The sequence below is a fragment of the Dipodomys spectabilis genome, unplaced genomic scaffold (assembly GCF_019054845.1).
Source record: "Dipodomys spectabilis isolate Male_0828 unplaced genomic scaffold, ASM1905484v1 ptg000071l, whole genome shotgun sequence".
In the NCBI taxonomy this organism is placed as follows: Eukaryota; Metazoa; Chordata; class Mammalia; order Rodentia; family Heteromyidae; genus Dipodomys; species Dipodomys spectabilis.
In genome coordinates this window covers 1829588-2057352 of record NW_024870748.1, presented here as the reverse complement: position 1 = coordinate 2057352, position 227765 = coordinate 1829588, and the positions used below count along the sequence as shown (strand labels likewise).

The 227765-nt window shown below is 40.4% G+C and overlaps 1 protein-coding gene and 2 pseudogenes across 4 annotated transcripts; 2 read left to right on the top strand and 1 right to left on the bottom strand.

Annotated features, from left to right (window-relative positions):
* Window positions 1-58470: 58470 nt before the first annotated feature.
* Window positions 58471-59234, top strand: LOC122109962 (annotated as a pseudogene).
* A 41614-nt stretch (window positions 59235-100848) lies between these two features.
* Thoc2 (THO complex 2) lies at window positions 100849-221753 on the top strand. Of its 4 annotated transcripts, none has more exons than XM_042682466.1 (40): window positions 100849-100943; window positions 119226-119284; window positions 125327-125418; window positions 129178-129229; window positions 134631-134701; window positions 135674-135795; window positions 136214-136347; window positions 148806-148972; window positions 157516-157608; window positions 159826-159981; window positions 161823-161995; window positions 163598-163793; window positions 166305-166346; window positions 166715-166845; window positions 166944-167045; window positions 169994-170078; window positions 171290-171383; window positions 171993-172073; window positions 174325-174421; window positions 177689-177806; window positions 179404-179583; window positions 183603-183767; window positions 186232-186303; window positions 187474-187749; window positions 189531-189672; window positions 190372-190529; window positions 191706-191834; window positions 193062-193193; window positions 193278-193462; window positions 193960-194138; window positions 194370-194472; window positions 195577-196007; window positions 196593-196651; window positions 198145-198180; window positions 207970-208107; window positions 208446-208515; window positions 208598-208755; window positions 212068-212144; window positions 212871-212916; window positions 220112-221753. In XM_042682466.1, the coding sequence occupies exons 1-39, from the start codon at window positions 100873-100875 to the stop codon at window positions 212896-212898; spliced, it is 4854 nt and encodes a 1617-aa protein (XP_042538400.1). In that variant the 5' UTR covers window positions 100849-100872; the 3' UTR covers window positions 212899-212916; window positions 220112-221753. The 4 variants fall into 4 exon arrangements, with proteins under 4 accessions (XP_042538400.1, XP_042538403.1, XP_042538401.1 ...); XM_042682469.1 differs by having other exon boundaries at window positions 100861-100943; window positions 194370-194463; window positions 195574-196007; window positions 212877-212916; XM_042682467.1 differs by having other exon boundaries at window positions 100861-100943; window positions 195580-196007.
* On the bottom strand, window positions 220193-226920 carry LOC122109940 (annotated as a pseudogene).
* Between the last annotated feature and the right edge of the window lie 845 nt (window positions 226921-227765).

Sequence of the window (227765 nt, the reverse complement as noted above, 5' to 3'; positions counted from 1 at the left end):
TAAGGGGGAAAAAACTGTCTTTCAAAAAATGGAAATAGAGTTTGTAATGGGGAGAACCAAGAAGTCTGAAAAACATGGTAGGCTCAGATATAGAGTACAAATTGCATGGGCTCACAAAGAACAATGAGTTCTTTGCCAGGGACTCAAGCTCCTCTCTAAAATAAATTGGAGAGAAAGTCAGCTAGAGAATCAGCAGGAATACAATGTGACAGGAGCTGGGGAGGAGGGATTTCAGGTGTTCATGGCTTACATGAAAGGACTTTGGCTGAGCTTCAGGTTTAAGAGATGACTGAGTAAAAAAGAAAGTTTTGGGCTGGGAATGTGACTTAGTAGTAGAGTGCTTGCCTAGCATGCATGAAGCCCTGGATTCCTCAGTACCACATAAACAGAAAAAGCCTGAAGTGTTACTGTGGCTCATGTGGTAGCAAAAGAAGCTCAGGGACAGTGCCCAGGCTCTGAGTTCAAGCCCCAGGACTGTCTATATGTTTGCGTGTGTGTGTATGTGTGTGTGTGTGCGCGCGTGCATTTTTTTTCTTTTTTCCAGGGCTGAGGACCTAACCCAGGGCCTTGCGCGCACCAGGTGGGCGCCCTTCCACTCGGCTAAATCCCCAGCCCCGTATGTGTGTGTGTGTATTTTTTTTCTCACCTCAGCCTCTTCTCAACTCTCTGTTTAATCCTTTCTCTGGTCTTTTCCTGGATCCACTTGGATTTGGACAGTCTTTTTGGTTTCTTGACCATTTCCAAATTGTGATGCCCAGGCAAACCGTAGATCCCTTCAAATCCCTTCAAATCAGACGTATTCTGTAAGTCATAGAAGCTCTCACCCAGAAGGGGGTCCCATGAAGTTTTTTTTTTTTTTTTTGTCGGTCGTGGGGCTTGAACTCTGGGCCTGAGCGCTGTCCCTCAGCTCTTCAGCTCAAGGCGAGCGCTCTACCACTTGAGCTACAGCGCCACTTCCGGTTTTCTGGTGGTTTATTGGAGATAGGAGTCTCACGGTCTCTCCTGCCCGGGCTGGCTTTGAACCGCGATCCTCAGATCTCAGCCTCCTGAGTAGCTAGGATTACAGGCGGGAGCCACCAGCGCCCGGCTCCATGAAGTTTCTTTACCTATATAGATTACACTAAGACCGGGTGAGGAGTCAGACGGATGAACTTTGCCCCTTTCTGTTATGTTGAAGAGGAGAGACAATTTGGTCACCCTTGCCTAGATGGAGTTTAGCTGGGGGAGACTGCCACCTGGTGGTCAAACTTGAAAGGTACAGAAGCACTCACAATGGCCCCACATCTTTACCATTTCTTACTTATTAGGCTATTGGATTTATATGAAATATCTCATTTAAAGCTCACAATAACCTTATAATGTGGGTATCGTTACCTCAACTTGAAAATTATTTACATTAAATGGTTATGTTGTAATTTAAGCAATAGGATAAGTGACCTTTGACCTTTGTTCCTAGCAGGACAATATTTGGCACATAGTAGGCTCTCAGGGAATATTTGCCAATTTTTTTATTGTTGTTGGTCATGGGGCCTGAACTCTGGGCCTGGGCACTGTTTCTCAGCTCTTCAGCTCAAGGCAAGTGCTCTACCACTTGAGCCACAGCACCACTTCCAAATTTTTGTGCTTATGTGGTGCTGAGGAATTGAACCCAGGGCTTCATGTATACAAGACAAGTACTCTTCCACTGAGCCACCTTCCCAACCCTTGCTAATTTTTTTTGTAGTACTGGGAATGGTGTATGCTAGTCAAGTGTTCTACCACATGAGCCATGTCCCCAGCCCCATTCTCCAAGTTTGCTTGGACTGGCCTCTAACTTTTGATCCCTCTGCCTGCCGCTCATAGGTAGGTGGGATTACTGGCATGTGCCACCAAGGTCAGTTTTTTTTTTGGGTGGGGGGGGGGGTCCGGTCATGGGGCCTGAACTCTGGGCCTGGGCGCTGTCCCTCAGCTCTTCAGCTCAAGGCTAGCACTTTACCACTTGAGACACAGCGCCACTTCCGGCTTTTTTCTTTTTGCTTATGTGGTACAGAGGAATCGAACCCAGGGCCTCATGCATGCAAGGCAAGCACTCTACCACTGAGCCACCTTCCCAGCCCAGGTCAGTTTTTTTTTTTTTTTTTTTTTTGTTGGTCGTGGGGCCTGAACTCTGGGCCTGGGCACTGTCCCTCAGCTCTTCAGCTCAAGGCTAGCGCTCTACCACTTGAGCCACAGCATCACTTCCGGCTTTTTCTGCTTATGTGGTGCTGAGGAATCGAACCCAGGGCCTCATGCATGCAAGGCAAGCACTCTACCACTGAGCTACCTTCCCAGCCCCAACGATCAGTTTTTGAAATAAGTTTTTTTCTGCCGGTCTTGGGGCTTGAAGTCTGGGCCTGGACTCTATCCCTCAGTACTTCAGTTCAAGGCTAGCACTCTACCACTTGAGCCACAGCACTGCTTCTAGCTTTTTGTGTTTATGTGGTACTGAGGAATCAAACACAGAACTTCATGCATGCTAGGCAAGCACTCTACCACTAAGCCTTGTTCCCAGTCCCTAAAATACTTTTTACTTATCAGCATCATGAAACATTGATTGAAAGGGTAGTCACTTGTCCACTTTTTGTAATAGAGCTAATTTGAATATATTGCCACTAACCAGATAAGCCTAGTCTTGGTCTGTTACAAGTCTTGCTTACACCCTAAGCCCCAGAAAACTTTCACACTAAGATACTTGAGGAAATTCAAATGTATTGAAATTCTAGGAAGTGGTGCTGTGGCTCAAGAGGTAGAGCGCTCACCTTGAGCTGAAGAGCACATGGACAGCACCCAAGCCCACAGTTCAAGCTCCACGATGACAAAATAAAAAAGAAATTCTACTCACCTGTGATCACCCTAGACTCTATCCTGACCATCCATCACAAGGCTGGGTCACTTTCTAAATGCAATTGTTTTATATTGAAAATATACTACTATAATATTGGCTAATTTTTAAAAAAGGGGGGCTGGGAATGTGGCTTAGTGGTAGAGTGCTTGCCTAGCATGCATGAAGCCCTGGGTTTGATTCCTCAGTACCACATACACAGAAAAAGCCGGAAGTGGTACTTTGGCTCAAGTGGTAGAGTGCTAGCCTTGAGCAAAAGCAGCTCAGGGACTGTGCCCAGGCCCTGAGTTCAAGCCCCATTAAAAAATAAAAATAGTGGGCTGGGAAGGTGGCTCAGTGGTAGAGCACTTGCCTTGCATGCATGAGGCCCTGGGTTCAATTCTTCAGCACCACATAAGCAGAAAAAGCCGGAAGTGGTGCTAGGCTTGAGATGAAGAGCTGAGGGATAGTGCTCAGGCCCAGAGTTCAGGCCCCATGACTGACAAAAATAAATAAATAAATAAAAATAGAAAGAAGGGAAAATATGCAAATAAACCATATTTAATTTTTTAACATAAGGAAATAAAAGCCACTAGGAAAGTAGAATTTTAAATCAACTAATGCTGTTCAAATGCTGCTGTCTTAAACTACCCCACTTGGATATCAAGCTTCCAGGATGGATGCTTATTGACAACAACACTGAAGTGACCAGATTGATGGGCAATTCATTACCAGATTATGGGATATATGGCAATGTTTTTTTTTTTTTTTTGGGTCCGGTCGTGGGGCCTGAACTCTGGGCCTGGGCGCTGTCCATCAGCTCTACCACTTGAGCCACAGCGCCACTTCCGACTTTTTTCTTTTTGCTTATGTGGTATTGATGAATCAAACCCAGGGCTTCAGGCATGCAAGGCAAGCGCTCTACCACTGAGCCATCTTCCCAGCCCAGCAACATGTTTTTACAGTATGATGTTAGATGAGTAAAATGAAGAAGAACAGCTACATGACATGAACCTCAGAAAACAATTTAGAAAGTGTTATGGCTCAAAACTAATGATGAAGTCATGGGAGAATGTCACCCTTATGGCTGACATGGTCCTAGGATATGAAGAGAATAATGGGTATGTAACACTGGAGGAAGTGGTCCTTTCAGGGAAGAATCATGTTTTCATTTAATGATAGAAATTGGGAGAGTTTCCGTTTAAGGGAAATTTGTCTGTCTTAAGAATGAGAATTCCTTAGGGCACAGTGGAAACATCTAGAGGTAAAAACAAATCTAGATTGCCATTAGGCTATTTTGCTTAACCTGATGATCTCCAGTTCCACACATTTTTGTTCTTTTTTTTTTTTTTCTTTTGACTGTAGGTCTTGAACTCTGGGCCTCGACACTGTCTCTTAACTTTTTTGCTCAAGGCTAGCACTTTAACGCTTTAAGCCACAGGTCCACTTCTGGTTTTCTGGTGGTTAACTGGAGATAAGAGTCTCACAGACTTTCCTTCCTGGGATGGCTTTGAATGATGATCCTCAGATCTCAGTATCCTGAGTAGCTAGTATCCTGAGCGAGCCACTGACACACAGCTTCCATGCACTTTCTTGAATCTGCTAGACTAGCACTTTCCCATTTAAACTACATCCGTAGTCTTGCTCCGAAGAATCTGAATATTTTATTCTTTCTCAGTATAAATGATGTTTGTGGAGGAAATTTAAATGTTCATGTCATGTCATGTCATAAAAGTACTCCCTTGGAATATAGGGAAGGGGAGATGAAGGACAATGATGGAGGAGTTGAGTGTGATCAAAGGGACACTGTGTACATATAAGCACATGTCAAAATGAAACCTTGTACAACACGCTTGTGCTAATAAAAATGAGACAGCCAGGTGCTAGTGGCTCACACCTGTAATCCTAGCTACTCAGGAGGCTGAGATCTGAGGATTGTGGTTCAAAGCCAGCCAGGGCAGGAAAGTCCGTAAGACTCTTATCTCTAATAAACCACCAGAAAACCAGAAGTGGTGCTGTGGCTCAAGTGGTAGAGCGCTCGCCTTGAGCTGAAGAGCGCAGGGACAGCGCCCAGGCCCAGAGTTCAAGCCCCACAACCGACCAAAAAAAAAAAATTGTGAGACAAAAAAAAAAACAGGTGCCAGTGGCTCACACCTGTAATCCTAGCTACTCAGGAGGCTGAGGGTCGAGGTTCAAAGCCAACCCAGGCAGGAAAGTCCATGAAATTCTTTTTTTTTTTTTTTTTTGTTGGTCGTGGGGCCTGAACTCTGGGCCTGGGCACTGTCCCTCAGCTCTTCAGCTCAAGGCCAGTGCTCTACCACTTGAGCCACAGCGCCAGTTCCGTTTTTTTTTTCTGCTTATGTGGTGCTGAAGAATCGAACCCAGGGCCTCATGCATGCAAGGCAAGCGCTCTACCACTGAGCCACCTTCCTGGCCCCCGTGAAATTCTTATCTCCAGTTAACTAACAGAAAACCAGAAGTGGTGTTGTAGCTCTAGTGGTAGAGGGCTTGCCTTGAGCCGAAGAGCTGAGGGACAGCATTCAGGCACAGAGTTCAAGTCCCACAACTGACAAATAATAATAATAATAAATTTCAAACCTATTTTAATTAGGTACTACATGTATAATGTGGTATATTTCTTTTTTTTTGTGGGGGGAGGTCCGGTCGTGGGGCCTGAACTCTGGACCTGGGCGCTGTCCCTCAGCTCTTCAGCTCAAGGCCAGCGCTCTACCACTTGAGTCACAGCGCCACTTCCGGCTTTTTTCTTTTTGCTTATGTGGTGCTGAGGAATCGAACCCAGGGCCTTAGGCATGCAAGGTAAGCACTCTACCACTGAGCCACCTTCCCAGCCCCTTCCTTTTTTTTTTTTTTTTTTTTTTTAACCAGTCCTGGGACTTGAAATCAGGGCCTGGGCACTGTCCCTGAGCTTCTTTTGCTTAAGGCTAGCACTCTACCACATGAGCCACAGCAACACTTCTGGCTTTTTCTGTTTATGTGGTACTGAGGAATTGAATCATGCATGCTAGGCAGGCACTGTACCATTAAGCCACATTCCCAGCCCATGTGGTATATTTCTACAATTACAGTTGCCTCACAGACGTAAACTTTTTGCTACAAATCTCATTGGTTAAGTTATGCTCAGTTGTCCAAAGTATATATTACAGAAATAAAAGAGAAACATTTGTCAGGGCTGGGAATGTGGCTTAGTGGTAGAGTGCTTGCCTAGCACACATGAAGCCCAGGGTTTGATTTCTCAGTATCACATAAACAGAAAAGGCCAGAAGTGGTGCTGTGCTCAAGTAGTAGAGTGCTAGCCTTGAGCCAAAGAATCTAAGGGACAGTGCCTCAGCCCTGAGTTCAAGCCCCAAGACTGGCAAAAAATAAATAAAAATAAAAATAAGAAACCTTTGTCATATAGTCAAAGTCTAGACAAACAGGGAAAATATTGAGATAACCTGTAATACTTTCCTAAGATTGCTGTAACAAATTATCCATAATTAGGATGAAACCAAGGATCTTGCACATGCTAGCCAATTGCTCCTACCACTGACCTACACTCTTAGGGTAGAAAGACCTTGTTGATCAAGAGTGTTAACTATACTTACACTTAGCCTGTCAGGAAACAGCTCTCACTTGGATACAGACCTATATTTATGTGATTATACATATCAAAACTGAAATCTAGCTTGGAGCAGGTGGCTTACGTATAGATTCCCCGTGACTCAGGAGATTGAGATCTGTAGATTGTGGTTTGAAGCTAGCCCAGGCAGAAAAGTCCATGAGGCTATTCACTAAACTACTCAGAAGAAAAAACTAGAATTGGTGCTGTGGCTCAAATGATAAGAATACTAGTCCTGAGCAAAAGAAGCTCAGGGACAGAACCCAGGCCCTGAGTTCAAGCCCCAGGACCAAGTAAGTTGCCAGGACTGGCAAAACACAAACACACATACACACACACACACACACACACACACACACACACACACACAAACCTGTGAAGAACTGAGTCCTTGCACATACTGTACAATACATTGCTAAGAAAGCCACATTTCAGATGGGACCATGTAGCCTTTTGTGGCCCTCTGTAATACAACATCCATCCAAATCAGAGCCTACACCCCTGCTACCCATCAGCACAACTGGAAGATTCAAAGGCCTCCCTGGTAACAGCACACTTTGCAATTACAGCAAGACTGGGCACATACCAGAACAAAGGTGCACATACACCAACATTTAAACTAGGCCATCACTCAGTCTGTGTAGAGAACCTAGTTCTAAGCTGGGTGTGGTGGCACACACCTTTACTCCCATTACTTGGGAGGTGGAGATTTGCTTGAATTACATAGTTAGCTCAAGGCCAGTATAGGCTATAGAATGAGGCCAACTCCGCCCAAAAAGTGGTTTTTGTTTGTTTGTTTTGTTGGTCATGGGGATTGAACTTTGGGCCTGTGTGCTGTCCAGCTAAAGGTGAGCACTCTACTACATTGAGCCACAGTGCCACTTCTGGCAATAAGAGGCTCATGGACTTTCCTGCTTGGGCAGGATTTGAACCATGATCCTCAGATCTCAGCCTTCTGAGTAGCTAGGATTACAGGCATGAGCCACTGGTGCCTGGCCCAGAAAATGTTTTTATAAAGGGGCTGTGGAGGGAATTATTCTCTGTATAGGACTGCTATTGCCCAGAGAGTAAGAGGAAGAATAGTCAAATTAAACTGCATCAAATTAAAATTTCTGCACAGAAAGAAAAAAAAAAAGAACTACCAGATCTAAGATCTACAGAATGGAAGAAAACGTTAACCAGCTATACAACAGATAAAGGATTAATATCCAGAATAGACAAATGAATCAAAAAATTAAACAGCAAGTCAGGTACTGGTGGGTCACACCTGTAATCCTAGTTACTCAGAAGGCTGAAATCTGAGGCCTGAAGTTCACAAAGCCAGGCCAGGCAGGAAGGCCCATGAGACTCTTATCCCCAATTAACCACCAGTAAACTAGATGTGGTACATTGGCTCAAAGTGGTAGAATGCTCACCTTGAGCAAAAAATCTCAGGCCCTGAGTTCAAGCCCTATGACTACAAAAAAATTAAACAGCAAAAGAACAAATAACCCAATTAATAGATGAGAAAAATAAATGATCAGTTCTCAGAAGAACAAATACAAATGGCTGCTAATGTATGAACAAATGTTTGATATTCTTAGCCATAATGAAAATGCACATTAAAATGCGTTAAGCTAGGAGGTCTGTAATCTTAGCTACTTGGAAGGCTGAGGTTGGGGATCATAGTGTGAGGATGGCCTGGACAGAAAAGTTAGTGGGACCTCTTGTCAACCCACAGTTGGGCATAGTGTACCCATCCCAAGCAAAGTGAGACTGAAAAAATCATAGTGCTAGGCAGTGGTATCATGTTGACCTTAACAAGTGGATGGCCCTGCATTCAAACTCAGTATTGCAAAGAACACACAAAAAGAAAATCAAAGAAAAAAAAAACCTGTATTAAGATTTTATCTTATGCTGGGTGCCGGTGGCTCACACCTGTAATTCTAGCTACTCAGGAGGCTGAGATCTGAAGATCACAATTCAAAGCCAGCCCGGGCAGGAAAGTCCATGAAACTCTTATCTCCAATAAACCACCAGGAAACCGGAAGTGGCGCTATAGCTCAAGTGGTAGAGTGCTAGCCTTGAGCTGAAGAGCTGAGGGACAGTGCTCAGGCCCAGAGTTCAAGTCCTAGGACCCACCAAAGAAAAAAAAAAAGATTCTATCTCCCTCCAGTAAGGATGCTCATCATCAAAAACACAAACCAGAATAACAAATGCTGGTGAGGATTGGGAAACATGTACCAGCATACACTGCTGGAATGTAAACCAGTAGAGCCACTATAGAAATCAGTGTGGGGGCTGGGAATGTGGCTTAGTGGTAGAGTGCTTGCCTAGTATACATGAAGCCCCAGGTTCAATTCCTCAATACCACATAAACAGGAAAGGCTAGAAGTGGTGCTGTGGCTCAAATGGTAGAGTGCTAGCCTTGAACAAAAGGAGCTCAGGAACAGGGCCCAGGCTCTTAGTTCAAGCCCCAGGACAAGAAAGAAAGAAAGAAAGAAAGAAAGAAAGAAAGAAAGAAAGAAAGAAAGAAAGAAAGAAAGAAAGAAAGAAAGAAAGAAAGAAAGAAAGAAAGAAAGAAAGAAAGGGACAAGAAAGAAAGAAAGAAAAGGAAGGAAGGAGAAAGAAGGAAGGAAAGAGAGAAAGAATCCATATGGAAACAGGCGCTGGTGGCTCATGTCTATAATCCTAGCTAACAAGGAAACTGCGATCTGAGGATCATGGTTCATGGCCTGGAGAGTCCATTAGACTTAGACTCGGATATGAGAAAACCCACGCCAGTACTTAGCAAAACAGAACAGGGTAATAATTCCAACTTCAGCTAAACACCTCCCTAAACAAGCCCTTTTCCTTTCCCCTTACCCAACAAGGCACAGGAAAATACTTACTTCCTCAAGGATTTCTACACATGCTACCCCTCACACAAACTCTGAGACAGTCAGATGTTTCTCACAAGACCCCAAGGTCTCAGCTGCTTACAATAATGAGCCTTGATTCAACCTACAACGTCTAGGCTTACTACCATACAGATCACATGGACCTAGCCTTTAATCATAATGTTTCTGGGGCTCTGTTCTTCATTCATTCTCCCCTCCACCTTTTTTTTTATTGTGTCCTCCTCCAACATCCCTCCTTTTACTGTCTAAATCTCTTCCATCCTATATGCCCAAGCTAGCCTTTTCTATTATTTTTGTGTGTGCTGGTCTTATGGCTTGAACTCAGGGCCAGGGCTCTGTCTCTGAGCTTTTTTGTTCAAGGCTAGCATGTTACCACCTGACCCACAGCTCCACTTCTGGCTTTTTATTGGTTAATTGGAGATAAGTGTCTTACAAAGCTTGCTGCCTGGGCTGGCTTTAAACCATGAGAGAATGCTTGCCTAGCATGCATGAAGCCCTGGGTTTGATTCTTCAGCACCACATAAACAGAAAAAGCCAGAAGTGACACTGTGGCTTAAGTGGTAGAGCGCTAGCCTTGAGCACAAACAGGCTCAGGACAGTGTCCAGGCCTTCAGTTCAAGCCTCAGCACTAAAAAAGAAAAAATAGAATAGAAGCCAATTCTCATCATACAAAATAATCTTTATCCAAAAGAACTGCAGGAAATAGAAACAATAGTTTTTTCTTTGTTTTCACTTTCTTTTTGTTTTTGTTTATTCATTTATATATCTTTGAGAGGGTAAGGGGAGGCACGGAAATGGAGGGACAAATGGTGAACAAATGCAGCAGTGGTACTCACAAGACACTATGTTGAAAATGAGCAATACAACTTTTGGGTGGGGATGGGAGGGAAACACTGGGAGAGAGCAAGGTAATAGGTGTCATTGTCCAAAAAGAAATGTACTTATTACCTAACTTTGTGACTATAAACTCTCTGTATATCACCATAATAACATTTATTTTTTATTTATTTATTTTTGTTGGTTGAGGGGCATGAACTCTGGGCCTGGGTACTGTCTCTCAGGTGAGTGCTCTATCACTTGAGTCACAGCGCCACTTTCGGTTTTCTGGTGGTTAATTGGAGGTAAGAGTCTCACAGACTTTCTTGCCAGGGCTGGATTTGAACTGTGATCCTAACATCTCGGCCTCCTGAGTAGCTAGGATTACAGGTGTGAGCCACCAGTGCCTGGCTTCAGTTCATTGTTTTGTAAACAACAGAAGCCAAGCAAAGTCTCCTCTAGTCCTGTCCAGCCACATACCAGCCCTGCTCCCCAGAGGAATCATTGGCAGGCCCAGCATCATTATAGAACAGTGGTGGGGCATCGACATGCTAATGAGCCTCAGCTGTCACCAATCATCTAAGAGGAAATCCTCACTCAGAACAGGACCTCTGTAATGCCAACTGTTCAGCACCAGAGGTTGCTTTTCAGCTCTTACCCCCTAGACCTGTTTGAGGATGACACACATGAGTCCTACCTGCTTCAAGGATGCACTGTCCCTTCCTCAGGTCTGCAGAGTGCTTCTGACCCCACCCCCTTTATGAACACTTGCTCAGGCCCTAGAGATCTGGGCTCTCCAAGATAACCTGAAAACCCCATACTCTACACACCTTGCAGTGGGCCAAGCCTCTGCTCAGATGCCCCATCACCAAGAAGGAAAGCCGGTTGATCTCTCCTGCAACATCTCTATCTGCCTCTGTGCCACAAGGAAGCCAGGTGTTCCTACACCCCAATCTCTCCCTATGTAGATTTTAGGTTCTAAGAGACAGGAACCTTTTCTTCTTCACCCTTAGGTTCTCAGGATATACAAAGTTTTGGGCTCTGAACCCTGGCAGTGGGAGGCAGTCCAGTCCTAGACGTGTGTCTCTGGAAGGGCCAGTAGCAGAGGCCACACCACCTGCAAGGCACGAGACCCTAATCCCCAGCCACAGGCTGGACACGCGCTGGTCCACACGTGATCAGCTGAGCACCAGCTGTGGCTCAAGGCAAGAGAGGCTGTCAAATGAGGCCTGCTCTGAGCAAGTGGCAGCCAGGGCCACCTCTAGTCACCCCAGAAGGGCTCAGGAAATATGTGTTGGCTCAGCTCAGCTGCGCGGCTGCACACTTTGCCATCACGAGAGGCTTGTGAAGGGCCCTTCAAGTCCTGCCTGCCATTGCCGAGGTTAATTGCACAGGCAGGAAGAGGAGAGCGAGGTGGCCTATGGTTCCTGGACAGGAGCACGTGGAGGCGGCAGCACTACTGGCACGCATGGCGCTCCAATGTCAGGTCAAGGGGTGGCTCTCACATCCAGGGCAGCCAGGCCCCTGCTGCATGTGGACCCAGAGCCCTCTCCACAAGGGCTGGGGATACCTACTTCGATGTGCACTTGGGTGAGGGGCGATGCCATGTGATCAGTTCCCCCTTCAGCTTTCTTGGGCTGCTGGGTTTTTCAGAGGGCCAGAATTTCCATCTAAAAGTCAGGGTGGTCCCATGTGCATGGGGACGGTTGACCCCTGGAGGCAACATTGGAACAGTGTCAGTTCCAAGCAGGACTTCCTCCCTTCTGTCCTGCTGTAGATCAGAGGCAACTGAGGGGTCAGGAGGTCTTCATGTGAGTCGTAGCCCACCAGGATGTGTCCAGGGGGACAATAGGCCTTACACTGGTGTGAGATGTGGCTGCCTGGAGGTAGCAGGCATTGGGCTTTCACTAAAAGGGGCTTCCTGTCAGCTCCAGTCTGGGTGGGATGCTGAGCAGGTATACTATGTGGGTTAATGTCGGTATCAAATCCCTGGAATTAGGTTTTGAGGAATGACTAAGTTTTCCATTTTTTATTTTTATTTTGCCAGTCCTGGGACTTGAACTCAGGGCCTGGGCACTGTCTCTGAGCTTTTTTTGCTCAAGTCTAGCACTCTACCACTTGAGCCACAGCACCACTTCCAGCTTTATATGGTTTGTATGGTACTGAGGAATCAAACCCTGAACTTCATGCATGCTAGGCAAGCATTCTACCTCTAAGCCCCATTCCAAGCCTTCTCATCTTTCTGTTTTAAAGTGCAGTCTACCACTTGGGCCACACCTCCAGTACCACACAAACTCCTTTTTTTTTGGGGGGGGGTCCGGTTGTGGGGCCTGAACTCTGGGCCTGGGCACTGTCCCTCAGCTCTTCAGCTCAAGGCTAGCGCTCTACCACTTGAGCCACAGTGCCACTTCCGGCTTTTTTTCTTTTTGCTTATGTGGTGCTGAGGAATCAAACCCAGGGCCTCATGCATGCAAGGCAAGCGCTCTACCACTGAGCCAACTTCCCAGCCCCACACACTCCTTTCTTATTGGCTTTGGGCTGGGTTGGACAGTGGCACTGCCATAAGGTTAAAGAGAAGTCAGAGTATTTATCCCTTTTTTCCCAGCCTTACTTGTGGAAGGGGCATGTCTCCTTAATTGCCACATTGGTTCCTAAGTATCTTTCTTCTACAACCCCAACTCCACCAATTTTTACCAGTGCTTTCCTCCCCTTACTTCAGGAGCAATGGTAATGACTTCCTTCCTTCTGTTTCTAATTCCTAAGGACTTTACCATCCCTTGGTTCGCTTCTTCCTCATTTCCTTCATTCTCATTCTCACTTCAGATTGAGCCTTTGTTTGCCATCTACTTCCCAGCCCAGGGCACCTGTTTAAAGGAGGTTTGAATGGACACCTGGAAGAGATGAAAAAGAGAGTATGGTACCTTATTTTTCATGAGTACTGATTTCTCTGCCAAGCCTCAGAAACACATGGTTGAGCTTTATTGAGAGACGGATGGCAAAAGCTGTTGGATTTGGTTCCCAGGAAAAGTGTGGGAGCAGAACATGCCCTGACACCTCAAAATATGCAATGTCAGCACTATAAAATGAATATACTCTAGGCATAGACATTTGTGAAGGCAAAAAAAAGTATTCAATCTTTTTTTTTTTTTTTTGGTCCGGTTATGGGGCCTGAACTCTGGGCTGGGCGCTGTCCCTCAGCTCTTCAGCTCAAGGCTAGTGCTCTACCACTTGAGCCACAGCACCACTTCCGGCTTTTTTCTTTTTGCTTATGTGATGCAGAGGGCCTCAGGCATGCAAGGCAAGCGCTCTACCACTGAGCCACCTTCCCAGCCCCAGTATTCAATCTTATAAAGCAAAAGGATGCTTTCCCCATGCTGGAGTAGAGCATTATCTAACAGGCTTGTGCAAAATTGGTCTAATTCTTGAGGGAAATATCTTTTATTTGACTTACCATCTACTATTGAATAGGACCAAGTGAGTATGAACTTTCATGATACGATGTTGACGTTTTTGTTGGGTGCAAATATTTCTGTTCGGACAAAAGCATGTAACAAGTGTGTTTATTAATCTTCAGAAATTCTTTATTTCATTATCTATACACATTGCATTTTTTGGGGGGTCGTAGGGCTTGAACTCTGAGCATGGGAACTGTCCTTTAGCTCTTCATCTCATGGCAAGCACTCTACCATTTGAGCTACAGCATCACTTCCAGTTTTCTGGTGGTTTGTTGGGAGCCAAAAGTTGAGTCTCTCAAACTTGATAGGCTTAACTATGGCACTGGAACAACCTGAGGCTGAGTTTACAAAAATATTCAATGGCTTAGGCCATACCTAAGGTTGCCCGCCAGCGTGCTTTTGCCTCTTAATGAGATTTTAAAAGGTGATTCTGACCCCTCCTCTCCTCGCGAGCTTACTCCCAATGCACGAAATGCCTTAACCCAAGTTACTGATGCCATTATCCAGCAGTTTGTTACACAGATTTCCTATAATCTTCCTCTGGTCTTAATTATTTTACATACCCCTCATACACCCACAGGATTGTTTTGGCAACGGATTCCCCACTCCAATAATAAGGGCAGCCCCCTGCTTTGGGTCCATTTACCCACCACATCCCCCAAGGTTATTGCTGTTTACCCTGCCCAGGTAGCCTCTATCATTATCAAAGGTCACTTGCTTTCTCGACAATATTTCGGCAAGGACCCTGATACCATTTTAATTCCATACACCAAAGACCAGACTCAATTTTTACTTCAGACTGGGGATGAATGGGGCATCGCCCTGTCAGGACTTTTAGGACTAATTGACAATCATCTCCCCAATGATCCCCTTTTACACTTCGCCCAGCTACATCCATTTGTTTTTCCCAAGGTTACTCAAAAGGCTCCCATTCCTCAAGCCCTCACTGTCTTTACAGATGGCTCAAGCAATGGCCGTGCGGCCTTCGTTGTTAACAACCATACCACCACCTTTGATGCCCCTTACCAATCAGCCCAGCTTGTGGAGTTATTTGCTATAACACAGGTTTTTATGACGTTTTTTGATAAGCCTATTAATATTTATACAGATAGTGCTTACATTGCTCATTCTGTTCCCTTGCTAGAAATTTCACCCGCTATTAAAACTTCTTCCAATGCGGCATTTTTATTTACTCAGCTTCAACAGCTAATTCAGGCCAGGAGACATCCGTTTTTTCTGGGACACATTAGGGCACATTCTGATCTCCCTGGCCCTCTTTACACAAGGTAACGCTCAAGCTGATGCGGCCACTCGTTCCATTTTTCCAGTTTTTGTTGGGTCTGTCCAAAAGGCTACAGAATTACATAATCTCCACCATCTAAATTCCCAGAGTCTTCGGTTGCTTTGTAAAATTACTAGACAGCAAGCACGGGAGATAGTAAAGGCATGCCCTGCCTGTGTTGTCTCCCTTCCTGTACAACATCTGGGTGTTAACCCCCGTGGACTGCTACCCAATCAAATCTGGCAAATGGATGTTACCCATTTTCCTGAATTTGGAAAAACAAGATATATACATGTCTCCATAGACACATTAAGCGGGTTTGTTTTTGCTTCACCACACTCAGGAGAAACTACCAAAGATGTTCTCTCTCACCTTGTTCTAGCCTTTTCTGTAATGGGAAAACCAGCCCACATAAAGACAGACAACGGCCCAGCCTATACCAGTGCCAAGTTTAAACAGTTTTGTGCTATTTTCCAGATTTGTCATACTACTGGGATTCCCTATAACCCCCAAGGTCAGGGCATCATAGAACAGCCCACCACACCCTAAAAACCTGGCTTACTCGCCTCAAAGCCTCTGCCTTTTCATTTTCCACTCCTAGGGATCGCCTTAGTCACACGTTGTTCGCCCTTAATTTTCTAACTCTGGACAATGAAGGCCACTCGGCAGCTGACAGGCATTGGCACCCATCTTCCAGTTCTGCCTGCTCGTCTGTCATGTGGCGAGACCCCCTTACAGGCAAATGGAAGGGCCCAGATCCTGTTCTTATCTGGGGGCGAGGTTCAGCCTGTATTTTAGATCAAGAACAAGCGGCCCCAAGGTGGCTGCCAGAACGCTTGATAAAACAGGTAAATGGCTTACCACTACCCAGGGGAAGCCTTCCCCCCCAGGATGATGCCTTTTCTCTTGCAGATGCAGCTAGAACTCCAGACATGGACCATCCTGCTTGAATTTATTAAATAACAGATTAATCTCTTCGTTTCTAAGCCCATACAGGTTCATCACCATCACCTTGATATGACAGACCGCAGCATTGAGATCTAGGATTTACCCCAGGCTTTTAATTAGTGTTTTTCCATAAGCTTGTTCCAGTGGGAAACACCCCCCCTTTTCTTTTTCTTATTTAGAAAACCCTTCTTATTCATAACTCCTGACCAGTCAACGGGCAAGACCTATTGCCCCTCCTCCTATAGGCCCCTCCGCTTGGGGGAGGATGCACCTATGGGAGGAAGAAAAAATGCTCAAATCAAGGGTGCAGGTAAGACTGCAGGGGGATGGATCCGCGAGATCCCAAAACCCAAGACCCCTGAGTGGCAAGCTCTGGTGCATGACGGTTGGCATGCATACCCACAAGCCGTCTCCTCAAAAAACATGCCAAGGCCTGTAAAACTCCCCTCCCCGAGTGAGGACGCTCGCTCGGGAATGGAAAAAAACCCTGGGCCCTTAGAGGAACAGAGCCTTTGTCACCCCCTTAAAAGAGCAGCCAACAATTGATGGTCAATTTTCTTTTTTTTTTTTGTCGGTCATGGGGCTTGAACTCTGGGCCTGGGCACTGTCCCTCAGCTCTTCAGCTCAAGGCGAGCGCTCTACCACTTGAGCTACAGCGCCACTTCCGGTTTTCTGGTGGTTTATTGGAGATAAACCTGCCCGGGCTGGCTTTGAACCGCGATCCTCAGATCTCAGCCTCCTGAGTAGCTAGGATTACAGGCGTGAGCCACCAGCGCCCGGCTCTGAAGGTCAATTTTCTAAATAAGAAAGGGGGAGATGTTGGGAGCCAAAAGTTGAGTCTCTCAAACTTGATAGGCTTAACTATCGCACTGGAACAACCTGAGGCTGAGTTTACAGAATCCCACCTTTTCACCACGCCCTAAAGTAAACACCCTGCAGCTACTAACGACCACCTTTTCACCCCGCCCTAAATCTACTAACGACTACCTTTGCACCACGCCCTAAGTCCAAGCATATAAATACCCTTGTGTGAAAAATAAAAATTGGCAGCTTGATCAGAATCTTTGTCTTGCTGTCCTTCTTCGTGTCTCTTGTCCCTTCATTCCTTCTCGCTTAGGTTCATTGCCCTGGTTGAAGTCCTGCGGGTGGGGACAGTGGTTAATTGGAGATAAGAGTTTCGGACTTTCCTGCCAGGGCTGGCTTTGAACGGGGATCCTCAGATCTCAGTATCCTGAGCTAGGATTCTAAACCTGAGCCACTGGTGCTAAGCTCATATTGCATTTTTAGAATATTTTTTTTTCTAGTCCTAGAGTTTGAACTCAGCGCCTGGGCTCTGTCTATGAGCCACTCTATGCTTAAGGCCAGCACTCTACTACTTGAGCCACAGCACCACTTCTGGCCTTTTCTGTTTATGTGGTACTGAGAAATCAAACTCAGGACTTCATACATGCTAGGCAAGCACTCTACCACTAAGCCACATTCCCAGCCCTAGAATACTCTTGTACAAGAGAGAGAGACAGAGAGACAGAGACAGAGATGAAGACAGAATCAGAAGAGTCAGACAGACAGGAGAGAGAGAAAGAGGAAGGGAAGCACTGTACTAGAAATGGAATGGTTGTAACCTGATGATTAAGGCAAATAATGCAATCAGGATATGAAAAAAAATACCTTCAAGGGCCTCTTATGGCCCATAGGAGGATAAAGTTCACACTTTTACCTCCTAAGGCAACTTAGACTTGTTCTCAACTCACTTTTTATCCACCACATCTCCAGGCCCTCCCTAACATCCTTTCTCTGAGTTACATTGCAATCCACACAGGGCTCTTTCATGCTTCCCTATCCTTGCACACACTCCTCCCTTTGTCCCAAATGACTTCATCTCTCTTCTCTGACTCCTCTAAGCAAAGTTCACTAGGGTCTCTTTAAAATTTGTTTCCAAGATGCTTTGCTCATCTTAAGCTTAAGCTTGAGTTTAACACACTTTGAAATACCCCTATTACATAGTGATAAGCAAAATAAGCAAAATGAAAAGGAGTATATGTAGTAACTTCCTTTTTCAAGAATGAAGGAAATATAAGGAATCAGTCATGTTTGCTTATCTTCAGAAAAGAAACACTGGGCAAATAAATTGGAAAACAACAAAATTGACCACTATAGAAGGCTGGAGAAAGGACATGATGAGTGACACTTCTGAGTGCTAGTACATGATTTTGACTTTTTTTGTGGTGCTAAAGATGGAACCCAGGACTTTGAACATGACAGGCAAGCATTCTACTACTAAGCTACATCCCCAATCTCTGGGGAAAAGAAATAAAAGGGAAGGGAAGAGAAGGAAAGGGAAAGGGGAAGGGTGGAGGGATAGGGAAAGGGAAAGGGAGGGGAAGGTGAATGGAAAAATAAAAAGAATTGAGGGGCCACCTTAAGGGAGCCTACAGTTGGTTGATTAACAAAATAATTGTGCCAAGTGACAGTGGCTCACACTTTTAACCCTAGCTATTCAGGAAGTTGACATCTGAGGATGGCAGTTCGAAGCTACTTTGGACAGGAAAGTTTCTTTTTTTTTTTTTTTCTTTTTTGCCGGTCGTGGACCTGAACTCTGGGCCTAGGTGCTGTCCCTCAGCTCTTCAGCTCAAGGCTAGCGCTCTACTGCTTGAGCCACAGCGCCACTTCCGGCTTTTTCTGTTTATGTGGTGCTGAGGAATCAAACCCAGGGCCTCATGCATGCAAGGCAAGCACTCTACCACTGAGCCACCTTCCCAGCCCCTGGACAGGAAAGTTTCTAAGACTATTAACTCCAATAAAATGACAAAAAAAAAAAAACAGAAATGGAGTTGTGTCTCAAGTGGTAGAGCACTAGCCTTGAGTAAAAGAAGCTCAGGGACAGTGCTCAGGCTGTGCCCAGGACTGGCACAAAAGAAATAATCAGCTAGGAATTGGCTTAGTGGTAGAGTGCTTGCCTAGCATGCATGAAGCTCTGGGTTCAACTTCTCAGTACCACATGAACAGAAAAAGCCAGAATTGGTGCTGTGGCTCAAGGACTAGCATGCTAGCCTTGAGCAAAAGAAGCTCAGGGACAGTGCTCAGGCCCTGAGTTCAAGCCCCAGGACTGGCACAATAGAAATAATTGGCTAGGTATGTGGCTTGGTGGTAGGGTGCTTGTCTAGCATGCATGAAGCCCTGGGTTCAATTCCTCAGTACCACTTGAACAGAAAAAGCCAGAATTGGTGCTGTGGTTCAAGTACTAGAGTGGTAGCTTTGAGCAAAAGAAACTCAGGGACAGTGCCCAGGCCCTGAGTTCAAGCCCCAGGACTGGCAAAAAAGCAAGAATTGCACTGATAAATACAAAATAATGAAAAATAGTTCATAAGTATATACTGACAATTAGTCAATAGGTGTGGAGGAAGGATTCTTTAAGAAGAAGTATCAAATGACTAATATAGAAAAGCATGGGGCTGGGAAGGTGGCTCAGTGGTCGAGTGCTTGCCTTGCATGCCTGAGGCCCTGGGTTCAATTCCTCAGCACCACATAAGCAAAAAGAAAAAAGCCAGAAGTGGCGCTATGGCTCAAGTGGTAGAGCGTTAGCCTTGAGCTGAGGAGCTGAGGGACAGTGCCCTGGCCCAGAGTTCAGGCCCCATGACCAGAGGCCCCCCCCCCCCCCAAAAAAAGAAAAGCATATGTAGAAAAACTGCCTGAATGAAGATTAGAGTACATAAGAATTATCAAAGGATACTAAATCCATAATGAAGTGGGTTTTTTTGTTTGTTTGTTTTTTGGGTCCGGTCTTGGGGCCTGAACTCTGGGCCTGGGCGCTGTCCCTCAGCTCTTCAGCTCAAGGCTAGCACTCTACCACTTGAGCCACAGCACCATTTCTGGCTTTTTTCTTTTTGCTTATGTGGTGATGAGGAATCGAACCCAGGGCCTCATTCATGCAAGGCAAGTGCTCTACCACTGAGCCACCCTCCCAGCCCCCACAATGAAGTTTTTTAAATGAGGAGATGAATATTTGCATTGTTTCAAGTTGTCTCATCTGTGAGCTTATTACTTTTTTCCCCCAGTCCTAGGGCTTGAACTTAGGGCCTGGACAGCCGTAGGCTTCTTTTGCTCAAGGCTAGTACTCTACCATTTGAGCCACAGTACTACTTCTGATTTTTTCTGTTTATGTGGTACTGAGAAATAGAACCCAAAGCCTCATGAATGTGTGGCAAGCACTCTACACTGAGCCACCTTCCCAGTGACCCCACCCCCACTCTGGCTTATTACTTTCAAGGGAGAGAAGAATAGTAATTTGACCAGGTGATCAATGTTAACGTTGTTAATGAAGGACAGATGAATATCATGCCTCCAACCACATGCTGGTGGCTTACGCCTGCAATATTAGCCAAGATCTGAGGATCAGGGCTCCAAGCAGCCAGACCAAGAAAGTCTGTGAGACTCTTCTCTCCAATTAACCACCAAAAAAAGCTAGAAGTGGTAGAGCACTAACCTTGAGCACAAAAGCTCAGAGACAGAGCACAGTCTCTGAATTCAGGCCCCAGGACCAACACACATACAAAAGTAAAACATACATCTAAAAGTGATTGAAAGCTGGAGGTATAACTTGGTGGTACCACACTTATCTAGTATGTGAAAGGCCCTTGGTTCAATCACCAGCAAGACACACACACACACACACACACACACACACACACACACACACACAGATTAAAATGATAAATTTCATGCTGTACATATTTTATTTTAAAGAATACATAACCTAACCAGGTGCTAGTAGCTCACGCCTGTTATCCTAGCTACTTAGGAGGCTGAGATCTGAGGATTGAAGTTCAAAGCCAGCCCAGGCAGTAAAGTCCGTGAGACTCTTATCTCCAGTTAACCACCAGAAAACCAGATGTGTTGCTGTGGCTCAAGTGGTAAAGCACTAGCCTTGAACTGAAGAGCTGAGGGACAGAGCCCAGGCCCAGAGCTCTAGTCCCACCACCGAAAAAGAAAAAATAAAAAAGAATATATAATCTCTAGAGAGACAAATGCCACTTGTTACACAAAAGTGTAAATTTTCTTTTCTTTCTTTTTTTTTCTTTTTTTGGGGGGGTCAATTAAGAGGCACTGTCCCTCAGCTTTTCAGTTCAAGGCAAACGCTTTACCACTTGAGCCACAGTGCCACTTCCAGTTTTCTGAGTAGTTTATTGGGGTTAGAGTCTCATGGACTTTCCTGACTGGGCTGGATTTGAACCATGATCCTCAGATCTCAGCCTCCTGAGTAGCTAGGATTACAGGCATTGGCCACCAGGGCCTGGATAAGTATCTTTATTGATCATTTAAAATACTATTTATTGAAATGAACTCCAGGAAATGAAAACAGTTTTTTGTTGCTGTTAAAAAATAATACACAACAATCTGCTAGTGAAGAAATCTTAGACAAACACACTATGAGAAAAAAACTCAGACAAGATCTTTCTATATAATGCAGGCTTGCCTGGAATTTATAATCTTCCTGTCTCAGCATTTCGTGCTCTGATTATAGGCCTGTTCCTCTAAGCTCAAGAGAGATTTTTTTTTAAAGGAGGGAAAGTGTTGTTGGTTTTTTTTTTTTTTTTTTTTTTTTTTTTTTTGTCGGTCGTGGGGCTTGAACTCTGGGCCTGGGCGCTGTCCCTCAGCTCTTCAGCTCAAGGCGAGCGCTCTACCACTTGAGCTACAGCGCCACTTCCTTGTTTTGTTTTTTTTTTACAAGTCCTGGGGCTTGACCTCTGGGCCTAGGTGCAGTCCCTGAGCTCCTTTTGCTCAAGGCTAGCATTCTGGTACCAGAGTTACAACTTCACTTCTGGCTTTTTCTGTGATAAATTGGAGATAAGAGCTCAGGGGACTTCCTTGCCTAGAGTGGCTTCAAATGCAATCCTCAGATCTCAGCTTCTTGAGTAGCTAGGATTACCTGTTTGAGCCACAGGCACCCTGCTGAGCAGAAAGTGTCTTTGCAAATGTATCACAGATGATAAAGGAAATCTATAGAAACATTCCAGATTAAAGGAGGATTCATTGAGTTTTAGCTCACTGCTAGAACGTGTGATTAGTAAGCACAAGGCCCTAGGTCCAACACCCAGCACTAAAAACTAAATAGAGGTGCTGGGAATGTGGCTTAGTGGTAGAGTGCTTGCCTAGTAGGCATGAAGCCCTGGGTTCCATTCCTCAGTACCACCGACACAGAAAAAGCCAGAAGTGGTGCTGTGGCTTAAGTGATAGAATGCTAGCCTCTAGCAAAAGAATCCCAGGGACAGTACCCAGGCCCTGAGTTCAAGCCCTGGGACTAGCAAAAACAAACAAAAGACCCCCAAAAATACATAAATAAAGGCATCTCAGTTAGAGTTTGGGCCATAACCCCAGTTATTGAAGTTCAAAAATATCAAATCCCCGGTCTAAAAACTTGAAAAATCAAAATTCCCAAAATATTGTTCTAGGAAAGAAATTCCAGGCATAGCATTTGAAACAATGCATCACTACATACTCTAACATGGCCTAGAACTCAAGATCCTTTTAGTCGGCCACCATACGCTAGGTAGTAAAATCTATTTTTTTTGTTGGTACAGGGGATTGAACCTAAGTACCCACAAACGCTAAGCAAGCACTCTACCACTGAGTTACAACTTCAGCCCAGCAAAATACTTTAATACACATTTATGCTTGTATTTAATTTTACAGAATAGGGGATACAACCCACAGACTAGACAAGTGCTCTACCATTACACTATACTCCCCAGCCCTATTTTAAAAAGGGCTTTATTGGAGTTGGGAAGGTGGCTCAGTGGTAGAGTGCTTACCTTGCATGCATGAAGCCCTTGGTTCGATTCCTCAGCACCACATAAGCAAAAAGAAAAAAGCCAGAAGTGGCACTGTGGCTCAAGTGATAGTGCGCTAGCCTTGAGCTGAAGAGCTGAGGGACAGTGCCCAGACTCAGAGTTCAGGCCCCACAACTGAAAATAAATAAATAAATAAATAAATAATGGGATTTATATAAAGATGTGACAAGCTGGGTGTCTGTATGTAATCCTACCTACTCAGGAGGCTGAGTTCTGAGGATTGAGGGCCAAAGCCAGCCTAGGCAGGAAAGTGCCTGAGACCCTTATCTCTAATAAACCACCAGAAAACCCGGAAGTGGCACTGAGGCTCAAGTGGTAGGGCACGTGCCCTGAGCTGAAGAGCTCAGGGACAGAGCCCAGGCAGAGAGTTCAAGACCCATCACTGACAAAAAAAAATGTGACAGATGAATGAACATTTAATGGGACACTTTACACAACAAAATAAACAATAATATATGTAGTTTTTAAAGTACAAACACTGATGTTCCAGGTAAATTCACATGGATTTAGTAATAATAATAAGCAGAGGGTCTGGCACAGGTAGTGCATGCCTGTATTCCTAGCTACTCAAGAGGCTTAGAGGGCTGGGAATGTGACTTAGTGGTAGAGTGCTTACCTTGCAGGCATAGATTCCATTCCTCAGTACCACATAAACAGAAAAAGCTGGAAGTGGTGCTGTGGATTAAGTGGTACTGCACTAGTCTTGAGCACACAGTGTCTCAGAGCAGAGCCCAGGCCCTGATTTCAAGCCCCAGGACTAGCAAAAATAGAGTCTCAGAGCTGACGAATTTGGTTAGAAGCCATCCCAGGCAAGCGGAGCTGTGGCTAAAGTGGTAGAATACTAGCCTTAAGCAAAAAAAAAAAAAAGCTCAGGGATAGAGCTCAGGCTCAGAGTTCAAGTCACAGGAGCAACGCGCGTACGCACGCATGCACACACAAATAATAATCATAAGCAGAAATCTTTATAAAGAAATAAGTAGGGCTGGGAACATGGCTTAGTGTTAGAGTGCTTGCCTACCATTCATGAAGCCCTGGGTTTGATTCCTCAGTACCACATACACAGAAGTGGTGCTGTGGCTCAAGTGGTAGTGCTAGTCTTGAGCAAAAGAAGCTAAGAGAGGACTGGGAAGGTGGCTCAGTGGTAAAGTGCTTGTTTTGCATGCATGGGGTCCTGGGATCGATTCCTTAGCACCATATAAACAGAAAAAGTCGGAAGTGGCACTGTGGCTCTAGTGGTAGAGTGCTTGCCTTGAGCTGAAGAGCTGAGGGACAGCGCCCAGGCCCAGATTTCAAGCCCCACAATCGACCAATGGAAGGAAGGAAGGAAGGAAGGAAGGAAGGAAGGAAGGAAGGAAGGAAAGAAAGAAAGAAAGAAAGAAAGAAAGAAAGAGAAAAAGGAAGAAGGGAGAGAGGGAGGGAGGGAGGAAGGAAGAAAGAAAGAAGAGAGAGAGGGAAAGAGAGGGAGGGAGGGAGGGATGTTGGGAAGGAGGAAGGAAAGGAAGAAAGGAAAGAAGAAAGAAAAAGAAAGGAAAAAAGAAACTAAGTAAAAATAGTGAAATGCCTAAATGCACATCACTACAAATGTAATCATGTCCCCTGAGCTGTGTAAATGAAGTCATTGGAAATACTATGACAGACAATGTATTCCTTTAGACAGACGGATCCAAAACTACAGTGACTTACAACTGCATATGCAGTGTGGTACATTTGCAACCAGCAAGCCTGGAGTTCTGTTGTCCAAGGAAGTAGAAGATTGTCACCAGTCTCAAAGAGACCAATTTGTCTTCCATATTTCTTTCATACCTCCTGCTGATTGGATGGTTCACCCTCACTGAGAGCAGATTTTTCCCACCTAGTCCTCTTAGACTCTCACCCTAATATCCCCCTGGAAACAAATACTCCACAGATACATCCCAGTAACATTTTACCGGTTTCTAGCAAATCTATTCCCTCTAAAAATGAGCCCTCATACCACCAAAAATGTATGAATCCTTCTACAGAATATGGCTCTCTACCCCTCTTCAATTTCCTTGTCTTTTTCTTGGCCAATCCTGGTACTTGAACTCCGAACCTGGGCACTGTCCTTGAGCTTCTTTTCCTCAAGGCTAGTGTTATGCTCGTTCTGGAGACCTCAAAGACCACCAGAGACCAAAGTTGATGTAATAGCAAAAGAGTCATTTATTGCAAGCTCCAGCCTGGACTCACAACCTTCACCGACGATGCAGCGGCTCAGAGTTGAGAGGCCCGACCTTCAATCTATCAGGGTTTTTATGGTGATTACAACAAGGGTAAGGGGTTTAGCAAGCAAGACTTGTAACAATCTTATTGGCTATGGGCCCGGGCCTAGCTACAACCTATTGTTTTAGGAACAGTTGGGACTTTGGGAACTTTCTACCTGACTTACCCCGGGGTAGAACATTCTGTGGTTTTTCCCGGAACTCACACACAGGGTCACTCTCCGGTCATGACCACAGAATGGTGCCTAAATTTTAAGATGGAGTCCGTTTGGCTCTTCAGCTAGCACTCTACCACTTCCAGTTTTGGTTTATGTGGTACTGATGAATCGAACCTAGGGCTTCATGCATGCCAGGCAAGCACTCTATCACTAACACAAAGCAACATTCACAGCCCTTCCTTGTTTGTTTGTTTTTTTTTTTTTGTCTTTTTAATAGAAATCCTACTTTTCAAAATTTCTATATTTGAGAGTTTTAGATCTTGGGGTATTTTTTTAATCTTTTGGGCCTTTTATCATGCAGGATTATGACATTTGGAATTATGTCTTTCAGGATTTTGATTGGTGCTGCCTAAAGAGACCTCACTAAATAAAATGCCTCACCAGAGACTGGAACCTGTACCTGATATGGAAAAGGCTCTAAAAGGCATTATTACATCAAATACAAAAACTGAGTATAGAATGGAGGATTGATTTAGATGAAAGTATTGTAACCATGTAAATTTCTTAAGCTGATAATTATCATTACCATACTTTGTAAGAAATATGTTGGGGGCTTGGAAGGTGGCTCAGTCATAGAGTGCTTGTCTTGCATGCATGAAGCCCTGGGTTCCATTCCTCAGCACCACAGACGCAGAAAAACCCAGAAGTGGCTCAAGTGGTAGAGCACTACCCTTGAGCTGAAGAGCTGAGGACAGTGCCCAGGCCCGGAGTTCAGGCCCCACGACTGAGTAAAAATAAAAATAATTAAATATGTTGGGGAGTGTTTTAGGAGGAAAGACTGTGATATAGAATACACACAGAATTTAGGGGATGGTGGACAGACATAATATGAATAGCTGGATGAATGGGTAATAGATGACAGATGCTATACAGCTAAGTAGGTAGAGAGGGAAGGTAGGTAGATAGATACATGGACTAAAAAAATCACACAAATGATAAAGCAAAGGGATAAAGATTTACAGAAAGTGTATGCAGGGTCTTACTTTGTCAGTCATGGGGCTTGAACTAAGGACCTGGGCACTGTCCCCCACTCTTCAGCTCTAGGTGAGCGCTCTACCACTTGACCCACAGCGCCACTTCCAATTTTCTGGTGGTCCATTGTAGATAAGAGTCTCATGGATTTTCCTGCCTGGGCTGGCTTTGAACCATGATCCTCAGATCTCAGTCTCCTGAGTAGCTAGGATTACAGGCGTGAGCCACCGGCGCCCAGCTGGTCTTTTCTTATGTGCCACCTTTTTGTAAATTTTAATGTTATTTCCAACTAAAAGAAAGCAAAACAATGTCTTCATTAAAGTATTTATCATATTTTGATTATGATTCCACCCATCTGTCAGCAATTCCAGTCAGACTATTTACTGCCACCATTATCAAGGCCAGGGCAGGAGTAGGGCCCACAGGAGAGGTATGTTAAGAATGTTTGTTATTGGGCCGGAAGCTTAGGAAAATTCATCACTCTTGGAGGTTACTTCAGAGGTTTATTTCCTGAGCCATGAGTTAGATAAGGGCACCAAATTAAGGAACCTCTCTGCTGCTGCTCCAACTAAAGCTGTTTTGGTGTTACAGCTTCTTCCCTTCAGGGCTTCATTTGATATTACAGGCACACCCCTGCAAAGCTTGTCTTGGGGATTCCTCACCTCTGAGTATGTTAAGCCTTTCCTCAAGTCCAATCAATTTTTGCTTGCTGTGTTGAAATTTACCATCTCCTGTTATCTCTGTAATTGAGCAGACACCCTGAAATACCTGACAACACTCCCACAGAGCATTTACAAAACCATGATTGTAAGCCACAAAAAGGTCACAGGATCATCTCAGGAAGATAACCAAATTAAGTGTCTGTCTCTAATGAAGAATGACTCATCAGTAATCCATGACAGTTAATTGTTGTTACTACTGCTTTAACTTTTTTCCACTTAATCATTATGATTAAATGGCATAAATATATATATATATATATATATATATACATGTATAAATACATACTCACATATATGTATATATATTTGAATTTGGGGAACTAGCTGGTAGAACATTTTCTTACTGTGCTTAAGACCCTGTATTCAGTCTCCAGTACTATAGAAAATAAATAAAATGTTGAGCACCTATTGTTAGAGAAACTCCGCTGGTTCCTAAGAATAATACACCAGTAAATAAAGCAGGTAAATCTCATAGTTGGTTATGGTGGTACAAACCTGTAATTCCAGCTACTCTGTAGGTGGAGATCAAGAGTATCAAGATTTGAGCCCAGCACCGTGGCTCTCACCTGTAATCCTAGCTACTCAGGAGGCTGAGATCTAAGGATCCAGATTTAAAGCCAGCCTGGGCAGGAAAACTCATGAGACCTTTTTGTTTTGGTTGGTCAGGGGGCCTGAGCGCTGTCCCTCAGCTCTTCAGCTCAAGGCTAGCGCTCTACCACTTGAGCCACAGCTCCATTTCTGGCTTTTTCTGCTTATGTGGTGCTGAGGAATCGAACCCAGGTCCTCATGCATGCAAGGCAAGCACTCTACCACTGAGACATCTTCCCAGCCCCACTACCCCATCTTTGTTAAAGATAACAGAATTAAATTATTAGGAATTTTCTTAGCAAATACACATAGGAACATTGTATCCATTAATACCCAGCACAAACAGCATATTCAATTGTTTTGAAAGAAACATTTAAAACAACTCTTTACAACGTTTGGATACGATTTAGAGAAGGCTCTGGTCTTTTTGTAGGGCCTGGAGCTAAGAAAGTAGGAGGCTGTCTTGTGTACACATTTTTATAATTTGGGGAGGGGAAGAGACATAACAAAATGCTTAAATAAGAATACAGGTTGACCCACTGTAACAATGAGATGTACAAGACACTGTGTTGAAAATGAACTTTACAGCTTTGGGGGGAGGGAGGAGTTGGGGAGGTGGGGAGGGAAGGAATGGTAGGGGAAAAACAAAGGAGGAAGTAACAATGCTCGACAGGAAATGTACTCATTACCCTACTAACAACTCTGTACAGTATTTTTACAATAAAAATATATATGGAAAAAAGAAAGTAGGGGGCTGTAAATGCCTCTCAACCTAAATCAGCAAAGAAAGAAGTAATTCCTTTTCTTTTTTTTTTCTTTTCTTTTGCAAGTTTGAACTCAGGGCCAGGGTGCTGTCCCTGAGCCTCTGTGCTCAAGGTATGGAGCTCTACCATTTGAGCCACAGCAGCACTTCTGGCTTTTTCTGAGTAGTTTACTGGGGATAAGAGTCCCATTGGGGCTGGAAAGGTGGCTCAGTGGTAGAGTACTTGCCTCGCATGCATGAGGCCCTGGGTTCGATTCCTTAGCACCATATACAGAAAAAGCCAGAAATGGCGCTGTGCCTCAAGTGGTAGAGTGCTAACCTTGAGCTGAAGAGCTGAGGGACAGCGCCCAGGCCCAGAGTTCAAGCCCCATGACTGACAAAAAAAAAAAAAAAAAGAGTCCCACTGATTTTCCTGCCCAGGCTGGCTTGGAACGGCAATCCTTAGATCTCAGCCTCCTGAGTAGCTAGCATTATAGGCATGAGCCACTGGCACCTGGCCCCTGGCTCTTTTTGTTCTCTCTTTTCCCCTCTGCTCCCCTCCCCTCCCCTTTCCATTTTTGTGTGAGTGTGTATGCATGTGTGTGTGTGTGTGTGTGTGTGTGTACATTAGGCCTTGAACTCAGAGCCTGGGTTCTGTCCCTGCGCTTTTTTGCTCAATGCTAGTGCTCTACCGCTTGAGCCAAAGTTCCACTGTGGTCTTTTGGTGGTTGATTGGAGATAAGAGTCTCACAGACTTCCTGCCTAAGCTAGCTTGAAACAATGATCTTCAGATCTTGGCCTAAGTAACTAGGATTACAGGTATGAACCACCAACACCCAGTCATAGGAAGTAGTTTCTGGTACCTGGGCTGGGGGACAGCAAGTACCCCAGAACCTGGGCTGCCTGACAGGAGGAGCTGGGACTTTCAGATAAGGGAAACTGCTAGCCACTGAGAAACCTTTCAGGGAAAAAGGCACACGTGCGTGAGTCACGTGCGCACGCGCGCGCGCGCGCGCGCACACACACACACACACACACACACACACACTCCAGTTGCATGTTGCTAGCTTACAGCTATAATCCTAGCTACTCAGGAGGCTGAGATCTGAGAAGGATCACAGTTCTCACAGTTCAAAGCCAGCCTGGGCAGGGCAGGAAAGTCCATGAGAATCTTATCTCCAATTAACCTCCAGAAATAGGAAAGTGAAGCTGTGGCTCAAAGTAATAAGAGATTTGAGGAAATGACTTGAGGAAATGAGCTCAGGGACAGCACCCAGGCCCAACAAAAACAAGAAAAATAAAAAATCCACCACACTCTGACTTCATTCTCTCCCACCCCCATAAACATAGTCTGTTTTATCCATGGTCAAGCCTGACTGAGAATCTGAGGCTGTGGAGCTCTGGGAAGTGGCATTTGCCTCCCCTGAGTACAGAGCACTCTGGATCTAGAAGGCAAATAAATAAAAGATATGAATTGCAAGCTGAATGAACACCTGTAATCCTAGCTACTCCTATCCCCTGACTTCAAGCCCCAGGACTGGCACACACACAAAAATATATCCTAGGCCAGGCGCCGGTGGTTCATGCCTGTAATCTTAGCTACTCAGGAGGCTGAGATCTGAGGATCGTGGTTCAAAGCCAGCCCGGGCAGGAAAGTCTGTGAAATGCTAATCTCCAATAAACCACTAGAAAACCAGAAGTGGCGCTGTAGTTCAAGTGGTAGAGCACTCACCTTTAGCTGAAGAGCTGAGGGACAGTGCTCAGGCCCAGAGTTCAAGCCCCACGACCGACAAAAAAAAAAAAAGGTCTCATGGATGTTCTTGTGTGCACTGGCTTTGAACATCGATCTTGAGATCTCAGCCTCCTTAGTAACTAGGATTACAGGTGTGAGCCACCAGCGCCCAACCTTCTTAAGCTTCTTTTGCTCAAGGCTAGCACTCTACCATTTGAGACATAGCACTCCTTCTGGCTCTTTTTGTTTATGTGGTACTGAGGAATCGAACCTAGGGCTTCATTCATGCGAGGGAAGCATTCTACCACTAAGCTATATTCTCAGCCTGTAACCTTTCTTCTTTTTCCACATTGGATCAACTCTTGAACTTTTAACTCAATAGGGGATTTTCTCAACAGTTTCTGCCCTTGTCATACCATAACTCCTTAACTAATTTCTATGTAAAACCAAAGATCATCCTTGGAAGCTAATGCTTGTCATTGCTTTTTACTTGTGATCTCTGCCTTCCTTGTTCATCTCCTTGACTAAGATAATTTCCTCTGCTCTGGGTAACCACACCCAGTTCAGTACATACCTGGAACCTGTTATGAACAAAGGACCTCATAACAAATGACCCTGCTATATCTATATTTGCTTTGGTTCTGTGAATGGCAATTGAATGTCATAGAGTGAGGTGGGAAGCAGTTATTTGTGGCAGATTAGACTAATGGCTCACACTTGTTTTTGTGGGTCATAGGGCTTGAACTTTGGGCCTGGGCACTGTCCCTCAGCTTTCAGCTCAAGACTAGTGCTCTACTACTTGAGCCACAGTGCCACTTCCTGTTTTCTGAGTGGTTTATTGGAGATAGGAGTCTCACACTGACTTTCCTGCCTTGTCTGGCTTTTAACCAGGATCTTCAGATCTCAGCCTCCTGAGTAGCTAGGATTACAGGTATGAGCCACCAGCACCCGGGCCATTTTTGTTTTTTTTTTTTTGTCACTTGTGGGGCTTAAATTCAGGGCCTGGGTGCTGTCCCTGAGCCACTTTGTACTCAAGGTTAGTGCTCTACCACTTCAGCCACAGTGCTACTTCTGTTTTGGGTTTTGGGTTTTTTTTTTTTTTTGGTTGGTTGTGGGGCTTGAACTCTGGGCCTGGGCACTATCCCTCAGCTCTTCAGCTCAAGGCTAGTGCTCCAGCGATAGAGCCACAGAACCACTTCAGGTTTTCTGAGTGGATTATTGGAGATAAGAACTCCTGGCCTTTCCTGCCCAGGCTGGCTTTTAATTGGGATCTTCAGATCTTAGCCACCAGGATTACAGGTGTGAGCCACCATGTCTGGCATACTTCTTGTTTTTGAGTGCTTAATTGGAGATAAGACTCTCGTGGGGAATTTTCTGCTCAGAGTGGCTTTGAACCGGATTCTCAGATCTCAGCTTCCTGAGTAGCTAGGATTACAGGTGTGAGCCACCGGCCCTCGGCTTTAATGGCTCCCTTTTTGTTTGCTTCCAGTCTCTTCTCTAGTCTGGCATTCACACTCATGAATAGATTGAGATCATCAAGAATAAAGACACTGGACTTCAAACAACCAGGTTCAAAGCACAGCTCAACAGAAGGATGACAATGATTGGAGAGACTAGGTGAACTTGAAAATCTAGTATTTCTTAACCTTGCTAGATGTTGAAACTTTAAAAAGAAAAATGAAAAGGTAGGCTAGTTGAACTAGTTCTGTCATGCATGGGAAAGACAAATTGCAGTTTCAGAATAATGGTTACCTCTGGAGGGAAGAAAAATGTTCTAAAATCAAGAACAGAGGGAACTGCAACTGAAGCTACATTTTCTTTCTTTTCTTTTTTATCAATCCTGGGGCTTGAACTCAGGACCTGAGCACTGTCCCTGAGCAGCTTTTTTTGCTCAAGGCTAGCACTCTATCACTTGAGCCACAGCACCACTTCTAACTTTTCCTGTTGATGTGGTAGTGAGGAATCCAACCTAGGTCTTCATGCATGCTAGGCAAGCACTCTACCACTAAGCCATATTCACAGCCTGTTTTTTTTAACTTCCTTCCTTCCTTTTCTTTTCCTTCCTTCCTTCCTTTCTTCCTCCCTTGCTCCCTCCTTCCCTCCCTCCCTTCTTTCTTTCTCTCTCTCTCTCTCTTTCTTCCTTCCTTCCTTCCTTTCTTTCTTTCTTCCTGCCACTTGAGCCACAGTACCATTTCTGGTTTTTGTTTTTTTTTGTTTTTGTTGTTGTTTTTTTTTTTTGAGTGGTTAATTGGAGATAAGAGTCTCAAAGCCAGCTTGGGCTGGCTTTGAACCAGATCCTCAGATCTTAGTTTCCTGAGTAGCTAGGATTACAGGCATGAGCCACCAGTGCCTGTGCTCTTTTTTGTGTGTGCTGGTACTGGGGCTTGAATTCAGGCCCCAGATGCTGTCTCTTAGTTTTTCCTGCTCAAGGCTGGAAAATGCTCTACTTTTGGCATTTTGATGATTAATTAGAGATAGGCATCTCATTTTCCTGCTCAAGCTGGCTTTGAACTACAATTCTCAGATATTTGCCTCCTGAGTATCTAAGATTACAGGTGTGAGCCACCATGCCTGGCTCTTCACTGACTGTTATTTCACCTCTCTGGAACTTAATTTCCTCTTGTGGAAAATGTGATGACAATATCAGCCTGTATCAAAGGTATTTTAACACAGAGATTGGCAGACCTTTTCCTACAAAAGATCACATTTGGCCTGGTGCTGGTAGCTCACACCTGTAACCCTAGCTACTCAGGAGGCTGAGATCTGAGGATTGCAGTTCAAAGCCAGCCTGGGGAAGAAAAGTCCCCATGAGACTCTTATCTCCAATTGACTTCTCAAAAACCAAAAGTGATGCTATGGCTCATGTGGTAGAGGGCTACCCTTGAGTACAAAGAGGCTATTCTGGCTTGTTTCTTTAGATTTTTAAATTTCTTTTGGGCTTTCTTCCTTCACCCTTCAATCTTTCTGTATTCAACATAAAGTTGTTGAGTAGATGTTTGTGATAAGAAATGTGCACAGGGGCTGGGAATGTGGCTTAGTGGTAGAATGCTTGCCTAGCATGCATGAAGTCCTGGGTTCAATTCTTCAGTACAACATACACAAAAAAAGCTGGAAGTGGTGCTGTGGCTCAAGTGGTAGAATGCTAGCCTTGAGTACAGAGAGGCTCAGGGACAGAGCCCAGGCCCTGAATCCTGAGTTCAAGCCCCAAGACCAGTAAGAAAGGAAGAAAGGAAAGAAAGAAAGGAAGGAAGAAAGAAAGAAAGAAAGAAAATTAAAAAATAACGAAAACATGCTGCAAACTCAAAGATTTTACTGTGTCAAACATTTTTTCCAGTATTTCAAACTCTTGGATGGTTTGCTTATATTTTAGGATAGTAGAGGCCTAGATTATTTGGAGCAGGCTCCTTACGAAAACACATGTTGTATATCCTTTCAAAAAAGAGAAAATTTGAGTCAGACATGGTGGCATTTGCCTATAATCGTAGCCACTTGGGAGGCAGAATCAGGAGGATGGCTTGAGCCCAAGACTTGAAGGCCAGCCTGGGCTGAAAGCCCTCATCACTAATAAATAAATAAACTAACTAACTAAAAAATAGATTTTTTCCCTTAACACAGCTAGGGACCCCATCTTTACCACTGCTACCCAGCTTAAGCAGAGACCCTCCAGCTGTGTTACCCCAAGAGCTCCTTGTCAAGCTATTGTCTTCAATTTCACCATTACAACTTGACATTTTTCTAACCTTGTTGAGGAAACCTTGGGAACCTCTAACTAGGGCACTTAAACTGTCCAGAACTCAGGATGAACAATCCCCACGAATTCACAGCCATCCAATTAGGGGCCAGACATTCACCACTGCCTAACCTCTGTCTAGAAAGGACAAAATCAGGGCTGGGAATGTGGCTTAGTGGTAGAGTGCTTGCTTAGCATGCATGAAGCCCTGGGTTCGATTCCTCAATACCATATAAACAGAAAAGGCCAGAAGTGGTGCTATGGCTCAAGTGGTAACAGTGCCCAGTCAGCATCATGAGACATGATCTACATATACACATACAGAAAGTACTTCCTAAACCAGCTCATGGTGAGACTAGGACTGCTGAGTAAAGCTCTTTTCTATCAAAGAAAATTAATCTTGTGATAACTGTTTTTCTGAAAAGTTACTGCTTTGGCCAAGTGGGTTGGTCCCTGTTGATTACATTTTAGTTACATACATCCTTTTCCTACTGCACATCTGTTAGAAGCTCCTTGAGTTACACCTTGTTAATTAACTCACATCCTTTTGCAGATTGTGAACCTGAGCTCAGCCAATGTGAGCAGAAGGGTGGGGCCTGCTGTGTTAGGGTTAAAAAGGGAGCTGCCTGACTGCTCTGTGTGCTTGCTTGCCAGATTTTTGGCTGATGGTATGCCCTTTTGCAGAACTAAACTTTGTCTTATTAAGTTCCTTTTGAGTTGGTGTGCTGATTAGTATGTGACACCTCAACATCCTGGGCCATTTCTATCAGGACTTAGAGTCAGGCCTCAGCTGGGCATGTTGAAACACCTGTGCTGGCATGCCTGCACTGCAGTGGCAAGCTGTTCTGAGACTGAGATGTGTATAACACCTTCTTCAACACACCATGACCCTGGCTTGACATAGACCTAACCAGAAACCATCCCTTATTCAGTTCCCTGTTTATAACTATACCAAGATTGGGATAACACCCACACTCCATATCAGGACCACCAAGTTCTCAGCTGAGTCTCAAGCTCCTATGGGAACACCTGCCGAGTATTATCCCCAAACTAGAGCTGACAGGAAGCCCCTTTTAGTGAGGGCCCAATGCCTGCCACCTTCAGGTAGCCCCATCTCACACCAATGTATTGTTCCCCTGGACACATCCTGATGAGCTACAACTCACATGAAGGCCTCCTGACTCCTGAGCTGGCTCTGCTCTATAGCAGGACAGAAGGGAGGAAGTCCTGCTTGGAACTGACACTGTTCCAATGTCACCTCCAGGGGCCAACCGTCCCCATGCACATGGGACCACCCTGACTTTTAGATGGAAATTCTGGCCCTCTGAAAAACCCAGCAGCCCAAGAAAGCTGAAGGGGGAACTGATCACATGGCATCGCCCCTCACCCAAGTGCACATCGAAGTAGGTATCCCCAGCCCTTGTGGAGAGGGCTCTGGGTCCACATGCAGCAGGGGCCTGGCTGCCCTGGATGTGAGAGCCACCCCTTGACCTGACATTGGAGCGCCATGTGTGCCAGTAGTGCTGCCGCCTCCACGTGCTCCTGTCCAGGAACCATAGGCCACCTCGCTCTCCTCTTCCTGCCTGTGCAATTAACCTCGGCAATGGCAGGCAGGACTTGAAGGGCCCTTCACAAGCCTCTCGTGATGGCAAAGTGTGCAGCCGCGCAGCTGAGCTGAGCCAACACATATTTCCTGAGCCCTTCTGGGGTGACTAGAGGTGGCCCTGGCTGCCACTTGCTCAGAGCAGGCCTCATTTGACAGCCTCTCTTGCCTTGAGCCACAGCTGGTGCTCAGCTGATCAGGTGTGGACCAGCGCGTGTCCAGCCTGTGGTTGGGGATTAGGATCTCGTGCCTTGCAGGTGGTGTGGCCTCTGCTACTGGCCCTTCCAGAGACACAAGTCTAGAACTGGACTGCCTCTCATCACTATGTTCCAGGATGTGTGTAAGTGTGTCTATATAAGCTTCTCCCCAAAGTTAGAGTTGTTAAAGTAGATGTGGTGCATGCCTGTTATCTTAACACATGGGAGCCTTTGGTAGAAGGATGACTGGTAGGAGGACAGCAAGTTCAAGTCTAAGTTATACTACAAAATGATTTCTCACAGGGCACAGGTGGCTCACGTGTGTACTCCTAGCTACTCAGGAAGCTGAGATCTGAGGATTACAGTTTGAAGCCAGCCTGGGCTGGAAAGTGCATGAGACCCTTATCCCCAATTAACCAACAGAAAATCAGAAGTGGATCTGTTAAAAGTGGTAGCATGTTAGCCTTGACCAAAAAAGTTCAGGAACATCGCCCAGGCCCTGAGTTCAAGCCCCACAACTGACAAAAAAGGGCGGGGGGGGGGGAGACATTCCTATAGGACACAATCCCCTTTCAGTGTCCAGAAACTATATGCAAACTATAACCCTGTGCATCATTTATCACAAAACAAAGGTTTGGGACAGGATGTATATAACTATCACCACTTAGTCTACCAAAGATGACTGATGGATTTAGGCTGTAACCCATCTCATTGCATCTCTTATTTTAGTGTAAACTATCCATTCATAAAACCAATACTCTATCCATACCATATTTTAGTCAACCATAGCAAGATACAATTCTGGGTTTCTCTATTGAACTATGAAAATCCTAGCTTCACAATATGAGAATGAACTGTCCAGTGAAGCCTTTATTATACCAGTATTTGTGGAGTGAACATAGGTTTTGTTTTTCAAGTATTATCTTCTGCCTTGCCCAATCTTGACATGTTTCTATTTCATAGTATCTTACATCTTTTTGTATTACTATAGTAAAATGCCTGAGTCAGGCAAATTTTTTTTTTGGTCAGTCATGGGGCTTGAACTCAGGACCTGGGCACTGTCCCTCGGCTCTTCAGCTCAAGGCTAGCACTCTACCACTTGAGCTACTGTGCCACTTCCGGTTTTCTGAAGGTTTATTGGAGATAAGAGTCCCAGGGTCTTTCCTGCCCAGGCTGGCTTTGAACTGCAATCCTCAGACCTCAACCTCCTGAGTAGCTAGGATTACAGGCATGAGTCATCGGTGCCCAGCCCATAGCTTTATTTTATTTTATTTTTCGTCAGTTGTGGGACCTTAAATCAGACCCAGGGCCTTGTCCCTGAGCCTCTCTGTGCTCAAGGCTAGTGCTCTACCACTTGTGCCACAGTACCACTTCTGGTTTTTGACTGGTTAATTGTAGATAAGAGTCTCATGGGGACTTTTCTGCCCCAGCTGGCTTTGAACTGTGATCCTCAGATCTCAGCCTCCTGAGTAGCTAGGATTACTGGCTTGAGCCACTGGCGCTCAGATAGCTCTTAGTTTTTGTTTTTGTTGTTGTTGTTGGCTGTGAAGCTTGAACTCTGGGCCTGGGCAATGTCCATCAGTGTCCCGACCCGCCGGACGTCAACAAGGGCAATGAACCTAAGCAAGAAGGAATGAAGGGACAAGAGACACGAAGAATGACAGCAAGACAAGGGTTCTGATCAAGCTGCACATTTTTATTTTTCACACAGGGGTATTTATATGCTTGGAATAAGGAAGCATTTTCATTGGCCATTAAGGAAGCTTTTTCGTTGGCCATAGCAGTGCAGGATGTTTGCTTAGGGCAGGGGGAAAGGGTGGTCCTTAGCAGTTGCAGGATGTTTACTTAGAGCAGGATGAGGGTAGGATTCTGTAAACTCAGCCTCAAGATGTTCCATTGAGATAGTCAAGCCAATTATGTTGAGAGACTCAACTTTTGGCTCCCAACACATCAGCTCTTCAGCTCAAGGTTAGTGCTCTACCACTTGAGCCACAGCACCACTTCTGACTTTTTGGTGCTTAATTGGAGATAAGAGTCTCACATTTTCCTGCCTGGGCTGGCTTTGAACCACCATCCTCAGATCTCACCCTCCTGAGTAGCTAGGATTACAGATGTGAGCCCTGTAATCCTATCCTAACCCAGCTAGTTCATAATTTTAAAAGTCTAACAACATGGCACAAACATCTATGAAACTCCAGCAAGGACCATCTGGTTACATCACTGCATGGCAGGTGGTATCATAGAATAAGTGCAGTCCAGATGCACAAATCACATCATGAGGCAAGAAGCCAGAGAGAGAGCTGAGAAACTTAGTCATTTTTTAATAACCTAATCTCATAAGCACTAAAGTACTTCTGTACGCCAGCATTCATCTCTTTTGAGAGTGCTGCCTCCATTACCTAAGTACCACCTCTTAAAGGTTCTACTACCTCTCATTCCTGGGGTACTGGCACTAGAGATGTGTCTTGAGTGGTAGAGGACTTGGCTATCAAGGGCAAGGCCCTGAGTTCAGACTCCAGTACCTCCAAAAGAATTCTGCCACACTGGGGACCAAGATTATAGCAATGAACATTTAAAGGATACACTCAAATTATATGAGTTATATAGTCTATGACATTCCAATTTCAGAGTTGGGGATATCTGTATGTTCATAATTTGTATGCATACTGTATTTATTTTGAATGAATATAGACTCAGGACCAGGCATATTTGTCTGGACAGACATGGGTATATTCTTGGAGCAGACTGTCTCATATTTGCTGAGCAATGGGAATCACTAACCCAGATGCCTGCAGGTCAATGAATGAATATATAGGCTTGATTTTTTTTTACATTTTTTTTTATTGTAAAGATACTATACAGAGGGTTACAGTTACATGAGTGATATAGGCTTGATTTTTACACATTTAACTTGACACAAATATTAATGATTTCTAGAAAGAAATAAGCTTTCTCATTTTTCTTTTTTCCTTTTTTGCCAGTCCTGGGGCTTGAACTCTGGGCCTGGGTGATTTCCCTGAGCTCCTTTTGCTAAAGGCTAGCACTCTACCACTTGAACCACAGTGCCACTTCCAGCTTTTTCTGTTTATGTGGTACTGAGGACTCAAACTCGGGGCTTCATGTATTCCCAGCCTGTTTTTTGTTGTTTTTTTTTTGTTGTTGTTGTTGTTTGCCAGTCCTGGGGATGGAACTCAGGGCTGGGCACTTTCCCTGAGCTTCTGTTTTTGCTCAAGCCTAGCACTCTACCACGTGAGCCAGCATCACTTCTGGCCTACTTTGTTTATGTGGTATTGAGGAATCAAACCCAGGGCTTCATGCATATAGGCAAGCACTCTACCACTAAGCCACATTCCCAGCCTTCATTTTATTTCAAACACCACTCATAGATTCAGAAAAATGTTTCCTAATGAAAGAAAAAATAGCCATAAGCACAATTACAAAAGGTAGCTAATTCCAGAGCTTTGTTGTGACTGTAAGGGAGTAAAGACAGCTGCAACTCTAATATAGCTGGATAGAACTATACAACTAGTGGGTGATATGGGAGGGAAAAACTGAGAGTGAGCGAAGCATTGACATTGTCCAAGAAGAAATGTACTCAGCCAGGCGCCAGTGGCTCACACCTGTAATCCTAGCTACCCAGGAATCTGAGATCTGAGGTTTGACGTTTGAAGCCAGCTAAGGCAGAAAAGTCTGTGAGACTCTTAACTCCAATAATCTACTCTGAAAAAGCTGAAAGTGGTGCTGTGGTGCAAGTGGTAGAGTCCTTACTTTGAGCAAAAGAAGCTCAGGGACAGTGCCCAGGCCCTGAGTTCAAGCTCTAGCACTGGCAAAAAGAAAAAGAAAAAGAAATGTCCTCTTTACCTGCCTTATGTAACTCTAACCCCTCTGTACATAACCTTTTTTGTTGTTGTTGTTGGTCATGGGGCTTGAACTCTGGGTCTGGGCACTGTCCCTCAGCTCTCCAGCTTAAGGCTAGCACTTTACCTCTTGAGACACAGTGCTACTTCCGGTTTTTCTGGTGGTTTATTGGAGATAAGAATCTCATAGACTTTCCTGCCCAGGCTGGTTTTGAAGTATGGTGCTCAGATATCAGCCTCCTGAGTAGCTAGGATTACAGGAGTGAGCCACTGCCACCTGGCTTGAACAATTCTTGAACTGAGTAGGATTCAGGTTTGGTGTGATGGATTATAATATTAATATGAACTGAATGTTTTATTTTTATTTTTGGTGCTGGTCCTGAGGACTTGAACTCAGGGTTTGGGAGCTGTCCCTGAGATAGTTTGCTTAAGGCTAGCGCTCTACCACTGGAGCCACAGCTCTACTTCTGGCTTTTTTGTTTTTTAAATTGGAGATATGAATCTTATGGACTTACCTTCTTGGGTTGGCTTTGAATCACAGTCCTCAGATCTCAGCCTACTGAACAGCTAGGATTACAGATAAGAGCCACCAGACTCAGAAAGCTGAGTCTTTAATAGAAATCAATCAAGAAAAAAGGATTTTTCAAAAAACTTGATGAAATGTCACTTTACAATATCGCTGCAAAATTCTAGAAAGGTATTGAACATAAAGAATGTAGTAACACGTTAGCTATGGCTAAATGGGATTCATTCAATTAATCTGAGCCCCAGTATAATGAAATATATTACTATTTGTGCTATTTACCTCTATTTTTGGTAACAAAGACTAAACCCAGGGCCTTAGTTTAAAATATATACTCTTTGACTGTACCACACTCCATTCCCTATAATACTAATAAAATTAACAGATGAAAGGTAGAGAATCATGTGATCTTCTTAATAGATGCCTTATAAAGGCATCTAGAAGAATTCAATATTTACTATTTACTTTATAATATTTACTATTTTTTAAAGTCTTAGGAAAACAGGGCCAGAAAGGCATCACCTTAACATGATAAGAATAAATAGGCCGTAAGAAATGTACGCATTATCCTGCCCATGTAATTGTAACCCCTCTGTACAGTATGTTCACAAATAAAATAAAATATTTGAAAAAAAAGAATAAATAGGCCTCAAACAAAAACCTAGCATCATCTTTTGTACTGTTGTTTTTTCTGATCTATTTCTTGTGTGCTCTTATATGGCTTGAGCAGCAAGCAATTGAATAAAACACTAAAGTAAGGTGTTATTATTTAGAAGTGTTTTTTTTAATTTAACAATCTACTGCCATAGAGAAAAGCGTTTCAATGTCTGTCTTTGACCCAAGGCAGGGATGATGCCCTAGGAGACAAATATATTGTGCAAATCTGTGTAAATAAATCTGCTCTGCTAGCCCTTTGGCAAACTGAAGAGGAGCTGGTGTCCCTGAGTAGAACTGGGACAGCTTGCCCAGCAGGAAGGTAAAGGATTTTTGTGTGGGCTGAGAATATGAGAGTGTTGCCATCAGATTACAAAACAGAATCAAGAGGTGTTATGTAATGAATAGCCTGAGCTGAGGACTGAGTGAGGAAGAAATGGAAAGACACAAAGATAAATCCAGCGAAGCAGAGACAGACAGGTCTAACATGAAGCCAGATACATAAAATATTTCAAAGACATCACAAGGGTCAGAGCACAAGAAAGCAAAACTAACAAGGTTAGGTGAAGTGATCTAACTTACACAGTTAAGTCTTAACTCTCATTCCACACTTTACCTAGCTTTCTACAATTTTACTTACCAGTGTTTTGTTTGAAGAGAGAGAGAGATTGTGACTTTTTTTGTGGTGCTGAGGATAAAACTCAGGGCCCTTAGCCAAGCACTGGTAGCTAACACCTATAGTCCTAGCTACTCAGGAGGCTGAGATCTGAGGATTGCAGTTTAAAGCCAGCCTGGGGAAAAGTCATGACATTATTATTTCCAATTAACCACTCAAAAACTGGAAATGGTGCTGTGGCTCAAAATTGTAGAGCGCTAGCCTTGAGCAAAAGAGCTCAGGGTCAGCGCCCAGGCCCTGAGTTCAAACCCCATAACTGCAAAACAAAAATCAAAACAAACAACAAAAAAAACAGAGCCCTGTACGTGTGATCTAGGACTGATGCCTGATCTATGCCCCTCCTTCGCCCTGTTGTTTTATTTGCTAGTTTAAATGCTGCCCTTTGACCTATGCTGCAATCACTGAGCTTATTCTACATGGTTTCTTTGATCCTGTTTTCACCTGTAGTTAAGGTTTATGTTTCCTACATTCTTCAACTCTTACATTTATTTTTCTTTTAAAATAAATACATTATTGTATTTAGATCTACAGTAAAATATATTCACAATTTTTGGATAGCTATTATTTCACCAGGGTTTCCAGTCATCTCTTTGCTGTATGAAAATGGAATTCCAGTAGTATCTTCCTAAAAAGTTATTAAACAAGGAACAGCCAGTTTCTCCTGAGTGGTCATTTTTTCTTTGTTAAATAAACTTTTCTAAGCTGTGAAAAAAAGAGATATTAAATGAAAAATTTCCTAGGTCTTGAAAGAATAAAATGGAAGTTCTGAGCTCACTTTTTCTTTGTAGTTCAGTTTCTTTAAAATGTTTCTCTACTGTTAACTTACTTTCTGTAATTCTACCAAGTAATTTGATGCCATATATTTCTCTTTCTGTGGATCATTTAGGATTTTTTGTGGGATACATATCCAATTTTTTTTCTTTTTTGAGACACAGCCTCAAACTGCTTAGGCAGGCCTCAAACATGTCATCCTCCTACTTCAGTCTCCATAGTAGTTGGAATATTATCATCAGTGTCTGAGTAAGCATGTCTCTGAGCTGATTTGTTAACGTGTTATTGAATCCAAGTACATTACTCACCACTCATAAAGGCTAATGCTTTGTGAACAAATTTGAGGAAGCAAGAAAACAAATCATTTCGAAAACTAGCAAATAAAAAAAGATGCAACACCTTGACAATAAAATTAAATCTAAGTTTTTTTTTTTAAAAAACTCTAAAAAAAAATACAAGGTACAGCCAGGCACTGAAGTCTCATACCTATATTTCTAGCTATCCAGGAGACTGAGATCTGAGGACTGTGGTTCAAAGCTGACCTGGGCAGAAATGTTTGTAAGACTTTTATCTCCAGTTGATCACCAAAAATCTGGAAGTGGCACTGGGAGTCAAAATGGTAGATTACTAGCCTTGAACAAAAGAACTCAGAAGAGTGCCAGGCCCTGAGTTCAAACCTCAGGACTAGTGCACACACACATACACACACACACACACACACACACACACACACACACACACACACACACACACACATTAATGATTCCTAAAGCCAACTAAAAGCAAGTAACTCTAGAGAGCTGTTTACGTTTTCCTCAGTTGCAAATATTCTCAAGTACATCATGGGATCTTTACGTACAATTAGGTGTCCTTTTATTTCCAAAAATGTTTTGCTTCAATTGTAACGTTCAACATTATATTTCACTATTTGACTTAAAAATTTTCAGATGTACTGTACCTACTATATAGTAGTGTCAATCACTATACTATATCATCTATCAGTTTCTTCTCTGTCCCTATATCTTGTTTTGGTTTTTCATTCCCACACTGTGTGTGTATGTGTGTTGCTGGTGACTGATCCTATAGCCATGGGTATGCTAAACAAGTGGTTTTTACCAGTGTGCCCTTTTTATTTATTTATTTGCTGTCATGGGGCTTGAACTCAGGGCCTAGGCACTCTTCCCGAGCTTCTTTTGTTCAAGGCTAGCGCTCTACCACTTAAGCCACAGCACCACTTCCAGCCTTTTCTGTTTAAGTGGTTCGGATGAATCGAAGCCAGAGCTTCATGCATGCTAAGCAAGCACTCTACCACTGAGCTATATTCCCAGCACCCTTTCTAAATTTTTATTCTGAGACAAGTTCTTACTAAGTTGTTAATGCTGGCCTCAGACTTGTGAGCCTCCTGCCTCCGCTTCCCTGAGAAGTTGGTAGTGCTGGTGTGCAACCTTATATCTGGTTTCTTATACTTTTTTCAATCACATCAATCTTATCCCCACTAGGTATCTTGTAATTAGTCTTCTAAGATGACCTTATCTTTTTTATTTCCATTTCTTTCCTGAGCTCAGTCAGCACTCACTTCACATTTTCCTGTTTATTTCTACTGTGAATTTTTGGATTCATGGTCTGCTTTATCCTTTCATACATGTAACTCATTTAATTCTACTTAGAGCTTTGTGTTTTTCTCTGCTACTTGTGGTTCATTTTATTGGAGGGTGATTTTTCTCATGAACTGTATCTTTCCTCGTATCTTATAACAGATGTTGGGGTGTTTTTCTTTTTACTATTATGAAGCATCCTGAATTTTCCTAGTTAACACAGGAACACTTGGTGCTATGGAAGAAAGGGATTTGGATGCGTTATTTGGTTTACTGATTGAAGAGCACCCTCTTCTGTTGATACAATAAAGTACAATTTCTTTAGTAAATGGTGCTTTGGAGAAGGAGGTGTCATATGATCTGATTCTGTCATTTTCCTCTAGGGGATTATATCTCCCTATCTTCTTGACTTCATGAGAAGTCAAGGTTATTGCCTTTTTCCAAATGTTGGTGACTCATGTCTATAATCCTAGCAACTCATGAGGCTGAGATCTGAGGATCACAGTTCAAAGCCAGCACAGGAAAGTTTCTAAGACTTTTATCTCAAATTAACCACCCACTAGCCAGAAACAGAGACGCAGCTCAATTAGTAGAGTGCCCCCCTTGAGCAAAAAAGCTCAAGGACACTGCCCAAGCCCTTAGTTCAAACTCCAGGTCTGGTTAGCCCCTTCAACTGTATTCTTAGTGTTATAATAATCCCCAAGATCTCAAACATGCTCATAACATTTACTTGGTCAGGGAGGGGCTTCTCCTTTCAAGAGTGAAAAATCTTCTCCTCCTCCTCCTCCTCTTCCTCCTCCTCCTCCTCCCCTTTCTCCTCCTCCTCCTCCTCCTGTTCTAATTCTGTAATGTTTTTGCCAGTAGTGGGATTTGAACTCAGGGCCTGGGCACTGTCCCTGAGCTGCTTTTACTCAAGGCTAGTGCTCTACCACTTGAGCCACTTCTGGCTTTTTCTGTTTTTGTGGTACTGAGGAATGGAACCCAGGGCTTCATGCATGCTAGGCAAGCTCTCTACGCCTAAGCCACCACATTCCCAGCCACAAGAGTGAAAATTCTCCTGGCGCTAGTGACTCTAGTTTATAATTATAGCTACTCAAAAGGCTGGAATCTGAGGATCATGGTTCAAAGCCAACCTGGGTAGGAATGCCCATGAGATTCCAGAAAACCTGAAGTAGAGCTTGGCTCAAAGTGAAAAAGCACTAGCCTTGAGCAAAAGGTCAGGGACAGTGGCCAAGCCCAGATTTAAAGCCCAATGACCACAAAAAAAAGGAGTAAAAATCCTAGGAGGTATTACCATGATTTGCCTGTAGCCTGAAGAAGTCCCTTACCTGACAGTAATAGAGGTGGACATTGAGTGGAATACATTGTAAACATGTGTGAGAATGTACTAATGAAATCCTCCCTTAGGTAACTAATGAAAGTTAATAATTATGAAAAAGAAGTCTCTTATCTTCCTCACTCTTCCTGCCTAATATTTCATAGAAGTGGAATTATATATAGTCTTTTGTGACTGTCTTCTCTCACTTAGCATAATTTCTGCAAGGTTTAACCATGGTGCAGTACATATCAACATTTTACTCATTTAAGGCTGAATAAAATTCCAGTAGGAATATATCACATTTTCCTTATGCTTTCATCAGCTGATAGAAATGTGAGTTGTTTCTACTTTGTGTCTATCATGGGGGGGGGGGGGGTTCTTTTGGTGCAAGAGACTGAACCCAAAGCCTTGTGTGTATGAACTGTACCACTGAGCTATACCTGCGGCCTCATTTTTAGATTCTGACTAATGCTGCTGTGAACATTTTAATTTCAGGTTTTTGTGTAAATATGCTTTTTCATTTTTCCTAGCTATAAAGCTGAGAGTGAGACTACTGAGTCATATGAGACCTCTATGTTTAGTATTTTGAGCACTGGTCCAACTGTTTTTCAGAGTAATTGTACCATTTTACTTTCCTGCCATAAATGAATAAGGATAACTGCTTCTTCTCATGGTCAACAACATTTACTACTGATTGTAATTTTTAAAAATAATTATACTTATCGTAGGGGGTATGCAATGGTATTTCATTATGGCTTTCATTTCTCAGTTGCTTAACAATTAGTGATGTTGAACCTCTTCATATCCTTATTTTTTATTCTTGCCAGTCCTGGGGCTTGAACTAGGGGTCTGGGCACCCAGAGCTTCTTTTACTCAAGGCTAGCACTCTACCACTTGAGCTACAGCACCATGTCCGGCTTTTTCTGTGTATGTGGTACTGAGGAATGGAACCCAGGGCTTCATGCATGCTAGGCAAACACTCTACCACTAAACCACTTTCCCAGCCCTCTAGGTTGTTCTTTTTTTTTCTTTTGGTCCGGTCGTGAGGCCTGAACTCTGGGCCTGGGCGCTGTCTCTCAGCTCTACAGCTCAAGGCTAGCGCTCTACCACATAAGCCACAGCACCACTTCTGTTTTTTTTCTTTTTTGCTTATATGGTGCTGAGGAATCGAACTCAGGGCCTCATGTATGCAAGGCAAGCTCTCTCCCACTGAGCCACCTTCCCAGCCCTCTAGGTTGTTCTTACAACTAGATTATAAAGATTGAGTTCTCAAGCCCAAAGTAATAGTTTACTTCAGATTCCAAAAAGGTTTTTTGTTTTTGTTTTTGTTTTTTGCCAGTCCTGGGGCTTGTGTCCCTGAGCTGCTTTTGCTCAAGGTTAGTGCTCTACCACTTGAGTCACAGCACCATTCTGGCTTTTTCTGTTTATGTGGTACTGAGGAATTGAACCCAGGACTTCATGCATGCTAGGTAAGCACTCTACCACTAAGCCACATTCCCAGCCCCCCAAAAAAGGTTTTGTCTTAAATCTTGGTCATCTGCAAGAGTAAGGTTGGCAAAAAGATCTCTTGCCACTAAAAATTATTCACAAGTATGTGTACATGTTCAAGATAAAAACTGTCTGCATGATGTAAGAAGAGAGGGAGTCCAACCAGCTGTGATAAAGAAATGTAAACCAAGAGGAAAGTTAGTAAAAAAAAAAAAAAAGTCCTTGGAAAGGGAAGTTGGGAAAACACCTTTGGATAAGAAAACCCGGGCACCAGTGGCTCACGCCTGTAATCCTAAATTCTCAGGAGACTGAGATCTGAGCATCACAGTACAAAGCAAGCCCACGCAGGAAAGTCTGTGAGACTCTTATCTCTAATAAACCACCAGAAAACTGGAAGTGGAGCTGTGGCTTAAGAGGTAGAGCAGTAGCCTTGAGCTGAAGAGCTGTGTTATAGCACCCAGTCCCAGAGTTCAAGCCCCACGACTGACAAAAAAAGAAAAGAAGGAAGGAAGGAAGGAAGAAAGAAAGAAAGAAAGAACTTGGAAAGTAAGAATTGTCTTAAGCGTTTGTTCCAAAATAGAAAAGGTAGAAATTAAGACAAACTCCAGAAGGTTCAAGTACATGGCAGATGGTATGAGTATGTCATAAATTCTTATAGGATAAACCTTATTAAAATTGGTATGTAATTAAGTTGGCTGTAATTTAAATTCTGATGCAAAATCAGCATGTCATTCTTTTTTTTTTTTTGGTCGGTTGTGGGGCCTGCACTCTGGGCCTGGGCGCTGTCCCTCAGCTCTTCAGCTCAAGGCTAGCGCTCTACCACTTGAGCCACAGCACCATTTCCGACTTTTTCTGCTTATGTGGTGCTGAGGAATCAAACCCAGAGCTTCATGCATGGAAGGCAAGCACTCTACCACTGAGCTACCTTCCCAGCCCCAGCATGTCACTCTTTATGCCCATCTAAAGTCAAGTGTCTTTAACCAGTCTGTGTATAAATTTGTAAGCAACTGAGCAGAAGATCTGACAATCGGACGTAGTCTCGCCCAGATCCTGCCTGGACCATCCTGACTACCTCCACCATGGTAGACTGGACTCCCGCCTGACTCCATCACATGCAGCTGATTCTTGGTGAAAGAACTGCTTTAGATTTACAAAAACTAAGACTCTTGTGGGACACTCTGCAAACCATACCCATCCTGACCTGAAAATGCTGGCTATGATGTTGTGCTATTGAAACAGGTGTAGGCCAGGAGAGACTCTTGTGAACTTTGGTTATCAGGTTTTCCAGGCAGCCAAGCTTTACTATATCTATGCTAAAAGTCTCATTCCATCTGTTGAGTTTTGTCATTGCAGAGTTCTGGCAAGTATTTGTTGGTCAATTCTGGACAGAGTACAGGTAAGTTCAACTTGTTCCCATTGATCTCCTTGTTGCTTTAATTGGAAATAATAAAAAGGTTTTTGTGATGAAGATTGCCATTCAAAACAAGCCCAGGCAGAAAAATCCCCCTGAAATTCCATCTCCCAACTAACTAGCAAAGACCCAGGTGGGAAGCATGGCTCAAGAATTAACCAGCTAAATACTAAAAGTGGCACTGTAACTCAAAGTGGTAGGGTGCTAGCCTCAAACAGAAGTCCTTAGGCACAGGCCTTGAGTTCAAAGTCCATGCCAACTGGGATGAGTTATCCCAGCAATGAGCAAACCCCAGGAAGAGGCTAGTCCTGACAACAAGGAACTGTGGGTAGGAGTAAGAGGAGATGATGTCACAGCAGCCACTTTGTGCCTGCCTTTTCAAATTTAACCAGAGCTCAGAAGTCGATGGAAATAAGTTAAGAAGTTTGTCCATCTAATGTCCATACCTGTCTACCATCTAATATTGGACAGAAATTTACATTCTTGATATTGCTACCTATTTGTATTTATAGTGAGTTTAGACTCAGGGTTGTTCACCTTGGCAGCTTCCTGGGTCTCCCATACATACTCTGTAATACAGACATCTATCAAGGCCTCCTGACCAGTCTAGCATGCACTCCCTATCTAGTCATCAGGAGTCCAAAGTAGCAAAGGACATTTTTCAACAACTGCAGGACTACCTGGTACGCAAGAGATAAGAATTAGCCAATCTAGCCAAGTCATCCAATTTTTAATTTTCTGCCCCAAATCCTTCCTTTTGCTGTTTGTGTGCTCCTTAACATTTTTATTACTGCCCAGCCCCTGCCACATGAGATTTCTTCTAGACTTCATTCAAGGACTCACATTTACCACCAAGGGACAGCTGCTGCTTGCTGCCTTCTCCCGGAGGGGACCACATCTCCTCATCTCCACCTTTACCCCTAATGTCAATGCCCCTTGCCAGCAGAAAGCTGTGTCCTCTTCCATATCAAAGGTCTGGAGATGTTAGATCCACCCGGGAAGGGCCCTGTGCGAGCCCCTGTCTGTAAATGTCCAAGGCTGCCCCTCTACTGGATTCATCTTGGCACATAGAGTGCCGCCAGCCTAACCAGCTTCTTACTCCTAAGTCTACCAGACTGGACAATCTAACTTGGAGCCATCCAGTCACCCTCACATCACAGAAATGCCAGGCACTAAGAATACCAAGGGTAGAAACATCATCAGCCATCCTATCCACCCCAAACAAGTAACATCTAACCCATTTCCTCTTTGGGTGGGTTTAGGAACAGCAGCCCTGCCAGACTGGCCCCTGTCCCATCAGATATTGGAAACCTAAAATATCAATATGGAGAATACTTCTTCTCGGAGTCCTTGCAGGATCACATGCATTATTACATCTGATTTCACCTGTCCCAAACTTTTGTCTGATGCAGGAACTGGAGATGGGACATGTGCTCAGGCCTTGCCTGGTTCTGGTGTGCAAACCTGTGGCAGATATAAATACCATATATGCTGGCTCCTATAATTGGGGAAAGCCTTCACATGAAGGACCAGCTGATGCTTTTGATATGCACCCCTGGGGTTATAATGTCAGAAAATAACACTTGTGCCCAGGTTCAGAATTGCACCTGTGACTGTAAAGATCTAAAGAGGAGCAACTCTTAATTATATCCCTGCTAATCTGCTTCATAACTCCCAAAGCTGCCTTAGCCAGCTAGCTGTTGTACCACCCAACAAGGAGCTCTTCCAGCCTCAACAAGAGGTCTAGTGCTGAATGAGAACTGTACATTGCCCTCACTTTTTCCTTGCTTGGGATACCAAAGCTGGTGGTAGGAGCCTGTAAGTGTGTCATATATTTGGCATCTATAGTGGCAAAAAGTATTAACTACACTGCCATGCCACCTCCTGCAGAGTCTGCGTGAGAGATCGCCCTAGATAAAGAACTTCAAGGAAGCATGCCTGCAGGAAGGGGGTGTTGGTTCAAGGCTTCCCATACACTTGGCAGCACCTTTATAGCCTCTACCTTTATTCTTACTATATTCTTCTTGGCTGTACATTCGTTGCCTTTATTCTCGTTTTGGCTATTTTTCTATTGATCCGTGAACAGAGCATGTTGTTTCTTTCCAGTCCAATAGAGACGGCTTCTCTAAATAATAAAGACTAAGACCAAAGATTAAATGTGGGCAATGCCACAATCGATCTATCATCTGATGTGACGCTGCCTCCAACTCCTACAACTCCAAACTCCTACAACTTCACAAGCAGTTTTACAGCTCATCCATAGCAAATATAGAAACTTAAAATTTCCAGATATGTTACAACAGGCAGAATTAATGAATTAAACTAAGCTAGAAGGAGTTATCCCAGAAGCTCAAAGAGTTCTAGAAAAAGGGACCCTTCATAATAAAAAAAGAGATTCCCCCAACAGTTATGACTAAGTCTAGTCCAGCTTACATTATAGGGAATAGATGGTGGTTTCCCACAAAATATAAAGTTAGTGACATCACATTTCCTGAGCCGACCGATGAACCATTGCCTTATACAGGAGTTTATAAAGATGAAAATAGATGGATTAATGTAAAAGGAAAAGGGGTATTTTGGAATGAAAGACCCTAGTCTCCTAAGATACTTTCGTCAACGGAAGGGCGCCCCAGAAAACTCAGACTCCAAGCCAGGAGATGCAATAAGCAAGAGGAGTTTATTTGACGTTTGCGCAAACGGACTCTCTGTCCCAAGCAGACAGGGAGCCCTGAGCAGCGGTTACAAGCCTTTTTAAAGGCAAAAACCACAAGATTAACGCATAACACAAAGCATCCCATGATTGGTCCATTTAAAGGCCATCATATACGCCAACAATCACTTTGCCACGCGGGAAATTCTGTAACACTCTTTGTAAAATGATTGGCCCATGGTTGGTTTAAGGGGGGTTTACATGGTTACAGGCCCATGATTGGTTGACACTTGGCTCAGCTTGTGGTCTTGCCAGGTGGTCGTTGTCAAGGTTTGTCCCAGGGATTGCTTAATTAATCTGGAACTGAAGAACATGTACTATCTATAACCGCTGTCCTTGTCCTGGGTGGGCTGATATCCGGACATCTGGGCCGGCCAATATCCTTGAGTCACTGCCCAATTTTATTTCCCAGGGAAAAGGGGGTCTGAATGCAAGCATATTTACAGAAGCAAAATCAGCAGTTAGCAAGTTAGTAATCGTAATGGTAAAGTGAGGTTTTTAATTTTTAACCCTTCAGGAACTCATTAGATTTTATGCAAAGATTAGGTAGATCTAGACCATTATGGTGTTTATTATTAAAACAACAATAAGATAGTTTAAAATAACAATTAGAAATGTATGTGAACAAATATTGGGATTAAAATTATAGAAAACGGAGAATGCCTGACATAAGAAAAATGCACCACATAAGAAAAAAGAAAAATGTCGGAAGTGGTGCTGTGTCTCAAGAGGTAGAGCACTAGCCTTAAGCTGAAGAGCTGAGGGACAGCGCCCAGGCCCAGAGGTCAGGCTCCAAGACCGGAACCAAAAAAAAAAGGCTGAATAGATGACGCATTGTTTTTTTTTTTTTTTTTTGGGTCCGGTCGTGGGGCCTGAACTCTGGGCCTGGGCCCTGTCCCTCAGCTCTTCAGCTCAAGGCTAGCGCTCTACCACTTGAGCCACAGCGCCACTTCTGGCCTTTTTTCTTTTTCTTTTTCTTTTTTTTAATTTAAATTTTTTTTTTTTTGTGAACATAGTGTACAGCGGGGTTACAATTACATGGGCAGGATAATGCGTACATTTCTTATCAAGCATTGCAGCCTCCTCCTTTGTTTACCCTTCACATCCCTTCCCAGCCTACCCCCCCCAATTCTCCCCCCCCACCAACGTTGTAAAGCTCGTTTTCGACATGACAACTTGTACTTCTCATTGTTGCAACAGGTCCACCTGTATCCTTAAACGACTTGTTTATAACCCCTGCTTTCACTATATTTGATGTCAGTATAACTTGTGGAGGAGATGGGGAAATACAATCGTTTCCGGCCTTTTTTTTTTCTGCTTATGTGGTGCTGAGGAATCGAACCCAGGGCCTCAGGCAAGCAAGGCAAGCGCTCTACCACTGAGCCACCTCCCCAGCCCCTGCACTGCTATCCTTGACAATCACACTACCTTGGTTACGCTTACTCCATCATCAAGTGAGCAAGGAGATTAAAACATGTGCTGCTGTGACATAACTGATAGCAGCTATGCCATCAAGGAACAAGTCAAACATCTCAGAAAACTTGAGGAAAATATCTAACAGAATGAAGGGGGATGGGACTTATTCCAGTGGCTTATTCCCTGGCTCATGCCTATCTTGGGTCCCTTAATTGCAATTTTTGTCTCATACTAATTGTACCATGCCATTCAAGTGCATGAAGAACATCCTTATGGATGTATGAGAGTTTTCACCAACCAGTCAATCAACCAGATGCCTAGGAGGGTACCCAGTTGAGTGTCCCAGATTGACCATTTCGCCCCTTTCTCAGCAAGAAGCAGCTCCAGAAGAAATGACCTTGGCCCTGCTCCCGTCTAAGTGCCACTCTCATCCAATTATTAAACCAAAAAGTGGGGAATGTTAGCCCAGAAGCCTCCTCCCTTACAGCTTAACATGCTCTTTCCCTAGGCAATACTAGGCCCATGTAGTAAAGGCAATAAATGATTAGCCCCTACCCCCTTTCCCTGAGAGATCACCCCTTTGGGATAGCTATAACCATATATGGCAGCGATATTGCCCAAATCCCAGAGGTATGAAAGGTCACCTGAGACAATACCCAGCACTTCTCACTTCCTCTCACCTGGTGAGAAGGGATCTTGCTGGTCCCTTTACTGTCAATAAACCTTTCCTTTGTTCTTTGTACCTCAATGTCCATGTGGTTTTCTGGCAGTGTCTAATTTACTCTAACACTCCAATTAAGCACCAGAAAACTGGAAGTGGCATTGTGGTTCAAAGTGGTAGAGCACTAGCCTTGAAAAAAAAGAGCTCAGGGACAGAGTCCAGGTCCCTAGTTCAAGCCCTACAACGGACCAAAAAAATTATATTTGCACTAAAAACATGCCCCAAAGAAATCTTAATCTTAGTATACTTGGATATCCAAAGTATAATGGATCATATACTAAAATTTACATGTGAAAAAGTAAAAAGAAAATTGACACTAATCTTTTAAAAGATCTTTCATATTACATGCCATTTCTTTATTGAAAACCTCCCAGTGGCTTTTAAGCCTACTCAGAATAAAATTCAAAATCTCTTCCATGACCCACACTGACTTATATAACCAGGCTCCTAATTACCATTCAGATCTTATCAAACACACATAAGTCACATTGTACCTCAAATGAATCAATCTTGTGTGAGCCTTAGGGCTTTGTACCTATTTAGTAGAATGCTTTATCCTGATAAACGCATGGCTGCTCCATTCACCTCATTTAAGGCTCTGCTCTAGTTTTATCTGTCAGAACAGCCTTCTCTGATTGTCCAATAAAAATACCATTTTTGCCCCTTTTTTAATGCTGATTCTGGAGCTTGATCCTCTTGTTCCCTGCTTAAACATATTAGCACTCTACAACTTGAGCCACACCACCAGTACAGCTTTTTTTGCTATTTAATTGACCACATTTTTACCTTTTACTCTTCATGCTCTTATCTAGTTTATTTGTTTACTCATTGTGCCAGTCCTGAGGCTTGAACTCAGGGCTTAGGTGTTTTCCCTGAGCTTCTTTATGCTCAAGGCTAGTGCTCTACCAGCTCTACCACTTGAGCACCACTTAAGGCTTTTCTAAGTTGTTTATTGGAAATAAGAGTCTCCGAGGGCTGGGCGCCAGTGGCTCATGCCTGTAATCCTAGCTAGTGGCTCATGCCTGTAATCCTAGCTACTCAGGAGACTGCAAATTGAGGATCACAATACAAAGCCAGCCCATCCAGGAAAATCCGTGAGATACTTATCTCCAATAAACCACTAAGAAAACTGGACGTAGCACAGTGGGAGAGCACTAGGCTTGAGCTGAAGAGCTGAGGGATTGTGTTTAGTCCTAGAGTTCAAGCCCCATGCCTGACAAAAAAAAGGGGGGGGGGGGAATGAGTCTCTGGAGGAGGGACTGGGAATGTGTCTTAGTGGTAGAGTGCTTGCCTAGCATTCATGAAGCCTTGGGTTTGATTCCGCATACATAGAAGAAACCAGAAGTAGCACTGTGGCTCAAGTGGTAAAGTGCCAGCCTTGAGCAAAAGAAGCTCAGGGACAGTGCCCATGCCCTGACTTCAAGCCCCAGAACTGGCAAAAAAAAAAAAAAAGATTTAATCAATGACTGTCAAGTATGAGCACAAAAAGACACATCACAGTCAAAATGCTAAACATAAAAGGCAAAAGGATAATTCCCTTCTTGTGCCTACTGGGCGCTGGTGCTTGAATTCAAGTCCTAGATGGTGTGCAGGAGCTTTTGTGCCTCAGGGCTAATGCTCTGCCACTTGAGCCACAGCCCCACTTCCAGCTTTTTCATGGTTAATTGGAGATAACAGTCTCCAGGCTGGCTTGAAACTATGATACTCAGACCTCAGCCTCCTGTGTAGCCAGGATTACAGGTGTAAGCCACTGGTGCTCGGCTCAAGGAGACAATCTTGAAAATAGAAGGAAAAATGGATTTATTCACTACCAGAAATTCAATAAGGCTTTTCACTAGAAATAATAAAGTCCAGAAAGTAGTGAAACTGTCACTGAATGCAGGTGAAGTTTTGTGAAATTTCTCTTTAAAAGTCGGGACTTTACTTAGGATCCTTGACTTCCATCACATAAGAATATCTGGACAAGTCGGTTGGTTAAGAAAACTTGGCAGAGCTTTATTGAGTAAGTAAGGTACAAGCAGACAGAAAAGCAGGTAAACAGGCAAGTAGAAAGGAGAAGGCACACTATAAGAGAGTATGTTCTCTCAAAGGGAGGGAGAGAGACACACAACTCCTTGTATGTTAGGGGTACTTATATGGTAAGTGCAGGGGGTCTGACTTCAAAGTTATGCTAAGATGAGTGTTTTATCTTTACTGTACTTATTCCTGGGGTTAACTTTTTTTGAGTTCATGGATGTTTGGGGCATTTCTTCCAGGTAAGAATGCCATAAAACAGATCCTTATCCTTGAGATAAGGAAGGCAGCCTGTTGTCTGCCCTTCGTGTAGGAGGTTGCTCATGTTTTAGGGCAACATTTCTTTCAGGAAGGCATACATCCTGCCAAACAAATGTTAATTTTGGGGGTTAGCAATGCCTCTCCCAGGAAGGAATGTATCCTGTTGTTGCTTTTCTTTGAAACATAGACAGTGCTTCTATGTTTTTAAATACCATATTTCTGAGTTGCCTTCACCAAGCCTCATTTTCCCCTAAATGACTTTGTTCTCTTAATCTTAAGGGAAGTAGATGAATGAATATCTCCTGTATTTGCTGTAAGCTTAACATATCTCATTTTCCACTAGTCTATCCTGCTTCAGAATCATGTATTCAAAGTGCTAAAAAAAAAAAAAAAAAAAAAAAACTCAACCAAGATTCTTTTTTTTTTTTTGATTGTGAAAATACTGTACAGAGGGGTTACAATTACATGGGCAAGGTAATGAGTACATTTCTTATCAAGCATTGTGGTGCCTCCTCCTTTGTTTCCCCTTCCCATCCCTACCCCCCCTCCCACCAAAGTTGTAAAGTTCGTTTTTCGACATAACGACTTGTACATGTCATTGTTGCAATGGGTCCACCTGTATCCCTATTTAAACGATTTGTTTTTTTCCTTCCCCTCCACAAAGTATACCAACATCAGATACAGTGAAAACAGGGGTTATACTGTGGGGGAGGGACATACAAAGCAACAAAGAAATCATCTTATAAATATGTTAGAAACAATCTCAAAAATGAAAAACCATTTGAATCTTTATCTTGGGGTTCAAAAGACTCCACACAGAGCTCCCCTGTGACCCAGCAATCCCACTTTTGGGCATTTACCCAAATGATCACAAACAAGACCATATTAAAGCTACCAGCACAACTATGTTTATTGCAGCATTATTTACCATAGCTAAGATATGGAACCAACCCAGATGCCCCTCAGTTGATGAATGGATCAAGAAAATGGAATTCTATGCCTCCATCAGAAAGAATGACATTGCCCCATTTGTTAGGAAATGGAAAGACTTGGAAAAAATTATATTAAGTGAAGTAAGCCAGGCCCAAAGAAACATAGGTCCCATGGTTTCCCTTATTTGCAATAACTAATATATGTCTAAGACAAGGAGAAACAGATTAGTTGATGTCAACCAAGATTCTTTTTTTTTTTTTTTTTTTTTTTTTTTTAATTTATTTATTTTTTTATTGTAAAGCTACTATACAGAGGGTCACAGTTACATGAGTGAGGTTATGAGTACACTTCCTCTTGAACATTGTTACCCCCTCCATTGTTTTCCCCCTACCATCCCCTCCCTCCCTCCCTTCCCCGAGGTTCTTTTTTTTTTTTTTTTTTTTTTTTGATTGTGATTAAATGATTACATAATTTCAAAGTCACAAGTTCATTCTAACTTCCCTGGAGCAAATTGTCTACCACAGTCTGTAATATATAACAGTGTTCACATGTTATATACCATATTTGTGATCAGCAGCATGAGGATATTTAGTAGTGGTTCAACCAGATGAGCGGGAGTTCTTTGTTTCTTAAGTCCTGTTAGTTTTGTCGTATCACTAACCTTTTGGATTTAGCATCCACTTATGAGGGAGACCATGTACCGTTTGTCTCTTCGTTCTTGGCTTACCTCGCTCAACATGATTCCTTCTAGCTCCATCCATTTCCCTGCAAATGCCATTATTTTGTCATTTCTAATGGCTGCATAATATTCCATTGTGTATAGATACCACAATTTTTGGATCCATTCATCTGTGGTGGGGCACCTAGGTTGTTTCCATATCCTAGCTATTGCGAACAGTGCTGCAATAAACATGGAGGTGCACGTGTCCTTGTATATTGGTTCCTGTTGTTCAGGGTAGATGCCTAGAAGTGGTATGACTGGGTCGTAAGGGAGGTCAATCTTTAGCTTTCTAAGGACCCTCCAGACTGCTTTCCAAAGTGGTTGTATAAGTGTACATTCCCACCAGCAGTGTAATAGGGTTCCTCTTTCTCCACATCCCCTCCAGCATTTGTCGTTGGCTGATTTGTGGATGTGGGACATTCTGACTGGGGTAAGGTGGTATCTCAGGGTTGTCTTTATTTGCATTTCCTTCACCACCAGGGATGATGAACATTTCCTCATGTGTTTCTTTGCCATTTTTATTTCTTCATTTGAGAAGTCCCTCTTTAGTTCCCTTGCCCATTTAGTAATTGGTTTGTTAGGTTTGGGAGGGATTAGTTTCTTGAGTTCCCTGTATATACAGGATGTTAACCCCTTGTCTGATATATTGCTGGTAAATATTTTTTCCCAATTAGTTGGTTGTCTTTCTAGCTTAGTTGCGATAGATTTAGCTGTGCAGAAGCTTTTTATTTTAAGGTAGTCCCATTTGTCGAGTCTCTCTCCAACTTGTTGTGACCCTGGGACTCTGTTCAGGAAGTTCCTTCCTGTGCCTATTAGTTCAAGTGTCTCTCCTACTCTGTCCTGCAGTAGTTTCAGAGATTCAGGTTTAATGTTAAGGTCTTTAATCCATTTTGAGTTGATGTTGGTGCATGGTGATAGGCTGGGGTCCACTTTTAGTTTTCTGCATGTGGCTGCCCAGTTTTCCCAGCACCAGCGGTTGAAGAGGCTGTGTTTCTTCCATTGTATGTCTTTGGCTCCTTTGTCGAATATCAGCTGGCTGTAGGCCTGTGGACTTATATCTGGATCTTCTATTCTGTTCCATTGGTCTTCGGGTCTGTTTTTGTGCCAGTACCATGCTGTCTTTGTGATTATAGCTCTGTAGTAGAGTTTGAAGTTCGGCATGGATAGCCCTCCCATATTGTCTTTATCCCCTAGAATTGTTTTGGCTATTCTAGGTCTTTTGTTGTTCCATATAAATTTTTGGACTGTTTTCTGTATTTCAGTGATGTACGTCATTGGGATTTTAATAGGAATTGCATTGAATTTGTATATTAATTTTGGAAGTATCACCATCTTTACTATATTAAGTCGGCCTATCCAGGAGCATGGGAGGTCTTTCCATTTCCTAGTGTCTTCTGCAATTTCTTTCTTTAACTTTTTATAGTTCTCATTAAATAGTTCTTTTACATCTTTGGTTAGGTTAATTCCTAAATATTTTATTTTTTGGGAGGTTATTGTGAATGGGGTTGCTCCCTTTATTTCCCTCTCTTCCTGTGCGTTATCAGTGTATAGGAAGGCAACTGATTTTTGTGGGTTTATTTTGTATCCTGCTATTTTGCCGAAGTGACTTATGATTTCTAAAAGTTTGGGGATGGAGTTTTTGGGATCGTGGAGGTATAGTATCATGTCGTCTGCAAAAAGGGATAGTTTCACTTCTTCTTTCCCTATGCGGATCCCTTTAATGTCTTTTTCTTGCCTTATTGCCCTGGCTAAGGGTTCTAGGACTATGTTGAAGAGGAGTGGAGACAGTGGACATCCTTGCCTTGTTCCTGTTTTTAGGAGGATTGGTTGTAGCTTTTCCCCATTAAGTATAATATTGGCTATTGGTCTGTCATAAATGGCTTTTATTGTTTTTAGAAATGTCAACCAAGATTCTTATGTCCAGCAAAACAATCTTTGAACTATGAAGACTTTAAAAAATAAACTCCGGGCTAAACGTGGCAGCAACATGGACGAGGAGGAAACCTATCGGCTGTGGAAGATCCTCAAGACTATCATGCAGCTGTGCCACGATCAAGGCTACCTAGTGACCCAGGATGAACTGGACCAGACACTGGAGGAGTTCAAAGACCAGTTTGGGGACAAACCAAGCGAAGGGCGGCCATAGCTCACTGACCTTACTGTGCTGGTAGCCCACAATGATGACCCTACTGTCCAGATGTTTTTCTTCTTCCCAGAGGAGCCCAAGGTCCGGATCAAGACCATCAAGGTGTACTGCCAGCGCATGCAGGAGGAGAACATCACACGGGTGCTCATCGAGATGCAGCAGGGGATGACGCCCTCTGCCAAGCAGTCTCTGGTGGACATGGCTCCCAAGTACATCTTGGAGCAGTTCTTAACATCAGGAGCTGCTCATCAACATCACGGAGCATGAGCTGGCCCCAGAGCACGTGGTCATGACCAAGGAGGAGGTGACAAAACTTCTGGCTCGATATAAACTTCGAGAAAACCAGTTGCCCAGGATCCAGGCTGGGGACCCTGTGGCCGGCTACTTTGGGATAAAGCGAGGGCATGTGGTAAAGATCATCTGGCCCAGCGAGACAGTACGCGGGCACATCACTTACCGCCTGGTGCAGTAGTGGCGCCCCATCAGCCTCCAAAATGGATGGGACAGATGGATATGCGCTCTGTCTCCTCCAAGATGGATGCCCCCACCTGCTCTGAAGGGATCTGCCTGTACCCCCCTCCCATCGTGGCTACCACCTCCTTTTACGTGTCCTGGGGTAAGGGTGTCTGTGGCCCACTGGGGCTAGAGTCCAGCTGGTGTTCAATAGTAGCCCCAGGACCTTGCACAGGCCAGCGCTGGCTCCACAGGCTGAACCCACAGGGAAGCTCCCTGACCTGGGTGGCCTTGGAGCTCACGGTGAATCAGCCTCCATGTGTGCCTGGGCTGGGAGGTACACCTCACTTGGAGTTCAACCACCAGAGAATGTTTCATGTTTGAAAAATGAAAACTATTTTGTGTAAATAAAAGTTTGACAAGCCAAAAAAAAACAAAACAACTAGGAAGTGGTGTTGTGGCTCAAAGTGGTAAAGTGCTAGCCTTGAGCAAAAGAGCTCAAGGATGTGCCCAAGCCCTGAGTTCAAGCCCCACAACCGACAAAAAAAAAAAAAAAAGCTTGTTAGCCAGGTGCTGGTGGCTCACACCTGTAATATTAACTACTCAGGAGGCTGAGAGAGCTAAGTATCATGGTTCAAAGCCAGCCTGGGCAGGAAAGTCCCTGAGACTTTTTTTGCCAGTCCTGGGGCTTAAATTCAGGGCCTGGGCACTGTCCCTGAGCTTCTTTTGCTCAAGGCTAGCACTCTACCACTTGAACCACAGTGCCACTTCTGACTTTTTCTGTTTATATGGTACTGAGCAATTGAACCCAGGGCTTCATGCATGCTAGGCAAGCACTCTACCACTAAGCCACATTCCCAGAACGCCCCCCCCCCTCCTTTTTTTTTGCTAGTCCTGGGACTTGAACTCAAGGCCTGGGCACTGTCCCTGAGCTTTTTTTGCTCAAGGCTAGCACTCTACCACTTGAGCCACAGTGCCACTTCTGGCTTTTTCGTGGTGTGTGTGTGTGTGTGTGTGTGTGTGTGTGTTTTGTTCTTTGGGTTATTTTTGGTTGGTCATGGGGCTTGAACTCTGGGCCTGGGCACTGTCCCTCAGTTCTTCAGCTCAAGGCAAGTGCTCTATCACTTGAGCCGCAGCGCCACTTCCAGTTTTCTGAGTCGTTTATTGGAGAAAAGAGTCTCAGCCTTTCCTGCCAGGGCTGGCTTTTAACTGGGATCTTCAGATCTCAGCCTCCTGGGTAGCTATGATTACAGGCATGAGCCACCAATGCCCGGCCCTGAGATTCTTATCTGCAATAAACCACTGGGAAATGAGAAGTGGAACTGTGGCTTTAAGTGGTAGAGCACTATCCTTTGAGCAAAACAAGCTCAGAGACAGGGCCTAGGCCCTGAGTTCAACCTCACAACTGACTTTAAAAAAATTGTGGCAAATGGGGCTGGGAAGGTGGCTCAGTGGTAGAGCACTTGCCTTGCATGCATGAGGCCCTGGGTTCAATTCCTCAGCACCACCTAAGCAAAAAGAAAAAAGCCAGAAGTGGTGCTGTGGCTCATGTGGTAGAGAGCTGGACCCCCCAAAAAATTGTGGCAAGTATTAGTCTCACCAGATGGTTTTAATTGTGACATTTCCATATATACATTATACTCCATCACACTCACCCTCATCCCTCCTTCTCACTTTTTAAAACCATTTCAACAATTTTCATTGCTCTATTTTTGTACACAAATTTTTCTTTTTTAACTGAACTTAAAAAAAATTGCACTTCAGCTGTGCACTGGTGGCTCACACCTGTAATCCTAGCTACTCAGGAGGCTGAGTTCTGAGGATCCCAGTTCAAAGCTAGCCGGGGCAGGAAAGTCTATGAGACTCTTATCTCCAATAAACCACCAGAAAACTGGAAGTGGTGCTGTGACTCAAGTGATAGAGCACTGGCCTTGAGCTGGAGAGCTGAGGGACAGTGCCCAGGCCCAGAGTTCAAGCCCCACGACCAAAAACAAAAACAAATAGTACTTCATAAAATACAGGTCATGATTGTATCAGAGATCAGATCCTAGTAGATTAAGTGATGAAATGATGATGACTTGGTTTGACAGATACCTTTTTTTTGATATCGTGACAATATTGTGAAAATAAAGAGTGGTGGTATCATTTCTGCCTTATTGTAATCTTTCTTTGCTGTTTGATGAATGGTTGGTTAGACACACAAAGTGTAAATGTTAGCTGCATGGCTTGGTGATTAAGATGGAGACTCTGGGCCAGGCTGTATTTCACTATTGCAATGTATGTGGGAGCTTAGTAGCTCACTTTCTGGATTTCATCCCAGTCCTCAGCACTCATTTTGTGAATGTTTATGTGCTCATTTCTGGCTCTTTCTTCAAGTACTTACTTGTCTGGCCCTCGTCTTTCAGTTTGCCCCCATTGCCTCAAGGAATTCAGCTTAGTCATTAGGATATTGATCATTTTAAAAGAATCAGAAAATTTTTAATGTAATGCTGCTTCTATTTTCTTGCCCTCTTCAAAATCCTCTCTGTCGCAATATTTCTATATATACCAAGTAAGAAGAAAGAATATATATTATCTTCCAATTTGGGGAAGATGGCAGTTTGGATGAATATCTCTGACACACTCTTTATTCTGGATTTTGTTTTGAGGGAAACACAGTAGCTAGGATAGGTAAGGCAATGGATTTTACACTTGAGGATGGAATCCAGATCTGAACGCTGTCCAGCTATCATTGCACATGGCAGTGATGCCAGCACATGACAATTCCTTCTTAGTGCCAATTAAGACTCGAGGGACTGTATTAAAGGGCAGGGCATATCTCTTGAAATTTGGGACAAAGGTGGTGATTCCTTTGTTCTCAGAGTTAGTTCTCTTTTGTGGAGCTCTTTCTGTGGAGCTTGGGTCCACCCCCGCCATCATATTTCCTGAGGTGCTAGAAAGTTTGTCTGATTCAATAACTACTACAGGCCTTGAGGAAAACTGTTTTGCTGGTCTGTGTTGTTTTCTGCCACTATGATTGGGAGAGATTAACACCTATGATCTGGGAAGATTGGGGCAAAGAAGCTTCCTCCTTGTGCTTCAGCAAAGGTATAATGACTCTTCATGTACTTTGCTTTTGACACATGAAACAAAAACTATGGTCTGGAAATGTGGCTCAATGGTGGAGCACTTGCCTCCACATGTATGAGGCCCTGAGATCGATTCTCAACACCATATGCACAGAAAAAGCCAGAAGTGTCCTTGTGGCTCAAGTGGTACAGTTCTAGCCTTGAGCAAAAGACAGCTCAGGGACAGTGCCCAGGCCCTGAGTTCAAGCCTCAGACCTGGGGGGAAAAAAAAAACTAGTCTTTCGGGGCTGGGAAGTTGGCTCAGTGGTAGAATTCTTGCCTTGCATGCATGAGGCCCTGGGTTCGATTCCTCAGCACCACATAAGCAGAAAAACCCAGAAGTGGCACTGTGGCTGAAGTTGTGGAACGCTAGCCTTGAGCTGAAGAGCTGAGCGACAGTGTCCACAACTGGCCAAAAAAGAAAAAAGAAAAACCTAGTCTTTCACTATTTACTGGTTTAGCACTGCTCTAGACACCCGAAGCATCTCATCTATCTGTTGCAAAGTCAAAATCATGAGCAGGCAAAGGAAATGATGTATTTGTGGAAATTTACTAACTAGAAAAAGGAAGACTAGTTGGGGACTGGTGGCTAATGCTTGTAATCCTGAGGTTGCCAAGATTTGAGGATCACAGTTCAAAGCCAGCAACATGGGAAGGAAAGTATGTGGTCTCTTATCTCCAATTAACCACCAGAAAATTGGAAGTGGTACTGTGGCTCAAAATACTAGAGCTCTAGCCTTGAGCAAAAAGAGTTTAAGGACAGACCCAAGCCCCAAGTTCAAGCTCCATGACCGGCAAAATAAAAAGAAGGGTAACTTATACAACTTGAAAGTTAGCTTCCACTGATGTGTGTAGCTACCAAGAGAATTCTTAAATTATTAAAACAAGTGAATATTTGCAAAATGTTTACAACAGAGCCTGCCACATACTATGTATTTTACACATTTGTCAAATAACATATAACAAAAAATGATAGTTCTCCAGGATATACTATTAGAGCAAAAAAACATTGTAGTACTAGAAAATATGGTTTAGAATTTAAAAATTGAATACAATAATAAACTGAAAAGGGAGATGATCACTAGCTGAGAACCAAATCAATAATCTGAAAGATCAAATGGAAAAGCTATCTTCCAATATACCTTTGAAAATATAAAGAGAAATAATGAGAATTGAGAGACTTAGAGAACAGGTCAGAATAACAAAGTGAACATAAAAAAATAAATTTTTCCTTGGCCAGGAACCTGTAGTTCAAGCCTGTAACCCTAGCTACTCAAAGAGATATCTGAGGATGGTGGAGGTAGGAAGCCAGCCTAGGCAGAAAGTCCCAGTGAGACTCTTATCTCCAATTAACCACTCAAAAACAGGAAGGAGAACTGTGGCTCAAAGTGGCTGTATGCTAGGCTTGTGCACAAAGAGGCTCAAGGACAGCACTCAGGCCCTGAGTTCAAGCCCAACAACCGAGAAAGAAAGAAAGAACAAAAGAAAGAAGGAAAGAAAGAAAATTTGCCTAAATTGAAGAATATAAGATTGAAACTTGAATGTGCTCACTGAAACCTAGGCATGGTGATACACAACTGTAATCTCAACAACGTCGGATTCAGGGCTAGGAGGATAAAGATTCAAGTCTCACAAGGGCAAAGTTAATTGAAAATTTTATCAAAAAACCCCTCCCCCACAGTATAACCCCTGCTTTCACTATATTTGATGTCAGTATAACTTGTGGAGGAGATGGGGAAAAACCAGTTGTTTAAGGATACAGGTGGACCTGTTGCAACAATGAGAAGTACAAGTTGTCATGTCCAAAACGAGCTTTACAACGTTAGTGGGGGGGGGGGGGGGAGGGGAGGGAAGGGAGGGGAAGGAGAAAGATTGGGATTGGGGGGGAGGGGGGAGGCTGGGAAGGAATGTGAAGTGTAAACAAAGGAGGAGGCTGCAATGCTTGGTAAGAAATGTACGCATTATCCTGCCCATGTAACTGTAACTCCTCTGTACAGTATGTTCACAAATAAAATTAAATTAAATTTAAAAAAAATTTTATCAAAAAACAAAAGCACTTGAGACATGGGTCAAATGTTCTGAGTTCAATCCCTAGAAGTGAAACACCAATCAAAAATTCACCAAGCTGGGAAGGTGGCTCAGTGGTAGAGCGCTTGCCTTGCATGCCTGAGGCCCTGGGTTCGATTCCTCAGCACCACATAAGCAAAAGGAAAAAAGCCAGAAGTGACACTGTGGCTTAGGTGGTAGAGCGCTAGCCTTGAGCTGAAGAGCTGAGAGACAGCGCCCAGGCCCAGAGTTCAGGCCCCACGACCGGACCCAAAAATAAAAAAAAATTAAAATATTCATCAAGCCTCATGAATGATAATTGAAAATGATACACACTAAAACCTATTGTGAGATTGTTGAATTGGAAGGAAAAAGAAAAGTTTCTTTTTGTAATCTTTGTTTTTTATTCTTTCATGCTTACATCCACTAATTTTTTAATTTTGTCATCACTTAACATTTTTGGCTTTTTTTTTGGTTGGTTGTAGGACGAACTCTGGGCCTGGACACTGTCCCTGAACTCTTCAGCTCAAGGTGAGCACTCTACCACTTGAGCCACAGTTCCACTTCTGGTTTCTGGAGGTTAATTGAAGATAAGAGTTTCAATGGATATTCATGCTTGGGCTGGTTTTTTTTTTGTTTTTGTTTTTTTTTTGTCGGTTGTGGGGCTTGAACTCGGGGCCTGGGCACTGTCCCTGAGCTATTCAGCTCAAGGTGAGTGCTCTATCACTTGAGCCACAGTGCCACTTCTGCTTTTCTGAGTGGTTTATTGGAGATAGAGTCTCAGCCTTTCCTGCCAGGGCTGGCTTTTAACTGGGATCTTCAGATCTCAGCCTCCTGGGTAGTTAGGATTACAGGCGTGAGCCACTGGGGCCCAGCAGTACTTATTTTTGTTAGTCCTAAGACTTGAACTCAGGGCCTGGAGGTTTTCCCTGAACTCTTTTGCTCAAGTGTTCTACACCTTGAATCACAGCTCCACGTCGAAAGAAAAGTTCTTAAAGGCTTACAGAAAAAAAAGCTTACAGGATGGGAGTGTGACTTAGTGGTAGAGTGCTTGCCTAGCATGCATGAAGTCCTGGGTCCTAGTTCTCACTACCACATAAACTGAAAAAGCCAGACGTGACACTGTGACTCAAGTGGTATAGTGCTAGCTTTGAGCAAAGAGAAGCTCAGAGACAGTGCCCAGGTCTTGAGTTCAAATCCCAGGACTGTCAGAAAAAAAAAGTTCTTAAAGGCTTACAAAAAATATAGCTTACAAGGCTGGGAGTGTGGCTTAGTGGTAGAGTGCTTGCCTAGCATTCATGAAGCCCTGGGTTCAATTCCTCAGTAACACATACACAGAAAAAGCTGGAAGTGGCACTGTGGCTCAAGTGGTAGAGTACTAGACTTAAGCAAAAAGAAACTCCGGGGCAGTGCCCAGGCCCTAAGTTCAAGTCCCAGGACTGGAAAAAAAAAAAAAGCTTACAAACAAGGTGGCCACCAGTGGCTTATACCTATAATCCTAGTTACTCAGGAGACTGAGATCTGAGGATTGAGATTTAAAGCCAACCCAGGCAGGAAAATCCATGAGACACTTATCTACAATTAACTACCCAAAAAGCTGGAAGTGGAGCTGTGGCTCAAGTGGTGGAGCAATAGTGTTGAACAAAAGAGCTGAGGGACAGCCCTGAGTTCAAGCCCCAGCACCAGCACGTGCATGCACGCACATCCACACACAAATAGAAACAATACATTCTATCTTCTAGCTGGCTTTGGTCTGTAGGAGGCACTGTAGAAGGTTGGAGGCAGACAACAGCAAAAAGGGAAGCTATTGGGGCTGGGAAGGTGGCTCAGCGGTAGAGCGCTTGCCTTGCATGCATGAGGTCCTGGGTTCAATTCCTCAGCACCACAAAAGCAAAAAGAAAAAAGCCAGAAGTGGCGCTGTGGCTCAAGTGGTAGAGCGCTAGCCTTGAGCTGAAGAGCTGAGGGACAGCGCCCAGGCCCAGAGTTCAGGCCCCACGACTGGACCCAAAAAAAAAAAAAAAAGGGAAGCTATTTCTCTATCTTCCTCTCTGCCTCAATATCATGAGGTAGCGGTTGCAGTAACCTTGTTTCCTTCCTTCGATCTTCCAGTTTAGGTAGAGTAGTAGCTTCCAGCTAATCATCCATTATTTGTGTAATTGGTTCCTTTGATATTATAGTCTAATATATTATGCCTTTTGTTTTTAAATACAATTTACATGTTATGAAGGTGTTTTACCAAGAGGTTATCATTTCATAAGTCAAGTAATGAGCACAAGTCTTTTTTGGACAATGTCATCTCTTCCTTCACTCTCCCTTTCTTCATCTCTTCCTTCTGTTTCCCTCTCCCATCCCTGACCAACAAGTTGCATAGTTCATTTTCCACATAGTATATACTGAGTACCATGGCTGAATTTGTTCAACCTTTCTCCTTCCATTTCTGTGCCGTTTGTCTATTTTTTGGTTGGTTGTGGGGCCTGAACTCTGGGCCTGGGTGCTGTCCTTCAGCTTTTCAACTCAAGGCTCGCACTCTACCACTTGAGCCACAGAGCCACTTCTAGCTTTTTCTGCTTATGTGGTGCTGAGGAATCAAACCCAGGGCCTCATGCATGTGAGGCAAGCACTCTACGATTGAGCCACCTTCCCAGCCCCCTGCCCCCCCCCTTTTTGGAAATAAAGTCTCCCTGAAATCCATGCTGAGGTGGCACTTTGAATCATCCTATCTCTGAAGTGCTGAGATTATAGTTATTTGCCCCCATACTTGGCCAATTCACTCTGTTTTAAATACACAGAATAGTTTTTACCTTCTGATTACACTGTGACTGAAAACATACGAAGGAAAACAAATTGGGATTCAACTTTTCACCCATAACACGAAAGCTCCAGAATGGTGGGAGAAAATAACTAAAATCCCATACCTAGTAATAGAAAGCTGCTTCTATAGTGAATCCCAATGATTCCCACCTCCTGGTGTTAAATCTGTCCCCTTCTGTGTATGTGCTGATACTAATGACTTGGTGTAACAAATGGACTGTGGGAAAAGTGATAGGATGCCACTTTCATAATTAGATTATGGAAGATGATTGCTTCTGTGTCTTGCTCACATTTTCTCTGTATCTGGCCCTTTCGGTGTGAGTAGTCTGTTATAGGGTACCACCTGGCAAGGAACCAAATCCTGCCAGCAACAATGTAAGTGAGGTTGGAAGTAAAGTACATCTTGTCCCAGCTGAGCCTTGATATGAGGCCGTAGTCCTAGCTAACATTGTGGTTGCAGCTTGAGAAAGTTCCTGAGTGGGGACTTTGGTTGAAATATTAAGAGATTTTAGAAGAACAGAGTTACACTAGTCCATATTTCTGAAATATTGAAGCTATGAGATCATATTTATGTTGCTTAAGTGGAATTCAAGATCAAAACCTCCAATAAGATAAAAAGGAGGTGACATTAATGGTTAAACCCTTGATGAAGAGATGAATTATATATGTTTGTGTACTAAATTATTAGTGTTGCTTAATATTTAAAATAAAACTCTCAGAAATGCAAAAGATTTTCAGTAAGATCACTACCACAGTTGGAGATTCTAGCACACCTCTTTCAGAATGCACGTGATAAATTGACAAAAAATAAGCTAGCAAACATTTTTTGAATACAATAACCAACAATTTTCAATGTATAACCCTACATATACATATATAAACATATTTCAAATATAAATAATTTCCTGATGTTCATCAGTTATATTCTTCATGGAGGAAAACTTCATAAATTGAAAGATGGAGATTTTTTGAGGTGATTCTTTCTCAGTATAATAAAGCAAAATTAGTGGTTAAATTCTAACTGCCTTATACAATATTTGAAGCTGAGGAAAAAAAGTTAATTTAAATAAATAAAAACCAGCTTTAGATAAGAAATGTACTCATTACCTTGCTCATGTAATTGTAACCCCTCTGTACGGTATTTTCACACACACACAAAAAAACAGCTTTACAGACTTATGCTCTACTATTTTTTTCCCTGAGACTTTATCAATTGGCATCAGGTGTTGAAAGCTATGCTATTCCTGGATGGGAAGTACTGTCACCAAAGGGCAATTCAACAAAAATGACCTGTTTCATAATGATAACAATGATATTATTTGCAACTATGAAAATGAAATAAGTAGGGCTGGGAATGTGGTTAGTGGTAGAGTGCTTGCCTAGCACTCATGAAGCCCTGGGTTCGATTCCTCAGTACCACATAAACAGAAAAAATCAGAAGTAGCACTGTGGCTCAAGTGCCTTGAGTAAAAGAAGCTCAGGAACAGTCCCCAGGCCCTGAGTTCAAGCTCCAAGACTGCCAAAAAAAATCAAGAAAAATTAGAAATAATAAAAGTCAAATATCTTTATAAAAGTATGGCAAGGGGGCTGTAAATGTGGCTTAGTGGTACAGTACTTGCCTAGCACGCATGAAGCCCTGGGTTCAATTACTCCATACCACATAAACAGAAAAAGTTGGAAGTGGAACTCTGTCTCCAGTGTTAGAGTGCTAGCCTTGAGCAAAAGAAGCTCAGGAACAGCACACAGACCCTGAGTTCAATCCCTAAAACTGGTAAAAAAAAAAAAAAAAAAAAAAAGTATGTTATGTGTGCAGGATTTAGTTTCATTCAGTAATAAAGAACTAGGTGCCAGTGGCTCACATCTCTAATCCTAGCTACTCAGAAGACTGAAATCTAATGATCATGGTTAAAAGCCAGCATGGTCAAGAAAGTTAGTGACACTCCAATTAACTACCAAAAAAGCCAGAAGTGGAGCTGTAACTGAAGCTCAAGGACAGCATCTAGGCCCTGAGTTCAAGCCCCAGGCCAGTATTTTAAGAAGAAAGAAAGAAATTACATCATTTGCAGAAAAATGGATGGAATTGGATATTATCATGAAATCTGAAATGTCAGACCACAGAAATATTATTTTCTTTTCTTTTGAACCGCTTAAGCCACAGTTTCACTTCCGGTTTTCTAGTGGTTTATTGGAGATAAGAGTCTCACTGACTTTCCTTGCCCTGGCTGGCTTTGAACCGTGATCCTCAGATCTCAGCCTCCTGAGTAGCTAGGATTACAGGCGTAAGACACAGGCGCCCGGCTTGACTATTTTCTTTCTTTGCATAAACCAGACTTTTTTTTTTTTGGGTCGGTCATGGGGCCTGAACTCTGGGCCTGGGCACTGTCCCTAAGCTCTTCAGTTCAAGGCCAGCTCTCTATCACTTGAGCCACAGTGCCATTTCCAGTTTTCTGGTTGTTAACTAGAGATGAGTCTCCAATTAACCACCAGAAAATTGGAAGTGGCGCTGTGGCTCAAAGTGGTAAAGCAGGGGCTGGGAAGGTGGCTCAGTGGTAGAGTGCTTGCCTTGCATGCCTGAGGCCCTGGGTTCCATTCCTTAGCACCACATAAGCAAAAAGAAAAAAGCCGGATGTGGCGCTATAGCTCAAGTGGTAGAGAGCTAGCCTTGAGCTGAAGAGCTGAGGGACAGCGCCCAGGCCCACAGTTCAGGCCCCAGGACCGAACCCCCCCCCCCCAAAAAAAGTGGTAAAGCACCCACCTTCAGCTGAACAGCTTAAGGACAGTGCCCAGGCCCAGAGTTCAAGCCCCATGACCACCACCATCACCACCACCACCAAAACACACACACACACACACACACACACACACACACACACACACACACGACTTACATCAGTGAAAAACTGTGGTGGGGAGTTTTGTGGGGCTGCAGACCTTATAATCTTGGCTAACCCACTGGGGAATTCTGGAGTAAGGATTGTCCATCAAAAGAGCCTTACAGGGGGCTGGGAAGATGGCTCAGTGGTAGAGTGCTTGCCTTGCATGCATGAGGCCCTGGGTTCGATTCCTCAGCACCACATAAGCAGAAAAAGCTGGAAGTATCTTTGTGGCTCAAATGATAGAGTGCTAGCCTTGAGCTGAAGAGCTAAGGGACAGCACCCAGGCCCAGAGTTCAGGCCCCACGACTGACCAGAAAAAAAAAAAAAAGAGCCTTATAGGACTGGGAATGTGGCTTAGTGGTAAAGTGAGTTAAGATTTTAAAAGAACTAATCTTCGGAATACAAGAGGACATTTTATTAGCTTGAAATTTCTTTTTTTGGGTGTGTGGTTTTTTTTTGTCGGTCGTGGGGCCTGAACTCTGGGCCTGGGTGCTGTCCCTCAGCTCTTCAGCTCAAGGCTAGCACTCTACCACTTGAGCCACAGCGCCACTTCTGGCTTTTTTCTTTTTGCTTATGTATTTTTTTGGGGGGGGTCCGGTAGTGGGCCTGAACTCTGGGCCTGGGCACTGTCCTTCAGCTCTTCAGCTCAAGGCTAGTGCTCTACCACCTGAACCACAGCGCCACTTCCGGCTTTTTTCTTTTTGCTTATGTGGTGCTGGGGAATCGAACCCAGGGCCTAAAGCATGCAAGGCAAGTGCTCTACCACTGAGCCACCTTCCCAGCCCTAGCTTGAAATTTCTATGTCTCCTTCCCAAATCAGAAACATTATTGGGTTTCTGTTTGTTTTTGGTGCTGGTCCTGGGGCTTGAACTCATGGCCTGGGCACATGGCAAAAATGCATTTTTGTTGCTTAATTGGAGATAATTCTCACAGACTTTCCTGCCCAGTCTGTCTTTAAACTTGGATCCTCAGATCTTAGCCTCCTGAGTTAGCTAGGATTACAGGTGTGAGCCAGAAACAGTATTTTGGGAAATTGTAGTCTGGCCTGAGCCCATGGACAGAGGAGGAGGATACATTCTTTATACTGAGTGAGTCCCTGAGGACTCAAAACTTCAGTGGGCCAGAAGTGCTCCTGCTATGTACACATTGGACCTTCCTGTCAGGTTCAACAATGGCTTGACTGGGTATTAATGAAACAGGAAAAGCTTGTATCCTTCTATTACTCTGGGGTTCTGTGACAGTATTTAATAACATTCAGTGGGATATATCTTGCATATATCATGGTTTTTCCTGAAAATAATTGCAGAAATATTTGTGGTTCATGTGCTCCCCTGGGCTTTATCTAGATTAGATTCTAATCACTAGATTTATACATCTGGTGTGGAGATCCAGCAGAATAATTCTTCCACCTCAGGACCTCAGTGAGTGAAGAAAACATGATGTTCCAGATAGTAACAATTATTCTGCACTTCAAGTGCAGTTCTTCTGATGGGAAATGTACTGCAACTGTAAATATACAGATTTCAAAGATTTAGAATGCAAAAAGTATTTAATAGAGCTGGTGGAGGAAGAGCATGGTGCAAATGGTAAGAGTGCTTGAATAATGAGCTTGATATCCTGAGTTCAAACCCCAGTGTTTTCAAAACAAAAGGAAAAAGGCAATAATTTTGCATTTAATATTTACAAAATGCCTATAATTTTATATGGAGTAATTAATATATTTGGGGTAATATGCATTTGTTGCTTGGGGCTGAATCCAGGCTGACCCAGCTAAGGGGACATATTGCAATGAAGTTACATGCCAGGGCTGTAGCCAGTGGGGCTAGCTACCCCGGAGGCTGATATTCAAGGATTAGTGGTCAAAGCCAGAGGGGCAAATAGGACTGATTTTAAACCCAGTCGCTGGTGATAGGAGTGGGGAGAAGTAATTTACATTTATGGCTCCCATATTTCTATTTGATGGTGCTGCACGCGCCCCTCAGTTTTGTTCTGTGGCTAGCTTTCCAAACAATACAGGAATAAACTCCTCCTTATGGCTGGCATGACGTCAACCGTATGAGAGCAAACGTTTAATCCAGACTGTCCGAGTCTCTCAAAACCTTTAGATCCAAAGGAGGTCACGGAGAATTATCCCACTTCTATTCACTCAGGAAAGTGCCCATTGACGAAGGCACACGATAGAAAGGCTATACACATACCAGTAAAGGACCTACAGTCATGGAGACGCCATGACGGGCATGGGGCATAATGGCTCTAGCTTTTAGCGACCCTTTGTTAAATGGATCTTGTGGAAGTCATCCTTCTGGTTGAGCAGCAGGCTGAGGATTCTGTGTCACTGGTACCACCTCATCGCTTGGTCGGGTCGGACAACTGCAGAAAGGAGACAAACCACGTGGCCAGTGCGGCGGCTGAGAGGAGGGGCATCACCGCTGCGAGCCAGAGCCTAAGGCCGCGGGCGGGGGGGGGGGGGGGGGCGGGGAGGGGAGGGACCGTGGGGAGGGAAGGGGGAGAGACAGCAACAAAGGAGGAGGAGACGGCTTCCGGGTAGGCGATGCCGGAAGATGGGGCCCGCTACAGCTTTAAAGCCCGGAAAACCTTAGTTCCGCCCTCGAATTTAGTAGCCTGGCTTTGCTGCTGCCCCTCCCCCCTCGCTCTCAGTGACCCTCAAATCTGGAAATCCATGCCAGCTCTGTCTGCTCCAGCCTGGGCTAAACTTCCCTCTCCTCCAAGCTCGTGTGTTTTGTTTTGATTAACATGGAGTCTCTCCTAGCGCTGAGACAAAAACACAGGAACAGTGCTCAGACCCTGAGTTCAACCCCAGGACCAACATTTAAAAAAAAAAGGGAGGGGGATCTCTCTAGCCAAATGCCTCTGACTCACGCCTGTAATCTTATCTATTCAAGAGGCTGGGATCTGATCATCACGGTTCAAAGCCAGCCCTGGCAGGAAAATCTATGAGTCTTATTTCCAACTAAGCACCAAAGAAGCCAGAAGTAGCTGTGGCTCAAGTAAACGTAGAGTGCTAATCTTTTTTTTCTTTTGTTGTCGATCACGGGGCTTGAACTCTGGGTCAGCTCAAGGCAAGCGCTCTACCACTTTACCACAACTCCATTTCTGGTGGCTTTTTTTTTTTTTTTTTTTTTGGTAATTTATTGTCGATAAGAGGCTCATGAACTTTTCTGCCCGAGCAGGCTTTGACCCGCAATCCTCAGATCTCAGCCTCCTGAATAGCTAGAATTACAGGCCTGAGCCACCAGTGCCCTTCTAGAATGGGAATCATGAGCAAAGAAAGCTGAGGGACAGTGCCCAGGGCCCAAGTTCAAGCCCATGGGCACCCCGAAAAGAAAACACATATTTGAATTAATAATCCTTCATATTGGAGTCTAATCTTATTCAAATGGAAGTACTAGTTTACAAACTGATATGTTCAAGAATTTATTTTATTTTATTTTTTGCCTCTCCTGGGGCTTGAGCTCAGGGCCTGGGCACTGTCCCTGAGCTGATTTTTGCTCAAGGTGAGCACTCCACCACTTGAGCTACAGGGCCATTTCTGGATTTTCTGTTTATCAAGTGCTGAGGAATCGAATCCAGGGCCTCATGCATGCAAGGCAAGCACTCTACCATTGAGCCATCTTCCCAGCCAAGATTCTTTTTTTTTTTTTTTGCCAGTCCTGGGGCTTGAACTCAGGGTCTAGGCACTGTCCCTGAGCTTCTTTTGCTCAAGGCTAGAAGAATTTTTTTTGTAGAATTGTTTGTAGAGGTGAAAACTACCTGAATTTTTAGGAACAAGAGAATGATATATCCGGGCTGGGGATGTGGCTCTGAGTTCAAGCCCCAAGACTGGCATAAAAGAAAGAAAGAAAGAAAGAAACATGAAAGAAAAAGACATGAAGCCAGTGTCAAATGCAATAGTACACAATTGATTGTTATGTTCAGCTGAGATTCAGTCCTACTTGACTTTTGATACACCTGTCTCGATATTCTAATGGATTTGCCATGACTTTGCTATCTCAGTCAGAATACAATATTGCTTCTTATTTTAGCTAAGTTCAAGGAATTTCAGAAGATTTCACTTAGTCACTTCTATCATACTGAGTTCTCCATTGGTGAAGGAACAATTTGAAGGTTGTTCAGCTACTCAGTATGTCCATTGTACACTCAAGCCAGAGAAACAACTACAGAGTAAATCTGTGGATCAACTGGAGGCATAGTAATACAAGGGACCAGCACTCGAATTCTTACTCAACACCTCTCACTTTAACAAAGTCCTGTGATAGTGCTTTGGCTTTCCTGATATCAGCCTCCCAAAATATGGCTACTCATCTTTCCCCCAATATATAGTCACACTGATAAAAGGTCTTTGTTCTCTTGAGGAAGAATTGTTGGAATGATAACTTTAATTGTTTGCTGAGACACTTCAGGGTCTTTTGTTGAGGGGACCTGGTTTTTTCTTTACCCAATTAGCTCTGGATCTCACACTTTGGTCAACTACGAGACCAGAGACACAGAAAGAGCATTTTTAAAATTTTTTTGCCAACAGAGTTTAGTCTACCGCTCACCTATTCATGTCTTTATTTTTTCTTGTCAGTTTTGTGGAGTGCCTGAGATTTAATCCAAGACCCTGCACATGCCAGGCATTCAGTGTACCATTGAACTACAGCCCCCAGCCCAGAGTTTTTCAGTTTTATAAGCAATATCTTTGCTTCTGCTGTGAGCTAAGTTGTGTCTCTACTCCTCTTTATTCACATATCTAATTCCCAATAGTTCAGAATGTGACCCTATTTAGACATAGAGTCTTTAAGAGATAAGGTAAAATGAGGTCAAATAATTTGGTCCTAATCCAGCATAACTGGCACAGAAAGAGGAGACTAGGGCACAGATAACACATAAATAAAGAGGCAACTATGGGAAAACTCAGCAAAGAGGAGGCCAAGGGGAGAGGCACAAGAAGAAATTGTTCCTACTGATATCTTGACCTAGGACTTCTAGTCCTAGAACTGAGAAAATAAATATCTATTAAACTATCTCTCTGTTGTATTTTGTTATGGAAGCCTAGTAAATTAATGTAGCATCTGTTTTATATCTTGTCCTAGCTTGTCATAGTTTGTTAGCAGTCTCTAAAGACTTCTATAGGTCAAAGTTCCATCTTTGCCATTCCAGACTTTATGGCCATTATAATTCTTCTACTTGCCTTGACTCTGACAGCTAACTGCTGCTACTACCTGTCATCTGCTACTTTAGCATCCTATCACCCACATTAACACTAAGGAATCTAATTACATAGATGTATCTTCTATTATGAACCCTGTGTCATAGTGACAGCCACCACAGGAATCTTTAACATTACCAGTAATGCATTCCTTATTACCTAAACAAATGTCCTCTGAACACACCTAGAGGACATCCTCAACTGCTATGCCCTCTGCTTTCACAAAAGTAAGCCATATCTAAGTTGCTACATTTTAGAGCCTTTTGACATTTTTCTCTGTTGAAGTAGTTCCAAACAAGTTCACTTCATTTACACTATAGGCATGATTGGTTTCAAGTTTCATGGAGCTTTTACAGCACTATACCATGCCTGGCTCCAGGTGTCTTTGCCAGAATGTTAGATCCTAAGTGATGAGGGAATGTTCCATTATCTCTGAACATTCTCATATCTAGCTTTACATTATTCTCTGGTGTGGTACCTAAAGATCCCATTACCAGTTTATACTCCTCAGGCCTGCAGAAACAGTTTCACCAAATGCTACAACTGGTGAATAGTCTCTTCTTTCTGATAGTAGACATGGTATTTCCCTTCCTAAGTAGGATAAGTAATCTTGACTGTCACCCCAAGAATTGCCAGGGAGGCCCCTGGGTGTGTCTGTGAGGGTGTTGTCAGAGTGGGTTAACTAAGGTGGGGAAGCCCCACCCTGAATGTGGGAACACTAGCCCACAAGCTGGAGACATAGATAGAAGAAAGGGAGGTAGGGAAGGACACAAAAGTGTAACTTCTCTGAACATTTAAAATACTATCCATTGAAATGAACTTGATGAAATGGAAACATTGTTGTTTTTGTTGTTATTGTAAAAAGTGGCTTGGGAGAAAGTTAATAGCATAGACAGATGCCAAAAGAACTGCTATGCCCTTCCTTGCCCTCCCTGCTGTGATGGACTGAAGCATCTAAAAACATGAGCTAAAATAAGTATCTCTCCCTTTTAAATGAGCTCTCAAGTATGTGTCACAGCAATGGAAAGGTTAACCAACACACACACACAAATGGTACCATAGAAATGAAGTTGTTAAGCCAGGAACCTATGGTTCAACCCTGTGATCTTAGCTACTCAGGAGGCTGAGATCTGAGGTTTGTGATTCAAAGCCATCCTGGGCAAGAAAGTTGGCAAGTCTCTTACCTCCACTAAACTACCAAAAGAGACCAAAGTGAAGCTGTGGCTCAAGTGGCAGAGTGTTAGCCTTGAGGGCAAAAATTCACAGACAGGGCTGGGAAGGTGGCTCAGTGGTAGAGCGCTTGCCTTGCATGCCTGAGACCCTGAGTTCGATTCCTCAGCACCACATAAGCAAAAAAGAAAAAAGCCGGAAGTGGTGCTATGGCTCAAGTGGTAGAGCACTAGCCTTGAGCTGAAGAGCTGAGGGACAGCGCCCAGGCCCAGAGTTCAGGCCTCATGACCGGACCCAAAAAAAAAAAAAATTCACAGACAATGTCCAGGGCCTAGAGTTCAAGCTTCAGGACCAGAAAAGAGAAAAAGGTAGGGTTTTTGCTGTAATGAGACCTGATAATGTGGTTCATAAGAATTTGGAAAGTAAGGCAATGGTGGCTCACGCCTATAATTCTAGCTACTTATGAGGGTGAGATCTGAGGAGCTTGAGGAAAGTCTACAGACTCTTATCTCCAACAAATTACCAAAAAAAAAAAAAAGCCAGAAGAGGAGCTGTGGTAAAGTGGTAGAGCACTTACTTGCCTTGAGCTGAAGAGCTCAGGGGCAGTGCCCTGACCCAGAGTTCAAACCCCATGACCAAAAAAAAAATAAAGAAAAAAGAATTTGGAAAAGTTTAGATATAGAGGTCAGAAAAGGCATAGAGTGCCTTACTGGCAGCTGGTGGTAGTACAGAAGACCAAAATGCAAATAGACATGCACACACAATACTTTGGCATAGACATGGATAGTGTGTGTGTGTGTGTGTGTGTGTGTGTGTGTGTGTGTGTGTGTCTGTGTGTCTGTGTGTATGTGTCTGTCTGTCTGTCTGTTTAGTCCTGGGGCTTGAACTCAGAGCCTGGGAACTGTCCCTCAGCTTTTTTGCTCCCCGGCACTGGACTGATAAGTTCAGCCACCTATCAGCCAAGTGCCCGCCCCTATCTCCAGGGATCCAGGTATGCCCATCACCTGAAGGGGTTAGGGAAGCCTCACTTTCCAGCACCATGACAGCAAGATGAAATCTGCATTTCTCCAAAGCAGAGCCCTCCTAGCTCACCCCATTGAGCCAGGCATCTACACTTCAAAGGATGGCTTGTCTCCCTTGCAAGCCTCCAAGCTGTGTGGACAGCCCCCTCATCTCCTTCCTAGGCACCAGGATGACTGCGAGTAGCACCCTACTTCAATTATTACTTGAGCCACACCTCCCCTTCCAACTTTTTGGTGGTTAATTGGATGAAGAGTCCCAAGGACTTCTCTGCACAAGCTGCTTCAAACAATGGCCTTCAAATCTCATCAAACAATGGCCTTCAAATCTCAACCTCCTGAGTAGTTAGGATTACAGGTGTGAGCCACTGGCATTTGGATGGTATAAATGTTTTAAATCATTTGAAACACTTTGTTTTTTTATTTATTTTCATTTTTTCTATTTTATGGACTTTATTTGTAACAAACACATTAAAAAAAAATCAATGTTAAAAAGAATCAAGGTTTGAAATAAGAGGTCAGTCTTTACACAATAAAACACTTCGTTTTGAGCAGGGAGCTCTGGGGCTCTCCCTACATGTACAAAGAAGTATTCCCCATGTTTAGCCATATAGACACTCAGAGGCCACTACAGCCATAGTCCAAGGAGGGCTGGCTAATGTGAACTGAGTGGCAGGCCTTGGAGTCATCCATGAGATGCTGGTTTGGATGTGTACACAGTGGAAATGTATTGGGTCACAGAAGTCTCTACCCAGATTTCAAAGGAAGGTCTGAGAGACTAGGCAATATGTGACAGGTCAGGCTCACTGAATATGTGGATGAAGCTATAACAGTGAAGCCTAAGCTGGGTGTAGTGGCTCACGCCTATAATCCTAGCTACTCAGGAGGCTGAGATCTGAGGATCGCGGTTCAAAGCCAGCCCTGGCAGGAAAGTCTGGGAGACTCTTACCTCCAATAAACCACCAGAAAATGGGGCTATGTCTCAAGTGGTAGAGCACTAGCTGAAATGCTGAGGGACAGCACCCAGTCCAGAGTTCAAGCCCCACAACCCACACACACACAAAAAGTGAAGCCTAAGTTGGAATAGATACTGAAGAAAGTTTAGGATACAAGGAACTTGGAGCATCTGAGGAAAATCCAAGGCAGTGAATAGAGGTACCCCCAAGGGAAGGGAGAAGCAGTGAACTGTAAACAACAAGACCATAGAGCAGGGCTGCCTAAGTCTTCTGGCATGTTACTGGTTGTGCAGGCTGGGGAGGTCTCAGAGACAGAGAGATAAGACCTCTTCTCATTGTTTCCAGGTCCCTTCTTTCTTTCCTTTCTTTCTTGGCCATAGGGGTTGAACTCCAGACTTGGGTGCTATCCCTGAGCTTTTCTCCCCAAGGCTAGTGCTCTACCACTTTGAGCCACAGTTCTAGTGGCCATTTCTAGTTTTCTGGTGGTTAATTGTAGATAAGAGTCTCATGGGGACTTTCCTGAGTGGGCTGGATTTGAACCCAGATTCTCAGATCTCAGGATCCTGAGTAGCTAGGATTGCAGGCATGAGCCACCAGTGCCTGGCTTGTTTCCAGTTCTTATTTGGTGGAAGAGGTATTGGTTTTGAACTCAGGAACTAATTTGAATTCAAGGCCTCATTTTTTTTTTCTGGGCAGGTCCTCTACCACTTGAGCCATACCCCTAGCCCCAATTTTTTCTTTAGCTATGCTTTGGATAACATCTTATATTTCTGCCTGAGGCCAGCCTAGAACAGTGATCATCCTACCTATGCCTCCCATGTAGCTGAGATCTCAGGAATGTAGCACCATTTTCTGTTTGTTGGTTGAAATGTGGTCTCATTAACTTTAGGATTGCCCTCAAACTATGATCCTCCTGATCACCAACCACCTCCTGAGTAGCTTTGATTACAGTATGAGTCACTATACCTGGCCCTGCTTCCAAGTTCTTGTCGGTGTCAGAGAGAGAAGTCAGAGATGAGACAAAGTAAAGAATTGAGAGAACATTGCATTATAGAATAAAAATACACACTCAAGGGGTGAGTTAAGGTTTCTCAAGTGTTACACTTTATAGTTTTTCTTTGGTGGGCTTTATACTAAATCTGGGGAATGTTGTACTATGTTACATAGGTTGTACCTCATCCTAAACCCAACACTTTTGATGCAACAGAATGACAGATATACCCTCACTCTACTTACAATTGCTAATGAGTTCCTTGGGTTTTTTTGTTTTGTTTTGTGAGTTGTGGGGCTTGAACTTGAGGCCTGGGCGCTGTCCCTGAGCCTCATTGTGCTCAAGGTGGGTGCTCTACCATTTGAGCCACAGCACTACTTCTGGTTTTTTAGTTATTAATTGGAGATAAGAGTCTCACAGGGACTTTTCTGCTTGGGCTAGCTTTGAACCCTGGTACTCAGATCTCAGCCTCCTGACTTGCTATAGGATTATAGGTATGAGACACCAGCGCCTGGCTTGAGGTTCTTGTTTTCAGATCTTCTTCAAGTGATCCAATTTCCAAATTATATCATGAGGATTTGCTTTAAAGGACCATTTCTGTTATCAGCTGGCTTACTTTGAATAAAACAGACCCGGGGATGAGTATTAGAGAATACACGGTTAATCTAAGAGGTAATTCTAGGTATTAGTAATGTAAGGAAATGAGAAAAGGAAGAAGAGGAAAACAATAAAAAGTCTGTTAATGAGCTGGTTAATGCTTTGGGCAACTGGGACTCAATTATGTTGGGATCCCAGGAGGAGTAAGTAGAATATGGCCTCCGATTTTTCCAGCTAAGGAATAAGAAAGCTGAAATAATACATTTTCCTTCCATTCATATTGCTATGTTTTGAATGTGAAGTGTCTCCACAGGCTTAAATTTTCAATACTTGGTCCCCAGCTGGTGGCACTATTTTGGAGTTTCTGGAAACTTTCGGTGGTGAGGGCCAGTTGAAGTAAATGAATCACTCGAGGTATGCTCTTGGAAGCTTTGTCTTCTTGGAGGCCTTTTTCTCTTCTTTTCTCTCTTATTGCTGGCCACCATGAGGTACTTTACTTTTTCCCACCTTCCCTGCTATAAAGCTTTTCCACACCATGGCCCACCCAACCAACCACAGACTGAAGTCTCTGAAACAAGGAGCCAAAAATGCATCTTTCCTTTAAGTTGACCTGTCAGGTATTTTCCCACAGTAACAAAACATCAGCTAACAACACATATTTATCATGGATTGAGAGTTGTTCCTTTTTTTTGCAGTCCTGTGGCTTGAACTCAGGGCCTGAGCACTGTCCCTGAGCTTCTCTGTGCTCAAGGCTAGCACGCTACAACTTGAGCCACAGTGCCACTTCTAGCCTTTTCTCTTTATATGGTACTGAACAAATGTCAGCAATCCTTAACTCCCAGTCTTCTACTTCTCATATAACCTCATATTTTTGGTCTGTTACCTACAAACAAAGGCATCTGTTGGATACATTCATGCTCATGCACATATACATAAGTACATATGTCCATATACATAATTACTTAGATAATTAAACAGAATATAACACTAGACTATTCAGGAGGAGAGACGAAATAAAAAAGAAAAAGGGGTGCTGGGAAGGTGGCTCAGTGGTAGAGCGCTTGCCTTGCATGCCTGAGGCCCTGGGTTCGATTCCTCAGCATCATATAAGCAAAAAGAAAAAAGCCGGAAGTGGTACTGTGGCTCAAGTGGTAGAGTGCTAGCCTTGAGCTGAAGAGCTGAGGGACAGCGCCCAGGCCCAGAGTTCAGGCCCCGCGACTGGACCAAAAGAAAAAAAAAAAAGAAAAAAGAAAGAAGAAAAAGAAAAGAAAAGAAAACAAGTAAGGCTGGGAATGTGGCTTAGTGATGGAGTGCTCAGGAACAATGACCAGGCCCTGAGTTCAAACCCCAGGACTGGCAAAAAACAAAAACAAAGCAAAAAAACAGGAACAAGGAAACTTGTTTCAGATGCTATATTTTAGGGGTAGAGTGACCAGAAGTGTGATACAGGAGGTGCAATTGATTGGAATACAATATAAACTTATGAATGGAAATGTAACAATGAAATTCTCCTCCCCTGTAAAACTGATATAATCCAATTAAAAATAAAAATAGGCGCACCAGTGGCTCAAGTCTATAATACTAACTACTCAGAAGGCTGAGATCTGAGGATCGTGGTTTGAAGCCAGCCCAGGCAGGAAACTCTATGAGACTCATATTTCCAATAAAGTGCTCAAAAAAGACGGAAGTGGTACTGTGGCTCAAATGGTAGAAGACTTTTTTTTTTGGTGGGCCGTGGGGTCTGAACTCTGGACCTCCGCACTGCCCCTCAGCTCTTCAGCTCAAGGCTGGCACTCTACAACTTCAGCCACAGCACCACTTCTGGCTTTTTCTGCTTATGTGGTGCTGAGGAATCGAACCAGGGCCTCATGCATGCAAGGCAAGCACTCTACCACTAAGCCACCTTCCCAGCCCCAGTAGAACACTTGCCTTGAGCATAAAGCAGCTCAGGGACAATGCCCAGGCCCAGAGTTCAAGCCCCAGACTGGCAAAAATAAAAATTAGGGGCTGGGAAGGTTGCTCAGTGGTAGAGCGCTTGCCTTGCATGCATGAGGCCCTGGGTTCATTCCTCAGCACCACATAAGAAAAAAGCCAGAAGTGGTGCTGTGGCTCAAATGGTAGAGTGCTAGCCTTGAGCTGAAGAGCTGAGAGACAGTGCCCAGGCCCAGAGTTCAGGCCCCACGACCGGACCCAAAAAAAAAAATTAAAAAAATAAATATCAGGGTGCTGCTGGCTCGTGCCTGTAATCCTAGCTACTCAGAAGGCTGAGATCTGAGAATTGAGGTTCAAAGCCAGCCAGTGCAGGAAAGTTTCTGTGACAGAAGTGGCACTGAGGCTCAAAGTGGTAGAGGGCTAGCCTTGAGCACAAAAGAGCTCAGGGATAGTTCCCAGGCCAAGTTAAAGCTTTACTACTGACAAATAAATAAATAAAAATTAAAATAATAAAATAACACACAACATCTCTTTGATAAGAAGGCAAAAGTACAAATTTGACCTAGCTATGAAAAGTATATGCAAAGCTGGCAAGTTTTTTTGTTTAGTTTTTTGTTTTTGTTTTTTGTCAGTCGTGGGGCTTGAACTCTGGACCTGGGCACTCTCCCTGTGCTCTTCAGCTCAAGGCAAGAGCTCTACCACTTGAGCCACAGAGCCACTTCCGAAAAGTATATGCATATGTGATAGATTTTTTTCTTTTTTCTTTTCTCTTCCTTCTTTTCCTCTTCTTCCTCCCCCTCCTCTTCCCCTTCCTCCTTCATCATTTGGTGGTGTTAGGGATCAGACTCAAGGCTTCATTTATATTAGGCAAATGTTCTACCACTGAGGATGTGTATGTGTACCCATTTGTGCTTGCTCATATAGCTCATATGGCATTTTTGGAGTCATAGAAACAATCTAGCTGTTCATCTACAAGAAATGGGTTAAGAGAAATCTCGGGGCTGGGAAGGTAGCTCAGTGGTAGAATGCTTGCCTTGCATGCATGAGGCCCTGGGTTCGATTCCTCAGCACCACAAAAGCCGGAAGTGGTGCTGTGGCTCAAGTGGTAGAGTGCTAGCCTTGAACTGAAGAGCTGAAGGACCATGCCCAGGCCCAGCATTCAGGCTAAAGACCAGTAAAAAAAAAAATAAAAGAAAGAAAGAAAAAAAAAAAGAAATCTCTTTATACAATGAGATAACACAGAGCCTATAAACAATGAGATAGATCTTAAATGTAGTAACATGAAATAATATTTATGATTCATCAGTAAGGAAAAATGCAGTTTGCAGAAGGACATGTTTCATATGACCCAGTTTATGTGGTAGAAAATAAATTGAAGCTTAGTGTCCTAGGGAAGGTAGAACACAAGGAATTGAATTATTTGTTTGATAGTTCCAGAACATATTTCTCTCTCATGGTCTTTTATATATATATAGTAAAGATATTTTCTTATATATTAATATATTAGTATGAATTATTATAATCAGTAACTGTACCTTCAATCTGGCTATCCTTTCTAAAATCGCATATGCTTTATTCCTCTTATCATCTTCTACTTTATCCTTATGACATTACATGTTTGTTGTATCTATTCTTTCAAATATTCTTTCATCCCATGAAACCACAAATCTAGGTGGTTCTGATCTGGCTTGTTAAAATGTCTTTGTTTAGAACCACTTTTAATATTTAGGGCAGTATGGTCTCTAGGCCAACATAGAACCTGTTAGAAATGCCAATTATCAAGCTCCACTCCAGGACTGAATCAAAAACCCTGGGAGCAGGTTCAGCAGTCTGTGTTTTAACAAGACCTCTGGGGAATTGTGGTGCATACCCAAATCTGAGAACCACTGAGTTTAAGGTAGGAATGGAGACCATCTGTGGAACCAGCAGCACTTTTCCATGGCTTATTTAGCTATGTTAAATGCTGAGTGCTAAAGAAGTCAACAGCAGATACCAATGCCAAGTCCTTAATAAAATATCAGTGACATACTCTATATCTAGTCAGGCTACTTTGTGCCAAGCTAATGGCATTGACCCCTGTCTACCTTGGAGGAGATAGTAGCTTGTCCTGGATGGAATCAGTACATAATTTTGGATTTGGGTTTGCCTTGCCTGTTTATACTGCTTCTGTCCAATTCTACTTCTTTTCTGTCACACGTTTCACTCTCTAGTAAACCCTTTTCACCCTCAGATTCAGCTTCTTATTCCCCAAAGAGCACAATCTGCAACAACTGCTTTGTTAGGGGGATGTGCTGAACGATGTTTTCTCAAATTAATACCCATGGTGATTTGAAATGGAATACAATTGGATGGCAAAGCTTTGGGAAATCATAGGGCAAAAGCATTTAGTCCCTATGGTGACAACAATGATGACTGCAAAAGATATGGCTAGGCTTAACTGTTTCTGATAACCTTAGGAAATTTACACAGAAAAGAGGACATATTGAGAGTCTTGAATGCACAGCACAGATCACAGTCCAAAAGCAAAGGGCACTAATGCCAGTATTAATGCAGTCTTGGGCTAGGAATGTGGCTTAGTGGTAGAGTGCTTGCCTAGCATGCGTGAAGCCAAGGATTCAATTCCTCAGTACCATATATATATAGAAAAATCTCGAAGTGTCACTGTGGCTCAAGTAGTAGAGTGCTAGCTTTGAGCAAAAGAAGCTCAGGGACAGCACCCAGACCCTGAGTTCAAGCCTGAGGACTGGCAAAAAAAAAAGCGGTCTCTATTTTCCTGGAGCTACCGAGAATTAACACCTGGAGATCACACTCAGGGACTGATTATACATGTTACAGAGGTATACTATCAATTAAAGGAATAACCTTGCCAAGACTCTTAGGCCAAGTTAAGGGCACTCCTGGGGAAAGAATAGGACCCTATGACATTAGGTAGAAATATTTTTGGCATAAATAGATGAAGCTGAAAACATTTTAGCCGCAAACCTCCTCATGTAAATGTCTTCCACTGCATAAAACCCTTTTAGTGACATCTCCTAAGTGCTTGCCTCACAATACTGAAGCTCTTTAGAACCAGCCAACACCTCATTGTCTGCACTCTCATAAGAATTATTAGCTCTCCATATAGCTCAGGTGCATAAATGCCCAAGGGAAAGGGGAACTTGAAGTGGATTTATTATGTACTATCTGTTTTGTCCCCCTTCTTTCAATTCTACTTAGAAGGATTGTGTAGTGACATGACCCACTGCCTTGCTTTGCCAAGGTTTGGGTCTTTTTCTCCCTCTTCCATCTCCTCCTCCTCTTCTTCTTCATCTTCTTCTTTTTGCCAGTCCTGGGGCTTGAACTCAGGGTGTGGGTTCTGTCTCTGAGCCTCCCTGTGCTCAAGGCTAGTGCTCTACCACTTGAGCCACAGTGCCAGTTCCTGCTTTTTCTTTTTATGTGATACTGAGAAGTTGAACTCAGGAATTCATGTATTCTAGGCAAACACTCTACCACTAAGCCACATCCCCAGCCCAGTTTTTGTGTTGTTGTTGTTGGTGGTGGTGGTGGTCATGGGGCTTGAAGTCTGGGCCTGGGCCCTGTCCTTCAACTCTTCACCTCAAGGGGAATACTCTACCAATTGAGCCACAGTGCTACTTCCAGTTTTCTGTGTGGTTTATTGCAGATAAGAGTCTCACAGACTTTCCTGCCTGAGCTGGCTTTGAACTGCGATCCTCAGACCTCAGCCTCCTGTGTAGGATTACAGGCATGAGCCACAAGTGCCTGGCTTCAGTTTTGGTATTTTTAACTTTAAACCCAGTATACTCATAGGAAAATTGAGTTGTCTACTTACTAAGAGGGTCTGGCTGTCAGGCACCAGTGGCTCACCCCTGTAGTCCTAGTTACTCAGGAGGCTGAGATCTGAGGATCACAGTTCAAAGCCAGCCCAGGCAGGAAAGTCTGTGAGACTCTTATCTCCAATTAACCACCAGAAAACCGAAAGTGGTGCTGTGGCTCAAGTGGTAGAGTGCTCACATTGAGCTGAAGAGTTCAGGGATAGTACCCAGGCCCAGAATTCAAACCTCAGGACCAACAAGAAAAAAAAAAGAAAAAGGAGGGTACTGCTTTCACTAAAAAAATACATTTTTAAAGGACTGGGAATATAGCATAATTATAGAGTACTTGTCCAGAATGCTTAAGGCCCTGGGTTACTACTACAAAAATACAACCAACCTATTGAGATGAACTCCAGGGCATGGAAACAAGAGGTTTTTTTTTCTTTATTGCTGTTTTTGTTTTCTTTTTGTCTTGTTTGTTCAGTTCTGTCTTTGGAAGGGTAAGGGAAGGCACAGAAATGGAGAGACAAAGAGCAACAAATGCAGCAGTGGTACTCACTAGACACTATGTTGAAAATGAACTGTATAACTTGTGGGTGGGGATGGGAGAGAAAAACTAGGAGACAGCTAGGGAAGGGGTGACATTATCTAAAAAGGATGTCCTCCTAAGCTGGGTGCTGGTGGTTCATGCCTGCAATTCTAGCTACTCAGAAGGCAGAGATCTGAGGATGGTTTTTTGAACCACCCTGGACAGAAAAGTATGAGAGATTCTTATCTCCAGTTAATCACCAGAAAACCAGAAAAGTGGTGCTGTGGCTCAAACAGTAGAGTGCTAGCCTTGAGTGAAAAAGGGGAGGGACAGTCCCCAGGCCTTGAGTTCAAGCTCTATGACCAACAAAGAACAAAGAAACAAAAAAAAGGAATATACTCTTAGGCTAGGAATGTGGTTTCGTGGTAGAGTGTTTGCCTAGCATACATGAAGCCCTGGGTTCGATTCCTCAGTACCACATCAACAGAAAACGCTAGAAGTGGTGATGTGGCTCAAGAGGTAGAGTGCTATCCTTGAGCATAAAGAAGCTCAGGGACAGTGCCCAGGCCCTGAGTTCAAGCCCCAGGACTGGCCAAAAAAAAATACACACACACACATACACACACACACACACACACACACACACACACACACTCTCTCTCTCTCTCTCTCTCTCTCTCTCTTTACCTAACTTATGTAACTCTGTACATCACCTTTATAATAACAACAAGAAAACATTTTTTAAATTAAAAATACAACCAATCAACTTTAAAAAAATCTTGGTGAGTGAGCCTTGAGCTGGAGAGCTGAGGGACAGCGCCGAGGCCCAGAGTTCAGGCCCCACGACCAGATCAAAAAAAAAAATCTTGGTGAGAGTAAAAGTATTATTTATTTATATATATTTATTCATCTATTTATAATCAGTGTTATATTCAGACACATACAAATATATATTCATATAATTATAATCAACATTATATCACCACTTTCCCCAATAATGTTTTTCACTAATGTTTTGTGTAAAATACTCTTAATACTAAAAATGTTAAATGCCCTTGTAGTTTGAAAATAATCATATTATAATGATTATAATCATATTATAATCATAATAATCTTATATATTATACTACATAGAATATATTGTAAAGAGTATAACATGTATTATTATTATTATTATTATTTAGCTATAAGTGTTTGAACTCAGGACTTTATGCTTGTTAGGCAAGTGTTCTACCTTCAGTCCTGGCTTTAGTATTTTTTAGATAGAATCTTTTACTTTGTGCTTGAGATGGCCTGGTACTGTAATCCTCCTACTTCAACCTCCTGTGTAGATAAGGTAAGATCACAGGTGTATACTAATTTGATTGTTTAGATAGGGTCTTGGTAACTTTTTTTTTGACTGGGATTGCTTCCTGTGGTTCTCATCTCTGCCTCTGAAGGAGCTGGGATTATAGGCATGAGCCATTGGACCTAGCATGTATCAATATCATTTAAAAACTCTGTGAATATCATTTGTGGGACTGAGATGAAAGTGGGAGTTGCGGGCTGGGAAGGTGGCTCAGTGGTAGAGCGCTTGCCTTGCATGCCTGAGGCCCTGGGTTTGATTCCTCAGCACCACATAAGCAGAAAAAAAAGCCGGAAGTGGTGCTGTGGCTCAAGTGGTAGAGTGCTAGCCTTGAGCAAAAGAAGCAGGGACTGAGTTCAAGGCCCAAGACTAGCAAAAAAAAAAAAAGTGAAATGACCTCACCATACATCCTTCTTTATCTTGTGTGTTAAGTCAATGGGAAAGGTCACATGGATTTTGGAGAAGGATTGTGGTCTTATTAATTAATGTGGCTTAGTGGTAGAGTGCTTGTCTAGCATGAAGGAAGCCCTGGGTTCAATTCCTCAGTACCACATAAACAGAAAAAAAAAAAAGCTGAAAGTGGTGCTGTGGCTCAAGTGGTAGGCGGCTAGCCTTGAGCACAAAGAGGCTCAGGGACAATGCTCAGGCTCTGAGATCAAGCCACAAGACTAGCAAAAGAGAGAGAGAGAGAGAGAGAGAGAGAGAGAGAGAGAGAGAGAGAGAGAGAGAGAGAGAGAGAGAGAGAGAGAGAGAGAGAGAGAGAGAGAGAGAGAGAGAGAGAGAGAGAGAGAGAGAGAGAGAGAGAGAGAGAGAGAGAGGCTGGAAAGGTGGCTCAGTGGTAGAGCGCTTGCCTTGCATGCATGAGGCCCTGGGTACGATTCCTCAGCACCACATAAGCAGGAAAAAAAAAGCCGGAAGTGGAGCTGTGGCTCAAGTGGTAGAGTGCTAGCCTTGAGCTGAAGAGCTGAGGGACAGTGCCTAGACCCAGAGTTCAGGCCCCATGACTGGCCCCCAAAAAAATTAAAAAAAAAGAGAGAGAAAAATTCCCGAGACAGTTCTGTCAGTTTGAGGGAGCCCCTGTTTAGCATGCCAGAGACTCTGGGTCCAATTGTCCTTACTGTTTTACCTCATGGCTCTCTTATATTCTGCTGATTTTCTTAGGGGAAGGGGTTGTCGTGGGGATTGAATTCAGGCCCTGAGTGCCATTTCTGTGCTTTTTCACTCAAGGTGAGCACTCTACCACTTTGAGCCCCAGCACCACTTCTGGTTTTCTGGTGGTTAATTGGAGATAAGAGAATCACAGACTTTCCTGCCCAGGCTGGCTTTGACCATGATCTTCAAATCTTAGCCTCCTGAGTAGCTAGGATTACAGCCATGAATAACTGGAGACTGGCTTATTTTTTTTTTTTTGCCAGACTTGGGACTTGAACTCAGGGCATGGGTGTTACGGAAATGAAGGAGAATAGAAAAGCAATAGGCCGGACTCAATCTTCAACATGTGAGGACTGTTTATTGCTAGCAAGGTGAACAGACCTTCCCACGGTTTGAAGGTTGTACAAGGGACTGGATTTTGGGGCCGGGTTTATATGGGTCTTAACAAGGAAACAAAGGAGTAAAAATCAGCCTGTAATTACTGGGGGACTAGGACCAGGTACTTTCTGTGAGGTCCAGAGTGGAATGTCCCTCCTGGAGGGCGTGTACCTGTTTGCTTGCTTTCTTTCCTTCTTTCTTTCCTTTTCCTTCCTTCTTTCCTTCCTTCCTTCCTTCCTTCCTTCCTTCCTTCCTTCCTTCCTTCCTTCCTTCCTTCCTTCCTTCCTTTCTTTCTTTCTTTCCCTTCCTTCCTTCCGTTAGTCCATTACGGGGCTTGAACTCTGGGTCTGGGCGCTGTCCCTCAGCTCTTCAGCTCAAGGCGAGCGCTCTACCACTTGAGCCTCAGTGCCACTTCCAGTTTTCTGGTGGTTAATTGGAGATAAGAGTTTCATGGATACTCCTGTCTGGGCTGGCTTTGAACCATAATCCTCAGATCTCAGCCTTCTGAGTACCTAGGATTACAATACAAGTGTGAATCAATGGCAATGCTCAGCACCCTGTTGTCTTCCTTGACCTGAGGAATAAGGCAGGAGTCAATCCTTCACTGGGCATTGTCCCTGAGCTTCTTTTGCTCAGGGCTGATGCTCTATCACTTAAGCCACAGCACCACTTCTGGCTTTTTCTGTTTATGTGGTACTAAGGAATTGAACCCAGGGCTTCCTGCATGCTACCACTGGGCCACATTCCAAGCCCTTTTTTTTTTTTTGGTTGTGGGGCTTGAACTTTGGGCCTGAGTGCTGTACCTCAGCTCTTCAGCTCAAGGCCAGCGCTCTACCACTTGAGCTACAGCGCCACTTCCGGTTTTCTAGTGGTTTATTGGGGATGAGTTTCTCTGACTTTCCTGCCCGGGCTGGCTTTGAACCGTGATCCTCAGATCTCAGCCTCCTGAGTAGCTAGGATTATAGGCGTGAGCCACTGGCGCCCGGCTCAAGCCCATTTTTTTTTTTAAACCATGCCTATTCCAGGAGAAAAATTGTTGTCTTTTAAACTCTTTATACTTAAGTCTGGCTCATTGCATTGATGACATTTTAATGATTCTGATGAGTAGGAAAAATTGAGCATCATAGATAGATCTATTATGGCTAAAGGATTGGAGAAAAACCTCATGAAAGTTCAGGTTCTTCTTAAATGGATGAACCTTCTAGGGGTCTGTGGTGTAGAGAATGTCAACATATCTCCTTTAAAGAGTGAACTGGGCACTGGTGGCTTATGCCTATAATCCTGGTCACTCAAGAAGCCAAGATTTGAGGATCACAGGTTTTTTTTTGTTTTTTTTTTTTTCAGCAGTCCAGGACCTGGGCACTGTCCTCGAGCTTCTTTTGCTCAAGGCAAGCACTCTACTGCTTGAACCACAGTACCACTTCTGGCTTTTTCTATTTTTGCGGTACTGAGTAATCAAACCCATGCTTGCTGGGCAAGCACTCTACCACTAAGCCACATTCCCAGCTGAGGATCACAGTTTAAGCTAGACTGGGCCAGAAAGTCCATGAGCCTCTTAACTCCAATTGACCACCAATCTTCACCTTCCTCTTCCCTCCCCCCCCACCCCACCAGCAAAAAAAGCCCATCACCACTACCAAAACCCAAAAAAACTGGAAGTGAAGCTAAGGCTCAAATGGGAGAGCACTAGTCTACAGCAAATAAACCTTGGGGCCAGGCAGTGGTGGCTCACACTTATAATCCTAGCTACTCAGGAGGCTGAGACCTGAGGATTGTGGTTCAAAGACAGCCTGGACAGGAAAGTGTGTGAGACTCTTTTTGTCCATCATGGGGCCTGAACTCTGGGCATGGGCGCTGCACCTCAGCTCTTCAGCTCAAGGCTAATGCCCTACCACTTGAGCCACAGCGCCACTTCTGGCTTTTTTTTGCTTATGTGGTGCTGAGGAATTGAACCCAGGGCCTCATGAATGCAAGGCAAGCACTCTACCACTGAGCCACCTTCCCAATCCCATGAGACTCTTATCTCTAATAAACTGTTCAGAAAAGCCTGAAATGTGCTGTGGCTCAAGTGGTAGAGTGCTAGCCAAAATGAAGCTAAAGGATAGTGCCCAGGCATTGAGTTCAAGTCTCACAACATGCGTGCACACATGCTCACACTCACACACACACATACACAAAGTGCTGGTCACCAGTTTCTCATGCGTGTAATCCCTGATACACAGGTGGCTGAGACCTGAGGATCATCATGGTTCAAAGACAGCCCAGGCAGGAAAGTTTGTTGAGATTGTAATATCTAACCATCAAAAAGTCAGAATTGGAACTGTGGCTCAAGTGTTAGAGTGCTATCCTTGAGAAAAAAAAAGTGAAGTTGCTTTTCTTGCATCATCTACCACAAAGACACCCATCTTCAGTGGGCCTCTTTGGATTTAGGAGAAAATATATACCATATTTGGGCAGACTGCTCTGACCTATTTAGTTAGTAACCTGTAAAGCTGCCAGTTTTGAGTGGAATCTAGACAAATAGCTAGGCAGTAAATATGGACTTCAGTGCATGCTGTCCTGTTACTTGGGCTTTATGACTCAGCATACTTGTTTTGGAAGAGGCTGTGGCAGAGTCATTCTGCAAAGCTTAACAGAAACCATACAGCTCTGACTCTTAAGGAATTGAAGGAAGTCCATTCTATCCTTGCTGAACAATTATTCTCCTTTGAACGGCAGCACCTGCTTTGCTCCTAGACCTAGGAGTTGATCAATTCAATACTCAGAAACTACAAAAATAAAGGGAATTTATTTAGATTCTTTTTCTTTTTTTGGTCAGTTGTGGGGCTTGAACTCTGGGCATGGGCTCATGTCCCTGCACTCTTCAGCTCCAGGTGAGCACTCTACCACTTGAGCCACAGCGCCACTTCCAGTTTTCTAGTGGTTTATTGGAGATAAGAATCTCACAGATTTTCCTGCCAGGGCTGGCTTTGAACCGCGATCCACAGATCTCAGCCTACTTAGTAGCTAGGATTACAGGTGTGAGCCACCGGTACTCGGCTATTTGAGTTCTTAGGCATTGCAATTCAGAGGACAGGTTCTGGTAGCTCTTGCTCCAAAGAAGGTAGGACAGGTGAAAAACGTGTACTTTGAAAAGGAACTGGAGCTTTGTGACTGATAAAAGGAAAAGAATGTATAAACAGAACAACAGATAACCTCTCGATAGACATCTTGAGCTTCTTGGATCAACATAATTGTCCAAACCTTAAAATCATTCCAGATATCAGAGGTCAAATTGTGGTTGTGACTGAAGTTCACTTTCCCAGCAGCAAGTAAAATGGTGTTTCCATAGTTGACTTACAACTCCATTGTTTTCATTGAGACCCTCCCCAGTGCTGAGGGCCATAATGACTGAATTTCTCACCATGAGAAGATATGACCTGATCTGCCAAATGTGAACTGGATATTAGCAGATAGATACCATCACCAAATGATCATATGTAGCAGCAATCTATTGTTAAATAGATAATGCAGAGCTGGGAAGGTGACTTAGTGGTAGAGTGCTTGCCTAGCATGTATGAAGTCCTGGGTTCCATTCCTCAGTGCCACATAAACAGAAAAAGCCAGAAGGGGCACTGTGGCTCAAATGGTAGAGTGCTAGCCTTGAGTAAAAGCCCAGGGACAGTGCCCAGGCTATGAGTTCAAGCCCTAGCACTGGAAAAAATATATCCTCTGTACTTGGCTTTTGTAACTGTAAACCCTGTGACCCTCTGTACATCACCATTATAATAACAACAAAAAATAAAAAAATAACTTTAGCCTAAAACACAAAAGTTATCAGGAAGCTTATTTCAACTTTGCTTTATTGTGGATCTTAGAAAAAGTCTTGCATCATTCTTCAATGTTTCTAATTTGTCTTGTTTTATATTCTTGCTCTTTTACTGGATCATCTGTTTTCAATGAAATAGTACCAAGACTGACCTTACAATGACCTTAAATCAGTGTGTCACTCCATGTACAAAATTGTCACCATTGAAACTATTCAATTCTCGGGCTGGGAAGGTAGCTCAGAGGTAGAGCGCTTGCCTTGCATGCTCGAGGCCCTGGGTTCGATTCCTCAGCACCACATAAGCAAAAAGAAAAAAAAAGCCAGAAACTATTCAATTCTCAGCTTTCAGTACAGATCTCAGTCCCTGACAAGTAACACTGATACTCATGAGCTAGTAAAATCACCAGGGAACATTACACTTATCTACTGGCAAAATACTAGACATAGAAAACAAAGAACAGGCAAGCCAATAACAAGGATGCAAAAGACATGATAATTTTGTAACTTATTTTTGTTGGTCTTGGACTTGAGCTCAGGGTCTGGGCACTGACTCTGAGATTCTGTGCTTAAAGCTAGCATTCTACCAGTTTAAGCCACAGCCCCACTTCTGGTTTTTTTTTGGTGGTTAATTGGAGATAAGTGTCTCACAGACTTTTCTGCCCTGGCTGGTTTTGAACCATGGTCTTCAGATGTCAGCATCCTTGTAGCTAGGATTGCAGGTGTGAGCCACCAGTGCCTTGCCGATAGTTTTGCAATTTTTTGGGGGGTGGGTCGTGGGGCTTGAACTCTGGGCGTGGGTGCTGTTCCTCAGCTCTTCAGCTCAAGGAGAGCACTCTACCAAATTGAGCTACAGTGCCACTTCCGGTTTTCTGAGTGGTTTATCGGAGATGAGTCTCTCTGAATTCCTGCGTGGGATGGTTTTGAACCTTGATCCTCAGGTCTCAGTCTCCTGAGTAGCTAGGATTACAGGAATGAGCCACCAGCACCTGGCTAGTTTTGCAATCTTATCGAGCCAAAAGCCAAGTAGCTCTGAGTAATTCCCAAAGGAACCATCATAGCATGTAAAAATAGTCCTGCAAGCTCCGTGAAAAGGGAAAACCAAGGTCCCAAAGGACATCACTGTATGCCATTCGTATCATATTTGTAGCACACTGAATATGCATACTGCATACAACTCAGTGTTTGGAAAGAGAAATTTCTGGGTTGTGTGGCAATGTGAGCCACCATACAACAGAATATAGTAGCACACTGCCTCTAAACAGGGCCTAGTTTTGCCCTCCAAGAGATATTTAATAACGTCTGAAGATACTGTTAGTTGTAATAACTTGTGTATTTGTATATGTTGAGAAGTTGCTATTGATTTCTAGTGGTTGAGGCTAGGAATGTTACTGAATATCCTACAATGCAGAAGATTCCCTCCCAAACATCTACACAGAGAATTATTCTTGCCTACAATATAGAAAGAGATCAAGTTAGAGGAATCCTTGTGGTAGGTTTTACACAGCAATATACATAAAAAGCAAGTTATGGTTTATATGGTTTATATAAACAGTAAGTTAGGGGCTGGGATGTAGCTTAGTGCCAAAGTACTTGCCTATCAAGTGAAAAGTCCTGGATTCAATCCTTAGTACCAAAAAAGAAAACACAAAAAAAGAGACAAAATCTGGGCAGGAAAGTCCATGAGACCCTTACCTCCTATAAACTACTCAAAAAAGCTAGAAGTAGTGCTGGGGCTCAAGTGGTAGAGTGCTCACTGAGCAAAAGAAGCGGGGGAAAGCACTCAGGCCCCGAGTTCAAGCACCAGGACTAGTAATAATAATAATAATAATAATAATATTTCAAGTAAAGACCTATTTGTTATGCAAAAGAAACAAATTTGAGGGGATGAGAAGATAGCTCAGTGGTAGAGTGCTTGCCTTGCATGCATGAGGCCCTGGGTTTGATTCCTCAGCACCACATACACAGAAAAAGCTGAAAGTAGAGGTTCAAGTGGTAGAGTGCTAGACTTGAGCTGAAGAGCTGAGGGACAGTGCCTGGGCTCACAGTTCAGGCCTCATGACTGACAAAAAATAATAGTAACAACAACAAATAGCAAGTTAGAATTTTTTTTTTGTATTATAGAAACTACCCTGCAATATTTATTTCAATTTTTCCAGGAAACATGATGGGACAAGAAGGCTCACAATGCTATTTTTTTTAGTTTGTATATGTTTAAATTTGTCCATAATAATGAATCACGAAAGGATCAGAGAATATTTTTTTTTTGTTGGTGGTGGTGGTGGGGCTTGAACTCCGGGCCTGGATGCTGTCCTTGAACTCTTCAGCTCAAGGCGAGCACTCTACCACTTAAGCCACAGCACCACTTCTAGTTTTCTTGTACTTAATTGGAGATAAGAGATTCATAGAGACTCATAGAGAGTCTCATAGATGTTCCTGCCTGTGCTAGCTTTGAACCACGAACCTCAGATATCAGCCTCCTGAGTATCTAGGATTACAATTGTGAGCCATCAGAGAACATTTATATCTTTGACTCTTTGAAATTTTATAGAGAATAGAAGTTATTGAAAGTCAATGAGGTATATTTTTCTCATGGTGACTTTAGAACTCAAAGTCAGTGACATTAAGTGATTAATTATATATGAAATGTGAAACTAGATCACACTGTGCTATATTTCATATTACATTCTATTAAATCTGTTGTTCCATAAAAAGATATTAGAGGGGCTGGGAAGGTGGCTCAGTGGTAGAGCGCTTGCCTTGCATGCATGAAGCCCTGGGTTCTATTCCTCAGTACCACATAAGCAGAAAAAGCTGGAAGTGGGGCTGAGGCTCAAGTGGTAGAGCGCTAGTTTACAGCTGAAGAGCTGAGGGACAGCGCCCAGGCCCAGAGTTCAGGCCCCACGACCAACAAACAAACAAACAAACAAAAGATATTAGATATAACTGGTGGGAAAGAATAATAAATAATTACTTATTTACTATTGGATCAATCTTTTCTCTGCTGGCAGTGGGGCCTAAACTCAAGGCCCATGTTCTGTCCCTTACTTTTTCCACTCTACCACTTGAGCCACACCTCCATTTCCCCTGAATCTACTTATTCTGAACATAGAATATCCCCAAAACAGTTTTTCAATGCAAATGAATGTGGTTCATCTGATATGATCTGCCATATTTAGAAGCTACTGTTTCCTGATTTGAGTCAATGGGTCTAGATGTTAGACAATTCTTGGTCTTGTCAGAGAAAGAATTCAAAAATTGACAAAGAGATTTAAGGAAGAATAAGTTTGTGAATGTAAAGCAAAGACAAATCAGTCCAAAAATACACTTTTCATGTGAGAGGATAGGCAGGCTCGAGATGGAGGTCCCAAGATTTAAGCTTTTATTGGGAGAGTCTGTGGATATGAGAGTGGTCAGTCTTGGAAAATTGTTTTATGTAATCAACTTCTGGAAACTGGGTCATCAAGTTGTCTCACGGGGGTGTTCATGGGTTTGGACAGTCAGATCAGTTATAATATCATTAGTCTAGGATGATGTTCCTTATCAATATCCAAGCCATCATTTTCAGCTATCAGATTTCCTAACATTCCGTCTAACTCCTATATCAATACTAGCTCTAAAGATCATATATTAACACACACATATCATAGGATTTTATTTGTTTACCTGTGTATTTTGCAAAATATCTGCAAAATATGTGCTCTAACAACTTTTTTTCTGGGGGCTGGGAAGGTGGCTCAGTGGTAGAGCGCTTGCCTTGCATGCATGAGGCCCTGGGTTTGATTCCTCAGCAACACATAAGCAGAAAAAAAAGCCGAAGTGGCGCTGTGGCTCAACTGGTAGAGCGCTAGCCTTGAGCTGAAGAGCTGAAGGACAGCTCCCAGGCCCAGAGTTCAAGCCCCATGACCAGACCCAAAAAAAACCAAAACTTTTTTTCTGGCTGTGTGCTGGTGGCTCATGCCTGTAATCCTAGCTACTCAGGAGGCTGAGATCTGAGGATCACGGTTCAAAGCCAGCCCAGGCAGGAAAGTCTTCATAAACCACTCAGAAAATGGGAAGTGGTGATGTGGCTCAACTGATAGAGTGCTAGCCTTAAGCTAAAGAGCTGAGGGACAGTGCCCAGGCCCAGAGTTAAAGCCCCACAACCGACAAAAAATACTCTAAAAAATAAAAACTTTTTTCTCGTGCCAGTACTAGGACTTGAACTCAGGGCCTGGTCACCATCTCTGTGCTTTTGTGCTTAAGGCTAGAGCCCTACCACTTGAGCCACAGCTATACTTCTGAACTTTCTTTCCCAGTTTGGCTTGGAACCATTATCCTCATTTCTCAGTTTCCACAGTAGCTAGGATTACAGGCATGAAACACTGGCACCCAGCTTATTAATTAATTAATTAATTAATTACAAGCATATGTGGAAACGCAAGGCAGAGATTTTCTTTTCTTTTCTTTCTTTCTTTTTTGTTTTTCAGGACTTGTTCCTGAGTTTTTTGCCTAAGGCTAGTGCTCTATAACTTGAGCACAACTTCATTTCTGGTGTTTTGTTTTGTTTTGTTTTGGGTACTTAATTGGAGATAAGAGTCTCTTCGATTTTCCAGCCCCAGCTGGTTTTGAACCACAATCCTCAGATCGCAGTCTTCAACGGTAACTAGGATTGCAGGCCTTAGCCAAAAGTGCCTGTCCTGAGGCCATCTTTTTCTCTGCTCTTTTGTGTGTTAGTCCTGGGGAAGAACTCGGGGCTTAGGTGCTGTCCCAGAGCTTTTGTGCTCCAGGCTAGTGCTTTCCTACTAGAGTTGCAATTTCATTTCGGCTTTTTGGTGATCTATTGGAGATACAGTGTCTCATGACTTTTCGCCCTGGCTGGGTTTGAACCAGGATCCTGTTATGAGCTTCCAGAGTGGCTAATGGGACCAGCGTGAGGGTTTTTTCTTAGAAGACTGTCTTTTACATAACTACAGTACAAGTACTTAAAGTAAATCAACACTGATATAGTATCTCTCTCTCTTTCTGTGTGTGTGTGTGTGTGTGTGTGTGTGTGTGTGTGTGTGTGTGTGTGTGTGTGTGTGAATCCTGGGCTTGAACTCAGGGCTTGGGCACTGTTCCTAAGCTCTTTTGCTCAAGGCTAGCATTCTTTTAAAAACATTTTCATTTTGTTGTAAAGATGTTGTACAGGACTGTGAAGGTGGCTCAGTGGTAGAGTGCTTGCCTCACACGCATGAGGCCCTGGGTTCTATTCCTCAGTACCACATAAACAGAAAAAGCTGGAAGTGGCGCTGTGGCGCAAGTGGTGGAGCGCTTGCCTTGAGCTAAAGAGGTGAGGGACAGCACCCAGCCCAGAGTTCAAGCCCCACAACCAACCCCCCAAAAAACTGTAACCAGAAGGGTTACAGTTATATGAGTAAAGTAATGAGTACAACTCCACTTCTAGTATTTTATGGTTAAGAGATAAAAGAGTTTCATAAGCAAGGTGCTGGTGGCTCATATTTTAATCTTAACTGCTCAGGAGGCTGAGCTCTGAGGACTGTGGTTCAAAGCTAGCCTGGGTAGGAAAGTTCATGAAACTCATCTCCAATTTACCACCAGAAAATTGGAAGTGGTGCTGTGGCTCAAAGTGGTGGGTGCAGCCTTGAGCAAAAGAAGCTCAGTGACAGTGCCCAGGCCTTGAGTTCAAGCCCCTGGACTGGAAAAAAAGTCATGGACTTTTCTTTCTAGGCTAGCTTTGAACTACAAGCCTCAGATCTCAGCCTCCTGATTAGTTAGGATTATAGGCATGAACCAGCGGTGCCTGGAAATATTTCTTTAATTTTGTTTACTTGTTTTTTGTTTTGGTCCATCGTGGGGCTTGAACTCTGGGCTTGGGCCCTGTACATGTGCTCTTCAGCTCAAGGGTAGCATTCTACTGCTTGAGCCACAGTGCCACTTCCGGTGTTCTAGTAGTTTATTGGAGATAAGAGTTTCAAAGATTTTCCTGTCCAGGTCGTCTTAGAACCGAGCCACTGGTGCCAGCTTTGTTTAATTTTGCTTTAGCTTACATTAGTTATATGGAATGGGATTTTATGGTTATACTTCTTCACATTTCACTGATACAGCATTGTTACTTTACAGATATTGAAGTTTAGTCAAGTGTGGTAGTAATTTTCTTTATAGTAAAAGCAAAACAATCTGGTTGGGATCAGTTATGTTCTTGTCTCCTAGAAGAAGTAATGTTTGTGGTGCATGACTCTGACAAGTTTGAAGAGTGAAAGCCAGATTTTTCTTTTTTGTTGGTTGTGGGGTTTGAACTCTGGGCCTGGGCGTTGTCCCTCAGATCTTCAGCTCAAGACTAGTGCTCTCCCACTTGAGCCACAGCACCACTTCCAGCTTTTCTGCTTATGTGGTGCTGAGGAATTGAACCCAGGGCCTCAAGCATGCAAGGCAAGCACTGTACCACTGAGCCACCTTCCCAAGCCCCAGAAACTTTTTAGATGGCTCCTAAGCATGGATTTGTTCAAAGTTCTTTCAGGGTTGAATTCAGGTTATACAAATTTTGCAGTGATTTGTAAGTTAAAAAAAAAAAAAAAAAAAAAAAGCCTGGCATCAGGGTGGCTCACGGCAGGGTGGCTAACACCTGTAATCCTATAGTATTAGAAAAGAAAAGGAAAAAATAAAAAAGAAAGAAGTCTGGTGCCATTGTGGCTCACACCTGTAATCCTAGCTAATTAGGAGGCTGAGATCTGAATCTCTTGGATCAAAGCCAGCCCAGGCAGGAAAGTCTGATTAAACATAGACACACACACACACACACACACACACACAATTATAACAGTGATGTTTAGAGGGGTTACAACTAGCTAAATCAGGTGAAGAACATGAGACTCTTATTTGCAATTAACCACCAGAAAACCAGAAGAGGAGCTGTGGCTCAAGGTGGTAGAGCACAGTTTTGAGGGGGAAAAAAATCTCAAGGTTGCAGTACCCAGGCCATGAGTTCGAGGTCTAAAACGAAAACAGTACAAAAAAAAGCTAATTTTTATTATTATTTTTCTTAACATTCCATCAGGAGACACAGTTCTTTTGCATTTCTAGAGGCATTTATTTTAATTTTTGTAGTACTTGGGAGTATTAAAATCAGGGCATGCCGCATACCAGTCATGCGGTTTACCTGCAGAGAACTTAACTTCCTGTTTTGTATTAGTTTCTCCTGAAAAAGTACTTTAGGATCCAAAAGTAACATTGTTTCTTTATGCTTTGCTGAGCCTTCTACTTTGGCTGGTCCTGTCAGTACTCAGAGATGAAGTTTTTCAAGACTACATTGTTTGACATAAGTTAAATAGTAACCTTCTCCATTTGTGTCAGGGTCATTACTGAGATACTTTTTCTGTTGTTGTTGTTGATCATGGGGCTTGAACTCTGGGCCTGGGCACTGTCCTTGAGCTCTTCAGCTCAAGGCTAGCACTCTACCACTTGAGCTACAGAGCCACTTCCGGTTTTATGGTATTTAAGTTGGAGATAAGAATCTCATGGACTTTCCTGCCTGGGGCTGGCTTTGAACCGTGATCCTTAGATCTCAGCCTCCTGAACAGCTAGGTATTACAAGTGTGAGCCACCAGCGCCTGGCTCTGAGATACTTTTTAATCTCATTTTTGTATATTTGCTACAGATCCTGCGCAGCTTGAGGACAGGTGTCAGAGGATACTGTTTCTTCAGTCAAAGTGGTTACTGACCATTTCAGTGCTAGAAAAATACAAAGTTGAACGCGTGCTTTAGGGTAGATACTGTGGAAGAAAAGGGTAGCTGAGTCAGTGAGTCTGCCATTTATTTGTCCTGTTCTAACGAGAAACAAGGGCGAGGACCAGGGAGGGCGCGGCCAGCTTAGTCACGCCGAGAAACGGGCCACAGATGTTGCGTAGGCGGCCCAGCCTTGGCCTTCGGTCGGGTGATGCGGAAGGTGGGGCGGGAAACTGAAAAGAGAACTCCCAGCTCCCGGCATTCCCCGTGGGCGGTGCTCCCCTTTGACCCTGCGCTCGCGTGCTACACATCCGGGCTTCTGTTACTAGTGAGGGGAAGATGGCGGACGCAACCGTGGTGCTTCCCGCAGAGTGGATAAAGAACTGGGAGAAAACAGGGAGATGCGAATTGTGAGTGTCGCTGCCACAGGCAGCTCAACGGCCTGGCTGGGTCAAGGCGTCGGCAGTACCCTTAAATGTGGTGGTAGGTTGGGGGTGAGGAAGGGGACAATGTACCCCCTCCCCCACTGGGGCGGCGGTTGTTGGGTTGGCTAGGAGTTTCGAACTCCAGAAGGAGAGGTGTTGGTAACTGTCGCCGTTCTCCTTTTTCCCTTCCGGTGTTGTTAAATCCCCTGCTTGCACCCAGTGGCTCAGCTCCGTTGATCTCAGCCGATTTGTCGTTTTGCCCCTGTGGGTCTCCGCGCTCCCGATCGCTGTGGTGTCTTTTTGTCCCCGTCTGCCTGAGCTCACTTGGCTCCTTTCTTTATGGACCTGAGCCGGAGCGATTCGGACTTCCCATTTCTTTCGGTGCCATTTCTTCACTCTGCACCCATTCGACTCCTCAGTTTGAAGCCTGGCAACCTCCTTTTGCCCGAAGTCTGAGGAGGGCGAACTGTCCTGGACACTCTCCCCCCTCTGCGCTGCCCAGAAGCCTGGGGTGTCGTGAAGAGCCCCGTTTGGCATCTCTCGTCCTCCCGGGGAGAGAGATCTTGGACTGTCCTGGCCTTGCGCAGCGCCGCGGGCCGTGGGGAAGTGTGGCTGGGATGCCATTCTCCCCGAAGACCTACAGCACTTCTTTGCTCCGTCTTTTCACCTTTAGAGCGATTTCGGGTTGGATTCAACTTTCACTGCAAATGCTTCTTATACCCCACTATGTCCTGCTACTGTAACTAATTGTGGCTACTCTCCAAGCTTGACTACCTACAATAACACGTTTCCCTTGGTCCTAAAACTTAATTTTTACCCCCTCCCGGTAATACAGAAAACGGTAATTTGCCATACTTGTGGTTTCCTCGCCTAAAATAGCGCTCCACTCCTCCCCCCTTCCGGGAGTGGGGGGAGGAATTGTCTAAGCAGCAAAGTCAACCACATATTTAAAAACGAATAATGTTCTAATTTCATTTTCTTAAATCGCCTTGGAAGATTAAACCTCAGTCCGGTGTGAGATTAAAATTTGTTAGTAATTTGGGTCGTCTGCCTGCACCCCACCCCAGTAGCTAGTTTATTGTGGCTAATGGGAAGACTTGAATCCTTGGAACTTTGTTATTTGGAGCGCCGTGCCGTGTTGTGCCGCGAACGCGTTGCCCGATCTTGTTCTTGTAACATTGCCAGCCTATAAGGCATACTCTTCCCCCGCAGCCTCCCTTCCCCCTCGCACTGTTGTGTGAAACTTAACAGTACGAGCTTGAGATTGAATTGCCTGAATAAGTGGCCGTCTTATCCACTTAACTAGCTGAGTGACCTTGGGTAAGTTCCTTAACCACTTTGTTTCCCCTTGAGTAAATTGGAAATAATAAGTACTCTACTCAAAGGATTGTTGTGAAGACTAAATAATGCCTGTAAAGCACTTGGCTCATACTAAGTGCCCAAGTGATAGCTATTAAAAGTACTATTATTTCAGCCTTTCGATATTTAAACTTTTCTGGACAACTCTTGAAGATAACAGTTGAGTTTACCAATTAGTTGTTCTCATTCCTTCATGTGTATATACCCACATCCAAATAAGAGGCACTTGAAGGAACGGGATGATGTCTCATATTTCTTTTTATTTGACATCTCTTTCAGCATTCTTATTGGTTTAATACCATATGCATAACTCTTTTTGATAAACATTCATTTTTGTAATTGTTACGAACATTTTCCAGATTCTTGTCTGTGTTAGTTAACAAGTAACTAGTAAGTTACAAATATCCTATTAGGCCCCTTATTTTGTAGAAAAGGTGGGATAGCCCAACAAAACCATCTTCATATGTCTGTAGGGTAATTTCCCCAAATGAATAAGCCAGTTTATTGTTTATGCCTTTAAAACCATTTATTTAGAGGCTGTCACATTTGTACATTGCATAGCTTCCCCTTAGTTTGTTTTTTTGTGGTAGTGGTACCCGACATAGGTTCTTATCAGTGTGCTACATCCATACATCCACAGTCCCTCAGTTACTGTTTTTGACAGATTTACTGTTATTCTATCTTAGAATGACTGGTGAAATTCTCTGCTTGGCTTCTAAACAGCAGTGAGAAAAAAACTGATACATTTGGTCAAACCAGAATTTTGTGTTCACTTTATGTATATATATGAATTCACTTTGTATATTTATGTGATCCACAGTACATGTTACATTTCCTGTGTTAAAATTGTGGCTTAAAAAACTGTCAGCAGATTTATATGTATTGATTGTATTTATGGCTTGTGGAATGTGGTTTGAATTATAGTAGATCCAAATCAATATACTCAGTTTTATAATTCTGTTATTTTTAACATTCTTTTCATGACTCTAAATATTTCTTTGAGATACAGTTTCATTGCATAGCCCAGATTGGACTTGAATCTCAGGGAATACAGGGATTACAGATGTGATCACCATGCTCAGCATAGACCTTAAAGTTATAGAAAAAATGAACTTTTTAAAGCACATCACAGTTGGGTACTTGGCTTTCATTTATATGACTTCTTTGATATATGAAACTATTGTTCCATATAGCTTAAGTTGGGAGTTTTTATATCTTATAAAGATGCTACCATTTTCCTTTTGTTACAGGGGAAATGATATTGGAATTACAAAAACTGAGGCTAATGCCTATAATCCTAGACACTCAGAAGTCTGAGACCTAAGGATCAGGGTTTGAAACCAGCCCGAGAATGAAAGTCTATGAGAATCTTGTCTCCAATTAACCACCAAAAAAGTGGAAATGGCGCTGTGTCTCAAAGTAGCACTAGCAAAAAAAAAAAAAAAAAGTTTAGAGGCAGTGCCTAGGACCCTGAGTTCAAGCCCCACAATGGACAAAAAAATGTGAAGGTAGAGTGAATCTATAGATTTCACTTTTAGAGCATGACCTATATGTAAAATTCTTATCAGGTGGATTTTGTTTTTTAGTTATTGACTTTTTTTCTGTCATCTTTATTGATCAGTTAAAAAATATCTAGTCCATTACATTCAACAAACATTTACATTTTTTCCCTCTAGAGCTTAGTACAAATATAACATACTCATCCGGGTGCACATGGCTCACGCCTGTAATCCTACCTACTCAGGAGGCTGAGATCTGAGGATCTCGGTTCAAAGCCAGTCAGGGCAGGAAAGTCCGTGAGACTCTTATCTCCAGTAAACAACCAGAAAACCAGAAGTGGTGCTGTAGCTCAAGTGGTAGAGCACTAGCCTTGAGCTGAAGAGCTAAGGGACAGCGCTCAGGCCCAGAGTTCAAGCCCCACTACTGACCAAAAAAACCCACAAAAAACAAAAAAACATTCTCATGAGAAATTACTGGGGTTTGAGGTTCACTTATTCCCACACCCAAACTTGGAGTCTGTTCCTTGTTTGTTTTTGATCGTTGTGGGGTTTGAAGTTGGGGCTTCATGTTTACTAGACAAGTGCTCTACCATGGAGCCACAGCTCCAGCTCTTTTCTTTCCCCCAGTTATTTTTCTTTTCCTTTTTTTTTTGGGTCCGGTCGTGGGGCCTGAACTCTGGGCCTGGGCGCTGTCCCTCAGCTCTTCAGCTCAAGGCTAGCGCTCTACCACTTGAGCCACAGGGCCACTTCCGGCTTTTTTTTCTTTATTTTGCTTGGCATAAAGGCAAGCGCTCTACCACTGAGCCACCTTCCCAGCCCTCTTTTTTTCTTGGTCAGTCATGGGTCTTGTACTCTGAGCTGTTCAGCTCAAAGCTAGTGCTCTACCACTTGAGCCACAGTACCATTTCCTAATTTTTCTTTTCCAGTAGAGGGTGTCTTTTTGTCCAGGCTGGCCTGGAACTATGACTCTACTGACCTTGGCTTTCTGAGTAGCTATGATTACAGAACACTATACCTCTTCCCCTTCCCTTTCCCCTCCTCTTCCCCCCTCTTTCTCTTTCTCTTTCACTCCCTCCCTCCCTTCTTTTCTTTTCCTTTCCCTTCTTTCTTTGCTTTTTTTCCCCTTCTAGTCCAGGGGCTTAAACCCAGGGCCTTGAACTCAGAGCCTAGGCACTGTCCCCGAGCTTCTTTTGCCCAAGGCTAGCACTCTACCATTTGAGCCACAGCACCACTTTGGCTTTTTCTGTTTATGTGGTACTGAGGAATGGAACCCCAGGGCTTCATGCATGCTAGGCAAATGCACTCTATACTACTAAGGCACACACATTCCCAGCCTGTGTGCCCCCCCCCCCCCGCCATTTTCTTCCTTTCTAGATTCATTCTCCACTGAAGCCAGTGAAAGGTCCTTATAAAGTCTGTGTCAACTAGGAAATACAGTGATAATTGCTTGCCCTCGTAACTGTGAGGCAGTGTAACTGAGAACTTTTAAAGTGTTAAGAACACTTTACAATATGACACGTGGAGTAAGATATGGTTTTCATTTCTAAATCTTTAAATGTACATAGACTCGTGAGCACAATGTTGGGATTGTCTGTAACTCTTTGCCAATCATGAGTGATGATGGACTTTAATGCATAAGTTCTGTCTTTTAGCTTTTAGTCATTTTTATGGAGGTGGTGGTGGTGGTGAATTTTCTCCTTCCCTTGGGCTGCCAGATGGCAGCATTTGAAAATGGCTAGGCAAGGTGCATCCAGCTCTGAAAGATTCCTCAGGCTAGCACCACAAGAAGGTCTGGACTTGGGTACACCTTAGACTAAGCTTATCTTTAGCATGACTTTTAGTAGCTTTTTTTTTTTTTTGCCAGTCCTGGGGATTGAACTCAGGGCCTGGACACTGTCCCTGAGGTTCTTTTTTTGGGGGGGGGAGGGTCCGGTTGTGGGGCCTGAACTCTGGGCCTGGGCGCTGTCCCTCAGCTCTTCAGCTCAAGGCTAGAGCTCTACCACTTGTGCCACAGCGCCACTTCCGGCTTTTTTCTTTTTGCTTATGTGGTGCTGAGGAATTGAACCCAGGGCCTCAGGCATGCAAGGCAAGTGCTCTACCACTGAGCCACCTCCCCAGCCCCTCCCTGAGGTTCTTTTACTCAAGGCTCTACCACTTGAGCCATAACACCAGTTCTTCCTTTTTTTGTGTATGTTGTACTAAGGAATCGAACCCAAGGCTTCATGTATGCTAGGCAAGCACTCTATCACTAAGCCACATTTCCAGCCCTTTTATTTTTTTGTTGGACATGGGGCTTGGATTCTGGGCCTGGGCACTGTCCTGAGCTCTTCAGCTCAAGACTAGCACTCGACCACTTGAGTCACAGCACCATTTCCAGTTTTCTGGTGATTAATTGGAGATAAGAGTCTCATGGTCTTTCCTTGCCCCAGCTGGCTTTGAACTGTGATCCTCAGATCTCAGCCTCCTTGAGTAGCTAGGATTATAGACCGGTGCCCAGCTCCTTACTTTTTTGAGACAGGGTCTTTGTAGCTCAAGCTAGCCTTTTGAAGTCTGTCATTCTACTGTCTCATACTTGTGCTGTAAACATACCCTACCCTACAGGGCTAATTTTTCCTGTTTAATGAGATATATTAGCAGATGAGTTTTAACTTGGCTTTAACTAGTCTGAAAACCAGCTTTGAAAAATGTGTGATTGTTGGGTGTAGGTGGCTCAAGCCTGTAATCCTATAATCTTAGCTTCTCTGGAGGCTGAGGTGGGGAGATTACAGTTTGAACCCACCCTAGAAGGAAATGTCCTTGTGACTCTTCAATTAACCACCCCTCTCCTCCCCCCCCCTTAAAAAAAACCTGGAAGTAGAGATGTGGCTCAAGAGGTAGAGCATGCTAGACTTCAGCAAAAATGCTCAGGGATAGAACTTAGGCCCTGAGTTCAAGCCCCAGGACAGGCACCAAAAAATGTGTGATCTATTTCAGGAGACCTCTACCACTTGAGCCATAGCACCACTTCCAACTTTTTCTGCTTATGTGGTGCTGAGGAATCAAACCCAGGGCCTTATGCATGCAAGGCAAGCACTCTACCACTGAGCCACCTTCCCAGTCCTCAAGGACAAAATTATTGTTATTTTTTGGGTCCGGTCGTGGGGCCTGAACTCTGGGTCTGGACGCTGTCCCTCAGCTCTTTGGCTCAAGGCTAGCGCTCTACCACTTGAGCCACAGTGTCACTTCCGGCTTTTTTCTTTTTGCTTATGTGGTGCTGAGGAATTGAACCCAGGGCCTCATGCATGCAAGGCAAGCGCTCTACCACTGAGCCACCTTCCCAGCCCTAAAAGTAATTATTATACAGATAAATCTTTTTTTTTTTTTTGCCAGTCCTGGGGTTTTAACTCAGGGTCTGGGCACTGTTACTGAGCTGCTTCTGCTCAAGGCTAGTACTCTTATCACTTAAGCCATAGTGCCACTTTTGGGTCTTTCTGTATATGTGGCATTGATTTGAACCCAGGGCTTCTTCCATGCTAGGAAAGCGCTCCGCCACTAAACCACATACCCAGCCCCTCCTCTCTCTCTCTCTCTCTCTCTCTCTCTCTCTCTCTCTCTCTCTCTCTCTCTCTCTCTCTCTCTCTCCCTCTCCCTCCGTCTCTCTCTCTCTCTCTTGCTGGGCAAGTACTCTTACCACTTCAATCTAAGCTCCTGACCAAAGAACAATTTTTTTTTGCTACTCCTGGGGCTTGAACTCAGGGCCTGGGCATTGTCCCTGAGCTAATTTTGCCCAAGGCTAGCACCCTACCACTTGACCCATAATGCCCCTTCCAGATTTTTCTGTTTATGTGGTACCGAGGAAACAAACTCAGGGCTTCATGCATGCTAGGCAAGCACTCTACCACTGAGTCACCTTTTTCAGCCCAAAGAACAAGTTTTGTTAAGTAATTAAGTAGAAAAGTAAAATACTTTTCCTCTCAGAATAGTCCATCTGTCACATACTTGTGCCCTATTATGTTTCCAGATATACAAGTTACATTTTCAGTGAAAAAATTACAGAACTCCTAAATGTTTGTTTTTACAGAAAGTGTCAGAAAGGAAAAGGAGTACTCCCAGAATGTACTGTTGTTTTTTCAAGTAATACTTGGAACTAGTGTTACTGATTTCACATCTAAAAACAAAGGATTTAAGATTCTACATATGTCCAAGATAGGGACTTTAATACTTTATTTTCAGTTTTTGTGATTTCATGTTATCATAGAATTTGCCTATGATTAAGCTAATAAATTTGCATATACTGGTAGCACCAGTGGAGAATTCTATTCTATTTTTTAGTGGAAATCATTAACAGTGAGCTCAACATTTTTTAAAAAAATGCAACTCTAATGGATGATATGTATTTCTGTTCTTAACTTGAAGATGTTAGCTTCAGGTCATTACTTGGTCTAATTTTGAAGTATTTTGTCAAATATGTATTTTGTTCAAAGAATTTCTTTTTCTTTAAAATAATTACCCAGTAAGAAAATTTTGTTAGGTCTTTATTGAGTGTTGTTAGTTACAATAAAGTTTAAAAATTTAATTGCCAGTTGTTTTGGATGCCATTTTTTTATACTAAATGATATTTGACATTTCCAAACTAAATAAATTTGGATGTTAAGTAAATACTGAATTTCTTTTTTTTTTTTTTTTTTTTGTCGGTCATGGGGCTTGAACACTGGGCCTAGGCTCTATCCCTCAGCTCTTCAGCTCAAGGCGAACGCTCTACTGCATGAGCCACCCCACCACTTCCAGTTTTCTAGTGATTTATATTGGAGATAAGAGTCTCATGGACTTTCCTGCCTGGGCTGTCTTTGAACCATGATCCTCAGATTTTAGCCTCCTGAGTAGCTAGGATTACAGGTGTGAGCCACCAGCACCCTGCTAATACTGAATTTCTTGGAATGCAGTAGGGGAGATAAAATCATTCTAAGAAATTTTAGTCTTGGTGGCTCTTTTTCCCTTTTCAAATTTTCTCTGAATTCAGCCAAAATTTTATCTGAAATCTTGATGTCTTTGTTAGCTTTCACTTGGCATTGAATTTCTTCTTTCAGTCTGTGTCTGAATTTAGTATAAGCCTTGGGAGGGGAAATGCATTCAGAAAACATTGAAGCAATATTAGATTAACTTACTAGTTTCCTTTTTAAAATTATTTATAATATTTACATGAGTGCTATAAAATATGTAGGATTTTGTGGTGGTTCCGGGCCTGAAACTCAGTGCTTCTTGCTTGTTGGGCAGGTAGTTTCCCACTTAAGCCACACCTACATCCCATTTGAGCTTTTTTTCCCACTATAGTGGCAGAAACATAGGCTAATTTCCTCCTGCAGAGACAAGAACTTCTGCTAATTTATCCTTATATATTTCCTGTTTACTTCATAAATACATGTTTCCACAATATATTTTGTCCCAATAGTAATTATTTTGGATATATATGTTCTAACAATGATAATAAAGGTAAGTGTTTTGCTTAATCAGATTTAACCTTTTTCTGATTGTCCTGTTTTTAAGAATTAAGAGGAAAACAGAACATCATCAGTCTTTATACAGGAAATGGACTTTGAGATGTGAGCATAATGAAGTAAGTAGTTCAGGCTTTTGTTGTGTTTTCTTTTTTACTGAAAAATGGGGAGCAAGTCAGGTGAAAAATAAAATATATTAAGAAGCATTCACAAGGACTGGGACACAGTTCAAAGGGTGGAGCTCTTGCCTAGCTGGTATGAGGCCCTGAATTCAAACCCAGTATTGTGTCCCCTAATAAAAGATAAAAAAAGGAAGATAGTCCCACAAAATACTGATGTCTTTGGAAAGATGTACGGCCTTTTTCATTAATGTTTTATAGAACTTTAACATAAAGTAGATTTCTCTCCTGTTCTCAGAGAGACAAGACAGCATTTCTATACTAGATTCAACTTAACGGTGACATTTGAGGAACAGATTCTTTGTGTGTTAGTTCTGAGGCTTGAACTCAGGGCTTGGGTGCTGTCCCTGAGCTTGTTTTTCTAAAGGCTAGCTAACAGTCTACCACTTGAGCCACAAGTCTAATTTTGGCTTCTTTTTGGCATTTAATGGAGGCAAGAGTCTCACAAACTTTTCTGGCCTTCCACAGATCTTAGTCTACCTAGTAGCTTTCAGGCCTAAGCTACACAGGCCTAAGCAATATTTGTTATTTTTGAGGAAGGGTGTCACAATGTTGCCAAGACTAGCTTTAAACTCTTCCCCTGAATTGGTCTCAATTGTTCCCTTCCAAAGAGCAGTTTCTTGACAGTTTATTACAACATTAGCTAGAAACCAGATCAGTGAACTTCATGAATTGAAATCCTTTCACTTCCATTTGGATTGCATAGTGGTTTTTTTTTTTTAAATCAGTCATGGGGCTTGAACTCTGGGCCTGGTCCTTGTCCCTGAGCTCTTCAGCTCAACATGAGTGCTCTGCCACTTGAGCCACAATTCCACTTCTGGTTTTCTGTTGGTTAATTGAAGATAAGAGGCTCACAGACTTTACTGCCTGGGCTGGCTTTGAACCATGATCCTCAGATCTGAGCCTCCTGAGTAGCTAGGTTTACATGCGTGAGCTACCAGTGCCCGGCTAGTTTGCATAGTTTTGTATGCATGTGTTATTTTTCAACATTATATATTTGTCAGTTCAAAAATTCTCTTTATCTGTATTATTATGTAGCTCTTCCAAATATTTTCATTGTATATTGTTGAAAACATTCTTTAGTACTGTTGATGGAGTAACCAGGAATATTTTTATGAATTGGGAAGTAGACATTCTGTCTCTCTCCTTTTCCTTTTTTTTTGTGCTAGTCCTGGGACTTGAACTCAGGGTCTGGGCACTGTCTCTGAGCTTATTTTGCTAAAGGTTAGCACTTTATCACTTGAGCCACTTCTGGCTTTTTCTGTTTATGTGGTACTGGGAAATGGAATCTAGGGCTTCATACATGCTAGGCAAGCACTGTACCCCTAAGCCACATTCCCAGACCGCGAGTATGCTTCTTTTAGGAAAGTGTCATCCTATCCTTTGCTCTGGGTTAATTTTTTAGAATGAGGCTCATCAAAGAGCCAAGTCTGAATAATCATATTCTGTTAGTCATATTTCATGTACAAATGATATGTGTTTTTTTTTTACCATAAAAACAGGATTGCTCCGATCATAATTCAGTTTTATAAGTACTTTTCCTGTAGACAATCATGGTATTTTGATGTGTTGCAGAAATCAGACTGTTAAAAGATACTTTTTTTTTGTGCCAGACCTGGGACTTGAATTCATGGTTTCTACACTGTCCCTGAGCTTTTTTGCTCCTGGCTAATGTTCTACCACTTGAGCCACTGCTCCACTTCTGGCCTTTTGGTGGTTAATTGGAGATAAGAATTTCGAAGACTTTACTCCCCTGGCTGACTTTGAACCATGATCCTCAGATCTCAACCTTCTGAGTAAATAGGATTACAGGCATGAACCACTAGTGCCCTTTAAAAGATACATTCTTAAAATGATACAACTGGGTACAGTGGCACACACCTCTAATCATAAGAGAAGACAAAAGAATTGCTGTTGTGCTAGTCTGGGCTACCTGTCAAAGAAAAAGACAAAGAAAAAATATTCTTATGTCTTAGATTTTCTTTTTCTGGGAGGAGTGCTAGGGATTTGAACCTAGGGCCTAGTACATACTAGGGAAGCGATTTAACTATTGGGTTATACCCCAGCCAGAACTCTTAAGTTTTGAATAATGTTACTATTTATTTAGACAGAAAGTCTGGTTATAGCAAGTTCAGTGGAAAAGATGACCAAAATTTTAGGATTGGTTAGTTTTTCATGTCATGTGTATCAGGAATCCAAGTCAGAAAATCTACTTGGTTGTAAATATGAATTTTTTGGAGGAGATAAAGCTAAAGGTAGAAGCAGTGAAGAATTAATGCTTTGGGGGGCTGGGAGCCTTAGTGGTAGTGTGCTTGCCTAGCTTACGTGAAGCCCTGGGTTCCATTCCTCAGTACCACATAAACAGAAAAAGCTGGAAGGGGCACTGTGGCTCAAGCAGTAGAGTGCTAGCTTTGAGCAAAATAAGTTTAGGAACAGTGCTCAGGCCCTGAGTTCAAGCCCCAGGACGGGCACAAAAAAATGCCTTAGCTGGGTGCAGGTGGCTCATGCCTGCAATCCTAGCTACTCAGGAGGCTGAGATGTGAGGATCACGGTTCAAAGCCAGCCTGGGCAGGAAAATCTGTGAGACTCATCTCCAGTTAACCACCAGAAAACAGAAAACTAGAAGTGGCGCTGTGCCTCAAGTAGTAGAGCCCTAGCCTTGAGTTGAAGAGCTCAGAGAGTGCCCAGGCCCAGAGTTCAAGCCCTATGACCGACAAAAAAAAAAAATGCCTTAAAAGTGGATTAGATCACTCAGATGCATGAGTGAGTGCATGCATATGAGAGGGGGGGGGGCAGAGACAGACAGGCAGATGGAGGGAGAGAGGGAGTGCTGGCAGGCAAGCACTAGCAAGCATCAAGCAATCTAGCATAAGGGTGATTTCCCTGAATAGTAAAGGAGGCTGGGGAGAGAGGAGAGGGGGAGAGCAACCTACTCCATACTCATTCTATACTTGCTTTGCTCCTGCTTCTTGGATCAAATGAAGGCTTCATGCGTGCCAAGCACACACCCTATCACTGAGCTATATACCCCCTAGCCAAAAATGGTGAGATCTACCTTAATAGTTTTTCAGTGGATAGTTTGTTAAATATAAACCTTTTTTTTCTTTTTGTCGGTCGTGGGGCTTGAACTCTGGGCCTGGGCGCTGTCCCTCAGCTCTTCAGCTCAAGGCAAGCGCTCTACCACTTGAGCTACAGCGCCACTTCCGGTTTTCTGGTGGTTTATTGGAGATAGGAGTCTCACGGTCTCTCCTGCCCGGGCTGGCTTTGAACCGCGATCCTCAGATCTCAGCCTCCTGAGTAGCTAGGATTACAGGCGTGAGCCACCAGCGCCTGGCTCTTAGTTTGTTAAATATAAACACAGTGTTATCTATCAGATATGTAGATCATTTAAATATTCTGTTACTGAAGTTATATAAACTTTTTTTTTTTGGGGTCTGGTTGTGGGACCTGAACTCTGGGCCTGGGCGCTGTCCCTCAGCTCTTCAGCTCAAGGCTAGCGCTCTACCACTTGAGCCACAGCACCACTTCCGGCTTTTTTTCTTTTTTGCTTATATGGTGCTGAGGAATCGAACCCAGGGCCTCAGGCATGCAAGGCAAGCGCTCTACCACTGAGCCACCTTCCCAGCCCAGTTATATAAACTTTTAAGCAACAACTACTGTTCTTCACTCTCCCCAGCCTCTGTTAACCTTTTGCTTGTTTGAGTTTGACTATGGATAGTTTATAGGTGGAACATTGTCGTGTTTATTTTCCAGTGAATTATTACCTGTCAAATACTGTCTTCAGTATTCATCCGTGTCATACACTATGACAGAATTTCCTTTTGGTGGCTGTATTAATAACTAATCACATGTATATATACCACATTTTCTTTAACCACTTTTCTCAGTGCAGTTTCCACCTCTTAGTTACTGTGAATAATGTTTCATTGAACATGAAGGTACAGATAATCCTTGAGATCCTGATTTCAGTTCTTTTGAGTAAATACTCAGATGGGGAATTATGCAATTAGAGGGAAATCTTTTATTATTATTATTGTTTATTACTTTTTTTTGCCAGTCCTGGGGCTTGAATTCAGGGCCTAGACACTGTTCTTGAGCCTTTCTGTGCTCAAGGCTAGCACTCTACCACTTGAGCCACAGTGCCACTTGTGGCTTTTTCTGTTTATGTGGTTCTGAGGAATAGAACTCAGGGCCTCATGCATGCTAGGCAAGCACTCTACCACTAAGCCACATTCCCAGCCCCGGGAAATTCTTAAAATTTTTTTTTTTGGGGGTCCGGTCGTGGGGCCTGAACTCTGGGCCTGGGCGCTGTCCCTCAGCTCTTCAGCTCAAGGCTAGCGCTCTACCACTTGAGCCACAGCGCCACTTCCGGCTTTTTTCTTATGTGGTGCTGAGGAATCGAACCCAGGGCCTCAAGCATGCAAGGCAAGCGCTCTACCACTGAGCCACCTTCCCAGCCCCTCTTAAAATTTTTTTTGAGGAACCTTCATATTGTTTTCCTTCGTGGTGGCATCATCCCCCCCTTTCCAATAGTGCATGAGTTCCAGTTTCTCCATATTCTTCCTAACAACTATTACTACATTTTTGGGAAATAATGGTCATTCTAGTAGGTGAGAAGTGGTTTTACTCTTTTTTTTTTTTTTTTTTTGCCTGTCCTGGGAATTGAACTCAGGGCCTGGGCTCTGTCCCTGAGCCTCTATGTGCTCAAGGCTAGGACTCTACCACTTGAGCCACAGCACCACTTCCAGCCTTTTCTGTGTATGTGGCACTGAGTAATAGAACCCAGGGCTTCATGCATGCTAGGCAAGCAATCTACCATTTAGCCACATTCCCAGTCATGAGATGTGTTTTTAATTTGCATTTCCTATGGTTAGTGATGCTGAACACCTTTTCATATAGCTGTTGGCTATGTGTATCATTTTTTTTTTTTTTGGGGTTCGGTTGTGGGGCCTGAACTCTGGGCCTGGGCGCTGTCCCTCAGCTCTTCAGCTCAAGGTTAGCACTCTACCACTTGAGCCACAGCGCCATTTCCAGCTTTTTTCTTATGTGGTGTTGAGGAATTGAACCCAGGGCCTCAGGCATGCAAGGCAAGCGCTCTACCACTGAGCCACCTTCCCAGCCCGTATATCATTTTTGGAGACATGTCTCTAAATCGTTAGCTCATTTTAAAATAAAATTTTCTTTTCTGCTAGATTGTGGAAGTTCCTTATATATTTTGGATATTAACTCCACATCAGATACAGACTGAGCATCCCTGATCCTGGATTCAAAATGATCCAAAGTCTGGTACTTACTGGGCACTAACATGATGCTACAAGTATAAATTTCCTTAATTCCTTAAATGACAGGTTGGAATCAAAACATGGGTATGCAACACAGTTCATGTAGTGATAGTGTCTCAAAGAGGGAAAGACCTTCTTCTTTTTTTTTTGGTTCCAGTCATGGGGCCTGAACTCTGGGCCTGGGCGCTGTCCCTCAGCTCTTCAGCTCAAGGCTAGTGCTCTACCACTTGAGCCACAGCACCACTTCCGGCTTTTTTCTTTTTGCTTATGTGGTGCTGAGGAATCGAACTCAGGGCCTCATGCTTGCAAGGCAAGCACTCTACCACTGAGCCACTTAACCAGCCTGGGAAAGACCTTTTTTTTTTTTTTTTTTAAATTTTATTGATTTTATTTTATTTTATTTTTTTTGGGGGGGGGGGTCTGGTCGTGGGGCCTGAACTCTAGGCCTGGGCGCTGTCCCTCAGCTCTTTAGCTCAAGGCTAGCGCTCTACCACTTGAGTCATAGTGCCACTTCCAGGTTTTTTCTTTTTTTGCTTATGTGGTGCTGAGGAATCAAACCCAGGGCCTCAGGCATGCAAGGCAAGCGCTCTACCACTGAGCCAACTTCCCAGCCCATGGGAAAGACCTTCTTAATCCCCGTTTATTTGGCTGTAGAAATGTATTTTCTGCACATGACATGTCCAAATTCCTCTATGCAAAGCTGCCTAGAGAAAGTAATAAAATGCACCTGTATTGTGTCTTACACAATTTGAAAACATTGTATAAAACTATCTGTAAGACTATATGTATAAAGTATATAGGAAACATGAATTTTCTGGTTAAATTTGGCTCCTGTCCCCTAAGATATCTCATTATACAAATATATACAAATATTCCGAGATCTGGAAAATATCCCAAATCTGGAAGTATTTGTTCCAAGTCTTTCACATAAAGGGTTCTTGTGTGTGTGTGTGTGTGTGTGTGTGTGTGTGTGTGCATGTGTGTGTGCATGTGTGTGTGTGTGCGCGCGCGCGTGTGTGTGTGTGTGTGTGTGTGTGTGTGTGTGTATTTTATCTTTTTCTCCCATTCTGTTCGTTGCCCTCTCATTTTTTGTCCTACACAGAGACTTTGTAGTTGCACTTGTCTTTTTTGTTGTCTGTCCTATCATTGTTAAAACCAATGTCATAAAGCTTTCCCCCTCGAGGTTTTTTTTTAAAGTTTCATTTTTTTGTTTGTATGCTTTGTATATTTGTGGTACCAGGGATTCAACTCATGGCTTTATATTTGTGAGGTAACTTCCCTGCCACTTGAGGCCTAGTTTTTTGCTTTTACTGTAGTTTCTTTTTCAGATAGTGTCTGTCTCACACTATCTTTGCCTAACCTGTTTTTGTTTTGTTTTGTTTTGTTTGGTCAGTCGTGGGGGTTTTGAACTCTGGGCTTGGGCCCCGTCCCTACGCTCTTCAGCTCAAGGTGAGCTCTCTACTGCTTGAGCCACAGTGCCACTTCTGGTTTTCTAGTGGCTTATTGGAGATAAGAGTCTCAGGACTTTCCTGCCCGGGCTGGCTTTGAACGGAGATCCTCAGATCTCAGCCTCCTGAGTAGCTGGGATTACAGATGTGAGCTACCAGCGCCTGCTCCTGGTCTGGTTTTGAACATAGATCCATCTGTCTCTGCCTCCTGAATAACTTGGATTACAAGTGTGTGCCACTTTGCCTGGCTATGGTTGTAGATTATAATAAGTTTGCTGGTTTATTCTTTATTTTCAGGTATTATAATCTCAGCCTCTCTCTAATGTTCATATGCTATAACATGGATTCTCTGAAGCAGGAGCATGCTGCCCATTTTTTTTCTTTTTCTTTTTTCTTTTGTGTATGTGTGCTAGTCTTAGGGCTTAAAATCAGGACTTTATGGCTTCACTTTTTATTCAAGGCTGATACTCATTTAAGCCATACCTCCACTTAAAGCTTTTTCCTGGTTAATCGGAAAGTCTCAAAGACTTTTCTGCCTGGGCTGGCATTGAACTGTAATCCTCAGATCTCCTGAATAGCTAGTATGACAATTGTGATCCACCATTGCCTAGCCCCACCCAGCTGCGTTTGTTCCCAGTGGCCTCAGGCATCTTGAGTGTGCCAAATCTTGTCAGCACTCTGAGTCAGTCTAATCAAAAGCTATATCCTTCATTGCTTTAAGCATATTCATGCAAATATCTGTACAGTACAAAAAGGTTTTATCATGAACATAATATGATCTCTCAGATCTCCAGTGAGTCTTAGGATCAGGGTTTTGTTGAAACTCACTCAGAATGGCTGCTACTTTATTGAATTGAGGAAATTCCTTGTCTCAGTGTTTTTAATAAAAAATGATGAATGGGGGCTGGGAATGTGGCTTAGTGGTAGAGTGCTTGCCTTGCATGCATGAAGCCCTGGGTTTGATTCCTCAGTACCACATACACAGAAAAAATTAGAAGTGGCACTACGGCTCAAGTGGTATAGTGCTTGCCTTGGGCAAAAGAAGCTCAAGGACAGTGCTCAGGCCCAGAGTTCAAGCCCCAGGACTGGCAAAAAAAAAATATGAATGAACTGGGCACCAGTGGTTCAGGCATTTCTATAACCTCAGTGATGGTTATTAATGTCCTCTCTAGCCAGGTGCTGGTGGCTCACACTTATAAATCCTAGCTACTCAGGAGGCTGAGAACTGAGGATTGTGGTTCACAGCCAGCTCAGGCAGGAAAGTCTAGGAGACACATCTCCAGTTAACCACCAGAAAACCTGAAGTGAAGCTGTGGCTTAAAGTGGTAAAGCACTAGCCTTGAGCACCTAGGCCCTAGGTTCACGCCCCTTGCTTCTACCCTCCAAAAAAAATTTCTCTCTACTTTCTATTTTGAAATGGTTGTCAGCCATAATTCTCAGGCAATGCTATATAGAACATTAGAAATTATTCCTCCTATCCAGCTATCCTCACTCTACTCTCCTAGGATTTAGTAACTGTTATTCAATACCAATGAGGTCAAGTTTTTAGCTTTCCTATGTAAGTGAAAACGTGGGATGTTTCTTCCTCAGCCTGACTTATTTCACTAAACATAATGTCTTCCAGTTCCAGCTATCTGTGTTGCTGTGAATGACAGCATTTAATTTTATTGCCTAAATAATATTGCAGTGTGTACCGAGTCTTCATTTTCTTTTGTATTGGTTTGTTTTTATAGTGCTAGACATTGAACACAAAGACTCTGGGTAAATTATTCTGAGCCAAGTCCCATTCTCTACCTCATGTTTTGGAGGTACATGGGGTACTAAGGACCTTATATTTGCTAGCCAGGAACTATGTCATTTGAGCCATGTCTCTGTCCCTTTTTTGTGTTGGCCCTGGGGCTTGAACTTAGGGCCTGGGCACTGTCCCTGAGCATTTGTGCTCAAGGTTCTTTGAGATATAGTGCCATTTTTGGTATTTATTTATTTTTGTCAGTTGTGGGGCTTGAACACAGGGCCTGGGTACTGTCCCTGAGCTCTTTCACTCAAAGCCAGAGCTCTGCCACTTTGAACCCCAGCACTATTTCTGGTTTCTTTTGAGTAGCTAATTAGAGATGAGTCCCATGGGTACTTTTCTGCCCAGGCTGGTTTCGAACTGCCATCCTCATAGCTAAGATGACAGATGACTTCTATTATACCCAGCATGTTTGTTGATATTTGATCTCACTTTTTGCCTGCCTGTGCTGGTCTTTCAACATTTTTTTGATCTCCCAGATAGTTGGTTGGGATTATAGATGTGAGCCATGGTGCTTCCCATATTTTCTTTATCTAGTCATCTATGGATGGGTTCCTAGGTTGATTCCATCTTGGCTCTTGTGAAAAGTGCTGCAATGAACAGGAAAATGCAATATCACTTTGATATACTTATTTTATTTCCCTTGGGGTGGTGCATTCTTTCATCAGGAACAGAAGGTACATGTTGGTAGTTTGCTTTTATGGCACAATCAGCTATTGACAGATGGCTGGATTTTTATTAGAGATCGTCAAATGGTGATGTTCTAATTGTATCATTCCCTCCTGATTAGCATATATTGTTCAAAATAAGGGATTTAGTTATGATGCTCTTATATATACATTCAATGTTCTTTGATCATACATACCTTGATCACCCTCACTTGGCTCTCATTCGTTTCCCATTCTTCCTTTTCTATTTTTATGTTTTTAAAAAAGTCTAGATTCTCCATGTATCTCATTCCCTCTTTATTGGCTAACATAGTTAAAATATATAGATATTTGTTATCTAGTGTTCATATTAATGAATTTAATTTTCAGAATAATGAATTAATTCATTATAGTGTCCTCTGGTTCTGACTGGTTATGGTTTAAGGGTTGGTTTTGTCCTTACGAACTAATGTATTTAAATGTGTATGCTATGTTTCCATCAATTTTAAAGTTGATAAAACTTATTCTATTACAATTATCTTTTAGGATTGGAAATGGATAGATTATTTTTTTCTGTTTTCTTCTAGCTTGCATTTATGCCGGCTTCTCAGTGAAAATAAAAGCCATGACAGTTCTACTTACAGAGGTATGATATTTAAAAGTATTCATAGCTACTTCTGGCTTGACTAAACATAATAATTCTTTATTCATTAAGTATGGGAACCAAAGGTAGGAGTTCACATTATATACAGCATGTATATAAATGGATTAGAGTTGAAATTAAAATTATCAAAAGACTATGTATCTTGTATATATACTGATGTTATTTGACCTGTATTTTAGTCATATGCTGTTTCCAGACTTTTGTATATTTAGTTCAAGTTCAGTTGTAGCTGTACCAAGCATAAAATGAAAGAGAAAGCCAGCATGGAAAGAAAAAGAGTTTTGGTCTCGTTTGTATCAGAAAATTTCCACAGACTGAGTTTGGTGTCTGGGGATCTTGTTAAAGGCAGTTGTCATAGAAAACATTAAGAGCAAAGGAGTTGTTTACAGCATAGCACAAAATGGATTTGCTAAGTTAAATGCTATATAGTTAAACAGGGTATTTGTTTTAGATTTAAAAGATTTTGCTGTTTAATATTTATTAATTGAAAGTTAGGCATATGGATTTGGCAGAAGAGGGGCAAAATACAAGCGCTTGTATATAGCAAGTTTAAAATACTTTTTTTTTTAAAGAACATTAAAGTTCTTTTATTACAAAATTCTATACAATGAAGTGCCAGACACAGCAATACAATTATTCTGGTGGACATATATATCTATATATGATTTGTATATAGTTTTTATTGATACCACTGTATAACTATCACAAACTGCCTAATTCTACCACCTACAGTTCAACTATAACACACAATACTGTACAAAGCTTAAGTGCTGCCATGCCATTGTTAGCTATTCTACTCGCAGCTAAATATTAACAATATCTAACATCAGGAACTTTATTTTTTTTTGGTGTTGGTTCTGGGGCTTGAATTCTGGGCCTGGCACTGTCCTTGAGCTTTTTTTCTCTAAGGCTAGTCCTCTGCAGCTTGAGTTATAGCTCCACTTTTGGCTTTTTGTTGGGTTATTCAAGATAAGAATTTGAAAGACTTCTACTTGGGCTAGCTTCAAACCTTGGTCCTCAGGTTTCAGCCTACTGAGTAGCTAGATTATAGGCGTGAGCTACTAGCACTGGCTTTAAAGTATTTTTTTTTTTTTGGGTCCGGTCGTGGGGCCTGAACTCTGGGCCTGGGCGCTGTCCCTCAGCTCTTCAGCTCAAGGCTAACGCTCTACCTCTTGAGCCATAACACCACTTCCAGCTTTTTTCTTTTTGCTTATATGGTGCTGAGGAATGGAACCCAGGGCCTCATGCATGCAAGGCAAGCGCTCTACCACTGAGCCACCTTCCCAGCCCCTAAAGTATTTTCATATATACCCTTAAATATTTTTTTATTGTTATTGTAAAGGTGATGTACAGAGGGGTTACAGTTACATAAGTCAGGAAAAAGAGTACTTCTTTTTGGACAAATGTCATCCCTTCCCTTGCTATCTCCCAGTTCTTCCTTTTATCCCCACTCACAAGTTGTTTTGTTTTGTTTTTGTTTTTTTGGTCCGGTCCTGGGGCCTGAACTCTGGGCCTGGGCGCTGTCCCTCAGCTCTTCAGCTCAAGGCTAGTGCTCTACCACTTGAGCCACAGCACCACTTCCGGCTTTTTTTTTCTGCTCATGTGGTGGTGAGGAATTGAACCCAGGGCCTCAGGCATGCAAGGCAAGCGCTCTACCACTGAGCCAACTTCCCAGCCCACTCACAAGTTGTATAGTTAATTTTCAACATACTGTCTAGTGAGAACTGCTGCTGCATTTCATATGTACCTTTTAGTGAGGACAAAACCCATGTTTTTTCTAGTCAGTATTTTATTTGAACCTAGAAATCAATACATATAATTGATTAGTTATTTAGATTATACCTTTCTGACTGGAAGATTAAGAACAGAATGTTTTTCTATAAAACAGTTTATTTTATTCTATCATTAAATATTGCCTTGATGGGAGGAAGATACTTTTTATAGAACATTTGGTTGTAGGAAATAATTTTTAGATATTTGATTGAATACGATCCTTTTTTAAGTTGTTCATGGGGCTTGAGTACAAAGGCCTGAGCACTGTCTCTGAGCTTTTATTGCAGAAGGCTAACACTCTTATTATTTTGAGCCACAACTCCACTTCCGATTTTCTGGTGGTTAAGTAGTGATAGTCTTACAACAGACTTTTCTGCCTCAGCTGTGATCCTCAGATATCCACCTTTTGAATAGCTAGGATTACAGGCATGAGCTACCATTGCCCAGCTAAAGTCCTTTTTTGGCCAGTCCTGGGGCTTGAACTCAGGGCCTGGGCATTGTCCCTGAGCTTCTTTTGCTCTTCCACTTGAACCACAGTGCCACTTATGGCTTTTTCTGTTTTTGTGGTACTGAGGAATTGAACCCAGGGCTTCATGTATGCTAGGGAAGCATTCTACCACTAAGCCACATTCCTAGCCATAAGGTCCTTTTTTTAAAAAAGACTTAATGTCCCTTGCATGTGACCCTTCAAATTATTAACGTTTATTTTATTTTCAAGATGGTACAGTTTGGTGGAGGAAATGATATAGCTCAATGGTAGAAAATTTAGCTATGAACTGTTAGGCTCAAGCCTCAGCACTGCAAACAAAAATACTGTATAATCACTCATAAAAAATTGTGATTTAACATGCCTCAAGTTCCAGCTTTTTGCTAGTTAACGTGTCTCAGATTTGTCTCAGTCCTCACATCTCAGCCTCCTTAGCCACCAGTGTCTGGACCTAGGTGCTGTCCTTCAGCTCTTTAGCTCAAGGCTAGCGTTCTACCACTTGAGCCCCAGTGCCACTTCCTGTTTTCTGGTGGTTAATTAAAGAGTCACATGGACTTTCCTGCCCGAGCTGGCTTTAAACTGTGGTCCTCAGACCTCAGCCTCCTGAGTAGCTAGTATTACATGTGTGAGCCACCAGCACCCAGCTCCAGTGTCTGTTTTATAGTAACTTTTTAAAAGGCTTAGAACAAATGTCTTGTAAAAAAAAATCCTGAATAAGATTTTATTTTTTAAGCAATAAATGAACCTGGAATCCCTCAAAATTTAAAGGCTATAGTGAGGGGTTGGGAAAGTGACTTAGTGGTAGAGTGCTTGCCTAGCATGCCTGAAGCCCTGGTACCATATATACAGAAAAAGCTTGAAGTGGTGCTGTGGCTCAAGTGGTAGAGTGCTAGCCTTGAGCAAAAGAAGCTCAGGGACAGTGCCTAGTCCCAGAGTTCAAGCCCCAGGATTGGCAAAAAAAGAAGGCTATAATGAATCTATTACATAATAAGAACTTGTTTCGAGAACATGTTCAAGAGACACATGTGCCACTGGGCTCCTGTAGCTACTCAAGACGCTGAGATCTGAGGATTGCTGTTCAAAGCCAGCCCATGCAGGAAAGTCTGAGACTCTTATCTCCAATAAATTACCAAAAAAAAAAAAAAAAAAAAAAAAAGCCAGAAGTAGAGTTGTGGCTCAAGTGGTAGAGTACAAGCCTTTAGCAAAATAAGCTCAGGGACAGTGCCCAGCCCTGAGTTCAAGCCCCAGGACTGGAAAAAAAAGGAAACACATGTGCCTTTAAAAGGTCTTGAAAGATTTTTCACCATGAACTATGGACTGTTACCATTCCCAAACACTTTACCCACTAACACTAACATATCTGACTGTATATTACCATGATGACTATAGAGATTGATGTATGTTGATATGGTGTAAGTAAAAAAATATGACAGTATAAAATAATCCTTCATGAAACAATTAGCAGTGAATGTGGTAGTGTATGCCTATGATTCCAGAACTGGGGAGTTGGAGTCAACAGGATTGAGACTTGAAGGCCAGCCTGGATTATATAATGAGAGTCTGTATGAAATAACAAAAACAAGCCTGGTGCCAGTGGCTCACACCTGTATTCCTAATTGTTGCACAAAACCCGCCCAGCCTAGGCAGGAAAAAGTCTGTGAGACTCTTATCTTCAATTAACCACCGGAGAACCAGAAGTGGGGCTGTGGATCAAAGTGGTAGAGCGCTAACTAGCCTTAAGCTGAACAGCTCAGGGACAGTGACCATGCCCAGATATCAAGCCTCACAACTGCCCCCCCCAATAAAAAACACCAAAAAAGAACAACAAAACAGAAACTACCCATTTGGATACTAAATGTATTTTCTTTTTTTTTTTAATTGTGAAACTACCGTACAGAGGGGTTACAATTACATGGGCAAGGTAATGAGTACATTTCTTATCAAGCATTGTTGCCTCCTCCTTTGTTTCCCATTCCCATCCTTTCCCATCTCCCACCCCCCTAAATGTATTTTCTTTTTCATCCCCATGCTTTAAATTATTTTAAAACTTTTTTCATTTAAACCTTGTTTGATTAAAATCCTACATGGATATAAGAGAATGGCTTAAGTATATAATACAGTGTTACTGCTCATTAGCTTTAACTTGGATTGTAGATCTTTAGTAACTAGTGGATTATTGTGATTGTTTTGGTTCACATATGAAACCACAAGTATTTATGATTGTGATCTCATTGAATTGTCAGTATTCCCTTTTTTTTTTTTTTTTTGGAGGAAGGGTTTTTTTTTTTTTATTGTAAAGATACTATACAGAGGGTTACAGTTACATGAGTGAGGTAATGAGTACACTTCCTCTTGAACATTGTTACCCCCTCCATTGTTTTCCCCCTACCCAATATTCCCTTTTTTTATCTGAGTGTTTTTTCAGCACATGCATGCATGCACGCACGCACGCACACACACACACACACACACACACACACACACACACACACACACACACACACACACACACACACACACACACACACAGATTTTCTCCAGTAGTCCAGTTATGGTGTGAAGGCACGCGCGCGCGCGCACACACACACACACACACACACACACACACACACACACACACACACACACACACACACACACACACACACACACACACACACACACACACAGATTTTCTCCAGTAGTCCAGTTATGGTGTGAAGGCCCAGTTTGGTCCATGAAGAAAATGGACTTAATGCTATTTATTTATTTTTGTGTGTGTGGGTCCTAGGGCTTGAACTCAGGGCTGGGTTGCTGTCCTTGAGCGTTGTTACTCAAAGCTAGCACTTTACCACTTGAGCCACAGCTCCACTTCTGGACTTTTTGGTGCTTAATTGCAGACTACAGTCTCATGGACTTTCTTTCCCGGCCTGACTTTGAACCGTGATCCTCAAATCTCAGCCTCCTGAGTAGCTAGAATTACAGGAATGAGCCACCTGATTCCACTTGAATGCTATTTCTTCCTCAGAAGCTCCTTTGGAATTGAAGTATGGGCAGTTGTTTGTCCTGATCTTTCTTTCTGTCTTTCCATTGAATTAATTCAATTTTAGGAAGGCAATTTGCCTTGTATACAGCATGTGTATTAGAAGTTACCCCTGCCTCTTACCCATATAACAACATTGTGATTATGACTATTAAATATAGTGACATTAGACAGAACCAAGATCTGGTCTGTTCAGTTTTCAAACCTCACAGAGTACTTTTAGGAATTTCTAGAAGCCATTTTAGTGGCTATACATTTTTTTTTTTGTTGGTTGTGGGGCTTGAACTCTGGCACTAGGTTTGTTCCTGAGTGTTTCAGCTCTAGGCTAGTGCTCTACTACTTGAGCCACAGCTCCACTTCTGGCCTTTTTGGTGCTTAATTGAAGACAACAGTCTCATGGACTTTCTTTCCTGGCCTGACTTCGAACCGTGATCCTCAGCTCTCAGCCTTCTGAGTAGCTAGGATTACAGGTGTGAGCCACTGGCACAGGGCTACTTTTTTGTGTCTTTGAGAAAGGGTCTTGGTCTGTGGCCTAGGGTGGCCTCCAGTTTGATCCCTTCCTACCTCAGCATCCTAGTTTTTGGATTAACAGGGATGTGAATTAGGTTTTCTGTTTTTATTTCTGATGTTTATAAAAATTCTGAGAAATAGGAAAGATAGAGATCATTTTCCAGAAATCACTGTCTTTTGTGTTTAAGAGACTGTCCTGAAACTATGTTTTTTTTTTTTTTATATTCGACAGATTTTCAGCAAGCCTTGTATGAGTTATCATATCATGTCATTAAAGGAAATTTAAAGCATGAACAAGCATCTAATGTTCTTACTGATATTAGTGTAAGTATAAACAAATTTATTTAAAACTTAATTTTTTGTGTCTCTTTGATACAAAGATCCTTGATGTGTAACTTAATGTTTTATTTTATTCAAAATTATTGTAGTGTTTAACATAAAGTTGGTAAGTCATTTTTTTCTAGACATGTATAGATATTTATCAGGTTGTGAGTAAAGCAGAAATGATAAATAAGCAAGTTGAGGAGAGTAAAAAAGTTCACTTTAATGAAGTAAGGCATTCTTAATTAAAAATGCTCTTCTAAAGGTGAGCACTGGTGGCTCAGGCCTGCAATCCTTGCTACTCAGGAGCCTGAGATCTGTCTGAGGAATAGTAGTTCAAAGCCAGCCCAGGCAGAAAAGTTCATGAGACTCTTATCTCCAATAAACTATTCAGAAAAAGCTAGAAGTGACGCTGTGGCTCAAGTGGTAGAGCGCTAACCTTGAACACAAAGAGGCTCAGGGACAGCGCCCACGCCTTGAGTTCAAGCCCCAGGTCTGGCAGAAAAAAAAAAAAAGCTTCTTTAAAAATAGTTAAAATATTTTTCTTCAAATATGATGAAGCTTTTTAAACAATTATGATTACAATTCAGGATTTTTATAATTGATACATAAGTTGTATTGTGCTCACATTGATCTAAAATTTTTCCTAATTTTTTGTCTGCTTACCCTGTTTTAGAAACCATTAAATTTTTAAACCTGTAGGTGGTTAATATTGCAGCATTTAATTTAGATTCAAATTTAGATTCAGATTAAATACTTTGTGGTGGTTGGTATTTGGGCTGTTAAATTGTAAGAGTGTATATTATAAACCAGGAGTTAAAGCATGGGGTTTTACAAGTGGTGTGCTATTCTAGTATTATTCTTAGGTTGTTTTTTACACTTATATAAATAATTTTGTCTACTTGAGAACATTTTTTTATAATAACAAGTATTGAGTTGGGATCTGTAGGTTCTTGATCTCTCTATGAATTTCCCTTGTGTGCTTTAAATTTCTCTGTCCTTTTCCTTTTTTAGGGGTAGGATATTTCCTTTATATGATTTTTAAAAATACATTGCTATTTCAATACATTTTAAGTACTTCTACTTAAGGAAATTCTAGGTTTAGCTGTTGTGACTCCTCTACTCTCATTGAGGTATGTTTGAGTGGTAGATCTTCTGATGATAAAATAGCAGCATTGTTAATGGTGAAGTGATTTATTTCTTAAGAATCTTAGATTTCAGGGCTGGGAAGGTGGCTCGGTGGTAGAGCACTTGCCTTGCATGCATGAGGCCCTGAGTTTGATTCCTTAGCACCACATAAGCAAAAAGAAAAAAGCCGGAAAGTGGCGCTGTGGCTCAAGTGGTAGAGTGCTAACCTTGAGCTGAAGAGCTGAGGGACAGCGCCCTGGCCCAGAGTTCAGGCCCCATGACCGGACCCCCCCCATAAAACAAAAAGAATCTTAGATTTCATGTTTATAAACTCTTGTATTGCTTTATTTCTCCTTCCTCCTCCTCTTTCTTTTCTTCTCTGCCAGTCTAGGGCTTTGGACTTTTTGACACAAGGCTAGCATGCTACCACTTTAGCCACAGCTCAACTCTGGCTTTTTAGTAGTTAGCTGGAGATGAGTGCCACAGACTTTACTGCCTGGGCTGCTTTCAAACTGTGAGTCTCAGATATTAGCCTCCAGAGTAGCTAGGATTATAGGCATGAGCCACTCTGGTGCCTGTCTTATTTTTTTCTTTTCTTTTTTTTTTGGGGGGGGGGGCAGTCGTGGGGCCTGAACTCTGGGCCTGGGTGCCATCCCTCAGCTCTTCAGCTCAAGGCTAGCACTCTACCACTTGAGCCACAGCGCCACTTTCGGTTTTTTTCTTTTTGCTTATGTGGTGCTGAGGAATCGAACCCAGGGCCTCAGGCATGCAAGGCAAGCGCTCTACCACTGAGCCACTTTCCCAGCCCCTTATTTTTTTTCTTAAAAGCCAAAAGGATGGAATGAATGTATGTGTGTGTATGTATGTGTATGTTTATGTGTATGTGTATGTGTGTAGCTGTACAAAGGGATTTCAATCACTTTGTCAGTTTGTGGGTGCAATGTATATTAATCAGAATCTTCCCTTCCATCATTTTCCCCCATCTCTCCCAAACCCTCTCATCTATTCAGTATTTCTGGTCTTCCAAGTGTAGCCTGAGTACTTGGATTTAAGTAAATACATCCAAAGGTGTTTTTTTTTGTCAATTGTGGGGCCTGAACTCTGGGTCTGGGCGCTGTCCCTCAGCTCTTCAGCTCAAGGTGAGCGCTCTACCACTTGAGTCACAGTGCGACTTCTGGCTTTTTCTGCTTATGTTGTGCTGAGGAATTGAAACCAGGGCCTCATGCATGCAAGGCAAGCACTCTACCACTTAGCCACATTCTCAGGCCCCATCCAAAGTTCTTACCCTTGAGAAACTTAAGGCTAAAATCTGATTGATCACAAAGGTGAACTGGGTATCATAGTAATTTGTAGTGGATTTATGAACTCTAATTTTAAATATTTTTCTATTTAATGAAAATAGGTTGTTCAAATGAGCTTTATACAGTCTAGCAGATTTTCTTTTTTTTGAGCAAATTTTCTTTGTCGTAGCTTTCTCATAATAATACACTCTGTGTAATATGTTAGCCACAGAAGTGTATTTTATATGTATCATTATAATGGCTATTTTTAGAATTTCTTATAGTCTCTGAAAATCTATGAATTTTAGGGTTGCTATAGGTTTACCAAACTAAAATGACATTAATTGAATTATGATCCTTATTAATAGAAAATGGTTCTAAAATTGAGCATCAGAGTGGGAAGTCAGAAGATAAACGTAGAATAATTCTGATATTCTCATCCAGAAACAGGAATTGGGCTACATTCCTCCAAAGGCTATAAACTAGAGTGAATAGGGAAAATATAGATTTTGGTAATTTTTATTTTCAGAGAATCTTGCATTGTAGAACAAATAGCTGTTATATATTTTTTAGATTTTTGGTCTTTGGATGCCATTATGATTTTTATGTAGCTCAAGTGTTGACTTAGCATTTGAATACTTGAATAAAATGTATCATTTTAATGGCTATTGGTGGGTCACACCTATAATCCTAGCTATTGAAGCCAACTCAGTCAGGAATGTCTAGAAGAGTTTTTTTTTTTTCTTTTTGGTCGGTCATGGGGCTTGAACTCTGGGCCTGGATGTTGTCCCTGAGTTCTTCTGCTCAAGGTGAACACTCTACCACTTGAGCCACAGCACCACTTACAGCTTTTTCTGTTTATGTGGTGCTGAGGAATTGAACCCAAGTCCTCATGTATGCAAGGCAAGCACTCTACCACTGAACCACCTTCTTAGCCCTCTGGGAGACTTATCTCCAGTAAACCACCCAAAGTCAGAAGCTATAGCTCAACTAGTTGTACACTAACCTGGAGCAAAAAAGCTTAGGGACAGTATCCAGGCCCTGAATTCAAGCCCCAGGACTGGCACAAAAAGAAAAACAAACAAATGTAACATTTTTGACAGTCTGGGTTTAGGTAGTTGTGAGGTATTCTGAATTCCAGTGCTTTCCTTGGTGCTTTCATGAGATTCTTTTATCAATTATTTTATGGCAAACTTTATTTTGATCATTCTAAATCATTTTATCTTTTATATTAAACATAATTTGAAGATGTTGGGGTTTTTGTTAGCTTATAAGCATGAAGCATGTTATTGTGAAGTTATAATGCTTAATATGTGCTATTATTAACTATAAATAAATATATCTTTAAAATTAGGAATTTCGCGAGGATATGCCCTCCATTCTTGCTGATGTATTCTGCATACTAGGTAGGTATTAAACCTTTATTTCACCTGTAATATACTGCTTTTTAAAAATTAACAGTAATGTTTTATTTCAGGCTGGAGACATGGCTCAAGGTAGAGTGCTTACTTGACCCGGAATTCAAATTTAAGTACTACAAATTTTTTAAAAAATAAATATTTTACGAGTATGCATTTGTTTCTGTAAATCTAGAGAAATCTTTTGTAATCATTTTTAAAATTGTTTTTAGATATAATGCAAATTTTTGAGCGTTTAGCAATATTTATATAAATTTGAGCGAAATTAACTCATTGTAAGCAAAAACAGCCAAGTTCTCTGACATTAAGTATGAATTTACTAAACAAATAATGTCATTCAATTCAGTTTCCAAAGAGTGATATCAGAGTTTCATATTTATGTCACTCTGATTTTGCTGTTGTGCTTGTTTGATTCTTCTTAATTTTAGAAAGACCAAGAAGAGCCAAAGTAACAGAGTATTTGTGTTTGCCTGGGTGCTGGTGGCTCATTCTTCTAATCCTAAATGCTTAGGAGGCTTGAGATCTGAGGAACATAGTTCAAAGCTAGCATAGGCAGGAAAGTCCATGAGACTTTTATCTCCAGTTAACTACTAAAAAGCCAAAGTGGAGTAGTGGCTCAAGATGTAGAGCACCGACCTTGAGCAAAAAAAATAAAAAATCGTCAGACAAAGCGCCCAGAGTATCGGGACCAAAAACAATATACTTGTGTTTTGAGAATTAGAAACTAGCTTTGGGGATAATGTCTTTTCTATTTGTCCACAATAAATAAGAACTCATGCACAATGAAAATATTTCTGTGACTTAGAACAAAGGTAATATCCCTTCATGGGAAGCATGGATTAAAAAATAATGTCTATAATAATTTCTTTAATTTTAGATCCTGATTAAGAGAACATTGTTTCTAGTTTTCCCATTGGTTTTGTGCTTTCTGTAATTTTTTTCTTTCTATAATACTGAGTCTAGGAGAAATCATTACTTGGCATTATAATACTTAAAGTAAGATATTTTCTCAGTTTGTCAAGCTAAAATGAATTATTTTAGTTCATCATTCTTAATTCCTAGAATTAGATAAATACTTAGATGTTACTGAGATTGCAAAATTTGATCTAAGCACATATAAATGTCAGTGTGTGATCCTTCATAAGGTTTCAGATTTCAGAATATTGATGATGTTGAGAGCAGTTCAAAATATGTGAACTGTGAGTGCTAGATGTGAAGTACAGGTTCTTAATGAACTATCCATATGTCCTTGATCATCTGTCTCATATTCATTGGCATAATTATTTAGTAGTGCTCTGTTTCTTCTTCTTTTTTTTGTTGGTCCTGGGGCTTGAACTCTCCACCTGGAACTGTCTCTGAGCTTCTTTTGCTCAAGATGAGCTCTCTACCACAGCGCCACTTCTGGCATTTTTTGAGTAGTTTATTGGAGATAAGAGTCTCACAGACTTTCCTCCCTGGGCTTCCTGCCTGCAGGAACTGCAGTCCTCAGATCTCAGTCCCCTAAGTAGCTAGGATTACAGGTATGAGCCACCGGTGCCTGGCTGTAGTAGTGCCCCCTTTTATTCTTGAATCTGTTCTCCTTTGGATGATAAATTATATGTTTATGCTATCAAATTGATTGTTTTATGCTAAACAAAACACCTTTTAAACTTAATTTTTGAAGCTAGCACTAAAGATAGGTTATTTTACAATGAAATATAATGAAACAAGTTTCAGTTAAAATTTTTTATGCAATACATTTTTAAGACTGAGACTGATTTTATTTAGCCAAGATTTATGAAAGCTGTTATTCCTTAGTAGTTTAGAATTACACTTGATTTTGTGAAAAGCCCTCAATTTTATTAATCCTTAATAGTTTTAGAATTATCTTTGACTAGTCATCAGTTGTTAATCTATTTGTTCTAGTAATTTTTTATCCACTTATTTGTTAGGATGTAGTTTCCTTTCATAGTTATGTACTCATATGAATTAATGTTATACATCTTTACTTTTTACTAGTAACATGAATTCTTGAATGTGATACTTGGTTATTCTTTGGAAATTTAGTCGATCTAATTAATTTTTGCTCCATCATGCTGTTTTTCTATTATGTTGTTAAAAGAGAAATTAGTGCTATATCTCTTTCAAGTTAACATAACTTAAAAAAAGGACTTCTGAAAAAAAGAACAAAAAGTGGAAAAAGGGGGAAAAAGACATGTAGTGTGAGGGAGAATGAGCATTTTAACTTGAAAAGGGAATTCTGAAGAGTTGATGTTCATAGGACCTCTGAGGTGGTGTTACGTATTTGATACTGATGACAAGTGTTGAAAAAAATGGGATTTTTCACTAAAATAATTGGGGAACATAAAACTTAGTACGGTAAAGGAGTCAGGGATAAGTGAGTTTATCTGAATGGTCTTATGAACTAGAACAGAAAGCACAAAGAAAATAGGGAAAGCACAATGAAGATAACAAAGTACTATATTGCTGTTTGGGAAGGCTCAGCTAAGAAATTTATGGAAGGCCTATTATGCATTTGCTCACATGGTGAGAAGCTAAGATAATACCTTATTTAGGTCAGGTGGCTAATAAGAGATCAGAGGATGAATCTTCTCTTAGGTATTCTAATCTTAGGGACCTTGAGTGTGGATCTTAGGAACTTTTGGGCCCTGGAGGATGAATAGGTATTGGTTAAGTGAATAAGCCCACTTTGGTCTCAACTTCTTAATGTTAGTGTCCTTGAATTTATAAGCAGCAAAGGGCCTAGAAGACAAGACCAGATAATATCATAACAACTGGGAGTTTCTGGAAAGACTTGATAAGATACCCATGGATTAAAAATCATAATGAGAAATTGAGATTGTACTGCAATTTATATCCTATAAATTATACTCTAAAATTTTCCTCCCTCTTTTTTTTGGGGGGGGGGGTCTTTGAATCCAGGGTCTCAAACATGCTAGGCAGGGACTGATTGGGAAGGTGGCTCAGTGGTAGAGTGCTTGCCTTGCATGCATGAGGCCCTGGGTTCGATTCCTCAGCACCACATAAGCGGAAAAACCCAGAAGTGGCGCTGTGGCTCAAGTGGTAGAGTGCTAGCCTTGAGCTGAAGAGCTGAGGGACAGTGCCCAGGCCCAGAATTCAAGCCCCACAACCGACAAAAACAAAATAAAAACAAGGGGCTTTGAAGGTGGCTCAGTGGCAGAGTGCTTGCCTTGTATGTATGAGGCCCTGGGTTCGATTCCTCAGCACCACATAAGCAGAAAAACCCAGAAGTGGCGCTAATGGCAGAGCACTAACCTGGAGCTAAAGAGCTGAGGTACAGTGCCCAGGCCCAGAGTTCAGGCCCTATGATTGACAAAAACAAACAAACAAACAAAAAACATGCTAGGCACTCAGCTACTTGTCTTCCTCCTAAAATTTCCTTTACATACTTGTGCTAACTTTGGACTTGGCTACTCGGGTCAGATATGGGAAATGACAGTTGTCCAAGAAAGAAAGGTGGGGAAGGACTAGGAAATGTTTTTTGTCTTTTTATTTTATTTATTTATTTATTTATTTTTTGGGAGGGAGTCCGGTCGTGGGGCTTGAACTCTGAGCCTGGGTGCTGTCCCTCAGCTCTTCAGCTCAAGACTAGCGCTCTACCACTTGGGTCACAGCGCCACTTCCAGCTTTTTTTTTTTGCTTCTGTGGTGCTGAGGAATGGAACCCAGGGCCTCATGCATGCAAGACAAGCGCTCTACCGCTGAGCTACCTTCCCAGCCTCTTTTGTCTTTTTACACATTGCTTTTGTTGGCTTGGGATATAGCTCCATGGCAAAGCGCTTGCCTAGCAACATCCTGGGTTTGAGCCCCATTACCAAAGAAGAAAAGACAAAAAAAATACAGTTAAAAAATGCTTTTGTTAAGGAGTTGCACAAAGAGGATACAATACCATAAGTTAGGTATTAAGTACAGTTCTTCTGGGACAATATCATCCCTTCCTTTGCTTTCCCACATTTTCCCCTTCCTTGTCCTTGCTCACAGGTTGCATAGTTCATTTTGCATAGTGTATATTGGATACAGTGTCTGCATTTGTTCACTCTTATTTCCCCCATTCCTGTGTCCCCCTTAACCCTCCTAAAAGACAACATCAATAAAAATACCACCACCACCAAGAAAAATATGTTTCCTGGAATTTATTTTGGTAACTAATACTTCAGATGTCCAAAGGAGTTACAAATATATAGAAGAGTTACATCTTTGGGTTCCTTGCCTAAGTGCCAAAGTGTATCCTATCCCCCTTTAGTCTGATTATTTGTGTGTAGCTGCATAAAGCCCAGTATGAGATATCATGTCCAGTTGTATTTTAAATTTAGTTTCCACATATGAGAGAAAACATGCGCTCTTTGTCACTCTGAGCTTGGCTTACCTCACTTAAATGTGATTTGTTCTAGGTCTATCCATTTCCCTGTGAATGACATAATATTATTCTTTCTGATGGTTGAGTAAAATTCTATTGTGAGGAAAATGTTTGAAGATAAATGTTTTGTTTGATGATAAATCTCCTCTTTTCATTTTATTGTTGTCAGTAGAAAGTAAATTGAAGCAAAGTGGTCGTAGGATGTCGATTATTTTGGAACCATTTAGAGGCCATTTTTCTTCACTAAATGTATGCCTTTTTATAGCATGCTCCTGTGCTACCAGCTTGCTTTTTGTTGTTGTTGGTTGTGGGGCCTGAACTCTGGGCCTGAGCACTGTCCCTGAGCTCTTCAGCTCAAGGCTAGCGCTCTACCACTTGAGCCATAGTGCTATGCCCAGGTTTTTCTGAGTAGTTTGTTGGAAGTAAGAGTCTCAGGGACTTTTCTGCCGGGTCTAGCGTTGAACCAAGATCTTTATATCTCAGCCTCTAGAGTAGCTAGGATTACAGGTGTGAGCCCTGCTCTTAAAATTAGTTTTTTTTTTTTTTAAACAGCTGTGGGGCTTGAACTCTGTGCCTGGGCACTGTCCCTGAGCTCTTCAGCTCAAGGCTAGTGCTCTACCACTTGAGCCACAGCACCACTTCCAGCCTTTTCTGTTTATATGGTACTGAGGAATTGAACCCAGGGCTTCATGCATGCAAGGAAAACATTCTACCACTAAGCCACATTTCCAGCCCTTAAAATTAGTTTTTAGTTTTTGTTGGTCATGGGGCTTGAACTCTGGGTCTGGGTGCTGTCCCTGAGCTCTTCAGCTCAAGGCTAGCACTCTATCACTTGCACCACAGTGCCACTTCCAGTTTTCTGAGTGGTTTATTGGAGATAAGCGTCTCAGGGACTTTCCTGCTGACTGTGAACCTTGATCCTCATATCTCAGCCTGAGTAGCTAGGATTACAGGCCTGGCTTTTTCTACTAGAGTCTAGATAAATCATAATTTTCTTTTTTTTTCATTGTAGATATTGAGACAAATTGCTTAGAAGAAAAAAGCAAGAGAGACTATTTTACACAATTGGTATTAGCATGTTTGGTAAGTTTTAAAAACATTTTCCCTTTCTAAAATTTGAAGTTATAATTACATGCTAATGGAGGATATTGACATTCACTTGATGTTATTATAAGATGAGATTTGGATTTTGAAACAATGTTTTGTAAAATTAGTCGTATTTCTATGAAATAAACAAGTTACCAAATTACTTAAGTGCTCTCTCTCTACACACACACACACACACACACACACACACACACACACACACACACACACACACACACACACACACACACACAACTTTTAGTGCTATTATTAAGTTCCTAATAAATAATTAAAGGAAGTAAACATAGTTGTGGATAGCTTTTCACCTTATTTTTTTCCACAAGCCATTTTATTAAGTAGGAGGAAAGGAGTTAGTTTAAAAATAATAAATTAGAAAAACGAGGGAGGGACTAACAATGTTGAACAAAATATGTACTCATTACCTTATGTATATAACTGTAACACCTCTGTACATTACCTTGAAAATAAAATTAAATTAAAAAAATAAACTACTGAATTTGTCATAGTCATTGATTCAGAAACCGTTTCATGTTAATAAATTTAGAACAAAGAGAAAATACCAATACTCAGTCTTGGAAGAATGCTCTTGTCTTTACTATATTAGAGTTTGACTTATACACAAAACTATAGAAAGCTGAAAAGTGAACATATAAATGAATATAAGTGAAAATTCTATTGAGACATACTAAATTTAATGAGAATTTCACCTGTAGTTCTTGTCATTTGTAGGTGGTAATCACCATACATGTAATATTAAGTGAAGTTCCTGAAAGAGCTGTATATTATATAGTTTAGTATTTTGTCAAATTGAAATTCTATGTTTTTAAGAATCATAAACATATATGTAAACATGTATATATATAAACATGAGATAGGATTTTTGGAAAAATTCTTTTGAATGTATACTTTCAATGCTAAAGGAGAAATGACTTAAATCTTTTTTATTAGTATTTAGTTTCAGACACAGTTCTAAAGGAACGTTTGGATCCAGATACATTGGAATCATTGGGGCTTATCAAACAATCACAGCAATTCAATCAAAAGTCAGTTAAAATCAAGACAAAGCTCTTGTAAGTATAGGTGGCTTATGTTGTAAATCAAGTAGCCAAATGTTTTATTTCTCATTTTGAAGAGTAGCCATTTCTAAAGACATTTTGAAGATTTTTTTTTTGTTTGCAGTTAGCAAAGGTTTTGTGTGTTTTTCTGCTTTTATTGAAATGGCAGTTGAGTTTTAACAGTAAAATAATTTTCAAGTATGTTTATATATAAGGATTCATAATCAATGATAGAAATAGTGTGTTATTCCTTGGCATTTTTTTTCTTGTTACTGGTTTTCCTTCTTTAATTACATTGGGTTTGAAAAGATAATGCAAGGAGGTAAACTTTTAGGATTGTTTAAAACTTTTCAATGAGAAAAGTACACGGATCTGTGCAAGCTTGTTAATTGAAATTAATCTTATTCCCTTAATGGTATTTATCTGATTTCAGCTATAAACAGCAAAAATTCAATTTATTAAGAGAAGAGAATGAAGGTTATGCTAAGCTGATTGCTGAATTGGGACAAGATTTATCTGGAAATGTTACTAGTGATTTAATCTTAGAAAATATCAAGTCTTTAATTGGTAAGATATAACATATATCTGTTTAAGATGTGTTATTAAGTAAACTTTTTAACTTACAGAATATCCATAAACACAAATTGAGTACATTGGACACATATAGTTTTCAGTTATGAAATAAGCATGTGTCTACCTTGTATTTTAGTATGTTATCAGTGACATTTGTGTGTTTATATCAGGTCCTGTTCTGTAATATTTCTGTCTTTTTAAGCATTTTTCATCATTTTATAATGGATAGAAAAATAAAAGTGAAAACTGTAATGAATGAATTGAACTCTTGAAACCTAGCAATGTTCTTTTGCACATTTTTGAGGTGGGGGGTCGGGTGTGGCAGTACTGAAGTTTAAACTCAGGACTTGCTGCTTGTTATTCAGGTACTCTACTGCTCATCTATGTCTCTATCCCTGAACTTGGATTTAAAAATTCCTTTACAAGGGATTTTGATACATAGTTTATATTATTTTAATTTTTATTACTTTATCTTTACAATTGCCTCTTAAAGTAAATGTAACACAATGCTGCAAAAAGTATAACAGGAAAATGTTTAGAAGTTGCATTTCTGTAGCATTCTTTTTTTTTTTTTGGGTCGGTTGTGGAGCTTGAAGTCTGGGCTTGGGTGCTGTCCCTCAGCTCTTCAGCTCAAGGCGAGTGCTCTACCGCTCGAGCCACAGCACCACTTGCGGTTTTCTAGTGGCTTATTGGAGATAAGAGTCTCATAGACTTTACTGCCGGGGCTGGTCTTGAACCACAATCCTCAGATCTCAGCCTCCTGAGTAGCTAGAATTACAGGCGTGAGCCACCGGTGTCTGGCATGCATTTTTTTTTTAAAAGGAAATTTCATTGAGCATTTGGAGGAAGTAGTTACAGAAAAATAGAGTAAAGCTGGTGCTGGTGGTTCATGCCTGTAATTCTAGTTATTTAAGAGGTTGAGATTTAGGATTATGGTTCAAAGCCAGTCTGGACAGGAAAGTTTGAGACTCTTCATCTCTAATTATGCACCAAGAAGCTAAAAGTGGAGCTTTGGCTCAAGTGGTAAGAGTGCCAACCTTGAGCAAAAAAGCTAAAAGACAGTGCCCAGGCTTTGGATTCAAGCCCTAGCACTGACATACACAAAAATAGAGTAATCTTGTTTTTCCAAAGGTGGAAGGAATCTCAGATATTGTTGGTTAGTATTTTTTCTAATGTAAGGTAAACTTTAAAGTACGGTGGTCTTAAGTTTTGAGACCTATGAGAGAACTCTTTATTTTCTTCCTTAGTGATTCCCTCTTAGGAGATCCTTGTCCTTATCATCTCCCTTTCTTCCCTTTGTCTTTGTGGCAAAGTAAGAGCTGGTGGCCTAATCTTTATTTCCTTCCCTCTAATGCTTCATGTAGGCACCCAAATAAAAACAGTATTTATTAGTCTTCCTTGTTCTTTGGTTCGACTTTTGGTAACTACAAGCATAAAAGGTAAGCTAACTTCTCAGTTTACATTTACCCTTTTCTTTGAAGTAACTCTAATTCTGGCAGCTGAGAAATAAGCCTGTATGGCTGCAGAACTCTTGATAACCTTAGTGGTATTGAAGCATTAAACAAAATCCTCCTGTAGGGGTTCCTTTCTTTTCAGTATATGCCTGTACATTTTACCTGCAGTAATTTTTTATTTTTTTTTTATTTTTTATTTTTTTTATAGTACATGTACAAGGTTTATTTGAAATAGTCATAAATAATCCCACACATTTATTAAAACATATCAGCTCAGTAGAAAGTCTGGAATTGTGATAATGTTCCCAGTTTGCAGTAATTTTTTAAAGTAGCTCAAGAAGGCTGACAAAACTGGTTTGCTATAGTTTTGTATTCCCGTATTTAGTAAGATAATATGAAAATCCTGTAGTATGTACAGTCTTTCATTCGTCTGCTTTTAGTTTATTTCCTTTTTGGTTTAGTAGTATGTACAGTCCTTCATTTGCTTTTAGTTTATTTCCTTTTGTGTTTATATCTCTGTCTTTTTTGTTCTTATTAGTTTATTTATGTTATTTTGGGAATATTTTAGAGAAATTTCCTTGAAGGTATGCTTTTACTTAACTAACATACACTACTTTTCTTTAGCTTTTTTCCTATATAGAACAAGTAAGTTAGTGTCTCTGACAAGCAATGTGAAAATCTCCACTGCAAGCTCATGGCATTTCCATGAGTGTAGACCATTCCTAACCTATTAGGCATGCTATGAAGCATGGTAGAGCAGATGCATTTAAACATTACCTTCTGTATCCTTCTCATGCTCCTTCTATCAGAACTCTCTATTGTTCCCTGGTTATTTTTCTTAGCACTTTACAGTATTTAATGTACAGTTGGCCTTCTGTGTGTCCATGGAATGTATTTGTGGGGGAGGGAGAAAAATATTTTTTTTTTTGGGTCTGGTCGTGGGGCCTGAACTCTGGGTCTGGGCACTATCCCTCAGCTCTTTAGCTCAAGGCCAGCGCTCTACCACTTGAGCCACAGCACCACTTCTGGCTTTTTTCTTTTTGCTTATGTGGTGCTGAGGAATCGAACCCAGGGCCTCAGGCATGCAAGGCAAGCGCTCTACCACTGAGCCACCTTCCCAGCCCCAAGAAAAATAATTTATTCACAGGCTTTTTTTTCCCCTTGTCAATAGTCCCTAATCAAAGTAACAGCAATTCATGTGGTACTTATAGTATATTATGTGTTATAAGTAATCTAGAGATAGTTTAAAGTATACAAGAAGATGTATGTAGTCTATGTGAAAATGATCATCGGTTTTGGTATCCTCAAGGGTGTCTTAGAATCATCTCTCTTGCATACTGAGTAATGATCTATTTTAAGCCCCCTTCTACATGAATGTAAGCTCATTGAGAACAGTTGCTTCTGTTTGCATTGTTTATTATCTTGTCCTCAGTGTCTGGTATGAGGTGTTAAATAAATACTAGGTGAAAATGAATAATAAATTTGCCCATTTTTTACAGGGTTCTCTCAGGCTTAGTGTTTGTTTCTTTCTTGTTAGATGACTTTTCTCTTTCCCCAGTGGTGTGAGAAAAAGAACTTTTAATTGATGGAAAAATTGAGGTCAGGACTTTTAATTCAATGAGTATTCCTTGAATGTTACAATTCATTAAATTCTCTCTCAAAAGAAACTTCATCTTGGACTAGTCTGTACTGTCCAGAACAATTCAGACACAGCATCCTTTTGCTGCTTTTTTTTTTTTTTGGTCAGTTGTGGGGCTTGAACTCTGGGCCTGGGCACTGTCCATGAGCTCTTCAGCTCAAGGCTAGTGCTCTATCACTTGAGCCACAGTGCCACTTCCGGTTTTCTGGTGGTTTATTGGAGATAAGAGTTTCACGGACTTTTCCTGCCCTGGCTGGCTTTGAACCATGATCCTCAGATCTCAGCCTCCTGAGTAGCTAGGATTACAGGCTTGATCCACCAGCCCTGTGTTTTTGTTTTTGGATTACTTTAGATGGATTTCTCTGTGCTTATTCCCACTATTTTCTATTTTAGGAGAATTTCAAATGAATAATACTTTATACAAAATTCTCATTGGTTTGATCTCATTTACTAGATACTGTCAGAAACATACTTAATTTAGGTGGTATATGATTTATGTGTGCTTTCATTCAGGGTACTTTTTTTGGGGGGGGGGGGTCCAGTTGTGGGGCTTGAAGTCTGGGCTTGGGTTCTGTCCCTCAGCTCCTCAGCTCAAGGCTAGCGCTCTACCACTTGAGCCACAGCTCCACTTCTGGCTTTTTTCTTAATTTTTTTTTTTTTATTTCGGTCGTGGGGCCTGAACTCTGGGTCTGGGTGCTGTCCCTCAGCTCTTCAGCTCAAGGCTAGCGCTCTACCACTTGAGCCACAGCGCCACTTCCGGCTTTTTTCTTTTTGCTTACGTGGTGCTGAGGAATCGAACCCAAGGCCTCAGGCATGCAAGGCAAGTGCTCTACCACTGAGCCACCTTCCCAGCCCTGGCTTTTTTCTTTTTGCTTATGTGGTGCTAAGGAATCGAACCCAGGGCCTCATGCATGCAAAGCAAGCACTCTACCACTGAGCCACCTTCCCAGCCCCTCAGGGTGCTTATTGTGATCTGGATAAATCCTACTTACCCTTTAGTTGAAAGGTACTTCTTTGTTTCTGGATCTTCAAAAATGTTTATATTCTATTAGAGGGCCTGGGAGTATGTAAAGCATGAGCAAACCTGGCAGTATAAATGATAGTGTTGTATAATAGTGCCTGTGATAGCAAGTCTGATATGAAATCTGACTTAAATAGGAGTGAAGAGTGATTAGTAAACCTGTTGACTTGCCAAGTTGATAGTTCTTTTCAAGTAGATCTTGCTTTCATTAAGATGGTAGAAATTCGAGAAAAGACTGTCAGAGGTTGCCAGGACTCAGCTGGAAAGGGAACTGTGGCTAGCTCAGGGACAGTGCCTAAGCTCTGAGTTCAGTCATTGGTCAACAACCTGTTTTATTGGATATCAACCTGTTATCCTACTACCTAGTAGGATAATAAATAGGTTTTGACTTTGTGGGTTATATAGTTTCTATTGCACCTACTTAACTATTGTTGTAGGGTGAAAGCAGACATAGGCCATATATAAATAAGCAGGTGTGACTGTGCTTTAGTAAACCTTTAGAGTGTGTGTGTGTGTGTGTTTGTGTATGTGTTAGTATTTGGGTTTGAATTTAGGGCATGAGTGCTTTCCTTTAGTTTTTTCTCTCAAGGCTGGTACTCTACCACATGAGCCACAGCTCCACTTTTGCATTTTGGTGGTTAATTGGAAGTAAGAGTTGCATGAACTTTCCTGCTTGGGCTTACTTTGAACCATAATCCTCAGATCTCAGCCTCCTGAGTAGCTAGGATTGCAAGTGTGAGCCACCAGTGCCCGGCTTGTGTCAATCATTGTTATAAACATCTTTATTATTATTCCATGCATATATACAGATAAATAATTGGGTTTAACTCACAGGCTATTGTTGATTTTTGGTCTACACCAAAAGCTCTAGCTAGAAATTAGTCAGAGATCTAGTTTACTTGAGCTTAGCTTTTTTTTAAGAAAACAAAAAACAAAACAACATGTTTCCATTTCCTGTAGTTGAGCTTAGCTTTTGAAAGTGAAAATGATTCCCCCTGATTTTGGATTTAGTGGTCCATGATTTTTTTTTTTTTTTTTGCTTAGGCTCTATTCCTTACCCTTCCTCCAAGAAGTAGAGTTCATGACTTTAATTTGCTGGTTGGTGTCTAAGGATATAGACTGATCTGGGGAAGGGTAGAAATGGGAGTCTTTGTCCCTTCAATCTCACAGGTTTAGTTGGTTGCTTGTAAAGTGACCAGAGGAGCTAAGAAAATTGAAGGGATTGGTAGGATTGGGAAAGATGATGGAATATGATGAAAGGGGTAACGTTGATCAAGATGCATTTTACTTATAAATATGTTGACTTGAATTCTCTTTGTACAACTACTAAAAGATAATAAAAAAAGCAAAGAATGCCAAAGCAGTTTTATTCTTGGAATGATATGTGATATTCAACTTCTTTTCTTACATTTTTTTTTTGCCAGTCCTGGGGCTTCAACTCAGGGCCTGGGTATTGTCCCTGGGCTTCTTTTTGCTCAAGGTGAGCACTCTTATCATGTGAGCCACAGTGCCACTTCTGGCTTTTTCTGAGTACTTTATTGGAGATAAGAGTCTCAAGGACTTTCCTGCCCAGGCTGGCTTTGAACTGCGATCTTGATCTCAGCCTCCTGAGTAGCTAGTATTACATGCCACCAGAGCCACCAGTGCTGGGCTAGTTTTTCCTTTTTTTTTTTTTTTTTTAAACTGGGACAGGAGTTTGAACTCAGGGTTTTGTAATTGCTCCTCTACTTGTTTGTTAGGCTGATGATCTACCACTTGAGCCATGCCTGTAGCCTGGCTTTTTGCTGTTTTTTTTCTTTTGGTTGTTTGTGGGGCTTGGGTGCTTTCCCTCAGCTCTTCAGCTCAAGGCAAGCAATCTACCACTTGAGCCACAGCACCACTTCCGGTTTTCTAGTGGTTTATTGGAGATAAGAGTCTCATGGACTTTCCTGCCTGGGCTGGCTTTGAACTGTGATCATCAGATCTCAGCCTCCTGAGTAGCTAGGATTACAGGCATGAGCCACTGGCATCCGGCTTTGCTGGTTATTTTAGAGATGAATATCAAAGACTTTTTTCCCAGGCTGATTTTGGATCTCAATCTACTGATTACCTAGGATTACAGACTGAAGTTTTTCTTCACTGAAATTTGTTTACAATATGTTAGCTAGAAATAAATTTTTTTTTTTTGGGGGTTCGGTTGTGGGGCCTGAACTCTGGGCCTGGGCGCTGTCCCTCAGCTCTTCAGCTCAAGGCTAGCGCTCTACCACTTGAGTCACAGCGCCATTTCTGACTTTTTTCTTTTTTGCTTATGTGGTGCTGAGGAATCGAACCCAGGGCCTCATGCATGCAAGGCAAGCGCTCTACCACTGAGCCACCTTCCCAGCCCTAGAAATAAATTTTTAACCCTTTATTATGAGAATGAAGCAAGTGATTGTTAGGGGTTTGTTATTTATTTTCCCACTTATTCCCTTCTAGTATGGTTATCTGTTTGTCCAAAGGCATAAGGGTATCATGGGTATGTGCTTTTGTGTGTGTATATGTGTTTCATTTTGTAACATAACTGGTGTTAGAGGTAGTAAGCTAGACTTGGCTGGTGATCACTTTCAAGATCACATGTCTTATTCATGCTTTGGGTGGACAAAAGCTTTTTTAAGATGCTTGAACACAAGAGTGTTTATGCTCTGTCACAGCTGTCAGAATTTTTTTGAGTATTCAGACTTACTGATTATAACTAGAGTCTCACTGTATGAAGTAGCATAGCTGACTTAAAACTTTATGGTCAGTGTTTATTTACTGTCCATTTAAAGCTTAGTTTTAAAAATAATTTTGCAAACTTTCAATTTGATTTCGTTCTTATAGATGTAATTTATTGGGCAAATTTTGTTATATAAAGGTAATTGTAGTAGAAAAATCAAAAGCCTGTTTTTTTTTGAATGACCTAAAGGTGATAATCTGTTATAAATAAAAGTGCACACCTTTTCTTTTTTCTTTTTTGGGTCCGGTTGTGGGGCTGAACTCTGGGCCTGGGCGCTGTCCCTCAGCTCTTCAGCTCAAGGCTAGTGCTCTACCACTTGAGCCACAGCGCCACTTCCGGCTTTTTTTTTCCTTTTTTTTTCTTATGTGGTGCTGAGGAATCGAACCCAGGACCTTGAGCATGCAAGGCAAGCGCTCTACCACTGAGCCACCTTCCCAGCCCCGTGCACACCTTTTCTTTCTTTTTTGTCGGTCGTGGGGCTTAAACTCTGGGCCTGGGCGCTGTCCCTCAGCTCTTCAGCTCAAGGCGAGCGCTCTACCACTTGAGCTACAGCGCCACTTCCGGTTTTCTGGTGGTTTATTGGAGATAAGAGTCTCACGGTCTCTCCTGCCCTGCCCGGGCTGGCTTTGAACCGCGATCCTCAGATCTCAGCCTCCTGAGTAGCTAGGATTACAGGCGTGAGCCACCAGCGCCCGGCTCCCATGCACACCTTTTCTAGATCATTACCTTAATTAGAAATTACAGATCACATGCAGAATAGCCTGGCTGAATTACTACTATTAAACATAATGTCAGTGATTATATTTCTGCATATTTAAAATGTGAACTTCAAAGTAATCTGAATGAAATACTTGGAAAAATTACATCCATTGTTGCCATTTTATTCTTATTTACAGATTTTGTATATATCATCTAATGAATATGCCAGCCTATTTTTCAGAATTAATATTCAGTGACTTTATTGTCCTCTATAATAGAATAGTATTGTTCATTTTCACTCAGTGATTTTTTTCTTCAAACATTTATTTATTTATTTTTTTATTGTGGAAATACTGTACAGAGGGGTTACAGTTACATGGGCAAGATAATGAGTACATTTCTTTTTTTTATTTTTTTATTGTGAAAAAACTGTACAGAGGGGTTCAAACATTTCTTTACATATATACTTATATATATTTGTTGTAAAGATACTGTAGAGAGGGGTTACAGTTACATGAGTAAGGTAATAATTACATTTCCTGTCGAGCATTGTTACCCCCTCTTCAATATTTCATTGAGATTAAGTGACTACATAAATTTCACAATACTTTAGCATAGTTATGCTTAGCTAAAGACACAGATGCTTTTTAATCTTCACAGTGATAGTCATCATTATCTTAATCTACTTAGTTTATGAGCTCTATGACCTTTAACAATGAAACTATTTCTTAAAAATCAGGTGGTATGTACATTTCTTTCCTTTTGCTTAGTATCAGCTGTTCCATTTCTCTTTCATTCCCTCCCTCCCACCACTGCCTTGAGTGGTCCAGTGCAACTGATGGGCCTCTCTGCTGTATTTTTTTTACCTGTTTTCTACTGATCCTCTGCTCTGCTCCCACCTTCCCTCAGATGTGCATGTGTATATACCATATATGTCACTTAGTGATTTCTTTTAAAAATTTCTATTTTGTATGTGTGTGTTTTGGTTACTGTGGTTGAACCTTGAGCTCTTGCTTATTTCTTGTTTAAATTTTTTGCTTCAGAGTATTGATCTATTTTGGCACTTTGCTGGTTAATTGGAAATAAGAATCTTATGGACTTTTCTGCCTGGACTGCCTTTGACCTGTGATCCTGAGATCTCAGCTGCTTGAGTAGCTTGGATTAAACACATGAGCCACCAGTACCCAACTTAGCAATGTATCCATATATTAAATGTAGAAGTGAAAAGATTGCAAAATTTTGCTGGACTGGACTTTTATAATCTGTTGTCTATTACAGAATTAGTATTTTTCAGTTTTACTAAGGCATAATTGATGTTTTATAACTGTACCTGAATGTATATATTTTTTTTTGTCAGTCATGGAGCTTAATCTCTGGGCCTGGGTGCTGTCCCTAAGCTCTTCCGCTCAAGGCGAGCACTCTACCACTTGAGCCACAGTACCCACTTCCGTTTTTTTCTGTGTATGTGATGCTGAGGAATCAAACCCAGGGCCTCATGCATGTGAGGCAAGCACTCTACCACTGAGCCACCTTCCCAGCCCTGCATGTATCTATCTATTCAAACACACCTCTCAAACAAGATGATGGTCTTTCTTATCAGTCAGCTCCAAGATTTCTCTTACTTGTTTGTGTTATCTCCCTCTCTATTTCTTTTCTCCTGAGGCTAGATCTGTTTTCTGACACTATAGACTAGTTTGGTTTTTTTCTGGAATTTTCTGTAAATGTAATCATTCAGTGTATAGTGTTTTTATTTAGCTTATTTCATTTTGACATTGTTATTTTACTGTAATTATTTTGTGATTTTTATAGGTTGTTGTCTGTATGAGTAGTACTTCACTTTTTTTTGAGGGGGGGTTGTTGTTGGTCATGGGGCCTGTACTCTGGACCTGTGTCCCCCAGCTCTTCAGCTGTAGACCAGCGCTCTACCACTTGAGCCTCAGCCCCACTTCTGGCTTTTTCTGCTTATTTGGTGCTGAGGAATTGAACCCAGGGCCTCATGTATGCAAGGCAAGCACTCTACCACTGAGCCACCTTCCCAGTGCCTTATTTTTATTTTTTTGGTTAGTCACGGGGTTTGAACTCTGGGCTTGGGTGCTGTCCCTGTGCTCTTCAGCTCAAGGTGAGTGCTCTACCGCTAGAGCCACAGCACCACTTCCTGGTTTTCTAGTGGTTTATTGGAGATAAGAGTCTCATGGATTTTAGGACTTTATTGCTAAGACTTTACTGCTCGGGCTGGCTTTGAACCATAATCCTCAGATCTCAGCCTCCTGAGTAGCTAGGATTACAGATGTGAACCACCAGCGCCCAGACAGTTCTTCACTTTTTATATCTGAATACCCAACCTTTCTGCTTCCTTCCCTTCCTCTTTTGGGTAATGCCTAGGTATGTAATGACTAAAATATGTGTTTTTCACTTTTAATGAAGCTATCATTTTTAAAGAAGCTATCATTTTTAGCTAGGTAGTTTTTTTTTTTCCAGTCCTAGGGCCTGAACTCAGGGTCTGGACATTGTCCCTAAGCTTCTTTTATTCAAGGATAGCACTCTACCACTTGACATAGCACCACTTCCAGCCTTTTCTGTTTATGTGCTACTGAGGAATGGAACCCAGACATTCATGCATGCTAAACAAGCACTCTACCACTAAGCCATATTCCCAGCCCCCAGGTAGTTTTTTTTTAAACTTTATATTTCCAGCAGCATTTAAGGATTCTTCTAGTTGTTGTTTGGAGTCAGTTTTATGTTTGGGAGTATAGCAGAAGGCAAAATATCTAGGTTTTTCTCCCAGAACTTTATGATGTATCTTTTTTAGAGAATTTATGAAAATTTGAAGCCCTTTTTTGGTAAGATATCACAGCTTTTGTCCTTCTTTTCCTTAGTCTGACAAATGGAAGAAAATGTATCATTAGCATCACGTAAAAAATGGGAATAATACTTGTATTGGAAGTATTTAGTTTTCCGATTGCTAAAACTTGAAATTGAGTGAAGTTGATAGATACAGCTCTTGAAAGTCTTACAAAAGTGTTCGAGTGGGAATAAGTTACCAGGTTATAAATTTTCTTTGAAAAATCTCCTAAGCCATTCATAAGGTACAAGTGTTTAAATCTCACACATGTTCCTCAGTCAAACACTATTTTTCTAGCATTAAAAATAGATGTTTGCTAGGCGCTAATGGCTCACACCTCTAATGCTATCTACTCAAGCGGCTGCTGAGAGGATCATGGTTCAAAGCCAACCCCAGGTTGGAAAGTTTGTGAGACTTTTATCTTCAATTAATCACAGAAAAAGCCAGAAATGGTGCTGTGACTCAAGTGGTGGAGTCTAGCTTTGGTCACAAAGAGAATCAGGGATTGCGCCTAGGCCCTGAGTTCAAGTCCCAGGATTTTGCAAAAAAACAAAAACAAAAGATGTTTATATTCTGTTTCAGTGAAATGATTAGTTTGTACTTAGGTGTTATAAATAAAAATACAAACCTTTTTCTACATTACTACTTTAATTAGGAATTATAGAGCATAGTATATGGGTTACTTAAAATTCCATTCCATTTGATACATAGCACATTGGAACAGATATAAACTTAAGGAAACAGATATGTCATGCACATTGTGGGTCCTAAGAATATATGTATATATTTGGGTGCAGATACTGGGGCTTGAACTGAAAGCCTGGGCACTGTGCCTTAGATTTTTTTTGCATAAGGCTCTACCACTTGAGCTATATTTCTGCTTCTAGCTTTTTGCTGGTTAATTGGAGATAAGAGCTTCATGGACTTGCCTGATGGGCTGGCTTTGAACCATGATTCTTATATCTCAACCTACTGAGTAGCTGTGATTACAGGTGGGAGCCATTGGTACCTGGCTCATGAACATGTTTTGAGAGAAATAGGGTATAGAATTGCCTCTATGAATTAAATTATTTTTCTTTTTTTTCGTACAAATGGTGTCTGTACATTGTGTCTGTACACAATGTCATCATGGTAACAGCAGAAGCAAAATGCATATAGAGTTACTGATATATTAAGAGTAGAATGACAGCCGGGCGCCAGTGGCTCACGCCTGTAATCCTAGCTACTCAGGAGGATGAGATCTGAGGATTGCAGTTCAAAACCAGTGCGGCAGGAGAGGCCCTGAAACTCTTATCTCCAATAAACCACCAGAAAACCAGAAGTGGTGCTGTAGCTCAAGTGGTAGAATGCTAGCCCTGAGTTGAAGAGCTGAGGGACAGTGCTCAGTCCCAGAGTTCAAGCCCTATGATTGACAAAATCAAAAAAGAATAGAATGACAGCTTGAAGTTTTACCAGGTCCATGTCTGATTGGCCCTTTTTAGTTCACCATAGGAGATTAACATGGATAACAGTGCACAGTGTTTCTTTCCCTTCCTTTACCTCCTCTACCTATAATGCCTTTATTTTGCAACTGTGTTATATATGTAAGATAAACTAAACTATTGATTCTAAGAATGACGGTGGTCCAGTTTCATGAACCTAAACTTTTGTTGATTAACATTCCAAACCCTTCTGCCTAAAACAAATATGTAAATCCCTTTATTTGTCTAACTTATCAAATGCATTGTTTGATTTTCATGGTTTGCTAAGAATTAATAGTGTTGATCTCTTTCATTTGCCTGAGTGATCAAGAACTGATGAGGCAGTGCTACAATATAGAAGAAAATTACTTAAGTCATGTTATAGGTGTTGGATTTCACCCTTTTGCTTGCCATAAACCTATTTTGTGATCTTAGTCAAGTTACATTTTCATCTGTAGAATATGTTGTCTGAAGAAGAGGAAGCCAACTTAAAAAGAGTTTACTAAGTTAAAACCCTGTTATTTTGGTTATTGCTAAAAGCTAATGGCCTTATTAGAAATGATGTAACAACTTTTGAACATGTGTATATTTCATCTGTTACAGGATGCTTCAATCTGGATCCCAACAGAGTACTGGATGTCATTTTAGAAGTATTTGAATGCAGGCCAGAACACGATGACTTCTTTATATCTTTATTAGAATCTTACATGAGTATGTGTGAACCGCAAACACTGTGTCATATTCTTGGGTTCAAATTCAAGTTTTATCAGGTAAAAATATATGTATAGGTTCACTTCATAATTTTATGTGAATAATTTAGTTTGAGTTTTGTTTACAAGTGAGTGGTTTCAGTTCAGACATTCTAGCAGAGAAGATAGGTTAATGGAGAGCTAACAATATGTTGTGATAAGTACTATATGGATAGCTTGAATAATGTGAAAGCATAATTAAATTTGCCTCAGGAGATACAGGATCAGGGAAAAACATTGTTTTTTTTAGCCTGTCCCTTGAAGCATTTTTTGGTGGTACTGGCATTTGAACTCAAGGCCTTCTGCTTTCTAGGCAAGAGTTGTACCACTGAAACCATACCTCCCCTCACACCTTCTTTGGCTTTAGTTATTTTTCAGATAGGGTCTTACACTTTTGCTCAGGGTGGCTTCACACTTCAGTCCTCTTCCCTAGGGGTTCCTTTGTAGGTGGTATCATTGATGGGTGCTGTCATTGCTGACTAGTTGATTAAGATGACATCTTGTTAAGCTTTTTCCTGGGCTATCCTCCAATTGCAAGCATCTTGATCTCTGCCTCCCAAGTAGCTGAGATTACAGGCTTGAGCCACACTAATCCTAGCGTTGTTGAGAGTTTTCTATATAGGAATAATGAACTGTGAGAATGAAGCCTACAAGTCGTTAATATAGACAGAAACAGAGATTCAAATGTTCCTTTAGATTTTAAGAGGTACCACGATTGCCTTGATCTTAAGAACATAAAATAAACTTGAATTCCAAGGGTAGACAAAATTTAATTTGTCCCATGATGAATTAGAATTTAGGTTAGGGCTGGTAGATTTCAGAGCATATCACAGTGAATATGATGACTTACTGTATAACATCAAGTTAATGGAATGCTGTTTTTTAAACTTAACATCTTAAAAAATAAAAATCTTTATGTAAAAATATTCTTCATAATGTAATAATCTTGTGAGCTGAATTAAAGTATACATGGACAGTTTGACAATATTTGAATAATCCTTTTTTGTAGATTATGGGAATTTTCTTATATAAGAAATATCCCAAAATACTTGATTTATGTCCAAGGCGTGGTGGCACACCACGGGAGGCGGAAATCAGGAGGATTGAAGTTCCTGGGCAAGAAGTTATCGACACTCCACTCAACAAATAAGCTGGGCATGGTGGCACATGCCTATAATTCAGCTATGAGAGAAGCATAGGTGGGAGAATAGCAGTCCGAGGCCGGCCCCAGGCAAAAAAGTGAGACTTTATCCAAAAAATAAAGCATAAAAAGGTCTGGGGATGTGGCTCAAGTGATAAGAGCACTGCCTACAAGGAATGAGGTTCTGAATGCAAATGTCAGTACCAAACAAAAATAAATTCAAAACAACAAAAGCCCATTACACAAACAAATGCACAAACAGCTTGATTTAGAAATAACCTGTCACTAGAAGGAGTAGTTCTTATAATACTTCCTTGTTTCTATTGTCAGAGGAGGTCTTTAAATTGTGAGAATCTGTAGTGTTAAGGGCCTTTTTGAGTGGAAGAAGCATTGTCAGAGATTTTTAGATTGTTTGTGGTCTTGGAAGGAAAGTTACGAATATTAAGAACTGTATATGGAATGTAACCTAAGGGATATAACTTTATGTCTATGCTCCTATGCATGTATGGTCAAATTGTTTATTGGTCCCTTGCCTAATTCCATCCTCATTTTCCATTACTGCCTGAAAATATTTGTCCCCCTCATTGTACTCCTCATTTTCATCAATTTGTAATTTTTTGACTCAACAGGCTACCTTTTTTCTTCACTTAATGCTATTCCTTTAGGCAGAATTGACTATTCTTGATTTAAGAATGATTTTGTTTTAGTATCAGCCTGTGATCAACTGTTGGGAATGTTTTAAACATGACAAATTTTGAGCCTAAGGCAGGTCCATCTCTATTCCTCTGAAAGAGATCACTACAATAGACAATTTATGGAGAACATTAGTACAGCATGACAGACAACAGGAAGAGAAGTACTAGAAAGTGTTAGTATACTAAAAGACAAGCTTGGTTGAAGTTACCTTGTCACAAGAAAGAAGGATAAGATGATCATTCTCACCTATGTCATAAACCCTTGATTTCTGGATTTAAAATGAAGTAATAGGAGTAATTTTGTATAATATTTAGGCTCTATTAAACTCCAAATTAATTTATTTAAGTTATATTGCTTGAGTACCTCTTATGTGTAACTGTTCTAGGTGGTGGAGTGACATACATAATACAAACCAATGCCTTCTTGCCTTGGTTCATAACTGACCCTCTACTCTACCACTTGAACACACTTAAGATTAATTGGAGATGAAATTTCTAGGATTTGTCTGCCTGGGAGGGCTCTGAACCACGATCTAAAGAATTCAGCATCCTGTATAGCTAGAATTATAGGTATGAGCCACTAATACCCAGCTTCCTGTTTACATTCTAAATAAGTGAAATATTACCATAGAAAGTGATCACCAACATGGGAAAATGTGCAGCAGGATAAGGAGAATGAGTCCTGGACTTACAGATTGCAGTTTTAAATAAAATAATTAAAAAGCTATGATTTAAGCAAAGATCTGAAGAATGTGGGAATGTAAATTGTGCAGATGTCTATTGAACAGCCTTAGACAAAATGAATAGCTAGTACTATGGTCGTAAAATGTGATCATGCTTTTGATATATTAGAGAATAGTACAAAGACCAATGTGGCTACATCAGGGGTGATGGCAGTTGGGTCACAAGAGTTAGTGCAGGGTTTTTAACTTTGATGTTATATGAAACCCATGGAGGGTTTCTGGTAGGAGATGGATGTTATCTTAGCTTATCCTTATGTTTCTCTCATAGGTTTTTATTATAAGCATTTGCAGAGATATAGAAAAGACTAAGTGATATATTTGACTATAACTTCATAACCTAGAATTAAGTTTACTAATACATAGTAATTTTTTATAATGTTAATTTATATTACATTTATTGTGACAGTTTCTCCTTAATATTGAAGTTGATACTGTTTAGAAGAGGGTGCTAGGTGCTGGTGGCTCAGGCCTGTAACCCGTTACTCAGAAGGTTGAGATCTGAGGATCAAGGTTTAAAGCCAGCCCAGGTATATCACAGCAAACAAACTGGATCTTGTCTGATCTTAGGGGAAAAAAAAGCACAATGAAAAAAAATTAGGGAAATTTCTTGCTGGTGGGCCATGCCTGCAAAACATTTGGTATATGATGGGACAGACATGTATACTTCTTCTTGGATGACCAAAGCTGTTTCTATTGATAATTTTCTATGAATTTCATTTTTTCTTTTTCTTTTTCTTTTTTTCTTTTGGTTGGTCATGGTGCCTGAACACTGGGCCTGGGCACAGTCCCTCAGCTCTTCAGCTCAAGGCTAGCGCTCTACCACTCGAGCCACAGCGCCACTTCAGGCTTTTTTTTTTTTTTGTTTATGTGGTGCTGAGGAATTGAACCCAGGGCCTCATGTATGCAAGGCAAGCACTCTACCACTGAGCCACCTTCCCCAGCCCCTTTCTATGAATTTCAAATCATATTGTGAATATCCAACAGGTCATTGGCAGAAAAAAAGGTTTCCTTCCTACTTCGCTTTAAAGTTAAGGACATTATTTTATATAACCATGCTGTCAATTCATACCAAACTAAGTTACTCTCATATAAGAAAACTAGACCATGTTTAGATTTTATAATATTTTACAGTATTAGTTCACAGCTGCTCTGTTCAAATGATGTCTCTAGCTGGGCACAGGTGCCTCATACCTTGTAATCCTAGCTACTCAGAAGGTTGAGATCTGAGGATCTTGGTTTGAATCCAGCCTGGACAAAAAAGTCTGAGAGTCTTGTCCCCAATTAGCCACCAGAAGGCCGAAGTGGATCTGTGGCTCAAGTAGTAGAGTATTAGCATTGAGCCCACAATTTCAGGAACATTCCAGGACACACTCCCCCCCCTTCCCTCTCTTTCCCCCTCTCTCTTCCCCTTCTCTCTCACACACACACACACACACATGCATGCATGCACACACACACGATGATCCAAAATGATAGATAGCATAGGATATTTCAGTCTTTTTAAATTCACAATAGCCCTGCATCCAATTATTGATCTTTTTTAATTTTAATTTTATTTTCTAATAAGTTTTTTATTGTGAAAATACCATACAGAGGGGTTACAGTTACATGAGCAAGGTAATGAGTACATTTCTTATCAAGCATTGTTGCCTCCTCCTTTGTCAATTATTGATCTTGATTTGTTGATGAAACCATTTTCTAGAGGATAGTATCTTTTGGATTATCTAATTACTTTTTCATAGTTGGTTTAATTAAGTATTTTACAAGTTATGTGTATTTCATATTGTATAATATTTAATGTTTATATTTAAATGGTTCAGTAAGTTAATGATAGTCTGATTCTTCATTATGTTATGTTCAATCTCATCAGTAGCAAGATATCTGTATGTTGATACCTTGACACAATATGAATGTCTGCTTTATCATCCACCTTACGTTGAATAATTTAGAATCTATAGATTAACCCTTAAGGGTTTTAACTTGTTGACATAATCAATTTTATCATGCCCTCTATATCTATTAGCTGTATTTATTTAACAAAGAAGAATTGTCCATTGTCAGCTAAAGTCATTTGGTTTCCTTGAAATGCAGTGCTTACTCGAAAGTCAGGATAAGTGCTTTAATTTTCTTCATTTAATGACCAGGTATTGGAATGAAATGGTTTTGTAGAAGCAACCTTTAATCCCAACTTGAGTAGTGAGAGGGAGGGGTGGGACAGATGAGGAAGGCAGGAGAATAAGAATGAGAATGAACGAGAATGCAAGTTTGTTGAGCACCTGTATATATTTGTGTTGACAAGTTTTCAAAGGATCTATCTGATTATGGTAGCAGTGTATGCTGATGATATTACGAATACATTTTTTTGGGGGGGGTCTGGTCGTGGGGCCTGAACTCTGGGCCTGGGCGCTGTCTCTCAGCTCTTCAGCTCAAGGCTAGCGCTCTACCACTTGAGCCACAGTGCCACTTCCGGCTTTTTTCTTTTTGCTTATGTGGTGCTGAGGAATCGAACCCAGGGCCTCATGCATGCAAGGCAAGCACTCTACCACTGAGCCACCTTCCCAGCCCGTATGAATACATTTTGAAGGTATTCCCAGTATTTGCTTGTGGGTCAAATAGAGAATATGAGAAAGTTGAGTTAAGGAATATTTTGAAGGTTTTTGGATTGATAACTAAAATGATGGTGTCATTATCAACTGAGATGGGAAGACTTTCAGGTGCAGTAGATTCTGATGTTGGAGGCAGCAATCTATAATTCAGTTGTGATTATGTTATGTTTGATATATCTGTTAGGTATCCAAGTATAAATAACTGATATATAAGTCTGGTAACTAGATCTGAGTAAATAGCTGGATGTATGAATCTGGTGTTTTAGAACAAACATCTAGACTACAAATAGAAATGTATCTTATCAAGAGCATATAAATACTACTGAAAGTTGTGATGCAGAAGAAACTACCACGTATTTGTAATAGGGAGATTAAGAGAACCAGTGATGGATCTCTGAGATATATCAGTATTAACAGGGTAGTGCAGAAGAAGCAGAACCAGGAATAAAGAGAAGAGAAGAACTGGATGTGGTAGCTGTGCCATTAGTCCTAGCACTGCTGGGCCAGGAGAATCATGAGTTTGAGGCCAGTGAAGCCTTGTCTCAGAAAATAGGGGGAAAAAAAGGTGGAGAAGGAACAACATGTAAAGTAAGAGTCAAGCAGAATGTGGCATTTTAGAAGCTAAATGGAGGAAGAAAAGATCAACTTTGTCAGATGTTTTGATATTATTTATTTTTGTGCCAGTGTTAGGGATTTATCTCAGAGATTTGCATTCACATTCAGCTTTTTTGCTCATAGCTGGACTTGTACTGCTTGACATGCCTCCAGACCAGCATTATGTAAGTTAGTGAGATATATACCCTCAGACTTTTTCTGTCTGTGCTAACTTCAAACTGAGATCCTTAGATCTCAGTTCCCTTGGTACCTAGTATATACAAGAACTGCTTGTGCTCTGCTTGACCTATCATTTAAGTCTGAAACTTGATGAATGCACTTATGTTAAAAGAAGACCAAAACTGATTGTTTTAGTAAAATTTATTATATTTAACAGAATAGAAATAGTGGAATTGGAGACAGGGAGAATCAACAACTCTGTTGCAGACAAATGGGTTGGTAAATGGTAGGTGAAGTGAACTCAAGGAAGTAAGTCCTTTTTGTAATACTGGGAGAGAGAACAGATTTGTATGCTGCTAGGAATGATTGAGCAGAAAGAGTGAAACTGGTTATAGTAGGAGAGAAAGGAAAGAATTAGAAAATAGCATGGGATTCAGTGCTATAATAGATGGACTGACTCTAGGAGCAGAGACTTCAACTGTAATAGCTATGAAGGTAGCATATGTAGGTGCAGTTAAGTATGGTTGTTAAGTGTGATTGTGGGCATTTGGAGAAGCTCAGCAGTCACTATTTTTTTCACAGAATTTCAAATTGAAATTATCATCTGAGAAAAGAGGGGATGAGACATTTAAGAAAGTGTTGACTATAGTGGAAGAGACAACTAGAATATTAGTCGTACACTTGTGGTTGCTTTTGGTAATAGTAAAGTTTTGGATATAGAACGAATGACTAGGATAGTGTCAAGGAGAAGATTTTTGAAAGAAAGGAGTTCGAGGAACTGAAAGGCCTGTATGTGTATGAAGATCTCCAAAATTTAAGAAAGGTATATGTTGGTCATGGTGCTATGTACTTGTAGCCCCAGCTTCTTGGGAGGTAGTTGTATTTAGGAGGTGAATACTAGCCTATAAAACATAGGTAGGAAAACCCTATTTCAGAGAGAGGGGTAGGGGGAAGAAAGAAGAGCGGGGGGAGAGAGAGCAGAGAGAGAGTAGGATCCAAAGGAGGTTGATAGTGAGTCTGAAGTTAATTGCAAGTCAGAAATGAAAGGCAAGCCAGGCAGCGGTGGCTCACGCCTGTAATCCTAGTTACTCAGCAGGCTGAGATCTGACAATTGCAGTTCAAAGCCAGCCTGGTCAAGAAGGTCTGTGAGACTTTTATCTCCAGTTAACCACAGAAAGCCAGAATTGGATCTGTGGCACAAAGTGGTAGAGCACTAGATTTGAGTAGAAAAGCTTGAACAGTGCCCAGGTCCTGATTTCAAGTGCCATAACTGACAAAAAAAGTGAATAAATGCCCCCTTCAAAATAGTCTAGTTTATAGAGCTTCCTATTTTTGTTGATAATCCCCATCCCAGTTGTGGAAAGAGCTTTTAAGACAGGTTTTGTTTTTAGTGTTGAGCAAAATAACAGTGTTTGAGTTTTGTTTGCATTTGACCACTTAGATATTTCTGATTTTTTTTCTCATGGACTCCAAACAGTTTAAAACTTAGCTTTAATGTTGATAGCATTCAAAGATCCTTGTTTTTCTGTAAGGCCCTCGTGGCTAGACTAGAATTTGCCTCAATATTCTGTAGTTTAAAATATTGATTTAACCAGAAGCTGGTAGCTCATGCCTGTAATTTTAGCTTCTCAGGCTGAGATAGGACGATCACTGTTCAAAGCCAGTCTAGGCAAGAAAGTCTATGAGGCACTTATTTCAGATAAACTACCACAAAGTTGGAAGTAGAGCTATGGTCCAAGTGGTGCAGCACTACCCTTGAGCAAAAGGCTCAAGGACAGTGCCCAGGCCTGAGTTCAGGACAAAATTTTTTTAAAAATAAATACAAAAGAAAGAAAATGTCTGGAGCTGGGAATGTGGCTTAGTAGTAGAGTGTTTGGCTAGCATGCCTGAAGTCCTGGGTTCAATTCCTCAGTACAACATACACAGAAAAAGCCAGAAGTGGTGCTGTGGCTCAAGTGGTAGAATGCTAGCCTTGAGCAAAAGAATCTCAGGGACAGTGCCTAGGCCCTGAGTGCAAACCCCAGGGCTGGCAAAAAAATGTCTATTTAGCTATCTGAATGTGTATAGACACTTATTTAAAAGGGGAAATTAGTGTACACGTAGATATATGTAGCATGAAATCCAAGAAATAAAGGTATAAGGAAAAAGTACAAAGCAAAGTCATAGTTTTTGTATTTCCACATTTATCCTTTCACTTCTATTTGCATGTTCACTGAGAGCTACTTGAAAACCGAGTGAAGAAATTACACATATACAAATATAGACAAACATGAATATTGAAATTAACTCCAATATTAATGTGCTTTTAAAAGTTGTCTATAACACTAACCCTCTATACATTCCTTATATAACAATAAAAAATAAGTTTTTTAAAGGTATCTTTCCAGAATTGATTTCTTTGTGATCATCAGATTTTTCAATGTTGAAAGGAATGCTGACATAACCATTTTTATCCTGAATTCAGATGTTTAATAGATTTAATTTTGATAAGAACATTTAACTATATGCTTGAATTATTAGATATAATTGTTCTTACTTATTGGAGGCAAGGATATGATTTAAATTGTTGTTACTCTAAGTAGAAATTATTCTTTTGTTTTTTAAGGAACCAAGTGGTGAGACTCCATCATCTTTATACAGAGTTGCAGCTGTACTTCTACAATTTAATCTTATTGATTTAGATGATCTTTACGTACATGTAAGTCAATTCAACTGGGCTGCAAAGAGTATTTGGTTGTCCATACCAGGGGAGGGAAGAGGAGTAGGTAACAATATAATATTCCATGATTGATTCCAGGTGCTCAGTTCTTAGTTTATGAAGACATAATTGCACTATTAATTCCTCTTTACTTTGTAAAGTGAGTTAATTCCTTGGCCAGTTGAAGATTTAACGGTGAATTAAAAAGTTTGAGTTGCTTTAATCAGCAGCACGGCATGTCTTAATGGAGACAATCCAAATTTAACATTGTTGTTTTAGGCTTCTTAGGGTGTGTGTGTGTGTGTGTGTGTGTGTGTGTGTGTGTGTGTGTGTGTGTGTGTGTGTGTGTGTGTGTGTGTGTGGTGTGTGGTGTGTGTGTGTGGTGTGTGTGTGTGTGTGTGTGGAGACAATCCAAATTTAACATTGTTGTTTTAGGCTTCTTAGGGTGTGTGTGTGTGTGTGTGTGTGTGTGTGTGTGTGTGTGTGTGTGTGTGTGTGTGGAGACAATCCAAATTTAACATTGTTGTTTTAGGCTTCTTAGGGTGTGTGTGTGTGTGTGTGTGTGTGTGTGTGTGTGTGTGTGTGTGTGTGTGGTGTGTGTGTGTGTGTGTGTGTGGAGACAATCCAAATTTAACATTGTTGTTTTAGGCTTCTTAGGGTGTGTGTGTGTGTGTGTGTGTGTGTGTGTGTGTGTGTGTGTGTGTAGACAATCCAAATTTAACATTGTTGTTTTAGGCTTCTTAGGGTGTGTGTGTGTGTGTGTGTGTGTGTGTGTGTGTGTGTGTGTGTGCATGCGTGGTCCTGAGCACTGTCTTTTTGTGTGGGGCTTAAAGTCAGGGCCTGAGTACTGTCCCTGAACTCTTTTGCTCAAGGCTAGTTCTCTACCACTTTGAGCCACAGTGCCACTTCTGGTTTCTGCAGGTTAATTGGAGGTGAGTCTCACAGACCTTCCTGCCCGGGTTGGCTTTGAACCATGATCCTCACACCTCAGGCTCCTGAGTAGCTAAGATTACAGGTGCATGAGCCACCAGTGCCAGGCTAGATTATCCATTTCTATTAGATAGAAACATTTATCTTGTAGTTCACTATTGCTTCCAGCAGAAATTATTAATAGTGTTTTGACTGTAATTTTCCTTGTGTCAGGGTTATTACATAAAATGTTTACAGTAACTGTCACAGACACACTCAAAAGGGAACTGTATTGAGATACTTGAGTCTTCCTCACAGTGGAGGGTGGAGTATACACGTGTTAGTTTCCCGTTCGTAAAAATGTAGATATTTCATTTTTAGCTTAATTTAGAATAAAGGATAAAAAAGTTACAGGTTTTTTTTCTTCTTTTTGGCCAGTCCTGGGGTTTGAACTCAGGGCCCTGGGCACTGTTTTCAAGCTTCTTTTGCTCAAGGATAGCACTCTACCACTTGAGCCATAGTACCACTTCTGGCCTTTTCTGTGTATGTAGTACTGAGGAATTGAACCTAGGGCTTCATGCATGCTAGGCAAGCACTTTACCACTAAGCCACATTCCCAGCTCCAACTTGACATTTTTTTGTTTGGAAGGTTCACATCTACCAATTTAAATTTAATCCATGTGCAGTACTTCAATTTGGAATTTGGCTGTAATTTCAAGGAAAAATACATGGTTTGGGGTTTGGATTAGTGTGTGTGTGTGTGTGTGTGTGTGTGTGTGTGTGTGTGTGTGTGTGTGTGATTGAGCACAGGGCCTTGCAACTAACTAGGCATGTAGTCTACCTCTGAGTGACATTTCTAGTGTTTTCAATAGAACACGTAAATATTTTCTTGGGTAAATTTATGAATTCAGTGGTAAACATTATTGTTATATTATTTCAGGATCTTTAACATAAAGAGCATACAAAATTTTGCTACCTGATTTAAAAATATTTCCAAAGTCTTAATACTACCAATAGTTGTGACATTTATTTATTTATTTATTTAAAATTTTTATTTTTTGTGAACATACTGTACAGAGGGGTTACAATTACATGGGCAAGATAATGAGTACATTTCTTATCAAGCATTGCAGCCTCCTCCTTTGTTTACCCTTCACATCCCTTCCCAGCCTCCCCCCCCGTGACATTTATTTAGAAGGAAAATCATAGTCACAAATGGACTAGACTTATATCAGTTGAAAATAGCTTTTGATTTTTGAATAAGAAAGTTTATTAGCTTCTAATAAAAGTTTAATCAATCTCTTTTAGCTTCTTCCAGCTGATAGTTGCATTATGGATGAACATAAACGAGAAATTGTGGAAGCTAAGCAAATTGTTAGAAAACTTAACATGGTTGTATTGTCTTCTGAAAAAATGGATGAGAGAGAAAAAGAAAAGGAGAAAGATGACGACAAAGTAGAGAAGGTACATCATTCCTATAAAATTAACATTATGATTGTGAAATTTAACTTCTAATAGTCACCTTACAGAAACATAGTTGTAAAATTTTGGTTGTTTTAATGATCACAAACAAGGGTAGATACTAAAGCTACCAGCACACCTATGTTTATTGCAGCATTATTTACCATAGCTAAGATATGGAACCAACCCAGATGCCCCTCAGTAGATGAATGGATCAAGAAAACGATACACACACACACACACACACACACACACACACACACACACACACAAAATGAATGGATCAAGAAAACGAGAGAGAGAGAGAGAGAGAGAGAGAGAGAGACACACACACACACACACACACGCGTGCGCGCGCGCGCACACACACACACACACACACACACACACACACACACACACACTGGATTCTATGCCTCCATCAGAAAGAATGGATCAAGAAAATGACACACACACACAGGATTCTATGCCTCCATCAGAAAAAATGTTATCACCCCATTTGTTAGGAAATGGAAAGACTTGGAAAAAATTATATTAAGTGATGTAAGCCAGGCCCAAAGAAACATAGGTCCCATGGTTTCTCTTTATTTGCAATAACTAGTATATGTCTAGGACAAGCAGAAAAGGTAAAAAGCTATGTATATATGACCATATAAATTGAAGCTAAGTGAAATGAACCCCAAGATGGGCATAAGTGGCATTTTCTTTCTTGCTATTGTTTTTAATGTACTTATTATGTACTGTGTGATTTTTTTTTTTGTTTCTTTTGTATGTTCTTTACCCATGGTATAATCCCTGCTTTCACTGTATTTGATGTCTGTGCCCTGCATCTTGTATACACACTTCTATAATTTGGGGAAGGGAAGGGAAAAAACAAAATGCTTAAATAAGGATACATGTTGACCCATTGTAACAATGAGATGTACAAGACACTATCTTGAAAACGAACTTTACAACTTGTGGTAGGGAGGGAGGGAAGAGTTGGATGGTAGGGGAAAAACAAAGGAGGAGGTAACAATGCTCAGTAGGAAATGTACTCATTACCTTACTCATGTAACTGTAACCCCTCTGTACACTATTTTTACAATAAAGAAATGTATTTAATTTTTTTGATTGTTTTAAAACCTGGTTTTGGAAATACTCATTTTACAAAAGTGACCTTTTTTTTTTTCTTTTGAGTGCCACCTTCCTGAAAGAAACAATATTTTTGTGTATGTTTCACAATGTATTATAAGAAAAATTGCAGTATTTATCGATTGTATTTTTTTGGGGGGGGGGGGCGGCTGTCGTGGCGCCTGTACTCTGGGCCTGGGTGCTGTCCCTCAGCTCTTTAGCTCAAGGCTAGCGCTCTACCACTTCATCCACAGTGCCACTTCTGGCTTTTTTCTTTTTGTTTATGTGGTGCTGAGGAATCGAACCCAGGGCTTCAGGCATGCAAGGCAAGCCTCTACCACTGAGCCATCTTCCAGTCCCTCGATTGTATTTTTGTTCTGTGTAATTCCAAAGGGATTTGCAAACATTAATGAATTTGTGAAGGTGAATTGATTTTAGTTCCTTTTGATACAGTATAACATTAAGCATTAAGTAACTATTAAGTAACTTTAATACACTAAGTAATTTTATTCATAAACTCTATTGCCTTTGTATGCTAAATGAAAACACAGATCCATTGTTTTTCTTCAGGAGATAAAAGGATAAAGGCTTTCTAGTTTCCTAGGAATGAGAACTATTCTTGTTGTATATAGCTGAACAATAGTTCAGCTCAGTCTTTTAAGAGAAAAAGTATTTATTGTTCTTGATGTCTATATCCTAATTATTTTTGTTTTTACTTTGTTTATTTTTAGCCACCTGACAACCAAAAACTTGGTTTACTAGAAGCCTTGTTAATGATTGGTGACTGGCAGCATGCACAGAATATTATGGATCAGTTGCCTCCATACTATGCAGCTTCACATAAACAAATAGCTTTGGCTATTTGCAAGCTCATTCACATAACTGTTGAGCCTCTCTATAGAAGGTATGTTACTGTGTATGGCACTAATGATTGAGGTAGGAATGGTTTAGAATGACTAAAAAAAATCTGTATTTACCTTGTTTTCTCAAACAAAGCACATTTGACATATTTTTTTCTCAAGATAACTGTTTATAAGGTATATTAGTTTTATGTATATTAGTGAGTTCTAATGTCTAGTTGTTTAAAAATGTGTTGCAGTATAGTATGAAGCTATAGATTTAATGAAGATGCATTCCACTCAAACTGACAAGTTGAATTAAAATCCCTTTGGACAACTACTTAAAGATAATAAAAAAAAATAAAAACTGTAGTTCTGGGAACTTGATACTTCAAGATATACTCACTTTAATTCAATCTCTTATTTATTATGTAGTATCCCATTTGTTATTAATTAGTGAGACACCAATTAGTAAACATGCCTAACCCTAACCCTAAAGTATACAGTTATTATCATTAACCTATGGGGTATAAGGTTACTATTATAATAAACATAGGTTGAAGGAGTGTGACAGAGCAGGTAAATCTGACCAAGGCACATTATATTTATATACCGCATGTCAAAAAGAAACACCCTGATAGTGTATGTTAATTTCAATAAAATTTTGGGAAAATAAAATTAAAATTGAAAAAAGAGCAACTACAGGTTTGACTTGTTGGTTGTATTTTCTACATTGAGAGTTAAAATTCTATTCTTTTTTTTTTTTAAATTTGCCTCTTTTTTCGGAAGGTAGAGAATTTTGCCTAATGGAATATTCATTCCTCTGTCCTAGGTTGAGTGACTGGTTGAGGACATTGCTACTATGCATACCTTCTAACCTGACATACATGCTGTTGTTAAAGTAATTACCAGTATAGCCTGTCTCATTTTCTGTCCCTACTGTGTCAAGTAGTCCTCTGGCTCTCAGCCTACTTGCAGTATACTTAGGAGTAGTATTGGCAGCAGTTCTGTCTTCAGTTTCACAGATCATAGCCTGCCTTGTGACTTGTGCATAGCGACTGGCAGCTGCATTCAGTGCCACTTGGGCTGTAGACTGCGAAGGCTTCTTTTCAGAGAATGATGCCCGTGATTTCATAGCCTGTCACCTGCTCAGCAGGTGAGAACTCTGGCCATGTGGTACTTTTTAGTATGACACCTTTGATTGTTCAGCTTACTTTTCCTACTACCATTTCCTACATACTCAGTGTAGGTAGGGAACCCAGATAGAGTAATAAATGTTTTTTATTCACTTAAGTCAGTGTTGTTACAGCCATATTCTTATGTCTCATCTTCCAATATACCTGAGGCCCATTCCTTATTCCACATTCCCAGATCCAAATTCTTGAAACTAGCTATATGATATAATTAAATGCTGATATTTACATTTCCCTGGTTTCCTTTTCTTGTTAATTTGAAGCATTGTTCTTTGAGCTCTGATTTTATTCTGTATTAAATATTGTTTTTGTTTTTCTATTAGTTGGGAGTTGGAGTTATTTGATATAAGGAATGATTAAAATACAGAAGGCAAATGTGAACAAGAAAATATTTATTTACTGATTTGTGTTAACTTGAAGGATACAATATAGTATGTGTGTATATATGTTTATAAATTTGAATTCTTTTTATAGAGTTGGTGTTCCTAAAGGTGCTAAAGGCTCACCTGTTGATGCTTTGCAAAATAAGAGAGCACCAAAGCAAGCAGAGAGCTATGAAGATTTGAGGAGAGATGTATTCAATATGTTCTGTTACCTTGGTCCTCACCTTTCTCATGATCCCATTTTATTTGCAAAAGTGGTGCGCATAGGCAAGTCATTTATGAAGGAGGTTAGTAAGATGTTTCTTCATGGAAAAAAGTAAATTTTGAAATGAAAAGACTGAGAGTATATTTGTACTTAGTAGTATTTTTAGGAACAAGTAAAAAAGTGAGCCCAAATTAACAAAAGCTATGTTGAGTAAGGTTTGTGGAAAGTTCATTTTGTATGTGTATGTGTGTGTGTGCCCATGTGTGCGTGTGTGCGCGCGCGTGCGAGCGCTTTTATGTACATGTCCCTCTTATTTTTTTTGTTCCTTGATGTTCTAATCAGCCTTTGGTAGGAAGATTTCTTACTGCCCTTCTAAATGCCTTTGTCTTCTTTCTCATTTCATTTTAAAATTTTCCTGCTTTATAATTTTAGAGACAAAAGGATACTAAAAACTCATAAGGACAGCTTAGAAACAGATTTTATTTCAATGAGAAGATATATTTGTATGTGCAGCTTTATTAGTTTTATTGTATTATAGTATTCTAGGGAAGGAATAGCTTAAGTGCTTTAAACTCTTTACATATTAAACTAAAAAACTCTAGTTTTTTCAATTATGGAATACCTTAATATATATTCTGATATATGACACCAGAATTACAAATTCATTATGACCAGACAAAATGGAACAATTCTTTAGCTGTGTTTCTGTCAGTCTATTCTTCTGTACCTAATTCCTTATTTATTCATAGAATGCATATTGACTTGTTTCTCTGAAAGAAAACTATATCTTCCCTCCCTCCCTCCCTCCTTCTCTAATTCCTTCCTCTTCCTCCTTCCTTTCATCCCTGTCTTCCTCCCTCCCTCCCTCTCTCCTTCATTCCATCCATTCATTCATCTATCCTTGTTTTAGGGCTTGAACTGAGAGCCTAGGTACTGTTAACACTCTACCACTTAGAGCTATAGCTCCATTTCTGATTTTTAAGTGATTATTGGAAATAAGAATCTCATAGCCTTTCCTTCCCAGGTTGGCTTTCAACTGTGATCCTCAGATCTCAGCCTCCTCAGTAGCTAGGATTACAGGCATGAGCCACCAGTGCCTGCCTCCATGCCCTTTCAATTTTCAGTTAGAAAAAGAAAATATAGGGCTGGGAAGGTGACTCAGTGGTAGAGCGCTTGCCTTGCATGCCTGAGGCCCTGGGTTCCATTCCTCAGCACCACATAAGCAAAAAAGAAAAAAAGCCGGAAGTGGCGCTGTGGCTCAAGTGGTAGAGTGCTAGCCTTGAGCTGAAGAGCTGAGGGACAGCGCCCAGGCCCAGAGTTCAGGCCTCATGACCGGACCCCTCCCCCCCTGCAAAAAAAAGAAAATATATGCATTTTTCTTTTTATATGCATTTTTTCATAGAGTTAATAAGATGTTTCCTAAATTAGTGTTAGGTGAAAATGTAGCAAGGGAGTTAGCCTTCCCTGTTATGATACCATGCATTACAATACTGAAGCCTGAAAGTACATACGTACTGAAAATACCCTATACGATTATCTATCAAGAAAGTAAGATACTTATTAGCTTCATATTAACTTTTGCCCTTCTTCAACTTGATATTGAAATATATCCCTTCCATAAGTCTTGTTTTTAGGTGCCAATGCTTTGGCTTGTCCACATTATTCTAACACTCAACCCATGTGTATGTGTGTGGGGGTGTATGCACGTGTGTGTTTGTGTTTGCATAAAACTTTATATATGTAACAATTTATTATCACTCTATTTTATTTTAAATGACTAGACATTGCCAAGCACATCACTTTAAGGGCCCATCTGCAAATCGCTGGTATAATATAAACCCATTTTTTCCAGTCCCATTTAACAATTGTTTTGTCTTTGTCAGAAATGCTGTTAATATTTTGGGTTTAATTTTTTAGGAATTATTTTGGTAGTGAATTAAAACATTTAAACATTGTTCAATATTTTTGTTGTATTAATGTTTAATTTTACTTATTCTGTAGAGGAAATCTGGCTGAAAAAATGCAAATGCCTTATAACTAAATGATTGTGCTAGATGCAGGTTTTTTTTTTTTTTGCCAGTCCTGAGGATTGAACTCAGGGCTTGGGCACTATCCCTGAGCTTCCTTTTGCTCAAGGCTAGCACTCTACCACTTGAGCCACAGTGCCACTTCCGGCCTTTTCTGTTTATGTGGTACTGAGGAATCAAACTCAGGGCTTCATGAATGCTAGGCAAGCACTCTACCACTAAGCCACATTCCCAGCCTTGGTCGTGGTTTTATAATATTTAATAATAAAAACGTAGATCATATTTAGGATGCTTTGATTTAAATGATCTTGAAAATGAGAAATGAATTGGATTGTAAAAGTAGTACTTAATGTTCATGGATGTGAAGAATGGTTTAGAGTTTAGAATTGTTAAATTTTAAAATGTTGATTGCTATTAGGTTATATTTAAAATCTGCATGTGTGTTTCATGTAAAAAACAATAAAAGTTAAATAATTAAATATAAAAGTTAATTTTTTCTAATCAAGACACTAAATTGATAGCATAATTTCAAACTTTGTGCATTCAATTAATTTTTGAAATTTCAGTTTCAGTCTGAAGGAACCAAACAAGAAGATAAAGACAAAACGGTAAGAGACTGGTAAAAAATCTAATGTGTCAAATATTTGTCTGGAAGTGCAGCATACTCCAAATTTTAGTATGAGGAAGACTTAATCATTTGTTTAAATAATGAATTTATATTTTAAATGCTAAATATAGCTTTTATAGCTTTTAGTAACTCACACTGTTGTTTTTTAAGATTAATATTGTATGTTGAAGATTAACATGCTGAGAAAGTATCAACAATACCCTTCCTTTCCTCATGCCATGCTATCTTGGGTGGAGAAAAGTGTAGGAAACTGTTATGAGATCTAGAAATGGTCATTTCTCTTAAGATTATCATAATTTTGAAGGTAATGTGGATCTCTTATTGAAATAATTTTTTTCTCTTTCTCAGGAAGTTATCCTTAGCTGTTTGCTTAGTATTACTGATCAGGTACTACTTCCATCTCTTTCTTTGATGGACTGCAATGCTTGTATGTCTGAGGAACTGTGGGGAATGTTTAAAACATTTCCCTATCAACATAGGTAAATAATTGTTTCATATTTTTAACAACAAGAATTCTAGTGTATTAGACTTTAGTATTTGACTTTTCCTAATTCTTCGTTTCATCATCTTTTTAAAGATACCGTCTGTATGGCCAGTGGAAGAATGAAACCTATAATGGTCATCCACTTTTAGTAAAAGTTAAAGCTCAAACAATAGACAGAGCTAAATATATCATGAAGTAAGTTTAAATTAATTTTTCTTCATATTCTAAGTTACATCTGGCTCTAATTTATTTTACAGTTTTAAGGAAGTGCATAATTATTTGCTGAAGGTAAAGCTGATTCTATGCTGCATATAAAATGGCTGTCAATTTTTGTTCTAACACATTTTAACTTGTAAGATAGTGTATAAAAGCTAATAAACATCCTGTTAAATGCATCACATTATAGGATACTGCAGGATACTATATCCTGTTGCTATTCTTTAACTTGCATAATACAGTTACTTTGCATAATGCAGTCAAAGTTTTAGGCATTTCCTTCCCAGAAAGTTACCATAATAGAATTATGAAGAACTTCTACTGGGAACCAGATTTTGAGAAATCTCTACGTTTTATTGGTTTGCTTTAACATTTGTAACATTGCAATATAAAAATGATATTGGTTCTACTTCCTGGTGAACTATTTGAAGTTGAAATGTAAAAATTGTGTATCCAGTTTAGTATCATTTTAGAGACTAAAGATACTTGTTATATTTCACAATTTTAATGAGACTATCATCAATTGTCGTTTCTTTGATAAAATTCATTTATATTCTTATAAGTCATGCAATCTCTAGTGTTGCTAGATTTAATAGTATGCAATGATATCGTCTTTGCCTGGTGATATTGTCTCTGGTTACAGTCTTTGGGAAAGTAGACATGTGTATTATCACAATTTTGTTTAATAGTTGCTGTTATAATGAGGTATAAAATACTATAGAAAGATAAGAGAATTATCTAATCTAGTTATTACAGGAAAAAGTTATTATAAAGTATTATTGCAGGAGAAAATATCAGTTCTGGTTTGCCAGAATGAGTTATTGGAATTCTCTGATGTAGCTTCTAGCTTAACAACAGGCATCATCCATGGAGCCAGTACTACGTATGCTAGGTACTAAAGTAATTTACTAGAGAATTTAATATTAAGTATTATTAAATTAATGAAATCCTTCTCATCTGTTTTCTCTACAACCGTATTTCTTTTATCTGGCGTATTATATATAGTGCTTTGTATTATCCCTTTGTTTCAAAGACCTTTGATGACTTGACCATTGCTGGACATGTTCTAGGGGTTTGGTACATGCCTATACTCCCAGCACTCTAGAGTCTGAGACAGGAGGATAGAGAGGTCAAGGCCAGCCTGGGTTACACAGTAAGACCCTGTTTCAACATGAAACATAACAAAACAAGGTAGCTCATGCTGACCACCTTAGCACCTCAACAGGCTAAGATCTAATGATCCTACTTTAAAGCTAGCCTAGGCAGTCTCCTGAGAACCTAAGATTACAGGCATGAGCCACTAGTACCTGGCTACGAGAACCTTCTTAGAACAATTTTATCAAGTTCATTATTTTGAAAATCATTCCATTCTTTAAATTAGAATTTGAACTCATGTGCTGGGAACGTGGCTTAGTGGTAGAGTGCTTGCCTAGAGTGCATGAAGTGCTGGGTTCAATTCTTCAATACCACATAAACAGAAAAAGGCAGAAATGGTACTGTGGCTCAAGTGGTAAAGTGCTATCTTTGTGAGCTAAAGAAGCTCCTGAACAGTGTCCAGGCCCTGAGTTCAATCCCCATGACTGACAAGTAAATAAATAAACAAAAATTATAATTTGAATTCATAATTTATTTCATTGTATTTTCATTTTAGAAAAAATAATTTGTTTCACTTGTATATTTGATCTTTTTTGTGTGGGGAGGGCTTGACCTTGCGGCCTGGGTACTGTCCTTGAGCTCTTTCTACTCAAGGCTAGTGCTCTACCACTTTGAGCCACAGAGCCACTTTTCACTTGTATATTTGTAGCCTTTTCATGGTTCAAGTTTCTGGATTCATTTTGTAATAATCTCAAAAATGTTGTTTCTGTGTAATGATTGGTTTGAGCTCTAAGAATTTCTTTCTTTATTTTTTTTTTTTGTGCCAGTACTTGGGCTTGAACTCAGGGCCTTGCACTTTGTACCTAGTTTCTTTGGTCAAGGCTGGTGCTGTACCACTTGAGTAACACCTCTGGGGACTTTTCTGCTTGGGCTTGCTTTGAACTGTAATCCTCAGTTCTCAGCTTCCTGAATAGCTAGAATTGTAGATGTGAGTACTGGTACCCTACTTTGAACTGTAAGAATTTCTTTGATTTTAAATTTTAAGTTTTTGTAAAAAAAAAAAAAAAACCAACAAAACAATGAACAGAGGAACAAATAAACAGGAAGAAAATTAGTAAAAAATTGTTAACCTTTAATATGGAAAGCAGAGAACTTTTTTTTGGGGGGGGGGTCATGGGGCCTGATCTCTGGGCCTGGGTTCTGTCTCTCAGCTCTTCAGCTCAAGGCTAGCAGTCTACCACTTGAGCCACAGCGCCACTTCTGGCTTTTTTTTCTTTTTGCTTATGTGGTGCTGGGGAATCGAACCCAGGGCCTCAGGCATGCAAGGCAGGAGCTCTACCACTGAGCCACCTTCCCAGCCCCGATTTTTACTGCTTTATATACTATTACTATAAAGTGGAATTATAACCAGGCATCAGTGCCTCATGCTGGTAATCCTTTCTACATAGGAAGCTGTGATCTGAGGATGTGGTTTGAAGCCAACTGTGGCAGGAAAGTTCTTGAGACTTTTATCTTCAGTTAACCACAAAAAGCTGGAAGTGGAGCTGTAGCTCAAGTGGTAGAGCACTAGCCTTGAGTGCAAAAGCTCAGGGACAGTGCCCAAGCCCAGAGTTCAAGCCCTAGTCAAAAATAAAGGTGAAATCATATGTTATAAATATTAAGCATGTAATATAAACTCTGGGTAAACCTAGCCAGCCTAGCAGTAGTGTAGTTATTTAGTTGGATCCACTTTGTGTAGTTGGGAAGGAATTATCCCATGGTGTGATTAAACTTTTATGCATAATGAGCAATATTTTTAAAGATAATTCTGCCACTTTTGTCTTCCCTTGTAGGCGTCTGACCAAGGAAAACGTGAAACCTTCAGGAAGGCAAATTGGGAAGTTAAGCCACAGCAATCCAACCATTTTGTTTGATTATGTATGTTTTGAAATGAATATTATTTTATGGGATTTTCCTTTTTAAAAAACATCAGAATATATGGAAATAAAATAATATAGTTTTAAAATGGAATGATGTACTTGAAAAATGTTTTAATAATTTTTTTTTTTTGGGTCCAGTCGTGGGGCCTGAACTCTGGGCCTGGGCGCTGTCCTTCAGCTCTTCAGCTCAAGGCTAGCGCTGTACCACTTGAGCTACAGCACCACTTCCGGCTTTTTTCTTTTTGCATATGTGGTGCTGAGCCACCTTCCCGGCCCCTTAATAATATTTTTTATTGAGATTGATTACACAGATTTCACAATATTATGGATAGTGTTACTTAAAGTCACATACACGTTTTAACCTTCACAAGGCAAATTGTCATTATCATGTTTTATAAAGTTTGTGAATTCTATAGTAAAATTGTTTTAAGGAAAAATGAGCAAATGTCAGGTTATGCTAAAAATAAAACAGTTCATAATATATTAACATTGGCTCCTTACTAGTAACTCATTAGCAGTGCTACTGTTATAGTCAGTCTAATGTTACTTTGTTGAACATGATTTGATTTCTGGGAGCATATCTTTGTCTTTTTTTGGAGGGGAGAAAAGAGGTGGTGTGCAGAAAGGGAAGGAGGAAGGGTGAGCAAATGGAAGGGAGTATTATTGTATTTTTAGAAACATTTGAATAGCATTTTATTGTGTGGATTCAGTTTAACACTGGTGTTTTGTAATTCTGAAATACATTTAACATAAGATTAACTTCTATCTCCTCCAAATCTAAGTTTAGTTTCCTCTAAAATCATTTCTTTTTGGGGTCTGTTCGTGGGGCCTGAACTCTGGGCCTGGGCGCTGTCCCTCAGCTCTTCAGCACTCTACCACTTGAGCCACAGCGCCACTTCCAGCTTTTTTTTTTTTCTGCTTATGTGGTGCTGAGGAATCAAACCTAGGGCCTCCTGCATGCAAGGCAAGCGCTTTCCACTGAGCCGCCTTCCCAGCCCCAAAACCATTTTTTAATTGGAAAATGCAGTCTAAAGTATTCTCTAAGGAAATGATTGAATAGTAATTTTATATACATATGAAATGATAGGTAGCCACTTTTATTATAAACACTATTGCATTTTACTTTTGAAAAATTGTAGCCAAAATTTAGATGACATAAATCCTGTTTTGTTTAGTTAATACCATCTGTTCTTTGTTGATTTCTTTCAGATCTTGTCACAAATACAGAAGTATGATAACTTAATAACACCTGTGGTTGATTCATTAAAATATCTTACTTCATTGAATTATGATGTCTTGGCCTGTATCCTTTCATGTGAAGAAATACATTAATTTCATAGATTTTTTTCTTGAGGGGTTCTAGGGTTTGAATTAAGGGTCTTGGGTTTGATCAGCAGGCACTCTACCACTTGAAACATGCTCTCGAGAGACCAGATTTTTTATTTTCAGTACCAGCATTACAGCTTGACTCAAGGGGCCTGGGCATTGTCTCTTTAACATTTTACTCTCAAGGTTGGTGCTTTACCATTGTGCCCATAGTTCTATTTCCAGTTCTTTGGAGGTTAATTGTGGATAAGAGTTTAACTACTTAGGAGCCTGAGATCTGAGGATTGTGGTTTGAAGCCAACATGGGCAGAAAAAGCCCATGCAACTCATCTCCATTTAACTACCTAAAAAAGCCAGAGGCGGCACTGTGCTCAAGTGGTAGAGCACTAGCCTTGAGCACAAAGAGGTATCCTTGCTAAAAGATGTAAATGAATTTAAAGGTGAAGAGTTGATGCTACAATGTAATGTATGTGTCAATACTTTGCAATAATTTATTGTAAACAATTATTTTCCCAAGATACAGCAATTTTTCTATATTTATGGTTCTCGGAGATGTAGTTATAATTTTTTTCTTAACTTATGAAAGATTGTATCATAGAAGCTTTAGCTAATCCAGAAAAGGAGAGAATGAAGCATGATGACACAACCATCTCAAGCTGGCTTCAGAGTAAGTTATTTTACAAAGGGTGGACTTTTTACTGTTGTTAACTGCATGCTTTGAATTCTGTTACCTAAGCTTAGTTAAAGTAGAATATCTAACCATTCAGTTTGTTCTGTGAAGGGACCAAGTCCTAGTTAAGTAAGATTTAATAGTAAATTCATATTAATTTTATATAGTTAAATTATATTAATTTTCCTTATTCAAGAGAGTATTATTACCTCTTGATAAAACTTGGGGAAGCAACTTTTATTGGGGTGTTGGAAAAATACCCTTCTCTTTCCTCCCCCTTCTCTTCTTTATTTTCTCCTTCTCTTCCTTATTCTTTTTTAAAAGTAGGGAACAAAGAGTTTATTAATGAAGTGAAAGGAAAATCCACTAAGGGGAATGAGCTGCTGGACTCAATAACCAGTTCCTTTTTGTTGTTTTTCATAGCCCAGGTTGGTCTCAGATTCATAATCTTCCTGTCTTCACCTCCAAAGTCCTTTTAATATTAAGGAAACTAATCTTTCCCTTTCTTTCCTGAGGTTCTTTTTTATTTTATTTATTTATTTATTTTTTTTGGGCCTGGTCATGGGGCCTGAACTCTGGGCCTGGGCGCTGGCCCTCAGCTCTTCAGCTCAAGGCTAGCACTCTACCACTTGAGCCACAGCGCCACTTCCGGCTTTTTTCTTTTTGCTTATGTGGTGCTGAGGAATCGAACCCAGGGCCTCAGGCATGCAAGGCAAGCGCTCTACCACTGAGCCACCTTCCCAGCCCTTTCCTGAGGTTCTTAACATTGCAAAAGCACAAAGATTTAATGAGATATAGTCATATCTTCTTGTTTTTTGTAACTTTGATTACTAGCAACTTTTCCATATCTGCAATGTACAGTGGGTCCCCATTGTCCTGTAAACCTGAAAATACTTAATGACAGAAGTTATTTTACAATCAAGTACCTATTATTCTAATCTTATTTTTAACCTTCTTTCTGTTAATTTTGTTAATATTGGACTTTTTGTACTTTCTATGGACCTTTGCAATTGTTCTTTTCTTGATTTACTCTGTGTGTGTGTGTGTGTGTGTGTGTGTGTGTGTGTGTGTGTGTGTGTGTGTGTGTTGTTCGATCTCAGGTCCTGTGTACTATCTCTTTTAGGTGTTTTTGCTCAAGGGTGGTACTATAGCTCTTGAGTCACAGCTCCACTTTTGGCTTTTTGCTAGTAATGGAAATAAGAATTTCATAAGCTTTCCTGCCCAGGCTGCCTTCAGATTGCAGTCCTCAGGTGTCAGACTCCTGAGGAGCTAGGATTACAATGGCAGCACAATGACCTGGCCCCTTATATATTCTCATGCCAACTTGATTTCTTCATTTTGTATTTTGCTTATTCATTAGATTTTAACTTAAGGGGTAATTTTCTTTGGAAAGTTTTCCCTGCTGTTGCACTAATTTACAGAGCATTGGTAGGTGCTGCTCTTTTGCATTGCCATGGAACTTTGTATTCATGGCAATCATTTCAGTTTATATTTTTTCCCTTACTGGACTATAGTATAGGACCTTGACCTATGTTTTGGTAAATAACGTATAGTTACTTAGCAAATTGTTGAATTATCTACAGACTACTTGAATCTGTTATCTTGATTGGAGTTTGCTTTCTACTCAAGATAAGAACTGTTTGCTACAGTTAGTTTTTTAAAATTTGTTTTCTAACAATAATTTACCTTTTTCCTTAAACCCTATAAGTAGTAGGCATTTGACTCAAACTCCTATTCTTTTTTCAAAACTCTTTTAAAGATAGGATCTTACTCTTCTATGTGGACCCCAAACTCACTGTCCCTATATATCACCCTTCTGAGTGCTGTCTTTATAGGCATGTACCATCACCCCAGTTTGACTTAAACTTTGAGGTTTGGACATTTTGCTGTTAAATATTTGTTTTCTCAGTGTTATGCAGCATTTTGTAGTGTTCTAATAGGCTATATAGGTTTGAGCCACTGCCACAAGGAAGTTACATGATGGAACTGTTCATTATTTGTCTCTTTGAGAGATTAGCAACTTAAAATGACCTAACCAGAGGGTGAATCAATATAAAGTTCTTGATATAGTGTCTGGCATGTATATACTGATAATACTAGCCATTATTATAAAATTCCAGAGCATCAGCAACAATATTCCTGCCTTAATTTTATCTTAGAATGTAAGTGTTGAAGAAATGACGCATCCTTTTTGTTTTTTGAAGTATTTTTTATTCTTCTTATGATTACCTCTTTTTACTTCATATAGGTCTGGCTAGTTTCTGTGGTGCAGTTTTTCGTAAATATCCAATTGATCTTGCTGGTCTTCTTCAATATGTGGCCAATCAACTAAAAGCAGGCAAAAGGTAATCAATAAATTATATATAAATGAAATTTAATAAAGCACTTCTGGTAGTTTGGGAATATTGAAATTACTATTATCTTCAAAGATTTGGAGGCTCAAGTAGAATTGTTGCCTACGTATTTGTTTAGTATTCCGTTGGACTGTTTTGAAGACAGGGTCTCACTGCATAACCCAAGTTAATTTTCAACTGAGTATCCTCTTTCCTCAGCCTCTTGAGGGCGGGATTACAGGTATAGAATTATTTAATTAAGAGCAGTTAGAACATAATACATAAAAGATACCGTTTTCATAAATGTGATATTTGGTTTTGTCTGTAACTCATTAAAAAGACACTTTCACCTGTTAGGCTTTTGAATAAATGGTTAATGTATGGTATATTTTAAATCCAGTTATAACAAAATATACTGTACTTTTGCTTATTATTGAATAGTAATTGATCTTTAGGCCATATTGAGCTTATGATTGGGAACATGTTTTTTAAGGGAGTTTATAGTATTTGTAAACATTTAATTTTTGAATGTGAAATTGAGAGAGATGTAAAGCATATGCTTTTTGGATGTTTTTTGTATGACTACTTTATTTTATTTTGGGCCTAGTGTTTGATGTTGTTGTTGTTTTTTGGGTCCGGTCGTGGGGCTTGAACTCTGGGCCTGGGCGCTGTCCCTCAGCTCTTCAGCTCAAGGCTAGCGCTCTACCACTTGAGCCACAGCGCCACTTCCGGCTTTTTTCTTTTTGTTTATGTGGTGCTGAGGAATCGAACCCAGGGCCTCATGCATGCAAGGCAAGAGCTCTACCACTGAGCCACCTTCCCAGCCCAATGGGCCTAGTGTTTGAATTAGTATGTATAATAATCCTAATCACTTCTAGATTGGGAAAATCAGAGAATTGGAAACAGTTTTCTGAAACTTTCTGACAATGCAAAGGAAGATTAAAAGCAATCTGATATTCTAAACAAGTATTAAAGCAATTGTTGACAGATTCTTCTTTGGGGTTCTTGGAAAAAATATACAGACTCAGAATTGTGTTTGTATATCATTCTTGATATGCTTACTTCTCAGATATACTCATGTACATTTTACTCTTTTCTCTGTACAAGTATGAGGGCACATGTTTTAATCTGTAACTCAATTTTCTGTATTGATCTAATTGAAGCATAGTTTAAGTAAAAAGTATTTCTTTTTTTTTTTTTTTTGGTCTGGTCGTGGGGCCTGAACTCTGGGCCTGAGCACTGCCCCTCAGCTCTTCAGCTCAAGGCTAGCGCTCTACCACTTGAGCCACAGAACCACTTCCGGCTTTTTTCTTTTTGCTTATGTGGTGCTGAGGAATCCAACCCAGGGCCTCAGGCTTGCAAGGCAAGCGCTCTACCACTGAGCCACCTTCCCAGCCCCAGTAAAAAGTATTTCATTGGTACTTATATTCTAATTTGCACAAGGGCCATCTTGGTTTGAAAAACTATAAAGGTAAAGCCAGTTGAAAACAATTGTGATAAGGATATTAGAAAACGTTTTAAACCTTTTTTTGGTACCAGTCTTGGGGCTTGAAACCTGGGTATTTTCCTTGAGCTTTTTTTACTTGCTAAGCCAGGTATTGCTCTGCATAACCATAATCTCAGGATTTAGGAGGCTACCATAGGAATATCACAAGTTTGAGGTTAGCTATGTAGCAAGACTGTTATTGAAACATGTTGACACATTTCTAATGTGCTTAGGGTTGGCTAAATAAGTACTATCTTGGGTTTAGATGTCAAAATTTGGAGCTTCCCTTTCCCTTGCATTTTCCTTTCCTCTTATCTATGTGGTTGTGACTATTCTACAGCTTTAATTTTAGTAATAGGATTGTTTACAGAGATGGCTCTTTGCTATTAAAAATATGAGGAAAATGACAATGTGAAGAACATTATAGTTTTATAAAAATGCAGTATAAATTATAGATTAAACCTTAATTACTAAAATTGATAATGGTGCTGTGCTTGTATGACATAATAGCTCTATTCTTAGGATTTTTTTTTTTTTTTTTTGCTGGTCCTGGGGCTTGCACTCTGGCCTAAGGTGGTATGTACGGTCCTTGAGCTTTTTCACTTAAGGCTATCACTGAACCACTTGAGCCACAGCACCCCTTCTGGCTTTGGGGTGATTTATTGGGGATAAGAGTCTCTTGAGGGCTGGGAAGTTGGTTCAGTGGTAGAGCGCTTACCTTGCATGCCTGAGGCCCTAGGTTCCATTCCTCAACACCACATAAGAAAAAAGCCGGAAGTGGCGCTGTGGCTCAAGTGGTAGAGTGCTAGCCTTGAGCTGAAGAGCTGAGGGACAGCGCCCAGGCCCAGAGTTCAGGCCCCACAACTGGACCCCCCCCCCCCCAAAAAAAAAAGAGTCTCTTGAATAAGCTGGCTTTGAACTATGATCCTCAGATCTCAGCCTCCTGAGCAGCTAGGATTATAGGCCTGTATCACCAGTGCCCTGCTTTGGGATTCATTTTTAAGAATTCCAGAAAGTAGAGGCCATGATTTAAATAATTTACCCCCAGATACTTAAAAAGGTTGTTTGTATGCATGTTAGTTTCTTACTGTGTGATAAATTTCTTAGGAAAAAAACTTAAAAAGAAGAAAAGAATATTGTGATTTAGGGTTTCAGAGGTTTCAGTTCATAGTTGGCTAGCTGCATTGTTTCAGAGCTCATAGTAAAGTAGAACATGGTGGAAGGAAGCAAGGAGTGATCAAGGAAGGGACCAGTGGCAAGATACAGATTCCAGGGCCATGAAGCCTTTCACTCACTTCCTGTAGCTAGAACTCATTACTGAAAGTTTCTAGAACTTTGTGGTACCACCAAACCTTCAACATATGATCTTGTTGGAGACATTTCATATTCAAACTATAACTCTGTGTCTATGTGTGTTGAAGGGAGGAATATGGAATGAGAGGGGCAAAATTACAAAGTAAGCAAATTAAAACAAGTAATAAAAATGTTAAAATAGGTAAAGTTGAGGTTTAGCATATATACTGTATTTTTGTGTTTGTAAGCTAGTAAGTAGTAAATGAATGTAAGTACAAGCAGGGAATAGTAGTAAATGAAAGTAAATAATAAGCATGAGTGCTTTTTAGGATACTCTTAAGGTAGTCCTGGGAATGCAATTTTTTCTTAAAAATCACATTAGCCCTCCCCCCCTATAATTATATTTAAAGAATGAAGGTGTTTCAATATATTATAATGTATGGTTACTTTTCTATTTTAAGCTTTAACTACAGATTATTTCTAATTATTTTTTCTAATAGTTTTGATCTGCTTATACTGAAAGAAGTGGTACAGAAAATGGCAGGAATTGAAATTACAGAAGAAATGACAATGGAGCAACTAGAGGCCATGACTGGTGGGGAGCAGCTCAAAGCTGAGGTCAGATTGCTTTTTTTTGTTGTTTCTTGAGTTTTTAGGTTTAAGATGTACACTGGTTCCTCATTTTCCATGGCTTTACTTTTCAGAAATTCCAGTTACTCATGATCAACCAAGTTTCCAAAATCTTAAATGAGAAAATACAGAAGTAGACCATAACTTTTATTTGAGATCCATTCTGTATAGCATGATGAGATCTTAGGCCTTCCTACTGACTCTTGCTTAGAATATGAGTCATTATTTTGACCAACATATCTATCCTATATGATATCTGCTATTTTGGTCATCAGATTGATGTATTTGGTTAACAAACTATTTTGGTATACTTGTATTCAAATAACTTGTACAGTAAGTCAGTAGCCTTATGATGGTGCATCACAGTGCCTATGTCCTTCATGGTGTGTTATCTGAAATCATCCTAGGAAAAGTGAGGACAGGACAATAAGGTATTTTGAGAGAGAATATGACCACATGCACATAACTTTTTTTTTGCAAGTCCTGGGGCTTGAACTCAGGGTCTAGGCACTGTCCCTGAGCTTCTTTTTGCTAAAGGCTAGCACTCTACCACTTGAGCCATATCGCCCCTTCTGGCTTTTTCTGTGTATGTGGTACTGAGGAATGAAACCCAGTGCTTCATGCATGCTAGGCAAGCACTCTACCCCGAACCACATTCCTAGCTCTCACATAATTTTTTAAATACAATATACTATTATAATTGTTATTAATGTGCCTCATTTGTAAATTACCTATCATAATATGTATGTCTAAGAAAAAATAAAATATATAGATTTGTTATTGTTTGTTGTTTCAAATAACTTCTGCAAGTCACATATAATAAATGGGGTTATATAATGCATGGTCATAAGAGTCTAAACAGTATATAAATAAGTACTTGATGCTACATGTAAAAACCACACAAACCATCCATTTAAAAATTGAGATATACTAGTTAATAAACCCTTTTAGTAATCTAAAAGTATAGGCCAAGAAGTTACATAGTTGTGCTAAAAATTAATGGTAGATCTTCTGTGGTATTTAGTATCCTATGTTGTTTCTTTTTTTTTTGTTGTTCATGGGTCTTGAACTTTGGGCTTGGGTGCCGTCCTTCAGCTCTTTAGCTCAAGGCGAGAGCTCTACCACTGAGCCATAGTGCCACTTCTGGTTTTTTTGTTGTTAATTGGAAATAAGAGTCTCATGGACGTTCCTGCCGGGGCTAGCTTTGAATCCCCATCCTCAGATCTCAGCCTCCTGAGTAGCTAGAATTACAGGTGTGAGCCACTGGCTCTCAGCTTGGTATTTGCTATTCTTAGTGATATAAATTTTAATATACTTTATTAAAGCTCATCTACATTGAAAACAATCCTTTTAAGAGACTATAAGTTAGCAGATGGAAATTATCCAGAAACTTATAAACATTTAGGGCAGAGTATACTCAATAATATTGTTATTAAAATAAGTAATTGAAGGAGAAGAAATGTAGAATAGAGCAATTTTTAAGATCACAACTCAGCTTTTTTTTTTTTTTTGCAATGTCCTCTTTAAGTCAGATAACATGGGCTGCATACTATAAACCAGTAAAATTTTGTCTTCTCTTATGCAGGGTGGTTATTTTGGCCAGATCAGAAACACTAAAAAATCTTCTCAGAGATTAAAAGATGCCCTATTAGATCATGATCTTGCTCTTCCTCTTTGTTTGCTTATGGCTCAGCAAAGGAATGGGGTAATCTTTCAAGAGGGTGGAGAGAAACATTTGAAACTTGTTGGAAAACTATATGACCAGGTAAGTTAAAGTAGACTTTCTATTGATGTAGTTTTTAATCCTGATAAAAGGAAATGGAAAATGTGATATAATTTGAAGAAATACCACTTTTGCATACTATATGAGCATGGAACAGCTCTAATATCAAAGACTGCCACCTTTTTCTGCATAAATTACAGTATTTAAAAATTGTTGGAGTGTTTTTGTACATAATCAAATTCCTTCAAATTCAGCTTGTTTATTTTCTTTTGTTCCTGATCTCCAGATATCTGTAATTTCTTTTTTTAATATGTTTTTATTGTAAAAATACTGTACAGAGAGATTACAGTTACATGAGTAAGATAATGAGTACATTTTCTATCGAGCATCATTATCCCCTCCTTTGTTTTTCCCCTACGATCCCTTCCCTCCCCAGCTCCCCAAATCCTCCCTTTCCCACCCCAAGTTGTAAAGTTCGTTTTTAACATAATGTCCTGTACATCTTACTGTTACAATGGGTCAACCTGTATCCTTAGTTCAGCATTTTGTTATTTCCCTTTCCCTCCCCAAATTAGAAAAATGTATATACAAGATGCAGGGCACCGATGTCAAATACAATGAAAACGGGTTATACCATGGGGGAAGAACATAAAAGAGAAACAAAAAAATCACAGTAAATTTTAAATACATTAAAAACAATAGCAAGAAAGAAAAAAACACTTGTGTCCCTATCTTGGGGTTCATTTCTCTTAACATCATCTTATATGGTCATATGTACATAGCTTTTTTTTTCAGATTTTTTATTGTGATTAAGTGGTTACATAATGTCCCAAATTTCACAGTATTGTGGGATAGTGAAGCTTAAAGTCACAAACACATTCTAACTTTCTTAGGACAAATTATCTATCATGGTCTATAACATTTATAAGTTCTATGAGCTTTGCAATACAGTTATTTCTTCCACATTGGGTGATATGTACATTTCTTTTGTTTTACATAGCGTCAGCTGTTCCCTCTTTCCCATTTGTTCCTTCCCATTGCTGCCATTGAGTTGCTTAGTTCATTTTGGTCAATGTGCAGTGCAGTTGAAGAAATCTGTAATTTCAATCACAATAGAGTAGCGGCTATTTTTTTCTTTATAATATGTGGCAACATCACAGATTTCAGTTCTCTGTCTTTCTCTCTCTCTCTGTCTCCCTCTCTGTGTACACACACATACACACTCACACACGCTCTCTCTCTCTCTCTCTACATATATATATATGTGTGTGTGTGTGTATGTGTTTGTATGTATATATTTATTTAGCCTGTCCTGGGGCTTGAACTCAGGGTTTGGACACTGTCCCTGAGCTTCTTTTGCTCAAGCTTAGCACTCTACAGCTTGAGCCACAGCACCATTTCTGGCCTTTTCTGTTTATGTGGTATTGAGGAATTGAAGCCAGGGCTTCATGCATGCCAGGCAAGCACTCTACCACTAAGCCACATTCTCAGCCCTCTTAATATTTATGAATATAGCCAGGCACTGGTGGTTCATACTGTAACCTTAGCAACTCAGGAGGCTGAGATCTGAGATGGGGATTCAAAGCCAGCCCAGGCAGGAAAGTCCAAAAAAACACCAAGAAATGGAAAGTGATGCTGTGGCCCAAGTGGTAGAACGTTAGCCTTGAGCTGAAGGCCAACATCCAGGCCCAGAGTTCAAGCCCCACACCCGGCCCCCCCAAAATATAATGTATTTGTGAATGTATTTTAAATTTTAATTTTCAAATCATAAATGACTTGATTTCTTTTTATTTTTTTCTTTCTACCATGATGCTTGAACTCAGGGCCTGGGCATTGTACCAGAGATCTTTTGCTTAAGGCAGAGCTTTACTACTTTTTTTTTTGTGCTGTTATCACTTTATTTGGAGTTATTAAAAAGGCTGCCAAGTTTTATTTCAGATTTCCTAGACAAAATTTCGTTGTGGATAACACTGTGAATGAAAGAAAAAAAAAGCAAAACAGAAGTTATGTGTTATTACATACAGAGAAACCAAATACATAGCTACCAATGGGTTTAGCATATTTTGAGCCTTTAAAAACTCCTCAGTGGGCAAGCTCTACTACTTTTTTTTTAATTTAATTTATTTTTATTTGTGAACATACTGTACAGAGGAGTTACAATTACATGGGCAGGATAATGCGTACATTTCTTACCAAGCATTGCAGCCTCCTCCTTTGTTTACCCTTCACATCCCTTCCCAGCCTCCCCCCTCCCCCCCTAATCCCAATCCTTCTCCCCCCCCCCCCCCCCCCCCCCCCCGCACCAACGTTGTAAAGCTCGTTTTGGACATGACAACTTGTACTTCTCATTGTTGCAACAGGTCCACCTGTATCCTTAAACAACTGGTTTTTCCCCATCTCCTCCACAAGTTATACTGACATCAAATATAGTGAAAGCATTTTCTTTCATGCATGTGTTTCTAACACATTTATAAGCTCTACTACTTTGAACCATACTATACCCCTAGCTTTTTGGAGGTTATTAGAGATAAGAGTCTCAGGGACATTCTGCCTGGGCTGTCTTTGAACCACAATCCTCAGATCTCAGCCTCCTGGTTACTAGGATTACAGGCATGAGCCACACGTGCCCGGCTTGAATTCTTATTTATGCATATTTTTATATGTGATTTTAGGTAAATTTGTTCTAAAAGTGTTGAACAATATCTTGGAACCTAAGAGAATGAATTGGCTATTAAAGCATTGTATTACTCAACCTATCAGGGTCTGTGTGTCTGTCTGTGTGTCTGTCTGTGTGGTGTCCTTGTCGTTGTTCCTGTCCCTGTCTCTGTCTCTCCTGGTGCTTGAATTCAGTTCCTGGATGCTTCTCTGAGCTCTTTTGCTTTTTTTTTTTTTTTTGCTCAAGGCTAGTGCTCCACCACTGGATCCACAGCTCTACTTCTAGCTTTTTTTTTGTGGCAGTTAATTGGAGATAAGAATCTCACAGACTTTTCTGCCTCAGCTGGCTTTGTCTTGTTCCTCAGATCTCAGCCTCCTGAGTAGCTAGGATTACAGACATGAGCCCCTTTTTTATGATTATGTAATTGTATTTGTGGTTTATCCTTCTAGATGCAAACTTTGGATTCCTTTTTTCCTCTTCATTTTTGAGACAGGGTCTCAAGAAAGCCTATGTAACACATGCTGAATCTGAATTTATGATTCTTTTGCCTCTGGCTTCCTAGTGCCGGTATTCGTTACCATGTATAGCTTTTGTTCATGTTCCCCCTCCTCGTTTTCCTGTTTAGTGTACAACATTAGACTTGTTTTGCATTTTTTTTGGGGGTCCGGTCGTGGGGCCTGAACTCTGGGCCTGGGCGCTGTCCCTCAACTCTTCAGCTCAACACTTGAGCCACAGCGCCACTTCCAGCTTTTTTTTTTCTGCTTATGTGGTGCTGAGGAATCGAACACAGGGCCTCAGGCATGCAAGGCAAGCGCTCTACCACTGAGCCACCTTCCCAGATCTTGTTTTACATTTTTAAAACTGTTAATTTCCTATCTAATATATGTACATATTATGAGATATATTGTGATAATTCAGCATAGTGTGCATATAATGTGTAACAATCAAATTTGCAAAAAGCATTTCCATCTCAATCATTTGTCATTTGTCTTGAGGAACTGAGTTTTTCTAGTTTTTGTAAAAAATACATAGAACATTGTTACTATAGTAGTTAACCATTGTATGCTATGCAAAACTAGAGCTTATCCCTCCTATTTAACTGTATTTTGTTACTCATGATCCATCATCTGTCCCCCTTCTAGTAACTATTTACTATTCTACTTTCTATTTCTGCAAAGTCAAATATTTTAGCTTCCATATGAGTGGGAAGATGTGGTGAATGTCTTTTATGCCTTGCTTATTTTAATTATCACAATGTTCTCCAGTTTTGTGCTTGTTGCAAAAATGCAATTTGGATTATTATTTAAAATGTTACTGAATAACATCTTAATCATTTTTGCAGTATGTTTGTTAGAGTTGTACAATAGTAACTTATATGTATTTTTCTCTTATTTTTAAAATATAGTGTCATGATACCCTGGTACAGTTTGGTGGGTTTTTAGCATCAAATCTAAGCACAGAAGATTATATAAAGCGAGTGCCTTCAATTGATGTGCTCTGTAATGAATTTCATACACCCCATGATGCAGCATTTTTTCTGTCTAGGCCAATGTATGCACACCATATTTCGGTAAGTACAATATCTTTGTTACAATTCAAGAATGCTTTCAAAAATGTCTCATTTGTTAATACATTTTCCTTTGGTAAAGATATAGATTGTCTTTTGGAGAGTTATTATTTTGTCTATATTCACTCTGAGCAATATATAATGAAGATTTTCCTTTTAAAAATAGATCTTACCAGTTCTGTAACTTTATTCTTATTGTCCTATCAATTAATATTTTATCAAAATGTAGTTCTTAAATGTTGGTATGGATGAGAATCACCTAAGAAGCATCTTAAAAATTCAGTATTATCCTCCTGTTCAAAATTCTACTTCAGTAGCTTAAGAAGAGTACCTTGGGACTTCTGGGCATTTTGGTTTTGGTTTTGGTTTTGTTTGTTAACAAACACTAGATGATTTTGATGCCTGTGATTAAGGGTATGTCACTCAGGAAAGCTTTCTTGATGAGTGTCCTCTTTGTCTTAAGAATATTCCTCTCAGGTGGTTGACTGCTGTTATTCGTAATGCCTAGAAAGAATGTTTTAGCAACTCCTCCTCCCCCTAAAAAGTCTTGCTTTCTCTGTTGTTTTATCTTCTAGTAAGAGAATGTTTGTATTTGTTGCTTCTATCCACCTAAATAAAACCATTAAAAAAGTCTGCTCCAAAATGAACTTTTCAGTAGTGCCTATTGAAACTCAGGTAACCATATAGAAGGAGAGGAGATAAACAGTGACTATTCATGAAACATACTTTGCCTCTCCTCTTGAGGCAATGGTCAGTTCATTGAGGCCCAGCATGTTTTTCATTTTTCTTTTGTTTTGGATTCTGCCCCTTTGATTAATTTTTTTTAAAAAATTGTTTTAAAGTCTATAACTATACAGGGCTTTCACTTCAGATTTTGGAGAAAGTTTTGATCCTTTCCTTTCTTTGTTCCCAGTAAGGACATGGATTATATAGAGAGATTTGCAAAAAAGGTACTGAGAAGTTTGAGGTTCAGTTGAACATATTATCAATCATCAACAGTTGGTATTTACATACCAACAACTACAGTTTCCATTTCCTTCTACAATTAACTAATGTTAATTGATTTAATTACTTATGCTATATACTCTGAGGGGAAATGAATGTGATAAAAGAATAAGCCTTGTGTTTGCCTCTAGAATGTCAGTGTAGAGACTATATGCTATCTTTGTGTATTTATGTCATGGATTGCTGACATACTCCAAGGTAGATGAGTCTCAGTTTATAGAAAGAAGGAAGACCTAATTGCTTCATCTCAGGATTCCCCCTTGCCCTGTACTATGCTGGAAAGTGTACATAGAAATCAACAGTAGTGAACTCTAGCAAATAAAATAGAGAAGGTCATTTGTATCAATAACCACCTTTATTTCTAGTCTTTGTAAAATAGTATTTCTTTTTTAAGAGATACAAATCTAATGAAAGAAGTGACATTTCATTCTTAAAAGTTGAAGAAGGAAACACAAGTAATATAGAGGTAGTTATATAGCCTAGGTAGGGTTAAGTGTTTATGCAAAGGCTCTTCTGGAAAGGGAATTCCCCAGCAAACATGCACTGGATGAGCATTCAACCTGAGCTGATTTTGCTTCTTAGGTAAAATCTTCTCTTGAAGAGCCTTTGATGAGAAAGTAAAGTGTATGAGTACTAGAGGAGGACTAGGTTCCTTCAATAACAAGCCACTTTGGGACTGATTCAACCAAGCACTTCTCAGACTTTGGAGCCAGCAAAACCTTTTTGAACAGCAATCAGAGATACAGCACAAAGTTAATATCAGCTCTGTTCAGTAATGTCTTGTTCACCCAGGTAGCTGTTTGTGAGTCTCCCTTTGAGTTAATGTATGAACTTGAAGAACTAGGTAAATCAGCATTAGAGTAATAGTATAAGAAATCTAACTGTCACGTCTGATTAAGCCTGATTCTCTAACTAGATTGGCGCTCAGAGTGGGCCTAGCAGAAGGCACTGATTCAGAACCACGGAAGTTGGGAGAATGGAGCTATCGTAGAATCCTTTCATATTTATAACTTAATTTTCACTTTTAATCATTGATACTTACCCTAAGAAATGGGCTTGAAAAATAAGCTTTCTATCTTCCAGTTGATAGTCTAGATTTTTTCCAAAATTAGGTAACTAAACTGTTATATGCAGATCGGTAGTTTCATAGTTATTTTGTTAGCTTAGCAGATGTAATTCTGCTTTCGTTCATAATAATTACCTTTGGTAAGATCTTTCTAAAGTCAAAATAGTGTTATTATTCAGTTGCTATTCTCTCAGGTCTTGGATGTAATGAACTCACTTTCTCATAACTAATGTTTTTTGTTGAATTGTCACCTGGGTAATTTCAGTAGTTATCAGCATGCTCTCTAACATGGGGATAACTGGAAATAAATTCTTCCCGTCCTATAACAATTTTAAGACTCTCTCAGGTCCTGCTTGAGATACCCTCTGTAATAAAGAGGACTTATTATGCTTTCAGTCCAGTGAGCCGGGGAGAAATGCGGCACTCAGAAAGGAAGGCAGCTGGACTGTAAGGAGCAGAGATTCTTATGTGAGTGCAGAACTGGAGCAGAACCTTTGACCTCTGACCATCAGTTTTGGGTGATATGTTTAACATAAATGGAATATTTAAGTGATTTTCTAACATAAAGTATCAGCTAGTTTTAGAATTTGTCTTAGATTTACCTTAACGATAATGCCTAACTCAAGTAAAATCTTCTCTGTGAGAGCTACTTTATCTTAAAGAGACTAAAGAACATGAGAAAATAGCAACAATTGTACAATGTATTTATTTTATACAACTTGACATAAGCTCTATGAACTAATATATAGTCAATCTCAATGTACTAACAGTTTTTTTTTATAAAAATAATTTACACTATGGCTTTCCTCTAATTGTGTCCCAAAATAAGATAAACCAGCCATACCAAAGAAGCTATACAGTCAGTTCTCATACATATAAATTTCAATATACAATAGATACTTAAAGAAAATTTTATTCGGTTTAACAGTAATCCGCTGATCCTACTTTGCCTGGGAGTTTTCTAGTTTTAGCTCTGAAGTCTTGCTTCTAAGGAAAGCCCTGGCAGATCTGGACATTTGGTCACTGATAAATTAGTTTTATGGTGACTTTCTTGTATCCCTTAAGTGTTGAGCCAGCTTCTTAATTGACAAATTATAGCTGCTTGTAGGGTCTTGTTAGTGTTTGCTATTTACATTGTGTACATCTTAATAATGTTAAAACCTTCTACTAGGTTCTTTTGAATATTTCAAAAGCAGGACTAGAGGTACGACATGTTCAATTCTTGTTAGATCAGTAAGAGGGAATAGAATGAAGGAAAGTAGACAAGGGCACACATGCCCCTGTTTGCTTATTCAATAAGTAAGTGCTGATAAAAATCTAAATGACTCCTAGACAGGGCATGAAACTAAAGACTGCAACAGTTATCTCAGGGTATCTTAATTCAGGGTCTGATGCTTGGTAGGGAAATACTCTACTATTTGCGTTATGACTTCAGCCCTTTTTACTTGATTTCAAGTTAAGAGTTTCACTAACTTTCCCCAGGCTGTTCTCTGCCTCTCAAGTAGCTGGGATCATAGTTAATATCACCATACTGGGATGGGAATATAGGTTTTTATATTTTAAAAGTCAAAGCTATAAATTGTGTTGCCTGTGTGTATGTATGTATGTATGTATGTTTTTACTTTTTTTAATCTCCAGTCAAAGTATGATGAACTTAAAAAATCAGAAAAGGGAAATAAACAGCAACATAAAGTTCATAAGTACATTTCATCATGTGAGATGGTGATGGCTCCTGTCCATGAAGCAGTGGTCTCCATACATGTTGCCAAAGTCTGGGATGACATCAGCCCTCAGTTCTATGCCACATTCTGGTCATTGACGATGTATGATCTTGCGGTTCCACATTCCAGCTATGAACGTGAAGTCAATAAACTTAAAGTCCAGATGAAAGCAATTGATGACAATCAGGAAATGGTAGGTTTTCATCCTGACAGTATTATATTCAGTGTTATACATATTTTGAAATTGCTTTAATTTAAGATTTTATTTTTTTGGGTCTGGTCATGGGGCCTGAACTCTGGGCCTGGGCGCTGTCTCTCAGCTCTTCAGCTCAAGGCTAGTGCTCTACCATTTGAGCCACAGTGCCAATTCCGGCTTTTTTCTTTTTGCTTATGTGGTGCTGAGGAATCGAACCCAGGGCCTCAGGCATGCAAGGCAAGCGCTCTACCACTGAGCCACCTTCCCAGCCCTAATTTAAGATTTTTGATGCTGTGATCTAGGGGCTATATAATATTTTAGGTGGCTTTAATAGTACCTTCTCAATGAGGATGGTGAGTGCATGGAATTACTTGAGTTTACCTTTCCAATGAAGACTGCTGATACTTAAGTGATCTGTGTGATTCAATTGTAAGAGCAGCAGGAATTTCCATAAAAGGGAACATTTTAGAAAACTTTCTTTAGCCAGGCACTGTTGGATTACACTTGTAATCCTCGCTACTCAGGAGGTTGAGATCTGAGGATTGCAATTCAAAGCCAGGCTGGACAAGAAAGTCTGTGAGGCTCTTATTTCCAATTACTCACCAGAAAACCAGAAATGGAGCTGTGGCTAAAAGTGATAGAGATCTAGACTTACGCAAAAAAGCTCAGGGGTAGTGCCTAGGCCCTGAGATCAAGTCCCACCACCGACAAAAACAAAACAAAAACACTTTCAAGGAAAACTGTGAGTAGAGTGGCAGGCTTTTTTTTTTTGTTGGTCATGTGGCCTGAACTCAGGGCCTGGGTGCTGTCCCTCAGCTCTTTAGCTCCAGGCTAGCACTCTACCACTTGAGGCACAGCGCCACTTCCGGCTTTTTTTTCTTTTTGCTTATGTGGTGCTGAGGAATCGAACCCAGGGCCTCATGCATGCAAGGCAAGCACTCTACCACTGAGCTACCTTCCCAGCCCCAAGTGGCAGGTTTTGAAGGTAAAGTAGGTTTCAAAATATGGAGAAAAAGTTGAAGCCAGTTTAGAGTTCCAGCAAAGCCAGAAACTGGTTTGATGTTTAAAAAGACTACTTTTACTTTGCTGAATGGGCTTAGTAGTAAATTTGATTGTTAGGATGATATCAGATTATATAGAGCACTGAATTTGCAAATTTTTTCTTTGTGCTGGCTGATATAGGGATTTAAACACAGGGCTTTACATTATTTCTTGGCTTTTTTTGCTCAAGATGCTCTACCACTCGAGCCACACCTCCAATCCTAGGACACTGAATGTCAGGTAGAAAAGTTGACCTGATAATATTGAGGTGTCAGACATCTGAACAGGAAAGTAATGATAGTAAAAAAATGACACTTTTAAAAAGATTGTTTATGATATTAATGTGAAAGATGCTTTTGATAAGCTACAGACCAACTAGGTGGCTTTTTGACCATTCATTGTGAGGTACTGAGAGAATAAATTATGGTGGAGGTAGTAGGAACACATAAGACAACAGGTAGGATATAGGAATGAAGGAGAAGGAAGAATCAAAGGTGACTTCGTGTATGTTTCAGGTGTATATTACCAATGTTATAAAGATTGCCTAGGAATCTAGCCTGTTTTGAGGATGTTTGAAGGTTGTGTAACCCTCTTTTTGATACGTTGAAGATAGGCATGTTATATTCATTTTGAAATAAGTTATATAGTATCAGTATTTATCTCTTTAAAAATTATTTTAATTATCAGTAGAGACATGTGCATATTGTTAGAAGCTAACCTAACTTGTATTTTTATAGCCTCCAAATAAAAAGAAAAAAGAGAAGGAACGTTGTACTGCCCTTCAAGATAAGCTTCTTGAAGAAGAAAAGAAACAAATGGAACATGTGCAGAGAGTTTTACAGAGACTGAAATTGGAAAAGGACAATTGGCTTTTAGCAAGTAAGTTAATGACATTGTTACATATTTATTTATTTGGTGCAGGCCCTGGGGCTTGAACTCAGGGCCTGGGTGCTGACCCTGAGCTTCTTTTGTTCAAAGTTAGAGCTCCACCACCTGTTTTGGTCGTTTAGTGGTAAGAGTCTCATACTTTCCTACCTGGGCTGGCTTTGAACCTCAATTCCCAGATCTCAGCCTCCTGAGTAGCTAGGATTATACATATGAGCCACATATGCCTGATGAAACTGTTACATTCTTCTGTTATTAGATTGCAAAAATAAACCTTTATAACTTTGAAGGTGTTGAATTCTCTTAGGTTTGTATTTCAGTTCTGTTCACTATGCAGTTCTTTTTTATTGGTTTAACTTTATACAGAATCCTGTTCTTTGTTATTTATTAATATAGAATCAACTTCACATGTTTACTGAAGGAACTGATGATTTGGTTTTTTGGTGAAATTAACTTCTTTCTATAATAGTGGCAGCTTATCATTCAACTTTTCTGTATAAAATCATATTTCTGGGGGAAATTGTAGATAGGAAATATAGTTTTATCCCAAGCATGACCTTTTGGTTACAAACTACAAATAGCTTGTGGTTTTATAGCATTCTTACACTACAGTTAGTATGTTGTTATGTTTAGTGGCCTTGAGGCCTTGAGGAAGAAGTTTTACCACTTAATATATTCTTCCTTTATTTTTAGAATCTACCAAAAATGAAACCATCACAAAATTTCTACAGCTGTGTATATTTCCTCGATGTATTTTTTCAGCAATTGATGCTGTTTACTGTGCTCGTTTTGTTGAATTGGTACATGAACAGAAAACTCCAAATTTTTCCACACTTCTTTGCTATGATCGAGTAAGTTCTTTTTATTGCAACCTTTCACAAAAAGTCTCACACAAAGAAAACTGAACATTATAATTAAAGAGGTATTGTGTGGGTGGTTTAAAGCATGAATTTAAGAGCCAAATGCCTGAAACTAGAATCTTAGCTTTGCTACTCTTTAGCTCTATTGGTCTTTGGCAGGTTATTTAACCTCGCTGTGCCTCAGTTTTCTTATCTGCAAAATGAGACCTTCTTTGCTTTGTTAGATTGTTGGGAGGATTAACTGAATCACTATATAGTAGAGGATATTTGCATAGTGTCTGATAATGTAACAGGCACTAAAGGTTCAGCTATTAACTAAGCATTTGAGTTTACCTGTTGTGTCATCATAGCTAGGACCTTATTTATAACCATTAGTCTTTAAAATGAGATGAAACACTATGCCTCCCCTCTCTTCCTCCTTGCAGAAAAACCCCCCAAAACACAACCAAAACTTGACACCTTCACACATACATAAAAACAGGAAAGCTTTTTTTGTGTGGGTGTGTGTGTGTCCATTGTAGGGCTTGAACTCTGGGCCTGGGCTCTGTCCCTCAGCTCTTCTGCTCAAGGCAAGTGTTCTGCCACTTGAGCCACGGTGCTACTTCTGGTTTTCTGGTGGTTTATTGGAGATTAAAGTTTCACAGGCTTTTCCTGCCTGGGCTGGCTTTGAACCGCCATCCCCAGATCTCAGCCTCCTGATTAGCTAGGATTACAGGCGTATGCCATCAGCGCCCGGCTAGATAAGCTTTTCAATGTGGTCATATTCACAAATTTTTACATCTGGTTTTTAAAAAAATGCCTATTTTGCGCTTTAGAAGTATTATGTATATTATCTCACCTGTTTATTTCTAATACCAGCTTTGCCTTTGCTTACTCTCCACTCAATCCTATTCATGCATGGCTCACTGTTTCAGATGTTCTTATGTCATAATAGTAGTGATGACTTTTTCTTCTGCCGTATTATCAATAAGCTACCTTTAAAAGTTCTGTTTTTGCTTGCTTAATGAATGTTATTTTTCCACAAGTCTCTACAGTCTTCAAAAGCTGGAAAATATGAATATAAAAGGAGAAAATTAATTTAAATTTCCTTGTTTATTATTATTTGTCATAATCTTGCAATGTGTTCAGCTGGTTTTGATCTTGACTCTTCAAATTCCCTTCCTCTAGGTTTTCTCTGACATAATTTACACAGTTGCCAGCTGTACTGAAAATGAAGCTAGTCGATATGGGAGATTTCTTTGTTGTATGTTAGAGACTGTGACCAGGTGGCATAGTGATCGAGCCACATATGAAAAGGTATATGATTGACTAAATACCTTTATATTTTACTTATATATTGCTTCCTGTAATCTCTAGATGGTTCGTGTGTGTATACGTGCCCAGGTGTGTGTGTGTGTGTGTGTGTGTGTGTGTGTGTGTGTGTGTGTGTGTGTGTGTATGTGTGTGTGTGTGTGTGTGTGTGTGTGTTTGTGTATACTGGTCCTTGGCCTTGAACTTAGTGCCTGGTTGCTGTCCCTGAGGTGGGGGTGGGGGTGTGTGTGTGTGTGTGTGTGGGGGTGGGGGTGTGTGCGCACTGGTCCTTGGCCTTGAACTTAGTGCCTGGTTGCTGTCCCTGAGCTTTTTTTGCTTAAGACTAGTACTCTACAGCTCCACTTCTGGCTTTTTGGTGGATAATTGTAGGTAAGAATCTCTAGGCTTTTCTGCCAGGACTTTGAACTATGATCCTCAGATCTCAGCTCCCTGAATAGTTAGCATTACAGACATTAGCCACTGGTGCTTGACTTGGTGGGTTTGTTTGTTTCTTTTTTTTTATTATTATGGGGCTTGAATTTAGGGTGTGGGCGCTGTCCCTGAGCTTTTCTCAAGACTAGTGCTCTACTACTTTGAGCCACAGCTCCACTTTTGGTTTTCTAGTGGTAAAATGGAGATAATAGTCTCATGGACTTTACTGCCCGGGCTGGCATTGAATCATGATCCTCAGATCTCAGCCTTCTGAGTAACTAGGCCTGAACCACCAATTCCTAGTAGATAGTTCATTTTAAAAAGGGAAGCTGAATTTAATATTAATTTATAAAATGATGGTTAAAAGTACAATTGGAACATTATTTAAAAAAGGTAACTTGGGGCTGGGAAGTTGGCTCAGTGGTAGAATACTTGCCTTGCATGCATGAGACCCAGGGTTCGCTTCCTCAGCACCACATAAGCAGAAAAAAAAAGCCTGAAGTGGCACTGTGGCTCAAGTACTAGAGTGCTAGCCTTGAGCTGAAGAACTGAGGGACAGCGCTCAGGCCCAGAGTTCAGGTCCCACGACTGACAGAAAAAAAAAATTTTTTTTAATGGTAACTTTAATTCTGTTTCAAATTGACATTTTTAGTACCATTAAGTAAGAGAAACTAACTGAGAAGGCTACCTATCCAAATACACATATTTTTATGTGGAATTATTAATCTAGTCTACTTAAGTTTCAGCTTTGGGTATTTTGTGGAGCATAACATGATTTTTAAAAGTGACAACCTTTCTTAGGAATGTGGAAACTATCCAGGATTTCTTACTATATTACGGGCGACTGGATTTGATGGTGGAAATAAAGCTGATCAATTAGATTATGAAAATTTTCGACATGTTGTTCATAAGTGGCATTATAAGCTAACCAAGGTAAAAAATACATTTTTTGTGAGTAATAATTTTCTTATCCTCCTTGTATTTTTATAATAATGCCTCATACAATGTTTGTTGTAGGCATCAGTGCATTGCCTTGAAACAGGCGAATATACTCACATCAGGAATATCTTGATTGTGCTAACAAAAATACTTCCTTGGTACCCAAAAGTTTTGAATCTGGGTCAGGCTTTGGAAAGAAGAGTACATAAAATCTGCCAAGAAGAAAAAGAGAAGAGGCCAGATCTATATGCATTGGCGATGGGGTAACAAAATTATACTTTAAATGTGATTTGTGAGATTAGATTACAAAGGATTCTGAGGACCTTAAAATGTTTCACAGTGTTGAAGTTTATTTTCTTCCTTGTACTTCAGGAGATTATAAGAGATTATTTTCCCACAGGCTGGTGAGAGTTGTCACTTCTGATGATCAACTTCCGGTCTATACTAGATGACAGTGTCAAAAGACACATGTAATATGTCTCAAATGGGAGGAAATGTAATTTTTAGCATTATACTTGGATTTTGAGATCTTCAAGAGCAAAAAGTTGAAAGTCATTTTAGTTTAAAAATTAGTTTGAAATTTTTATGTAAGAAATTAGTATTCTTTATAAAGATCCTGAAGAAGTTACTGAACATTAATATTTTTTGTTTCCGAAGTAATTAATAGAATGAGTAACTTGCTAATTTTATTCTTTTGAATCCCATGTTTGTACTGTTTGATTTGTGTTTTGTATATTTAAACACTTTGTGCGACTTTCAGCTACTCTGGGCAGTTGAAAAGTAAAAAGTCATACATGATACCTGAAAATGAGTTTCATCACAAAGACCCTCCTCCGAGGAATGCTGTTGCCAGTGTACAAAATGGCCCTAGTGGTGGGCCTTCTTCATCATCCCTAGGAAGTGCATCTAAATCGGATGAAAGCAGTACTGAGGAGACTGGTATGCTTATTTGTAGATACTTTTAAATAATACATTGGAATATTTTGTATCACATCATGAATGCAATGCTGGCCTCTATTAAATAATTTTTTTACTCCCTAGGTAGGAACATGTAACTGTTCAGTAATTAAATTGATGATTCTTTCTAATTATCCTTTAATCATTTTGCTGTGAAATTGTAGTTTATTTATATATGGGGTCTTACTAAAGAAAGCCTTACTTTTATTTCAGATAAATCAAGGGAGAGATCTCAGTGTGGTGTGAAAGCTATTAATAAAGCTTCTAGTGCCACACCAAAAGGGAATTCAAGCAATGGAAATAGTGGCTCTAACAGGTAAGAGAATACTGTGCCATATGTGTCCTAAATTCTTATCTGATGGGCATCACTAACCATAAATAGAAGGGAGGTGGTAGTTGATCAGTATTAAAATCGTGTTTCTTAGGCTTTAAAATTTTGTGTGTATCCCTGTGTGGATAATGTACTTGTTAGCATCCTAATTTCATTTCATATAATTATGTTCTGTTTAATAGTCTTGTTTTCCTTTGCTGGATGTTCAAGGGTATGTAGGTGGTTAAGGTAAAAAAAATATTATATAGTGAGTGAATGCTGTAGGCAATTTAAACTAGGGTAGAGAGCAGAAATTTTTTTTTTTGGGTCCGTTCATGGGGCCTGAACTCTGGGTCTGGGCGCTATCCCTCGGCCCTTCAGCTCAAGGCTAGCACTCTACCACTTGAGCCACAGCGCCACTTCCGGCTTTTTTATTTTTGTTTATATGGTGCTGAGGAATTGAACCCAGGGCCTCATGCATGCAAGGCAAGCGCTCTACCACTGAGCCATCTTCCCAGCCCCAAGAGCAGAAATTTTTTTTATTAATTAGTTCTCTCAAGCTGAGGAACCTATTTCCTTATAGTAGCATCCTTAGTTGGTTTGTGCGATAGATTTTTGATTAATTTGTTATCCACAAAGGATATGATGGTATGTAAGAAGAACCTAACAGTTTTTTTTTTTTTTGTTTGTTTGTTTTGTTTTTTTATTTGGGTCTGGTCATGGGGCCTGAACTCTGGGCCTGGGCACTATCTCTCAGCTCTTCAGCTCAAGGATAGCGCTCTACCACTTGAGCCACAGCGCCACTTCCGGCGTTTTTTCTTTTTGCTTATGTGGTGCTGGGGAATCAAACCCAGGGTCTCATGCATGCAAGGCAAGCACTCTACCACTGAGCCACCTTCCCAGCCCCCTAACAGTTATTTTAATATTAATCATTTTCTTAATCTGCTACTCATGAGTTCTTATTTATTGATAAGGAAATATTTCTGTTTTACTTACTTTTGATATTATCATTTGCTTTTTTATCATTAAGAAACTTTAAAATTTTTGTCATAGAATATATTTTATGGTTATTTGAATAAATGATAAAAATCTAATGTTTATATTCTTAAGCAGCAAAGCTGTTAAAGAAAATGACAAAGAAAAAGGGAAAGAGAAAGAAAAAGAAAAAAAAGAAAAGACTCCAGCTACTACTCCAGAGGCCAGGGTACTTGGTAAAGATGGTAAAGAAAAACCAAAAGAAGAGCGGCCCAATAAAGATGAAAAAGCAAGAGAGACCAAGGAAAGAACACCTAAGTCTGACAAAGACAAAGAAAAATTCAAGAAGGAAGAAAAATCTAAAGAAGAGAAATTCAAGACAACTATCCCCAGCACAGAATCAAAATCTACTCAAGAAAGGGAACGAGAGAAGGAGCCATCCAGAGAAAGAGATGTAACAAAGGAAATGAAATCAAAGGAAAATGTTAAAGGAGGAGAAAAAACACCAGTTTCTGGGTCCTTGAAGTCGCCTGTTCCCCGATCAGATAATGCAGAGCCTGAAAGGGGTAAGTGTGTTTTTTCTTGTTCATTTACCCTCTGTTATATTCTTTTCTCCTCACTTTGAGAAGTTTTCTAGAGATTTTGCTAGGGAAATGAATACTTGATCTTAAAAAATTGCTCATTTTAAGCTGGGTGCCAGTGGCTGACACTTATAATCCTAGCTACTCAGGAGGCTGAGATCTGAAGACCTTATTTCAAAGTCAGCCAGGGGAGGAAAGTCCATGAGAGTCTTATTTCCAGCTAACTACCGAAAAGCCATAAGTGGAGGTGTGTGATTCGAGTGGTAAGAGTGCCAGTCTTGAGGAAAAAAAACTAAGGGACAGAGCCTAGGCCCTGAGTTCAAGCCCAAGGACCAACACCAAAAAATTGAAAAAAAAAAGTTGTACAGGGGCAGGGGGAGGATGGGAAGGGGAAACAAAGGAGAAGGCTACAATGCTTGATAAGAAATGTACTCATTATCTTGCCCAGGTAATTGTAACCCCTCCACTGTACAGTATTTTCACAATAAAAAAAAGAAAAAGAAGTTGTACATTTTGAAAGTGTTCAGAAAGACTGGAAATATATATTACTGTTTCTTTTTGTCTGAACAGAACAGAAACGCCGCAAAATTGATACTCATCCTTCTCCGTCACATTCCTCCACAGTAAAGGTTAGTATAGCCTGAAGAAGGCAGCATCTTTATTAGGCTCTCGTGTTTGGAATACCAGTGTCCTGACTTCCTTCAAGTCTTGTGCCAAGTATTCACTGAAGCCACTGAAAATTTTATATATCATTAGAAATGAATGTTTTTCTGTATTGGTGGACTGATATTTTTCCCATTGAGTATTTTTATTATAAAAATGTTAAAACTTCAAGGACCTAGCACTAATTTTCTAATGTATCAAAGTGCAAGAGAAATTTTACCCAGAAGTGCCTCACTGCTTTACGCAGTTTTTTTGGAGTGCAATGGTAGCAACAGCAAAAGAATATTTTCAGCAGAACGAAGCTATTTTTCGGCATAAATATCGAAGAATGTGTATTACTGAAGACTTCCTGGATGATTACAGGATTACACAAGATACCTCTGAATTCATCAAGCTTCTTGATGAGCATCATACCGATGTGCCTTCTAAGAAGGAGTCTTGAAAGGAGTTCCATTTTAAAGTCTCCTTGGTGATCAGTTCTCCTGTAGTTGTGTATATTCAGTGAGCATGCAGCTTCAGTTGTTTCTTCCCTTGGAGGTTTGTTTATACCCATTGGGTTCCCACCAAGTTGAACCTTGCGTTACGATAAAAGCAGATGTGGCATCCAATCCTACCACCCAGCAAAGAGAAACCGCAGGCATTCAACTGCAGCACAAAATCGTGGGTGTAGCCTTCTTGAAGACTCAGGGTAGCCATTCCTTGCTCCATATTTAATTTTAATTCTAAAGTCATCTAATTTCATGGAATCTTTGAATTTGCAGTACGTTGAACTTTTGAAACTGTAAGTTACTAATTCTTCATCAAGAACACTGTGGTGGAATACCATAGTTGATTTGTTTTTCTTCTTTTCTCTTTTCATTTTGGTGTTTTTTTTTCTTGTTGGAGGTATGAAATTCACCAATCTTAGGAACTTTACAAAAAAGTTATTTCTCTTTTATACAGTATATGTTTTGTTGTCTTATAATACAATGCCACTGAGTTATATTTAGAATGAAAATACATGTTTATTTTAGAGTTAAAAGTAAAGTAAAATTTAAAACCTTCCAATTAAAAGATAACTATGATAACATAACAGTATTGTTCTTCAGCTGTGACCTCCACTATTTAAATCTTTTTGTGGAGAAAAATATTTTGCTTTCTTAAGCTTTTAAAATTACATTAAGCATGAAATATGAAAAATGTGGCATTGACCTTTATTTTTAACTTTTGGTCAGAAAGTGTAAAATTTTTCTTTCATACATAGAGTACATCTAATTTACTTTTTTTAAACCATTACTATACCATTACATAATTTTGTTTTTGTTTTTATTGTTGGTGTCCATATTACTAATGATATTATGGAATTTATCTTCACAAGGAATAGCCGGTTTATTTCCAGGTCACAACTGTACTTCCCAAAGTTCCTCTGGGTTCTGAGAACTATGCCAGCTCACCTGTCATCTCCATTCATTTTCTACAGGACAGTCTCATCGAACTCAAGGAGTCTTCATCAAAGGTTTGAGTCTTTTAAAAATGCCTAAGTAAACAAACAACTCCTTTTGTTTTGTAGATGACCCTTCCCTAGTAAATTCAGTCAGCTAGGATTACTTGGAAAGAAGTATTGTGATTAGAATAACCTTCATAAGTTCCTATTGCAAACTAAAAGAACAGATGGCAGTGATCTCTTTTAGAGAGATTGTTATAAAATACATGTGATGTGGCAACATTTCTATCATCTATATTTGTTGGGTGTATAACGCATTCTCCTTTGTGCTTCAGAATCTGGCATTAAGCTTAAGATTTGGGGCAGAAGAAGTTACTGGTTTGTTTAGGTGGAGTAAGCTGCTTTAATTTTACAAACAAACCTGGCAAATTTGCCTTGTGAAATTAAGGAAGGACTATTTTCTGGCTGTTCTTAGACATCTCAAAGGACCAAGAAAGTTATTTGCTGCATTCACATAGAAATGAAGTCCTATTGTAGTCTACAAAATTCTTTATATCTCCTTCTGCTGAGTTTTCTTTTTGGTAGTTGTAGCATAATTTCAGCAAGTATAGTAAATGTAAAGTAATTATGCCTCTTGAAGGGAGCAATCAAATTGGTAGTTGTGTTTATAGGTTAATATTAATTTTTACCTGTTTTCCTTTACTGGTTATTCAACTAAAAATAGTATGCAGTTTATGTATCTAATTACAAAGTTCATTTCAATATTATAGTTAAAATGCTGTTGTTAGTTTCATTTTGTTTTTATTATAAAATTTGTGCTCTCCTTTGACTTCGTACATTGTCTCCTATTTTTTTCTAAGTATGATTCTTTATTGATGGACCAAATGGAATTTTGAAACAGCCACTCAGTGTTACTGCTTTTAGATCTATAACTTTCTAGGGAAGTGTCTGTGATTTTGAGCAAATCAGCACTGATATTTTTTTAGATATAATGCAAGTTTTATTGGGGAACATGATTAAAGTGGGGGTGAGTGATATAGCTCAGTGGATGGGGTAAGCACTGATTTTTAACAGTTTAGATTAGCCAATGTGCCTGTGCCCTAAAACTATAGCACTGTTTTTTGAGTATGTATTAATTAAAGAGTGTCAGCCATATTATGTGTGCTGTGTTTTAGAGTAAAATATTTTATTGGCTACATGAAATATTGTAGTGTAGTTGGTCTTCATAACCATTTGGAATTTGTTACAAGTCATGACCATTAATGGCTTATATGGGCTATTTTATTCATGGACTAAAAGTCTTAATTTGTGAGTATTTCTGAAACACACTTTAAGTAGCTTAAAACAGGCTACTAAAATTAACTGTATTTTCTTAAATTTGATGATGATTACATTTCTTCACTTTTTGAAAGTCTTCTGAATAGGAACATTGTGTGAGATAATGTATATTCATCTTATGTCATGTTCATAACAGATGTAAAGTTAAATAGGGCAGATGGTAGTGTCTTTTTGATAAATGAAAGATCAAAAGTTCTTCAGCCTTTCCTGATGGCATATAACTTGTTAATACCAAATGTAAAGGAAAGTTTAGGTTCATCAGGTATTAGCAACAGTAGAAGAAAGGTTTCCTAGCTCTGATGATGGATTTATCTCCTTCCTTCCCTCCTCTCTCCTCTCTTCTCCTCTCTCCCCTCTTCTTTCTTCTCTAGACCTGGGTACTGTCCCTGAACCTCTTTGTGCTCAAGGCTAATGCTCTACCACTGAGCCACAGCTCCACTTCTGGTTTTTGAGTGGTTAATTTGAGATAAAAATGCTGTGGGGACTTTTCTGTCCCAGCTGGATTTGGACTATGATCCTCAGCTCTTAGCCTCCTGAGTAGCTAGAATTATAGGTTGAGCCACTCCCAGCTGTTTTTGAGCTTCTGTGCTCAAGGCTAGCACTCCAACACTTGAGCCACTGGTCCACTTCTGGCTTTTTGTGGTTAATTGGAAATGAGAGTATCCTAATCCTCAGATCTCAGCCTTCTTGAGTAGCTAGGATTATGCTGTGCGCCCAGTGCCAGGCTTATATTTTATTTATTTATTTATTTTTTTTTTGGTACTGAGCTTGAACTAGGCCCTGAGTCCTGTCCCTGAACTCTTTTGCTCAAGGCTAGTGTTTTACCACTTTGAGTCACAGTGCCACTTCTGGTTTTCAGGTGGTTAATTGAAGGTAAAAGTCTCATAGATTTTTTGGTCCAGGCTGGCTTTTAACTGCAAATTCTCAGATATTAGCTTCCATAGTAGCTAGGATAACACCTGTGAGCCACCAGCACCCAACTTTTTTTTTTTTTTTTTTGTCGGTCATGGGGCTTGATCTCTGGGCCTGAGCACTGTCCCTCAGCTCTTCAGCTCAAGGTGAGTGCTCTACCACTTGAGCTACAGTGCCACTTCCGGTTTTCTGGTGGTTTATTAGATACAGGAGTCTCACAGTCTTTCCTGCCCGGGTTGGCTTTGAACTGAGATCCTCAGATCTCAGCCTTCTGAGTAGCTAGGATTACAGGCGTGAGCCACCAGCACCCAGCTCCAACTTTTTTTTAAAATAGTAATTCATGTCAATTTCTCCACCTAAAAAATTATTTCTGTTCATTTAAAATTCAATACATTTATTTCACATGTAACCAGAAAATTTTGAAAAAGGCATATAAATATGCCACTAAAATTATGTGACTCATACCACTTTTTTTTGGGGGGGGGGGTCCGGTCATGGGGCCTGAACTCTGGACCTGGGCGCTGTCCCTCAGATCTTCAGCTGAAGGCTAGCACTCTACCACTTGAGCCAGAGTGCCACTTCCGGCTTTTTTCTTTTTGCTTATGTGGTGCTGAGGAATCGAACCCAGGGCCTCAGGCATGCAAGGCAAGCACTCTACCACTGAGCCACTTTCCCAGCTCCTCATACCACTTTTCATATTAGTGAACTACATTTATTGTAGTGCTTGGCAATAAGATTAGATACTCAGTAACCATTTGAAATGAATCCTTAAGTTTTTGCATTCTGGTAAACCATCCAGAGTATTGATTTGTATAGTACCTGATGTTGCATTTTTACATTTCTAGGAAATTTACTAGAGTTGAATACATTGAAATAAATTTTTTTATCAAAATTTAGTCTCTAAAATTGATTACCTATAATCTCAATGTTTCTGAGTTAGCTGTTATCTTCTAGACTCACAGCAGAACATTTTACCTGCCAAGGGCCATTTGGATATTTATGTACAGGCCATGCAAAATTATCAGTACAGGTACATAGCATGGGCAGCTGAGTAGAAGCATATGGGAAGCATATTTGTCTATCTCATCATCTACTGAATAATTTTTCAGGCCTTATACAGCCTCTGAGCCAGATAGTTTCCCACCACTGTTAAAGCTGTCTGTTTTTCATGCTATCTTGTTAATTATGCATATAAAGTTGTTTTCTTGCTTTAGTGTGACCTTTTAGTTACGCTTTATATTACTATACTTTTTATTACTTGCTAGTTTCAGTTTTAGTCCATAGGAAAAATTATATAGATTTTTCTTTTTGAAAATATTTTTAGTACCTTTAAGTAATTGGATGAAGGAGTTGCTAGTCTACAAAGCAGTTTATGTATACAGTGTATCTTGATCTGTGTCATCTCCTTCAACACTCCCCCCCTCAATCCCCCTCCCTTATTTTTCTTAATTTGTGGTGCATACAATGAATTTCTGACTGTATTCTTTTTCCTTCCCCCTTTCCTTCATCTACCCCTCTCCCCTTGCTCTGTCCCTTTTGCAATTACTCATTTCCGGGTGCTTTTTTTTCCCTTGGGCTTTGATTTAGTCTTTGTAAAGAGTTATACTATTTGAGCTCTCCATAGAGTCTATTATACTTCAGATTAATTCATTTGTAACCACTTGCATACCACCTAGTGTTTTTACTTACAGATTTTTTTATAGGCACATTCTAGCTACCAAAAATGAGAGAAACCATGCAACCTTTTTTTTTTTTTCCCAAATCTGGCTTACTTCACTTAATGTAATTTTTCCAAAGTCTTTCCATTTCCTTATGAATGGTGTAATGTTATTCTTTCTAATGGATAAGTAAAATTCAGGTATACACACACACACATACATACCACATTTTCTTAATCTATTTGTAAACCCTCAAAGAAACAACAATCCAATTAATAAATGGACTAATGAATTACAGAGAGACTTCCCAGAAGAAGAAGTAAAAATGGCCAATAGACACATGAAGAAATATTCAGCATCCATAGCCTTAAAGGAAATGCAAATCAAAACAACACTGAGATTCCATCTCACCCCAGTTAGAGTGGCCATTATCAAAAAACTAACAATAACACATGCTGGTGGGGATGTGGCCAAAAGGGAACTCTATTACACTGTTGGTGGGAATGTAAGCTTGTTCAACCACTCTGGGAAGCAATATTGGAAAGTCCTCAAAAAAATAAACATAGAACAACCCCATGTCCCAGCAATTCTACTCCTGGGCATTTATCCAATAGAACACAAACAGGGCTACAGTAAAGCCACTAGCAAAAACATGTTCCTTGCAGCACTATTTGCCATAGTAAAAATATAGAGGAACCAGCCTGAACTTTGCTTTCTTTTTTCCTTTTTTTTCTTTTTGTTTTTTCCCTGGTCATTCGTGGGGCTTGAAGTCTGAGCCTGGGCGCTGTCCCTGAGCTCTTCAGCTCAAGGCAAGTGCTCTACCACTTGAGCCACAGCGTCATTTTCTGGACTTTGCATTTTGCAGGTACTGGGATTTGAATTTAGTGCTCCCCCTCTTCACCCTTCCCTCCTTTTGTTATTAAGGTGAAAGATTTTAATCTGTATCACAGTTCTTTTCAGAATCTTTTTTTTTTTTTTTTTTGGTACCAGTCCTAGAGCTTGTTTACTCAGGTCAGGGCCTGAGCGCTGTCCCTGAGCTTCTTTGCTCAAGGCTAGCACTGTACCTCTTGAGCCACAGCTCCACTTCTAGCTTTTTGGTGATAGTCTCCTGGGCAGAAGCCCAGGTTGGCTTTGAACCATGATCCTCAGATCTCAGCCTCCTGAGTAGCTAGGTTTACAGGCTTGAGCTACCAGTTTCTGACAAGCTTTTAAAAGTGCAATCTTATTGTTATTATGAAGGTGTTGTACAGAGGGGTTACCATTTTATTTTATTTATTTTTTGTTTATATGGTACCAAGGGATTGAACCTAAGGCCTCATGCATGCTAGACAAGCACGCTACCACTAAGCCACATTCTCAGGATTACTGTTTTATACGTCAGGTAATGAATACATTTCTTTCTGGACAGTGTCACCCCTTCTGTCACTTCCCCCCCTTCCTCTCCAATCCCTGCCCCACAAGTTGCATAGTAAATTTTCCACAGTTTCTGCTGAATACCATGACTATGTTTGTTTACTTTTCCACTATTTTGTTTCCCCTTTTGCCCCCCCCCAACAGAAAAAAGAACAAACAAAACAAAAAGCAAAAACATCACCATTACTACCAACAAAAACCCCTGTTTACATTTCCTGGAATTTGTTTTGATAAATAGTATTTTAAATGTTTAGAGGCTTTATGTCTTTGGGTTCTTCCTCGAAGAGTATCTCACTGAATGCCTAGAGTCCTGTATAATTATCGTGCCCCAGTCTTGCTTCTGCATCTGAAAGAAAACATGTTTAGAGCCTCTGTCTTGACTGGCTATCAGTGTACCACTTAGGCTACCTCTCCAGCCTGACCTTTTTCTTTGGGTATGTAATCTCTCAGACTGTCTTTGAACCACAGTCCTCTATTCAGAGGTGTCTGGGGTCTAGGCTTTTAACAAGCACTCCCCACCCCCTTCTCACCTGCTTCTCAAACACTCCCTACTTAATGTGTGGTGTCTTCCATTTCCTAAAATGCATTCTTGTTCTGGTGCCATGGTTCCCAGATCACAGACTTTTCTTGTGTGTGCTGTGGTTTGCTGGTTCTGTCCATGTTTATTATACTTAGGTCTGTACTATGATTTTGGAGATTGAGTTGTGCTTAGTATCAGGGCTATGCTGGACCTTATGTGTCTATCTTTTGTTTTATGAGAGTTTCTATAATGTGGTTAATGTAGTTCAATCAGTTACTACCACAGGGATGTTGTTGCCAGTCCATAGATCTTTGTCATCTTCACATCTGTTGTACTGGCAGCTCTAATGTCCCCTACAGTACTGCAGGGTTGGTGTGAGAATAACTAGTTGTTTAATAATGTTTTAAGAAAGATGCTGAGTGATACTAACTCAGCTGCAAGTTTATGTACCTCATTCTATATACAAGGATTTGAGCTTGCAGGTGAGATTAAAGGGAGAAAAATCTTAAGTTAATATTAAAAAAAAATTAGCCCACTTTCCATCTCAACTTTCAACTGTTGTATTTCCACTTTTGGTTAGTTGTGTTAGGAGATATAGCAATCCTAGTACTTACATGTGATGAAAAGTGTGTTTAAAATATGCTCTGTTATGTGAGCCTAAAATTTTATTATCTTTAAGTAGTTGTCCAGAGGAGTTGCTTTCAATAAAGCAGTTTATGAATACAATGCATCTTTTTTTTTCTTTCTTTTTTTTTGGGGGGGGGGGGTTTGGTTGGTTGTGGGGCTTGAACTTGGGACCTGGGCGCTGTCCCTGAGCAATTTTGTTCAAGACTAGTGCTCTACCATTTTGAGTCACAGCTTCACTTCCAGTTTTTGAGTGGTTAATTAGAGATGAAAGGCACACAGGAACTTTGGGGACTTTTCTTCCCCAGACTGGCTTCCATCTGCGATCCTCAGATCTCAGCCTCCTGAGTAGCAGGATTACAGGCGTGAGCCCGGGCACCCAGCCTACAATCCATCTTGATCAATGTCATCCCTTCCATCATTCTCTTGCATCACTCCCAACCCCCCCCCCCCCCCCCCCCCCATACCTCAAATTTCTTACTTTTGTAGTATATACAAAATCCAACAATGCTACATTGGACAACTCACTAACTTTATTTGGCAAATGAGAAGATGGGGGAAGTATATAAAAGCAGAAAGGTATTCTGGCTTAATATACTGTAACCTATTTTGGACAAAAGTAAATGACATGAAATTAATAGGGAATACTTATAACAAAAAGATAAATACATAGTACAAGAGTTCATTGGAATGTGAATTGCAGAGTGAGTGATGGTTTAAGAATTGATGGCTATTGACCTGTCTTTGAAGAGTTAAGTAGGTTTTTAAGAAATTAAAAGTATGTACCATTCTAATAAATAGACTGCTGGAAAGGATTGGAGTTAGAGAAGAGTAACAGGAAGAAAATGCAAGTCAGTTATTTTGGTTGTTGAATGGTAGCGTAGAATTCTGAAATGATTTTGGAGAATTTGGGATGCCTAAAGTAGGAATAAGCAATTCATTCAACAGATGGAGAGAAACTTTTATGGACAAAGGTATTGGAAGGGTAGAAAGAAGAAATTTTGTTGTTGTTGATCGTGGGGCTTAAGCACTGAGCCTGGGCACTATCCCTGAGTTCCTTTCATTCAAGGCTAGCACTCCGGAGCCACAGCACCCGTTCTAGCATTTTCTGTGATTAATTGGAGATAAGAATCTCACAGACTTTCCTGCCTAGGCTGGCTTTAAGCCACAATCTGCAGATCTCAGCCTCCTGAGTAGCTAAGATTACTGGTGTGACCCACTAGGGCCTGGTTGAATTGGATATATTTCTAAACAAACAAAAGAAGATTGTGTATCAGTTGAGCCATTGGACTTTTTGTGTCAAGAATGGAATAATACGTCAATATTTGTGTCATAATCAAGTCCTTGAAAAATTCTTAATTCAAGTAGGCACACAAGAAAATGTCATCAGCATGTGTGTGGATGTTTGTATGCACGAAACACCTCAACTTCTGTATGTTTTTGCTTTTAGTGGGGAAAAAAGAAACAGTACTTTCTTTAAAGAATTATTTTTTTTTTTTTGGTGGGGGGGGTGGGCCTGAACTCTAGGCCCTGGCGCTATCTCTCAGCTCTTCAGCTCAAGGCTAGCGCTCTACCACTTGAGCCACAGCGCCACTTCTGGCTTTTTTTCTTTTTGCTAATGTGGTGCTTAGGAATCGAACCCAGGGCCTCATGCATGCAAGGCAAGCACTCTACCACTGAGCCACCATCCCAGCCCCTAAAGAATTCTTTTGAGAATTGCAATAATATTTTATTGATTTTATGTTTTTAGTATCCTGAATAATACTACCTTAAGAGATGATAGAGTCTAAAAATCTTTTAAGTGTCATTAAAAGTGTCATACCAAGCAAGAGTATATTTTAGAGAAATACTTTGATATTTATTCTCTTGCTCTTTGATAGTAGTAAACATTTTGTCTATTTCAGTTGATCATTTTTTAAACACTTTTGCATTGCTATGACATTTCTGAGCCAATTGAATAGAAAATGTCTACTGATAATTCTCAAACTGATGGCTCTTTTTATTCCTTTTAATATCAAAGGATTATTTCATGTCAAAACATTTTTTATTCATTTGATTCTATTCATTTTTAACGTATATCTAGAATTATAAAGTAATATAAAACTCCATATTCTGTTGCCTAAAACTTTGTTATCAAATTAAGTATAAACTTATAGTATACTTATAAATGCCATAAAATCAAATATTGGATTATTTATTGACTACTTCCTTTTTTTTTTGGTTGGTCATGGAGCCTGAACTCTGGGGCTGGGAGCTGTCCCTCAGCTCTTCAGCTCAAGGCTAGCGCTCTACCACTGGAGCCATAGCGCCACTTCTGGCTTTTTGTTTATGTGGTGCTTAGGAATCGAACCCAGGGCCTCATGCATGCAAGACAAGCACTCTGCTACTGAGCCATCTTCCCAGCCCCTTGACCACTTCCTAAATAACTTTTTATGGTTGATTTCCATATTATCTCTCAGTTATTTAGCCTTAGGATGTCCCCGATAATTGGCTTAAAAAAAATTTACTGCCTGTGGACCTTTTGACAAGTGAAAGGGTAGAAGCAGTAGTTTAATCACCTTCTCCTGACAGAATACAGTTTTTTTTTTTTAAAAAAAAATCTATTTAGAACCAGTAAGAGAATTCACAATGAGTTCTATTTGATAGAATTGGAGTACTTTTGAGGGCTAGGAATGTGGCTTAGTGGTAGAGTTCCTAGAATGCATGAAGCCCCGAATTCGATTCCTTAGCACCACATAAACAGAAAAAGCTGGAAATGATGCTATGGCTCAAGTGGTAGAGTGCTATCCTTGAGCAAAAGAAGCTCATGGACAGTGTTCAGAGGCCTGAATTCAAGCACCAGGACTGGCAAAGAAAAATTTTCGGAAGAAGAGGATATGTATCAATTTTTATATTTGGAAAAAAATAATTTGGAATGATCATTGCTTGGGGTTTTTACTGAGACAGAAAGGACGTATTAGTAAAATCCGAGCTAGATTTTGTTTGTATACCTTTCCCCACTGTTATTGACTACCTAGGAATGAATAGTAAAATTTTATGATTGAATTGAGGTTTGTGTTTTGTTTTTTACTTTGGAGAAAGTCCAGTCATAAATTTTTACTTACGTTTTTGTAACGGTGGTCATATGTCATTGTAATGGAGTGATAAGATGAACTCTAGCTTGTGAATTTACTGAGGCGTTTCAGTTGAGGCAGTAATGAACTGATTGAGTTTGAATAGGAATTAAATGAGGCCATGAATATTTATGTAATTGGTATCATGCTCTTTCGGTTTGCCTCTCATACAGAGAGCTGACCAGTTCTGACTTCATATTTGTCTTTCAATTAATAAACAAAACCACAAGATGCCAATACTGGAAAACTAATAATCTTTAGTAATATTGCCTTAATTTAACAGCTCTACATTAATCATACTCCTCCACCAATGTCCAAGAGTAAGGAGAGAGAAATGGACAAGAAAGAGTTGGACAAGTCAAGGGAAAGATCCAGAGAAAGAGAGAAAAAAGATGAAAAGGACAGGAAAGAGCGGAAAAGGGTTTGTAATTTTCTTAAATTAGTTTGGAAAGCTCATTATCATGTATAGTAGTGTGCTTATTGCTTTTTAAAAATTACTACTTTATTCTGTAGCATACTGTGTCATTTTAACTGATATTTTCACACTGAAGTGTGTTTGCATCTTCTACAGTAATAAGGATCTTCAGCTTAGTAATCTCTACCAGCTCTGCTTATCTGTCATGCCATTTTACCAAGTATGTGAAACTACTGCAAATATTCTCCAATTCTAGTTAGCTGTGCCTTTCTTGTGTAAGAATAATTCTTTATAACAAAAAACGTAAACTTGTGATCAATGTAGTTCACAATTCTTGGTTCTAGGATCACTCAAACAATGACCGTGAAGTACCACCGGACTTAACCAAGAGGCGGAAAGAGGAAAATGGAACAAGTAGGTGGACTTACTGATACCTTGGAAGCAATCGTCAAAGTGAATTTGAAAAGGCTTTCATGATCCTCTTTTGTAATTTTAGTGGGGGTTTCAAAACACAAAAGTGAAAGTCCATGTGAGTCTCCTTATCCAAATGAGAAAGACAAGGAAAAAAATAAGTCAAAATCTTCAGGCAAAGAAAAAAGTGGTGACTCATTTAAATCTGAGAAGATGGATAAACTATCCTCCGGTGGCAAAAAGGTAAATTATGAGCACAAACAGTCTATCTTTTCTTTTAAAAAAAATTGACTCTTCTTGGAAAAACAAGAAGAATTGTACCTATTACCTGACTTACAGAATTGTAACCCCTCTGTATGACACAACAGTAACAATAAAACGATATTAAAAAAAGACAACTCTTTAAAAACTTCGTACATATTTTTTGTCCTAGTCAAGTAGCCTTTTTAAAAAAATTATTAGGACATAGGAAGAGGATATACTGGGGGAGGGCAAGTTGTTTGGGGAATTTGAACCAGATCAATTCTAAATTATTAAGAAGCTAGAGTTACTATACCTCTAAGTTTCTTTTTCCTCTATATTTCATTCCTATCCACTTTAGTTCTTTGTGATTTAACCTTTCTTTGTATTTTGCTTTTTTGTCCATTTAAAATTATTTGCATTTAGTTTCTTTATTTTTGAAGTTAAAATGAGATTAGGCAATAAAATATTGAAATATATTTTCTCTATCAGTGTCAAAAGTCTTCATTAAATATGATATGAAATATTTTATCTGAATAAGCTCATTTGTTGGAAACTTGACATCTGCTTTTAAAACGAAGTGTAAGATACATTTTTTATATATTAATGAATGACATACAAATTAAATCTATGTTCCATAAAGTAATAAGCTACTGCTAAAGTATAAAATGTTTACAAAGCAGTATTTTATGAATTCAAAAGATATGTAGCATATATGTAGTTCATAAAAGCAGTTTTAGAAAATTTAAAGATGCGTGATTTAATTCTATATGAGAATTAAAGATAGGCTGCTGCTTCTCAGTGTTTTTGTTGTTGTTTTTGCTTTTTGGTAAATGTGTGTGCCAGTCCTACTGCTTGAACTCAGGACCTGGGCACTGTCTTTGAGCTTCTTTTGCTCAAGACTAGTGCAACAACGCTTGATCCACAGCTCCACTTCCAGCTTTTTGATAGAGTTTATTGGAGATAAAGGCACTCATGGATTTTCCTGCTAGAGCTGGCTTGGATATCCTCAGATCTCAGCCTCCTGAGTAGCTAGGATTATAGGCATGAGCTATTGGTGCTTGGCCCTTATTTCTAATTAGAGCAAAATTCGTATATTAAATTAACTGCTTAACATACAATTTAGCTGGGCACCAGTGCCTCACACTTGTAATCCTAGCTACTTAGGAAGCTGAGATCTGAGGATGGAGATTCTGAGCCAGCTTGGGCAGGACCCTTATCTCCAATTAGCCACCAAAAAGCTGGAAGTGAAGCTATGGCTCAAGTGGTAGAGTGCTAGCAAAGTAGCTCAGGGAAATTATACAACTTAGCAGTATTTAATATATTTATAACATTGTGTGCAGTTTTATATGTCCAAAACATTTTAGTTGTCCCAAAGGAAAAGCCTATACTTATGACAACTGTCAATCCACACATCTCTTTCCACCAGCCGTGGACAACTGCTGATCTGCTTTTTGTCTCTGTGGATTTACTTATTTTTTAAAAAATAATTTCATATAAATGTAATTTTACAATAATAGTGCCTTTTGCATTTGTTGTTTTTCACTTAGAAGAATGTTTTCGAGGTTCTTTTATGTTGTAATATCTTATTACTACACTATTTTTATTATTCTATTACGTGAATGTAACACTTTGACCATGTATCAGGTGCTAAATTTTTAGGTTGTTTCCACCCTTTTGGCTATTGTGAATAGTGCTGCTATGAAATATTTGAATATCTTTGTTAATTCCACCCAAGAAAGGAACTTCTGGGTTATATAATTTTATGTTTAGCTTCTTGAGGAATTGCCAAACTATTTTTCCATGGAGGCTGAGCTGTACAATTTATATCCCTCCCTCCCTCCCTCCCTTCTTTCCTTCCTCCCTTCTTTCCTTCCTTCCTTCCTCCCTCCCTCCCTCCCTCCCTCCCTCTCTCCCTCCCTCCCTCCCTCCCTCCCTTCCTTCCTTCCTTCCTTCCTTCCTTCCTTCCTTCCTTCCTTCCTTCCTTCCCTTCCTTCTCTTCCTCTCTTCCTTTCTCTCTCCTTCCTTCTCTACCTCTCTCCCTTTCTCTCTCCCTTTCTCTCTCCCTTTCTCTCTCCCATTCTCTCTCTCTTTCTCTCTCTCTTTCTCTCTTTCTTTCTCTCTTTCTCTCTTTCTCTCTTTCTTTCTTTCTTTCTTTTTTCTTTTCTCTGTCTCTCTGTCTGTCTCTCTCTCTCGTGTTCCTTGGGCTTAAAGTCATGGGCTGGGTGCTGTCACACAGCTCTTTTGTTCAAGGCTGGTGCTCTACCACAGTGCCACTTCTGGTTTATTTCTGGTAGTTAATTAAGCCTAAGAGTCTAATGGATGTTCCTGCCCTGCTGGCTTCAAAATGCCATCCTTAGACCTCAGCCATCTGAGTAACTAGAATTACAAGTGTGATTCACTGATGCCTGGCTCATAATTTTTCCTTCCCTTTCCCTTTCCCTTTCCCTTCCCCTTCCCTTCTCCCCTCTCCCCTCTCCCCTCTCCCCTCTCCCGTCTTCTCTCCTCTCTTCTTTTCTTTTCTGGTTGGTCATGGGGTTTGTACTCTGGGCCTGGGCGCTGCCCTTGAGCTCTTCAGCTTGAGCCACAGTGCTCACAGTTCTGGTGGTTAATTGGAGATAAGAGTCTCATGGACTTTTCTGCCTTGGCTGGCTTTGCACCTTGATCCTCAGATCTCAGCCTCCTGAGTAGCTAGCATTACAGGCATGAGCCACCAGCACCTGGCTATAATTTATATTTCTATCAACAGTTTATGAAGGTGTAAAATTTGTGTCTTTGTTAAGATATATAAATAGTATCTAGCTATATCTGAATACTAGACTCACATATGATATATATTTATTTGTCTTGTGTCATTTCTGGGGCTGGGATTCAGGAACTCTTTTCTTGCACAGAATTTTTCCCTTACAGCTGGAACTTTGCCACGTAAGTGATGCCTCCAGTTCAGCTTTCTTGCTGTTTTATTGGAGATAAGAGTCAGTCCATCAGACTTTTCTGTCTGGGGCTGTCTGTGAACTGTGATCTTCAAATCTGAGTTTGGCACGAGACAATGGTATCCAGCTATAATTTTCAAATATTTTCTCCCATTCCATAGGCTGCCTTTTCACTTTCTTGATAGCGACTTTTAACACAGGGACATTTTCCTTTTGACAGAGTCCACTGAATCTTTTTTTTTTTTTTTTGTATGTACTTTTGGTGTCACATTAAGTTTTTTTTTGAAAAAAGCTATGGCTGGTGGGTGGTGGAATGTTGAGCTGATAATTTTTTTTTAATATTTGGTGTTCAGTGTCCCAACTAATCCACCATTCCTTATAGGAGTCCAGGCATGATAAAGAAAAGATAGAAAAGAAAGAAAAACGGGACAGTTCAGGAGGAAAGGAAGAGAAGAAACAATATCCTTTTCATCTTAATATTAATTTCAATCAGTCTGAAGGAATGTTTGCAATATGAAGGAACCTTTATAATATGTGATATAAAATACTTAGGAGCTTATTAGCTTTAAAATTGTGTTTCCGGATCATTCTTTCAAGTATATGAAATCTAAAAAATGAGAAACTTGCTTTCTAGTTATGTATTTATATATGTGCTTATATATTTAATTTATTTTTGTGCCACTCCTGGGGCTTGAACTCAGGGGCCTGAGCATTGTCCCTGAGCTTTTTTTGCACAAGGCTGGTATTCTACCACTTGAGGCTAAGCTCTACTTCCTACTTTTGGTGTTTAATTGGAGCTAAGCATCTCATGGACTTGCCTGGCCAGACTGGCTTTGAACCATGATCCTCAGTTCTCAGTCTCTGGAGTAGCTACCAGCTACCAGTACATGGCATTATTTTCTTTTTAACTTACATAGTGACTGAGATATCTTATGCCACAAAAGAATTTATAGTTCCCAAGCCTGTATTGTCTACAAGAGGAAGAAAAGGAACATTGAGTCTCTTGGGCTGTGATAAGGTAAGTAAAAGGGTAAAAAATGATTTGACAGACCAGCAAAGACTGATGGAATTTGCGGCTCTCAGGCAAGTCAGGGCCAATTAGGACTGCAAAACAGAAGACTATACTAAAAGCAGGACAGTATTCTCTCCTGTCCTAAAGTTGTTTTCCCTTAATTTGTCATCTACTCATAAGTCCTCGGACAAGCACAGATAATGAAGACTTTCAATCAAGGTGAGTCTTCTCTCACCTTTTCATTAAAAAATACAAAATGAGGAAGTGGCGTTGTAGCTCAAGTGGTAGAGCGCTCGCCTTGAGCTGAAGAGCTGAGGGACAGCACCCAGGCCCAGAGTTCAAGCCCCACGACCGACAAAAAAAAAAAAAAATACAAAATGAGGTCTGATAATGATGAAACATAAAATTCAATCTGTTAATGTTGAAAAAAATTTCCAAGTTTCAGCTACTTGAATTTTTTACTATGTTTGTATAAAATGTATATTTAAGCTGTTTCACTTTAAGGATATTGACTGAAATAAGAACATCTGGCTTTCACTTCACTATTCATCTCCACCTTTTCTGAATAATTAATTACAGCTTAAAAGTACCTGTAGTTCTGTAAGTTTTGGTGATGTCTGCAATCACAAACTAAATCTGAGAGGTTAAGTTGAAGAAGCTTACAAGAGGTTGTAGACAACCAATTTAGCCTTTAGCGTTCTCTGTTCTTTTTGCCTTTCCATGCAGGTATGTTATCTAAGTACTTTTGTGTATGTTTCTGGACTTTTTTTTCCCTTTTGCTATTGCCTCTGTTTTGCAAAGCCAGAAAGAAAGGCTATGCTTTTAGTACTAGAATTTAAATATGCAACTTAGTTTTCAAGATAGTATAGTCCTGGCTCATGACATATGTGTTATAGCTATCTTAAATAATTCCCATGTGCATTTTAGTGGAAAGGGTATTTAGATCCAAAGATAGCTTTTGAACACTTAAGGTCAATGACTGAATAGTCTTGTTTGTTTTGTGATTTTGGATTTTTTTTTCTCCAGAGTTTTATTGAGGTATAATCAATAAATGAGAATGTTATATTTGAATAGTTTCTGTTGGTGATGCTTTAAGTTGCTTTAAGAAAGTTGGGATGATTTGCTCTGTATGTTATTGGTTCTATTTGAAGTTTTTGATTCTGCTTTTTTTTTTTTTTTTTGTCTGAGACCTGGACTCCAACTCAATATCTGACGCTTTAGCTCATTGGCTTACACTCTGCCACCTGAGCCAAACCTCCAATCCCTTGATTCTGATTTTTTTGGCCGGTGCTAGGGCTAGAACTCAGGGTCTGTGTGCTGTCTCTGAGCTTCTTTGTGTTCAAGATTAGTGCTCTACCACTTGATCCACGATGCCACTTCTGTGACTGTGCCTTTTTGTGTGTGACTCTGCTTTTTATAGCTCATTTTCTTGTGTTTTTATTGTCACTTCTTAATGATATTAAGTGTGCACTTAATATTATTAGCTGCTCCTAATCTTTTAAGAAACTATATACTTAAGGGTATTAATAATTTTTAAAAATTTTTTTTGGGGTCCGGTCATGGGGCCTGAACTCTGGGCCTGAGCGCTGTCCCTTAGCTCTTCAGCTCAAGGCTAGCACTCTACCACTTAAGCCACAGCGCCACTTCTGGCTTTTTTCTTTTTGCTTATGTGGTGCTGAGGAATCGAACCCAGGGCCTCAGGCATGCAAGGCAAGTGCTCTACCACTGAGCCAACTTCCCAGCCCCTACTATTAATAATTTTTTAAAGTAAAAGAAATTCCTGAAAGCAAGAGAAGTTTGTAAGGGGATTCTAAGGAGCAAAATAAACATGACAGAATGTTGAGGTTGCCAGTTAGGTGAGGTATAACTTTTCTGCTTTGTTGTTCTGGACTTATCTAAGTTGTAGAGTGGGATTAACAACAATTATGAAAAACCATTTAGAATATAACCTTTTTTTTTTTAGTTAGGAAGATTATTAAAAAATCTTCAATTCTAGTTCTCCACCTATTGTTTTCTATGGTGGACTCATTCGTTATTCATTTTTAAATTCCTCATTTTACTTCCATGTATTGTCTATTACAAAAAAAAATCTCAGATTTTTATTAGGAATGGCCAACCATAGTTAATATTCTCTTTCACTGTGATTTTTATGTATCTGTCTTTACTTAGTACTTCAGTTCATTTTTTTTTAAGTTGGTTATGGGGCTTGAGCTCAGGGCCTGGGCTGTCCATGAGCTTTTCTAACACTTTATCTTTGTACCACAGCTCGATTTCCATTTTTCTGGTGTTTAATTGGAGATAAAAGTCTTACAGACTTTCCTGCCTTGTCTGGCTTTGAACCACCATCCTCAGATCTCAGCCTCCTGAGTAGCTAGGATTACAGGTGTGAGCCACTGGTGCCAAACTTTATGTGAAAATTTTGCTACATTTTTGAATTTATGCTTCTCTCCGTAAGCCTGAATAGTAATCTCTCTCTTTTTTTCCCAAGTATCAAAGAACTGGCCAGAGCTGTTTGTTTGGCTGGTGGTCTTGCAGTAAAACTTTTAAATTCACTTATCTTGTTCCTTCCAAGATGGCCCTTTTTAAGATATGTTTAGCTTAATTTTTACCTTAATTTGATTTAATGCTTAGTTAGTGACAACTATGTGCTATATTTTTAGGCAGATTATTTTGTGAAGCTTTAGTTGACTTTTTTCCCTGGCTGTCTTCTGTTTATTTTCTAGCTGCCTCTTTGTATTTAAATTTATTCTGGAGTTGTTTTTGTCTTTGTACTTTTCTTTCAGAGTGCTCACTTTTTCTGATTGGTATTAACTAACTATAGACTGCTTCTAAATGTGCTGCCCATGCTTCCCCTTTTAGCTTATTTTCTATTCTATAGAAAGGAGAACTGCTAACATAAGTTATATTTACCATGATTAAAAGAATGTCATAAACTGGGCAATAGTGGCTCGTGCCTATAATACTAGCTACTCAGGAGGCTGAGATCTGAGGATCATGCTTTGAAACCAGCCTGGGCAGGAAAGTCATGAGGCTCTTAGCTCCAATTAACTACCAAAGAGCCACTAGCCTTGAGCATAAAAGTTCAGGCCCTCCCAGTACTGGCACACAAACATAAAAAGGATCATCATAAATTTTTATAATTTTATGTTTGATTTTTAGAATAGTGGTTTTAGGGAGACTATATATAAACAAATGACACATATATCCTGATTTTACAATCATTAAAAGGATCACAATAGGGCTGGAGGCATGACTAACTGGCAAGTGCAGAGCTCTGAGTTCAACCCCTAGTGAGCACCAAAATAATGAAAAAGATCACCCTAGAATTAAAAAACTTCTGTTTATAAATATGACTCAGATCAAAGTCCTTTAAAGTCTGTGTTCTTGTTCTGTCTCCTGTTTTTAGTTGCACATTGTTTCTGCTTATTTTCTGCATCTTGTTACCTGTGGAGTCTATGTAAATTTATCTTTCCTTTTCTTGAACATTATTAGCTGATTGAACATTTTTAGCTTTTATTTTATTTAATCTTTAAAATGTCCTGCTCATTCCAATTTTTATCTAAGAACCATCCATCCTTTGCTTCCTCAATTTTTATTTTCTATTTCCATCTCTAACCTCAAGATACAAACTCTTATCCTTTAAAGTAAGGTTGTAAATTCTCATTCGTTGGGTAAAACTGTAACTCATTATGTGTACATTCTTGGATGATAAAAAGTGTTCATTAAAAAAATTGATTGCCTCTAACAGAAGAATTGATAAATCCAGGTTTCTTCTGGCAACATAGTGTCTTGATTTCTGTATAGTAACAGTCAAACCTGCCTGTGTTGTTCCTCTAGAACAAGGGCCATCCCTACCCACAAAAGTATTTACCTCTGGGGGCTGGGAAGGTGGCTCAGTGGTAGAGCGCTTGCGTTGCATGCCTGAGGCCCTGGGTTCGATTCTTCAGCACCATATAAGCAAAAAGAAAAAAGCCGAAAGTGGTGCTGTGGCTCAAGAGGTAGAGCGCTAGCCTTGAGCTGAAGAGCTGAGGGACAGCGCCCAGACCCAGAGTTCAGGCCCCATGACTGGACCTCCCCCCCAAAAAAATATTTACCTCTGTCAGTCTCTACTTAATTACTTCATTTGTTTCTCTTACACTCGTAGTTCCTGTAGTCAGTTGATTTTGTTATTCTAAAACAAAATTGTTTTGCCTCCCTTCAGCCCATAATGAGAAATTGACCTTCATTTCATATTCCTGGTATTACAAAACCATTTCCACTCTGAGACATATTTTTGATGGGATAGAGTGTTTGATTGAATGTATTCCTCATTAGCTAGTCTTTTTTTGGGGGGGGGGGTTCAGGTGTGGGGCCTGACCTTAGGGCTTAGGTGCTGTCCCTGAACACTCTTGTTCAAGAGTAGCTCTCTACCACTTTGAGCCACTCACTAGTTCTTCTTTTCTGGTGAACTGGAGATGAGTTTCAGGGACTTTTCCTGCCTGGGCTAACATTGAATCGTGATCCTCAGATCTCAGCCTCTTGAGTAGCTAGGATTACAGCCATGAGCCGCCAGCACCCAAGGAAGCTATTGTTAGGAGATTAAAAGGGTAGACAAACTATTTTAATAGATTTTTTATCATAAAAATAGTGTACAGAGGGGTTACAGTTACATGAATAAGGTAATGAGTACATTTCCTATTGAGCATTGTTACCCCTCCTTTGTTTTTCCTCTACCATCCCTTCCCTCCCCACTTCCCCAACTCTTCCCTCCCCCCCCCCCCCCCACCAGTTGTAAAGTTCGTTTTCAACATAGTGTCTTGTACATCTCATTGTTACAATGGGTCAACCTGTATCCCTATTTAAGCATTTTGTTTTTTGTCTTCCCCTCCCCAAATTAGAAAAGTGTATATATAAGACGCAGGACACTGGAATCAAATCAGTGAAAACGGGTTATATCATGGGGGAAGAACAAACAAAAGGAACAAAAAAATCGCACAGTACATTATAAGTATGTTAAAAACAATAGCAAGAAAAAAAAACAATAGCAGGAAAGAAAAATAAAACCACCTGTGTCCCTGTCTTGGGGTTCATTTTGCTTAATATCATCTTATATGGTCATATGTACATAGCTTTTGAACTTTTCTGCTTATCCTAGACATATACTAGTTATTGCAAATAAGGGAAACCATGGGACCTATGTTTCTTTAGACAAACTATTTTTGTCTTTACCATCTTTTGTACTCATTGCAATTATAGGATAAAAGATTCTATACTCTGATAGCAATAAACATCTCCTTTGTGGGGGCAGGAGGAATTTCCTGTTAACTTTTCTCTTCAAGGTAGACCAGAACATTTACTTAGATAGTTTTACTTTATTTTATTTTATTACTATTTTTGTTGTTGTTGTTGTTGGTCGTAGGGCTTGAACTTGGCCTGGGTACTGTCCTGGAGCTCTTCATCTCAAGGCGAGCACTGTACCACTTGGACCACAGTGCTGCTTTCCGTTTTCTGGTGGTTATTTGGAGATAAAAGTCTCACCGTTTTTTCTTGTCCAGGCTGTCTTTGAACCGAGATCCTCAGATCTCAGCCTCCTAAGTAGCTAGGATTATAGGTGTGAGCCACCAGTGCTTGGTTTACTTTATTTCTTTAAAATCTAAATATAGGTATGAGCTGTTAGGAAAAGTTCCTATACTACATTTGCCCTTGAGTATGACTCTTCTATACACCTGTTTACTCTGAAAGACATCCTTGAATACAGTTTGGATTCATCAAAACAGTGTCTCAGTTTTAACTGTAACGTTTTATCCATTTGGAACATTGTTACATTTTTATCTAATGTAGAGTGTCTCAGAAACTGTATAAGAGATTACTAGGTTGTGATATAAGAGCACATGAAGGCGATTACTAGGTTGCAGTATAAGAGCACATGAAGGTATGACTCCTTTCTTCCCTACACAAGTTCGTTTGACTTTTTAAATGTTATTTTCATCCATACATACACTTATCATTCTACTTGATGTGAATCTGTGTGTGAGAGAGGCACAGGAAACAAACACCAGGATTATGAAGTCAGATAACTTCAAAAAGTAGTGAAGTGCAGGGTGCACAATTTTGAGATGTCTCCTTGAAGCCATTTAACCATGAGTTAGCTGTTATTTTGGCAGGCTTCTATTTTATAATTCTTTTTTTTTGGGGGGGGGAGGGTCAGTCGTAGGGCCTGAACTCTGGGCCTGGGGCCTGGGAGCTGTCCCTCAGCTCTTCAGCTCAAGGCTAGCGCTCTTCCACTTGAGCCACAGCACCACTTCCAGCTTTTTTCTTATGTGGTGCTGAGGAATCGAACCCAGGGCCTCGAGCATGCAAGGCAAGTGCTCTACCACTGAGCCACCTTCTCAGCCCCGAGATTTCATAATTCTTAATTTTTTGTTGATAAAGTTACTTTTATAAGAAATTATAAACTACTGAAACGTATTTGGACTTTTTGGGGTGAATTTGACAATACATTTAAAAGTGCTATTTAAAAGTCATCCTTCTGATAAGAAAGCTGAGTTATTTGACTTTTCTCTGCTTTAATCACCACAGTAACTACCTTCAGACCATCTTATTACTCAGAGTTGCTTCTTGGTGTCATACCCCTCTAGAATGCAGGGCATTTTGTATTGATTGTATTCTGATGACGTGACAAAGAGGAAGATATGATGAAAAGTAGGAAAATGACAAGTTTACTAATGACTGCAGGACCTATTTCTGGCAAAATGAAAAACTAAGCACATCCAGATGATTATCAGTATAAAATTGTGTTTACAAATACAGTAGCCTTGTTTGATTGTATGATGTGAATGAAATATTACCACTATAATTCATAGCATCAACACAGTATAGAGGTGTGCATACGTGCTTTGCGTGCGTACGTTCATGCGTGCATGGCATCCGTTTACGTGCTTGGCATGTGTGCGTGCGTGCGTGCGTGGTAGTGGTGGTGGCGGCGGCAGAGGAGAACCGGAGTAAACAGAGCGGTAGTAGAAGATAATTTCGGGAAGCATCATTCCTAAATAGAAAAAAAATCGATCTCTGTGACTTTTACAGCCAGAAACTTGAAATATCTTGAAATTTCCAGTGGCTAATATAAGTGAAAGAAAACAGTGTAGAAAAATATTGCAGGTAATGTATGAACCCAGTGTCAATGAGAATGACTATTATTCGGTTGAAGTTAGAATCCCGAAGGCTGAATTATAGCACTGGTTCATCACAGTGTGACTTTGTTTTTAATGGCAGCCAGTCCTTTGTGAAGTTGAGTGGACCAGCCAGGGGGAGGTTTCCAATGTTGTAATCCCAAGATTTCAGCATTATTTTGTAATACTCTCTGGACACTGTTGAGAGACTGACGCTTAGTATCTTCTTTCCATTTGCTCTTGTACCTGCTGATTTGTCATTCCAGGGTATGGACAGGACCCCTAAGCTGAAGGTCTCCCAGAGGAGGATGCTAAAGCTCCATGCGCCACTCAGAACGGTATCTTCCCTAACTAAGAGCTTCTGGTGCTGTCCATTTAATGGGAATCTGCTTTAAGTCAGAAGAAGAATATATACCACCATCCTCTTGATGAGACATTCCAAAGTCACTGATTTTCAGAACATTATTTTCACCTCCAGGCATTTTCTTGCAGCAAGGCCCCTGTGCATACAATTTTTACTCAAGATACGCCATCCAGAAGCAGCATCTATTGAAAAATTCACTGAAGTTTAGTTCATCCTTCTTAGAAAGGAGAGGAAATCAACTCCTGGAACTAGTTCCTTAATGATGTAGATAGGCTGTCTTTGTAATCATGTGGTTTGAGGATTTTGGCTTCTTTAAAATTTTTTAATTTCTGTTGTTCCTGAGAAAGATCTTTATATATTTTAACAGTAACAGCAATTTTATCTTTGCTTTTGCCGTTAAATATCTTGTCAAAGTTTACCTTGCCCAGTAACTCACTTCATATGACATCTTCATGGTTGAGAACCCATATCTAATTCTTCTGAGTTTAGTCATATGGATACCATGATGATCTTTATTAGAACATTGGCTTTTTAATTGAAAAAATTGATCTAAACTATCCATCTTAAACTGCCTAATTGAGGAGTCTTTATATTTCCTATGTTGTGCATTCACCCCATTGTGTAATGTCAGAGCATGTCATCTTCAAAAGAAGCCTCAAATGTGTTAATCACTTTTTTAATTTAATTTTTTTACTTTAATTACTTTACAGGTAGGTTCTTGAATTTTTGTTCCAGGCCAACCTCAGACCGTGATCCTCCTACCTATGGCCTCCCACATAGCTGGGAAGATAGGCATGTACAACTATGCCTGGCATATTGGTTGAGATGAGGTCTTGCTAACTTTTTGCTTGGGCTGGACTTGAACTGCGATCCTCTCAATCTCTGCCTCCTAAGTAGCTGGGATTACTGGCATGAGCCTCTTAAACCCAGCAGCAGTCATTTTTAATACTCCCCTTCCTCTGCCTCTGGAACTACTAATGTACCTTCTGTCTATGATTTTGGATATTTCATATAAATGGAATCATGTAATATTGTGGCCTTTTGTGTCTAGATTCTTTTGCTTGGCATCATGTTTTCAAGATTCATCCATGTTATAGCATGTATCAATGCTCCATTCCTTTTTAATGCTAAATATTTCACTGAATGAATGTGTATCATATTTTGTTTATTCATTATTTGATGGACAGGAACAATAAGTTTTTAAGTATTAAAATTGTAAGTTTAACATCAGTGTATCTGCAATTATAATCGATAATGTCAAGGTTATACAAGATGTGAACAGAATGATGTGTAGAAATGATGTAAATTATTTGTCAGCATTTCATGCAAGTGTGATTATTTTCTAAGGCCTCTTCTCACTCTGATATTATGAAATATATGAATGTAGTATTTTCATCAATAAAATTTGATGCATTAAGCATTAGTTTAAAATTTGAGTGAGCAATGTTAGGCAGAAGAATAATTTGCTACATATTGTAATCATGTTTTGAATTTATTTCATTATGCAGTATTTGAAAAATGTCAATACATAAAGGAAATGAGTATAATTGAGTCAATATATTTTTAAAGCAATTTTTATAATTTAGCAGACATTGCATCTTAATATAAGTCACTATTAAAATTGTGTCCTTGCAAAGAATGTGATGTCATTTTTTTTCTTTTTTCTTTTGGGTTGATCATCTAAAATAGGTTCCTTTACTACATGTTCTATGTTCTTTTTATTTTTGATAAGCTATTGTTTGTTCTGCAAAGGTTTTACTTGACTATTTTCTTTTTCTCTATATCTGCATCTTTTCTCTTACATACAATTTTAAATGTTTAGTTGTTTTTAAAAGTCATAGTATGTCTTTTTTCATGGTTTGTAACAATGGACAATGAAAAGACACCAATATTCCTTCCTTTTTTCTCAGAACTTAATTCAAGCTTTTGTTGTTGATAGAATTCACTTTCCTTTCTCAACTTTTTCTTCCTCTTTCCTTTCCCCCTTTTTTCCACTTTACTGTTTCTACTCTTTTTCTGCCCACCGTCTCCTTTCTTCCTTTTTTCTCCTCCTCTCTACCCATCTTTCCTCCCTCCCTTCCTTCGTCCTTCCTAATCTGTCATCTTAATCACTTTATTTTTTTCAGGTGAGATTGGAATGAAATTACTCAGCTGTGAGCAGAAACTTATTTCCTGAGTAGATTGCCAAGAATTATGAAGAGGGCCATTTGTACCTTTTAAAATTACTCAGTTATCTGCTTCCTTGCTCTATGTGAAAAACCTACAATTGTTGAGTTATGCATTACTGTATTTTGACTTCTTGCTTAGTTTCTACATGATTATTTTCAGTAATGGCTGAAAGTGTTCATTGTTCCATATTTTAGCACAATGTGCTAAAACTTCTCAAATAGCAAATAAGGTTACATGTATACAGGATTTCACTTTTCATTAAATATTGCCTAGTTTTAGTCTCTACCCATCCACCCCCAATCTGAAATGCTTCCTTTTTACTGTTTGAAATGGAAAATAAACAATTATTGAACCATTTTCAATTTACCTCATTTTAAAACTGAAGTTTTAATTTATTTGGCCTGTTTTTCATATGAGTCACTAAAAATAAAGTGGGAGCTGTCTTGTGCAATGCCTAAGAATTATTCTGTATGGTACACATACATTAAAACCTTTTAAACAAAATGATACCAGCGCTCACTTGTCCCTTGACATTTTTTTGTTGTAATTAGAGACAAATTTAGGGGGGTGGGAAGTGAAAATTTTCTTGTGCTTTAATCTACAGCTGTAGAAGCTTTGTACTGCTTTAGTCTGGAAAAGTCTCAAAATAAATTTTTAAGGGATAATTTTTTAAGCTACTGAATTCTACCCATGTAACATTTTTCTAAATAAACAATAGTTTTCTCAAATGATTGTATATTATTGTGTATACTTTTGCTTATTTAGAATAACTTGGCAAAGATAATTCAATAAACTTTGTAGCCCTTCTCTATGGGCTACACAATTGTCAAAATATCCTATCATCTAATAATGTGATAAACATCTTTGTTTATGTAGTCAGCTTTAAAAGCATGCCTACAAACAGCTATTTAATGTTCAGTTTCTTGTAAACCTCATGATACCTATACAAGATAAATTTCAAATATATTTCAAGGAGTAAGAAGTGCTGAGCCTATCTGGAATGACAAATGGGTATAAATCTTGTCACATTCAAGTAATTGTAATCACAGAAAATGATGACTGTTAAGCACTTGTTATGTGGCTAGCCTAAGACAAAAATTGAAAGTGATTTTTGCATTTGGGAAAATAACTGATTCACATTGCTATCATATGTTTAAAACATTATGGTAAGAGTTTTCCAGTGATGTTGCATTCACATTTGAAAGCTGGTGGTAGTAAGCATCAATACCTCTTGTCATTGGTGAGACAAGGTCGTTTCAGTCTCCTAAATGCTGAGATAACAGGTGTGCATCACTACACATAGCTATCTCTACCTGTTTCCCATTTACTGAATAGAGATAATCTTTGATTGTGGCTTTGCTATAAATGGTTTCATTTTGTAATTATGCATAAATAATGTTGGTAGTGTGTAATACATGCTTTTGCATTGTGATAAAGTGTACTCTGGTCTAAGTGCAAAAGGTATAAGAACCAGATACTGTTCCCATGAGGCTCCACTCTAATTTGGAAATTATGGATCTAATGAATACTATCACACATTTAAGGTAAAACACCAGTTAGTAACTATTTGAGGCTTTGTAGCTTGTGTGCTCCTCTTGGAACTTCTCAACTCTGCCATTGTATCATGGAAGCCAATTTAAATGATAAAAAATGACCATGGCTCAATTCAGGAAAATTTTATTTGCCAAAATGTAGAATTCTGAAATTTTTCCTAATAACCTCTTCTTTCTATAGAAAGTAAAGTCTCCTTCATGATTTTTTTAAAAATTGCATGTGCCTCTTAGGTACTAGAGATAGAACCAGGAGCAAAACATGCCCCGTCCCTCAGGGGCTGTTCATTCCCATTAATAAAAATAATGAATGTATAGTGTTAGGTAGAAGGAACTATAATGAGGAAAAATGAATGGTGGGGAAGGCAAGACTTAATACATTATATACAGAGTAGTTACAGAGAAGATGAACAAATCAGGACATTTGTGGTGGCCAGCACAAGGTGGACATTCCCAATAATATAAGCATGAGAGATCTCTGTCATTCAACCCATCTTTGAAAGCTTTACATGGAAATCATGTAATATGCAGAATCAGTCCTAGAGTGTGGCATTTAGGCTTGCTATTTTCTAAAAAGGAAATTTTGACCTTAGACTCATTAATGGCCTCGAGGGATATTCATGTCCTCTTGACTTGTTTGCAAGTTTGTGATAGTGTGTGTCTAACAGTGTTTTTCAGTCTAACAGTGGTTTTCATCTAACTCTAAAGATAAAGATGTAAGTATTTTTCCTTTGTCCCCTGGGTCTTTTTTTTTTTTTTTTTTTGCCAGTGCTTGGACTTAAATTCAGAGCTTGGGCAGTGTCCCCGAGCTTCTTTTGCTCAAGTCTAGCAGTCTATCACTTGAACCACAGCACTACTTCTGCCTTTTTCTGTTTATGTGGAATGGAACCCAGGGCTTCATGCATGCTAGGCAAGCACTCTACCACTAAGCCACATTCCCAGCTTCCTGGGTCTTGTCTCAAAGAATTTGTTATCTTTATAACCTTAAATCTGTCTGGGGCTTGTGAAGATTTGGAAGACAGCTGATGTTCTAATTTTGGTTTAATGATAATAACTATCTTACCATAGCCATGAGTATTAGCTGATGGCTGATACCTCAGTTCATGCTACTGAAGGATTGTCCATGTAAAATGTGATGTAGGCACAGATTTTTGATGATTTGATTAGGTTGAATAAAATTTTTTTTGAGAATTTGGAACAAAGTATATAAACTGGTACTTAAAATGATCCTATATTTTTCTCAATGGACTTTTAACGGGTCTCAAAATTCTGTGACAGATTTTTTGCTTTTTTCCTTTAGAAGGTACTGATTTTTTAAAAATAGTAACTTAGCTGGGTGCTGGTGGCTCACACCTGTAATCCTCGCTACTCACGAGGTTAAGATCTGAGGATTGCGGTTCAAAACCAGCCCTGGCATGAAAGTAGTCCATGAAACTCTCATCTCCAATAAACGACCAAAAAGCAAGAAGTGACACTGGGTCAAGTGGTAGAGTGTTCACCTTGAGCTGAAGAGCTGAGGGACAGCACCCAGGCCGAGTTTAAGCTCCATGACTGACATACAACCTTAAAACTTTCAAACAGCTGGGAGTTAGTGGCTCTGCCTGTAACTCTAGATTCTTAGGATATTGAGATGTTCAAAGCTAACGTGGTGAGACTCTTACCTCCAATTAACCACCAGAAAACTGGAAGTGGATTGGTGGTAGGGTGCTAGCCTTGAGCAAAAAAGCTCAGGGACAGTGCCCCAGTCCTTGAGTTCAAGCTCTACCACTGACCAACACAAAGCAAAGCGAGACAACACCACACACACACACACACACACACACACACACACACACACAGTCCTTGAGTTCAAGCTCTACCACTGACCGCAAAGCAAAACAACACCACACACACACACACACACACACAGTCCTTGAGTTCAAGCTCTACCACTGACCGCAAAAGCAAAACAACACCACACACACACACACACAGTCCTTGAGTTCAAGCTCTACCACTGACTGCAAAGCAAAACAACACCACACACACACACACACACACACACACACACACACACACACACACACACACACACACACACACACACACACACACACACACACACACACACACACACGGGCCCCTTAAATGTTTCCTTTTCTTCAGATCACAAAGAGACTCAGACAGTGCCCAGGCCCTGAGTTCAAGCTCCAGGACTGGTTAAAAAAAAAAAAACCCAAGATAACAACAAGATAGGCATTTTGGACAATACATTCTTGGCAGAGGAGCCTGGACAAAATTTATCAAACACAGTAGGGAAAGTTCTCATTTTGCATTTTAAAAGGACAGCCAGATATAAACTCACTAAAGTAGGTCCTTTTGGTATTTTAGGAATTTTTTCCCCTGGTTTTTGAAGGATTCTTGACCTTTTGATTTTGGTTTTGCTGGTTTCCAGTCCTTTCCATTCTGTTTTAATTTTTATACATTTTTGGCTAGAGTATCTCATATAGATTTCTTCACTGAAACTGTTTCTTCCCTTTGTCAGCAAAAATCATCATCATCATCAGCAGCAGCAGCAGCAGGTTTTACTTTTTCTGTGGAACCTTGCTACCACTCCCAGGGACAGATTGCCTTCCAAACACACTTAAGACTTTTACATCTCCCTCTTCATCTTCTGAATCTGCATCTTCTGCAGTTCCTAAGTGCTGTTCATTAAATGTGCACAGGTCCTCAACCACACTGCAGCCTTATGACCACAGATGGTGTAATTTCAAAGCCCCAAATGGAAACTGTTGGCTGTACAGATGTTTTCAAAGTTGCCAGTGTAACTTCAGTTGGATGTTCCTCAATTTTCATTGCCTCTGCTTTGAATTAATCCTTTACACCAGCCCCTAAACTATTCTTAGTGATAACTGGTACCCGTTTTCATCATTACGCACCTTAAAGTGATCTTTGTCAGCCTTTAGATCCCAATGAAAATGGAGTTATGGGGCCTCAGGGTGCTCATGTCCATAGTCTTCCACTGGGCAGTGGCACATGCTCAGGTGTGAGGTGGCGGCTAGAGAAATTCAGCTCTGTGGCTGAGAACAAGTGCAGGACTGGATCATGCCAAGGTCCAGCAACCTTCTTGTCCACTGCTTTGTCTATAAAGAACAGCAAAATGACCCCAAGAAGGATGGTTAGAGAGGCTCTTAATACAGATGGGCTTGCCTAGAACTATGTCAACAATAACACCATCACTAGATTTCAGGAATTTGGGCTCATCTTTCAGCTTCTGAGCAGAATGACAATCCTGTCAGCTCAGTGTTCTTGCAAGCAAATGTGAGCTATTTGTAAAAGAGGCCTCTCCAGCACTGATTTGGCCTGGGTGGTTCAGAATAGCCATCTGAGCAGTGAAGCCCGCTACTTCCCTCAGAGGACCATTCTGACTTTCACTAGTAATGTTGTCATGACAAATGTCCTTGGCACATACTTGATGTTGAAGTTTATACTGTCACCATGAAGGTGTTCCCTCCAAGCTTCATGACACATTTCTGTTCTCAAGCCTCCAAGTTGGAGAACAGCATTTTCCACTTGGTCCATGGGGACAGTAGATACCACCAATTTTGTGGACATCCTGGAAGGTCAGACACAATGTCTTGTCAATTTGATGGTTTCATGGTAGGATACAATCCAATACTTCAAGCAGTGTGCTTTGCTGGCACTGCCTATTTTTACAGATGACTTTGCATCCCTTGAATAAGGTACATTAACACCAGTGTACTATCACCATTCCAACCAGAAATTGGCACAAATACTACTATGCTAATTGGCACAATTTTCTCAGCGTGCTTGCTAGGCCAGTGCTCTTATCATTTA

Excerpts from the sequence above, each read along its gene's own strand:
- Thoc2 (XM_042682466.1), top strand. The coding sequence starts at position 100,873 with ATGGCGGACGCAACCGTGGTGCTTCCCGCAGAGTGGATAAAGAACTGG. Across the intron at positions 129,230-134,630 it reads TGATGTATTCTGCATACTAG|ATATTGAGACAAATTGCTTA; the intron begins GTAGGTATTAAA and ends TTTTCATTGTAG. Across the intron at positions 148,973-157,515 it reads TCAAATTCAAGTTTTATCAG|GAACCAAGTGGTGAGACTCC; the intron begins GTAAAAATATAT and ends TTGTTTTTTAAG.